Source organism: Erinaceus europaeus, chromosome 1, assembly GCF_950295315.1.
Source record: "Erinaceus europaeus chromosome 1, mEriEur2.1, whole genome shotgun sequence".
NCBI classification, from domain to species: domain Eukaryota; kingdom Metazoa; phylum Chordata; class Mammalia; order Eulipotyphla; family Erinaceidae; genus Erinaceus; species Erinaceus europaeus.
Window position 1 is genome coordinate 150466886 of NC_080162.1, and position 272351 is coordinate 150739236.

At 50.2% G+C, this 272351-nt stretch overlaps 17 protein-coding genes, 1 long non-coding RNA gene and 1 pseudogene across 49 annotated transcripts in view; 12 read left to right on the forward strand and 7 right to left on the reverse strand.

The window, feature by feature from the left end:
- The first annotated feature begins 17866 nt into the window (after positions 1-17866).
- On the forward strand, positions 17867-122363 carry ARHGAP39 (Rho GTPase activating protein 39). 5 transcript variants are annotated; one of them, XM_060197039.1, is made up of 13 exons: positions 17868-18031; positions 64268-64432; positions 73926-74360; positions 76718-76780; positions 91830-91913; positions 96965-98318; positions 102009-102570; positions 115459-115551; positions 118067-118140; positions 119676-119875; positions 120482-120573; positions 120847-121016; positions 121124-122363. In XM_060197039.1, exons 2-13 carry the CDS (start codon positions 64353-64355, stop codon positions 121316-121318), a joined length of 3402 nt encoding a protein of 1133 aa, XP_060053022.1. In that variant the 5' UTR covers positions 17868-18031; positions 64268-64352; the 3' UTR covers positions 121319-122363. The 5 variants fall into 5 exon arrangements, with proteins under 5 accessions (XP_060053031.1, XP_060053022.1, XP_060053028.1 ...); XM_060197040.1 differs by lacking the exon at positions 17868-18031 and adding an exon at positions 19040-19153; XM_060197048.1 differs by lacking the exon at positions 115459-115551 and having other exon boundaries at positions 17867-18031.
- Positions 30810-30936, forward strand: LOC132542624 (small nucleolar RNA U3; annotated as a pseudogene).
- A 150-nt stretch (positions 122364-122513) lies between the features above and the next one.
- On the forward strand, positions 122514-126000 carry C1H8orf82 (chromosome 1 C8orf82 homolog). The gene is made up of 3 exons (XM_007516088.3): positions 122514-123155; positions 123483-123531; positions 123657-126000. The coding sequence occupies exons 1-3, from the start codon at positions 122529-122531 to the stop codon at positions 124097-124099; spliced, it is 1119 nt and encodes a 372-aa protein (XP_007516150.2). The 5' UTR covers positions 122514-122528; the 3' UTR covers positions 124100-126000.
- On the forward strand, positions 124275-128842 carry LRRC24 (leucine rich repeat containing 24). 5 transcript variants are annotated; one of them, XM_060197101.1, is made up of 5 exons: positions 124275-124394; positions 126273-126515; positions 126619-126897; positions 127056-127224; positions 127892-128842. In XM_060197101.1, exons 2-5 carry the CDS (start codon positions 126318-126320, stop codon positions 128767-128769), a joined length of 1524 nt encoding a protein of 507 aa, XP_060053084.1. In that variant the 5' UTR covers positions 124275-124394; positions 126273-126317; the 3' UTR covers positions 128770-128842. The 5 variants fall into 5 exon arrangements, with proteins under 5 accessions (XP_060053084.1, XP_060053083.1, XP_060053075.1 ...); XM_060197100.1 differs by having other exon boundaries at positions 124293-124394; positions 126277-126515; XM_060197092.1 differs by lacking the exon at positions 124275-124394 and adding an exon at positions 125045-125144 and having other exon boundaries at positions 126229-126515.
- A 180-nt stretch (positions 128843-129022) lies between these two features.
- LRRC14 (leucine rich repeat containing 14) lies at positions 129023-132718 on the reverse strand. 7 transcript variants are annotated; one of them, XM_060197103.1, is made up of 5 exons: positions 132325-132445; positions 131354-131778; positions 130890-131242; positions 130115-130699; positions 129023-130029 (listed from the first exon to the last, which is right to left on the reverse strand). In XM_060197103.1, the coding sequence occupies exons 3-5, from the start codon at positions 131216-131218 to the stop codon at positions 129462-129464; spliced, it is 1482 nt and encodes a 493-aa protein (XP_060053086.1). In that variant the 5' UTR covers positions 131219-131242; positions 131354-131778; positions 132325-132445; the 3' UTR covers positions 129023-129461. The 7 variants fall into 7 exon arrangements, with proteins under 7 accessions (XP_060053086.1, XP_060053104.1, XP_060053097.1 ...); XM_060197121.1 differs by having other exon boundaries at positions 131672-131778; positions 132325-132439; XM_060197114.1 differs by having other exon boundaries at positions 131354-131465; positions 132325-132416.
- A 162-nt stretch (positions 132719-132880) lies between these two features.
- On the forward strand, positions 132881-139374 carry RECQL4 (RecQ like helicase 4). Of its 3 annotated transcripts, none has more exons than XM_016185139.2 (23): positions 132881-132987; positions 133055-133088; positions 133181-133272; positions 133472-133612; positions 133868-134412; positions 134505-134604; positions 134701-134827; positions 134936-135046; positions 135131-135259; positions 135334-135426; positions 135511-135647; positions 135921-136004; positions 136082-136255; positions 136337-136516; positions 136594-136735; positions 136815-137068; positions 137164-137449; positions 137519-137648; positions 137724-137893; positions 137961-138141; positions 138230-138383; positions 138532-138640; positions 138747-139374. In XM_016185139.2, exons 1-23 carry the CDS (start codon positions 132904-132906, stop codon positions 138869-138871), a joined length of 3582 nt encoding a protein of 1193 aa, XP_016040625.1. In that variant the 5' UTR covers positions 132881-132903; the 3' UTR covers positions 138872-139374. The 3 variants fall into 3 exon arrangements, with proteins under 3 accessions (XP_016040625.1, XP_060053018.1, XP_060053012.1); XM_060197035.1 differs by having other exon boundaries at positions 135541-135647; XM_060197029.1 differs by having other exon boundaries at positions 137164-137648.
- An 89-nt stretch (positions 139375-139463) lies between these two features.
- MFSD3 (major facilitator superfamily domain containing 3) lies at positions 139464-141460 on the reverse strand. The gene is made up of 5 exons (XM_007516085.3): positions 140530-141460; positions 140146-140293; positions 139935-140059; positions 139754-139863; positions 139464-139670 (listed from the first exon to the last, which is right to left on the reverse strand). Exons 1-5 carry the CDS (start codon positions 141209-141211, stop codon positions 139497-139499), a joined length of 1239 nt encoding a protein of 412 aa, XP_007516147.1. The 5' UTR covers positions 141212-141460; the 3' UTR covers positions 139464-139496.
- A 5557-nt stretch (positions 141461-147017) lies between these two features.
- On the reverse strand, positions 147018-151356 carry GPT (glutamic--pyruvic transaminase). 3 transcript variants are annotated; one of them, XM_007516034.3, is made up of 12 exons: positions 150591-151356; positions 149445-149610; positions 149234-149323; positions 149047-149155; positions 148755-148888; positions 148421-148664; positions 148258-148337; positions 148045-148181; positions 147785-147959; positions 147533-147688; positions 147345-147457; positions 147018-147245 (listed from the first exon to the last, which is right to left on the reverse strand). In XM_007516034.3, the coding sequence occupies exons 2-12, from the start codon at positions 149604-149606 to the stop codon at positions 147155-147157; spliced, it is 1491 nt and encodes a 496-aa protein (XP_007516096.1). In that variant the 5' UTR covers positions 149607-149610; positions 150591-151356; the 3' UTR covers positions 147018-147154. The 3 variants fall into 3 exon arrangements, with proteins under 3 accessions (XP_007516096.1, XP_060053207.1, XP_060053198.1); XM_060197224.1 differs by having other exon boundaries at positions 149445-149700; XM_060197215.1 differs by lacking the exon at positions 150591-151356 and having other exon boundaries at positions 149445-150563.
- A 156-nt stretch (positions 151357-151512) lies between these two features.
- Positions 151513-174619, reverse strand: PPP1R16A (protein phosphatase 1 regulatory subunit 16A). 5 transcript variants are annotated; one of them, XM_007516033.3, is made up of 11 exons: positions 174483-174619; positions 156530-157524; positions 154706-154776; positions 154490-154635; positions 153518-153621; positions 153324-153448; positions 153107-153232; positions 152947-153022; positions 152727-152856; positions 152313-152481; positions 151513-152082 (listed from the first exon to the last, which is right to left on the reverse strand). In XM_007516033.3, exons 2-11 carry the CDS (start codon positions 156786-156788, stop codon positions 151708-151710), a joined length of 1581 nt encoding a protein of 526 aa, XP_007516095.1. In that variant the 5' UTR covers positions 156789-157524; positions 174483-174619; the 3' UTR covers positions 151513-151707. The 5 variants fall into 5 exon arrangements, with proteins under 5 accessions (XP_007516095.1, XP_060053179.1, XP_060053184.1 ...); XM_060197196.1 differs by having other exon boundaries at positions 151513-152196; XM_060197201.1 differs by having other exon boundaries at positions 152947-153052.
- A 5187-nt stretch (positions 174620-179806) lies between these two features.
- On the forward strand, positions 179807-181783 carry FOXH1 (forkhead box H1). The gene is made up of 3 exons (XM_007539194.3): positions 179807-179985; positions 180239-180343; positions 180448-181783. The coding sequence occupies exons 1-3, from the start codon at positions 179812-179814 to the stop codon at positions 181264-181266; spliced, it is 1098 nt and encodes a 365-aa protein (XP_007539256.1). The 5' UTR covers positions 179807-179811; the 3' UTR covers positions 181267-181783.
- Positions 181404-189197, reverse strand: KIFC2 (kinesin family member C2). 2 transcript variants are annotated; one of them, XM_060197244.1, is made up of 18 exons: positions 189035-189197; positions 188732-188813; positions 188465-188616; positions 188234-188372; positions 187943-188070; positions 187808-187873; positions 187597-187725; positions 187185-187262; positions 186969-187083; positions 186791-186900; positions 186400-186511; positions 186154-186311; positions 183480-183584; positions 183257-183378; positions 183025-183148; positions 182813-182939; positions 182475-182731; positions 181404-182382 (listed from the first exon to the last, which is right to left on the reverse strand). In XM_060197244.1, exons 1-18 carry the CDS (start codon positions 189131-189133, stop codon positions 182128-182130), a joined length of 2358 nt encoding a protein of 785 aa, XP_060053227.1. In that variant the 5' UTR covers positions 189134-189197; the 3' UTR covers positions 181404-182127. The 2 variants fall into 2 exon arrangements, with proteins under 2 accessions (XP_060053227.1, XP_060053220.1); XM_060197237.1 differs by having other exon boundaries at positions 183480-183542; positions 189035-189181.
- On the reverse strand, positions 184882-186083 carry LOC132540341 (uncharacterized). The gene is made up of 2 exons (XR_009551496.1): positions 185721-186083; positions 184882-185153 (listed from the first exon to the last, which is right to left on the reverse strand). It is a non-coding gene; the product is annotated as an uncharacterized LOC132540341 (long non-coding RNA).
- Positions 189198-190227: 1030 nt separating the features above from the next.
- On the forward strand, positions 190228-191853 carry TMEM276 (transmembrane protein 276). Of its 2 annotated transcripts, none has more exons than XM_060197280.1 (3): positions 190228-190368; positions 190730-190871; positions 191058-191853. In XM_060197280.1, exons 2-3 carry the CDS (start codon positions 190779-190781, stop codon positions 191541-191543), a joined length of 579 nt encoding a protein of 192 aa, XP_060053263.1. In that variant the 5' UTR covers positions 190228-190368; positions 190730-190778; the 3' UTR covers positions 191544-191853. The 2 variants fall into 2 exon arrangements, with proteins under 2 accessions (XP_060053263.1, XP_060053255.1); XM_060197272.1 differs by having other exon boundaries at positions 190270-190368; positions 190582-190871.
- A 1129-nt stretch (positions 191854-192982) lies between these two features.
- On the forward strand, positions 192983-203468 carry ZFTRAF1 (zinc finger TRAF-type containing 1). 2 transcript variants are annotated; one of them, XM_016185177.2, is made up of 4 exons: positions 192983-193575; positions 200426-200664; positions 201058-201269; positions 202748-203468. In XM_016185177.2, the coding sequence occupies exons 1-4, from the start codon at positions 193210-193212 to the stop codon at positions 203137-203139; spliced, it is 1209 nt and encodes a 402-aa protein (XP_016040663.2). In that variant the 5' UTR covers positions 192983-193209; the 3' UTR covers positions 203140-203468. The 2 variants fall into 2 exon arrangements, with proteins under 2 accessions (XP_016040663.2, XP_060053241.1); XM_060197258.1 differs by lacking the exon at positions 202748-203468 and adding an exon at positions 201495-202430 and having other exon boundaries at positions 192984-193575.
- A 6428-nt stretch (positions 203469-209896) lies between these two features.
- Positions 209897-222801, forward strand: TONSL (tonsoku like, DNA repair protein). 4 transcript variants are annotated; one of them, XM_060197305.1, is made up of 25 exons: positions 209897-209997; positions 210087-210182; positions 210331-210473; positions 211332-211515; positions 211804-211933; positions 212129-212300; positions 212375-212489; positions 212717-212862; positions 212943-213095; positions 213208-213333; positions 213439-213628; positions 215065-215138; positions 215223-215312; positions 215503-215575; positions 215674-215837; positions 215914-216037; positions 216181-217117; positions 217417-217570; positions 217642-217720; positions 218129-218430; positions 218553-218724; positions 219305-219480; positions 219994-220067; positions 220388-220521; positions 222566-222801. In XM_060197305.1, the coding sequence occupies exons 1-25, from the start codon at positions 209973-209975 to the stop codon at positions 222748-222750; spliced, it is 4218 nt and encodes a 1405-aa protein (XP_060053288.1). In that variant the 5' UTR covers positions 209897-209972; the 3' UTR covers positions 222751-222801. The 4 variants fall into 4 exon arrangements, with proteins under 4 accessions (XP_060053288.1, XP_060053296.1, XP_060053300.1 ...); XM_060197313.1 differs by having other exon boundaries at positions 217420-217570; XM_060197317.1 differs by having other exon boundaries at positions 215068-215138.
- Positions 222802-222893: 92 nt separating this feature from the next.
- VPS28 (VPS28 subunit of ESCRT-I) lies at positions 222894-227999 on the forward strand. 2 transcript variants are annotated; one of them, XM_007516031.3, is made up of 10 exons: positions 222894-222992; positions 224708-224773; positions 225235-225263; positions 225362-225399; positions 225556-225645; positions 226444-226549; positions 226658-226759; positions 227379-227432; positions 227526-227617; positions 227691-227999. In XM_007516031.3, the coding sequence occupies exons 2-10, from the start codon at positions 224737-224739 to the stop codon at positions 227806-227808; spliced, it is 666 nt and encodes a 221-aa protein (XP_007516093.1). In that variant the 5' UTR covers positions 222894-222992; positions 224708-224736; the 3' UTR covers positions 227809-227999. The 2 variants fall into 2 exon arrangements, with proteins under 2 accessions (XP_007516093.1, XP_060053325.1); XM_060197342.1 differs by lacking the exon at positions 222894-222992 and having other exon boundaries at positions 224702-224773; positions 225345-225399.
- A 3226-nt stretch (positions 228000-231225) lies between these two features.
- On the forward strand, positions 231226-236064 carry SLC39A4 (solute carrier family 39 member 4). The gene is made up of 12 exons (XM_016185175.2): positions 231226-231855; positions 232175-232453; positions 232713-232908; positions 233018-233268; positions 233367-233538; positions 233866-234038; positions 234187-234342; positions 234427-234543; positions 234735-234789; positions 235181-235333; positions 235475-235662; positions 235755-236064. The coding sequence occupies exons 1-12, from the start codon at positions 231661-231663 to the stop codon at positions 235881-235883; spliced, it is 2064 nt and encodes a 687-aa protein (XP_016040661.1). The 5' UTR covers positions 231226-231660; the 3' UTR covers positions 235884-236064.
- Positions 236065-238173: 2109 nt separating this feature from the next.
- Positions 238174-252199, forward strand: CPSF1 (cleavage and polyadenylation specific factor 1). The gene is made up of 37 exons (XM_007516030.3): positions 238174-238556; positions 244518-244545; positions 244637-244779; positions 244866-244946; positions 245047-245198; positions 245274-245420; positions 245512-245651; positions 245727-245837; positions 245940-246033; positions 246112-246199; positions 246278-246400; positions 246480-246531; positions 246603-246697; positions 246764-246838; positions 246925-247005; positions 247091-247180; positions 247348-247458; positions 247530-247671; positions 247767-247945; positions 248025-248161; positions 248236-248410; positions 248487-248693; positions 248837-248926; positions 249004-249147; positions 249215-249367; positions 249900-250016; positions 250099-250189; positions 250261-250345; positions 250421-250562; positions 250646-250798; positions 250875-251051; positions 251134-251200; positions 251281-251328; positions 251416-251571; positions 251644-251773; positions 251868-252006; positions 252083-252199. Exons 1-37 carry the CDS (start codon positions 238413-238415, stop codon positions 252128-252130), a joined length of 4335 nt encoding a protein of 1444 aa, XP_007516092.1. The 5' UTR covers positions 238174-238412; the 3' UTR covers positions 252131-252199.
- ADCK5 (aarF domain containing kinase 5) overlaps positions 252185-272351 on the reverse strand; it is a 24105-nt gene continuing 3938 nt past the window's right edge. The window contains exons 2-15 of one of the 3 annotated variants that reach the window (XM_016185173.2): positions 256646-256752; positions 255997-256146; positions 254809-254884; positions 254475-254675; positions 254254-254394; positions 254076-254189; positions 253851-253982; positions 253565-253648; positions 253396-253477; positions 253240-253318; positions 253081-253172; positions 252774-253026; positions 252587-252703; positions 252185-252495 (exon numbers count right to left, since the gene is read on the reverse strand). In XM_016185173.2, the coding sequence (XP_016040659.2) occupies positions 252390-252495; positions 252587-252703; positions 252774-253026; positions 253081-253172; positions 253240-253318; positions 253396-253477; positions 253565-253648; positions 253851-253982; positions 254076-254189; positions 254254-254394; positions 254475-254675; positions 254809-254884; positions 255997-256146; positions 256646-256752 (1734 nt within the window). In that variant the 3' untranslated portion in view covers positions 252185-252389. Of the gene's footprint in view, positions 252496-252586; positions 252704-252773; positions 253173-253239; positions 253319-253395; positions 253478-253564; positions 253649-253850; positions 253983-254075; positions 254190-254253; positions 254395-254474; positions 254676-254808; positions 254885-255996; positions 256147-256645; positions 256753-263272; positions 263357-272351 lie in introns of those variants that run through there. The other 2 variants (XM_060197395.1, XM_060197378.1) reach the window with 2 other exon arrangements.

Genomic DNA, 272351 nt, shown 5'->3' on the forward strand with positions numbered 1-272351 from the left:
CCATGAAAAATGATGAATGACATAGTGGGGGTTGTATTGTTAAATGGGAATCTGGGGAATGTTATGCATGTAAAAAAAAATTCAGTAGTAATAAAAATTTATTTTATTATATTATTTTTTAATTTATTATTATTTTATTATTATTGCCTCCACGGTTATTGCTGGGGCCCACGCTACGAATCCACTGCTCCTGGAGGCTATTTTGCCCCTTTTGTTGTTCTTGTTGTTTATAGTTGTTGTTATTTTCTGTCCTTGTTGTTGAATAAAACAGAGAGAAAAATCGACAGAGTAGAGCAAGACAGAGAGAGGGAGAGAAAGACACCTCCATACCTACTTCACCGCTGCTGAAGAGACTCTCTTGCAGGTGGGGACCCGGGGGCTAGAACCAGCATCATTGCACTGGTCCCTGTGCTTTTTTTATTTAAAAAATTTAAAAATATATTTTATTTATTTATTATTGGATAAAGACCATGAAATAGAGAGGGGAGGGTGAGGGCAGGTGTAGACAGCATAATAGTTATACAAAAAGACTGTCATGTGGTATTTATATACTTTGCCCATATTTGGGAGCTACTCTCTGCTCTGATCCAGCTTTCCAGTTCTATTCTGACACCATCTTCCTAGACAATACTTTTAGCCCAACTGCATGTTAGCTGCTGGGCTCAGGCAAAAATTAGTTAAGTCATGCCAGGTGGTAGTGCACCTCATTGAGTGCACAGGCAAACGCTAGAAGAAGAATTGAGTGCACACATCACAGTGTGCAAGGACCAGGTTCATACCCCCATCCCCACCTGCAGGGGGAAAGTTTAACAAGTAGTGAAGTAGTGCTGCAGGTGTCTCTCTGTCTCTCTCCCTATTTTCCTCTCCTCTCAATTTCTGGCTGTCTCTATCAAATAAGTAAAGATTATTTTTTTTAATTACTTAAGTCATGAGCCCCTTGGAATAAACCTAAAATAGATTTCCTAGCTTCTTCCAACATGAAGATCCCAAATCTCATCTGCTCTATTCTTATCTTTAGGTTCCTGATTATTATATCTTTTTTTCAAATGTTTATTTATTTATTTATTTTCCCTTTTGTTTTCCTTGTTGTTTTATTGCTGTTGTGGTTATTATTGTTGTTGTTACTGATGTCATTGTTGTTGGATAGGACAGAGAGAAATCAAGAGAGGAGGGGAAGACAGAGAGTGGGAGAGAAGGATAGACACCTGCAGACCTGCTTCACCGCTTGTGAGGTGACCCTCCCTGCAGGTGGGGAGCCAGGGGTTTGAAACAAGATCCTTTTATTTTTTTATTTTTTTTTTTGTAAAGTACTTTTTTTATTCAGGCATTTATTGAGAATATCTTGCCATCATAGCAGGTATACATCATGGATATAGCAAGCACAAATTTATCTCCCAAGTTTAAATGTACCCAACCCTCTCTTTTATGTGGGGTAGATACAATGGGATTGAAACAAGATCCTTACACTGATTCTTGCCCTTAGCGCCACGTGTACTTAACCCTCTGCACTACTGGCTGACCCCCTCTGCTTTATATCTTAATGCTTTTCAGTCACCAAGTTACAGAGGCTACCATGATGCCAACCTGACTTCCCTGGGCAGACAACCTCACCAGTGTGTCCAGGAAGAACCCCCCTTCCCCAGAACCCTACCCCACTAGGGAAAGATAGAAACAGGTTAGGGGGTGGTATGGATCAACCTCCCAACATCTATGTTCAATAGATAAGCAATTACAGAAGCCAGATCTTCCACTTTCTGCACTCCATGAAGATCTTTGGTCTATATTCCCAGAGGGATAAAGAATAGGGAACTTTCCAAGAAGGGAATAGGGTATGGAATTCTGTTGGTAGGAATTGTATCCCTCTTATCCCACAATCTTGTGAATCATTATTAAATAACTAATTTTAAAAAAAGAGAGAGTTTCATGCCTGAGGCTCCAAAGTCCCAGGTTCAATCCCCTGCAACACCATAAAGCCAGAGCTGAGCAGTGCTTTGGTAAAAATAAATAAATAAAGGGGAGATGGAGATAGAGGGGGAAAAAAGAAAGACACCTGCAGCCCTGCTTCACCATTAATGAAGCTTTCACCGTGTAGGTGGGGAACAAGGGCTTGAACCTGAGTCTTTTGACATTATGATGTGTGCATTTAACCAGGTGCACCACCACTTGGCTCACACTTTCTCTCTTCTCTTTCTTTCCCAGAACACAGCTCAGCTTTGGTTTATGGTAGTGCAGGTGACTGAAACCTGGGACCTATGGTACCTCACTGAAACATGGTGTATTTATGGAAACATCCTGGGGTCCAGTTAAGCACATGGATCTGACTTCAAGCCCCCACTCCCTGTTTGCAGGGAGGACACTCTGTGAGCGGTGAAGCAGGGCTGCAGATATCTTTCACTTTCCCTATTCATCTCCCCCTCTCTCCTAAATGTCTATCTGTCCTTTCTTTTTTTCTTTCTATCCTTTCTAATAAAAACAGAGAAAAAGAAAGAGAGAGAAAGAAAGAAAGAAAGAAAGAAAGAAAGAAAGAAAGAAGGAAGGATGGATAGGGAACCAAAGTAAAAACCTTGGGTTGAGGGAGAGGGTGGATGTTCAGCTTCATGGGGGGAAGGGGGTAGGACACAGTCTTGGTGGTGGGAATGGTGTTTATGTACACTCCTATTAATTTGTAGTCATATAAATCACTATTTAATTAATATGAGGGGAAAATTGGTTGAATTTCTCAAACTTTTTAAAGCACAGACTGAGTCTTTTTAATACATAAGCTGAGTCTTTGATATGTGGACTTTTTTTTTAAAGAATTTATTTATTTATGAGAATGATAGGAGGAGAGAGAGGAGAAAGAACCAGACATCACTCTGGTACATGTGCTGCTGGGGATTGAACTCGGTACATCATGCTTGAGAGTCCAACGCTTCATCCACTGCGCCACCTCCCAAACCACAGATATGTTGACTCTCTTAAAAGCTTAGACCAGGGAGTCAGGTGGCAGCGCAGTGGGTTAAGCGCAGGTGACACAAAGTGCAAGGACTGGTTTAAAGACCCCGGTTCAAGCCCCAGCTCCCCACCTGCAGGGGAGTTGCTTCACAAGCAGTGAAGTCTGCAGGTGTCTATCTTTCTTTCCCCCTCTCTGTCTTCCCCTCCTCTATCCATTTCTCTCAGTCCTACCCAACAACGATGACAACAATAATAATAACTACAACACTAAAACAACAAGGGCAACAAAAGGGAATAAATAAATATAAAAATTTTTTTTAAAAAGCTTAGACCAGAACAGAAGCAACCGGTGGCACAGCTATATACAAATAATGTCAAAGGATATAAATTATAGTGATGTTGTGTATGATACAGCAAATCCTAACAAAGGGATTTTTCAAAGCTAACCCAATTGCTAAATACTGTGATTATAGCAATGATTATATATTGTCTTCTTAAACCCTAAGACAGCAGGAACATCTAGCTTCCTATATAGAGCCTCTATTTCCCCCAGTCCTGGAATCTCTAGGGTGGGGCTCACTTTCCTGAATGCTTCTCTTACTTCATACCAAAAGATATTGCATCCACCGATCCCAACCTAATCAATGCAATGAGTACCACCTCAGCATGCTTCACTTCAGACTGTGTCCAGAGATGTTAGGCGTGGAATGACAACCCTTCAGCCTCATAACTCAGGTGAGACCTTTCCTTTCATAGTATTCTCTAATTCCATTCCAGGTGGTTCACTTCCTAACAAAGTCCCAAAACCTAGATATAGACCAGGACCCGTGAGATAGAGCATATGTTCACACATATCCATAAACTAGGGCAAAACATATACCTGAAAGCAAAAATACATAATAGTCTGTAATGAGTCAGTATAAAGTACATAATGAAATAGTGTCCACTTAGACTTAGATACCCTCCTCACCTACTTCCTATTACAGTTCTCTCACTCACTCCAAAGCTAATATTATCAAAGCAAGGACTGCAAAAACTGAATAAGGGCAAAATACTGGCATACTTTAACGATGACTCTTTAGTCACTATCAGGCCACCCCATCAGCTGGGGCCCTAGTCGGGGAGTCCTGAGATTCCCTAACAGACATGATGGGCCTAGACCTCGAATTAATCCCTTTCTCCATTGTTACAGGTCATCTCTATCAGGAACAAAATAATAGACCTCTTTGTGGTCCCCCATAGGACCTTGCCCTTAACTTGGATCAACAATGGTAGAGAATGTTCCATCCTCCGAAGGCAGGATAGACAACATACTCTATGCTACACCTGAGGAAGATGGGTCGATACTGGGGCAGCTTAGAATGTTCCTGCTCATGACCACAGAATGTGAGCTCAGATCTAGAGGGATGCAGAGGTCACATAGGCTCCTAAGCTGAATATGGGCCCCAGACCACATCAAATCAATGGGGTTTATAGTCAACAATATTTATACCCCTTTCCCATATGAGGGAGCTACTTTCTTCCCTGATCCAGATTTCTGGTCCTTTTTTCCAGCCATGACATCATCTCCCCAGATAATAACTTGGATACACCTGCATATCAGACTTCAGACTCAGGCAAAAAACAAACAAACAAAACACTAGTATAGCTACAGGCCCTTTGAAATATAACTAAAATATGCCTACTAGCTATCTACAAAATGGAGGACCCCCCCCCCATTGCCTCACCTGCACTATTCCAGCCTTTAGGTCCATGACGGTTCACAACAATTTGTTTGGCTTTGTATGTTAACTCTCTTGTCAACCACCAGGTTCCAGATGCTAGCAGGATGCTGACCAGACTTCTCTGGACAGACAGCTCCACCAATGTGTCCTGGAGCTCCACTTCCCCAGAGCCCTTCCCCACTAGGGAAAGAGAGAGTCAGGCTGGGAGTATGGGTAGACCTGTCAACACCCATGTTCAGCGGGGAAGCAATTACAGAAGCCAGACCTTCAGCCTTCTGCATCCCACAGTGACCTTGGGTCCATACTCCCAGAGGGATAAAGAATAGGAAAGCTATCAGGGGAGGTGATGGGATACAGAGTTCTGGTGGTGGGAATTGTGTGGAGTTGCACTCCTCTTATCCTATGGTTTAGTCAATGTTTCCTTTTTATAAATAAAAAAAAATTTAAAAAAAGAAAGGAGGAAGGAAGGAAGAAAGAAAAGAAAGATAGAATGAAAGAAAAAGTGTGTGTGTCAGGGGAACATCCATTCTGTATTGTCTAGGCTGGCCACAAGTGAATAGTAAGCACCTGAAGTGATGTTGGTGTGATAGACACTTTAGTTTTGTTATATGTATATATGTGTTTTTGTAGCACAGAGAAGGTATATATTGGGTGGGGGTAGATACCATAATGGTTATGCAAAGAGACTTTCATGCCTGAGGCTCCAAGGTCCCAGGTTCAATCCCCCACAGTATCATAAACCAGAGCTGAACAGTGCTCTGGATTTAAAAAAATGCATAAGTGCATAATTGTACTACCCCAGGCTGTTTTTTTTTAATTTTTTATTCATATATTAAAAGGGAGAGATAATCAGAGAATCATTTTGGTACATGTGGGAACCTTTTGTTTGAGAGTCCATCGCTTTATCCACTGCACCACATTCCCAAGATAACACTTTCATTATTTCATTATACACACACACACACACCACACACACCTATATGGAAGGGGGAACCACAGCGGTAGAACTGGTGTTATGGTACTCCCATGTGTTATGGGGATTTGAATATGGACTGCACCTACTATAAGGCATGAGCCTAACAAGTGAGCTATTTTTGGCCCCAAGTTTGGCTTAACTTTATTTTAATTTATTTTAGATAGAGAGGTAGAGAGGCAGACAGCATGAAAGAGGCTACAAGGTGTTCTTCAATGCAGTCGGGACCTGAGTCACATACACTGCAAAGCAGCAAACTATCCAAAGGATCTATGAGGTTGTCAGAAAAGTCATGTAATTTTTTTGGTTTTCTATGAAATATATGTCGTGGCTTTTCAGACAACCTAGTAGTTCAGTGGCCCATTGGTTAAATTTTTTAAATTCTTTTTTCATTTCTTATTTATATCTTATTGGATAGAGACAGAAATTGTGAGGGGAGGTAAAGATAGAGAGGGAGAGAGAGAGTGAGAGATATCTGCCACCCTGCCTTACCACTCGTGAAGCTTTCCCCCTGCAGGTGGGGACCAGGTGCTTGAACCCGGGTCCTAGCACACTGTAATCTGTGTGCTTAACCAGGTGCACCACTACCTGGCCCCCTATTGGTTAAACTTAAACAGCTTAGATAGGCACTTGAGACTAATGACTTCTTACACTTGGTCCCAAATTTCTCAGTCATAGCACTGTTAAATTTTGGAGCTGGGAGGTTCTTTGTGTGTGTGCAGAGAGGGATGTGTGTCTGTCCTCTGCACCCAGATAATTTAGCAGAATTGCTGTTTTCCACCGATGAGATACTTAGAATATACCTCCCACAAATCTCAAAACCAAAAAGTGCCTCTAGATAGTGGCAGTGTCTGCTCAGGTGGAATCAACTCTGAATCACGGCTGTTACCAGCATGTTGAGTTTGCAAGAAATAAAATGTTCAGTTAGTGTCTCATGGATCTGTCAGAACTTTCCTCCTTCCCAAGAAGCACTAAGTAACAGGTTGCAAGTTTCATCCTCCTAAAGCTGCTCAGAACTTCAATGAACACAGGATCAAGGTTAAACTGATGTGCAGAACACTGGGTAGTCCAAAGCCTGGCTGAATCTGCTGTCCTTTCTTCTCCAGCATTCTGCCACATCACCTGTTGGTGCATGGTACATAAAGATGTAGCTACTTTGCTGCTTGCTCCACTTTCCCAAAGCTAGTTCTCAGGAACTCGACCACACCAAGGGGGATATGTGGTTGCACAATAATCATGCAGCAGGGGACCTCCACTTGGATAGATATATCTGCCTGGGCTGCCCCCAGGTGATGCTGTCTGATCCCAAGGCTGTTGGGTACGCATGAGCCTCTGTGTAGTTGAGGGGCTGCTACCTGTTCCCCAATAACTATCAGTTTCCACACCCATCCCCAGCAAGAGTGGGTAACACAGATACCCCACTTAGTACTAGAGTGAAATATCCCACCCTAGACTCCAGAGACACAAGCTCTCTCATAGTGGAGGAATTAGTGGGAGGAATTAGTGGAGGAATTAGTGGAGGAATTAGAGAAAGGTCCTGACAGTTTTCAGGACTCTCCACCCCACTCCATGTTTTTGTTGTTTGTTGTTTTTGTTTTGTTTTGTTTTCAGCACACTGCTCAGCTCTGTATTTAGCTGGTGATGGGGACTGAATTCAGAGTCTTAGGCATGAAAAAAAAATCTTTAGGCCCTTTTATGTTAACCTTCTGCCATCTGCTGGTGGGTTGATTCTGTTGCTTTTCAGTGCTCCAGCGAGTCCCCTTTTCTTTCTCCCTCCTTTTCCTCTCTGCTTTATTTACGTGTGTGTGTGTGTGTGTGTGTGTGTGTGTGTGTGTGTGTGTGTGTGTGTGTGTGTATTACTGTGGCAGTGCAATACTGGGGATCAAATTTAAACTCATTCCTGACAGTTCAACACTGTTCACTCATTTACTGTTCTACCTCCCAGACTCAAGTTCTCATTTTTTTTTTTCCTCTTACAAATTTTAGAGCTTGCTCTTTCTCTTTTCTTTCTCTCTCTCTTTCTTTTTTAATTGCTGGGCTTGGTGTATGCAGCCTCAACATGAACGTCTATAACCACTATGCTATCTCCCTGCCCCCCAATGGAAGCTTTAAAAAGGGGCCATTGCAGGAGTTGGGCGGTAGTGCAGTGGGTTAAGCACAGGTGGCGCAAAGTGCAAGGACTGGCATAAGGATCCCGGTTCAAGCCCCTGGCTTCCCACCTGCAGGGGAGTTGCTTCACCGCTTGTGGTCTGCAGGTGTCTCTCTTTCTCTCCTCTTCTGTCTTACCCTCCTCTCTCCATTTCTCTCTGTCCTATCTAACAACGATGACATTGATAACAACAACAATAACTACAACAATAAAACAAGGGCTACAAAAGGAAATAAATAAATAAGTATTTTAAAGAAAAGAGAAAAGAGGCCATTGTAGCTCAGAGGCTACTTTTAAACTTAAAAGCATGAGGTCCTCAGTTTGATACCTGGCATTACATGTGTCAGAATGATGCTCTGGTTCTATTTTTTCCCTTCTTTCTCATACTAGTAAACAAACAAATAAAGTTAAATAACAACAAATGAACAACAAAAAAAAAAAAAAAGGAAAAGAGAGAGCCAAAGAAAAAGATATGTGGAGAAAGTCATAATACAAAGGCAGAACCATCAGGCTTTCATCAGGTTTCTCATGACAAACCCTACAGGCAAGGAGGGAGTGGAATGGCACATTCAAAGTATTAAAAGATAAGAATTGCCAGCCAGAAGTTCTATATCCTACTAAGTAATCATTCAAATATGAGGAAGAAATAAAGATCTTTTCAAACATTCAGAAAATGAAGAAATTTGTCCCTACCAACCCTTCCTTGCAAGAATTTCTGTGAGGAGTCCAATATGAAAAGAAGAGGCAAAGGAATCCCAATTTTTTAATTACTATTATTTTATTTTTTACATTCTCTATCTATCTATCTTTTTTTTTTTTTTGCCTCCAGGGTTATCACTGGGGCTCGGTGCCTGCACCACGAGTCCTCCGCTCCTGGAGGCCATTTTCTCCATTTTTTGTTGCCCTTGTTGTTGCCCTTGTTGTTTTGATTGCTATTGTTGTTATAGCTGTTTTTGTTGGATAGGACAGAGAGAAATTGAAAGAGGATGGGAAGACAGAGAGAGAGAGAAACACAGACACCTGCAGACTTGCTTTACTGACAGTGAAGCTACCCCCCTGCAGGTGGGGAGCTGGGGACTTGAACCACGATCCTTACACCAGTCCTTGCACTTTGTGCTTTGGTCACATTGTCCTTTGCCATGTGCACTTAACCCACTGCACTACCACCTGGCCCCCAGAATCCCAACTTTTAATGTGATTATAAGTATTATAATAGAACCAAGAACAAAACAACAGCAGGGAAAACCAGACACAGGAAAGGGGAGAGCAAAATAGAGTGACACAGTCCAATGTTGGTGAACCAAGACGAACTTGAAAAAGGCTCTTGTAGAGAGGGATGGCTGGTGGTGCACCTGGGTTAGCACACATGTTATAGTGCATAAGGACCCAAGTTTGAACCCCCTACCCCCCACCTGCAGACGGGAAGCTTTGCAAGTGGTGAAGCAGTGCTGCGTGTGGGTGTCTCTCTGTTCCTCTTCCTCTGATTTTTAAAAAAATATTTTTATTTATTATTGGATAGACATAGAAAGAAATTGAGAGGGGGAGGGAGACATAGAGGGAAAGATATGGAAAGACACCTGCATCCCTACTTCACCACTTGTGAAGCTTTCCCCCAGCAGGTGGGGACCAGGGGCTTGAACTGGGTCCTTGTGCACTGTAGTGTGTGCACTTAACCAGGTGCGCCACCACTTACCCCCTCCTCTTCCTTTCTATTTCCCCTTCCCTCTATAATTTTGACTGTCTCTATACAATAAGTAAAGATTTTTTAAAAATTTTAAAGATTTTATTTATTTATTTATTTATGAGAAAGATAGGAGGAGAGAGAAAGAACCAAATATCACTTTGGCACATGTGCTGCCAGGGATCAAACTCAGGACCTCATGCTTAGTCCAAAGCTCTATCACTGCACCACCTCCTGGACCACAGATTAAAAAATTTAAAAAGACTCCTGTAGATAGAGCTACAAAAGAAGCAAAATCAACCCAATAAAAAGTGAGCCAAAGAACTAAACAGTTTTCTAAAGAAGAGATATACATGGCCCACAGACACATGAAGAAATGCTCCACTTCACTTACCATTAGAGAAATGCAAATAAAAAATATGCCGAGATACCATCTCACACCTGAGAATGGCTTACATCAACAAACCAGGTAAAGACAGGTGTTGGAGAGGTTATGGAGAAAAGGGAACGTGAGGGTGGGCAGTGGTGCACCCAGTTAAGTGCACATAGTACTAAGCACAAGGATCTGGGTTTGAGCTCCTGGCTCCTTACCTACAGGGGGACAATTCACAAGCAGTGAAGGAGGTCTGCAGGTATCTAGCTTTGTCTTTTCCCCATATCTCCACCTTCTCTCTCTTCTCTCTGTCCTATCCCCCCCAAAAAAAGAGAGAAATTGGCTGACAGGAGCAGTGGGTCAAAAGAGAGGGAGAGAGAGACAGAGAGAGAGAGAGAATGGGACTCTGCTTCACTGCTATTGGGAATGTAAACTGGTACAGCCCTTTTGGAATACTGTATGGAGAGTCTTTAAACAAATAAAAAATGAAATTACCTTATGATGAAGCCATACCATTCTTAGGCATTTATCCAGTGGACACTCAAACACTAATTCAAAGGGACATATGCACCCCTGTGTTCACAGCTGCATTATTCACAATGGCCAATGAATGGAAGCAGCCTAAATGCTCATTATCAGATGGCTGGCTAAAGAAGTTATGGGATATATATATTCTGCAATCAAAAAATATGATACTGCATCCTTTCGGACAAAATAGATGGAACTGGAGGTGATTATGCTTATTGAAGTAAGTAAAGAGATGAAAGAAAAGGAGACCACCTGGGACTGAAACAAGACAGGACTAGAAGGACTTCAGGAACCCACCAAATCACTGATGAGAGCCAACACGTGTGGCTGGTGGACAGAGAGGAGCCTAGGGGGAGATTAAGTGGCTGATAACAGTCTGGCAGTTTATCAGTTGAGACACCACCTCCAGTCCGTTCCACCAAAAAGGGGACGGCTGAAGGGACTTCCTGGAGACTCACCAAGTGCAACTCTGAGTCTCCATTGCTACTGCCCTCAGAATCTGGAGCAGCAGCATGGAGGGACACCAGGGGACAGAGATCTAACCAAGAAACTCAGGAGAAAACCTATACCTAGTTGGCATAGTGGTGGGGCTGTGAAAGTTTCTGCATAACCACTGGATTATCTCTGCCACACCCTGCTTTATCTCTTGGTCAGGAGTCAGAGATTAAGCTAAGAATCCTACTTATAGTTCAAAAGCCCTCAGGCTCCCATAGCCTACAGGGAAGAAAAAAAAAAGAGGCTTTTAAGCCACTGAGCTCCAAATCAGGGATTAAAATACTATTGAAACAACTGTTAACTTCCACCACTGTGAACCCTTTAATTACCTTACTTAGACACAAGTCATTCCAGGAAATAGTGATCAGTAATTTGAAAAGTACTGAGAGAGGGAACTCATAACATAATATATAAAATGGCTAAACCAACAAGAAGAAATATTGGAGAAATGAACCAGGACAAGAGTCCAGCTAAAAGTCCTCCAGAGGGTGAAGCACAAAATAATGAGGTCAACATCCAAACACAAGCTAAGGAAATAATCACAGGAATGAGTAAAGAGTTTGAAAGAATTGTAGGGAGTCGGGCTTAGCACAGTGGGTTAAATGCAGGTGGCGCAGAGCACAAGGACCGGCGTAAGGATCCCCCGGCTTCGAGCCCCCGGCTCCCCATCTGCAAGGGAGTCGCTTCATAGGCGGTGAAGCAGGTTTGCAGGTGTCTATCTTTCTCTCCCCCTCTCTGTCTTCCCCTCCTCTCTTCATTTCTCTCTGTCCTATCCAACAACAATGACATCAACAACAACAATAATAACTACAACAATAAAAACAACAAGGACAACAAAAGGGAATATTTAAAAAAAGAAAGAATTGTAATCAGAAATATAGGAACAACAAATGAGACTATAGAAGAAAACACTAATTATCTCAAGGTTATTAGAGAGCTGAAAGCTGAAATAGTTGAGCTAAGAACACAACTAGCTGAACAAGCTAAAACAGTATCAGAACAGGGTAACAAAATAGATGAACTCCAGAAAACAGTAGAGAGCAGAGAGAATAGAATCAATGAGGCTGAAGACAGAATTAGCAAGATCGAGGACGAATTAGAGACAACTAAAAAAGAAGTAAGAGATCCCAAACAGAGATTAAGACATATTGAAAACAACAACAGAGTCCTATGGGATGACTTCAAAAGAAACAATATACGCATTATTGGCATTATTAGAGGAAGAAAGAGAGGGGGAGGAAGAAAGAATTCTTTAGGCCATAATAGCTGAAAACTTCTCTAGTCTAGACAACATCAAAGACATAAAGATTCAAGAAGCCCAGAGGGTCCCAAACAGAATCAACCCAGACTTAAAGACGCCAAGACACATCATATTTAGAATGGAAAGGAATAAGGATAAAGAAAGGATCCTGAAGGCTGCAAGAGAAAAACAAAGAGTCACCTACAGAGGAAAACCCATTAAGATTAGCAGCATGGGAGTCGGGCTGTAGTGCAGTGGGCTAAGCGCAGGTGGCGCAAAGCACAAGGACCGGCATAAGGATCCTGGTTCGAACCCCGGCTCCCCACCTGCAGGGGAGTCACTTCACAGGTGGTGAAGCAGGTCTGCAGGTGTCTATCTTTCTCTCCTCCTCTCTGTCTTCCCCTCCCTCTCTCCATTTCTCTCTGTCCTATCCAACAACAATAACAATAATAACTACAACAATAAAAAAACAACAAGGGCAACAAAAGGGAATAAATAAATAAAATATTAAAAAAATTCAAGATTAGCAGCAGACTTCTCCACACAAACACTACAGGCCAGAAGAGAATGGCAAGATATCTGTCCAGTACTGAATGAGAAAGGCTTTCAACCAAGAATACTGTATCCTGCTAGACTGTCATCCAGACTAGATGGAGGCATCAAAACCTTCTCAGACAAGCAATAGTTGAAGCAATCAACCATCACCAAGCCTGCCCTGAAAGAAGTTCTGAAAGGTCTTTTATAAACAGTCAGACCACCATAAATAGGCCATATATCAGAACACTCTAAAACTCTATAAGAATGACATTAAAATATCTTCAATCTTTGATATCAATAAATGTCAATGGCCTGAATTCACCTATTAAAAGACACAGAGTAGGAAGATGGATCAGAAAATACAACCCAACAATATGCTGTCTACAGGAAACCCACCTAACTCAACAAGACAAACACAGACTTAAAGTGAAAAGATGGAAAACTATCATACAAGCCAATGGACCACAAAAAAGGGCAGGAACAGCTATTCTCATATCTGACACGATAGACTTTAAAGTGGATAAGATTAAAAAAGATAGGAATGGACACTACTTAATGCTCAGAGGATCAGTCAGTCAAGAGGACTTAACAATTATTAACATCTATGCACCCAATGAGAAGCCATCTAAATGCATCAAACGTCTACTGAAAGAGCTACAGTAATATATTAATAGCAACACAGTCATAGTAGGGGACTTCAACGCCCCACTCTCTCAACTTGACAGATCATCCAGGTAGAAAATCAATAAAGAAAATAAGGGAGCTAAATGAAGAGATAGATAAACTAGAACTGTTGGACATTTTCAGAGTCATTCATCCCAAGAAACTGGAATACACATTTTACTCAAATCCACATGGGTCATTCTCAAGGATAGACCATATATTAGGCCACAAAGACAGCATCAGCAAATTCAAGAGCATTGAAATCATTCCAAACATCTTCTCAGACCACACTGGAATTAAACTAACACTTAACAATCAACAAAAGATTAGTAACAGTGCCAAAATGTGGAAGCTCAACAGTACACTTCCTAACAACTTCTGGGTCAAAGAGGAAGCTTTCCCCTGCAGGTGGGGACTGGGGGCTTGAACCTGGGTCCTTCTACACTTTGCACTCAACCAGGTGCACCACCACCTGGCCCCCAAGATTTTTTGAAAATTTATTTATTCCCTTTTGTTGCCCTTGTTGTAGTTATTATTGTTGTTGTTATTGATATTGTTGTTGTTGGATAGGACAGAGAGAAATGGAGAGGGGAAGACAGAGAGGGGGAGAGAAAGACACCTGCAGACTTGCTTCACCACTTGTGATGCGACTCCCCTGCAGGTGGGAGCTGAGGTCCTTGTGCTTTGCGCCAGGTGTGCTTAACCGGCTGCACTACCGCCCGACTCCCTACCTCCTCTCTCCATTTCTCTCTGTCCTGTCCAACAACAACAACATCAATAACAACAACAATAACAACAAAATCGAGAAAATGGCCTCCAGGAGCATTTAGCATTTAGCTCGTAGTACGGGCACTAAGCCTCAGTGAAAACCCTGGAGGCAAAATAATAATAATAATAGTAATAGTAATAATAATAATAATAATGGTCTCTGGGAATCGTGGATTCACAATGCAGGCTATAACTGTGGTTGGGAAGAAAAAATAGTATATTTAAAAAATTTTTTGTGTTTTTTTAAAACATTTATTTTTATTTATTCTTGGATAGAAACAGAGAGAAACTGGGGCCAGGTGGTGGCGCACCTGGTTAAGTACTCACATTACAGTGCTCTAGGACCCAGGTTCAAGCCTCTGCTCCCCTCCTGCAGGGGAAAAGCTTCACGAATGGTGAAGCAGGGCTGCAGGTGTCTCTCTGTCTCTTCCCTTCTCTATCTCTCCCTGCCTTCTCAATTTCTCTCTTTTTTTATCCAATAATAAAAGTAAAGAAAATGTTTTTTTTTAAAAAAAAAAAAAGACAGAATCAGGGGCTTGAACACAGGCCCTTGTGCACTGTAATGTGTGCACTTAACCAGGTAAGAGAATTCTTAGAACTCAACAACTACTCCATTAAACAAAATGAATAGGAGGTGAACAGGAGGCTGGGTGGTGGAGCACCTTGTTGAGTGCACACACAGTGTGCAAGGACCCAGCTTCAAACTCCCAGTTCCCACTTGTAGCAAGGAAGCTTCACAAGTTCTGCAGGTCTCTCTATTGCTATCTCTATCTCTCTCTCCCTCTTTCCTCCTTCCCTCTCAATTTCTGTCTCTATTTAAAATTAAAAAAAAAAAATTTTTTTTTTTAAAGCGAAAAGGAGACTAGAAATTGATTGCTTTACCTAGTAGAGAATGCACTTTACCTTGTGCTAGGGCCTGAGTTCAAGCCCTTAGTCACCACAGGGAGCAGCTGCATAGGGGAAGCCTCGTGAACAGTGGGGGATGCTATGGAGTATCTCTTCTTTGTGTGTATCCTCTCTACATCTCTCTCTTAAATATTTAATTTAATCATTCTCCATGAAAAAGAAGTATAGGTGTGGAGGACCAAAGCACTGCTCAGTTTTGGAATATGGTAGTGCTGGAGATAGAACCTAGGCCTTCAGTGCCTCTAGCATGAAAGATTTTTTTTTTTTCCCAGACCGCTCAGCTCTGGCTTATGATGGTACAGGGGATTGCATTTGGGACTTCAGAGTCTCAGGCTTGGCATTTTGTTTGCATAACCATTATTCAATCTACCCCTGCCTCTTCTCCTTCTCCTTATAGAGAGCAATTGAGAGGGAAAGAGGAGATAGGGAGGGAGATAGACACACTCAGCTGCAGCACTGTTTTACCACTCTTGAAACTCCCTCCACTCCCTCAAAGGCGGGGATTAGGGATTTGACTGAACCCACGTCCTTGTGCACTGTATCATGTGCTCTCAACTGGGTGCACCACCACACATAGTCATGAAAATCAACAATAAAATGATTGCTACTTAAAAAAAAAAAAAAAAAAAGACCCAGGAGGTGGTGTGGTGGCTAGTATTGGACTCTCAAAACGTGGTCCTAGAAAGGGAAGGCAAATGAATATAAAAATGACGGGAATTGGGCGGTAGCACAGTGGGTTAAGCGCCAGCCGCACAAAGCGCAAGGACCGGCTTGAGAATCCCGGTTGGGGGAGTCGGGCGGTAGCACAGCGGGTTAAGCGCAGGTGGCGCAAAGCACAAGGACCGGCATAAGGATCCCGGTTCGAACCCCGGCTCCCCACCTGCAGGGGAGTCGCTTCACAGGCGGTGAAGCAGGTCTGCAGGTGTCTATCTTTCTCTCCCCCTCTCTGTCTTCCCCTCCTCTCTCCATTTCTCTCTGTCCTATCCAAAAACGATGACATCAATAATAACTACAACAATAAAATAACAAGGACAACAAAAGGGAATAAATAAATAAAAAGAATCCCGGTTGGAGCCCCCGACTCCCCACCTGCAGGGAAGTTGCTTCACATGTGGTGAAGCAGGTCTGCAGGTGTCTATCTTTCTCTTCCCCTCTCTATTTTCCCCTCCTCTCTCCACTTCTCTCTGTCCTATCTAACAACAACAACATCAGTAACAACAACAATAATAACTACAACAATAAAACAAAGGCAACAAAAGGGAATAAATAAAAAAAATATTTTTTAAAAAGAAAAATGAGGGGGCCGGGCGGTAGCGTAGCAGGTTAAGTACACATGGCGTAAAGCACAAAGACCAGCCTAAGGATCCGGGTTCAAGCTCCTGGCTCCCCACCTGCAGGGGAGGGGGTCCATTCACAAGCGGTGAAGCAGGTCTGCAGGTGCCTGTCTTTTTCTCCCCCTCTGTCTTCCCCTCTTCTCTCGATTTCTCTGTCCTATTCAACAACTACGATAACAATAACGATAAATAACAAGGGCAACAAAAAGGGGAAAAATAGCCTTCAGGAGCAGTGGATTCGTAGTGCAGGCACTGAACCCCATCGATAACCCTGGAAACAAAATGGAGTGGTCTAGGAGGTGGCTCAGTGGATAAAGTGTTGGACTCTTAAGCATGAGGTCCTAAGGTCGATCCCCAGCAGCACATGTACCAGAGTGATGTCTGGTTCTTTCTCTCTCTCCTCCTATCCTTCTCATTAATAAATAAAGTGAAAACATTAAAAAAAAAACGACAGCAAGTCACCTGAAATCCCCCACCTGACTAAATTCTCCTATATAATTAGATACACATTATCTGCGTGGATATTACACACACACGATATATATTTTTCAGAAACTAATATAGGTAATAGGATAGCAAAAGATAATTTCAATGGGCAAAGTGTAGACTAGGAAATGCTCAGCTCTGGTTTATGATGGTGCAGGGGATTGAACCTGGGACCTTGGAACGTCAGGCATGAGTCTCGGCATAACCATTATGCTATCTACCCCTGCCCCTCACACCAGATTTTTTTAAAACTTTTTAAAATTATATTTTATTTATTTAATTTTGAGAGAGATGCGGAGAGAGAAACACCAGAGCATTGTCCAGCTCTGGTTTATGGTGGCGCGGGGGATTGAACCTGGGAGTTCAGAGCCTCAGGCATGAGTCTCTTTGCATAACCATTATGCTATCTACCCCACCCCTCACTCCAGCTTTTGCAGGAAGAGAAATCTTAATTGCCCTTTGAAGGTGCAAGGACACTGGAGTACTGCTCAAATCAACTTCCCCACCCACCTGCTTCCAAGGGGTAAGAGACATGCAATGATGTCTCACAGATGTACAGTCCATTTATGTAATGAATTTATCTGTGATAATCGAGGGGAGCCAGTAATTCCAGAGGCAATGACTGATAACCCTACAGAGTCGAGGAAAAGGATAATTTCAGCTTCAGGAACTAGTAAGGTAAAAGTGAAGAAAACCCTACTAAATCGAATTGAAATGTATCCAATGTGAATGTATAACACTAAAGGAAAAAGGGAAAAAAATCTCAGGAGCACCCAAACAGGAAAGTCTATGGGGTTCTATTCCCAGCTCTGGAACCCCGGCTGCCAAGACCCACGTGACCTGCCTTCGGCGAGGCTCTTCCGCGACCCCTCCTCGCCCAGATCTCCAGAAAGCTCAAGTTCCTAGGCGCCTGAGGGGCGGAACCTGCCCGCAACGTGCTCCTGCCTCCCGGCATGCAGCGCGCCCCCTCGGCGGAACTCGGACTCTAGGCGGCTCGCGCCGCGCAGGCGCACTGAGAGGGGCGCCCCCTGGCGGCGGGCGTGGGGCGGCGCGGGGCGGCGCGGGGGCGGGGCGGGAGGCGGGGGGTTGCGCTGGTGACCGGAGGACGCGGCGGCCGAGGACGCGGCGGCGGCGGCCGTGGTGGCTGCGGCGGCGGCGGCGGCGAGAGAGCCGCGGAGCTCGGGCGCGGTGCGGGCCGGGATGAGGGGTCGTAGCGACGCGGCCCGCGCACAGCCAGCTGGTAAGAGCGCGTGCGATGGGCGGCGCGGGCCGGGAAGATGGCGGAGAGGCCGGCGCTGCAGCCCCCGCCCGGCCTGCGAGGCCCCCGGCCCGCGCGAGGAGCGGCCCCGCGACCGTGGAGGCGGGCGGGGCGCGGCGGGCGGGGGCCCGGGGCCACGCAGGGCGGGCTGCGTGTGGGTGTGAGCGGGCCCAGCTGGTGGGTGGGTGGGTGCGAGTGGGTCCGGCCGCGGGGTGGGGTGAGCGTGCCCCGCGGGTAGGTGTGCACGGCTGTCGGTGTGAGTGCGGGGCCGGGGGCCGAGTGTGTGTGCGCCGGGCCGCTGAGGGGGTGTGTGTCCGGCCCGAGTGGGTGTGAGCGTGCCCGGCCCCGCGGCGGGTGCGGTGCGGACCCCGGCGCTGTGGGCGGTGCAGCCGAGGGGCTTTGTCCGGTCGCGGGGTCCGGGTGCGGCCGCGGCCTCTGCAGAATCTGCGGGGCTCGGCGCGGCCCCTTGCCCTCCCTCCGGCGTTGGAGCTGGAGTCCCGGCGACCGGCCACTTGCAGGGAACGGGGTGGGTAGAGGTGGGCGGAGGCACCCGGGCTCCGGACGCTTTTATTTTAGGACCTGCAGCCCGCTCCAGGCCGCGGCAGCTGTGGGTGTGTTGCGTGCTGCCCCCGCCGGCAGCTGCTGTGGGCGCTGCACCGCCTTCCGCTGCAAAAATGCGGCCCCTCCACCCCCTCGGTGTAGCTCGGCTTAGCCAAGCCTCCAGTGACCTCTGCAGAAAAACCTCCCGTCGTCGCATGGCCTCGTGTTCCTCCCCCTTTGCAGACAATACGGGGCTTGTCTCTGAAGCCAGAGAGGGGAATTGAACCCTCATGTCCTGAGTGCCTCTGTAAACAGCAGGTGGTTCCCGATCAGAGGCTCCGCTTTCACAAAGGGCGAGGTGTGTTTCGTGCGTGGGGGGAGGGAAGGAGATCTGATAGGAGGCGTGCCTGTGGAGCTGGAGACTCAGACCATAAAGTGTCCTGCCTGGGTGTAGAGCTTGCCGCGTGAATGAGCTGAACAGACGCCAGCCTCCCTGGCTAGCTGTCTTCTGAGAAGCAGAACAGAGCAGAGGAGAGGGCGGTTCCGGAGCCAGACAACCGGCTTGTGAGTCTGACTCCTCTTTACTGGCTTTGTACTCCGTGCTTTGGTCCTGGTCTGTAAAATGGGTACATCAATGACACTGGCTCGCTAGGGTGGTTCCGAGAACTCAGTGAGTTAATGCTGGAAAACATCCTGTCCCTGATACATTGTAAGTGTTGAGAAAGATTAGGGTTGTTATTACTACCGGGATCAAATTTTCAAGGTTCAATTGCCTGGTGGTTGGTTCTTTGTCCTCTAACATCACCATCTTAAGTTTTACATTAGTCTGATGTCTGTGCCTTGTTTTTCTCTTAAGATTTTTTTTAAAAGATTTTTATTTATTTTATTTTTGAGAGAGATGCAGAGAAAGACACAGAAACACCAGAGCACTGCACAGCTCTGGCTTTTGTGGTGCAGGGGACTGAACCTGGGAATTAGGAGTCTCAGGCATGAGTCTCTTTGCATAACCATTATGATATCTACCCCCGCCCAAGATTTTTTTTTTTTAAACTTTAATAGGACAGAGAAATGGAGAGAAGGGGGCTAGAGAGACAGAGACAGAGACTTTCAGCACTGCTTTATCACTTGTAAAGATTTCTCCCTGCAGGTGGATGCCAGGGCCTTGATTCTGGGTCCTTGAGCATGGTAACATGCCAGAGCCTTGATTCTGGGTCCTTGTGCTGGCACTTAACCAGGTGTGTCACTACCCAGCACCCCCTCCCCCCATGGCTTGCTTTTCTTATACAAGCAAGCTGGAGTTAGATTTGGTGAAACAAATCCTTTTCTTCCTTTTTTAAAAATTTTATTTATTCCCTTTTGTTGCCCTTGTTTATTGTTGTTGTTATTGATGTTGTCATTGTTGGATAGGACAGAGAGAAATGGAGAGAGGAGGGGAAGACAGTGGGGGAGAGAAAGACACCTGCAGACATGCTTCACCACCTGTGAAGTGACCTCCCTGCAGGTGGGAAGCCAGGGCTTGAACCAGGATCCTTATTCCAGTCCTTGCACTTTGCACCACCTGCACTTAACCTGCTGTGCTACCCGCCTGACCCTTTTTTTAATTTTATTTTAATTTTTTTTTACCAGAGCACTGCTCAGTTTTGGCTTATGGTGATGTGGGGGATTGAACATGAGCCTTTAGAGCCTTAGGCATGGGAGTCTCTTCGAAGAGAAACACGTCTTTATAGAAGTGAAAGAACACATTTCATGTGTTAGGTAAATGATCATATAAAACTGTTTTCAAAAACATTTTTAGAGAAAGAAGTCTGGTGAAACATTCTAGAATACTGTAGTACTTACAGTCTTTGAGGTTAGTTAGGCAGCATTGTTGCTGATCAAAAAATTTAAAGCAGTTCCTGAGTGGTTCTGTTTGAATCACTATACTGCAGCCATTGCTGCTCTACATCATAGTTTTATCTTGTAGTAGGAAAGGTATTTATTAACAGGAACTTTATACAAGGTGAGGCTGTATGTAACAGTGTAAGAGTAAAGTCCAGGGAGGCATGATACCCAACTCCAGAACAAAGTAGAAATATTCTGTTTCTCAAGATGTTTTTCTTGCTCACATCTAGTGTATCTTAGACCTAATCTGGATAACTTCATTTCACCTCTTTTATCTGTATGATAGACACTGAGCCCTTAAATAGCCTTGGCATTTGTGGAGTTTAAGGTCAGAACATTTAATGTTTCAAACAAATGGCAACTAAACAGTTTCTGGAAAGAAATTTTAAACTCTCTAGAGATAGATTTGAGAATGTCCACTCTTTCCTCCTCTTGTACTTATGATGGGGCAGGCTGTCCTTGAACAATGTAATATCAGTGACTTTAGCGTCTTTTAGACTTTAGCCTGGTTCCTTGGTATCATTGAAAGAAAGTATCTGTAATGGGTTCTCATGTTGAGCTATCTATTTTGACAAGCAAAATCCCTTCGCTCTGACTGTTCACTGACCTGTGTTGGACTATACTCTGACCACATGGGCCCTCTGGCTGTGACGGACCCCCTCACCAGGGCCTAGAGCCAAACTTCCCCACTTCTGCCACATTCATGGCCCAGACATTTTACAGGGCCTTGACTTTTCCATAGAACTCAAGTCGCCAGTGGTGCCTGCCATACTTTTAGTTCCCCAGAAATGAAGCTGAGTCTCATCCTCATGTGCACATGATGCTGAAGCCCTCCTCATTTGGGAGACTTGTTTATATATTGTGAGGAGGGAACATTGGCACTATAATGCTCTTTTGGGTGGTATTGTTCTTGATTCAACTTTTGGTGTGGTTTTTCCCTGTTTTTGAAGTCTTTCGAATTCTGTGGGAAAACCATACTATTATTTACCGTTTTTTAAAAAAATTTCTTTATTGGGGAATTAATGTTTTACATCCTACAGTAAATACAACAGTTTGTACATGCATAACATTTCTCTGTTTTCCATATGACAATACAACCCCCACTAGGTCCTCTATCATCCTTCCAAGAGGCCTATTCTTTTTTTTTATTATTGGGGAATTAATGTTTTACATTCAACAGTAAATACAATAGTTTGTACAAGCATAACATTTCCCAGTTTCCCATATAACAATACAACCCCCACTAGGTCCTCTGAATCCTTCTTGGACCTGTATTCTCCCCACCCACCCACCCCAGAGTCTTTTACTTTGGTGCAATACGCCAATTCCAGTTCAGGTTCTACTTGTGTTTTTTTTTTTTTTCTGATCTTGTTTTTCTTTTCTTTTCTTTTTATTTTTATTTATTTATTCCCTTTTGTTGCCCTTGTTGTTTTATTGTTGTTGTCGTCCTTGTTGGACAGAGAGAAATGGAGAGAGGAGGGGAAGACAGAAAGGAGGAGAGAAAGATAGACACCTGCAGACCTGCTTCACCACCTGTGAAGCAACTCCCCTGCAGGTGAGCTGGGGTTCGAACCGGGATCCTTATGCCGGTTGATCTTGTTTTTCAACTTCTGCCTGAGACTGAGATCATCCCATATTCATCCTTCTGTTTCTGACTTATTTCACTCAACATGAATTTTTCAAGGTCCATCCAAGATCGGCTGAAAACGGTGAAGTCACCATTTTTTACAGCTGAGTAGTATTCCATTGTGTATATATACCACAACTTGCTCAGCCACTCATCTGTTGTTGGATACCTGGGTTGCTTCCAGGTTTTGCCTGTTTCAAATTGTGCTGGCAAGAACATATGTGTACATAGATCTTTTTGGATGGATATGTTGGGTTCCTTAGGATATATCCCCAGGAGAGAAATTGCAGGATCATAGGGTAGGTCCATTTCTAGCTTTCTGAGAGTTCTCCGATTATTTACCATTTTTTCTGTATTTTATACAGATGTTAATTAAGTGGTAGTGTTAATTCACTACACAGTTATACACCTATATATTGAATGCAGAGAGACACAGATAGGTGGTGAGTTAAAGAGACCATATGGGCTGTGTACATGGGAAAGCAGTGCACTGAGTTATTTTGTCATCTCAAATCAGTATTTTTTAAAATTTATTGTTACCTGTACTCAGTTATGCAGGTAGTATACCATCACATACATTTTTAAAGCGTTAGAATTTTATTTTTCACCAATATTTTATTTTATTATAAAAAGAGAGAGAGAGGGAGTTGGGCTGTAGTGCAACACGTTAAGCGCAGGTGGCGCAAAGCACAAGGACCGGCATAAGGATCCCGGTTCGAACCCCGGCTCCCCACCTGCAGGGGAGTCGCTTCACAGGCGGTGAAGCAGGTCTGCAGGTGTCTATCTTTCTCTCCCCTCTCTGTCTTCCCCTCCTCTCTCCATTTCTCTCTGTCCTATCCAACAACGACAACAACAATAATAACTACAACAATAAAACAACAAGGGCAACAAAAGGGAATAAATAAATAAAATAAATACTTTTAAAAAGTCTTTAAAAAAAAAAAGAGAGAGAGAGAGAGAGAGAACACCAGAGCACTGATCAGGTTTGGTTTATGATGGTGCTGGGGACTGAACTTGGAACTCAGGGCATCGGGTATAAGAATCTTTTACGTAACCTTTAGGCTAGCTCCCCAGTCCCACACTCTTTCAAGGAACTGAAAAAGGAAGACATTTACTAAGGTTATCAGCCTTTTTTTTTTTAATTTTAGATTTTAATACTTATTTCCTTTTTCTTGCCCTTGTTTTATTGTTGTTGTAATTATTATTGTTGTTACTGATGTCATCATTGTTGGATAGGACAGAGAGAAATGGAGAGAGGAGGGGAAGACAGAGGAAGAGAGAAAGACCTGCTTCACCTCCTGTGAAGTGACTCCTGCAGGTGGGGAGCCGGTGCTTAAACCAGGGTCCTCACGCTGGTCCTTGAGCTTTGCGCCACCTGGGCTTAACCCGCTGTGCTACTGCTCGATTTCCAGTTATCAGCCATTCTATGATTAAGGGCCAAACAATGCTCTAGACTAGGGTCTGTGTGTCAGTCATTGCAGTCCCCTGTGTGTGCATGCATGTGTGTGTGTGTGTGTGTGTGTATGTGTGTGTGTATGTGTGTCTTTACACTTATTTAATGGGAAATAGGTGGATGGGGACAGAGACAGAGAAGCATTGGTGGCAGAGCTGCACTATGGCATATGTAGTGCTCCTGGTGGAACTCAGCACCTCATGCCTGGAGGTCCAGAACTCTGCTATTTTGCCATCTCCTGGGCCACCACCTACCTGCCTGTCCTGGTAAAGAAAGCTTTACTGCAACACAGCTACTCCTGTTCATTGTTATATCATCTGTAGGTGCACCTGCAGGACCACAGACACTATATGGCCTGCAAAGCCTAAACATATACATTCTAGCCCACTTACGAAAACAATTTGCTCTTAAAGATCAGAGAGACCATAGCTTGGGGAAGAGGCACTCTTTGAGCTGACTCAGTGGGAGTTAAGTGGGCAGCCACACTCCAGGTCTGGGGAGCAAAGGAGAAGTGGGCAGGCAGTGTGAGGGAGAGGAAATAGACTCCAAATGAGAAAGCCTATGAATTTAAATTAAATATGTTCAGTTTTAGCCATCTGATGTCAGGTTTGTGAGCAAGGAAGTCTGATAAAGTGGTTTAGGAACATTTAACTGGCAGCGATGCGACAGACTGGAGAAGGAAGAAATTCAAATTAGGGAGTTTGACAGCTTTCTCTGGGGAAAGTTGGATAGCCCCCACATTTCTGTGAATTACAACTGCAGAGTTTTATTCTTCATTCACATTTTGTTTGCCAGTGAGCTTTTTTCCTAAGAATTGCCCTTCATGAACTGAGCCCTTGCTTAGGGGCATATTATTTTTTGTTTTAACTATTTTTAAAATTTTTTTAATATTTATTTATTCCCTTTTGTTGTCCTTGTTGTTTTATTGTTGTAGTTATTATTGTGGTCATTGTTGTCAGTTAGGACAGAGAAATGGAGAGAGGAGAGGAAGACAGAGAGGGGGAGAGAAAGACACCTGCAGACCTGCTTCACCGCCTGTGAAGTGACTCCCCTGCCGGTGGGGAGCCGGGGGCTCAAACCGGGATCCTTATGCCGGTCCTTGTGCTTTGCACCACGTGCGCTTAACCTGCTGTCCTACCGCCCGACTCCTTATTTTAACTATTTTTAAAAATAATGATTAATAGTGGTTTATAATAATGTAAGATTTAGGGTACAGTTCCACACCATACCTACTACTACCAAAGATCTGGGTCCTCACCCTCTTAATAACCTCCCTAATTCTCAGTCTTAGAGATAGTTTGTTTGACTTCTGCATTTTTATTTGCTTGTTATTTTGCAAATCACATGCATGTTCATGTGATTCCACATATGAGTGAAATCATCTGGTAGTTGTCATTTATCTCTTTAATTTCTCTAAGCATAATCACTTCTAGTTTTATCCATTTTGTCTGAAAGGACACAAAAGCATCTTTTTTGATTGCAGCATAGTATTCCATGGAGATATATCCCACAACCTTTTTTTTTTCCCCCTCCAGGGTTATTGCTGGGCTCGGTGCCTGCACCATGAATCCACCACTCCTGGAGGCCATTTTTTTCCCCTTTTGTTGCCCTTGTTGTTGTAGCCTCGTTGTGGTTATTGTTGCCATTGTTGATGTTCGTTGTTGGATAGGACAGAGAGAAATGGAGAGAGGAGGGGAAGACAGAGGGGGAGAGAAAGATAGACACGTGCAGACCTGCTTCACCACCTGTGAAGCGACTCCCCTACAGGTGGGGAGCCGGGGGCTTGAACTGGGATCCTTACGTCGGTCCTTGTGCTTTGCGCCACATGCACTTAACCCACTGCGCCACCGCCCGACCCTCTCACAGCTTCTTTATCCAGTCATCTGCCAATGGGCATTTAGGCTGCTCGCACTCTTTGGCTATTGTGGATAATGCAGCTATGAACATAAGGGTGCATATGTACTTTCAAATTAGTCTTTTCAAGGACAAACTGTTCTTATGGCAATAGAGTGGCCAAAAATCAGCATCTTTCAACTTTTGCCTTTGAACTAGAGACTTTGATGCTATGGTCTCTGCTCTGTTTGGGTAGTCTCACCTGGGACTAAGCTGCCAGCCACTTTTCTCCCTGACTGGTCACTGGAGCCAGCCATTGTCTGAGGAAGCCAGCCCAATTTTTTTTGAATAGATAATATATTTAGGGTTGGAAAGTACTTAAGGTTCTTAAGTCACTGCTTCCATTTGCTCAGAAGTCTGGTCCCCTGGAGGCTTCCATACATACGTATTTATATCTGTACTCAGTTTATTTTTTAAAACTGTTTATAGAGGGAGTTGGGTGGTAGTGCAGCGGGTTAAGCTCTTGTGGTGCAAAGCACAAGGACCTGCGGAAGCATCCTGGTTCCAGCCTCAGGCTCCCCACCTGCAGGGGAGTCGCATCACAGGCAGTGAAGCAGGTCTGCAGGTGTCTTCTGTCTTTCTCTCCCCCTCTCTGTCTTCCCTTCCTCTCTCCATTTCTCTCTGTCCTATCCAATGACGATATCAACAACAACAACAATAATAATAAAAAAGCAAGGACAACAACAAGGAAAATAAATATAAAGAAATTTTTAAAAAGGGAAAATAAATAAATATAAAATACGTAAAAAATAGTTTATAGGATAGAGAAAAATTGAGAGGGAAGGGAAAGAGAAAGAGAGACACAAGGGCACACCTGGTTAAGTGCTCACATTACAGTGTGCAGGGACCCAGGTTCAAGCCTCCTAGTCTCCACCTGTAGGAGGAGATAGCTTCACAAGTGGTGAGGCAGGACTGCAGGTGTCTCTCTGTCTCTCTCTCCTTCCCTCTCCCCTCTCAACTTCTTTGTCTCTATCCAATAATAAATAAATAAATGAAATACTAAAGAGAAAGAGAGACACATGCTGCACTACCTCATCATTCTTGAGTCTTGTCATTTCCAGGTAGGGACTAGGCTTGAGCCCAGGTCCATATGCATAGTAATGCTTGCACTCAAGCGAGTGTGCCACTACCTAGCCTCTACATCTGCTTCATCCATTTACCTACGTATCTATTAACACTTAGTGACTGCAAACAAAGACCTAGGTTTTCTTTTTTACTGTACCCCCCCCCAACTCCCCAAGGATATCACAAGGGATCAGACTTTATTTAGATGGTGAGAGAAGACAGAGAGAGGCGGTGGGGAGGGATTGAGAGGAAGAGCGTGACACCACAGCATTTCTCCATCACTTGTGAAGTGGCCCCCATGCAGGTACTCCCATATGGTGGCTTGAACCTGGATCCTTCATGCATTGTAATGTGTAGTGAATGTTCTACCCGGAGACCCATCTTCTGCTCCTCGTAGCCTTTTTTTTTTTTTTTTTTTTTTTTTTTTAAGATATTTGTGAACTGGGGCTAAGGGGAATAGCACCATGGTTGTGCAAAAAAGACCTTCATGAGTAAAGCACCAGAGGTTCCAGGTTTAATCTACACCACCACCACAAGGCTGATCTGAGCAGTGCTGGGGTGGCAGGATTATGAACCCGTCCTTCCCCTTCCCAAGTGAATATATTCTCTATCAGCACTTTTCCATGTCTTTTATACCTTGTCCTTAACTGTTTGGGGTGCTGTAGTTTTTCTGACCAGATCTTCCTGGTGAATATTGTATTTGTGTAGTTACAAATAGTACTTGTTGGGTTCAGCCTTTTGTAAACCTGTAGGACCTGTCCTTAGAATTAACACCTCATTCTTTCTTTAATCATTATTTATTCCGAGATCAGGTTTTGCTCTGTTCCTCACACTCCCCACCCCCATTTCTTAACTCTTTTAACTCTGTGTTCCCTTTGGTCATCTGTTTAACCTAGTCATCTATTTGTCTATCTAGGTACAGATACATAAACCTTTTTTTTTAAAGATATTCTATGTGACTCAGGTTTTTTTTTTTTATTGTCGTTGTTATTAATGTCGACATTGTTGGATAGGACAGAGAGAAATGGAGAGAGGAAGGGAAGACAGAGGGGGAGAGAAAGATAGACACCTGCAGACCTGCTTTCACTACCTGTGAAGGGACTCCCCTGCAGGTGGGGAGCTGGGAGCTCGAACCGGGATCCTTACGCTGTTCTTGTGCTTTGCATCACATGCGCTTAACCCGCTGTGCTACCGCCCGACTCCCACATAAACCTTTTTAAGATAGAGAAAGAGGAGAGAGGTAGAGGGAGAGAGTGAAAGAGACTATAACACTGAAGCCTCCTTCAGTGTGGTGGGGGCTGGGCTCAAACCTGAGTCACACATGGCAAAGCAGTACACTATCCAAGTGAGCTACTCTGCCAGCTCTCTCTAGTTGTATTTTAAATTACATAGGTTACATGCTTAGATTAAATGAATTTCTCAATTGGAAGGTGACATCCCCTTTTATCTTCTTACGAGTATAAGGCTAGGAAAAGTGTGTTCACACAGATGTTCACAGTGACAGTATTACAGGCCCCAGGCCACTATTCCAGCCCCAGGGTATATTCAGTGCACTTTTCTTTCTTTTTCTTCTTTCTTCCTTTCTTCCTTCCTCCCTCCCTCTTTCTTTCTTTCTTTCTTTCTTTCTTTCTTTCTTTCTTTCTTTCTTTCTTTCTTTCCCTCCAGGGTTATTGCTGGTTCTCAGTGCCTGCACCACAAATCCACTGTTCCTGGAGGCTGTTTTTTCCCCCTTTTGTTGTGGTTATTATTGTTGTTATTGCTGCCATTGTTGTTGGATAGAACACAGAGAAATGGAGAGAGGAGGGGAAGACAGAGGGGGAGAAAAGGATAGACACCTGCAGACCTGGTTCACCACTTGTGAAGCGACTCCCCTGCAGGTGGGGAGCCGGGGGCTAGAACTGACATCCTTGCGCTTCGTGCCATGTGTGCTTAACCCACTGAGCTGTCACCCGACCCCCTCAGTGCAATTTTCATCATCAGATGCTTGGATAAATAAAATGTGGTCTATCTATACAAAGCAATATTTGGCAATAGAAATGTAAGACTCTTGCTACAATGTGGATTAACATTGGCATGTCATGCCATGTGAAGGAAGTCTGCCACAAACATTTACATATTGGTTGATTTCTTTTTCATGAAACGCTCAGACCAGGTGAGTCCCCAGAGACAGAGTAGATGAGTAATTGCCAGGGACCATGATGTGTGTCTGGTGTATATGTGGGCGCAATCTAAGGGGTGTAGGTGTTCTTTTTTGAGAAATTGAGAGGGAAGAGGGAGCTAGAGGAAAGAGACAGAGAGACACCTGCAGCATTGCTCCATCACTTGCAAAGCTTTCCCTCTACTGTAGGTGGGGACCAGGGGCTCCAACCCAGGTCCTTTTACATTGTACCGTGTTCTGGAGCCAGGTGCACCACCACCCAACACTACAATTGTGTTTTTTTTTAATTTCTTTATTGGGGAATTAATGTTTTACATTCAACGGTAAATACAATAGTTTGTACATGCATAACATTCCCTAGTTTCCCATATAACAATACAACCCCCACTAGGTCCTCTGAATCCTTCATGGACCTGTATTCTCACCCCCACCCCAGAGTCTTTCACTTTGGTGCGATACGCCAATTCCATTTCAGGTTCTACTTGTGTTTTCTTTTCTGATCTTGTTCTTCAACTTCTGCCTGAGAGTGGTTTTGTGTTTGTTTGTTTACCTCCAGGGTTATCACTGGGGCTTGGTGCCAACACTATGAATTCACCACTCATGGTAGCCATTTTTCCTTTTTTTTTTTTTGTTCCCTCCATTTTATTTGATAGGACAGAGAGAAATTGAGAGGGGTGACAGGAGAAAGAGATAGATACCTGCAAACCTACTTCACAATGCTTGTGAAGTATCCCCACTGCAGGTGGAAGCAGGGGCTTGGGTCCTTGCACACAGTACTATGTGTGCTTAACCAAGTGTGCCACTGCTCAGCCCCCAAGACTACCACTGTTTTAGAGGTACAGTTTCTCACTTCAAAATGTGTTACCACACTTCATCCCCCACCACAATACCAAAGTCTTTTGAACCTTCTGTACCCTCGTAACCCACCCTCTTCCTGCCCTATCACCCCTGATAACTTCAGTTCTACAGCTGAAGGTCAAAGAGTTGTTGTCTTCATTTCACTGTTTTTTTTTTTTTTGTTTGTTTTGGTTTGTTTTTGCTTTGTCTCTACATTTCCCCCCATACAACAGACACAGACCATTCAGGAGCTGGTGAAATAGCTCACTTGAATAGTGTGCTGCTTGGCCATGTACGTGATATAGGCTTCCTCTGTGGGATGATGGAGCCTCAGGTATGAGAGTCTCTTTGTGTAATCATTATGCTATCTACCCCCACCTATTTTCTTCTCTAAGCTCTGGTTAATGAACTTGGAGGTTGTGATTTAGGCAAGTAGTGGGACTAGAACAGAAGAAACATCCACCTTACTGCTGATGAGAAGGACTGGCAGGGAGACTGATGGCAGGAAGGGCAGAAGTGGATCCAGCTCAGGAGTATCTATATCTGAGAGTCCAGGGGGTAGCACCATGTGAATCAGAGAACAGACAGATGTGCAGTACAAGTGGTGAGGAGGGGAAGGAGTAGGGCTCCATAGGGAAGACCATCAGGGGAGATTTGGGACATAGCTCTAGGGAGGTTATGGTGAGAACTGGGAACAGAAGAATGAGCTCAGAGAATAGGGTATAGAGGGAGAAGAGCCTTGGTGGGTGGTAGGGGTGATAGGGGTGGTAGTGGGGGGGGTCCCACAGCAGGGGAAAGCATGATCAAGTTGATCTGCAGGCATCTGGAGGGAAGATGAGGGAGATGGCCTGGGAAGAGAGTGGATCGGGGAGATGCACCTGTCAAAAGACTGGATTCATTTAGATGGGGGAGAATTAATCAAGGACCACACTTGGCAAAAGATTCCTGGAATGTTGTAATTTTTTTTCTTAAAGAATTTATTTGTTCATGAGAAAGATAGGCAGAGAGAGAAAGAACCAGACATCACTCTGGTACATGTGCTACTGGGGATTGAAGTTGGGACCTCATGGTTGAGAATCCAGTGCTTTCTTTATCCACTGCACCACCGCCTGGACCACGAATGTTCTAATTTCTTGACTTAAGCTTTATATATTTATTCTCATGAGAGAGATGTAAAGAGAGAGACAGACCAGAACACTGCTCAGTTCAGTGTTCTGGAACCTCTGGTTGCAAGTCCTAGGTGCTATACTGCTGTGCTATCTCCCCAGCCGTTTGATCTCTTGGTTTAGAAATTCTACTTTGTCCATGAGGAGGAGGCGCAACGTTCTCTCCTGAGTGTGAAGCTGGCTCTGGATGTTGCTTCTGCAACTGCCTCTTGCATTGATATTCGCTCTTCTCTTCCTTTAGAGGAGAAGAGAGAAAATGAAAAAGAAAAGAAATTCTCCTTTGTTTAGTCTCTTGACTGAATTTTGACTATTGATAACAGTTGTCTCTGTACCTTAGATCCGGTCTATGATGTTTGAAAAGGAAGCATTCCTTAGCTTGAAAGATAATTTATTGTGACCAAGACAGGATTTGGTGGTTATAGAAAGTTGAAACATATAAAATTGCAGTTTTTGCATGTAATACAGCAGTTTCATAGGATTGCTGTTTTAAAAAAGGATTCTTCAGATGAACAAATTGGCAACACATGCAGGGGACTGTCATATTGTTTTCCTCTACGCCTACTACTTTTGAGGTAGTTAGGTTCATCTGTTTAGTCTGCCTGGGTCAGAATGCCTCTGAGTTATCTAGAATCTGCCCTTTGGACTATAATCATTAATTGCATCCAACACTTCTTTTTTTTTTTTTTTAATATTTACTTATTTATTTATTTTCCCTTTGTTTTTGCCCTTGTTGTAGTCATTATTGTTGTTGTTATTGATGCCTTCGTTGTTGGATAGGACAGAGAGAAATGGAGAGAGGAGGGGGAGACAGGGAGAGAGAAAGATAGACACCTGCAGGCCTGCTTCACCGCTTGTGAAGTGACTCCCCTGCAGGTGGGGAGCCAGGGGCTTGAACCGAGACCCTTATGCCGGTCCTTGTGCTTTGCGCCACCTGCGCTTAACCGCTGCGCTACCGCCCGACTCCCCATCCAACACTTCTGTCTCCCTTCCTTTCCAAACATGTTTATTTTGAATTACTCTTCAGGATGGCTTTCCTGGAAGCACACTCTTAAGATGGAGATTTGTAGAAAGTTTTTTGGGGATTGTCCTTGGGAACCACATCTGTGGGGAATATGAAGGATATACACCGGTAGACAGAAGAACAAACCAAAAGGATGACTGAGGGCCTAGTGGGGGTTATGTGGAAAACTGAGAAATGTTATGCATGTACAAACTTGTATTCACTGTCAAATGTAAAACATGAATCCACCCAATAAAAAAAAAGACAAACCAAACCAAGACGTGGCATCTGGATACCATTGAACCCTCCAGTCCATGCACCTTTAGATCATCATGAATTTCCCTTTCTTCCTTTCTCTCATCCGTCTCTCTCCCTTTCTTTCTTTCTTTCTTTCTTTCTTTCTTTCTTTCTTTCTTTCTTTCTTTCTTTCTTGCCTTCAGTTGTTGGCACTCAGTGCCAGTACTATGAATCCACTGCTCCAGGTGGCCATTCCCCCCACACACACACACAGTTTTATTGGACAGGGCAGAGAGAAATTGAGAGAGGAAGAGGAGATAGAGAGGGAGAGGCAAAGATAGACACAGAAAGAAAGAAAGAAAGAAAGAAAGAAAGGAAGAAAGAAAGAAAACCATTAATCCCCCGATAAAGAAAACTGTTTGGTTTCATATATATAACTATAGATTTGTACATAGGCTAAGGTCCTTTTCTATTCTTTGGTTTGGGTTTTTATTAAGAATGAATAGTGGGTTTTGTCAAGTGTTTTGCTTCCCTCTATTGTGGTAATCATAAATGTAGCCCTAGTGTTTCTAGTCTTCGCCCCTCCTTCATCATGGAGCTTCTCTGCTCTGGGATGACTCCCCCCCTTTTATTGCTCTTGTTGTTGTAGCCTTGTTGTGGTTATTATTGTTATTGGTGTCATTTGTTGTTGATAGGACAGAGAGAAATCGAGAGAGGAGGGGAAGACAGAGAGAGGGCTCGAACGGGGATCCTTACGCTGGTCCTTGCGTTGACTTTTTTTGTTTGTTTTGGCCATATTTTTTCTTTCTATTTTATTTAATAAGATAGGAATTGAGAGGAGGGGGGAGGGAGAGAGGAAGATAGACATCTGCATACCTGTTTTATTGCTTGTGAAGCTTCCCTCTGCAGGTGGGTTCTGGGGGCTCAAACCTGGGTCCTTGTGAACTATAGTATGTCCACTCAACCACTTAACCACCCAGCCCCTACTTGTTTTCTTTTATCTTTTTTTCTTTTGTTTTAGATGGAGAGAGAGATAGATGAAGGGGCAGAGAGAAAGAGAGAGAGGTAGAAAATGAGAGTGAATGAGACTGTAGCACAGAAATGGAAACCTAGTTCCGTGAGGGCTGGGCTCAAACCTGGGTCCCAAACATGACAAAAGCAGTCCACTGTTTTGTTAGCCTGCACTTCCAACCTTTTGCCATATTCTTTTCCTCTCCTCCCTGATTCTTCAGCTGATAGCAGTGGAAGGTTGTTTACAGGTGCCTGTTTTATTGGTTGTAAGGGACCACTGAACATGTTTGTATTTGTCCTGTGCTGGGTGCCTACAGACCACTGAGAGTAGCCCCTTGGGTGTAGGGAGATGATGAGGAAAGCCTGTAGGGAACAGCCCAGGAACGTTCAGCAGCAAGTCAGGGCAGCTGATGGTGTTTCAGTGATACTGGGGGCTTTTAATGTAGGGACAGACTGTTTCCCTCTCACTCCCATACTGGTCATGATGCTCACATTTGAAGATGGATTGGAACAAACACTTCCACCCTGAGTTCCATTTAGAGGGAGACAGATGGGGATGCCAATGGGGGTGTTAGGGAGGGGCTCTCTGAGAACTCAGAGGGCTACAGGCAGAAGGAAAGCATGCAGAGGCCCTTAGAGCCAAGAGCTAGGAACACAGGACAAAGAAGTATACACAGGAAGAGAGCTGTCTTTGCTGCAAGCACACTCAGAGTGACCAGACGTACCTGGAGGCTCTGCATAGTGAGTCAGGTGGATTTCCAGCCCAGGCTTTCAGTCCTCTGGGATCCACCCTGGTGTTAGCCACTGTCTTGAGCCTCAGCTGACGTGGTACCACAGCTCCAGGTGCATTTTAACCTCGTGGGTGTTGTCTACTGGTTGCTGGCTTTGGACTGCAGCCAGACCAAGTCCTGTTCCTTCTGCAGTACTGCGCTCATGCTGCTTCCTGTGTTTCCTCCTTGGTAATGCAGGGTTCCAGTTACTCCTTTGTGGAGGAGGCTTAGAGCATTTGTATGCCCAGTGCTCATTTTGGGATTCTGCAAGACATGGTGGCAAGACATGGGACAAGACCCGTGAGATCTGAGTCTGATGTCACAGTAGAGCTGTGAGCTAGACTCAGCCTGGACATAGGCAGGGCAGGTGGAGCACATGGCCTGCTACTCCAAGAAAAGCTCGATGCAAGCTGCAGACAGTGGACTTGGCACCCAGGGATTGGCTCCTAGGGAGATGGCCTTGATGCCACCTGGTTGAGCACCTGGTTGAGCACACGTTACAATGCACAAGGACCTGGGTACGAGCTCCCAGTCCCCACCTGCAGGTGGAGAGCTATGTGAGTGGTGAAGCAGGGCTACAGGTGTCCCTCTCCCTCTATCACCCCTCCCCTCTCAATTTCTGACTATCTTTATCCAATAAATAATGTCATCTAATTTTAATGATTCAGATATTCATACACACACATATGTTCCGGCATATGGTGATGCTGAGATATTGAACCTGGGACTTTGGAGCTTCAGGCATGAAAGTCTTTTTGCATAACCATTATGCTACCTCCCCACCCAACCCTGTTCCCCAATTTTAAAAATATTTTATTAGGATAGAGACAGAAATCAAGGAAAATAGAAGACAGGGAAGAGAGACACTTGAATTACTGCTTCACTGCTTGTGAAACTTTCCCTCTACAGGTGGGCACTGGGGACTTGAACCCAGCTTGTTGTGCATGGTAACACACAACCAGCCCCCGAAGTTTCTTAAAAAATTTTCTATTTTAAATATTTTGTTTATTTTAATGAGGGATCAGTACACTGCTCAGCCCTGGCAGGTGGTGGTGCTGGGGATGGAACCTGAGACCCTGAACTTCAGGCATGAAAGTCTTGCATAAAAGTGCTATTTCCCCAGCCCCCAACTTTATTTATTTTTTTTAAACAAACTAGATTTTACGTTTTTAAACAACCATCAAGACTTCTCACCTATCAGCACTCATGCACAATTAAAATACCTCTTGAGGGAGTCGGGCGGTAGTGCAGCGTGTTAAACGCAGGTGTCGCAAAGTGCAAGGACCATCGGAAGGATCCTGGTTCGAGCCCCCGGCTCCCTACCTGCAGGGGAGTCACTTCACAAGCAATGAAGCAGGTCTGCAGGCGTCTTATCTTTCCCCCTCTCTGTCTTCCTCTCCCCTCTCCACTTCTCTATCCTATCCAATAATAGCGACATCATCAACAACAACAATAATAACTACAACAATAAAACAAGGGCACCAAAAGGGAATAAATAAATTTTTTATTATTTTAATATTTTATTTGTTGCCCTTGTTTTATTGTTGTAGTTATTATTCTTGTTGTTGATGTCATCATTGTTAGGACAGAGAGGAGGAGAGAAAGACAGACACCTGCAGACCTGCTTCACCGCCTGTGAAGCGACTCCCCTGCACAGGTGGAGAGCCAGGGGCTCAAACTGGAATCCTTATGCCGGTCCTTGCGCTTTGTGCCACCTGCGCTTAACCTGCTGCCCTACCGCCCGACTCCCATAAATAAACATTTTTTAAAAAAATAAGTAAAATAAAATACCTCTTGAATTTGTTAAACCAGAAATGTATCACCTTTAATGCAGTGCTACTTTTGCTGCTAAACACTGAAAAGTTGACATTTCTGTGGACTGTTCATCCTGGCAGTGTTAAATGTCACAGCATGCAGACCATGCTTGGTTTATGTTTCAAACACAGTGAGAAAAAAAGTAAGTCTGTGAGCTTGTTAGGTGTGAAAGAGTAATGACCACCTTGCATTAGGTTTAGTGAACAAAACACAGCAGCCCAGCAGGTGGTGCAGGAAGTGGAGCTCCAGATTTGCTTGCATGAGAGCCTAGGTTTGATCCTTGGTACTCACTCCATATACCAGAGTGAATGCCCTGGCTCCTCTCTCTCATGTAGAGAAGGAAAAACAAGTTTGTATTAAGTAGTTCCAAAGATAAAAATGTCTGACAAATAGGGGCTCCAGTGAACTGTTTATACATACTTTAGATTCAGTAAAGTTATACCAAAAGTCTAGATTGTTTGAAAGTTATCTTCAAAAAAGTTCCTGTTAATCCTCAAATGGTACTTGTTATCATTGACATTTCTGTTGAACATGTGTGTTGAATTACTTGTTTTCCAATCAGAGCAGTTGTTCCTCACCATTTGTTAAGGAGTAGACTGGCCATCTTCAGCTTCCTCTTCCTTAGCCACTGTTGACATTTCTTTTTGTGATTTTTCTGCTATTAATTATTTTAGTGGAAGTTGATATAGATTTGCAGGTGCCTATTTTGCTACCACAAAGTGATGTGGAAGAGAATGAAGTGAGGGCCCTGTGACCTACTGAGCCAAAAGTAAATCCTGTATCAAAGGAAAGCCTCTCTGGGCTGACAAAATAGTTCACCTGGGATGGTCCTTCTTTGTTATGGGGTAATCTTTGGAGCTGTTGTGTCTGTCTTTCTTTTTGTCTTTTTTTTTTTTTTTTTTTTTTTGCCTCCAGGGTTATTGCTGGGGCTCAGTGCCTGCACCATGAATCCATTTTTTCCTCCTTTTGTTGCCCTTGTTGTATTTGTCTCTTTTTTAAAAAATTTATTTACACCCTTTTGCTGCCCTGTTGTTTTATTGTTGTAGTTATTATTATTGTTGTTATTGATGTTGTCATTGTTGGATAGGACAGAGAGAAATGGAGAGAGATGGGGAAGACAGAGTGGGGGGGGGGGAAGATAGACACCTGCAGACCAGACCTGCTTCACCACTTGTGAAGTGACTCCCCTGTAGGTGGGGAGCTGGGGGCTTGAACTGGAATTCTTTTATTTTTTTTTTTATTTAAGAAAGGATAAATTAACAAAACTATAGGGTAGGAGGGGTACAACTCCACACAATTCCCACCACCCAATCTCTATAATCCCCTCCTCTCCCCTGATAGCTTTCCCATTCTCTATCCCTCTGGGAGCATAGACCCAGGGTCATTGTGGGTTGCAGAAGGTGGAAGGTCTGGCTTCTGTAATTGCTTCCCCACTGAACATGGACGTTGACTGGTCAGTCCATACTCCCAGTCTGCCTCTCTCTTTCCCTAGTAGTCTCTGGGGAAGCGGAGCTCCAGGACACATTGGTGGGGTCTTCAATCCAGGGAAGCCAGGCTGGCATCCTGATGTCATCTGGCACCTGGTGGCTGAAAAGAGAGTTAACATACGAAGCCAAACAAATTGTTGAGCAATCGTGGATCCAAAGGTTGGAATAGTGGAGAGGAAGTGTTAGGGGGGGTACTCACTGCAAACTCTAGTGTACTTCTGCTTTCAGGTATATATTTTGCACTAGTTTATGGATAAGTGTGAACATATGCTCTCTCTCACAGAACCTGGTCTATATCTAGGTTTTGGGACTTTGTTAGAAAGTGAACCACCTGGGATGGAATTAGAGAATACTATGAAAGGAAAGGTCTCACCCGAGTAATGAAGCTGAAGGGTTGTCATTCCACACGTGAAGTCTCTGGACACAGTCTGAGCTGAAGCATGTTGAGGTGGCAATCGTTGAGTTTATTAGGTTGCAATCGGCTGATGCAATATTATTTGATATGGATTGGGAGAGGCATGCGGGAAAGTGGGCCCTATCCTAAGGTTCCAGGACTGGGGAAAATATAGGCTCTATAGTGGAGATGTGAGGTTCCTGCTGTCTTAGGGTTCAAAAAGACAATGGATAGTTAATGTTATCATCACATTATTTGGTAATTGGGTTAACTTTGAAAAGTCCTTTTGTTAGGGTTTGCTGTATAGTACCCAGTATCTTGTATTTAGCTGTGCCATTGGTTGCTTGAACCAGAATTTTATGTGTTGTACCACGTGTGCTTAACCCTCTGCACTACTGTCTGACTTCCCCTTTTTGTCTTTTAATTTCTGTTTCTCTACCTGAAAAAGTTGGTCCAGAGCAGTGAAATCCCAGTGACTACAAAAACAGGAAACAGAGCCAAACTGTCAGGGCCAAGGGTCAGGCCAAAAGGTCAAGGGGGGTGGTCAGAGAGAGGCAAGGCCCTTAGCATGCCAAGGAGTGAGGCAGAGGAATGCTACTCCACTTCTGCTAGCTTCCTCCTTTATTGCTATTCCACACAGCCAATATATATTACATTACATCAAGCAAAACAAGCTTTGAACTAAAGCTATCATATGCTTTGAGTCAGGGCATTATCCTCCACCCATAGGGTTGGGAAGAAACTCTTTTTGTTTGTTTGTTTGGTTTTGTTGTTGTGAGTTTGTTTTATTTTGTTTTTTACTTAATACAATAAAGCCTTGTAATGACATTAAAACATACTTCAAAATAACCAAAATATGCTTTAGCAAATGACCAAGATTATTGCAACACAGGCAAATGCCATCAGCTAGCCAGGGTGAAAAAAAAGCAGATAAAGATAGTTTGTCCAGGAGTAGGGCAGTAGCGCAGCGGATTAAGTGCATGTGGCGCTAAATGCAAGGACCAGTGTAAGGATCCTGGTTCGAGCCCCCGGTTCCCTACCTTCATAGGCGATGAAGCAGGTCTGCAGGTGTCTATCTTTCTCTCTCCCTCTCTGTCTTCCCCTCCTCTCGCCATTTCTCTCTATTCTATCTAACAATGACGACATCATTAACAACAACAATAACCACAACAATGAAAAACAACAAGGGCAACAAAAGGGAAAACAAATAATAATAATAAAAAGATAGTTTGTCCAGCACTCATTGCTCGTCCATGCACATCCATGTGCAGGGTAAGAGCTATGTCCTCCCCCGCCTGTTGGTTGGACCTTCCAATCCCAGTCTCACTTATACATATACATTTGTGCTCAGACTAGAAGGTATATCCTGTCCTCCCCTGCCCATTGACTGAAGCTCCCAGTCCCAATCTATCCAAGCTAAGAGATGTTGCCATCCAGGTGACAGTCTGGTTCCTTTTCCTTTACAAAGGTGATGGGACCTAAGACTGCACCTATGCCACACTTGTTAAAGGTCATGTAGTTCACGTCCAAACCTATCCCTCAATAATGTATGTGGCCTGCACAGCCACAATGGCTTAATGTACTGTTATGGTTTGATTTCTGTGGTTTGCACAACCAAGTAAACAGCATCCAGCTGTTTTTCTTTTAAGGGAATACCATTTTTAAAAATTGTATTTATTTATTCCCTTTTGTTGTCCTTGTTTTTTTAATTTCTTTATTGGGGAATTAATGTTTTACATTCAACAGTAAATACAATAGTTTGTACATGCATAACATTTCTCAGTTTCCCATATAACAATACAACCCCCACTAGGTCCCCTGTCATCCTACTTGAGTCTATATTCTCCCCACCCACCCACCCCAGAGTCTTTTACTTTGGTGCGATATGCCAATTCCAGTTCAGGTTCTATTTGTGTTTTCTTTTCTGATCTTGTTTTTCGACTTCTGCCTGAGAGTGAGATCATCTCATATTCATCCTTCTGTTTCTGACTTATTTCACTCAACATGAATTTTTCAAGGTCCATCCAAGATCGGCTGAAAACGGTGAAGTCACCATTTTTAATAGCTGAGTAGTATTCCATTTTCTAGCCCTTTTCAAACCTTTCAAACTTCAGGTGTCCAATCCCAAGTCTTTCCCTTCCTGGTGAGACCTGGGCCATGTGCTGGATGAAGGTATGCCAGTACCCCCCCCCCAAAGTCCTAAGCATGCCTATCTATAACTGTTTCTTTTTTTAAAATATTTTATTTATTTATTAATGGGAAAGATAGGAGAGAGAAAGAACCAGACATCACTCTGGTACATGTGCTGCCGGGGATTGAACTCAGGACCTCATGCTTGAGAGTGTAGTGCCTTAGCCACTGCACCACCTCCCAGACCACTCTATAACTGTTTCTAACCAGAAGTCCATTCCTAGCTCTCTGGGAATATGTCAGTGGGATAAATCCTCAGTTCATAATAAGTCCATTAAGTCCTTGATCATATGGGGTGACCTCTAGCCCATGGTCATCCTCCAGCTTCCATTATGTTCCAAGTCCATCACAGCCCATCAAGTTTTACAGCACTGATCATTCATGCACCACTGCACTTCCTGTAACCATTTTTCTGTCGAATGGTAATCTTTGCCATCTCCTGTGTGCATACCCTGCCATCCCACAGTTGCAATAGCCACGCAGGAACAGCCTCACCCATTCGCTGCCTGCACTGTGTTGCCAAATCTCATAGCTCTGTAGTGCTTGTTGAGGTCCTGCTCCTCTGTTTCCACTTTTGCCTCACCAGGGGCCATACATGGAAAGGTGGAACAGGGTCCGGGCGGTGGTGCATCAGGTTAAATGCACATTAATACTAAGTCTAAGGCCCTGCAGGGGGGTTGTTTCACAAGTGGTGAAGCAGTTCTGCAAGTGTCTATCTTTCTCTCTCACTATCTTCCCCTCCTCTCAATTTCTCTACCCTCTAATTTTTTAAAAAAATGGCCACAGGAACAGTAGATTTGTAGTAGAGCACTGAGCTATAACCTTGGAGCAAAAAAAAAAAAAAACAGGACTAGGAGCCCTTGGAGATACAGGAGATCCCAGACTGGACCCACAGAGACAGTGCTTCATGGCACTCAGACGCTACTCCAGTTCTTCCTCCTTTTGATGAACCTGCATTTTCTTTTCTTTTTATTGGATAGAACAGAAGTTGAGAGGGAAGGGGGGGGGGAGAGAGAGAGAAACCTGAGGACCTGCTTCACAGCTTGTGAAGTAACCCCCCGCCCCCGCAGGTGGGGAGCCTGGGGCTTAAACCGGGATCCTTGCGCTTTGTATTATATATGCTTAACCCGATGCGTTACTACCTGGCCCCATTGAAGAAACCTGCAGTTTCCTACACAAACTCCGACCCTCCTGGTCAGCATGTTGCAATATTGAAAGGGACATCCATGACATCACCCCTGCTGCCTCCCATTCCGAATACTCCATGTTGTCTCCAGACAACCCCAACACCATTAAGATGTTAGTGGGTGTGGTGGACAGGAAGTCCCACTCTCCTGGTGTAACCCAAGTCAGAAGGTACATCACACCCGGGTAGCAGAGGGAGGTGAGGGGCCGCATCTCTCTCAGCACGCAGTTGTCCATGGGGTCAAAGCATGGACAACTCACTCTGTTCCTCACTGTGCTGAGCATTATCCTGCAATATTCAGCTTCTCAAGTGTCAGGCGTCATTCTGTTGGTGTTACCTCCTTATCCTGACATCACTGTGCATGACGCCAAGGGTCAAGCCAAAGGACTAAGGGGATAGCCCTGGAGAGGCAAGGCCCTTAGCATGCAGAGGAAAAGTGCATGGGGCCAGGGGTAGATAGCATAATGGTTATGCAAATAGACTCTCATACCTGAGGCTCTGAAGTCTCAGGTTCAGTCCCCCACACCACTGTAAGCCAGAGCTGAGCAGTAATCTGGTAAAAATAAATAAATAAATAAATAAATAAATAAATAAAAATAAGAATGTTTAAAGAAGGGAATCGGGCGGTAACGTAGCAGGTTAAGTCTGGTTCCAGCCCTTGCCTCCCCACCTGCAGGGGAGTCGCTTCACAGGCGGTGAAGCAGGTCTGCAGGTGTCTTGTCTTTATCTCCCCGTCTGTTTTCCCCTCCTCTTTCCTATTCTCTCTGTCCTATCTAACAACGACCACATCAATAACAACAATAATAACTACAACAACAGTGAAGAACAAGGGCAACAAAGGGGAAAATAAATAAATAAATATTTTTTTTTTAAAAAGAATGTTTAAAGAAAAGCACACGGAGCCAGACAGAGACCCTGAGAATGCAAGCACCACTTCCACTTGTTAGCTTCTCCTTTATTGCTATGCCACACACCCTTCATACAGTACATCAGTAGTAACAGGTAAAAAGGGTTAACATCACAGTAATCAAGGAAAACAAACTTTGAACCAGGTGCGCTTAACCCACTGCCCAACTCCTGGAAAACAAACTTTGAACTAAAGAAATGAAGTGCTTCAAGTCATGGCATTTTGACGCAAGCAAACAAAAAGAAAGAAATTCCAGGGGCCAGGCAGTAGCCCACCTGGTTAAACACTCAACATTACAGTGCACAAGGACTTGGATTCAAGCCGCTGGTCATGTCCCCCCACCAAAAAAAAAAAAAAAAAAAAGAAATTCTCCTTCCAAATGATACTCACTAAAAGTAGAGGAGAAAAGCATCTTGTACCATGACTCCGACTTCCATGAAAGTGATGTTAATTCCCAAGGAAATTCACAGTTAGGTCTTCAAAGAAAGTGGATAAGAAAAGTCCCTTCCCAGTGTCGTATGGTAGAGGAAAAGGACAATTTGGGTGAGGTGCTCTGACAATTTGGGTGATGTCGTCGTCGTTGGATAGGACAGAGAAAAATGGAGAGAGGAGGGGAAGACAGAGGGGGAGAGAAAGACACCTGCAGACCCGATTCCCTTGCTTTTTTTTTTTTTTTTAACTTTATTTATTTGATAGAACAGAGGGAAATTGAGAGGAAGGGAAAGTTAGAGAGGGAGGCGGAGGGAGAGAGACACATGCAGCACTGCTTGACCAATCATGAAGCTTTCCCTCTGCAAATGGGGACCAGGGCTTGAACCTGGTGCCTTTTGTATGGTAATGTGTGCACTTAACCAGGTACACCACCAACTGGCCTCTGTTGCTAGGTTTTGTGAATTCTTTACATATTTTGTTCATCGGTTCTTTTGTCTGATGAGAATATTTATCCCCATTCAGGAGAGTATCTTTTTTGTTTTGGTAAGGGTATCTTCTGCTGTGCTGAAGTCTACCTCTCACAAATTCCTACAGGGGCTGAGATGCCCAGATGGCCCCAGTGGCATATTGTGTGTCTTGCATGTGTGAGACTCTGGGTTCCAGCCCTGCTGCTAGAGGAGGAGGAGGAAGTATAGCTGCAGAGCCAAGGGGACACCAGTCCTCTCCCTGCTCCATGTTCCTGAAAAGTAGCCTGTTAAAATAGGTTAAATTGGGGGTCGGGTAGTAGCGCAGCAGGTTAAGCACACGTGGTGCGAAGTGCAAGGACCGGCAGAAGGATCCCAGTTCAAGCCCCGGCTCCCCACCTGCAGGGGAGTTGCTTCACAGGTAGTAAGGCAGATCTGCAGGTGTCTGTCTTTCTCTCCCCGTCTTCCTCTCCTCTCTTCCTTTTCTCTCTGTCCTGTCCAACAATGAAGACAGACAACAATAATTACTACTACAACAACAACAACAAAGGCAACAAAAATAAATTAAAAAGGGCAACAAAAGGGAATAAATAAATATTAAAAAAAAAACAGCAGCAACAAAACCCCAAAGCAACCCCATTATAAATATAGGGGAAAGATCTGAATACACTTTTTTTTTTTTTTAGATTTTATTTATTTGTTCATGAGAAATGATAGGAGAGAGAAAAAGAACCAGACATCACTCTGGTACATATGCTGCCGGGATCGAACTTAGGACCTCATGCTTGACAGTCCAACACTTTATCCACGGCGCCACCTCCCGGACCACAAGAGACATTTTTATATAGATTTTTTTTAAAAAATTTATTTATGAGAAAGATAGGAGAAAAAGAACCAGACATCACTCTGGTACATATGCTGCTGGGGACTGAGCTCAGGACCTCATGCTCAGGAATCTAATGCTTTATCCACTGTGCCACCTCCCAGTCCACCTGAATAGACTCTTCACCAAAGAAGATATTCAAATGGCTGCCAGGCCTATGAAGAAATACTGCAGGAGGGGTTAGTTCCCAGCCCTTTGTCCCTGGTGGCATCTGGGGCCCAACAGCACAGATAGGGTCGTCTTTCTTCTTTCTTCTTCTTCTTCCTCCTTCTTCCTCCTTCTTCCTCCTTCTTCCTCCTTCTTCCTCCCCCTCCTCCTCCCCCCCTCCTCCTCCCCCTCCTCCTCCTCCCCCCTCCTCCTCCTCCCCCTTCCTCCTCCTCCCCCCTCCTCCTCCTCCCCCCTTCTCCTCCTCCCCCCTCCTACTCCTCCCCCCTCCTACTCCTTCCCCCCCTCCTCCCCCCTCCTCCTCCCCCCTCCTCCTCCTCCCCCCTCCTCCTCCCCCCCTCCTCCTCCCCCCCCTCCTCCCCCTTCTCCTCCTCCCCCCTCCTACTCCTTCCCCCCCTCCTCCTCCTCCCCCCCTCCTCCTCTCCCTCTCTCCCTCCTCCTCCTCCTCCTCCTCCTCCTCCTCCTCCTCCTTCTTCTAGGGTTGTCACTGGGACTCAGTGCCTGCACTACAAATCCACTACTCTTAGAGGCCATGTTTTCCCCTTTATTGCCCTTGTTGTCAATCGTTGTTGCTGTTATTATTGTTGTTGTTATTGCTGTCGTTCTTAGATGGGACAGAGAGAAATTGAGAGAGATGGGGAAGATAGGGGGAGAGAAAATCACCTGCAGACCTGCTTCACCACTTGTGAGGTGACCCTCCTGCAGGTGAGGAGCCGAGGGCTCAAACCGGGATCCTTGCGCTTCCTGCCATGTGCACTTAACCCACTGTGCTACTGCCCGACCCTGACAGGGTCCTCTTCTGGGTGCACAGGACCTCCTTGGGAAAGAGCAGGACTGCTGAATGAGCTTCTATGCTTGTGTGGGACTTAAAGAAGGAGAGAAGCCTGGGGGTGGGGGGAAGGAAAAGGTAGTGGCACGCCTGGTTAAGTGCACAAGGACTCAAGTTCAAATCCCTGGTCCCCACCACTTCTTGAGTGGTGAAGCTGGGCTACAGGTATCTCTCAGTGTCTTTACCTCTCTGTCTTTCCCACCCCTCTCAATTTCTCTCTGTCTCTAAGAAACAAATAAATGAGAGAGAGAGAAGCCTGGTAAAGGGTCCCCAGGAGCAGCAGATCATGAACTTGAGCTTAGATCTGTACCTAGGGGTACTGCCTTATAGGAAGTAGGGTGTCTACCTTGTGAGCCCCACTTTTGTCTTGTGAAATAAGGACAGACTTCTACTGCTGCAGAAACCATTCAGTGGTGACCTGCCTGGGCCTGATCCATTCCTTGCTGTCTTTCCTGAGACACTCTGCTCACCAGTCCTTGGACCCTGGTTTTATACAGAGGGCCCAGTAGACCTGGATAGGCTCAATTGTTGACCCTTTATACCCTGTTGTATGACTCATTTTCAGGAATGTTACATGGGTGGTAGAAGAGAATCAGTTCTGTGTGCCATGTTGTCTCGTTGCCATGCTGTCTCTTGTCTTCACAGAAGTGTGGCTCCTTCTTTCCTGTGCACAAAAGCCCAGAGTTACCATCTCTGGGTGTCACCATGTCTCTCTCATTTTAGGGTTGCTTTGTCTCTGGTGTGGGAACGCCCCATTCTAGGGTCATTATGTTCCTGGTGAAGGATACACCTTTCTAATGTTACCATCTGTGGTGGAGGATGACTGTCTTTGGTGGGGTGCCCCTTTTAGCAGAGTCTTCTACATAAGTCATGCAGTTGCATCAGCTTCCTTTCTTGAAGATATAAGTATATGATTTTATTTACTTATTAATGAGAAAGATAGGAGGAGAGAGAAAGAGCCAGACATCACTCTGGTATATGTGCCGATGTGTAGCCGGGGATTGAACTCGAGAGTTCAGTGCTTTATCCAGTGAGCCAAAACTCTTAGACCACTGTATTTTTCATTATTTTTTTTTTTAATATTTATTTTTCCCTTTTGTTGTCCTTGGTTTTTTTTTTTTTTTTTTTTTACTGTTGTAGTTTTATTATTGTTGATGGATAGGACAGAGAGAAATGGAGAGAGGAAGGGAAGACAGAGAGGGGGAGAGAAAGATAGACACCTGCAGACCTGCTTCACTGCTTGTGAAGTGACTCCCCTGCAGGTGGGGAGCGGGGGGCTCAAACTGGGATCCTTCCACTGGTCCTTGCGCTCTGCGCCACCTGCGGTTAACCCACTGCGCTACCGCCCAACTCCCTATTTTTCATTATTTTAAAAGATTTTATTTATTATGAGAGAGACAGGGAAAAATTGAGGGAGAGGGAGAAAGAGAAGACCAGAGCACTGTTCAGCTCTGACATAAGGTGGTGGTGCTGGGGACTGAACTGGGAGCCTCTGACCTCCAGTATGCAAATTGATGCTCTAACAGGCTGAGCTGTCTCCCTGGCCATTCCTTTTTTATTGTTGAGTTTCAAAATTTCACATCTCAGGACTGGGTGGTGGCACATCTACTAAAGCACACATGCTACGACGTGCAAGGCTCTGCCCTGTCTGCATGAGGGAAGCTTCATAAGTGGTGGAGCAGGCTGCAGATGTCTTACCTTTTTCTCCCCATCTCTTTCCCATTTTATCTCTGTATCATAATTAAACATAAAAATGTGTGCAAGTTAAAAATTCGCCTTTTTTATATCTTAATTGTACAACCTACTGCAGAGCAGTCTTTACAAATGGGGTTTATGATCTGTTACCCAGACCATTGGTTTGTCTGCATTGACTAAAATGGTCATATGTGAATAGATCTCTGCTATTTTTGTGTTCTGTCTTTCCTGTCATTTGGGGGACAGGTTGGTTTTCTTCCTTTCTAAACTTCTTTTACTTCTTTTAGATTAGTATTTTTTCTTTGTTTCTTTTATCTCCTCTGCTGGATTGGAATTCATTCACTTGGCTTTTTTAGTGTCTGTCCTGGATATTTTTATATGCCGAGCCTTTTTACCATAATCTAAATTTCATATTCTTACCCCCCTTCCAAACAGAAGATCTTAGAAGGTTATGTCTGAGCTTCCCTTGCTCTTTGAGGCCCAACCTTGCCCCCCATACTCGCTTCTGCTTCCTGGAGCATGGAGATTGAAGGCCGGACTGAGAGTGCTTCCTCTCAGCTTGGGCCTGGTGCCCTCGGGCCACACTCTAGAGCATGGGTCTCACTGGGCTTGTGCTGAGTTTCTCTTCTACTTCTTCACAGCTCTGTACCCTCAGGTAGCACACAGCAAAGGAGCTCCATTATTCCTATTTCCTGGTTTTATTTGGGTTTTGCCTGCAAATCTTTTGAACTGTGACAACTCATCAGATTTAAAAAGTAATTTTAAATACCTTATCTGTTAATATCATTTATTCTCTCTCAAAGGGTTAGCCAAAGCTCTGATTCACTATTCTGACAGAAGTATCACTCCAGAAATACTAAGTTTTACTTCCTGCTCTTGCCGAAAGCCACTGTCCGTTCTATTAATGGGGTTTGGCAGAAAGGTGCCTGGTGGGCGGAGTTGATGAAATAACTTCTCTAGGTGTCGGGTTTTCTGGGTCCTCCACCAGAGACAGGTGTGGCTGCTTGTGGACAGAGTAGAGCACCACCTGCACCTTCGCATCACTTGTGTTTTCGGGTGGCATCTTTCCCCTGCTTATGTCCTCTTCTGTTTCCTGCCAGATGGATGAACAGTTTCTTTTGTTTTCTTTGCCTCTGTTGTAGATTAGATTTCATTGCACTCACTGTGAACCCTGTTAAGGACGCCCAGCCCTCAGTTCTCACTCAGCAAACAGACCCATCGTGGTTTTGACTCAAAATGTAGTCTTGTCTCCTTGTAAACAGCTCAGTAGGCTTTGCCAGGAGTTGGCATGTTGGCCACAGAGCTTTTCTCCTTGCTCAGGAACATGCTCCAGCATGATGCTCACTGGAATCTGTGGGTGGGAAGTTCTGCTACTGCTACTGTGCTGGAAAATGAGTCCTTTCTACCCCTATTTCTAAAAGCTAACTAGCTGTCCTTAGACTGCCTGATGATGGTTCTCTCAGTATTGCTTTTGGGGTGAGGGTGGGGAATTTTCTCTCCTGCTATGTGAACTGAAGCCCTTTGCTTCACCTTCCACTCACATTATCCCTTCCCTGGGCCCCCTGCATGGGCTTGTCTGCTGAAACTGGCAGACCATGCTCTGTTGGGGAAGTATGGGGAGGCAGCCACCTGCATCAAACATACAAGAGATGGCTCTTGGGGCCCAGAGAGGAAGCTGGTGTCCACAAGGTAACCATAGGAGTGAACCCAGCTGGTTCTTTAAGGAAACACTGCCTGTGGTCCCCCAGAATGCAGCTGACTGCTGTGAACTGTGAATGACTCCCTAGAACCACATCATTGCTGTCACTTCTTCTCTTGGCCACTGTCTTTTCCAGGTCACAGATGTAGAGGTTGTGGTAAGAGACATGTACAGCTGTGGTAGAGCATGACCCCTGGGAGAGGGGAGCAACAAGAAAAGGGTAGGGTCCTCTTGGGCCCCTGAGGGCCTGGTGCTCTAATCTGCACTTTAGGATCTTTTCACCATCCTCACATGAACTTTCCCCCCAAAAAAAACTGAAATTAAAAAAAGATTTGGTTTACATCACATGGAGTTTCACATATGCATTCATGCGTGTAAGTGTACTTCTGCTCATGTTCACACCAGCCCTGCAGACAGGCACAGCCCTCGCCTAGCTGCTGTCACCTCAGGCACCTTGGAGTTGGGACAGGGTGCTGTACGGGTGCCAGGAACAGATTGCAGTCTCAGCGCTTGTTCTCCATCAGCAGAACCATCCAAGTGGCATGGCATGTCCTCTGTTCTAGCATAGGCATGCGAAGGTGGAATTAGAAACCTCCTCACCCACTCAGGAAGGAACTTTCTTGCAGTGTTGGGCACACACAGCCTTTGTGGGGGGGGGGGGCAGGGGGATGGGTACCATACCAGGCCAGAAAGCCCTACCTGAGCCTCAGAGATCAGCAGGTGACTGTGGACTCTCCTGTGTGGGAGCATGGATCCTGGTTAGGAGTTGCAGGGGTGGGGAGAGGTGGGGGGGATCCTGTCCATCTTGCTGTGAGAACATAGCTGCCCCCTGAAAAAGAAGCTTCATTAGTGTTTCCTGCCCCCAGGATGGCAGGGCCCAGCTTGAGTGTACTGGTGTCTGTGTGAGGAGTGCAGGTTCACACAGGTATGCACAGTGCCAGGATTCATCCCCATTGGAGAGGTACTCTGACTTTAAAGGTAAGGAGCCTCTGGAAGGCATTGCATTTCAGCATGCATTTAACAGTTACATGCTCTCAGTGACAGAAGAGACCCCACTACAGTGGACTGTGGGACTCTCCTTTCTTCCCAAGACCCAGCGCTCCCTCTGGCCCTGTGGATGCTGGAGGGTAGCCATGTGTTCTGATCAGGCTGCATGTGCACGTGCCTCCTTACAGAGTCCTCTTGTGGGTGCCCTCCTTTCTCTCAGTGCCCTTGAATAGGGACATTCTTGCTGGATTTTGGGATCCAGCTTGGACCCTGTTGTCATTTGTCCCCAGTATAGTCTCAAGGTCCCAGTCAGTGGTATATGAACTCCTGACAGGTCAGTTCATTGTGTGTTGTTTTGGAGGGAGGAGGCACAGGAAAGTGAGGGGCTGACAACACAAACCCTGCAGGCTTGTGTCCTGATTGCAGTGTGTGACTGCAGCCATCCCTAAGTGCAGCTTTCTGTGTGTGCACAGCAGTGCCTAGGAAATTGATTACACTGAGTTGCAGGGTATGGTTCCAAACAACGAGGGCCTTTCTCTGTAGGCTATAGTCTGACATCTTTCTCTTTCCTTTCCCAGAAAGGGAGTTGCCTGGTGGGTTGGGTCAGTCCAAGCCATGACAACACAACACAGCCCATCCTTTGGAGAGGGGGTCATGGGAACAGCTGCTGCAGGCTCAGATGCGGAAATGCCAGGCCGCCCACCCGCTCGCTGAACAGGAGAATGGGGCCTTGTGCCCCAGCTTGCGGCAGGCCTTTAGAACGTGAGCTGAGATGCTGTCATTGTTCAGGACTTGGAGAGATGATTAAAAACAGCATTGAGAATGGAGCTTAGGCTTTCTGGAAATGATGACTGACTAAGGACTTGTTTATTCCACTTCCCTCCTTAAAACTCTGAGATGAACAACAGGAATGAAAAATTGGGAATGAGGTTTAGTTTACTGTGTCTCTAAGGGAAGGAAGGGCACTGAAAGCTTTGAGCTGGTCTGGATTTTCTTTTAACTAGAGAAGGTCTCTAGGCACACCTGATGATACTTACTTTAGAGAACAGGTCAGGCGAAGGCCCATGCAGCAGGTGTTTTGGGGGCAACTCAGGTGTTTTCAAAAGATGCAGGCCCTGAAAGGCATGATGAGAAGAGCTCCCCATGGAGTTGCAGTCCTCTGGAACTCCCGGTCTGATTATCTCCTGGGTCTTACCATTTTCTGCCCATATCATGGGACTAGCACTGTCATCTTGCAGTTGTCTGTCTTCTTGGGGTTTTTCCCTGCTGCCTGTTTCACCTTTGGGAACTGACACACACATTGTCTTCGATGCAAGATGGACCTCCTGTGAGCCCTTCTCAAGAACTCACCTTTCTGCCTACCCACCTCAGTTCCTGCTGTGACCAGAATCCTAGTAGTCACTCAGAAGCCTTTGGGAGGCTTTTGCTAAAAGCACCAAAGAAGAAACTTCTGTTGGTGTGGTTCACAGAGAGAGACTGAGTGTAGCCAGCTACAGAGAGCTCTCAGGCCTCCTTGCAACCTTCCCTCAGTAGAATCTCAACCCAGATAGTCTTGTAGGGGAAGATGCAGAGTTCTCTGTCTTCATTTTGACCTGAGTTTCTATCACTTTTGACAAAAAGAGTGTCCTAATGCCAGAAACTCACAAAGAACCTGTAAGAAAACTTAGCAGTTGTGCATTTTGGAACAACCCTCTTGCTTTGAGGCTGCTCTCACTCAGCTCTCCCTTAAAGATGAGCAATAATCAGAAACTGCTGGGGCAGCAAAGGGAATTAGAAATAGTTAAAACAGTGAAGAAGACATTCAGAAGAATAATCCAGGCTTAGAAGGCTATTTTAGAACCTTTTCTGAATGCTAAAAAACACAAAATTCAACATGCATAAATAAAGGAAAAGAGCTTCAAAACAGGACAATAGGGGGCCAGTTGATGGCACACCTGGTTGAGCGCACATGTTACAGTGCACGAGGACCCAGGTTAGAGCCCCCAATTCCCACCTGCAAGGGGAAAACTTCACAAGTGGTGAAGCAGTGCTGCAGGTGTCTCTGCCTCTCACCCTCTCTACCTCCCCCTTCCCTCTCGATTTTTTATTGTCTATCCAATAAATAAATAAAGATAATAAAAAAAATTTTTAAAGACAGGACAGTAGGGAGAATTTTTTAACAGTTATGAAAATAAATTAAAGACAGACCACCCCACACACAAACACACACACGTGTCCTGTCAGGAACAGTAAATAATGATTGATGATGCTGCAAAAGAACTCATCATTGAGTACATGCTACTTGAAACAAGCATACTATGAATACATACTACTGAAAACAAACATAAAGGTAGAGAAAAATAAAAAGCTGTGGTCCAGGAGGTGGCGCAATGGATAGTGTTGGACTCTCAAGCATGAGGTCCTGAGTTCAGTCCCTAGCAGCACATGTACCAGAGTGGTAATCTGGTTCTTTCTCTCCTCCTATCCTTCTCATAAATAAACAAATATTAAAATAGAAATAAAAAGTTGTTAGAGAGGAGAAGACCCATGTAACTGGTGGTGCTGGTATTCAAAGAGGTGTCAAGGGTGTGAAGGGATGACGAAGGCCTCCTTGGAGTAAGGAGACTGGCTGGATTTGCATGTGGAAAAATAATACATCACCATTCTGGAAAAATTGAATACAAAATGGCCAGAGTGGGGCCAGTTGGTGGCACACCTGGTTAAGCGCTCATATTGCAGTGCGCAAGGACCCAGGTTCAAGCCCCTGGTCCCCACCTGCAGGGGGAAAGCTTCATGAGTGGTGAAGCAGGGCTGCAGGTGTCTGTCTATCTCTCTCCTCTATCTCCTCCCCTTTTCAATTTCTCTCTGTCACTATGCAATAATAAAAATAAAAATTCAAAATGACCAGAGAAAGGACCTAGAAAGTTGTCAAGTCCCTTGTTCTGGTTCAGCCTCCCTCACTCCCTCATTAGGGGCAGCACAGCAAAGGTAGTGTTGTGAGGGCTCCACAAGGGCTCATGCCTGTCAGGTTGGTGTGTGTATGTCATTCCGGGGGCGCACATTTGGAGGGAGATCACCGTGGACAGTTAGGTTCTCCTGCATGAGAATGGAGTATCTATATATTCTTGTTTTACAAGATTTGTCTGCTCCCATTTTGCTCATTTATTTATATCTGTGTGCACTGTGGGTGCCACCAAGTACCAGAGAGTATAATATTCTCCAGAGGACTCGGACCTCTCAACACTGTATAGAGTGTTGTGGCACCAGGCAGGCTGGAGTGTCTAATTCACAGTTTGGAGAAACTAGTAAATCTGGAATAAATTGCCATGGTGTCACCTAACTATTTTGAGCTGCACCAACTAGAAATTCCACAATTCCCAAGTAACTACCACATACATAGCTCAAAAATGCTTATAGGAATACAAAAATGGACAGCTTCTAAAAGGGTAGAGTTCACTATCCTGGCATGCAGCCAAAAATTCCAAGTGTGTGTGTCTGTGTGTGGGTGCGCGCGTGCGCGCGCAGGAGTATCACAAAAATACAACCCATAAAACAGTGGAAAAAAGTCAATTGAAATGGATGCAAAACAGATTTTGATTACAAGCCTTTATTATAGTTACAGTCCACATGTTTGTATAGCAAAAGGAAATAGTGGGCACATTAAATAGACCTGTGGTGGAGTAAATATAATGAAGTAAGACCCAAATGAAACTTCTAGAACAAAAATAAAAATATATGAGTGCCAAGTACACTGGATAGGATTCAGGGCACAAGAAAAGGTTTGTAAACTTGAAGACAAAGCAGTAAAATCTATCCAAATGCAAACAAGGAGGAATAGTACTTTGTTTGATTACTATTATTTTTTAAAGTTTATGAGTGGGGAGGGGAGAATTGGAGCAGCACTCTGGCATATGTGGGATTTAAACTCAGAATTTCATGCTTGAGAGTCCAGTGTTTTATCCATTGTGCCACCTTTGAGACGACAGAAACGAGCTTTTTAAATAAAAGTAAAAATAGAGCATGACTAAGCCATGAGACAGCTGTCAGAGGCTTACTGTTTGTTATTGGAGTCCCCTAGGAAATAGCATGACAAAAACCATTTGAAGCAATGGTAGCTGAAAAACTTTCATCTTAATGAAAACTTATAAACCTGGTTCAAGTAATCTTAACAGACCCTATGCACTGGAAACACAAGTGAAATTACAGAAGGCAGAACATAATAAAAGTACTTAAACCAAATGATGGAACATTTTTCAAAATAGCCAGAAGAAAAGATATTAGAGAAACAAAGACACAACTGATTATTCAGTTTTTGTTTGCTTGTTTTTTGGTTTTTTACCAGAGCACTGATTAGCTCTGGCTTATGGTGGTGTGGGAGATTGAACGTAGGACTTTGGAGCCTCAGGCATGAGAGTCTCTGCATAACCATTATGCTATCTACTCCCACCTGATTACTCTTTGGAAACTGTGCAGATGAGAGAATGGAACATGATATTCAAAGTATTGAATGAAACTATCAACGTAGAAACTGATTAGTGCGGTGTGAATACCTTTTAAAATGAAAAGGAAGGGTCAGGCTGCGGTGCACCTGGTCAAGCATACTTGTTACAATGTACTATGACCAGTTTGAGTTCCCACTCCCCACCTACAGAGGGGACACTACAGTTTCAGGTGAAACAGGTCTGTAGGTGCCACATTCATATTCTCTCTCTTTCTCTCTCCCTTCCCCTCCCCCCTCCCCCCTCTCCCTCTCCTCCCTCTCCCCTCTCCCCTCCTCAATTTCTATCAGGGAAAGGTGGAGGGGGAAGAAAAAATGGCTGCCAAGAGCTGGATATTTGTTCAAGGCACCAAGCCCCAGTGATAAACCTGGTGGCAAAAAAAAAAAAAAAAAAAAAAAGGCAAGAAAAAGAAAGAATTCATCACCAGCAGACCTTCACTGCAAACAATACTGTGGGAATTTCAACTGGTTAAAAGGAGATGAGGCTCTCTGGTATCTGGACCCACACAAAATACAGACCCCATAAGACAGGAATGGAGAACCTCCAGTCTATAGGCTATATACACCATTTGGTCTGGCCTGCCAAGATAATTGCAGGTGGGACTCGAAATTCAGTAAATATAGAAGTGGTTTTCCCCCCCATCATTAAACACTAATTTTTTAAGTTGATAATTTTGTATGGCTCATGAATGATCTTATAAATGTCCAAATACCTCTTGGCAGAGAAAAGGTTCTTAACCTTCCTATAAGAGATGTATGATTCTTTTAATATCATGTAAGCCTTATAAAAATGTAACTGTTTAAGTAAAAGTCTGAATAATGGGAGGGGTTGTTATACACAGAAGTGAAATGCATAATAAAAATGGCTTACACGGCTGGGGAGACAGCATAAGGTTATGCAAAAAGACTTTCATGCCTGAGGCACCAAAAGTCCCAGGTTCAATTGCCAGCTCCACCATATGCCAGAATGAGCAGTGCTCTGGGGTGTGGGTGTGTGTATAAAAAAATGTTAAAAAGAGGGAGTTGGGCAGTAATGCAGTGGGTTAGGCGCATGTGGCGTGAAGTGCGAGGACCGGTGTAAGGATCCCAGTTCAAGCCCCCGGCTCCCCACCTGAGGGGAAGGAGTCGCTTCACAGGCGGTGAAGCAGGTCTGCAGGTGTCTGTCTTTCCTCCTCTCTCCAATTCACTCTGTCTTATCTAACAACGACAACAATAACTACAGCAACAATAAAAACAAGGGCAACAAAAGGGAAAATAAATAAAATTTAAATTTAAAAAAATGTTAAAAAGAAGAGAGAAAAGTGGAGTACACATGGCACAAAGTGCAAGTACCAACGTAAGGATCCTGGTTCAAGCCCCTGGCTCCCCAACTGCAAGGGGGCTGTCTTCACAGATGGTGGAACAGGTATACAGGTATCTATCCTCTCCCCTCTTTGTCTTTCCCTCCTCTCTCGATTTCTATCTGTCCTATCCAGCAACAATAATGACACCAACAACAACAACAAAATGGAAAAAAATGGCCGCCAGAATTGAAACACACACACAAAAAATAAATAAATAAATAAATAAAATAAAAAAGAAAGCAGGAAAAGAGGAAACACAGAACAGAGAACCTCAGGTGACATCAAAAGTAAATAGCAAGACGGTGAATTTCAACCAAATCATGACAACAGCAGCAGCAGATATAGATGGCTTAATACCCCAATTAAAAAGGCGCAAGTAGTGGGGGATAGATAGCATAATGGTTATTATGCAAAGAGACTCATGCCTGAGGCTCCAAAGTCTCAGGTTCAATCCCCCACACCACCATAAGCCAGAGCTGAGCAATGCTCTGGTTAAAAAAATAAAATAAATTAAATAAATTAAAAGGCGCAAGTTGCAGCGCAGGAGGTGGCACAATTGCTAGAGTGTTGGACTCTCAAGCATGAAACCTCAAGTTAGATCCCCAGCATCACATGTACCAGACTGATTCTCTGATTCTTCTCCTCTCTTATTTTAATACATTTTAAGAAAAAAGGCAGAACTTAGAGTTTGGGGTGTAGGCCACTGGCGAACACATGCATTGCGTGTTTGAGGTCCAGAGTTCCATATCCAGCAGTAAATAAATAAATAAATAAATAAATAAATAAATGTAAGATGACAGAAGCTGTCAGATTACATAAAAGATCACTACCTAACCATACACTGATAGGTTTTACAAAACCCATGTTAAATAGAAAACATAAATAGATTAACAGTGGAGGGAAGGCTAAAGATAACAATTACAGCTGATGAAAAGAGAGCTGGAGTTTCTGTGCTAGTATCAGACATAGTGATTTTAGAGTAAAGAGATATAACGATATTCCCTGGCTTATATGGAATATTTACCAAGGAGACCATTTTTCTTTCTCATTAAAAAGATCTTAATAAACATAAACAAATCAAGTCATACAAAATTGGTTTTCTTTTTTTTTTTTTTATTTAAGAAAGGATTAATTAACAAAACCATAGGGTAGGAGGGGTACAACTCCACACAATTCCCACCGCCCAATCTCCATATCCCACCCCCTCCCCTGATAGCTTTCCCATTCTCTATCCCTCTGGGAGCATGGACCCAGGGTCATTGTGGGTTGCAGAAGGTAGAAGGTCTGGCTTCTGTAATTGCTTCCCCGCTGAACATGGGCGTTGACTGGTCGGTCCATACTCCCAGTCTGCCTCTCTCTTTCCCTAGTAGGGTGGGTCTCTGGGGAAGCTGAGCTCCAGGACATATTGGCGGGGTCTTCAATCCAGGGAAGTCTGGCTGGCATCCTGATGACACCTGGAACCTGGTGACTGAAAAGAGAGTTAACATACAAAGCCAAACAAATTGTTGAGCAATCATGGACCCAAAGCTTGGAAAAGTGGAGAGGAAGTATTAGGGAGGTACTCACTGCAAACTCTAGTGTACTTCTGCTTTCTTACTTTGGTGCCATACTCCAAACTCAGTCAATTTCTGCTTTGCGTTTCTACTTCTTTTTTTTTTTTTTACATGCATAACATTCCCCAGATTCCCATTTAACAATACAACCCCCACTATTTAATTCATCATTTTTCATGGACCTGTATTCTCCCCACCCACCCACCCACCCCAGAGTCTTTTACTTTGGTGTAATACTCCAATTCCATTTCAGGTTCGACTTGTGTTTTCTTTTCTAATCTTGTTTTTCAACTTCGGCCTGAGAGTGAGATCATCCCGTATTCATCCTTCTGTTTCTGACTTATTTCACTCAACATGATTTTTTCAAGGTCCATCCAAGATCGGCTGAAAACGGTGAAGTCACCATTTTTTACAGCTGAGTAGTATTCCATTGTGTATATATACCACAACTTGCTCAGCCACTCATCTGTTGTTGGACACCTGGGTTGCTTCCAGGTTTTGGCTATTACAAATTGTGCTGCCAAGAACATATGTGTACACAGATCTTTTTGGATGGATGTGTTGGGTTCCTTAGGATATATCCCCAGGAGGGGAATTGCAGGGTCATAGGGTAGGTCCACTTCTAGCCTTCTGAGAGTTCTCCAGACTGTTCTCCACAGAGGTTGGACCAATTGACATTCCCACCAGCAGTGCAGGAGGGTTCCTTTGACCCCACACCCTCTCCAGCATTTGCTGCTGTTACCTTTTCTGATGTATGACATTCTCACAGGAGTGAAGTGATATCTCATTGTTGTCTTGATTTGCATTTCTCTGACAATCAGAGACTTGGAGCATTTTTTCAAGTGTTTCTCTGCCTTTTGGATCTCTTCTGTGGTGAATATTCTGTCCAAGTCCTCCCCCCATTTTTGGATGGGGTTATTTGTTGTCTTGTTGTTGAGTCTGGCAAGCTCTTTATATATGTTGGTTATTAAACTCTTATCTGATATATGGCATGTAAAGATCTTCTCCCATTCTGTGAGGGGTCTCTTGATTTGGGTAGTGGTTTCTTTTGCTGTGAAGAAGCTTTTTAATTTGATGTAGTCCCATAGGTTTATACTTGCCTTAGTCTTCCTTGTAATTGGATTCGTTTCATTGAAAATATCTTTAAAAATTATGCGGAAAAAAGTTCTGCCAATATTTTCCTCTAAGTATCTGATAGTTTCTGGTCTAACATCCAAGTCCTTGATCCACTTGGAATTTACTTTTGTATTTGGTGAAATACAGTGATTCAGTTTCATTCTTCTGCATGTTTCAACCCATTGTTTCCAACACCATTTGTTGAAGAGACTCTGCTTTCCCCATGTAATAGTCTGAGCCCCTTTGTCAAAGATTAGATGTCCATAGGTGTGGGGCCTCATTTCTGGGCTCTCAATTCTATTCCACTGGTCACTGTGTCTGTTCATGTTCCAGTACCCAGCAGTTTTGATGACAATGGCCCTATAATACAGTTTGAGATCTGGCAGTGTGATGCCTCCGGTTCTGTTCTTTTTTCTCAAGATTCTTTTGGCAATTCTAGGTCTTTTCTGGTTCCAGATAAACATTTGTAACATTTTTTCTATTCTCCTAAAAAATGTGCTTGGGATCTTGATGGGGATAGCATTAAATTTGTAGATGGCTCTGGGTAATATATTCATTTTGATGATGTTAATTCTTCCAACCCATGAACATGGAATATCTTTCCACTTCTTTGTGTCTTTTTCAATTTCTTTGAGTAGTGACTCATAATTTTCAATATACAAGTCTTTCACTTCTTTGGTTAGGTTTACTCCTAGATATTTTATAGTTTTTGTTGCTATAGAAAAAGGAACTGATTTCTGGATTTCAATTTCTTGTAACTTAGTGTTTGCATAGAGGAATGCCACTGACTTTTGAATGTTAATTTTATAGCCTGACACATTACTGTATTGCCTGATGATTTCCAAAAGCTTCTTGCTGGATTCCTTAGGTTTTTCCATGTATACTATCATGTCATCTGCAAATAAGGAGAGTTTGACTTCTTCTCTTCCAATCTGTATGCCTTTAATTCCTTGCTCCTGCCTGATTGCTATGGCAAGAACTTCCAACACTATGTTGAATAGTAATGGTGATAGTGGGCAGCCCTGTCTAGTACCTGATCTGAGGGGAAATGCTTCCAGTTTTTCACCATTGAGTATGATGTTGGCTATAGGTTTGCTATATATAGACTCCACTATCTTCAGGAATTTTCCATCTATTCCCATTTTTTATAGTGTTTGATCATAAAGGGATGTTGTATTTTGTCAAAGGCTTTCTCTGCATCTATTGATATGACCATGTGGTTTTTGGTCTTGCTTTTGTTGATGTGGTGGATTACATTGATTGATTTACGTATATTAAACCAACCTTGCATGCCTGGGATAAACCCCACTTGGTCATGATGAACAATTTTTTTGATATACTGCTGTATCCGGTTGGCTAGAATTTTGTTCAATATTTTCGCATCTATGTTCATCAGAGATATTGGTCTGTAGTTTTCTTTTTTGGTTGTGTCCCTGTCTGCTTTTGGTATCAGGGTGATGTTGGCTTCATAGAAGCTGGCAGGGAGTATTCCAGTGTCTTCAATCTTCTGGAAGACTTTTAAAAGTAGAGGTATTAGTTCTTCTTTGAAAGTTTTGTAGAATTCATTTGTAAAACCGTCTGGTCCAGGACTTTTATTTTTGGGAAGATTTTTGATAACTGTTTCAATTTCATTAGCTATGATGGGCCTGTTCATGTTATCCACTTCCTCTTTACTTAGTTTTGGAAGTTGGTAGGTATCTAGGAAATCATTCATTTCTTCCAGGTTCTCTAGCTTGGTGGCATATAGTTGTTCATAGAAGCCTCGCATGATATGTTGAATTTCTGCAGTGTCTGTTGTGATTTCTCCTCTTTCATTTACTATCCGATTTATTTGGGTCTTCTCCCTTTTTTGTTTTGTGAGTCTGGCTAAAGGTTTGTTGATTTTATTTACTCTTTCGAAGAACCAACATTTACTTTCATTGATCTTTTGTATGGTTTTCCTATTCTCAATGTTATTTATTTCTGCCCTAACTTTAGTAATTTCTGTCCTTCTGGTTGCTTTAGGATTCCTTTGTTGTTCTTCTTCTAGGTCTTTAAGATGTGCAATCAGGCTGTTTATTTGTGCCTTTTCTTGTTTCCTAATGTGTGCTTGTATAGCTATGAACTTCCCTCTTAGGACTGCTTTAGCTGTGTCCCAAATATTTTGATAGCTTGTGTCTTCATTTTCATTGAACTCTCGAAACATTTTGATTTCTTCCTTGATTTCCTCTTTGACCCAGAAGTTGTTAAGAAGTGTACTGTTGAGCTTCCACATTTTGGCACGGTTACTAATCTTTTGTTGATTGTTAAGTGTTAGTTTAATTCCACTGTGGTCTGAGAAGATGCTTGGGATGATTTCAGTGCTCTTGAATAGGCTGATGCTGTCTTTGTGGCCTAACATATGGTCTATCCTTGAGAATGATCCATGCGGATTTGAGTAAAATGTGTATTCCAGTTTCTTGGGATGAATGACTCTGAAAATGTCCAATAGTTCTAGTTTATCTATCTCTTCATTTAGCTCCCTTATGTCTTTACTGATTTTCTGCCTGGATGATCTGTCAAGTTGAGATAGTGGGGTGTTGAAGTCCCCTACTATGATTGTGTTACTGTTAATATATTGCTGTAGCTCTTTCAGTAGAAGTTTGATGTATTTAGATGGCTTCTCATTGGGTGCATAGATATTAATAATTGTTAAGTCCTCTTGATTGACTGATCCTCTGAGCATTAAGTAGTGTCCATTCCTATCTTTTTTAATCTTATCTATTTTAAAGTCTATCATGTCAGATATGAGAATAGCTGTTCCTGCCCTTTTTTGTGGGCTCTTGGCTTGAATGATAGTTTTCCATCCTTTCACTTTAAGTCTGTGTTTGTCTTGTTGCGTTAGGTGAGTTTCCTGTAGACAACATATTGTTGGGTTGTGTTTTCTGATCCATCTTCCTACTCTGTGTCTTTTAATAGGTGAATTCAGGCCATTGACATTTATTGATATCAAAGATTGAAGATATTTTAACGCCATTCTTGTAGAGTTTTAGAGTGCTTTGATATATGTCCTATTTGTGGTGGTCTGACTATTTATAGGAGACCTTTCAGAACTTCTTTCAGGGCAGGCTTGGTGATGGTTGCTTCCTTCAACTGTTGCTTGTCTGAGAAGGTTTTGATGCTTCCATCTAGTCTGAATGACAATCTAGCAGGATATAGTATTCTTGGCTGAAAGCCTTTCTCATTGAGCACTCGATAGATATCTTGCCATTCTCTTCTGGCCTGTAGTGTTTGTATGGAGAAGTCTGCTGCTAATCTTATGGGTTTTCCTTTGTAGGTGACTCTTTGTTTTTCTCTTGCAGCCTTGAGGATCCTTTCTTTATCCTTATTCCTTTCCAATCTAAGTATGACGTGTCTTGGTGTCTTTAGGTCTGGGTTAATTCTGTTTGGGAACCTCTGGGCTTCTTGAATCTTTATGTCTTTGGTGTTGTCTAGACTAGAGAAATTTTCAGCTATTATGGCCTGGAGAATGCTTTCTTCCTCCCCTTCTCTTTCTTCCTCTGGTAAGCCAATAATGCGTATATTGTTTCTTTTGAAGTCATCCCATAGGACTCTGTTGTTGTTTTCAGCATCTCTTAATCTCTTTTTGAGATCTCTTACTTCTTTTTTAGTTGTCTCTAATTCATCCTCAATCTTGCTAATTCTGTCTTCAGCCTCATTGATTCTATTCTCTCTGCCCTCTACTGCTTTCTGGAGTTCATCTATTTTGTTGCCCTGCTCTGATACTGTTTTAGCTTGTTCAGCTAGTTGCCTTCTTAACTCAGCGATTTCAGCTTTCAGCTCTCTAATAACCATGAGATAATTAGAATTTTCTTCCATATTCTCATTTGTTGTTCCTGCATTTCTGATTACAATTTTTTCAAATTCTTTACTCACTCCTGTTATTATTTCCTTGGCTAATGTTTGGATGTTGAACTCGTTGTTTTGTGCTTCACCCTCTGGAGGACTTTTAGCTGGACTCTTGTCCTGGTTCGAGTCTCCAATATTTTTTCTTGTTGTTTTAACCATTTTATATAAGTTAACAGTTTTTTCAATCCCTGAGTTGGAGTTCAGTGGTGTAAAAGCCTTTTTTTTTTCCCCTGTAGGCTATGGGAGCCTGAGGGCTTTTAAACTATCAATAGGCTTCTTAGCTTAATCACTGACTCCTGACCAAGAGATAAAGTAGGGTGTGGCAGAGATAATCCAGTGGTTATGCAAAGAGACTTTCACAGCCCCTCAGCTATGCCACCGAGGTATAGGTCTTCTCCTGAGTTTCCCGGTTAGATCTCTGTACCCTGGTGTCCCTCCCTGTTGCTGCTCCAGATTCTGAGGGTAGTAGCAATGGAGACTCACAGTTGCACTTGGTGAGTCTCTGGGGAGTCCTTTCCTCCCTTCAGCTGTCCCCTTGTTGGTGGAGCAGACTGGAGGTGGTGTCTCCACTGACAAACTGTTGAACTGTTAGCAGTCACTTAATCTCTCCTTAGGCCCCTCTCTCCTCTCTGTCACCAGCCACGCGTGTTTGTACTCACGGGTGATTTACTGGGTTTCTGTGGTCATTCTAGTCCTGTCTTGTTTCGGTCCGGGTGGTCTCCTCTGGTATTCCTAGTTGATCGGGGAGAGGAGAGGAGAGAAAGCGATCTGCTGCTCGTAGCTCCGCCTCCGGAAGTCCACAAAATTGGTTTTCTGACACAAATGCAATTAAATTAGAAACAAATAGAAATAGCATTCTGTGTAGTCTACAAGTCAAAGGATAAATCAAAAAGGAAATTAAAGGTTTTTTTTTTTAATTTTATTTATTTATTAATGAGAAAGATAAGAGGAGAAAGAACTAAATATCATTCTGGTACATGTGCTGCCAGGGATTGAACGTGGGACCTCAGGCTTGAGAATCCAATGCTTTATCCATTGCGCCACCTCCTGGACCATGAAATTGAAGTTTTTTAACTGAATGAAAATGAAAATACAACTTAACCAAATTTGTGGAATGTCAGGAAAGCTTTGCTCTAAGGAAAATCTTCTGATAATGAATGTCTAAATTAGATTCTAAATAAAGGTTGCAAATCACTAAACTCAAATGTATTAAAAAACAAAGACTGAAAGAAAATATTTTCAGTCTTTAAAAGATTTGAAATACTTATGAATAAACATGGCTATAAATATGTGCACAGTCTACAAAAAATACACAAACATTGCCTAAAGAAAGTAGACACAGCTGCTCCTTGGAGAGAGATGCCATATTCATAGGTTGGAAGATTGGATGTTGTCATAATGCTAGTTCTCCTTTTGTTGATGTATAGATTCAACACATCTTTGATTAGGGTTTCGTTTGGCTGTTTTGTAGAGAAACTGATTCTGACAGAAATGCAGAGGGCCTAGAATAATTGAAGCAACTTCAAATGTATAAGAGTACAGTTGGATGACAAATACCTGACTTCAGACCCACAGTGTTTGGGGTTCCCAAGTGCTGGTGTAAGTCTCTGTGGGAGAGGGCTTCCTGAAGCAGTGGTGTGTAGCTAAGAGCAGACCAGGAGCATCATCTTTTTTCTTGACCAGTGTTGCAGGATTGGGGGAGGTCACAGAGGTCAAGTGGTGAATTTGAGTTATTTTCATGTTTTGGTAGAGACATTTTACTTTGTCAAAATTGTATGAACACTAGTGAGTATGTATGTGTGTGTTTAGGTGTCCCATGGGGGGGGTTGTATAAGATAATCATGTGCTTTTCTGCTAGAGAAGAAATTTTAAAATTATTATTATTATTATTTTGTCTTCAGGGTTACCACTGGGGCTCAGTGCAGGTTATCACTGCATCATGAATCCACTGCTCCTAGTGGCCATTTCTTTTTGTTGTTGTTGTTGTTGTTGTTGTTGTTGTTATTGCTATTGCTGCTGTTGGATAAGAAAGAGAGAAATTGGGAGAGGAAGGGGAAGACAGAGGAAGGAGAGAAAGATACCTACAGACCTGCTTCACTGCTTGTGAAGTGACCCCCCTGCAAATGGGGAACCGGGGGCTTGAACTGGGATCCTTGTGCGGGTCCTTGCACTTCATACTATGTGTGCTTAACCCAGTGCACCACCACCCGGCCTCCTCTCTCTTTTTAAAATATTTTATTTAGGAAGTTGGGCAGTATCGCAGTGGGTTAGGCGCACATGGCGCAAAGCGCAAGGACCAGTGTAAGCATCTCAGTTTGAACCCCAGCTCCCCACCTGCAGGGGAGTCGCTTCACAAGCGGTGAAGCAGGTCTGCAGGTGTCAGTCTTTCTCTCCCCGCTCTGTCTTCCCCTCCTCTTTCGATTTCTCTCTCCTATCCAGCAACAGTGACATCAATAATAACTATGACAATAAAATAAGGGCAACAAAAAAGGGAATAAATAAATATGAAAAAAATTAATGAAAACATTTTATTTAATGAGAGGACTAAGAGGAGAGAGAGAAGGAGAACCAGATACCACTCTGACATTTGATGCCAGTTATTGAACTCAGGACCTTATGCTTCAGAGTCCAACACTGCACCACTGCACTACCTCCTAGACCATGGAACTTCTCTTGGTAGTGTGGTACTCCTATATAATGTTGGGGCTCAGACCTACGGTTTTGTACATGGTGAGGTATGCATGATACTGAGTGAGCTTTTGATTGGCCCTCAATTTAAATTCTGTGTATTGACAAAATAGGGACACACTGTTTTTGGAATGTATATGCTGTCATACACGAGGTGTGAGAGAGATATTGCAAAAGACAGAGACCAGAGCCCTGTCTGGTGACCCAGGGACTCCATCTCTACAGTTCAGACAGCTTAACCATGGCCAGTAGGGGAGGAATTTGGTTCCGGTCTCCTAGGCTTGGGTGCGCCTCCCAATTTCCTGGGCTATGGGCACCAGGGTGTGAGGGTATTGGCTCCTGGGACCCAAGTTTATGTGACAGTGTTTTCTAAATTGACTTAGAGCCTTTTGCTTTCTTGCAGGGAGGCACCTTCCTAACTGACATTGGAAAGGTGTTCTGATGACCCACTGACATCTGTCCATCTGGGTACTCAGGAGAGGCCTGCGATGTCCCAGATACAGGATTACGAATGTGAGAACCGTAATGCCAGCGTGCAGGAGCCCCGGGTCTCAGGACCCAGCACCAGGTAAGAAGTTGCCCACTGCCTGCACTGCAGAGAAGAGTTTCCTGCTGTTATCCGGTTGCAGTGTTTTCTTCTAGAAGATGTGTGGAGAAAGAGAGAGGGAGCAAAGGAAAGAGTATATAGATATGCCAGGCCCTATGCTTGTGCAGTTCCTTCACTTCCAATTTGATTTTTATTTTTTATCCCTTTTTTCACTTCAGATGGAAAGAGGGAGAGAACAAGAAAGACAGAGGAAGAAAGATATCACAGCAGTGCTCATTCATCCATGGAGCTTGCCCCATTGCTTTGGTGTTCCTACACCAATCAGGGGTTGATAAGGCACAGATTATGTAGGGTGAGGTATCCCCTGGTCCTTTGCTTACTTACAAAAATTATTAATGTCTGACAGAACCAGAGCATCATTCTAGCACATACCATGCAGGGCATCCTACTCAAGTCTTCCTGCTGTGGGGGCAGGCGGGGGCGCACCTGGTTAAGTGCACAAGGACCCAGGTTCAAGCCCTTGGCCCCCCCCACTTTCAGGGGGAAAACTTCAGGAGTAGTGAAGCAGGGCTGCAGGTATCTCTCTGTCTCTTTCCCTCTCTGTCTTCCCATACCATCTCAATTTCTCTCCATCTCTATTCAGTAATATATTTTTTAAAAAATTATTTATTTTCCCTTTTGTTGCCCTTATAAAAAATTTTATTGTTGTTGTTATTGATGTCATTATTGTTGGATAGGAGAGAGAGAAATGGAGAGAGGAGGGGAAGACAGAGAGGGGGAGAGAAAGATAGACACCTGCAGACCTGCTTCACTGCTTGTGAAGCGACTCCCCTGCAGGTGGGGAGCCGGGGGCTCGAACCAGGATCCTCTGATCGGTGCTTGCGCTTTGCGCCACGTGCGCTTAACCCTCTGTGCTACCACCCGACTCCCTGATACTTTTTAAAAAATATTTATTTATTCCCTTTTGTTGCCCTTGTTGAATACTTTTTTTAAAAAGACTTAAAAAAAAAAAAAGACTTCCTGCTTGAGAGTCCAGTGCTTCATCTACTGAGCCTCCTCCTAGACCATAGCTTTGCTTCCTTTTGATTGGTTGGTTGTTTGGTTTTTATGAGAGAGTGAACAGACTATTCATCCTACTGGCTGAGCTGATTCTCCAGCTGCAAAAGATTACACAGGTGGAGATACTATGCTGAGTGGCTCCTGACGATTGACTGCTTTTGTCTTCCCAGATAGTGTGCCAATCCTGATGGAGGTTACTTAGCACCAAGCCAGGCCCCCCTCGACTTGTTATCTGGCAGAGGAAAGGCTTTGAATGCAAAGAGGACATGGGGCACACCAAGGATGTAGTCTACTCCTTTCTGCAGGGACCTCACGGGCTTTCCACTTTGACCCCTGGGATCATTCTCAGATTGGTGTGTCTGATTAGTGTGCCACTGAGTAGTGAGGTTGCCATCTGGGACATGGAGTATTCAGTCTGCACAGCCATTCCAGCTGGCTTCAGAGACTGTGATGATGAGGCACCTCCACAGCAAAGGACACTGTGCAGGTTGCAAAGTGACCTTCAACTGATGGGTTGATGGGAAATTTAGGAGAGATGGGGGCAGACCTTCAGTGTGAGACTGCTAAAAGAGCAGTCTCCAGGCTCACTGACAGCTTTGTTTCAGTAGATATGTTTTTGAGTCAGCCACCACCAGACTACCAATATCCCACTGCCAGAATTCACTGAACTCTTTTGTCCTTGCAACCTCCCCCACCCTCACCCCATGCAGTAACTTTAGTTCTGCAGTCTGAGTCCAAAGGCTTGATTTTATTGCCCTGTTTTGTTTCTTTACTTACCCCATGTGAATGAGATCATTCAGTATTTTCCTTTTATATGAATTATTTTAGGATTACTTGTAGGGCCAGTATAGTGGCAGTGAATTTCTTTAATTTGTTTGTCTGGAGAACTCCTTCAAACTTGATCTGTAATCTAGCTGGGTAGATTTTTCCCCCCTTTCATTCAGCTAGTATGACAGGGAAAGACATCACAATGCTGGGACTTACACCAGTGCCACTATGGCATTCTCACATGGTGCCGAGGGCTCAAACAGGGCTGCACACATGGCAGCATGCAGTCTACCCAGTGAGTTGTCTCTTCCACCTGGATAGAATATATTCAGAAAGAAATCTTTTCCATTCACATCTTTGAACCTATCATGCCAGTCCCTTCTGGCCTTTAGAGTGTCTATTGAGAAATTGGCTACTAGTTTGATGGGGCTCCCTTATAGGTGATACTTGGCTTTTTCTGTTGCTGCTTTAAAAGTTCTCTTTGGGGCTGGGTGGTGGCACACCTGGCTGAGTGCACATGTTACAATGCGCAAGGACCCAGGTTCAAGCCCCTGATTCCCATCTGCAGGGGGAAAGCTTTGCAAGTGGTGAAGCAGGGCTGCAGGTGTCCTTCTCCCTCTCTATCTCCCCCTCCCTCTTGATTTACGGCTGCCTCTATCCAATAAATTAATATAAGTATTTTTTTTAAGTTCTCTTTACCTTTAATTTTTGCCATCTTAATTATTATGTGTATTATATTAATTATTGGTGTACTTCAGGTTGGATTTGTATTCTTTTTTTTTTTTTTTTTTTGCTTCAGGGTTATCACTGGGGCTCAGTGCCAGCACTATGAATCCACTGCTCCTAGAGGCCATTTTTCCCATTTTGTTGCCCTTGTTGTGTTTGTTTGTAGTTGTTATTGTTGTCATAGTTATTGTTGTTGTTGGATAGGACAGAGAGAAATGGAGAGAGGAGGAGGAAGAGAGAAAAGTAGACACCTGCAGACCTGCTTCACTGCTTGCAAAGCAACCAGGTGGGGAGCTGGGGGCTCAAACTGGGATCCTTTCATCGGCACTTGTACTTTGCACCATGTGCGCTTAACCGTCTGTTCTACTGCCCAGCTCCCTGGATTTATAGTCTTAAAAGATTTATGAGAGAAAGAGAAAACAGAACATTACTTTGGCACATATGATGCTGGAGATTGAACTTGGGGCTGGGTGTTTGAGCACATGCATTACCATGCACAAACACTTGGGTCTATACCCCTAGTACCCACCTGCAGGGGAAAAGCTTCATAAGTGGTGAGGCAGTGCTGCAGGTCTCTCATGTGTGCCCTGCACGATCTCTCTTTGTATGTTTGTATCAATCTATCGATCTACCTATCTGTGTCTCCTTCTGTCTCGATTTCTCTCTGTCTCTATTCAGAATAAATAAAAATATCAGAAAAAATAGAGAAAGATGTATTGAACTTAGGGGCCCATACTTTAGAGTCCAATACTGTGTATTGCACCACTTTCCAGACTGCTTTTTGTTTGCTTGTTTTTATTTATTGAGAGAGAGAATTAAAGCATCACTCTGTTACATTTAATGTTAGGGCTTCAATGTAGAACCTCACACTTCAAGATCCACTGCGCTGGTTATTTTAAGAACCAGGATAGATTTATTTTGTTTGAAACTCTTTAGAATTTCTGGACCTGATGTCTGCTTCAGTTTGGGGAAAACTGTTGGCTATTATATCTTCAAAGGAGAATTTTGTCCCTTTTTCTTTTCCATCTCACCTCTGTAATGCAAATGTTTTATAATACTCATATTTTCTCTCTTTTTTAAATTTATTCATTCCCTTTTGTTGCCCTTGTTTTATTGTTGTAGTTATTGTTGTCGTCATTGTTGGAGAGGATAAAGAGGAATGGAGAGAAGAGGGGGAGACAGAGAGGAGAAAAAGGTAGACACCTGCAGACCTGCTTCACTGCCTGTGAAGTGATTCCCCTGCAGGTGGGGAGCTGGGGGGCTTGAACTGGGATCCTTATGCCGGTCCTTGTGCTTTGTGCCACGTGCGCTATGGCCCGACTCCCTAATACTCATATTTTCATCTGTTTTAGTTATTTTTTCTTTTCCCTGTTTTTTCTAGTTTCTCCTACTTTTTTCTATCACTGCTTCAACCTTTGACATGTGTCTCTGCTGTGTTTCCCTTTTGCATTGCAATATTGTTTTAAGCTCAACTACTGTAGTCCTTTCTTTTTTTAAATATTTTATTTATTTATTAATGAGAGTGATAGGAGGAGAGAAAGAAACAGACATCATAATGGTATATGTGCTGCCGGTGGTTAAACTCAGGATCTTATGCTTGAGAGTTCAGTGCTTTTTTTTTTTTTTAATTTCTTTATTGGGAAATTAATGTTTTACATTCAACAGTAAATACAATAGTTTATACATGCATAACATTTCCCAGTTTTCCATATAACAATACAACCCCCATAGGTCCTCTGTCATCCTTCTTGGACCTGTATTCTCCCTACCCACCCACCCCAGAGTCTTTTACTTTGGTGCAATACGCCAATTCCAGTTCAGGTTCTACTTGGTTTTGTTTTTTTTTTCTGATCTTTTTTTCCAACTTCTGCCTGAGAGTGAGATCATCCCATATTCATCCTTCTGTTTCTGACTTATTTCATTTAACATGAATTTTTCAAGGTCCATCCAAGATCAGCTGAAAACGGTGAAGTCACCATTTTTTATAGCTGAGTAGTATTCCGTTGTGTATGTATATACCACAACTTGCTCAGCCACTATCTGTTGCTAGACACCTGGGTTGCTTCCAGGTTTTGACTATTACAAATTGTGCTGCTAAGAACATATGTGTATACAGATCTTTTTGGATAGGTGTGTTGGGTTCCTTAGGAGATATCCCCAGGAGAAGAATTGCAGGATCATAGGGTAGGTCCATTTCTAGGAGAGTTCAGTGCTTTATCCATTGCGCCACCTCCTAGATCACAGTCCTTTTTTTTTCTTTTTCTTCTTCTTCTTTTTCTTTTTCTCTTTCTTTGTTCCTCTCTTTCATTCTAGGTACTAGGGCCTCATGCATCCATACTTCTACCACTACCAGACTGGTTTTATTTTTTTTTCTCCCCTTTTATTCTTTTTATTTCAGGTAGTGATAGAGACTCCAGCACTGCTGTCCCCTGTATGGAGCTTCCATTGATGCTTTTGGGGACGAACCTGTAGTTCATCCTGTTACAGTGCTGTGTAGAGAGACGTTTTTCTGGGGGAAGGACATTTTCAGTGTTACTGCCACCTAGAAGCTGACTTTTTTGTCTTTTGTTATGAAAACTTAGTTAAGATTCAAGTCCATTTCTATGTGAGTTTTCTTTGTGTTGTGGCTTTGTTGTTGTAGGTGGAGGAAAATGCTGGGTCTCTCTATTCAGCCATCTGGCCCCTCCCACTGACATTTCTTAGGTGGGCAGAGGTGGTAGGTGCACATTTGGGGCCCCTGCTGGTCCCGGAACCTGTGGGTTCTGTAGAAGTGTGGAGAGGGTTAGGACCTCTGGTGAGCAGTTGAGAGCTGAGTGGCCCATGCTGAGGGCTGGCAGGTAAGCAATTTAGAGCCCAAGAATATCCCTTCCCCCTGAGCTGCTATGTTTGCCTCCCTTGAGAGGAGATCTGGGCTGCTGCCTGCGTTGACCCCTTTTCCCCATGCCCTACACTTGACAGGTTCCCTGTAACAGCAGTCCATTATATCTGAGACACACACACACGTCCCATAATTTTATAGTATCACAAGGTTGAATAGTGGTTACCACCTTTTATGTATAGGACATTCCATTACCCCCACAAAGAAACCTCTTCCTTGACACTCATTCCTCATTCCCTTATCCAAGCCTTGCCAACCATCCATCTTTTTGCTGTCTGTAAAGTTTGCTGTCCTGGACTGTTTGTTTCATGTGATGCTAGGGAAATGAACCAGGATGTTGTATATGTGTGATTCTTCTGAGCTGTGTCCCTAGCCCTATTTTGTTATTCTCTATTTTTTAGAGACAGAGGAAGAAAGTAGGAGACACCAAAGCACCGCTCCAGCATACAGAGTTCCCTTAGTTTGTGGTTCTCCCATGTGATAGCAGTAATCATACACAGACAGGGCCTGTATATAGGAAATATATGCTCTACCACTGAAAGACCTTTCAAGCCCCCTTTCCAGATAATTTAAATAAGCCTAGGCTATCTTTGGTGACTTTTTTTTTTTTAATATTTATTCCCTTTTGTTGCCCTTGTTTTATTGTTGTGGTTATTATTGTTATTGATATCATCGTTCGATTGGACAGAGAGAAATGGAGAGAGGAGGGGAAGGCAGAGGGGGAGAGAAACAGACACCTGCAGACCTGCTTCACCACCTGTGAAACGACTCTCCTGCAGGTGGGGAGCCAGAGGCTTGAACTGGGATCCTTATGTGGGTCGTTGGCCTTTGCATCATGTGTGCTTAACCTGCTGCGCTACCACCCGACCCCCCTGTTTTTGTTTTTAAAGCACAGTTTTCCTAAGTTTAACCATATTGTGCCATGTACTTCTTTGTTTTTTGTTTTTTTGTCTCCAGGGTTATCGCTGGGTCTGGGTGCCTGCACTATGAATCCAGTGTGCCTGAAGGCTATTTTTTCCCCTTTTGTTGCCCTTGTTGTTTGTTGTTGTTATTGCTGTCATTGTTGTTGGATAGGACAGAGAGAAATTGAGAGAGGAGGAGGAGGAGAGAAAGATAGACACCTGCAGACCTGCCTCACCACTTAGGATGCAAACCCCACTGCAGGTGGGGAGCCAGAGGCTAGAACCAGGATCCTTAGCCTTCACACCGTCTACGCTTAAGCCACTGCTCTACCGCCCGGCCCCCTGTACTTCATTTTCATTACCATTTTGGTAATCCATTCTTCCAGTGTTGCACATTTGGTTATTTTCCCCTTTCAATTATGAATAGTGAATTATGTTGCTATAAACATTTCTGTATAGGGGTTCGGGTGGTAGTGCAGTGGGTTAAGCGCACATGGTGTGAAACGCAAGGACTGGAATAAGGATCCTGGTTTGAGCCCCCCGCTTCCCACCTGCAGGCAGTTCACTTCACAGGCGGTGCAGCAGGTCTGCAAGTATTTATTTTTTTCTCCCCCCTCTGTCTTTCCCTCCTCTCTCCATTTCTCTGTTAAAAAAAATGTGTATAAGTTTCTTTCCTTAAATTGCTATTTCTAGGACTTGTTTGCTGCATGATGAATCTACCACTACAGGCAATCATTTTTTTCCCTTTTTATTATTATTGTTTTTCTTTCTTTTTTGTTGTTAATAGAGATGGAAAGAGAGACACCTGCCAATCTGCTTCACCACTCACAAAGCATTTACCCTGTAGGTGGGCACCAGAGGTTTGAGGCCAGGTCTTCATACATGTGTGCTCTACTTAGAGCACCACTACCTGGCCCCTGCGTACAAATGTCTGTGTGGGCATGTATCTATTTGTTCTGTGTAAATACTGAGGAATAGAATTCTGGGTCACGTGGTCAATTTCTCTCTGTTCTACCCAACAACAGCATCAACAACAGCTATGGGGAAAAGATGACCACCAGGAGTAGTGGATTCGTAGTGCAAGTGCCAAACTCCAGTGATAACCCTGGAGGCAAAAATAAAAAAAAATAATAATAGTTAATAAGTAAAGCTTTAAAATGCATTCTCTCTCTCTCTCATACTCACACTCACATACAAACACACACTGCATGATCACAAAGGCACTCAGTTCCTTTTAAAAGGTTTCTGTTTTCAGGAGCTCTAATACTGCTGCCCTCTCTCGAAAGTGAAATAAGAAACAAAGAAAGGGAAAACACAGGATGAACTTAAACTAGCTGTGATCTAGTGTAGCAGAGCCAAGGTCTCTAAAGGGAAGAGGTGGGAGGGTGGGTGTTAGGGATCCACGACAGATGGTGAAGAAGGACTTAAGTTGGTGGGAGTGGCAGACTGCTGTCACAGGGAGATAAATTATAGCAGGGGTAGATAGCATAATGGTTATGCAAAGTGACTCTAATTCCTGAGTCTCCAAAGTCTTGTGTTCAATCCCCCGCACCACCATAAGCCAGAGCTGAACAGTGCTCTGGTTAAGAATAATAATAATAAAATAAAATAAAAAAGGGCCAGGTACTGGCACACCTGGTTGAGCACACATGTTACAATGCACAAGGACTTGGGTTTGAGTCCCCCACCCCCCGTCCCTCCCTGCAGAGGGAAAGCTTGTGAATGGTGAAGCAGTGCTACCGGTGTCTCGTTCTATCTCCGCTTTCCCTCTCAATTTTTGACTCTCTCCAATAAATAAATAAAGATAAATAATAAAAAATTAAAAAAGAAATTGTTGGGAGTTGGGCAGTAGCTCAAAGTGCAAGGATCCCCATTTGAGCCCCTGGCTCCCCACCTACAGGGAAGTCACTTCACAAGCAGTGAGCCAGGTCTGCAGGTGTCTGTCTTTCTCTCCCCCTCTCTGTCTTCCCCTCCTCTCTCCATTTCTCTCTGTCCTATTGAACAATGATGACATCAATAACAACAATAACTTTAACAATAAAAAAACAAGGGCAACAAAAGGGAATAAATATTTAAAGAAAAAGAAATTGTACTCATGTGACAACCACTGTGTTGTAAATCATTACTTCCCCCAATAAAGTGATTTTTTTAAATTTATTTATTTATTTTGCTTCCAGGGTTATTGCTGGGGCTTGGTGCCTACACCATGAATCCACTTCTCCTGGAGGTTATTTTCCCCATTTTGTTGCCCTTGTTGTTGCTATTGTTATTGTTGCCATTGATGTTATTGTTGCTGGATAGGACAGAGAGAAATCAAGAGAAGAGGGAAAGACAGACAGCTGCAGACCTGCTTCACCACTTGTAAAGCGACCCGCCTACAGGTGGGGAGCTGGGGGAGCTTGAACCGGGATCCTTGCACTTCGCACCATGTGTGTTTAACCCGCTGTGCCCAGCCCAGCCCCAATAAAGGGATTTTTTAAAAAAACTGTGTGGGGACAGTAAAAAGGTTTCTTTTTTCTCTCTAGACACTTGCGTATGTGAAAGCAGAACAAAAATTTAGCTACCATGGTGTCATACATAGAAGTATTGATACAGCCTTGTTCTAAATAGCTAAACTGTGTTGTTCCCAACTTTTCTGCTAACACTTGGCTAGTAGCTGTGTCCTGTGGTGAATTCCTTGGACTCCTGAGTAGAATAGCTCAGGAGTCTGACCCCTTCCCACATACTTCTTCAGTGGACCCAGCTCCTCTCCACTGGTCAGTGGGCGACTATGGTGGACAAGCAGTGGTGGCTGGGCATCCTGTAAGGCCGTACACCTTGCCTAGTCCGCTCTTGAAGACAAGAAGCATTTGAAGTGCTCCTTTCCATGCACAGAGAACAGGATTAGACAGACAAAACCCCTAGAAGGCTCCTTGGTTGAGAGTGTGTTGGATCTGATGAGCTTTCAGCTCAGGAGCATTGGGGTGACTTTGGTTTGGGTTGATTTTACTTTTTGCCAGATCTCTTGCCTTTGAAGCCGGCAGAGCTGGAAAGGGTCTGGTGGTGGATGTGAATCTCAGACTCATCATATTGGCTGGTAGGGTCTGTCCCCTCGTGGGGGTCAGGCTGAGCCTTTTTGCTTCCTGCTGGCCTTCTGTAGTTGGTATTCATCTCACAGCTAATGTTTCTCTCACTCTCTTAGGCTAGAATGGGTGGAGATCATTGAGCCACGCACCCGAGAGCGCATGTATGCCAACCTGGTCACAGGTGAGTGTGTGTGGGACCCACCTGCTGGCGTCCGAATTAAACGCACCAGTGAAAACCAGTGGTGGGAACTTTTCGACCCCAACACATCCCGCTTCTACTACTACAATGCCACTACCCAGCGCACTGTGTGGCACCGGCCTCAGGACTGTGACATCATCCCCCTGGCCAAGCTGCAGACCCTGAAGCAGAACACCGAGTCCCCACGTGCCTCGGCCGAGAACAGCCCTGGACGGGGCAGCAACATCAGCCGTGATGGCAGCACCAGCTCCTCCTTGGATCCTGAGCTGGATGCCAGTGAAAAGGCACAGGAGTCACTGGGGAGGGTGAGCCGGCAGGCTGCTTTTGGGACTGTGAAGGAGGAGACTGGCAGGTGAGGCAGGGGCCAAGGGAAAATGGGTGGGGACTGGGGCAGGTAGAGGAGTGGAGTAGGCATGGGGGCAGTGGGCAGCAGGGGCCTGTGTGTGATTGAGCACTTGTTTGTTCTAGCACCTGTTAGCTATCACTTTGGGAAAAGAATGGCTCAAGTCTGCTTTCCTAGATATAGGTTATCAGAAGATATCTGGGTATAGAGGTTTCTCTGACTCATAACTGATGCCCCTTGGTTCTCTCTGCTCAGGGAATGGGAACTTAGTGTTACCACCTGGCAGAGACAGCTCCCCAGAGCATGTTTAATGGTGGAACATTGTCGGGTTGTGCATCGCGGGAGAGAGAAGAGACCAGGAACTCATGGTGGAGCGGGAATGCAAATCTTTATTCACGCAGGCGTCCCAGAGTTGGGTGCGGGCACAACGGTTTAGGCGACGTGGAGCTAGCAAAATGGCCGCCTCCGCTATGCTCACCAGCCCTTCTCCAGGTCGGGACGCAGAAGAGAAAAAAGAGGGGGAAAGAGAGGAGAGAGCGCAAACAGGAGTGACTTTTATAGGAGAATTCTGGAAGTGGCAAGTCAGGACAGGATTGGCTAGGAAAGGGGGAAGGGCTGGTGAGCATAGCGGGAGGTGGCCATTTTGCTAGCTCCACGTGACACCCAACTCTGGGGCATCCGCGTGAATAAAGATTTGCGTTCCTGCTCCACCACGAGTTCCTGGTCTCTTCTCTCTCCCGCAGTGTGCAACCAGACAGAACATTTCTTTTTTTTTAAAAAAAATATTTTATTTATTCCCTTTTGTTGCCCTTGTTGTTTTGTTGTTGTAGTTATTGTTGTTATTGATGTCGTCATTGTTGGATAGGTAAGAGAGAAATGGAGAGAGGAGGGGAAGACAGAAAGGGGGAGAGAAAGACACCTGCAGACCTGCTTCACCACCTGTGAAGTGACTACTCTGCAGGTGGGGAGCCGGGGGCTCGAACCAGGATCCTTATGCCAGTCCTTGCGCTTTGTGCCACGTTGTGCTTAACCTGCTGCGCTACCGCCTGACTCCCTGTGAAACATTTCTTTTCCCCTGGCAAAGCCATGTTCCAGACAGAGGAGGCCTGTTATCACTTGAGTGCCTCTAGGAGATGGGTCTGGGAAACCCACTTGGTACTGCACAAGCTGGTGTTAGCATATCTTCTTGCAGCCTGGGAGAGGTGTTATTAGCGTCTTATTTTACCCTGTTATCTTGTGGCCTCATTATCAGAGCCAGGTAATATGTGTCCCCATCTAGGCTGTGTGGGCTATGTGTGCAGAGCTGGTGTTTCTACCCATGCTTATGGATAGCATTGGTGGCTATCTGACCCCATGTCTAACACAGCATACAGTTGTCTCCTGCCCACTGTTTCCATTGGCAATGTGGCCTGGAGCCCACATTTCAGATACCCACTTCTGAATGTTCATGTGCTGAGTGCCTGCACCGTAAGTATGAATACACTGAACCCCATACCCTGGATCCTGGACCCCATATCCAAGTGTCTGTTCCATGAGTGCTGCGTCCTAGACTGTGTATCTCATTAGGCCTGCTGGGTGCCAGGTGTTGGCTGAGAGCCTAGAGTAGATACAGGGCCTAGTGCTTGGGAACCCAGTTCCAGAAGGAAGGGTTGAGTGCAATCCATCAGGATGTGGGGCAGGACTAGAAGGTACCTGTGAATGAGAGGGGTGTGGACACTAGGAGGACCAGAGCCTAGCTTGGGACCTGGAAAGAAATGAAATGGCAGGAACAGGTGATTGGGACCAGGGTGGTTTCATACTCCCATGGCATGTGATTATCACTGCCATTCAAGCATGGAGGCTGAAACCATTAATGAACTGAGCTGGAGCGCAAGTGCCATTAGGTGGTGTGATTCTGCTCCAGCTGGAGAAGGTCAGGGACAGGTAGGTGTGAATACAGGACACAACAGGGCTCAGAGACTGGAGAGACTGCAGGCCTAGAACTGTCCAGAAGGGTCTGATGAGGCTTGGAACTAAATATTAATTATCTACAGAGCTACTGTGATGAGTAAATAAGTGAATGGGTTTGAGATGGTAGAACTTTTTGTCTGCTTTGTTTTTATGTGGTGCTAGGGAATAAACTAAAGCCTCATGCCTGTGTGATACTGATGAGAGGTTTCCTGGGTCCAACCCCTCCCTCCTTTCCTCCCTCCCTCCCTCTCTCCCTCCCTCCCTTTCCTTCCCATTTTCGGGGGCAGGTGGGTATCATAGCACCACTCCACTATTCATGGAGCACAATTGGGGCCTGGCTATAGAGCAACAGGTTAAGTGCACGTGGCTTGAAGTGCAAGGACTAACTCATGGAGTACACTTCCCCTTACCCCCAGGGCTATATTTGAGATGTCCACGTGGTGCCCAGGATCGAAATCTAGAGCTTCATCTACAGCAAGGTGTGTGCTGCAACCCCTAAGGCTAATTTTTTGTTGTTACTGCTGGGGCTTCACTATTCTGGGCCAGCTTTTTAAGATGGAGAGAGACTGGCCCAGGAAGTGGCGTTGTGGATAAGGTTCTGAATTTGATCACCAGAATCAAATATTTTTTGCTCTGGTTCTCTCCCTTAAACAAACAAACAAACAAACCTAGAAGAGAAGAAGTAGTAAGAGAGAAAGAGAGAGAGACAGAAGAGAACAACGCAGCACCAAAGCTCCCCCAGTATGATGGGTGCCCGATTCATACCTGATTACATGCATGGCAAAGTAGGCATCTTCCCAGGTGCGCTATCTCTCTGGTCTGCTAGCATTGTATTGAGAATATTTTTCTCAAGGACCAGCATAAGGATCCCGATGCAAGCCCTCGGCTCTCCACCTGCAGGGGTCGCTTCACAAGCAGTGAAGCAGGTCTACAGGTGTCTTATCTTTCTCTCACCCTGTCTTCCCCTCCTCTCTGTCCTATCCAACAACAACGACAACAATAATAACTACAACAATAAAACGACAAGGGCAACAAAAGGGAAAAAACAGTTTCCAGGAGCAGTTGATTCATAGTGCAGGCACTGAGCCCCAGCAATAACCCTGGAGGCAAAAAAAAATTCTCTCCCTGAGAGTCAGACTGTAGCATAGCAGGTTAAGCGCAGGTGGCACAAAACGCAAGGACCAGTGTAAGGATCCTGGTTCAAGACTATCTAGCTAACTACTATAGTGTACTGTACTATATTGTATTTGAGAGTGAACCTGAGGGCAGGGGAGATAGCATACTGGTTATGCAAAGAGACTGTCATGCCTGAGATTTTGAGGTTCTAGCTTCAATCCCCCACACCACCATAAGCCAGAACTTGAAGGAATTATATTAAGTGAGAAAACTCAGAGAAGGATGAATATGGGATGATCTCACTCACAGGCAGAAGCTGAAAAAAAAGAACAGAAGGGAAAACACAAAGCAGAACTTGGACTGGAGTTGCTGTATTGCACCAAAGTAAAAGACTCCAAGGGGGAGGGTTTAGGTCCTGGAATATAATGACAGAGGAGGACCTAGTGGGGGTTGAATGTGGAAAACTGAGAAATGTTACACATGTACAAACTCTTGTATTTTACTTCTGACTGTAAATCATTAATTCCCCCAATAAAGAAATTTAAAAAAAAAAGACATTATTGACATATAGGATACCATGGCTCAAACTTAGCACCTTATATTTGAGAGTCCAATAGTATATCCATGAAGTCGCCTCCCAATTCATCATTACTGTGTTGTTTTTGTTCTTACTGTTATTTTATTGCCCCAGGGTTATTGCTCAGGCATAGTGCTTACACTAGGAATTCACAACTCCCAATGAATGTTTCTGTTGTTATTGTTGTTGTTATTTTTTTTTTTTTTTTAAGATTTTATTTATTTGGGAGTCGGGCTGTAGCGCAGCGGGTTAAGTGCAGGTGGCACAAAGCATAAGGACCGGCATAAGGATCCCGGTTCGAGCCCCCGGCTCCCCACCTGCAGGGCAGTCGCTTCACAGGCAGTGAAGCAGGTCTGCAGGTGTCTATCTTTCTCTCCCCCTCTGTCTTCCCCCCTCCTCTCTCCATTTCTCTCTGTCCTATCCAACAACGATGACATCAATAACTACAACAATGAAACAACGGCAACAAAAGGGAATAAATAAATATAAAATTTAAAAAATTTTTAAATTTATTTTTGAGAAAGACAGGAGGAGAGAGAAAGAACCAGACATCACTCTGGCACATGTGCTGCCAGGGATCAAACTCTGGACCTCATGCTTGAGAGTCCAAAGCTTTACCAATGCGCCACCTCCCGGACCACTCTATTTTTATTTTATAGGACAGATAGATATTAAAGGGGAGGGGAGCGATAGGGAGAGGGAGAGAAAGATAAGATGCCTGTGGGCTTGTTTGACCACTCAGGAAGCTTCCTTCCTGCAGGTGGAGAGCAGGGCTTGAACCAGGACCCTTGTGTATGGTAATATGTGCACTCTGCTGGTTGTGCCACTGTCTACCCTCCCTCTGTATTCTTTATCTTTCTGTTTTTTCTCATGGAATCTTCCATATGTATGTATGTGATAAGTGTGTGTGTGTGTGTGTGTGTGTGTGTGTGTGTGTGTGTGTGTGTGTGTGTGTGTGTATTTAATCTGTTTGTTGTAGTCTTCCATAGAACTTTTCATGGTTGGTCAGTATCACTAGGACTTTAAATAGCTTTTAAAGTTTTCTTTAGTGGTGTCTATCTGTAACTTGTAAGTGTGTGTGTGTGTGTGTGTGTGTGTGTGTGTGTGATAGTGGTTTGCAAGATTGTTAAATTACAGGATATAGTTGCACATTGCATGTACCACCAAAGTTCTGTGCCCCCTCCCTCCCAAAGAAAACCACCATAGTTCTCTCAAAGTCTTAAAGATATTTCGTTATTCAAAAAGAATTTCATACCTGAGGCTCCAGAGTTAAAGGTTCAGTCCCCTGCACCACTGTAAACCAGTGGTGCAGTGTTCTGGTAATTAAAAAAAAAAAAGTCTTAAAGGGCCAGGAGGTAGCGTACCTGGTTAAGTGCATACATTACAGTTTGCAAGGACCCTGGTTCAAGTCCCTGGTCCCCACTTGCAGGGGGAAAGCTTCACAAGCAGGTGTCTCTTTGTCTTCCCTTCCTGATCTCCCCTCCTAGTTTCTCTCTATCTCTGTCTAATAACAAATAAATTAAAAATATTAAAATTAAAAAATAAGGTCTTATTATACAACAACAAGGGCAACAAAATGGAGGAAAAATGACCTCCAGGAGCAGCAGATTCGTAGTGTAGGCCCAGAGCCCCAGCAATAACCCTGGAGGCAAAAAAAAAAAGCCTTAGAGACTTTTGATTTCTGGATTGTTTGTTGCAAATTCATATGTTTCAGTGATCTTTTCACTAAATATAATCAACAGTAGTTCAATTTGTTTTGTCCAGAGTCAGGGTGTGTGTGTGTGTTTGTGTGATCGTTCAGGGTGTGTGTGTGTGTGTGTGTTCAGGGTGTGTGTGTGGTGTTATATTGGGGTTTCCTTGAAGCTTCCTTCTATCATGGTCTAAAACTACAGGTGATTTTCTCTGTATTCCCATTATATTTGATTCTCTTTGAGAACAAGAACCAAGGGTCTGGATAAACTTGGGCAATGACCAGAGATTTGTAGTCATAAGTGCCTAGCTGTGATTGTTGCACCAACATTTCAGCTCAGCCAGATGTTTGAGATTGCAACTGTATCACAGACTGTTGGGAGAACAAACTCTGGCAGGCTGCTCTAGATCAATGGAACCTTTCTCCTAGCCTCCACCACAAGAGTCAGTTACTGTGGAAACTGAATTTCATTAGTGCTGCGGCTGCAGTTCCAATGTTGTTTATTGACTGCTTTGCAGTTACAGCTGAAGTGGTTGGTTTATTGCTTTTATTTTCCTTTTCTCCAGTTATAAAGTGAGCACAAAGTTGTAATATGATTGGTGTGCCAAGGTTTTGGTTTATCTTGTTCCTTGCTTACCTGGTGAAAGCTCTGTCTTTTGGATTTCTTCCAATTACGGTTTATTATCATGCCAGGTGGGGTGCCAAGGAGAAGACTGGGTCACAAGGGCTTAGAGTGCTAGGCTGACTAGAAGAGGGGTGCCTTTACCTATACTACTGTTGGTTGTTGTAGAAATTTGTCTACAGTCCACGCTTCTGTCTGTGGCATGTGCATGTGTGTTGTAATTTTGCTGTTCTGTTTTTGTGGAGATGAAAGAAAACATATCCTCCTAGTCCACCACCTTCTAGAATTTATATTTTATCTTTAAAAAAAAAGTTTTATTGAGAGACAGAAACCAGAGTACTGCTCTCTTACTTTGTGCAGTGCCAGAGGTCAAATTCAGGGCCTCATGCATTCATACATGGCATGCACTCAACTACTGATCCTTTTCCTTGACCACCAAAATAAATTTTATTCTCTGTTTGTTAGGCTTAGGATTCTTTGTATGCAACAAATCAGTTTTCTTATCTATATCAATTAAATTGCTTCCCAATTTTTCACCTATCTGCTCCATTGATTCTGAGAGGTGAAGACCCCTACTGCAGTAGTGGGAATTGTCCATTTATTTATTTACTTGTGAGAAAGATACACATAGAGAGACTAGAGCACTGCTCAGCCCTGGTTTATGGTGGTGGTACTGGGATTGAACCTGGGACCTCAGAGCCTCAAGAAAGTCTTTTTGCATAATTATGCTATCTCCAGCCCTGTTTCTCCTTTATTTCTACCCATTTTACTTCATCAGTGATTAGTCTTTGAGTTGACTGCACATAAATTTGGAATTACTTACTGCTTTTCAGATTAATTTTTTCATTGGTCACGTAATCCTTTTTTTTAAAAAAAAAGATTTAATTTATTTATTAATGAGAAAGATAGGAAAAGAGAGAGTGAGAGAAAGAGCCAGACATCACTCTGGTACATGTACTGCTGGGGATCGAACTCAGGACCTTATGCCTGAGAGTCCAATGCTTTATCCACTGAGCCACCTCCGGACCACCCTTTTTCTTTTTCTCTTTTTTTTAACTGTCCTGTTGTTTTGCCTTGGGTATGCTTTGATAAAATATAAGCACCACTGTTTTCTCTTTGACTAGTGATTGCCTCTTAATATCTCTTCCCAAACTGTAGGCTCTAGTGTGATAAGTAATGAGTATTTATTCTTATAAATGTGTATCTGTCTGTCATTCGGCACAGTATTCTAGTTCTGTTCCCCTGAGGCTGTGTAGGTTGAAGTACATTCATCATTCTTATCTACCTGCTGCTTTTCTGTTTCTTCTTTTCCTTGTGCCCATACTTCTTTCTGGTCAATGTGTGTATTCCACCCAGTGTATTATTGTCTACTGACTGGTGTTCCCATCACTGAGCTATCTCTCCAATCCCATGTAAAGTTTTTTTTGTTTTTTTTTTTATAAATTTTTTATTTAAGAAAGGATTAGTGAACAAAAGCATAAGGTAGGAGGGGTACAACTCCACACAATTCCCACCACCCGATCCCCTTAACCCACTCCCTCCCATGGTAGCTTTCCCATTCTCTATCCCTCTGGGAGCATGGACCCAGGGTCGTTGAGGGTTGCAGAAGGTAGAAGGTCTGGCTTCTGTAGTTGCTTCCCCGCTGAACATGGGCGTTGACTGGTCGGTCCATACCCCCAGTCTGCCTCTCTCTTTCCCTAGTAGGGTGTGTCTCTGGGGAAGCTGAGCTCCAGGACACATTGGTGGGGTCTTCAATCCAGGGAAGCCTAGCCAGCATCCTGGTGGCATCTGGAACCTGGTGATTGAAAAGAGAGTTAACAAATGAAGCCAAACAATTTGTTGAGCAACCCATGTAAAGTTTTTGTTAGTTTGTTTCTCCAGGGTTATTGCTGGGGCTCGGTGCCTACACTATGAATCCACTGCTCCTAGTGGTCATCTTTTTTTTTTTCTCTTTCCATTCAACGTCTTTATTATTATTATTATTATTAATGATTTAATAATGGTCGACAAGATTGTGGGATAAGAGGGGTATAATTCCATGCAGTTCCCATCACCAGAGTGCCATATCCCATCCCTTCCATTGGAAGCTTCCCTATTCTTTATCCCTCTGGGAGTGTGAACCAAAGATCTTTATGGGGTGCAGGACATGGGCATCTGGCTTTTGTAACTGCTTCTCCACTGGACATGAGCGTTGACAGGTCAATCCATACTCCCAGCCTGTTTCTGTCTTTCCCTAGTGGGGCAGGGCTCTGGGGAGGTGAGGCTCCAGGACACATTGGTGAGGTCATCTGCCCAGTCAGAGCCACATTTGTAGTGCGCCTATGTTTTCTCTGAAGGAACATCTCCGGCCTTTATTGTGGGCTTTTATTACACCTATACATTTTAGACAGTATTTATCCAGCTCTGCAGAAAGTTCAGCTGGTGTTTGCATTGGGTCCATCACCTGTACTTTGAAGAGTGCTGACTGCAGTGACTGTCAGCTTAGATCCATGAATGCTGGGCTAGGTGGTCATTTTGCTGCACTGCCTGCCTCATGAGTTGAATATCAGCAGTCTGCTGTCAGGTGCTGTGTTTGTTTGTTTGTTGCTGGTAATCAGTTTCTTCTTCCTCTCCCTGTACACGTGTTCTATGGTTCAGCCTTGTTCTGTCCAAAAAAATAGTCTACTGGATTCAGACTGTTAACCCCTGGCTTGTGCAGATGATGTGCACTCCAGAGCATTTACCGGTAAATTTGTCTTTTTACTGAAGACACTCTCTCATCTTGTTCTTAGGAGGTTCTTTCGCCCCTGTAGAAATTTGTTGTCTTGATTACAATGTATCCGTCTTACAGCCCCCAGGGTGGCACAGTGGATAAGGGCTTTGGACTCTCAAGCTTAGGGTCCTGAATTTGAACCCTGGCATTGCATGTGTCAGAGTGATACTCTGGTTCCCTCTGTCTCTCATTAATATGTAAATAGAGATTTTTTAAATTGAAGTATCCATGTTTTCCTCTTCTGTGGGTTGTTTGGCTGTGATCAACCAGGACATTGGCCCTTCCCCTGCTTCTTGAAGCCAGCCTTACCCAGGATATGGTGACTCAGATCAGGACCACTGCCATTTCTGCTTTTGGTAGCTAAGAGTTCCTACTAAAGACCATTCACCAAATGGCACCCTGTCCACTGTCTTCCTTGTGTATAACAAGAAACTGCTTACATGGTCTACAGGGTTCCCCTAAGGTTCCATCCACCTTTTCCTTGGTGACCATGTCTTGGGCAGCCTCCTTTTCATGACCACAGCCTCGCATGTGTTTTCTCATGTGTCATACTTGAATTTGACTTTGTGCAACTAGGCATGTCTGGGAAGGGACTATGGGAGTGCCAGCATGAGATGGAGCTCTGTGCCTGGGAGCTAGCAAGACTGCTTCCTGTGGCAAGGGCATCAGAGGGACAGCTTGCTCCACTAACTCTGGGTCTAGAGTTGTCTCTAAGCACCAGGCCCTGCCCAGTCTCACTGCTATCCCCATGATTTCTCAGCTGCCCCAGAGTGACCACACAGCCACAGGCTGCCCTGGAACCCATTGTACTTAAGGGAATTTGGTTTTAGTTTTCAAGAATACAAAAACTGTTTGCCTCTCTTACTTGTTCTAGTGATTATATTATGTCCAAAGAAGAGAATCTGAAATTTGTGCTTTTAAAAAATTATTGGAGGCGCTGGATGGTAGCACAGCAGGTTAAGTGCACATGATGTGAAGCGCAAGGACCAGTATAAGGATCCTGGCTCGAGCCCCCAGCTCCCCACCTGCAGGGAGGGTCATCTCACAAGCGTTGAAGCAGGTCTGCAGATGCCTTTTTTTACCCTTTTCTGTCTTCCCCTCCTCTCTCAATTTCTCTCTGTCCTATCCAGTGGCAGTAACAATAACAAGGGCAACAAAATGGAAAAAATGGCCTCCAGGAGCAGTGGATTTGTGGTGCACACAATGAGCCCCAGCGATAACAATAAAAATTGGAAGCAATAAAAAAATATGCATTGGGCTTCTTTATTATATAGGTTATAGGCCCAGGAAGTAGTGCAGTGGATAAGGTGTTGGGCTCTCAGACATGGAGCCCCAAGTTTGACTCCTGGTATTGGATGTGTCAGAGTGATACAGGCCTGCTGGTGGCACACCTGGTTGAGTGCACATGTTACAATGAACAAGGATCTGAGTTGAAGCCCCTAGTTCCCGCCTGTAGGGGGAAAGATTCACAAATGCTGAAGCAGTACTGTAGGTATCTCTCTGCCTCTCCCCCTCTCTACCTCCCTCTCAATTTCTGTTTGTCTCTATCTAATAAGTAACTAAAGCTAAAAAAAAAAAATCTAAAAAATTAAAATCAAGTCTTTCTAAACTAGGAATTTTGTGCTTTTTAATCTGTTTTTCACTAATTTGCTTGGATTCTGAGATCAGCTCCTGCATATCTATCTCACTCATTGAGGTTTTTCTTATATATACTCCCCTAATATCAGTAATACTTGACCTGTTTTAATGTACAAAAGCAATAGTTTCATGTAGTCTATGTAACATATTCCAAAGTTGCAGGGAAGTATTGGTTTACTAAAGCACTACCCTAATGGTGATCCTGCTCTTCTCTTTAGCGGTTATTGTCACGTCCTAAACCCATCTTCCTCACAGAAGCTTTTATTAACCTCTGTGGTGGGAGTGTGGCCAGGCACTTAACCTGCACTTCCATAGCAGGTTTCAATTCTCAGGATGGCTGGGCTTGACAGAATGTCCAATTTGGCTACTTTCTCTCCCTATAGAGTCAAAGGTTTCTCTCATTTGTTTTCTCCTTTGATTGGTTTGCTTTGCTTTTTGTTTTCTAACCTTGATTGTTGTTGAAAAGGGAAATGCAGCTAGATCAGTGCCCATCAGGGAAAAACTGGCTGAATTTGCTTCCTGTGTGGCCCTGTCCTCAAATGGACCGTTTCCCTCTGTGCTGGGCAGAATACATGCCAGCTATCTCCTGCTTTCCCATTCCTTCTTGGGACCAATATTCCAGATGGGTAAATGCAGGCATGGGGCCCTGTTTACAAAGATTGTGTCTTGAGGCCAAGGCAATGGCAACAGCCTGAGCCTGCATCCTCTGGTTATCAGGACTGTTGCCTGGGCAGTCAGCCACCTCTACTCTCTCCACCCCTCAGATCATTCTGTCTTAGGCAGCCAGCAGTGGCCACAGGAGTCTTAGTTTCCACTTGACCTTTGGTTTGGGTGCCCTGCACTGTTGTGAGGGCCTCCTAGGGAGGCCTGGAGACAATAGAGCAGCATTCAGACTAAAGTGGACTGGGCCTTTGTCCAGGAAGCAGCTCTGGGCTTGGACTAAGATCTGCCCTCTGCTACTGGGCCCAGCACAATGACTGGATCCTGTCTGCTCTTTGTCCCCACCCACAGCCTCTATCTGTACACAGGGTTTTTTAAGCAGAAGGGTAGTTGTGCTGGACCTAGGGGTATGAGGCTCATTGCTGGCCCTCTACCAAGTGGGCCCTTAACATCACTGTTGCTTGCATTCCCAGTTGGTTCTGTCCCTGCCATACCCCACCCCCAAGTTTCTCTAAGAGAAACACCCTCCACAATTCTGCTTCCTACAGTGAACTTTGGGGTGACACAGATGGGGATTTCTTTTCAACTTGGAAGTAGCTTTATTCCCACTCCCTAAATCATACACTTTCACAAGACACATTGCAATACTAGTGAAAAGCATAAAGAAACAATCATGCTGAGTGCTAATGCTCTGGTCTCCCTGCTTTACAAGGGGGAACAATTAGGCAGTGTCACAACCTGGGCAGCATGTCCTGTGAAGTCACTTACTTCCAGCCCCTAGTCCTCTCCCACCACACTTCATCCCCTGGGAGCTGTGAATTGCCTGCCATCACTCTAAATTAGTTCATGTTTTATGGGATTTTCTATAAACAGAATCAAACAATGTGGAGTCTTTTCTGTGGCCTTGCTGCCAACGTCATTGTTCTGACAAGTGGATTCATGTATGGAGTGTGGATCTGGTGACTGCTGAACAGTGCTCTGTTGTGTGGCCTGCAGCTTGTGTTCAGCATGGCTATCACTGGTGAAACTGCTAGAAGCGGGTGTCTGTACAGACTCCCCTTGGTTTGTCCCTATATTGTAGTAACTTTTTTAAAAAAATATTTATTTATTCCCTTTTGTTGCCCTTGTTGTAATCGTTGTTGGACAGGACAGAGAAATGGGAGGGGGGGAAGAAAGATAGACACCTGCAGACCTGTGTCACCGCTTGTGAAGCAACTCCCCTGCAGGTGGGGAGCCGGGGGCTCGAACCAGGATCCTTATGCTGGTCCTTGCACTTTGCGCCACCTGCGCTTAACCTGCTGTAATGTGTGCACCACTGTCTACCCCCTACTTTTTTTTTTGTAAGATTTGTTTATTATTGTGGGAGAGACTCCAAAGCATTGCTAAATTCAGGTGTAAAGTGATACTAGGAATCAACCTTGTTATCTCTGGGGTCTCAGCCATGCAAGTTGGTGCTCTAGCAGGCTGAACTATCCATATAACTCCTTTGTATGTGTTTAGTGGTTGTTTTAGTGTATTTTTTCTCTTTTTTTTTAAGTTGGTAGTTTTTTGAAAATTATTTTCTATTGGATAGAGACAGCCAAAAATTGAGAGGGAAAGGGTGATAAGGAGAGAGAAAGAGAGACACCTGCAGCACTACTTCACTATTGCAAAGCTTTCTACCTGCAGGTGGGGACCGGGGGCTCAAACCCTGGACTAGGGTGCTCTCAACCAGGTGCCCCACTACCCAGCCCTAGTAAAAAAAAAAAGTTTAAGTTGCCACCAGGCACCAGGGTTATCACTGGGGCTAGGCACTACAAATCCACTGCTTCTAACAGCCATTTTCTAGTTTCTTTTTTTTTTTCTTTTGTTAAGGAAAATATATCCACGGAATAGCTACAAGTGTTACAGCTCACCAGTGTTACAGCTCCAGGCGTAGCAGATCCAAAGAATGAGTCTGAGGCAGAAACCGTGTGAGGGTAGGAAGATACTTGATTACACAGGCGAATCTAGCAGACTCCTGCCACGTTAGATTACTTGCCTAATTTAGAAAGCCGCTTATATGGGAGTCAGCGGGTTAGCGCGGGGAGTCGCTTCACAAGTGGTGAAGCAGGTCTGCAGGTGTCTCTTTCTCTCCCCCTTTGTTTTCCCCATCTCTCTCCATTTCTCTCTGTTCTAACGACAACAACAATAATAATAACAACAACAATAAAAACAACAAGGGTAACAAAAGGGAAAATAAATAAACAGTAAAAAAAAAATTTTTTTTTAAATGAAAGCCACTTATATACCCTTCAAGCCGGGCATCTGCGTGTGATGATTAGTTTCGCAGTGGTTTTGGAAAAGATACATTTTGATTGGTTACAAGGTGTACCACCCGTTAGGTAAGACAAAGGATGAGGCGGATTGGCCACATTCCCACCCAATCCAGACTGCCAAAATACAAGTGCATACCATTTAGCTAGCAAAACGACTCAACCCGATTGGTTACATTTCTAGTCCCCTAGCTTTACTGAAATGCAGGAACAGTGGACCTGCCAGTCTGTCCTCCATGGAACTGGTGAACATTTTATTTTACTTTCTTTCTATTTTGTTTGATAGGACATAGAAAAATTGAGTAGGGAGGATAAAATAGGGAGAGAAAAAGAGATACCGGCAGACCTGCTTAACCACCCATGAAGCATTCCCCTGCAGGTGGGGGGCAGGGCTTCAAACTCCATCCTTGTATGCATTCAACTGGTTGCACTACCACCCAGCCCCTTGTATTTTCTTCTTAGTGTTATGCCAGTGACTGAGTCCAGGGCTTCACACATGCATGGTATTGCAAAGTGGCCTCCCCAGCCCATTTTTTAAATCTGTACATTTTGAGAAAGGGAGTAATACCACAGCACCACTCCACCACCCTTGGAATTCCCTTTGGTGCTGTCCAAGGTGCTCCCACATGGTACCAGAGAGCAAACCCTGTGCCCCAAGCCCTGTAAGTCATGTAGTGTACCCTCTGAGCTGACTGCTGACCCCTAGTGTCAGCACATTAACTTTTTTTTAAATTTATTTATTCCCTTTTGTTGCCCTTGTTGCAGTTATTTTTGTTGTTGTTATTGATGTCGTTGTTGTTGGATAGGACAGAGAGAAATGGAGAGAGGAGGGGAAGACAGAGGGGGGAGAGAAAGATAGACACCTGCAGACCTACTTCACCGCCTGTGAAGCGATTCCCCTCGGGAGCCGGCGACTTGAACCGGGATCCTGATGTTGGTCCTTGCGCTTTGCGCCATGTGCTCTTAAACCGCAGCACTACTGCCTGACTCCCAGGCACATCAACTTTTGACTTACACCTCTTTATATGTGTCAGAGCTTAATAGCACACTCTCACTTTGATTAATTTCATGTGCTTTATTTCTGAATGTTGTAAACCCTTTTTTTGTTTTGTAAACATTTTTGTTGTTTTGCTTTAAGCAGTCAGATTTCCTTTAAAGAGATTTAAGTCAGATCAAAACATTTTAATATTAATGTGCAATTATTCCATGCATTTTTGTGGTATATTTTCATCTGGTTCATTGCTTCCACTTGAAGACTTCACTAAACTTTACTTGAAACACAAATCTGTTGATGATTACTTTCTTTATTTTTGTTTAATTATCTTTATTTATTGGATAGAGACAGCCAGAAATTGAGGGCAGGGGAGGTAGAGAGCAAGAGAGACAACTGCAACCCTGTTTCACCACTCATGAAGATTCCCCCCTGCAGGTGGGAACTGGGAGCTCAAGCCCAGGTCCTTGTGCGCTGTGATGTGTGCGCTCTACCAGGTGCAGCACCCCCCAGGCCCTACTTCCTCCATTTTTATGGTTTTCAGTAGGTGTTCTACTTTCATGTGAAATATTTCCCTCCTGGTTCAGGAATCCCACATGACAGTTGCCTCCTTTGTAGCTTTGCAGTCACCTCACCTCTGTGCTTCTGTCCATCGTATGCCTTTCACTCTGCTGCTTCCAAGATTTTCTCTGTAGACCTGGCTTCCAGTACTTTGCTTATGATTTGTACACATTTTTTTTTTTTTAATGTTTCTTGTGGTTGGGGCTCACTCAGCTTCCTGAACTTACTGATTTTCAGTTTTCATCAAGTTTAGGGAATTTTCAGTTTCTTCCCCCCCCCCAATATTTTTTTGGCTCATTCTCCCACCCACGACTCCAGTAACATGTATGTTGTATACAGTGCCACTTGGCATTGTTCCAGAACTCACAGGAGCCTTGGAAGTCTTTCTTTCCTTTTTTTGTTTGCTCAGTTTTTTTTTTTTTTTTTTTGGATGGTTATCTGTTGCTGTACATTCAGATTCACTGTCTACAATGTCTATTTTACCATTAATCCTTACAGTGTAGTTTTTGTTTCAAACATTTTAGTGTTCATCTCTAGAATTTTAGCAAGGGTCTTTTAGTATAATCCTGTCTTTGCTTAACATGTAACTTTTTATTTTTGAACGTGTGGAATACAGTTTTTGTATCTGAACTGAACAGCCTGTCTACAGATTCCATTGTCTGGGTCAGTTGTAGGTCAGGCCACAACAGTTTTCTCCTCATCAGTTTCTTTGCAGCAGGAATTAGGATCCTGTGAGGACAAGCCATGTCAGGTCTAAGGGACATTGTCCCCACAGAGGAGCTTCACATACACAGAGCTAGTCTTCTGTGTCATCAGCCTCAGGTGCAGATGTGGCTTTGCACACATTGTCTTTGAAAAGGTCTTTGTGCAGTGAAACTTTTCCATGAGTGTATGAGTGTGGTTGAGCATATTCATCATGGTGACAGTATTTATCGAATTCTGTTTATCTCCTCTTGATACTTGCCATTTGGCATATCATTACATTATAGATTAATTGAAGACAGAGAGGGAGAGAAAGATAGACACCTGCAGACCTGAAAAGAAAAGAAAAAACAAAACATTATAGATTAATCCCTCCTAGGGTCCGGGTGGTGGCGCACCTGGTTGAGTACATATGTTACAGTGCCCAAGGACCCTGGTTCGAGTCCCCGGTCCCCACCTGCAGGAGGAAAGCTTCACGAGTGGTGAAGCAGGACTGCAGGTGTCTCTCTATCTCTCTCTCCCCTCTCCATTTCTGACTATCTCTATCCAATAAATAAATAAAGATAATAATTTTTTTAAAAATCACTCCTAACTGATGAAATTACTTCAATCATGCAATTCAATAATTTTTAGTGATTTCTTGATTGATTTTTAGTTCTGACACATAGTGCTAGAGATTGAATCTATGACTTAGTGCATGCAAGTCCTGTGCATGCAAGTCCTGTACTCTGCCACTGGATCCTCCTGGACTTACTAGAATTTTCCAAAATATAACAATAATTGCTATTATTATTGTTATCTTAACCAGAGCACTGCTCAGTTCTGGCTTATGGTGGTACAGGGGTGGGAGGGGATTTGAATTTATATTATTTTTTGATGAAAAAAAAACCAGAGTGTTGCTTGGCCCGGAGCCTCACACATACATGACTTTTTATTTTTATTTATTTATTTATTCATTTTTGCCTCCAGGGTTATCTCTGGGGCTTGGTGCCTGCATTACAAGTCCACTGCTCCTGGAGGCCGTTTTTTCCTATTTTTGTTGCCTTTTTTGTTATTGTTGTTAGATAGGACAGAAAGAAATCAAGAGAGGTGGGGAAGACGGGGAGGGAGGGAGAAAGATAGACACCTGCGGACCTGCTTCACTGCTAATGAAGTGACCTACAGGTGGGGAGCTGAGGGCTCGAACTGGGATCCTTGCTCAGGTCCTTGCACTTGGCACCATGTGTGTTCAACCCACTGCACTACTGCTTTTATATCAAGGTCTGAAAAATCATTCTGGATGTGTCGCTTGAGCTTGGAACATGCATCTGCTGTAGTTTTGTGGGATGGAGAACTTTTTTTTTCTTGTGGCATCATGGGAAGCAGACATAGCTATTACCTGTGGCTCAGGCGGCATCATCTTCAGAAATGCTTTCTGCATTATAAAAGTAGTGCTTGTAAGCACTGTTTTCTGTGTGGTTTTAGGCTGAGTTCATAAAGAAAAACTAGCAAGTCTGAAGAAAACACACATTCCAGGGCCAAGTGGTGTGTGTGTGTGTCCCTGTCCGTCTGTCCTATCCAATAAAATGAAAAATGTGTGGTCTGGGAGGTGGCACAGTGAGTAAAAGCATTAGATTCTTAAGCATGAGGTCCTGAATTCAGTCCCCAGCAGCACATGTACCAGAGTGATGTCTGGTTCTTTCTCTCTCTCTTATCCTACTCATTAATAAATAAAATCTTTAAAAAAAAGAAAGAAAGAAAGGGAGGGAGAGAGAGAGAAAGAGAGAGAAAATGGCCTCTGGGAACAGTGGATTCGTAGTGCTAGCACCAAGCCCCAGCAATGACCCTGGAGACAAAAAAGAAAAAAAAAAGGAGAGGTCTCTTGTGAATATACACATGTGTTCAAGATTGCCCATGTTCATATCTTGTGTATTGTTCTCTTTCAGTTCTTCACCCCCAGGTGCATATCTTGATAAGGACTATGAAGTTTACCGGGATTACACTGCAGATGGTCAGCTTCTTCACTACAGGTAGGATTTGCCTTTCATGCTCCACTGGAGAAAAGTGGTTCATCACAAAGCAATTGAGTTGACCTTGTAGGACTTTGGTAGGTTCCAGAGGTCACCCACATAGTCACCGTCACACTTAGTTGGGCCTGTGCTTCTTCATGGTCAGGATGTCCCCAGCACAAACCAGCAAGAACACTAGTGGGAGTGAGGCACTTTGGCAGTTTGCTTGGATATTTATAAATAAATAAATAAATAAACTTTTAATGGGAGAGATACAGAGATCAGTTCAGAGCACCTGTCAGCTCTGGCTTATAGTATAGGGATGCTGAGAATTGAACCTGAGACCTCAGAGCCACAGGAATGGAAGTTTTTGCACATCAGTGCTATCTCTGTAACCCCTTGCTTAGACATTTTAAAGACTGGAGCTAGGAAGTAGTAGCTAGGTTAGTGTTTGCTGATACAGAAGGGAGTCTGAGCCTGCATGAGCCCAGCCGTATTATAGGCATGTCCTTATCATCCTGCAGGGGGCTAGATGAGTGAATACCAGGAGCTGAATGAGGTCATGATGTGGCAGGTCAGTCAGGCTGAACTGGCCTACACATCAAGACTCAGACACATAGTGCTGAGGAGCAAGATCTTGAGAGTCAAGGTATTGGCGGAAGGGGGCCAGGGATTAAACCCAGCTCACCTGTGGTGGTGCTGCTGCTCCTGGCAGTTGAGAGGGTGGGAGATCTGACCATCACTGTTTGAGAACACACAGACTACTCTGGGTAGCAGTTTATGTTTCTACTCAGACTCCTGAAGAGCTGCAACTAGGAATAGGGTGAGCCATAAAGAGTTCAGCCCTCCAGAGTGGCCTGGCTTCAGTTAACTGATCTCAGAGGGAACTTAGGGGATCTACCCTTATATCATCACCTGCCAGAAGGAAATATAAACCCAGGGCCTCAAATTGTTTCTGTAGATTCTCATATACTATGTCCCACATCTTAGTCTAAAATGACCAGAACTGGGTTCAAGAGATAGCTCACCCAGTAGAGCCTTACCCTGCACCAGACTTTGGGTTCAAGTCTCAGACCTCATGGGCACACCATGGATGATAAAACAACTGTTTTCTCCTCTCTCTCCAAAAAAAAAGATTGGACCTGAAAGTCAATTCAGCAGTATTGCACATGCAAGAGGGCCTTGAGCTCATGCCTTAGTATACAAAATAAATGAAATTTCCCAGGTATCTATCCAAAGAGATCGTTGCACATCTATGTTCATGACAGAGATATTGTAATGGCAAAATATGGTAACAGCATAAAGTATCCAACAATAGTTGAGGAGTTTAGGAAGTTGTGGTATATATGAACAATGGAATAAGACTGGTATGAGTTGGACTGGCGAAATATCTCACTTGGATAGTGCATTGCATTGCTGTGTATGTGACCCACGTTTGAACCCAGCCCCCACCTGAAGGAAGTTTCGGTGCTGTGTTCTCTTTCACTCGTTCTCTCTGATTCTATCTAAAAAAAAAAAAAAAAAAAAAAAGTTGGGCCAAAGACCACCTCACCAAAGAAGATGTACAGGACAAATAAGCATGTGAAGAGGTTTTCCACATCTGTGCCAGGCTCTCAACAGATACCAACGACTTTTTTTTTTTCTGATACCCACAACTTCTAGGTACTGTGCATGCCCTTAGTTTTAGTGGTATTATAGACACAGGGCAGTTTGTCAAATGTATCAAGGTAGAGTGCTGACGCAAGAGCAGAATCATAAGAAGGTGGTCAACATCTAGGAATTTCACAGGAGCCTCTGTGATTTGAGATATAGGACTGGTGGCACACCTGATTGAGGTGCACATACAATGTGCAGGGACCCAAAATCGAGCCTCCAGTCCCTGCCTTCAGAGGAAAAGTTTTGCAAGTGTGAAGCAGTGTTGCAGGTGTCTCTGTCTCTCTTTCTTTCATACCAGAGCACTGCTCAGTTCTGGTTTATAGTGATGCAGGGGGTTGAACTTGGGACTTTGTAGCCTCAGGCATGAGAGTCTGTTTGCATAAAGATAATTTTAAAAAAGAGAAAGAGACAGGACCTTAAATACTAGTCCCAGAAGTAAGGGTGAAGGCCTCAGCCCACCTCTGGATAGGATCGTGGACAGAAATGTGTCCTGGCTGTGGTGGGCTAGGCAGTGCTATAAACTTTCAGATCCAGTTCAGGGTTGGACCTCTGGGAGTTCCCCTGCCTCATTCTCAGCTGCAGGAATATGACTGTCCTGTTTGTGGAGAAGCGCTTGCAGGGACCATGATGGTGGAATCAGTAGGTGCCTGGGGAGAAAGTCTTTAGGTTGGGTCAGGAGTTGTATGAGAGTGTCCCTCTGGACAGGAGGGCAGCTGCTTCAGGCCTCACTGCCCAGGGGTTAAGATTCCACCAGTAGGGAGCCGGGCTGTAGCGCAGTGGGTTAAGTGCAGGTGGCGCAAAGCACAAGGACCGGCACAAGGATCCCGGTTCGAGTCCCCGGCTCCCCACCTGCAGGGGAGTCGCTTCACAGGCAGTGAAGCAGGTCTGGAGGTGTCTGTCTTTCTCTCCCCCCTCTGTCTTCCTCTCCTCTCTCTATTTCTCTCTGTCCTATCCAACAACAACAACGACACACAAGGGTAACAAAAGGGAATAAATAAATAAATATTTTTTTAAAAAAAGATTCCACCAGTAATGGGTATACACTAGGTCCCTATAACCTGCAGCACAAGAGGAAGAGAACGCTGGAGTGAAACCTTCAGAGCCCGTGTTCTACACCCTTTAAGCCAGGGCACTAGAATAATGGACCTGGACTGACAATGGGCAAATCTCAACCAGTCCAGTCACTAGTCCCTTTTTCTTTTTCTTTTTCTTTTTTTTTTTTAAGTAATTTAATAATGGTTGACAAGAATGTGGGATAAGAGAATTACAATTCCATTACAATTCCTACCACCAGTGTTCCATATCCCATCCCCTCCATTGGAAGGTTCCCTATTCTTTTTTTTTTATTATTTCTTTATTGAGTGATTAATGTTTTACATTTGACAGTAAATATAATAGTTTGTACATGCATAACATTTCTCAGTTTTCCACATAACAGTACAACCCCCATTAGGTCCTCTGTCATCCTCTTTGGATCTGTACTCTTCCCCCCAGCCACCCCAGAGTCTTTTACTGTGGTGCAATACACCAACACCAGTTCAGATTCTACTTGTGTTTTCTCTCTCTCTCTCTCTTTTATTTTTTAATTTCTTTATTGGGAAATTAATGTTTTACATTCGACAGTAAATACAATGGTTTGTACATGCATAACATTCCCCAGTTTTCCCCATAACAATACAACCCCCACTAGGTCCTCTGTCATTCTTTTCCAGGACCTGTATTCTCCCCACCACCACCCTAGAGTCTTTTACTTTGGTGCAATACACCAACTCCAGTCCAGGTTCTGCTTAGTGTTTTCTCTGATCTTGTTTTTCAACTTCTGCCTGTGAGTGAGATCATACCATATTCATCCTTCTGTTTCTGTATTCTCCCCCACACCCACCCCAGAGTCTTTTACTTTGGTGTAATACATCAATTCCAGTTCAGGTTCTACTTGTGTTTTCTCTTCTGATCTTGTTTTTCAACTGCTGCCTAAAAGTGAGATCATCTCATATTCATCCTTCTGTTTCTGACTTATTTCGCTTAACATGATTTCTTCAAGCTCCATCCAAGATAGGCTGAAAACGGTGAAGTCACCGTTTTTAATAGCTGAGTATTCCATTTGTGTGTGTGTGTGTGTGTGTGTGTGTGTGTGTGTGTGTGTGTGTGTGTGTGTGTGTGTGTATACCACAACTTGCTCAGCCACTCATCTGTTGTTGGACACCTGGGTTGCTTCCAGGTTTTGACTATTACAAATTGTGCTGCTATGAACATATGTGTACACAGATCTTTTTGGTTGGGTTTCTTAGGATATATCCCCAGAAGAGGAATTGCAGGATCATAAGGTAGGTCTATTTCTAGCCTTCTGAGAGTTCTCCAGTCTTCTCTCCACAGGGGTTGGACAATTGACATTCCCACCAGCAGTGCTGGAGGGTTCCTTTGACCCCACAACCTCTCCAGCATTTGTTGCTGCTACCTTTTCTGATGTATGAAATTCCCACAGGAGTGAAGTGGTATCTTGTTGTCTTTATTTGCATTTCTCTGACAGTCAAAGACTTGGGGCATTTTTTCATTTCTCGGCCTTTTGGATCTCTTCTGTGGTGAATATTCTGTCCATGTCCTCTCCCCATTTTTGGATGGGGTTATTTGTTTTCTTGTTGTTGAGTTTGGCAAGTTCTTTATACATTTTGGTTATTAAACTCTTGTCTGATGTATAGCATGTAAAGATCTTCTCCCATTCTGTGAGGGGTCTCTTTGTAGGGGTATTAGGGAATGTTTCCTATTCTTTATCCATCTGGGAGTATGGACCCAGATCTTTATGAGGAGCAGAAGGTGGGAGTTGTAGCTTCCGTAATTGTTTATCTGCCTGATATGGACATTGGCAGGTCGATCCATACCCCTAGCCTGTTTCTGTCTTTCCCTAGTGGGTTAGGGATCTGGGGAGGTGGAGCTCCAGAACACATTGGTGAGGTCGTCTGCTCAGGGAAGTCAGGTTGTTGTCGTGGTGGCATCGGCAACTTGGTGGCTGAAAAATATTAAGATATGAAGCAGAACAAATTGTTTAATAATCAGGAACCCAAAGGTAAGAGTATAGCAGATGAGATACGGGGTCTTTATTTTGGAAGAAGCCAGTAAGTCTATTTTAGGTATATTCCAAGGGACCTATGAGTTTACTGATTTTTGCCTGAGTCTTGACAGCTAACATGCAGGTAGGCTAAAAGTATTGTCTGGGGAGTGTCAGAGTTTGGAATATGACTAGAAAGCTGGATCGGCAAAGAGTAGTTCCCAGATATGGGAAAAGTGTATAACTACCATTAACTGTAAACCTCATTGATCTGATCTGGGACTCATGTCTATTCAGATTCAGCACCATTCTCTTTCTTGGGCCTCCCCTTGTAACCTGTAACCTGTGCTCCTTCCTCCCCCCAACCCCCCAGGACCTCCTCACTCAGGTGGAACTCAGGCACCAAGGAACGCATGCTCATCAAAGTTGCTGACCGGGAGCCCAGCTTCTTCTCTCCCCAGGGCAATGGTTACCCCTTGGACAGCCATTCTGGGGGCCGCTCCCGGAAGCCCTCTGGTGGCCAGCACTCACCCAGCCTGCAGACCTTCGCCTCTGATGCAGAAGGGCCTGTCTTCTTCCCTGAGAGGCGTCCTTCACCCTTCCTGAAGAGGGCCGAGCTGGGGAGCTGCTCCCCACTGATGGCCCAGCCCCGAAAACCCTCCAGCGACTCACAGCCCTCTTCCCCTCGCTATGCCTATGAGCCACCCCTCTATGAGGAGCCCCCAGTAGAGTACCAGGCCCCCATCTATGATGAGCCCCCAATGGATGTGCAGTATGAGGCCAGCTCTCCCCAGCGCTCCCCGGGCCGTAAGCCACCCACCTTCCCACAGTCACCCAAGCCTGTTTCCCCGTCACCTTACCAGCAGCTGGTACTCACCCGGCAGAAGTGCCCAGAGCGTTTCCTGAGCCTGGAGTACAGCCCTGCAGGCAAGGAGTATGTGCGCCAGCTGGTGTACGTGGAGCAGGCTGGTTCCAGCCCCAAGCTTCGTGCTGGGCCAAGGCACAAATATGTACCTAACCCCTGTGGTGGCTCCCTGTCTCTGCAGTCCAGCCCCTGCCTCTTGAGGGACCAGCGCCTGGGGGTTACATCTGGGGACTACAGCAGCATGGAGGGGCCTGATCTGCGGCCTGCACCTCCTCCTATGTCCCTGACCCAGGCCCAGGATGATGCGATGTCCTGGTCCAGTCAGCAGGACACTATGTCCTCGACAGGATATTCCCCAGGAACACGAAAGAGAAAAAGCCGGAACCCTTCTCTGTGCCATGCGCCCAGCACCTCATCCACTGACCCAGGGGATCATGACCTAACCTGTGAGCAACCCTTCGTTGAGGAACGCTCGCCCTGTGGGCCCAGTATGGGTCCTGTGAAGCGTGCTGAGAGCAAGCCTAGTGAGGGGGATGGGGCTCGGAATGCAGCCGAGCCCTTCCTGGCACAGGCACGACTGGCCTGGGAGGCCCAGCAAGTTCACTTCCACATGAAGCAGCGGGGCAGCTGGGACTCCCAGCAGGATGGCTCTGGATATGAGAGCGATGGTGCTGTGCCACTGCCCATGCCTGGGCCTGTGGTGCGAGCCTTCAGTGAGGATGAAGCACTGGCCCAACAGGAAAGCAAGCACTGGCAGCGGGGTGCCCTGGAGAGGCTGGCCTTTCCCCAGATCCTGCTTGAGAAAAGTGTCTCCGTGCAGACCAACCTGGCCTCCCCTGAGCCTTACCTCCACCCTTCACAGGTATGAATGTCCAGGGGGCCAATGAGGCTCTCCACACAGGGTGGCACTGCTGCTTCCTGGCTGGCCGGTATAAAAACAGCCTGGGGGGGGGGCCAGGTGGTGGCGCACCTGATTAAGCGCATGTATTACAATGCGCAAGGACCCAGGTTTGAGCCCCCATTCCCCACCTGCAGGGAGAAAGCTTTATGAGTGGTGAAGCAGGCCTGCAGGTGTCTCTCTGTCTCTCTCTATCACCCCCTTCCCTCTTGATTTCTGGCTGTCTCTATCCAATAAATAAATATAATAAAAAAATTAAAAAAAAAAACAGCTTGGGGAGAGGATTGAGGTCTCCACCTGCATACTTCTTTACCTCTCTATCCCTAGTTTGGCTGGTAGTCCCTGGGGATGCAGAGGCCGGCCCTGAGGAGACAGGTGGACAGTCTACTGCATTACCCATTGTCTTCCCGCCTCTGGTTGGCCTCTCAGGTGAGGATTAGTGCATTTGGTAGAGCCTTCCCCAGCAAGGCTTACGCACACAAAAGGCCTAGCCATGCTCAGAGAACCTTAGGTGTCTACAGAGTCTTAACTCCTGGTTCTCACCATTCTTTTTTTTTTTTTGCCTCCTGGGTTATTGCTGGGGCTCAGTGCCTGCACCATGAATCCACTGCTCCTGGAGGCCATTTTTCCCCCTTTTGTTGCCCTTGTTGTAGTTATTACTGTTGCTATTGCTGATATTGTTGTTGGGTAGGACAGAGAGAAATGGAGAGAGGAGGGGAAGACAGGGGGAGAGAAAGATAAGACACCTGCAGACCTGCTTCGCCGCCTGTGAAGTGACTCCCCTGCAGGTGGGGAGCCGGCGTCTCAAACCAGGATCCTTACACCGGTCCTTGCTCTTGGTCCTTGCACTTTGCGCCATCTGCGCTTAACCCGCTGTGCTACCGCCCGCCCCCTGGTTCTCACCATTCTGACCCCTGACCCTGATCTGTCTGCTGCATGAAGCCCAGGCTGCTGGTCTGCCTGCCCTAGCATCTGCTTGGAGTTGGCAGTAACTAGCATATCTACCTCCAGCCCACCAGGGAAAGCATGACCAAAGAATACAGAATTTTTTCCCAAATATCCCCTGGGTAAAGTGGCTGATGTCATGCTTCCTAGTTAGTGATTGGTGTAGCATTCTGTTGTCCAAAAGAAGGGAAGTGGAGCCTCTGTAGAATGCCAGAAGAGGCAGTGCTGTTTCTCTTGTGTAGTTATACTGAGCCTCTGAGATTTGGGGCAATGCCAGCCATTCTCTGCACTGTTGGAGGCAAGGTTCACTACTCTCAGTTAAACACACACACACACACCACACACCACACACACACACCCGTAGCATCACTGCCTGCTGTTCCAAGCTGGCCTGTGCTGGGATGGACAGGCTACCTGCTGAGCACTCTGCAGCCTTGCTGGCTTCAACACAGATTCTTTGGAGTCTCCTGGACTAATGGGACTGGGAAGCTCCCATCTCCAGCTCCTTTCTTCCAGAAGCAGGAGCAGAGCTATTTGCTGAGAGTCATAAAGAGCTGCAGAAAAGCAAAACTCATGGGTGGGACTTTGTTGTGATGAAAAACTTTTATTTTTCATGAAAAAGAGCTACAGAGAGAAGGATATAGAGAAAAAGAACAGGGGCCAGGTGGTGGCGTAACTGGGTAAGTGCTCACATTACAGTGTGCAATGATCCAGCTTTAAGCCCCTGGTCCCCACCTGCAGAGGGGTTTGCTTCACAAAATGGTAAAGCAGGCTGCAGGTGTGTCTCTGTCTCTCTCTCTGTGTCTCCCCTTCCCCTCTCAGTTTCTCTCTATATCCAATAATAAATAAGTAAAAATAATTAAAAAAAATAAAAATAGGCTGGTGAGGGGTTGGGTGGTGGTGCACCTGGTTGAGCGCACATGTTACAATGCGCAAGAACCCAGTTTTGAGCCCCCAGTCCCCACCTGCAGGGGGGGAAGCTTCGTGAGTGGTGAAGCAGTGTTGCAGGTGTCTCTCTGTTTCCCTCTCTATCTCCCCCTACCCTCTAGATTTCTGGCTGTCTCTATCCAATAAATAAATAAATAATAGGCTGGGGGAGACATCATAATGGTTATGCAAAGAGACTTTCATGCCTGAGGCACCAAAGGTCCCAAGTTCAGTCCCCAGCACCACCATAAGCCAGAGCTGAGCAGTGCTCTGGTAAAAAAAAAAAAAACAATAATAATAATAATAATAAATAAAAATAAACAAGCTTTTTAAAAAAAAAAAAAAAAAAGAGAGGTCCAGGAGGTGGAGCAGTGGATAAGGTATGAAGTCCTGATTCAATCCCTGGCAGCACATGTACCCGAGTGATGTCTGTTTCTTTCTCTCTCTTCTATCATTTTTTTTTAAAGATTGTATTTAATTTATTCATGAAAATAGAAGAAAAGAGAGAGAAAGAACCAGACATCACTGTGGCACATGTGCTGCCAGGGATCAAACTCAGGACCTCATACTTCAGAATCCAATGCTATACCCACTGCACCATCTCCCAGACCACTCTTCTATCATTACTGAAATAAATACAATCTTTTAAAAAAAATAAAAATGAGAGTGAACAGAGCACTACTCAGCTGTGGCTTATGGTGGTGCTAGGGATTGAACCTGGGACCACAGAGCCTCAGGCTTAAAAGTTGTTTTTTTGTTTTGTTTTGTTTTGCAGAACCAGTATGTTGTCTCCCCCAATTGTGTATCTGGTCTTTCTCTTGTTTCCTCAACTCCAGAAACCAAACAGCAGTAGCAGTTAAGCAGGAGCAGTGTCCTGTGACAGCCACAGTCAGTTCCTATGCCTGGGGCCCTTCCTCCCTCTGCAGACCTGTACTGGTCCCTGAACCCAAAGTCTCAGGAGCAGGGAGTTACCCCACCTGGAGATGGAGCCCTGGCTAAAGTTGGAAGAAGGACCTTTCTGGGTACCTTCTCCAACCATGCATGAGGAGGTGCCACTGTCGGTTTGTTTTGTTTAACATTTTATTTTTTTATATTTATTTACATACTGGTTAGAGACAAATCAAGAGGTAAAGAAGAGAGAGATACCTGTACCATTGCTTCATTGCTTATGAAGTTTTCCTTCTTTTTTTTTTTTTTTTTTTTAAGATTTTATTTATTTATGAGAAATAGGGGAGAGAGAAAGAACCAGACATCACTCTGGTACATGTGCTGCCAGGGATTGAACTCAGGACCTCATGCTTGAGAGTCTAGTGCCTTAGCCACTGTGCCACCTCCTGGACCACTGAAGTTTTCCTTCTATAAGTGGTGACCAGGGGTTTGAACCAAGATCCTTCAACATTGTAGCATGTGTGCTCAACTCAGTGTGTCACTGCCCTAATCCCAGTTTGTTTACTTACTTACTTTTCTGACATGCTTTGTTTTATCTATTTCATGAGATAGGCCCCATCCCACACTCTGGCATACCTCGTGCCAGTGATCAAACTCAGGACCTCATGTCTGCAAATCCAGAGCTCAGTTCTTCCTGGCCCAAGAGGCTGCACTGTAAATTGGGCTGACCTGTTTAAGACGCACTGCAAGTGCTGCTGCCCCCCCCCCCCTTACGGTCACTGACCTTTCCCCCAGCAGCCCTACCCTCACTCGTTACCCCCAAGTAAAGGCCATACCTATCACCAGCTGGGTCAGAATACCATCCCAGCCCTCACAGCCCTCTCTCCTTCCTAGTCTGAGGACCTCGGTACCTGCGCCCAGTTTGAGAACAGCCGGCAGACCCGCAGTGTGATGCCCAGTGCCAGCTGTGTGTTCCCTACCTTTACGCTGCGCAAGCCATCCTCAGAGACCGACATTGAAAACTGGGCTTCCAAACACTTCAACAAGCACACACAGGGCCTCTTCCGGCGGAAGGTATCCATCGCCAACATGCTGGCCTGGAGCAGTGAGTCCATCAAGAAGCCCATGATCGTCACCAGCGACCGCCACGTGAAAAAGGAGGCCTGTGAGATCTTCAAGCTGATCCAGATGTATATGGGTGACCGACGAGCCAAGGCTGACCCACTACATGTTGCGCTGGAGATCGCCACCAAGGGGTGGAGTGTTCAAGGCCTGCGAGACGAGCTCTACATCCAGCTGTGCCGCCAGACCACTGAGAACTTCCGCCTGGAGAGCCTGGCTCGAGGCTGGGAGCTCATGGCCATCTGTCTGGCCTTCTTCCCACCCACGCCCAAGTTCCACTCATACCTGGAGGGCTACATTTACCGGCACATGGACCCCGTCAATGACACCAAAGGTAAGATCCAGCCCACAGAACCCTGGCAGGCGTGACCAACTAAGGTAAGGTGGTGGCCAGCTACTTCTGCACAGATAAGCTTCCTCTGCAGGCATCACTGTATATCCACTAATGTGGGGCCCTGAAAAGAGCCATAGGCAGTGCTCTCAGAGGGTCCTGGCCACAGACTCACAGGCTGGCTGAACAAGGACTGGTGGCATAATGTCTCAATCAGCCAGCTCCTCTGCACTGAGGTTACCATGGCTGGTACCCATGAGAAACTTGGGTGCTTGTTGCTTTCACTCAGCTGTGCTGCAACCTGCAGGGGGCCCAGTGGGGCTCAGGGTGTCTATTGTAGGGCCAGGGCCACAGGGGGCACCAGAGAACAGCAACAAAGGTAGCCAGGTCAATGCAGGTCAGGGAGACCACAGCCCTGAGCTGCCTTGACTGCTCGCTCAGAGTTTGAGACTTGCATGGAAGTTATCTCCACCAGCTTCATGGAGCTCAGTGCAGAGCTTAAATGTATCCCAAGGCTCCTGAAGTCTAGGCCTGGCCTGCTGGAAGAAGATCTAGGGTCATGATCCTCCCAGGACAGCACTTATGTCCCCAGAATGCCGTTATCACCCCAGTAGTCATGTGTGGTCACATGGCCTTGTCACAGAATTGGTCTCTAGATGCTTAAGTAGGTTCACATGTGTCTCCCAAGTCAAACGTGCCACAAATTGCTCCTCTGACCATCTGTGTGGAAGTGGCCAGGGCATTGCTTCAGACCAGCTGCCTGACAAAGGCTTGTGCTCCCGATATTGGGGCTGCCACTGCAGAGTAGCAGTGGGGTGCTGGGAAGGTATGTTAGATGGGTACCACACAGCTCATCTACTATGAAGCAGTCATCTGGGAAGCCATGAGATTCTGGCCCAGCCCTGCAGTATTTGAATCAGGCTTACTGAGCACAGCCATCAGCTCTTCCCAGGCAGTCCCCCTGCTTGCAGACAGGCAGCCTGGTGGGTGACCTGGGGAGTTTGACCCTGTAGGCCTTCCAGGAGCAGGTGGTCTTTGGCTTCATGGTTCACTTCAGCCTCTTCCAGAAGGGTATGAAATGTCTCCACCTTGAGCCAGTGGTTTGGAAGTGTGTGTCTACTGCTCAGCAGCCAGTCTTGGGGCCCCAGGGGATGCTCACCAAGTAAAAGGTGAGTGACAAATGAGCAGAACCTGGTGGCTCCTGGGTAGTGCTGCCAGCTGGCCTTTCACAAGCAGCTTCCGTGTACACATTCTGTGGCACAGAGGTTTGTGCATCTTTGTTCTACACCTGTGCTTGTAAGGGGAGTTCAAGTTCAGCTTAGTTTTGAAATCTCCCAGGTGAGGCTCAAGTAGTCTCTATTGTCTGGGCTGTGGTATCTGTTTTCACATCTGTGGCACAAGGGATATCTTCCAGCCAGAACCCCAGCCTCAGCCCCAAGATACCCTTGGGTAGGTGTCTGTTGCAGGCCCTTCTCAGAACAAGCCCAGATAAGTGGCTCAGGGACACCATTGAGGGCAGTCAAGCCTGGCTTCTATGTGCGTCACCTCAGCCTGAACCATACTTACTCCCTTGGCTTCAGATTCGCTTGATTTGTATGCATCTAAATGACATCTGCATTGTGATCATCACCCCACAAGGGGCCATGGTTTATATACCCCTGCCTTGGCTTATTTTGTCTCAGATGGGGTCACATCTTTGTGTCACACACCTGCTGGGAATGTCAAAGGTCTCACATGAGAGAAGGCTTTCAGCACAGAAATGCTCAGGAAGGTTGGTAGTGGACACAGCAGATTGCTACTGTCCCCTCTACTGTACAGAGGGACATTTAAGAGGGCTACTATCCTGGATTCATTCACTGCTCATTTTTTCCTGCATCCCACAAGAGCTACTGGCTGCCAGGTAAAGATGACAGCTTGAAAACATCCATTTACTTTGGCTCCATTTGCGTTCCTGCTTCAAGAACAGTAAATGGGATTTTTGGAAGGCAAAAAAGAAACATCACATGGCAGTATAACATGAAGCAGCCACTGTAGAAAACAGAATGGCACTTCCTCAAAAATGCAGAGATAGAATTGCCATAGGATCCAACAGTCATACTCGCGGGTAAGATAAAAGAACTGGAAGCAGAGACCTGAATTGTATTTGAACAGTCATGATCACAGCAGCATTATTCAGTCGAAAAGTGGAAGCTAAGGTTTCAAGAATAGATTAATAGATAAAGTGTGATGTATATGTGATAGAATATTATTCAGCCTAAAGGGAAAATCCTGACACATGATGTGTGGCTAGAACCTGAGGACATTATGTCCAGAGAAAAGAAAAAGCAAGTCACAGAAGACATAGTTTGGCTCCATTTACAAAATCCTAGGAGTCATCAAATTTATAAAGACGAAATAGCGAGGAGTGGCTATGGACTCTAGAGAGTGGGAGGAGTGAAGAACAGAGTTTCCATTTAGAAAGATGAAAAGTTCTATTTCCAGAACATCACAAAACTTTGTGATGATTGCACAACAATATGAATGTATTTAATGCCACTATTGTGCATTTAAGAATCGCTAACAAAGAACCCACCAGGAGTGATGGAATTTCCTTTAATAAAAATTAAAGTGGTAAATTTTCTCTTATATTTTATAATAAAAACCATAATAATGAAGAGAGGGGGGAGAATAATTGTGATGTGAAAATCTGAAAAGTACATGGACAAGGCAGGAAGCTGTCATGGCAGACAAAGAAAGTGGGTACCAGCAGTCAGTGGGGAAGCCAGAAGCAAAAAAAAGCTTTGAAAATCTAGCAATGGGAGGAGTCAGTCTCTCAAACAAGAAGGAAAGGAGGTGACCTTGAGACTGAAACCGGTTGAACATGAAATAGCAGGTACAGTGAATTGGGGAAGAGCATAAATTCTGGGCCCAAACCTCTGTATTCCAGTCCCAGCCACATGAAGAGAGCACATATGAGCCATATGGTAAGTCTCAGTAAACATAGACTGTAGCAGCCACCAGTATAGGTGGTACAATAGCTGAGCGCCAAACTTGCAAGTGTGAGGACTCTCACTTAATAGATATAGGTCAATTTATTTATTTTTTAACCAGAGCACTGCTTAGGTTTGGTTCATAGTGATGCTAGGGATTAATAAAGTATTTTCTATAAATGTATTTTATTTTTTTATTAATTAGATACAGAGAAATTGAGAAAGAAGAAGAGGTACTAGGTAGGGAGAGAGAAAGACATGTACAGTACTGCTTCGCCACTTGTGAAGCCTTTCCCCTGCAGGTAGGGACTGGGCACTTGAACCTGGGTCCTTGCACATTGTAGTATATGTGCTCAGCCATGTGCAGCACCAACTAGTCCCTAAATAAAGTCTAAAACAAAAATGTAAAGGGGTAGGGGCAACTCGGGTCCTTCTTCTTCTAGCATTTGCCCTTCTTCCGTAGCCAGTCAACAGCGTCAGGTTGAGCCTGATGTAAAGTTTCGAGACCTCCTTTGAATCTGGAGAGGTGGCAGTCATTGACTATGTGGGTCATAGTCTGTCTGTAGCCGCAGGGGCAGTTCGGGTCGTCTCTGGCTCCCCAGCGATGGAACATAGCGGTGCACCGGCCATGGCCTGTTCAATAGCGATTGAGGAGGGCCCAATCATAACGTGCTAGGTCAAAGCCGGGTTGACGCTTGCAGGGGTCTGTGATGAGGTGTTTGTTCTTTACCTCAGCTGACTGCCAGCTCTGTTTCCAAGAGACTGGAACAGAGAAGTTCAGTGTAGGCGTAGGGGACCAGATTGGGTGACGAGACGTCAAGCGTTGGACAGGGTGGGCGAAGATATCCGCGTATATTGGCAGGTCCGGTCGAGCGCAAACGTGGGAAATGAACTTAGATGATGCCACATGCCGACGAATATCTGGCGGGGCAATGTTGCTAAGAACTGGCAGCCATGGAACCGGGGTGGAACGGATGGTTCCAGAAATCATCCTCATGGAGGAATATAGTTTGGAATCGACCAAGTGGACATGGGGGCTACGGAACCATACTGGAGCCCAGTATTCTGCAGTGGAATAGCATAATGCCAGAGATGATGATCGTAGTGTGGAAGCACTCGCGCCCCATGAGGAGCTGGCCAGTCTTGCAATGATGTTATTCCTCGCGCCCACCTTTGCTGCAGTTTTTATGAGATGTTCGTGAAATGACAGAGTGCGATCGAGAGTAATGCCAAGATAGACTGGCTGGGCTTCATGCCGGATTCTCATATCACCAAGCTGTACATTAAGCTCACGCGAGGCTGAGGCATGGTGTAGATGGAAAACAGATGATACCATTTTTGCAGTGCTAGGGATTAGTCGCCATTTTTTACAGTAATCAGATATCAGAGACATGTCTTTTGTGAGTGTTTCCTCAAGGATGTCGAACTTTGATGCCTGAGTTTCACAGCAGATGTCATCGGCGTAGATGAACTTCCTTGAAGAAGTTTCTGGGAGGTCATTGATTTAAATATTAAATAGCGTAGGAGCCAGAACAGAGCCCTGGGGGAGGCCACTTGAGACAAGTCTCCATCTGCTAGACTTGTCACCCAGATGCACCCGGAATCTTCTGTTTTGGAGAAGAAACGATATAGTGTTGGCCACCCATGGAGGCAGGCATCTCGAGATCTTGACTAGGAGACCACGGTGCCAGACCGTGTCATAGGCTGCTGTGAGATCAACAAAGACAGCACCCATCTTTAAATTCTTCTGGAATCCATTTTCAATGTAAGTTGAGAGGGCCAGGGCTTGTTCGCAGGTAGATCTTCCTGGGCGGAAACCAGCTTGGGCGGGTGATAGGAATTTCTCTGTAAGAGGAGAAATACGTGACAGAAGCAGCCTCTCAAGGAGTTTGTAACACACGGAGAGGAGAGAAATTGGTCTATAGCTGGCGGCCAGTGTTGGGTCTTTCTTTGGTTTCAAAGCTGCTATTCGCACGACGCCAAATTTTGGGCATAGATTCAGATTCCAAGATGTGGGACAGGAATGAAGTGAGCCACTTCTTTGCCACGGGGCCCAAGTTAAGAATGAGTTCTGGGGTGATGTTATCATAGCCAGCAGCTGTTCCCGGTTTAACTCGGGTCCTGATACACAATGATAGACCTACTCTGGGGATGAGAATGTTTTGTAGACATCTGTCTTGGTGAGATGAAAAATTGTAACCAAGTTCCAGCAACTGTACTGTAAATTATTAACCCTTAATTTAAAAAAAAATGTTTTTAACCTGTCAGAGAATTGACTATAATGTTACTTTACTATGAATTTCCACATGGACGTGGCCTTAAGGTACCAGATAGTAGGTCAAAATAAAAGTCTTAATCTTCTGCCAGAAAATCACAGTGCTCTTGGGCTATCTGGTTTTGGCATTGCCACTGGTGTGGCAGCAGAGCATTTTTTCTCCTTCTTTCATATATAATATATACATATGTGTGTGTGTGTCTGTGTATTATTTATTTATGATAAAGATAGGAGGAGAGAGAAAGAACCAGATATCACTCTGGCCCATGTACTGCCAGGGATCAAATTCGGGACCTCATGCTTAAGAGTCCAAAGCTTTTTTGTCACTGTGCCACCTCCCAGACCACTCTTCTTCTTTTCTTTCAGCTTTATTGGGGTATATTTAAATGCCGTAAAATTCACCAAATCAAGGAGTACCAAAAAAAAAAAAAAAAAAAAGATGTAGAACACAGAAAGTGTTCTGTAGCCACCATGGAATTAAATCAGACTAGCAAGCTAGCAAGTTAGTTATTTGGGTGATACTCTTGTTCTGTCACACATATGACCCAGGTAGTTCCCACATACTAAAGGAAGCTTTGGTGTTGTGGTATCTTTCCCTCTGTCTGTTTTTTATCAGAGCACTACTCAGCTCTCTGGTTTATGATTGGTACTGGAGATTGAACCTGGGATTGTTGATGCCTCAGGCCTGAAAGTCTTTGCTTAAGCATTATGCTATCTCCTGAGCAATGAGGCCCCAGTGAACAAAAAAAAAAAAGAAAAAAAGTTGGCAGTGAACAATACAAAAATCTCTTAAGTATTTGGAAAATGAAGAACATTCTGGTTTCTAAATAACCTGTGAAGCAAATACAAATCCCATTGTGATAATAAAAATATTACGGGAGTCGGGCGTAGCGCAGGTGGCGCAAAGCACAAGGACCAGCGTAAGGATCCCGGTTTAAGCCCCGGGCTCCCCACCTGCAGGGGAGTAGCTTCACAGGCGGTGAAGCAGGTCTGCAGGTGTCTATCTTTCTCTCCCTTTCTGTCTTCCCCTCCTGTCTCCATTTCTCTCTGTCCTATCCAACAACGACAGTAATAACAACAACGATAAACAACAAGGCAACAAAAGGAAAAGTAAATATAAAATAAAATTTAAAAAAAAATTTTTTAATTAAAATATTACATGAGTGGTCCAGGAGGTGGCGCAGTAGATAAAGCATTGGACTCTCAAGCATGAGGTCCTGAGTTCAATCCTCAGCAGCACATGTACCAGAGTGATGTCTGGTTGTTGTTTTGTTTTTTTTTTCTCTCTCTCTCCCCCCTCCCTCCCTATTCCTTTCCTATCCAACAATGATGACATCAATAACTACAACAACAAAACAAGGGCAACTAAAGGGAATAAAATAAATATTTTAAAAATCTTGGGAGTCGAGCAATAGTGCAGCAGGTTAAGAGCACGTGGCGCAAAGCGCAAGAACCAGCATAAGGATCCCAGTTCAAGCCCCTGGCTCCCCACCTATAGGGGAGTCACTTCACAAATGGTGAAGCAGGTCTGCAGGTGTCTATCTTTCTCTCCCCCTCTCTGTCTTCCCCTCCTTTCTCCATTTCTCTCTATTCTATCCAACAATGACATCATTAACAACAACAATAATAACTACAACAATAAAACAACAAGGGCAACAAAAATGAATAAATATTAAATAAATAAAGTTAAAATAAATAAAAATAAATATTTTATTTTTAAAAAAATCTTTTTAAAAAATAAAAAAGAAATTATACCCATGGGTGAATGTAGATAGCTTAGTGGTTATGCAAAGAGACTCATGCATGAGGCTCCAAGGTTCAGTCCCATCACCACCATAAACCAGAGCTGAGCAGTGCTCTGGTTTAAAAAAAAAAAAAAAATGCCTATGTGCCAACAACTGTACTATAAACCATTAACCAACCTCCTCAAAAAAAAAAATCTATAGGAAAACTAGAAAGTATTTTTGAACTGAAAGAAGATGAAAACAAAGCATGTTGAATGTATTGGGTTTGTTGGTTGTTTGGGGAGGTGAATCCAGAGTATCACTCTGGAACATAACATGCCAGGGATTGAACTCGGGACTTAATGTTCACAGGCCAGGCTTTGCCCTCTGTACCACCTCCCAGGCCATTAAAATTTGTGGAAAATAATCAAAGCAACTCTTTTTTTTATTTAGTTTTTCAAAGCAACTCTTAGATGGAAGTGTTTAGCACTTAAATGCCTATATTTTTCTTAGGAAAAATAAGATCTCGGGTGGGTATAGATAGCACAATGGTTATGCAAAGAAACCCTCATGCTGATTAAGCGCACATGGCGCAAAGCACAAGGACCTGCATCAGGATCCAGGTTCGAGCCTCCCGCTCCCCACCTGCAGGGGAGTCGCTTCACAAATGGTGAAGCAGGTCTGCAGGTGTCTATCTTTCTCTCCCCCTCTCTGTCTTCCCCTCCTCTCTCCATTTCTCTCTCTCCTATCCAACAATGACGACATCAATAACAACAACAATAATAACTATGACAATAATAAAAAGAACAAGGGAAACAAAAGGGAATAAATAAATATTAAAAAAAAAAGAAAGAAACTCATGCTTGAGGCTTGAAAGTCCCAGGTTCAATCCCTCACACCACCTTAAGCCATAGCTGCAGCACTGTGGTTAAAAACAAACAAAAAATATAAAATAAAGAAAGGAAGATAAGCTCTCAAGGCTGAGGGCAGAGTTTAGCCTGTTAGAGTACCAGCTTACACGCCTGAGACCCCAGAAGTCACAGATTGAACTCCCACCCAGCATCACCTTATGTTAAAGATGAGCAGTACTCTGGTCCTCTCTTGCTGTCTCTACCCCTCCTCTGTCATCCAGTCTCTTTCATAATAAATAAACTCTGTCGTACAGGTCCTAGAAAAGGATGGCAGAGGACCTAGTGGGGGTTGTATTGTTGTGTGGAAAACTGAAAAAAAAAAAATCGCAAATCAATGATCTCATCTTTTACTTAAAAAGAGAAGAATCAGGGAGTCGGGAGGTAGTGCAGTGGGTTAAGCGCAGGTGGCGCAAAACACAAGGACCGGCGTAAGTATCCCGGTTCAAGCTTTTGGCTCCCCCCCACCTGCAGGGGAGTCACTTCACAGGCAGTGAAGCAGGTCTGCAGGTATCTATCTTTCCCCCTCTCTATCTCCCCTCCTCTCTCCATTTCTCTCTGTCCTATCCAACAAGGGCAACAAAAGGGAATAAATTAATATTAAAATAAATAAATACATAAGTTTTAAAAAGATAACACCAAAAAATTAAAAATAAATAAAAATTTTAAAAGGGGGGGTAGAATAAATGAGACAAAAAGCCAGATAACTAGCTCAAGGGTTAGGGTGTGAGCCTTGACATGGCACAGCATGGGAGGTGCTGTGGCAACAAAAGCAGCTCTGGTATTGTGGTGTCTCCTCCTCACTCTCACAGTGAAAAGCACGGAGTCAGGAAATCATGTCTGCACAAGACTGTTAGCTCCACAAAACAAAAAGCTGTTTTTGTATATCAGTAAAATCTATAAACTTCCAAGCTAGACTGAACAAGAACAAAAAGAAAGAAGGCATAAATTACCAGTATCAAAAGTGAAAACTTTTGTCCAGGGAAGTACTGGGTGTTCAGAAAAGTCATGCCGCCTTTTTTGCAACAGATGGCGCTAGTTCATCTTTGGAAATACTAGTCATTGTGGTCTGGGAGGTGGCGCAGTGGAAATACTAATCATTCACATCTGTTATTCATTTAGAGAAAGAAAAAATAATTGAGTCATTTGGTTGATATTACAAGTTGAAGCTGGAAGACCAAACTGCATTTTCACCATATTTTATTCAAGGGAAAAACTTAAGTCAAGCTTATGAAAAGTTTTGTATAAAGTTTACTGTGAGTGCAAGGACCGGCATAAGGATCCCAGTTCCCCACCTGTAGGGGAGTCACTTCATAAGTGGTGAAGCAGTTCTGCAGGTGTCTATCTTTCTCTCTTCCTCTCTGTCTTCCCTCCTCTCTCGATTTCTCTCTGTCCTATCCAACAACAACAGCTGTGACAGCAATAACAACTACAACAAAGGCAACAAAATGGGAAAAATGGCCTCCAGGAGCGGTGGATTCATAGTGTAGGCACTGAGCCCCAGGAGGCAAAAAAAAAAAAATTTTTTTTCTGTGACAATGTTCTACAAGAATGAGTGCTAACCATAGTTGACACTATGTGCTGGTGATTTTGATTTCAGCAACACTCATCTGTCAGGAAAGCCCACTGAGGTTGATGGCATTAAAGGCATTAATTGAGTCAAACCCACGTTTCATAACATGAGAGTCTGCAGAAACATTGACCATCCATCTTTCAAACTACCTAAAGAAGCTGGGGTACATAAGCAAGTTCAATATTTCGGTTCTTCCTGAACTGAAAGAAATTCATTGACAGTGCATATAAACATCTGCCCAGTAAATGTGAGAATGATACTTTTTTGAAGCAACTGATAACTGGTGATGGGAAGTGGATTGTTTACGACTCAGTGGTACGCAAATAGTTATGGTCCAGATGTGATGATTCTCCTCAGATGACATTGAAAGCAGATGTTCATCAGAGAAAGGCTGTGCTCTCAGGTGGTGGCATTTTAAAGGTGTCGTGCTCCTACCAAGGAACCAGACAATCAATTCAGATGTGTACTGTCAGCAACTGGACAATCTGAACGAATCTGTCATCCAGAAATGCCCAAGCTCATTAGTCATAAAGGAGTTGTATTCCGTCACAGCAATTCGAGACTACACACAAGTTTGATCACCCGTCAACTGTTACTGGAGCTTGGATGGGATGTGTTGCCACACCCACCACACTCACCTGACCTTGCCCCAACAGACTTCCGCTTATTTTCCTTTCGTGGTATAATGTTCAGCTCAGATGAGGCTGTAAATCAGCAACTTGTTCAGTTTTTTGCCAATAAAGACAGGTTCTTTTTGAATGAGAAATTATGAAACTCACCGAAAATGGCAATAGGTATTAAACAAAACAGCCAGTATGTCACTGACTGATACTTATTTTTGCCTCTAGGGTTATCACTGGAGTTCAGTGCCTACACTATGAATCCACTGCTCCTAGCTGCCTTTTTTTTTTTTTTCATTTTATTTGGATAGGACAGAAATTGAGAGGAGAGGGAGAGAGAAAGACACCTGCAGACCTGCTTTACCACTTGTGAAGTGATACCCCACTCCTCCAGAAGTGGAGATCTGGAGGCTCCCCCAGAAGTGGAGATCTGGAGGCTCCCCCGGAAGTGGAGATCTGGAGGCTCCCCCGGAAGTGGAGATCTGGAGGCTCCATCTTTGCACACATCCTTGTGCTTCATACTATGTGCTTCATACTTCACACTTAACCCAGTGTGCCACTGCCCGACCCCCAATATTCTTTATATAAATAAATAACCTTTGGGGACCGGGCAGTAGCACAGCAGATTAAGCACACATGGCACAAAGTGCAAAAACTGGTATAAAGATCCCAGTTTGAGTCCCCAGCTCCCCACCTGTGGGGGTCACTTCACAAATGGTGAAGCAAATCTACAGGTGTCTATCACTCTCCCCCTCTGTCTTCCCATCCTCTCTCAATTTCTCTCTGTCCTGTCCAACAACAACACCAGTAACAACAATAATAATAACAAGGGAAACAAAAGGGAAAAAATAGCCTCCAGGAGCAATGGATTCATAGTGCAGGCTCCAAGCCCCAGTAATAACCCTGGAGGGAAAAAAAATAATCTTTGAAAAAATAGAAACGATACATCATAACTTTTATGACAATCCAGTAGTATAGAGAGCTGGATTTGCATGGGTAAGGACAAGCTCCTGGTTTGACCTCCCATGTCACATGTGTGAGTGCTCTGGATATTTTTTTCTCTCTAATGTGAAATTTTTATATATATGTATTTATTTATTCCCTTTTGTTGCCCTTGTTTTATTGTTGTAGTTATTGATGTCGTTGTTGTTGGATAGAACAGAGAGAAATGGAGAGAGGAGGAGTAGACAGAGAGGGGAGAGAAAGATAGACACCTGCAGACCTGCTTCACCACCTGTGAAGCGACTCCCCTGTAGGTGGGGAGCCGGGGGCTCAAACCAGGATCCTTACGCAGACCCTTATACTTTGTGCCACGTGTGCTTAATCAGCTGCACTACCGCCTGACTCCCGAAATTTTTTTATTTTGAGAGAGATGCAGAGAGTGTAGCTTCCATCAGTGCATGGGCACTGGGCTCTAAACACACACAACAAAGCAGCGTACTATGCAAGAAAACTATTTTGCCAGCCGATGTTTTTTTTTTTAAATGGAAAATGAAGCATTGGGTGAGGGAGATAGCATAATGGTTATGAAAAGAAAGTGAGGGAGGGAAATAAAAGTGGAGCATTAATAAGATAAGAAAAAAAAAAGGTGTCAGGGCCAGGCACAGTGGGTTAAGCGCACATAGCGAAAAGTAGGTGTGATAGGCCAGATGACTGGGATAATGTGCTGATTTGCCATGCTTGTGACCCAGTTTCAAGCCCAGCCCTAACTTCATTGAAGGAAGCTTCAGTGCTGTGACTTCTTTTTTTTTTTTTTTAACTATTTTTTAATATTTATTTTTATTTATTTATTTCCTTTTTTGCCCTTGTTTTATTGTTATAGCTATTATTGTTATTGTTATTGATGTCATTGTTGGGTAGGACATAGAGAAATGGAGAGGAGGGGAAGACAGAGAGGGGGAAAGAAAGACAGACACCTGCAGACCTGCTTCACCGCTTGTGAAGTGACTCCCCTGCAGGTGGGGAGCCAGGGACTCGAACTGGGATCCTTACTCCGGTCCTTGCACTTTGCGCCACCTGCACATAACTCGCTGCGCTACCTCCTGATTCCCTGTGTGCTGTGATTTCTATACCCCCCCCCTTTGCCCCATCCCCATCTCATTGTATCTGAAAAAGTAAAAAAATAAAAGAATAAAACAAATAGCAGGAACGAGTGGTAGTGCACCTCGTTGAGCACACATATTACAATGCAATTACAGTTGCAATGGACTGGGTTCAAATCCCCAACCTCCAAGGGGGAAGCTTCATGAGTAGTGAAGCAGTGCTGCAGGTGAAAGGGCAGGGTAGATAGTATACTGGATATGTAAAGAAACTCTCATGCCTGAGGCTCCAAAGTCCTAGGTTCCAGTCCCTGGAATCACCATAAGCTGAGCAGGGCTCTGGTACAGAAAGAAATAGATCGCTAGAGGCCTACCCATATGTGTGGAATGACAGGTAGTTCATACAGGTGGTCTAGTTTGGAGAGGGGAGCTCATCCTTCTCCTTCCTGTCAGCTGTGCATAGGACAAGCACATTGATACACAGGACCCTGCCGAGATCAGGGGCCAACTCAACAGTTGGGTCCTCTGAGAGTGGCAGATAGGTGAGGACGGTCAGCAAGGCACCTGCCTGGTGCTGCCCCAGTCTGCAGGCACACAGCCATCTAGGCACAAAAGCTGGCTTCTTCCAAGTTATTCTGTGGGATGGTCAAAAGCTGACTGTGAACCCCCCTACTGGTCTCCACACAGAACCCCTCCTTTCCCCAGGAACATAAGCAGGAAGGATGGACCTCGGTGTGTTCCTGGCTTTGTGTTCTCCATCTCACAGCTCTGTTTACTCCCCAGTGACACAGCACATGAGAGCGCTCCTGGAAAGGAACATTAAGAAGAAGTCCAAGTTGAGAAAGAAACCCAAGCCTTATGTTGAGGAGCCGGATGGTAGGGCCTCTCCCGCTGCCCTGGGCACTGTCTGCAGTTCTTCTCTCCGGCTCGGCCACCTGGCCTCTTTTCTAACTGCTTCTGGTCTAGGGGTGCTGGGGGGCCACTAACCCTGGGCCAGGGCCCACCTCCTCCAGAGCCAGCTGCAGACCCTACCACCACTGGGGCTCAGGGAAAGGATATACCTGCCCATCTCACTCTTAGGGGTTATCCCAGTTTCCAGTTTGCATTGCTGTATCAAAGTGGGGAGGAAACATGAGGATGAGTGGGCCAGGGCTTTCTGGATGTACCCCCAGGTGAGTATGTATAGGTGTGTATGTGTTGGGAGGGGGCGTTGACTGCCATTGTGAAGTCAGCAAAGAATCACAATTTCACTTCACTAAATTTAGGGTATTCACCTCTACCCAAGCTCCTAGGAAGTTCCTCCACACTAGCCCATGTAGGAGAGCATGGCTCTAGCAGCCCCTCCTAGTGCCAGACCCAGTCCCCATGCTTGCTCCCCTCTTCCCTTTGCTGTGAGACCACTGAGTCTCAGCACCCCTTCTAGGGGGCAGCTGCCACTCTGGCCTGCCTTCTCTTGGACCATTCTCACTGTGCAGGAGACCTTGATCCCCAGCACAGACTGGAGAACTCCTTCCACCTATAAAACAAGATACAGATACACTGTTGCCCTCAGAAGGTTGATGAGGCATGGGTACTGTGAGGGATTCCTTGCCTCCAGCACTCAGTAGACACCCTGTACTGCTGACGTAGGTGGCAGGAGCTTCAGGGATGCTCCAGCTTCCTGGATGCCAGGTGCACATGACCTCAGTCCCTTCATCTGCTGCATCCTCCTCAGCACCCAGGAGACGTGTATCACCTTTGTCATGGTCGTAGAGGGACCCCTAGCTTTGACACAGAAAGCCTGTGCCATGACCCCCTCACAGGAAAGGGAGAGGGGAGAATCCCCAGATCACAGCAGAGGTTGGTTGGGATGTAGGTAGCACATGCCCAGTGTGGGGGAGCCCCTGGGCCCCACCTAAGCCCCATCTACTCTCCTCAAAGAGCCTGTAGGTGGGGCAGTGGGCCAGAGGTAGGTTTTCTGAGCTATCCAACCCACTACAAAGCCTGGATTCACCTCTTTGGGACCCAAGGCAGACTTTCCAGGAGAAACTTTGTGAGAGGTGTGTGTTTCCATTTTGGTTGCTTTAAAAAAAGAATCTCCTGGGAGTCGGGCTGTAGTGCAGCGGGTTAAGTGCAGGTGGCACAAAGCACAAGGACTGGCATAAGGATCCCGGTTCAAACCCCGGCTCCCCACCTGCAGGGGAGTCGCTTCACAGGCGGTGAAGCAGGTCTGCAGGTGTCTATCTTTCTCTCCTCCTCTCTGTCTTCCCCTCCTATCTCCATTTCTCTCTGTCCTATCCAACAACAATAATAACTACAACAATAAAACAACAAGGGCAACAAAAGGGAATAAATAAATAAAAAAATTTTAAAAAGAAAAAAAAAAGAATCTCCTTAGCAGTTGTAATACAAAGCCACTTTGTGATCATTCAAACCTAAAAGCTTTTCAAAGGACTAAGACATGTTTTTACACTGGAGTCTAGGGATTGCCCTTGTCTTCCCACATCTGTAGAAACTGGTTCAGTGATAGATAACAGGCATTTGATTTGTGGCTGTGTCTAGGGACCCCTCACTGCAGGCAGCAGGTATGATGGGGGTGGCAGGTGTAGAGCCTCCCAGAGAAAGGACTAGTCTCAAGTCCAGGTACAAGTTCCAGTTTCTCTGCCCATTTGGTGGCCCTGGTCCAGTCTCTGGGTTTGTGCTTAGCTTGTTGCTGCTCCTTCTCTTCCCTGCCAGGGCCAGAAAACACCACACTTCTCAGACCACTTCTCTCCACCTGGGAAGTCCCTGGCTGAGGTCCTTTGGGAGTGTCTGCTTGGCTGGTCTCTCCCCTGTGACCACAGCCAGAGCAGCTCAGGATGGAGCTTTAGAAATCCAGTTAATTGAGAGAGGATTTCTCCCTGCCTGCCACAGTCAGCTTAAGAGAGAACTAGGAGAAGGCCCTCCATGGTGTTACCTCCCACAGGGCAGGGGAAGCTGCCCCAACACCCAGGCTCAGAGCACTGGGAACTTGCTCTCCCTACATCCCCTTTCCACCAGGGACTGGGCCCTGCAGGAAAGGTGAGCCTACTATCAGCTAGATCAAAACCTAACCCCCCCCTTTGACTGCTGGCCCCAGGTGGTAGAGACCCTGAGGTGAACCTGTTCTTTCCCAGCCTACCCTTCCTGGCTCTGGGGAGGGGTGGTAGACTGGACTGCTCTCCTGGAGGTGAAGAAGCTGTCTTTTGCCCATCCTATGTCTGTCTCTACTTTGAAGGACATAGCACTATCCTGTGCCAGGGGAAGCAAGACTCTGGCCAGGCCCCCAGGAATTGCCTCTTCTCGCCTTTCTTGCCTCTTCTTGTAGTCACTAACTGGCTTACAGACCTGTGCCCACACTGCCACCATGCTGACCATACCTATTCTTTTCTAGGGGTGGCAATAAGCACCTATGCCAAGTACTGTTACCACAAGCTGCAGAAGGCAGCCCTAACTGGCGCCAAAAAGGTATGAGCTGCTTCCTCCCAGGGTAGCTGGGCAGGGGCACTGGCTGCACTGACCACACCTAGATTTGGTCAGGTAGTACTCCTGTCCAGGGAATGGCCTGCTCTCAGTGGTCAGTGTCACCAGACCAAGAAGGGATGGGGAGAGGAAAAGGGTCAGCAACCCCAGCTGTGTCAGGCCTGGCACCATGATTGGCATGCCAGGATACAGAGGCCAAGCACTCTGTTTGGGTGCAAGACCACATCACTCAGAGGGGACCCTTGTCATGGCTGGTTGCCTCTTCAAGGGAGGGACCCAGACCTGTATTACAGAGGCCTAGAACCCCGGGGCTGGGCACCACTCCACAGACCAGGCAGCCTGTCCTAGGTCCCTCCTGTACTCATACAAAGGTAGAAGGGACCTATTCCAGTGACCCTCCACTAGGTAGTTCCCTTGACACTAAGCCACCTGCTGGCTTACCACCTCTTACCACCTGTTAGCTATCTCCCCATAATCTGTCTTATCAGTTCTAAGCCCTTAAGATGCACATTGAGGACCCTGTACCCTCTGTAGATAGGAAGTTCTAGATTGCGTACCCGGGGTTAAGTGCACGTTACAATGTGCAAGGACCTGGGTTCAAGCTCCTGGTCCCCATCTTTGGGGGGGAAGCTTTGTGAGTAATGAAGCAGTGTTACAGGTGTCTCTCTCCCTATCACTTCCTTCCCTCTCAATTTTTGGCTGTCTGTTAAGCCTCAGTGTGGGGGCTGGGTGGTGGCACACTCCGTTAAGTGCACATAGTACTATGTGGAAGGACCTGCGTTCGATCTCCCACTCCCCACCTGCAGGGGGCATGCTTTATAAGGTGAAGCAGGTCCTCAGGTGTCTTTTTCTCCCTATCTATCCGTCCCCTCTTAATTTCTGTCTGTCCTATTGAATAAAATATAAGAAAAGGGATGGCCACCAGGAGCAGTGGATTCCTAGTGCCAGCATCCAAGCCCCAGTAACAACTCTGGAGACAAAAGGGAAAAAAGGAAGGAAGTCCTCAGTCAGACACTGCAGCAGCAGACCCTGGCTTCATCACACCTGAGATGATCCTGCCACCTTCCCTTCAATGTTCACAGAGCCTTTTTTCTTTTCTTTTTTTCTTTAAAGCACTGCTAAGCTCTGGCTTATGGTGGTGCAGGTAATTGAACCTGGGACCTGAGGCATGAGAATCTGTTTGCATGATCATTATGCTATCTCCTCTACCCCCACAGCCTTTTATTTTTTTTTAACCAGCCCAACACCACTAAGTAGCTCCTGAAGCTTTCTTGTCCCTGACCCCTTCCACTTTTGCAGAAGGCAGTTGCTATCCCAGTCCTGCAATGTTCACACTCACCCTAGCACACCCCTACCACCACTTTAAGATACTTAGTGCTTAAGGAAGTTGTAGATAGGCCTCAGTAAAAGGCCCCTCAGGGGGCAAAGAGCTCCCCCTCCAGAACCTTCACTGGGAGAAAGAATGAAGAAAGGGAGGAAAGAGCTGCCTAGCCATGCCACACAGCGAGCTGTCTTTGCAGGGGTTGAAAAAGCCCAACGTGGAGGAGATCCGCCACGCCAAGAATGCCGTCTTCAGCCCCTCCATGTTTGGCAGTGCACTGCAGGAGGTCATGAGCATGCAGAAGGAGCGGTACCCAGACCGGCAGCTGCCTTGGGTGCAGACACGGCTGTCAGAGGAGGTGCTAGCGCTCAACGGTGACCAGACAGAAGGCATCTTCAGGTGCTCATAAAACCTGGGCCCTGGGTGTAAGGACCACTGTGTTTGTGGTAGGCAAGGACGACTGTACCAGGCCCACTGGGCCTACTTTGATGCCCCAGTCCTGGGCAGAAGTCCCCTCAAGACTGACATGATGGAGGACTGTAGCAAATGGGAGGGGAGGGTATGGTGTAGGGAGAGACACAGCAGCAGGCCCATTTCTACAGATAGCAGCATACTTAACACCCAGGCAGGAGGACTGGCCAGGGGTTATACCCACAGAAAGGACCGCCAGGGGCACTGTGACCACTCACAGGCAGAGCCTGTGGTATGCTACCCTGCAGTACAGCAGCCCTCCAGTGACCAGCTCTGGCCTAAGAAAGTGCTTTACCTGCCCCAGGTGACTCACCTATCAGGACCCAGGTGCCCAAGCCTCAAGATACCTGAGGAAATAGGCCATAGGGCTGGGACTACAACTCTGCAGAGGAACAGAGAATGATAGTGTGGGTGGTGGGACAAGGCTCCAAGCGACACTTTCCTCCCTGGTGGGCAAGACATACATACTACAGAGAGGGACCAGGTGGCCCTGACCTTGGGCTTCTCCCTGAGAACACACCCTGTACTCTGCAGAGTCCCTGGGGACATTGATGAGGTGAATGCCCTGAAGCTACAGGTGGACCAGTGGAAGGTGCCCACAGGCCTGGAGGACCCACATGTCCCTGGTGAGCCCCCTTCCTCCTGGCAGCAGGCACAGGTCTAATCCAGGCAATTGGACCCCTTGCCTCCTTTGCCACTGCCAACAGACAAGCCCCCTGCCCACTGGACAGCCTCACCTGCACAGTCCTGGTTGCGAGTAATTTGTCTCAACTCTCAGCCAAAACTCCCAGGTGCTAGGCTTACTTAATCTGGACCTTTAGAGCCCCTACCCCATTTTCCTGCCCCTCCATTGGTCCTGGGTGGGCACCCCTTCTCAGCACACTCACTCATGTCCACAGCATCGCTGTTGAAGCTGTGGTACCGGGAACTGGAGGAGCCCCTGATCCCTCATGAGTTCTACGAGCAGTGCATTGCACACTACGAGAGCCCCGAGGCTGCAGTGGCTGTGGTGCACGCCCTGCCCCGCATCAACCGCCTAGTGCTGTGCTACCTCATCCGCTTCCTCCAGGTGAGCACAGGGTGAGCCCCTGGCCAGAACCCTCCTATCTGCACATGCCCCTTTGAAATAAGCCCCCTGGCCGAGTGGCCTCATCCACTCCTGGCTCCTGCCCTTAGGTATTCGTGCAGCCTGCCAATGTGGCCATTACCAAGATGGACGTCAGCAACCTGGCCATGGTGATGGCGCCCAACTGCCTACGCTGCCGATCTGATGACCCTCGCATCATCTTCGAGAATACCCGTAAAGAGATGTCTTTCTTGCGTGTACTCATCCAGCACCTGGACACCAGCTTCATGGAGGGCGTGCTATAGCAAGTGGTCACCACAGGCCCGCCAGACAAGGGAACATGAGGGAGGGGGGAGGGATGCCAGCTGCGGAGGTAGCATGACAGGCCCCGCCACACCTCAAGCCCTGGACCCTGTCTCCCCAACCCTGGTCCTCATCTTAGGGGCTCATTCAGGTTAGAGGGGCTATGGAAAGAGCGCCTTTGAACTCCCCCTCCCCCCACCTCATGGCCAGTTCCCTTAGGCACCACCTCACACAACGCCGGCCACGGGTCAGCCCGAGAAAGTGCCTTCTGTTTCCTGGAGCCGAGCGACACTGCCCTCCCTGGCCGGCCAAGAGCACATGCCCTCACGCCCTCCCTGGGTGAGCTGTGGCTTCCTGGTCTGACCTGAACTTGGGCCTGGCCCAGCCCATCTCCCCTCCCCTTGCCTTCCCTCTGGGGCTACTGGCCAGCAATCTCCATACTCACCCACCTGCAGTGAGTTAGGGGACTCCAGGGCCCAGCAGGTTCTCTGGGTGGGGAGGAGTCCCCAAGCCAAAGTCCTGTGGGCTGGGAGTAGGGTTGGGCAGACATTCTTGGGGCAGGGTGGGAAAGGGGCGAGAGTATTTTTTCTTCATGTAACTATAAATTCAGCATCTATACTGCACCCCAATCCGCTTGTGTATAGAGATATAAATAGAGCGACAGATATAAGAACTAAATTTGCTAATGACATAGTTTTAACCCAAATGCTATTTATCTCTGAGCCGTCCTCACCAGTCCTCTGCAGAGCAAGTTGCTATCATTCCTTCATTTTCTTCAATCTTGGTTTCTGACCAAAAAACAAACCCACCCTCAAGTTCCAGGACCTGTCCTAGATAAGAGGAGCCCCAAAGTTGAGGTTCCAGGGGTGTCCTGGACTGCCTTTCCTAGAGGCTAGAACAGGGAGGGAGGGGAGACCTAGATTCTCAGTTTGTACATTTTCCATTTTGGAATTTTCAGTTCCAATTGTTGTAAAACTTAATTTCCCCCCCCCCAGTTTTATATATATATATATATATATATTTTTAGAGTTGAGTTTTTATTTATTATTAAAAACAAAGAGCCCAGCCCTGCAGAGACATGGGTGGCCCCTGGGGAACCATCTTTATTCTGGTGGTCTCATCTCAGGGCAAGGTTGGGGGAGGCCCTGGTTACTGATTCTCGCTCTGAAGCATGGACTTGAGAGGTGACAACTTTGTGTGAATAAAGTACATATGACACTTGAGAGCCATGGTCGCTGCTACTGCTTCCTGTTCCTTTCTGGTGTCAGCGTGTCTGGGTGCGAACAGGGCAACCTACTCCACCTGCGGGTCACCTGGGAGTGCACCTCGCCAGGGAGGAAGGAACCCGGAAGCCCTGCCCGGTTCAGGGGTGGAGGTGCTTCTGATGCGCCACTTACTACGAACACAGGCCACTCAGCTGGTTGTGGGGGAGGATACAGACGAGACATCTCGGACCCATGCTGCCCTTTGAGGCTCCACCCCCCACACTCTTACTCTCGTCTATACCCCACCTTATGGCGGGTCGCCTCTGCGGGGCCAGAAAAGGAAAAAGCGTCAGGGCCGGGAAGGCACGCGCCGCCACCGGAACGCAAAGCACCAAGTTGCGGCCGCCCGGGGACCAGAGTCCGCGCTGCGCCGCCCCCGCGTGACCCGGCCGAGTACTTCCTGTGGAGGAGAATGAGGCCGCTGTGCCGGGCGCTCCCGGCCTGGGTCTGCGCCTTGGCGCGGACCCCCAGAGCCCACGTCTGCAGCGATGTCGGAGGCCCCTCCTACACGCAGGGCCAGAGCCCGGAGCCGCGGACGCGCGAGTACTTCTACTACGTGGATCATCAGGGCCAGGTGGGCCAGGGGCGGCGCCGACTCCTCTCCCGGGAGGGGCGGGTCCTTTGGGGGCGGAGCCCTAAGGTGCGCGAACCCCGCTCGGCCCGGGAGGCCGGGGCTCCGGCCCGCCCACTGACCCCAAGAGCTTGGGGCTCCAGACCGTTCCTCTCCCTCAGGGCCACCCCGGCCACCCTGGGGTGGAGTTGGTGCATCTCATTAAAAACTTGAAATGAGAGACGTGCAGCAAAGGTGGGTCGGCCCAGGGCTGGGGAGCAGGAGCCAGAACCGTAGGGGCCTAACCGTCTGGCTTACACGGGGCTCACGGGCCGGCCTGTCCCTCTGCAGCTTTTCCTAGATGACTCCAAAATGAAGAACTTCACCACCTGCTTTAAAGGTACTGCTGCTCGCTCCGGGGAACTTGTGGCGGGCCAGCAACCAACTTGTGGTGGTCTTCAGCCCAGGGGAGCAGGGCCGGGGGCGGGCACCGCCATGGTGAGCGGCCGCACCTGTCGCCCCCAGACCCTCAGTTCCTGGTCACCTTCTTCTCCCGCCTGAGACCCAACCGCAGCGGGCGCTACGAGGCCGCCTTCCCTTTCCTGTCGCTCTGCGGCAGGGAGCGCAACTTCCTCCGCTGCGAGGACAGGCCGGTGGTCTTCACGCACCTGCTGTCGGCCGGCCCCGGGGCCCCGCGCCTCTCCTACTGCGGCGGCGGCGAGGCCCTGGCGGTGCCCTTCGAGCCCGCGCGCCTGCTGCCCCTGGCGGCCAACGGGCGCCTCTACCACCCGGCGCCGGAACCTGTGGGCGGCGTGGGCCTGGTGCGCTCGGCCCTGGCCTTCGAGCTCAGCACCTGCTTCGAGTTCGCGCCCGGCGCGCCCGCGCAGCCCTCTCACGTGCGCTGGCAGGGCCGCCGCCTGGCGCTCACCATGGACCTGGCGGCGCGGCTCACCGCCCTGCCGCCCTGAGCCCCCGGCCTGCGCACGCGCCGCCCGCCAGCGCGCGCCCCCTCCCCGCGCGCGCGCGCGCCCGCCCGCCTGCCGCTGTCCGAGGTGCTGCCGCGGCCCGGCCGGCGCTCCGGGAGGGCGGGGTCGCGGGGCCGGGCGCCCTCCGCTCCGGCTGCTCCTAGTCGCCCCCGGCCGGCCTGAACTCGCGGGCTCCGGCGCGCGTGCGCGAGCGGCGCCGGCCCCTCCCCCGTGGGCGCTGCTCGGTGGGCCGAGGCCGCGGGGTGCTCGGCCGGGAGCCGCAGCGCGGGAGCGTCAGGTGAGCCGGCACTCGCCCCAAGGTCAGCAGGAGACTGGGTGGGAGCCGGAGCCGGGGCTGGGGCGGCTGTGTCCCCAACGCGCGCGGGAGGGGGGGCGAGGAGGGGCTGTAGGCCCTGGCAGGGGCCACACCCTGCCTCCAGCTGATCAGGGACCGCCCCGCGCTGGAACGCGTGCAGAACACACCGTGGGAAATCGAGGCACTGTGCCCCGCGGCCTCTGTCCCTCTGGCCAGGTGAGGCCTCCAGGAGTGACAGAGTCACAGCCATCTCCGAAATCTGCGTGATGCCCCGCCCCCAGACCAGCTGGATTAGGGGTTTAGCCACTGGGTAAAAAGGAATTCTGTCCTGTTCCCCCTCCCTTCTAGTCTGGGCCCACAGCCTTGCCCAGGACGGTCTTCTGCACTCATCTGATTCTGGGGTGTCCTTGTGAGCATCAGCCCCGATAACCTTCCCTCCTCTAGCAGCAGCCTTGCCACTGGAAACTGGGTGGCAGGCGCATTGTGCTCACAGAACTGGATTCTTGGAGCCCAGAAAATATCCCCCCGATTCTTGAGGTTCATACAGCCTCATCTGACTCACCTGGGATCTGCCTTTGCCTAAGCCAAAGCTATTAAAATATGTGCCTAATTCATCTCTAGTGACTTCATATTATCATGTGAGTTACTGTGGAGAACAAAATTGAAACACTGAGACCACTTGTTACCTTCCCACATGACTCACTTTTGCTATTAAGGAGACCTGGTGAACAGGTGGGTATTCAAAGAGGCGACCATTAGATGTGGGCCAAAGTCAGGGAACAGCACGCCCTCAAGCCCTTACATCTTTGCTTCCAGACTGATTAACTTCCCAGGTCAGGTTCACACCTTCACAGTTGGGACTGTTATGTCTGCAACAAGACCCAGGTTTTCTTCCACCTCTCTAGAGTCACAGTTACATGTGTATAAATCCAACATACCACACAATCTTCACAGTCCAGAGGCTCACTGTTTTCTTTCTTTCTTTTTTGTTTAAGATTTTATTTATTTATTAATGAGAAAGATAGGAGAGAGAGAAAGAACCAGATATCACTCTGGTACATGTGCTGCCGGGGATTGAACTCAGGACCTCATGCTTGAGAGTCCAATGCCTTAGTCACTGCACCACCTCCCGGACCACGCTCACTGTTTTCAAAGCCTACATGAGAAACTACACTGGAAGCCCAGGCATTGGGACCTGGAACCTCTACTCTAGGTTCTATGGCTTGTATTGTCTTGTGTCAGTCCCTAGAGTAACCACCACAGGTCAAGGGGTGTCTGTTCAGGGCCTGCTCTCCCAGCCCTTGGACAGCTGGTCCCAGGGTTTCACTGCTTACTCGTTCCCAAGTCAGTTCTTTGCACCAACTTCTTGCAAGCATCAAAAGAGTGGACCAAAGCTGGTTGCTAGGATGTGGAAAGCGACAATCCTGACGTCCACAGGCATAACCATGGTGCCCCTGGTGCCAGGAAGAGATGGAGAGGGAAAAAGGCAGGCGGAGTGGGGTTGGCTCTCCATGTAGCCTGTGGGGCAAGATTAAGAACATAAGGAATTCTATATTGAAATGCCTCACTCTTTATGGGTTTGTTTTTTTTTTTAAATAAAAGTAAAGGAGTAAACTAGAAATTTTTATCGGGTGGGAGTAGATAGCATAATGATTATGCAAAGGGACTCTCATGCCTGAGGCTCCGAAAGTCCTAGGTTCAAGCTCACACACCACCAGAAGAAAAAGTTCTATCAGCTTCTTACACTGAATTTAGTTTTCCAAAACTTCAACATGATACAGCCCCTGCTTGTGCTCTTTGCCTACTCACGTGTCAGGGGAAGGCCTGCCAACCTGTGCTTCAGGAGGCACATTCCCTCAGGCAGCCTGCAGGTAGGCCAGTGCAGAAGCTGCCACCTCGTGTTCCATGGGGGCCCTGTGGGAGATGGCCCCCGGGTCTTTGGCACTGCTGCCGCTGCCACTGCCGCTGCCGCTGCTACTGCTACCCAGATTCCTGCCCTTCGCTGCTGGCTGCCCAGATGCCTGCCGATGCTACAGCGCTACGGTGGAGTGCGGGGCCCTTCATCTGCGTGTTATTCCATCCGGCATCCCGCCAGGGACACAGGTGGGCAGCATGTATGTTGATGGGCCTAGGGGGCACTTCCAAGGAACAGCACATCCCCCCCATCAGAGGTAGGGTAAATACTCATCCTTCCTCTGGCTTGCAGACGCTGTTCCTGCAGGACAACAGCATTGAGCACCTGGAGACAGGGGTCCTGGCACCACTTGCCACCCTCAGGCACCTCTACTTGCACAACAACAGCCTGCGCTTCCTGGAACCAGGGGCCTTCCATGCACAGTCATGCCTCCTAGAGCTGGCACTCACGGGTAACCGGCTGCAGGGTCTGCGTGTGGGCACCTTCACTGGCCTGACCCAGCTGCGCACACTCTACCTGGCCGGCAACCAGCTGGTGCAGCTGCTGGATTTCACCTTCCTGCACCTGCCGGTGAGGGACGAGGGGATAAGACAGGCAGGGGTCCTCTTGGGTTGCCAATCACCATGTTGGGCTAGAGTAATGAAAAGCATACACCCTTTCTAACTTGTTAGTAAGGGAACCTGCTGCCTAAGTCCCCTCTCCTTAACCATCTGCTGTCCCTGCCTCAGCGTCTCCAAGAACTGCACCTACAGGAAAACAACATTGAGCTACTGGAGAACCAGGCGCTGACCGGGCTCTCCTCGCTCGCACTGCTGGACCTCAGCAGGAACCAGCTGGGCACCATCAGCCGGGAGGCCTTGCAGCCCCTGGCCAGCCTACAGGTGCTGCGTCTCACAGGTACCTCTTTCTCGGCCATGGGAGTGGCAGTCGGGAGCTGGTTTGAGTATGATGGGGGCTCTGAGGAAAGTGCCCTGGAGAGCCACAGCACCACCTGCAGCTATAGGGTAAAAGCTGCTGGGGTGGGTGTGATGGGAGGGGTACAGCTCGGGGACTATGCAGCCCAAGAAAGAGGTGGTGCAGTGACTAGAACTTAGGGTTTCAAAGCATGAGGTTCTGCATTCAAACCGTGGCATTACATGTGTAAGTGATGTTCTTTCTGGTTCTCTCATGTTAATAAATGTTTTAAGAGTCCCTTGTCAGATTGGGCAGAACTGAGAGGCCAAGACAGGTAGGTAAAAACTGGAAAGGTGGGCCCAGGGCTCTAAGCATTTCAGGCAGCATCTGAAGACAAGGGGTGGGATTTGCTTCCTTTCAGCACTGCAGTGATGGCTGTCTGGCCACCAAGGCCCTCCCCAAATATCTGCTGGAGGAAGACTTCAGGAGAGGAGAGTGGGCATTCAGCAGAGAAGGGAACCAGGCATGCTTCCCAGAACTAAAGGAGCTTGGGGTCAGAAGGGGTGGCAGGGATACACAAAGCTCTTGCTCTGGTCAGCCAAACATCAGCTGCACAGGCTGTGTTGGGGACCACCCCTGAGCCACTTGCACACCTGTGCTCTGCCCACAGAGAACCCATGGCGCTGCGACTGTGCTCTACACTGGCTAGGGGCCTGGATCAGGGAAGGGGGCCAGCGACTGCTCAGTTCCAGGGACAAGAAGATTGTGTGTGCAGAGCCCCCCCGCTTGGCCCTGCAGAGCCTCCTGGAGGTGTCTGGCAGCAGCCTCATATGCATCCCCCCCTCCGTGCAAGTGGAGCCACTGGAGGTGACAGCCAACCTGGGTGAGGACCTGCGGGTGGCCTGCCAGGCTTCTGGCTACCCACAGCCCCTGGTGACCTGGAGAAAGGTGGCCCATCCTCGAGAGGGGCAGCGGTGGGCCCAGGCCCAGCGAGAAGGTGGGATGCCTGGGACAGCTGGGCCTGGAGCCTCTGATACGGGCAGTGGCATGCTCTTCCTCACCAACATCACCCTGGCACACGCCGGCAAGTATGAATGTGAAGCCTCCAATGCCGGCGGCGCCGCCCGAGTGCCCTTCCAGCTCCGGGTCAACCTTTCCCAGCAACAGCGGCTAGTTCCACCGGTGACCGGCTTGGTGGGCCCTGCATCACTCCATGAGGCAGGCAGTCTGGCCTTCCGTGCACTGGGCCCAGCCACACAGACAGCCGTGGCGGCAGCCATTGCGCTGCTGGCACTCACAGCCCTGTTATTGGCTGTGGTCATCTGCCGCCGGCGCGGGCAAAAGGAGTCAGGGCCGCCTGGTGAGGGTGCCCTCTTCATCAATGACTACTCGGATGGGCCCTGCACCTTCGCACAGCTCGAGGAGCTTCGTAGTGAGCGTGGCCATGAGATGTTTGTCATTGACCGCTCCAAGCCACTCTTCAGCGGGTCAGATGGGGCCGATGGCTTCCCACCACCAGTGCCCCATGCCTATGAGATCCACTGCTGAGGGCGGGTGACCCAGGGCAGGCGAGGGTTGCCCAGGGTTTGCTTCGTGCTTAGTAAAGGGTAGAAGCTGTGAAGTATGGGTGAGCCTGTGTGTGGTTGGGGTGCAAACAAGGGCAGCCTGGGAGGGTCCCCCCACTGGCTGTGCAAGGTGGGAGTGCCAGCACAGGGAGATGACAGAGGGGTCCCACAGAACGGAGGCAGCTGCTGGGAGTGATGGCAGAGTAGGGGGAATCACTGACCATTGAAGACAGAGAAAGAAGTCACAAACTTAAATTCCAAACACACTGCACATCTGTACCAAAGTCCAGGGTCACCTGTATGCTGGGACAATAGAAACTGGCTGTCCGAGAATGCATGGAGTCACAACCCTCCTGAAAGCATCCCGCCCCAGCTTTAAGCCCAGAACAGTCCGATCTTGGGAAGAGCCCAGAGAGAACACACTGTCTCAGCCCACAGCTTGAGGCCCCAGGAGGTTCCACATGGGAAAACAGGACTGGGGAGGGCTGCCAAGTGCGGCCAAGTCCACCAGGGCTGTGCAGGACTGGAATCCAACCATCAGGGGAGCAAGAAGCATAGCAGGTTCACGGCGCCAAGAGCAGGGAAGCCAGAGAACAGTGGCAGCTCTGCCTACCTGAATTGGGGAGGGGTCTTCAGCAGCCCTTTGCCCCAGAACCACCTATCTCTTCTCCAGAATCACAGGCTGAAGTAGTCTGCAGCCAGGCGCCCATATATGTCTGTGGTCCAGAGGACATGGGCACGCCCAGAGTCCACCAGCAGCTGGTGCAATTCAGCTTCCACACGGGCAAATTTCTCCTCATTAATGGAGGCTTCCAGCAGGACAGAGGCAGGCGGCGGCCAGGGCAGGCCCTCATAGCAGTCCACAGGGAAGGGGTGCACCACTGTGCGCAGCTCAGCCTGTGCTGCTGAGTCTCGCAGGAGTTCCTTGAGCCCTGCCACGGAGAGCGGGTTGCCATAGAGGCCAAGGTAACGGAGGCTGGCGCAGCGGGTCAGCACAGGCAGCGAGGCCAACAGCTGTGTGTCAGCAAGTTGGCACTCGGTCAGTTCCAGATGCAGCAGCGTGGCTGCTGCAGCCTGAAGCAGAGCCTGAAAGGGCTCCAACTGGCTGCCGGACAAGTCATTGCCACTCAGGTCCAACTTCTTGAGGTGGACAGCGTGCGGGCTCCGTGCCAGGAACCGCAGGTCCTCGGACAATAGAGCACAGAAAGCCAGTTCCAGGCTCTCCAGGGGGCTCTGCAGAGTGCTGCAGGGGATACAGGAAGTCACAGGTAGGCAGGGCCAAGGGAGGGCCTCTTAGGAGGAGGGGGGCAGTGGTGGGGCCCACTCACCTGAGCAGCTGGTCCAGCTTCCCTGAGAGGAGAGAGGAACCCATGCTGAGCTCCCGCAGACTAGTAAAGCGGCCCATCTGGGCCAGGAAGTAGCGGAAGTTGTCCTCACCATCCACAGAGGGTTGGCGGGAGTCTCCGTGCACATAGTGCAGCCGCAGGCTGGCCAGCTGCTGGAAGCGGGCCACATGGGGAATGATGACGGACAGGCCCCGTAGGCCCAGGTTGTTGAAGCGCAGGTCCACACGGCGCAGACAGCCCGCATCCAGAAGCTGCAGCAGGGCCACAGTGTTGCGCATGGGCAGGTCCTCAGCCCGAAGGTCCCTGCAGCAGAGCCGCAGCGGGCTACCCACACTGCTACGCAGTGCCTCCCGCAGGAAGGCATAAGAGGCCCGGTTCACCCGCAGGTCCACTCGTACCTCTACTGGGACAGGGGCCAGCCCTGGCTCCCCAGTCACGCCCTGTTGCTGGGCAATGCAGGTGCGGGCTACAGCTGCTGTGCAGTCCCACATGCTCATAGTGCCCGGGTCCTGCTCCACACCATCATCCAGAAGGCCCGTCATGTCCAGCACTCGCAGTGTGTGCTTCCTGAGAGCATGGGGGAGCTGAGCAGAAGAGAAGGCAACGGGGCCCAAACCCACTCCCAGCTGCCTTGGGCCAGGGCAGTGTGCCTACTTCTCTGCTGAGCTCTTAAGCCAGCCTGGAACCTCTTGGGGGGCCCTCTTTGCAACTCCCTCCCCCAGGGAGGGAGCCGGGAGCCCCTCAGGTGAGCCCATACCTGCAGAGTGGCTGTGTGCCAGCCTCGGTCTCTGGGGAGTGGAGCCGGGCCGTCAGCCCCAGGATCACAGCCTGCATGCTCTCTGTGCTGGGCCGCTCCTGCAGCAGGGCCCGGCTGCAATGGGCACACTCCTGCAGTAGCTGCTGGAAACTGAGCAGTGGGAAAGGCCACGTGTGCACCAGCTCTCGAAGCACAACGGTCTTCTTGTCCATGAAGGCCACCTTGAATAGCAGGGGAAAGAGCTCGCGCGGCAGCAGGGGCAAGGCCTGGCAAGCAGCTGGCTGGCACTGGAGCACCTGACGTGCGCTCAGGAACACCAGTGTGTGCATGGCGTTAGTCCAGGCAGGAATCTCCTGCAGGAAAGGGGCCTTCAGTGGGGAGGACAGACTGCGTCACAACCAGCGCTGCCCTTCTCCCTCTCCCCCCTGCACTGGTAATGGCATATACAGTGGGGTGCCTGGCACCTTGGGGAAAACTGCACCAACAGCAAGTGCAGACTCCTAGCCATGGGCTGGATGGAGTGGAAACAGGAACAAGGCCACCTCCCAGGCCCCACTCTCCAGAAGCATGGGGCCTCTTTGGAGAAACAGAACCATTAGGCAGCATATAAATAGCACAACACCAGAGACCAGCAGCTTGCAAGAGCAGGCTCTGACCACTGGTGCTCGCCAAGGCAAGGCCCCCATCTATACTCTGGTCTTCTCCCCCACCCCCGCAATCACAGTCACATACTAGAAGTCCTCCCTTCATCAAAAGTGAATGAATGCACTCAGGTGGCTCACCCCACAAAGGCACAAGGGAGCCCCATGATGTGGGGGGATGGTGGCGAGGGGTGGGAAGTTCTGCCAAGTTGTCCCACAGTTTCCCTCCTGGAGGATTCCATGAAGTACTGCAATGGGGCTGAAAGTCCCGACGAAACTTCATAAGCCACAGGGCAATGAAGAAGGGCCCAGGACCCAGGGGACACTGAACCCAGAAGGCCAGAGAAACCCAAGCCTTCACCATGGCCCCCGGCCTAACTACTACGATCCAAAGACATGACCAGGCACCAAAGGCAGGTCCCAGTCACCGTCTAAGGGGCCACCCGTCCCCCTCCCCCACAGAACCAGGCCGAGAGGAGCCCGGGGGTCTGAAGGCCCCGGTGGGCAGAGGCGCTGGGGGCGCCGGCTGTGCTCTCGCCGCGGCGTCAGCAGCTACAGTTCAGCTCCCCGGGCTCAAAGCTGCAGCTGGACACACACCCCTCCAGAGCCAGCCGGGGACACCAGGATCTCGGCCCCTCCCAACCAAGGTCACGGCCAGCGCCAGGAGATGCGGGCAGGGAGGTCGAGCCCCAGAGCCCCGCTCTCACGGCCTCGCCTACGGGTCGACCTTCGGCCACCGGCTCCCCCGACGCCAACCCTCGGTCTCGCCCCGCCGGGCCTGCCCAACCCAGCACCTGTCACGAGAGGAGATGGAAGCGACCGCAGGAGAGTCAGCGCGGGGTCCTCGCCCCTCGGGGCTCCTGGCGTCTCCCCGAGTCGCCCTGCGCGGCTTCTCCCGGCCTCCAGCCACGGAAAGCGCCCGCAGCCAAGTCCCGGGGGGTGGGGGCCGGGGCGGCCCTCCGAGCCTGAGCGTGCGCTGCAGAGCCGGGGCTGGCCCAGCCCGCGCGGCTCTTTCTCCTCCTCCCGCCCCGCCCCGCCCCGGAGCACCGCCCCGCACACCCGCGCCCCGCCCCGCGCAGGGGCCTGGCAGAATCTGGGACGTTCGCGGCCAGCCTAGAGCCCCTGCAGGAGACCGGCGCTCACCGACCCACAGACGCCACCAAAGTCGCCAGGCGTTGCAGTCCGCTGCGCCCCGCCCAGCGCCGCCGCGAGCCGCGATGACGTAATGCGGGTCATTGGGGGGGCTCTCCCAGGGCCCCGCTGATTGGCTGTCCTGGGCGGGCGCCTGCCGCTCCGTCCCGCCTCCCGCTTCATTGCGCGTCCCCATTGGCTGGCGGCGGGAGCCGACCCGTGGCGGGAGATTGGCGGGCGCCATGGAGCGGCTGCGGGACGTGAGGACGAGACTGCAGGAGTGGGAGCGCGCGTTCCGGCAGCAGCGCGGGCGGAAGCCGGGACAGGTGCGGGCTGCCGCGGAAAGGGACGCGGGCGGGGACACGGGCGGCGACTGACGGGCTCCATCCACAGGAGGACGTGGCGGCGGCGCCGGAGGAAACCCGCGGTGAGCACGGGCACGGGCGCGGGCTGGAGTGGGTGCAAGGACCGGGGTCCGAAGCCTGGCCCCATTCCTGACTCCGCCTTGTGCCTCCCCAGCGCTCTACCGCGAGTACCGCGCCCTGAAGGGGGCCTTGCGCCATGCCGTCAGCGGCGACGCCCAGCAGCCGCTTCCCGCAGCGGCAGAGGAGGTAACCCGACCGCGCCCCCCTGCCTGGCGGCCAGCTGCCGGGCTTCGGCGGACACAGGACTTGGAGGACCGCCTTGACGCGGAGGAGGGCAGGACCCATCCAGGTCTCTGGGGTGGTTGGGGAAAGTGACTGGAGAGACGTCTCTGCTCCACACATAAGGCTTTTTCTGCCCCCCTGCCCCCACTGTCTCCTTCAACAGGTGTCAGAGCCCAGCTGCTGGGGGACCCACCTGAATCGGGCTGCAACCCAGAGTCCCGGTCCTACTGCCAGACCCAGGTCGCAGAAGTCCCTGCAGGACTACGGGAAGAGGCTTAAGGCCAATTTAAAGGGTGCTCTGCAGGTGAGGGTGAAGGGCTGACCACAGGGAAGGGGCTGCAGACCCACTTCCCAGCTTCTCCACACACGCACGCATTCTCGCTGATATACACGTCTTCAGATTAAACACAGTGTAGTTTGGAAAAAGCCGGGCCCACCCTAGTGCTCATCCTGGCCTTTTGTTTGATGTGGGGGGTGGGTAGGGAGTGTCTAGGCAGGCCTCTGGCTACAGCAGCCCAGGCGCTTGACTTCTGCCAATGATCCAGCCTCTCTCTCCCAGGTTGGGCCAACCCCGAGCCGAATACCGCGGCCCCCACGAAGACCCACATCTGAGATACCTTCCTCAGGGTCACCAGGCACAGAGTCTGTTCCTGGCTCTCCAGAAGAAGCCAGCAGGGTGTCCCTGCCATCTCCTGTGTCCCAGCTGAGGCCAGGCCGGCTCCAGCAACTCCAGGCATCCCTCAGCTTGCGGCTAAGTTCCCTGGACCCTGGCTGGCTACAGCGGTGTCACAGTGAGGCCCTCCAGCCCAGCCTGGGTGCAGAGAAGTCTCAGCCCCTGCGTTCAGCTGCTTCCCCTGTCCTCAGTTCCAGCACTGTCCACAAAGCACCATCACAGGCTTCAGAAGCACCAGTTCTACAAGCAGCTAGAGTTAGGACAGGGACCCCCCAGCCTGACTACGGTCAAGGCAAGAAGCGGAGATGGAGTGGAGAGTCAGATGGGAGTCCTGTGCCAGGCCAGCAGGATGACAGCCAAGTGGGATCCCTGCCTGAGGGAGCCAGGGCTGCGGAGCACAAGGAAGAGCCCAGAAGGGCACAACCCACCAGGTGCCACTACTTCAGCCTCACAGCAGAGTCACATTGAGTTGGTCCAGGGTGGGTAGGGATTTGGGCAAAACCCACATGTGCATACCTTCCAGGCTAGCTGCCCAGGGCGGAGGCAACTATGTGCGACTCAACATGAAGAGGAAGTGCTACGTGCGGGGACTGGCCTTACGTGGCAGGTTCCTCCGCAAGCAGGTGGGACTGCATTAGGCACCCCCCACCTTGCCTCTTCTCTTGCCATGTGGCCCTTCTTGGTAATGCCCTTCTACCACCACCCCCACCCCCAATCAGATGTGGAAACAAAAGTGGCAGAAGAAAGAGGAATACCTTGGCAGGCGTCAGCCCAGGAGCACAGATGGGAATTGCTGCTTTCAGTGTGGGAAGCTGGGCCACTGGGCATCACAGTGTTCCCAGCCAGGTGATGCCACAATCCTGGGCAGTGGGTCGGGTCATACTGCTTGGAGAGGGGGTGGTACATTTTTTTGACTCAAGCCAGAGACTCTAATGACTCCCTACCCTGACCCAGAACCAGCTGTCACCTCACAGAAGGTGGGTGGTGAGAAAGAAGGTGCCACACAGACTCTGCCCACCTTGGGAGAAACAGCCCAGCAGACAAACAATTCCTGCCCCCTCCCTGGTGAGTGAAGAGGTGGAGGGAAGGTTGCAACTGGTAGCCTTTTGGTTTCTGGAGGTTTCACCATCCTCTCCTGTATGCTCCCAGACGAGGAAGGGACAGAGCTTATGGGGCCTAAACTGTCTGTGCCCATGGAGCAACCTGTGCCCGAGGCACCTTGCCCGCCCCCTGCCGTGCCACCACTCTACCCACTGGGGCCCTCAGGGCAAGTGGCAGGTGAGTAGATACCTACCAGGCTGGAGCCCAGATGGGGGGTGACCCAGCTTGATGACCCACATGTGCATCCACAGAGACACCAGTGGAGGTATTCCAGGCCCTAGAGCACCTGGGGCACCAAACCTTCCGGCCTGGGCAGGAACAGGTGATCATGAGAATCCTGTCTGGTGAGCACAGCTATGGGGGTTGGGGGGAGTGAGATGGGCCAAGTGCAGGCCGAAGGGCTGCCTCACCGACCTCTGCCTACTCAGGTGTCTCCACGCTGCTGGTGCTGCCCACAGGCGCTGGCAAGTCCCTGTGCTACCAGCTCCCTGCACTGCTGTACGCCCGACGCAGCTCCTGCCTTACACTGGTTGTCTCTCCGCTCCTGTCACTCATGGATGACCAGGTGTGCAGAGCATGGAACCCCTGGGAGAGTTGCTGATACTTCACTGCCCCCAGCCCACCGAGCCCACCGAAGAGCAGCACTGGGAAGGAGGGTCCCTACTGGGGTCTGTATTCTCCCAGCTCTCTTAGCTATGCTTGTCTTTGACCTAGAACTCTGTCCTGGGATCTAGAGTTGGGTCTCATCTTCTCTCAGGACCTGTGCTGGTAACTGAGGCAGAGAGTTGGGGAGGAAGGACCCAGGCTGCATGTATCTAGTTGGTATGTCTGTCTGCAGGTGTCTGGCCTGCCCCCTGGCCTGAAGGCGGCCTGCCTGCACTCCGGTATGACCAGAAAGCAGCGGGACTCAGTCCTGCAGAAGGTGAGAGGGCTTCTCACAGGGACTCGGGCGGGAGCAGGCTGGCCTCCCAGATGGTGCCCATAACCGTGCCTCTTCAGGTTCAGGCAGCCCAGGTACATGTGCTGCTGCTGTCTCCCGAGGCTCTGGTTGGGAGCTGGAGACCTGGGAGCCTGCCCCAGCTGCCTCCCATTGCCTTTGCCTGCCTGGATGAGGCTCACTGTCTCTCTCAGTGGTCTCACAACTTCCGGCCATGCTACCTACGTGTCTGCAAGGTGAGTTTCACCCAAGGTGCAGTTGGGCAGGCTAGGGAGAGCAGAGCGAGCTGCCCATTGCCACTGCCCCCTCCCCCACAGGTGCTTCGGGAACGCCTGGGTGTGCGCTGCTTCCTGGGGCTCACAGCCACGGCCACACGCAGCACCGCCCGCGATGTGGCTCATCACCTGGGAATAGCTGAGGATCCCAGCCTCAGGGAGTCAGCTGCCATCCCCAGCAACCTGCACCTCTCTGTGTCCATGGACAGGGACCCCGACCAGGTGTGGGGGGTGCTTGACTGGGCCTAAGCAAAGAACCTACCTTCCACTGCCCCCTAGTGACCGCCGGCCCCCCACAGGCGCTGGTGACGCTACTGCAGAGCGACCGCTTCCGCACTCTCAACTCTGTCATTGTGTACTGCAACCGGCGTGAGGACACGGAGCGTGTGGCTGCTCTACTGCGCACCTGCCTGCGTGGGGACCGAGGGCCGGGGTCCAGGGGTGAGTGGGGGCAGGGTAGCGCCTTGGACCCGTGCAGGGTACACACACCCTCCCAGCCATCTCTGCATCTTCCCTGCAGGGGAGGCAGTGGCCGAAGCCTACCACGCCGGCATGTGTGCTCGGGAGCGGCGGCGGGTGCAGCGGGCCTTCATGGAGGGCCGGCTGCTGGTGGTGGTGGCCACCGTTGCCTTTGGGATGGGCTTGGACCGGCCGGATGTGCGAGCTGTGCTGCACCTCGGGCTGCCCGCAAGTCTGGAGAGTTACGTGCAGGCCGTGGGCCGGGCCGGGCGTGACAGGCAGCCTGCACAATGCCACTTGTTCCTGCAGCCGCAGGTGGGTGCCAGCCACCTTCACGTCTGCCTGAAGAGTGCCCCCACCCATCGGTCCCCTTCCTGTCCCACCCATTGACCCACCTCCTGCTACTGCAGGGCGAGGACCTTCGGGAGCTGCGCCGGCACGTGCACGCCCAGGCCCTGGACTTCCTGACTGTGAAGAGGCTGGTGCAGCATGCCTTCCCACCCTGCTCGTGCCCCCGGCCGACCCCAGACCAGGAGGGGAACAAGGGCCAGGGGAGGTGTGAGGCTGGTGCCCCTGCAGGTGCGTCCTCGGCGGAGAATGAGCAGCCCAGTCAGGCGCACATGACCCGGTGCCCAGGCCACAGGCGCGCACTCCCAGTGGAGCAGATGGTGCAGGCCCTGGACTTGCCCGAGGAGGGTGAGTACTTAGAGCTGGGCATAGGGTGTCACCAAGCCCCCACATTCCTGAGCCCTGCTTTGTCCCCAGCTATTGAAACCCTTCTGACCTACCTGGAGCTGCACCCACAGCACTGGCTAGAGCTGCTGACACCCACCTATGCCCACTGCTGCCTGCGCTGCCCAGGGGGCTCCACCCAGCTCCAGGCCCTGGCGCAAAGGTGAGCATGTCCCAGGCAGGGGACAGGGACAGAAGACCTGTGCCACTGCTAATCCCTTCTTTCTCCCTGACACAGGTGTCCCCCCCTGGCTGTGCACTTGGCCCGACAACCACCAGAAGACACAGATGGACGACATGTGTCTGTGGAGTTTGATGTGGTGGAGCTGGCAGACTCAATGGGCTGGGAGCTGGGTCCTGTGCGGCGGGCTCTCCACCAGCTGCAGTGGAACCCAGCAACCAGGACAGGTGTGTCCCCACCCCACAACCACCAGTAGCTGTCCTGTGAGCGCTCTCCTGACAAGCTCTCTGGTAGGTGCACCTCAAGGCAACAGGATGCTGCTGGAGTTCCAGGAACTGGCCTTCCATCTGCACAGCCCCGGGGACCTGACAGCTGAGGAGAGAGACCAGATCTGTAGCTTCCTTTATGGCCGAGTGCAGGCTCGGGAGCGGGAAGCCCTGGCCCGCCTACGCCGCACCTTCCAGATCTTTCACAGGTTTGGGGCGGGAGAGGAAAGAACCGGGCTGGGGCCACTCACCCAGGCAGCAGTGCTGATGGCATGCCCCCGATCCATCCTGCCCCAGCGTGGCTTTCCCCAGCTGTGGGCCATGCCTGGAGCAGCCAGATGAGGAACGCAGTGCCAGACTCAAGGCCATGCTAAGCCTCTACTTTGAGGAAGAGGAAAAGGGGCCAGCAAACCTGGAGCAGGAGCAGGGCCTGGAGCCTGGACAGGTCACGGTGAGTCTGCCCCTCATAGAGGAAGGGAACAGGCTTGTGGCAAGGCTAGACTTGTGGATGACAGCTGCCCACTGCCCCCAAACATGGGCCAAGCAGATGTGGTTCTGGGAAAGAAAGCTGGAGTGGCTTGATCTATGTCCACCCACAGCTCCAAGACTGGGAGGACCAGGTCCGGCGTGATATCCACCAGTTGCTGTCCTCGTGGCCTGAGCAGAAGTTCACTGGCAGGGCTGTGGCCCGAATCTTCCATGGCATCGGTGAGGACCTGGAGGCTTGTCCTGACCTGACCTGGGGTAGCAGGGGGCCCTCAGGCTGGATCCAGCTGCAGGAGTCCTATGGGCTGGGTCTGCCATCCCACCACAGGGAGCCCATGCTATCCAGCCCAGGTGTATGGGCGGGACCGGCGCTTCTGGAGGAAGTACCTGCACCTGAGTTTCCATGGCCTGATGCAGCTGGCTACAGCGGAGATCCTGGCATGGGGCCACTGATCACCACCTGGGGTGGCCTGCCTCCTGCATCACAGGCAGGCTGGCTGCAGTGGCTCATAAGAGACAGGGGTAATCTGTGACCAAGATAGCTACTGTCCCCAAGAGTGTGGGGTCAGGAGGCCCCAAAATGTAGAATGAAAGATGTTTGTGGGACTGGGCAGAGCCTGACCTATAGCACCAACCTAAGGGCCCAGAGGCTACAGGGCCAATTCCCAGCAAAACTTTAGCACAGAGCTGAGACCTGCTCCTGTCCTTTCCCATCTCTCCTTTCCTATCTGTCTCCTTCTCTCTCTCTCTCGATAAATCTTGGTTAGGGGCCGGGTGGTGGCACACCTGTTTGAGCGCACGTTACAGTGCACAGGACCCAGGTTTGAGTCCCCAGTGAAGCAGGGCTGCAGGTGTCTCTCTGTCTCTATCTCCCCCTTCCCTCTCGATTTCTGGTTGTATCTACCCAATAAATAAATTAATTATCTAAATTTAAAAAATAAATCTTTTTTAAAATGCCTGTGTTGCTTTTCAGGACCCTCTTTTCCTGTGGGAACAACTTCCAGTCTAAGAAAAGCCCTTTAAATCACATCCCAGAGACAGTAAGGCCACGGACACACGGATTTATTGTGCTGCTGGCTCAGGCCAGGGTGCTGGGTGCCAGGCCCAGGTACAGGAGGGGCATGGCAGTGAGGGTGAGGAAGGAGCAGAAGCAGAGTCGCAGGCCCAGGCTGTCGGCCAGGGCCCCTGCGAGCACACCCAGCAGTAGTTTCCCCAGTATCTCCAAGGTTGCCAGGAGGCTGTAGTGTGTGGCCTGGAGGGAAGGGGGAGGGGTTTAGGTGAGGGCTTGAGGGGCTCCAGACCTGCAGTCTCTGGTGGCGCCCTGCACCCGCTTACCTGTAGGACACTGGGTGCTAGTTGGCTGCAGCGCATCATGAGGGTGAAGGTGATGGTTGTGGTCAGGCCCCCCAGAAAATGTTGCAGACACAGGCTCAACAGGGCTGCCCCTGAAAAGGCTGGAGTCAGCAGGACCCAGGCCTCCTGCACCCATCTCCCAGCCCCATGGCCAGCCACTCACCTCTCATGACTGTGCCAGGGCCCAGCCTGGCACCCGGTATGTCCAGGTGGAAGAGCAGGACTGTCTGTAAGGCCAGCCCCCCAAGACGAAACCAAAGCACTGACCTCAGCAGGGGCTGTATCTGCCTGGGCAAGGAGGTGGGAAGGTCAGTAGGATTGGACAGGTCAGGGCTCAAGGAGGTACAGTGGGAAGTGGGGGGGGGGGTGCTCACCGGTGTCTGGACAGCAGGGCCCCACCAAAAGATGAGCCTGTGATGGAGCAGGCCACAGAGCACACTCCATTCCACAGCCCCAGCTCTGATGTAGAGAGCCCGTGGTCCAGTAGGAAGAGAGGAAACAAGCCAACTGCTCCCTGCTCACCTGCAGGGAGATCAGGAGCAGATGAACCACCTCCCTTCACCTGGGACCACCATTTCTGCTGGCCCAGGTGTGCCTAGGCTTTAGCCAAGCTCAGGGTCTGCCCTGGGCATCCTGGAGGCTAAGATTGTGGTTCACAGAGTGCAACTAGAGCTGAAGGCCCAGAATGCAGTTCCTGAGGTCCCACTGAGTGCTCTCCCAGGATTCCACCCTGTTTCCTGACTCAGTGCCTCACTCACCCAGTTTGTAAGTCAGCACAAAGCCCGCTGTCCACATGGTCCCTGGCACAGCCAGCAAGTGGCATAGCCGATGCAAGGAATGGAAGGAGTGGTCTGAGGGCTGAGGCTGGGGCAGTTGCTGCAGGGCAGGGGCAGTCCAGGCCAGGGCAGCAGCCAACCAGTAGGTGGCAGCCAGGAGCAGGAATAGCAGAGGCCACGAAAGAGTGGGCATCAGGGCCAGCAGCCCCCCTCCCGCCAGCACTGCCCCCAGCTTGTAAGCCACCACCTGCACGGTGTTGCCAGGTCCTAGCTCCGATGGCTCCAGGAGCTGCATGGCCAGGGTGTCCAGAGCCACGTCCTGCACTGTGGCGCCCAGATTGAGCAGTAGCAGCAGCCCAGCCACAGTGGTAGGCAACTCAGCATGGCCGGCTCCTGCAGGAGGCAGGGAGGCCAGCAGCCCACACACCAGGCCCAGAGTTGCAGTGCTGAGCACCAGCCAGGTCCTCGGGGAGCCCCGCGTGTCCACCAGCGGGGCCCACACCAGTTTGAATAGCCAGGGCACATACAGCACCTTGGTCAGCCCGACACGTGTGAGGGAAAGGCCGCGGGCGCGCAGCAGCACGGGCAGCAGGCCGGACTGCAGCCCGTAGGGCAGGCCCTGCACCAGGTAGAGGCCAGCCAGCGGCAGCAGCTTCCCGCGCATGGCCGCAAGAGCGCCGGGCTGCAGCAGGACTGGGATCGGCTCAGAGTCCCGGCGCAGTGAGCTAGCCGCGGTCAGGCAAGCTCTGGTCCGCAGAGGATGAGGTTAGGGCTCACACAGCCGCATGGCTGGAGGCTGGGCCAGGCTGGATCAGGGTCTGACATGAAGGCATCCCGCTCCAGCCCAGAAAATCCTGGAGTGCGGGTTCCCCTAGTCAGACATGCCTGGCCATAGAGCGCTGTGAGCCAGAGCGTCGGCAGGTGATTTCGGGCGCCCCCTGCTGACCAACCTGTATGTCGCCGAGATGTGAGCGGTTGAATCAGGACTGGGCTCCTCCCTCTCCGGAATTACCTGGTCACTCTTTTTTTTTTTTTTTTTTGCCTTCAGGGTTATTGCCGGGGCTCGGTGCCTGCACCACGAATCCACTGCTCCGGGAGGCCTTTTTTTTTTTTTTTTTTCCTTTTTGTTACCCTGGTTGTTTTACCATTGTTGTGGTTATTAGTATTGATGTCGTTGTTGTTGGATAGGACAGAGAGAAATGGAGAGAGGAGGGGAAGACAGAGAGGGAGAGAAAGACACCTGCAGACCTGCTTCACCGCCTGTGAAGTGACTCCCCTGTAGGTGGGGAGCCAGGAGCTGGAACCTGGATCCGTACACTGGTCCTTGCACTTTGATCCACGTGCGCTTAACCCACTGCGCTACCGCCCCACCTCTACCTGGTCACTCTTGAGCCTGGGTGCCTCAGTGTCAGCCAGCCTTCTGCTACTGGGTACTCCACCCACCTGTGGCCAAGGTCATTTGAAGGTGAGCAAATGGAAAAAATCCATTGACTGTGTCCCACCACAAGGCCAGGAGAGGAAGCCAAGGCAGACCCCAGCTCTGGTGGGAGAGACCGTCCATGGGAAGGCCGAGCTCAAGGCGGGTCTCCAGAAGCCACTTTCCTGCCCAGAGCTGCCCTTAAAGCAGCACTTGAACCAGCACTCTCTCGACTGTTGAACCCCCACGGGGTTTCTACTCCATGGGGGTGGGAAGCAACCTATATAATGGGACAGGTGTCTTAGCAGACACACAATAGGCCAACCCTGAGTTCCTGTCAAGGACACCTGCTCAGCCCTCCCCAGTTGCCCCAACCTCCCATCTTTCCTGCTCTCTTTCTTCGTATCTGCTGCAAGGGCTCCCAATGCCCCACCCCCAACCACAGATGAATTGCACTATATGCCGTGCACACTACACATTTTTTTAAAAATTTGAGAGACCCAGACTTCACACACATTTTTTAATATTTAATTCATTTACTTCTCTGATAGAAACAGATCAAGACAGAAGGAATAAAATAAAATAAAAGGAAACACTTGCAGCAGCACTGCTCCACCGCACAAGTGAGGACTGGGAGCTTGAACCTGGGTTCTTGGCAATTACAACATGTCCTCAACTGAGTGAACCACTACCTGGCCCACACACTTGTTTGTTTTGTTTTTCTCATTTCTGTTGCCCTTGTTTAAGTATTTTATTTATTCATGAGAAAGATAGGGAGAAAGAACCAGACATCACTGTGGTACATGTGCTGCCAGGGATTGAACTCAGGACCTCTTGCTTGAGAGTCAGTGTGCCACCTCCTGGACCACACACTTGTTTTTTATAACAAGTCCTAGACCACATGGCTAAAACTGGATAGAGACAGAGAAGAACTGAGAAGGAAGGGGGAGATAGAGTGTGAGAGAAACAGTAATGCCTGCAAACCAGCTTCGCCCCTTGTGAAGCTTTTCTCTCTAGGTGGCCACTCTTCCCACTGTGCCAGAGCCCCTCCCCACCTTTTTAAAGATTTGTTTATGAGGTGCCAGGCAGTGGCGCACCTGATTAAGCATACACACTACAGTGTGCAAGGACTCACGTTCAAGCCCCCGGTCCCCATCTGCAGGGGGAAAGCCTCTCGAGTGATCAAGCAGGGCTGCTGGTGTCTCTGTCTCTCTCCCTCTCTATCTCCCCCTTCCCTTTCAATTTCTTTTTTTTTTTTATTTTCATTATCTTTATTTATTGGCTAGAAACAGAAATCGAGAGGGAAGGGTGACAGGGAGAGAGACACCTGCAGCCCTGCTTCACCACTCGCAAAGCTTCCCCCCTGCAGGTGGGGACCAGGAGCTTGAACCTGGGTTCTTGAGTATTCTAACATGTGTGCTCAACCAGGTGTGCTCCTTCTGGCCCCTCCCTTTCAATTTCTGTCTCTATCCAGTAATAAATAAAAACATTTAAATAATAAAAGAGAAAGAGAGGGAGAGAGAATCAGAACACTACTCTGGCACATATAATGCTTGAGAATTACCTGTACTTCCTCCCAGTCTGCACACACCACACCCTTCAAGCATGACACAGACAGTGGGGATATGGTTGTCCTTCTACCCCCACAGGCTCTGGGCACAGCTGCTTCCACAACAGTCCTTGGATGGGTCACTATCACTGTCTAGTTTTATTTTATTGTATTTTATTTTTACCAAAACACTGCTCAGCTCTAGCTTAAGGTAATGCAGGGGGATTGAACCTGAGACTTTGGAGCCGCAGGCATGAGAGTCTGTTTGTATAACCACTATGCTATCTACCTCCACCCCACTGTCTGGCTTCTTTTTTTTTTAACTTTTTTTTTTAATATTTATTTTCCCCTTTGTTGCCTTTGTTGTTTCTCATTGTTGTTGTAGTTATTGATGTCGTCGTTGTTGGATAGGACAGAGAAAAATGGAGAGAGGAGGGGAAGACAGAGAAGGGGGAGAGAAAGATAGACACCTGCAAACCTGCTTCCCCGCCTGTGAAGCGACTCCCCTGCAGGTGGGGAGCCGGGTGCTAGAACCAGGATCCTTACACGGGTCCTTGCGCTTTGCCACGTGCGCTTAACCTGCTGCGCCACCACCCGACTCCCAACTATCTAGCTTCTTAAGAGACAAATGGACACTACTTCCTTTAGGACCTGTTCCCATGTCATTCCTGTGTCTTCCTATACCATCCTGAGCCTCACTGCTGAAAGTTCTCCATGAGAAGCTCTAGTGTTCAGGAACCTTCCTTCACCCACCCCTTCTTCCCATTATCACTCTTAAAAAGGGGGGGGAGCGGGAGTCGGGCTATAGCTCAGTGGGTTAAGCGCAGGTGGCGCAAAGCGCAAGGATGGGCGTAAGGATGCAGGTTGGAGCCTCTGGGCTCCTCACCTGCAGGGGAGTCGCTTCACAAACGGAGAAGCAGGTCTGCAGGTGTCTCTCTCTCCCCCTCTCTGTCTTCCCTTCCTCTCTCCATTTCTCCCTGTCTTATCCAACAACAACATCAATGATGACTACAACAATAAAACAGCAAGGGCAACAAAAGGGAATAAATAAATATTTAAAATATGGGGGGAGCAGGCGGTGGTACACCAGGTTGAGCACACATCTTATAATGTGCAAGGATACCCCCTGGGTTTGAACCCCTGATCCCCACATACAAGGGGAAAGGTTTTCAAGTGGTGAAGCTGTGTTGCAGGTATCTCTCTCCTGTCATCCCCTTTTCAATTTATGGCTGTCTCTACCAATAAATAAAATAATTTTTTGTATTTATTTTCCCTTTTGTTGCCCTTGTTGTTTTTCATTGTTGTTGTAGTTATTATTGTTGTTGTTACTGATGTCATCATTGTTAGATAGGACAGAGAGAAACGGAGAGAGGAGCGGAAGACAGAGGGGAAGAGAAAGCTAGACACCTGCAGACCTGCTTCAACCCCTGTGAAGGGACTCCCCTGCAGGTGGGGAGCCGGGGGCTTGAACTGGGATCCTTACATTGGTCCTTGCACTTTGCACCACGTGCTAAAATAAGTTTTTTAAACTTCATTTTTTTCCCCAGAGCACTGAGCAGCTCTGGTTTATGTTGGTGAAGGGGATTGAACCTGGGACTTTGGAGCCTCAGGTATGAGAGACTTTTTGCATAAATATTATGCTATTATCGACCCCTGCCAATAAAATAATTTTTTAAAAAAGATGGACACTAGGGGTTGAACTCAGGAACTCAGGATTTCATGCTTGAGAGTCCAGTGTTTTATCCAATGTCACCCCGTAGGATACTTTTTTTTTTTTTAACCAGAGCACTGCTTAACTCAGGTTTATGGTGGTATGGGGGATTAAACCTGGGACTCTGGAGCCTCAGGTGTGAGAGACTGTTTGCATAACCATTGTGTTATCTACCCCTGACCCCTAGGACACTTTTGTAAAATTACCACCAGGGTTATCACTGGTGCTCAGTACCAGCAGTATGAATCCACTGCTCCTGGCAGGCTTTTTTTTTTTTTCTTTTCTTTTTCACCCTTTCCTTTCTATTTTGTTATATAGGGCAGAGAGAAATTGAGAGGGGAGGGGAAGACAGGAAGAAAGAAAGATAGAGACATGCAGTAGTGCTTCATCAGCAAGCAGGGAGTGGGGGCTTGGACTTGGGTCCTTGTACACGGTAATGTGTGCATTACAGCTTGGCAGTTCCTGGAACACTTTATTTTATTTTCCCTTTTGTTGCCCTTTTTTATTGTTGCTGTAATTATTATTGTTGTTACTGATGTCATCGTTGTTAGACAGGACAGAGAGAAATGGAGAGAGGAGGGGAAGACAGAGGGGGAGAGAGACACCTGCAGATCTGCTTCACCACCTGTGAAGTGACTCCCCTGCAGGTGGGGAGCCAGGGGCTCAAACCAGGATTCTTAAGCAGGTCCTTACGCTTTGCGCCATGTGCATTTAACCCGCTGCACCACCACCTATTTTTTAAATTTTTTTATATTTATTTATTCCCTTTTGTTGCCCTTGTTTTATTGTTGTAGTTATTATTGTTGTTATTGATATCGTCATTGTTAGATAGGACAGAGAGAAATGGAGAGAGGAGAGAAAGATAGACACCTGCAGACTTGCTTCACCGCCTGTGAAGCGATTCCCCCTGCAGGTGGGGAGCCGGGGGCTCAAACCGGGATCCTTAAGCTGGTCCTTGCGCTTCACGCCATGTGTGCTTAGCCCGCTGCGCTACCGCCCGACTCCCCCCACTTTTTAAAAAATATTTATTTGATAGAGATAGGACTAGAGAAGGAAAGGAGATAGGTAAAGAGACAGATACCTGCAGGGGCTTAAACTTGGTCCTTGGCCACAGTAATGTGTGTGCTCAACCAGGTGCGTCACCACTTGGCCCTGTGACTTTTTTTTTGTCTCCAGGTTTATTGCTGGGACTCCGTGCCTGCACTACGAATCCACTGCTCCTAGAGGCCATTTTTTCCCTTTTTGTTTATATTTGTTATTATTATTGTTATTGCTATCGTTGTTGCTGTATAAGACAGAGAAGTGGAGAGAGGAAGACAGAGAGGGAGAGAGAAAGACATCTGCAGACCTGTTTCATTGCCTGTGAATTGACTCCCCTGCAGGTGGGCAGCCGGGGGCTCGAACCGGGATCCTTATGCGGGTCTGTGTGCTTTGTGCCATGTGCGCTTAACACGGTGCGCTACCGCCCGTCCCACACTTTTTTTTTTTAGTTTATTTATGAGAAAGACAGGTGGAGAGAAAGCACCAAACATCACTCCGGTACATGTGCTGCCGGGAATTGAACTCCAGACCTTATTATTGGCAAGCCAATGCTTTATCCACTGGGCCACCTCCCGGACCACAGCCCTGTGATATTAAGTGGATGTTTATAGGAAAAACAGCCTGTGGTAAATGGCATCGGCAAGATGGTCATCTCCTGGGGGTCCTCCCTGATCACTCCTCCACTCAAGAGCTTCCCAGAATCCCGTTGAGAAGGTGAGTCAGGGGTGGACAAAGCAAAAGGAGTACATGCAGAGTGCCTCACAGTTTTATTGGGGGGACTGCAGGAGCAGGGGCTCAGGAGCAAGTCAGGAGTTCTCTAGAGAGAATCCCCCCCAAGGCCCTGGGCATTATCAGTCCAGCATCAAGGTCCCAAGGAGCACTCCAGGGTTCAGGAGAAATCACGGGTGAACTTGGCGTGGAACTGACTCAGCTTCTCCAGCAGGGGGCGCAGCTTCTCCATGGGGGGCAGAATGGTCATCCTGAAAGGAGGGAGGTCAGCGCAGGATGTGGGCTGGGGGGGGCAGTAGGTTACCGCCGGTGTGGTGGAGGTGGCGGCTGGCTGCGTGTCTGAGCCTCACCGGAAATGGTAGGTGCCTTCCCGCTGGCCGAAGCCGCTCCCGGGCACCACACAGATGCCGGTCTCCTCCAGCAGGCGCAGGCAGAAGAACATGTCTGGGGCCAAGCCCAGCTCCTGGGGAAGCAGGACCGGTTCAGAGCCAGTCCAGGCCCCGCCCCAGGCCCCGCCCCTCCACAGCCCCGCCCCTACCTGCGCACGCTGCACCGCCCGCGCAGGCAGCTGCACACGCGGGAAGGAATACATGGCGCCCTGCACCGGGTTGCAGCGGATGCCGGGGGCTTCGTTGAAGACCTGCTCTGTGAGCTTGGCTTTGGCTGCCAGTTCGGCCAGCACTGCTTGCCTCTCCTGCAAAGGAGACATGGCCGGATCAGGAGGTGGCAACTGCCCCGCCGCCTCCCACCTGGGTCGCCCCCACACTCCGGGTCTGACCCTCGGGCTCACCGCCTGGAACTGCTCAAAGGACGGGTCGGAGGGCGCGGGCGGGCTGACCACCATGCTGAGCACGGCCTGGCCCGGCACCGGGGGGCACAGCCGCACGCTCATCAGCTTCTGCATCTGCTGTTGTACCTTGGGGTCCATGTTCACCACCTCCACGTAGCCTCCGCGGAAGCCACACCTGAAGGCCACAAGCAGCAAGCGTGGAGGCAGGGTCGGAGAGAAGGGCAGGACCCGCGAGCTCGTGCCGCCCGGCCCACACTCACTCGCCCATGTAGCCCTTGGAGATGGAGTGGAAGGAGGCCAGCTCCTGCTGCGTTGAGTAGGGTGGCCCCATTTCCATGAGCACTTTTTTGAATGAGTGGAACCGTGAGCCGTCGGCGTACACGTTATCCTGGTACACCTACAAGACCGGTGGGCAGCATCAGGTCACCCCTCCACCTCTATCTGCTCTCCACCCCCAGGGGCCCTGCCTGCACCTCATCAGCCAGCAGGAAGAGACGCTCCTCGAAGGCGAAGCGGATCACAGCCTCGATGCACTCCCGGGTCTGCACCTGCCCTGCGTTGTGGGGGAATGGGGGATGCGAGTCAGAGAATGGGCACTGCTCCCTGTGGGAGCCATGGTGGAGTGGGGTGACGCACCAGTGGGGTTGCCGGGGTTGATGATGCAGAGCGCACGAGGGGTGCAGTGCCCGCGAGCCTCGTGCAGCGCCCGCTGCAACTCAGCTATGTCAAGCGCCCATGCACGGTCCTCGTCCAAGTAGTAATCCACCTGCACCGCGTTGAACTCAGCCAGGACCGCGGAGTACAGCGGGTACTGAGGGATGGGGATGAGCACTCCTGTGCGAGAGCGGCCTTCTCCAGCCACCAGCAGCTTCAGCACCGTCTGGGGGTGGGTTGAGGACTTTGGATTTAGAGGGGCTGGGGGCTGCACCAGCTCTGGGCGCCACAGAGCACTCAGCCCTGCCTAGCCTACCATGATGGCGTCGCTGGCCCCTGTGGACAGGAAGATGTTGTTGGGGTCCGAGGGAATGCCTCCATCACGCTGCTCTATATACTGGGCCACATCCTCGCGGAACAAACGGATGCCTGCGCTGAAGGTGTAGGCTCCTGGGCGGTAGGGTGGGGCGGTAGGGTGGAGTGAAAACACGTGAGGCCCCTGGCAGATATGGGGGAGAGATCTGCAGCCTGCAGAGGGCGAGCCTAGCCCCTCCTTCCCTGCAACTCCCCTCCACCCTGGGTTGGGCCACCCAGCTGGTGTCACTTACCCAGGCTGTGACCCCCACAAGCCTGCAAGATGCGCTCTGCCCTTCTCTTGGTATCCTCAGGGAAGTGGGGACTGTTTAGGAGGTCCGGGTGTACACAGAGGGCCAGGACCTAGGAGCAGCAGCAAGCACTGACATCAGGTACGTGGACTAACAGGAGCTGCACACCCAGGGAAGGACCGGACCTCACCTGGCGGAAGAAGGTAATGGTCTTCTGCCCCATGGCCTGTGCGTCCCCCAAGTTGGCATGGATGATTTCAGTGAAAGGCTTCTTCACACCCTGGGAGGGAAGGGGCTCGGGTAGTGAGCACGGATACTGTCACTCCTACAGCCCTTTCCCCAAGTGACACGTCGGGAGCCTGCTCTGGCACCTGGCTACAGTCCCAGGACCAAGGCCCTACCTGGCGAAGGTCCTGCTCCAGCTCCAGTGCTCGCAGCACTATGGGGCCTCGAACAGCATACTCCACCCTCCGGACACAGGGATTCATAGTGTCCAGCGTCAGCACCTTCTCTTTCATCCCATTCATTGCAGCCTGGCTGTGGCCACCTGCTCTCGCGGCCATGATCCTGCTCAGACCAGGCAGGGAGGGGGCTCAGGAAGTGGCAGACTCCACAAGTGGGGTGAGGAAAGCCAGGTCTGGACTCAGTAAGCCAGAGCTGGGAAAGGGGGCTCAGAGTGAGAAAGCACCCTCTTTGTGGCAGCCTGCTGGCCCCACTAAAAGGGACAGAAAGGGCAGAAGGAGCGGGGCCCCGCCCCACCAGTCTGCACAGTTCTGCCCCAGGGAGCCACACAAATGGGTGAGGAGGCAGGCGGAGCTTGGTGCAGAGCCCAGTACCCGCCTAGTGTCCCCATGACAGGGAAGCCAGAGACCCACATGGGGGGTAGGGACACACGCTAGGTTCAGAACCTCTGGGGAGAAGGGGTGGGCCACAGTTTTGGTCCAGCAGCCCTGAGGGTTGGCTGTGCTGGATGGGGATAGCCTGGGGCCTCAGATTACCCCCCAGGGCCCAGCCAAGGCCCCCCCTGTTTTTGTTTGGGCCAGCCAGCCAACTGCCCAGGTAACTGAGCCAGACTTTGGGAATCTTCAGGGTTGCTGGGGGGAAGAGGGCGAGGTACCAAGACCGAGGTTCCATCCAGCCCCTCCCTGGATGAACCGTGGCCTGGAGGCTTTAAGAATGTTGTGGTTGGACCTTGCTTGGTCCAAGCTCAGTGCTACAAGACCCAAAGCCGGGTATCTGGAGAAGGGGGGTTAAGGAGGGCACCCTGGAGCCTGGGCAGGGCAGGTCCAGGCACCACAAATCAGCACCAAAGGCCAGGGTGACCTAAACACTGCTCTCCTCTGGCTCCTGATTGGTGGGGAGAAGGGCAAGCCACAGGGAGCCTGATAGGCCCTCAGGGCCCCACCTCCACCAGCCCTGCAGGGATAGCCCTCCCCCCACACAACAGCCCTTTGTTGGGGTGAGCTGGGCTGAGAGGACTCTGAGCTCTGAGGAGACAGCTGCAGCCTCTGCAGGACCCCCCTGCCTTGCTCTGGCCATGCTCTCACCTGGCACTTCACACACCTAGTGTCCACGGCCACCTTAGCTTCCCAGAGTGCAGGTCAGTCCCAGGGCCAGAGCACAGGTTAATATGGGCCTGCTCTCAGGCAGAGCCAGCCCCCACCCGCCCCCTGGTTACAGAGCCCAAGTGGCAGCAGGTGGACCTTGGGCTGTTGCACCGCCCCCCACACTAAATTTAACCAGCAGCCTGCCCCCTGCTGAGTGTGCCCCTCCAACCACTGATGTCTGGGGGCGGGCCCTGACTACTACCATGAGCCATCATTGTCCACAAGAGGGGAAGTTGCCCACCCAGACCTGGTAGCCATGCCAAGCTCCCTGCCATGGACAGATGAGCTGCCAGTGCTCTTGGTCTTCCCACGCAAGGCCCCTAAGGGACCCCTGTCCTCAACACATGGTACCTAGCCAGCAAGAAGCCTAAGCAGCCAACTGTGGGTCCCCTTTGCCAGCGCAGCGGAAGCTGGCAGCTGAGCCCCAGGAGCGAGGCTGCTTGCCAGGCACGGGGACCGCCCCCCAGGGAGGCTCTAACACAGGCCTCCTACCACTTGACCCTCTGGATCTGGCCCAAGAGTCTCTCTTAGAAAAGAACTCCTCCTTCCCCCAAGTCAGGACCCCTGCTCCTCCGGCATAGGCACCTCCAGCCCACACTCCCAGAACATTCCTCTAGAGCTCTCTGTTCCTGGCAGGAATGCAAAGAGTTACAAAAGCAGTCTCCAGGAAGCTAGAGGAAGGAGGAGGCACAGAGGGGGCCAGGCTTCTTGCCCAGGGGCCTCGGGGGCCTCATCCCACACAGGGCCTGCTGCACATCGAGCCCCAGCGTGCACCCACAGGCCTCAGATGGGTGCTCACAGGCTGGGCCCGGCAAGCCCTGGCCTGGAACCACAAGTACTCCCTGCTGAGACACACAACAAGGAACGTGCAGAGCAGCCCTTTATCAAGAGTCACAGGACAAGCTCTCTGCATTTGGTCACCCCAGGTATCAATTGTCCAGGTGTCCCTGAGAAAGGCTGGTGTCCAGGAGAGAGCAGTGGAAAAGGCCACCTGCCCAAGCAGCACACAGGGAGACTCAGAGCAGGGTCCTGCAGCAGCTTCTGCTCAGGCTTTCCCTCACATGAGCAGGCAGCATGGCCTCTTCTCCAAGGGCACCTCCTCCAAGGGCGCTGTGAGCTTGAGCAGGGGCGGGTCTCCACCAGTCCTAGAACCACAGTCACTCAGGGGGGGCTCAGTGTTCTCAGAAGGGCTGGACTCAGGGGCCTCAGGCCCCTCAGGTGGGGAACGCTGCAGCTTAGCAGCAGCCCGCTGGCGCTTGAGCTCAGCCAAGGTGTGGTGGGCCTTGGCTCGGGCCAGGCCATCAGGAATGGTGGTCTCCAGGGGGCTCAGCTGGTAAGACACACTTCGGTCCAGACGCTTGGAATACAAATGTCGCCCAGGGAGTACTCCAACACGCCCATTGTGTGGCCTGGCCACCTCGGGGCTTTCCTCCTGTGGGCAGAGTACAGGCCTAGAGGTCATCGACAGGGCCTCCCTGGCCTCCAGCCCCAGGTTGTGTGGTAGTCCAAGGCAGACAGGAGTGTGGGGGCAGCAAGTGACACAAGCCTGGAGTAAGGTCACAGGTCCACAACCTGAAATAACGTCATAGGTGCCACCGCCCCCCTGGGACACCAGGGTCAGGACACACCTGTGCCCTGCTGCCAGGGAAGGGCAGGGCTCACCTCAGGGGAAGGCCTGAGCTCTGCGTCTGTCTGGCGGTCCTCATCCTCCTCGGTGGGCTCCGGCTCGGGGCTGGTGGGTGGTGGCTGCTGCCAGACGATGGCCTCCTGGGCATGCTCTTTGCGGTAGAGGCTGGTGCGCTGGGTCAGGCTCACCCGCCTCACCACCTTCCTGGGGGAAGGGAAGGTCAGGGTGGGGGGAGCACCTCCCTCTGCCCTGTAGACTCTGCTCAGAGTTCCAGCTGGCACCAGGCACCTGGTGCGCAGGCTGATGTCAGCAGCAGCAAAGCAGAGGCAGAACACAGAGGGCGGGACCCACTGGGGGGGGGTTTGGCTGAGGGCAGGGTCCACAGGCACAGGGGTGGGGCCTGGAAGCAGGGGCGTGGCCAGGCGGGCAGGGGCGTGGCTGGAGCTCACCCTCGGCTGCCAGCACTGGAGGTGCGGCGACGCAGCAGAGAGCGTTGGCGGCCCTGGGCTTTCTGGAGCGCATCGTGTTTGTGCTTCAGCTCCAGCAGCTTTGCCCGCACCTCCTCGTCCACGCACAAGTCTGAGAAGTGGGTGGAAGGTCAGAGCACCCTCCAGATACAGCCCTGTCCCCAACTGTCCCGTCGATGGAAGGCGGCAGCCCACAGCTCACCCAGAGGTGTCTCATCCGTCAGGGACTTCGCATTCAGGTCAGCCCCATGGGCCACTAGCAGTTCCACCAGGTGCACCTGTGGGCCGGGAGCCGGGGCTTCTGAAGACTGAGGAGGGCTGCAAAGCCCCTTGCATCCCACCACCTCTGCCACTGTGCTCACCTGGCCCCAGTAGGCTGCCGCATGCAGGGCCTCCCAGCCATCAAGGTCCCTGGCACTCAGGCTGGCTCCGTGCTCCAGCAGCAGGGCCGCTGCCTCACTGAATCCACTGGCAGCAGCAATGTGCAGCTGCAGGCAAACCAGCAGGCCCTGAGTGCCCAACCCCAGGTCCCTCCCTGAGCCATCTCCCCTGCAGGTGCCCACACAGCCCCATCCTCACCAGTGTGGCCCCATGGTCCTGGGGGGCATCCAGGTCAGCCCCCACTTGCAACAGGCTCCGGATATCATCTAGCATATGCAGCTCCGGCAAGGCCCGGGCACTCTCGATGCTGTCCTGGGTGATGCCTGCAAGGCAGTGAGTGGGCTCAGCGCCTGTTCCCTCACCAACTCCCAGGCCAGTGGGGTTGCACTCACCGCGGTTGGCCATGGCTGTCTCCAGGCAGTCCAGCGTCTGTTCATCCTCACACAGGTCATAGGGCATGTTCCCATCAGTGTTGACAGCCAGGAGGTCAGCCCCACTGCAGGGACATGGAGGACCACTCAAGTCCCTTCTGAAGTTGCCCACTGGGGCCTACCCTGCAGGACAGGGTGGCTCCAACTGCTGTTGGGCAAGGCTGTCTCCTACATTCCTTTCAGTCAGCCCTTCAGCAATGGACCCTGCCCTCAGGATTTGGGCTTGACCAGGTTCTTAAGCACCCTGCTGCCATGGACACACACAATAGGTCCAACTACTGGGACTGGAAGTATTAGAGGACCTGAGGGTTCCAGGGAATAAAGGCAGCATCTGCTGGAGTGGCCCCAGGACTGGGGGGAAGGGGACTATCTGCCCTAGGGACCTGCCTGTGATGCCCCCTTGATGCTCCAGAACACCAGACACCCAGTCCTCCCACTCCAACATCCATGAACAGGAGGGATACCCAACAGTGCCAGATTGTTCCAGAGGCTGAGCTCCCCAATGTCTGTCCTGCAGGAGGGTCAGAACTGCAGGGCCCATCTCTTCCCTCCCTACTCTGCAAACCCTGGGGAGGTGGGGCAGGGGCAGGGCTGGACTTCAGGGAGCTGCCACACTCCTGATGGCACCTGGTGGGACACATCAGGCAAACAACTTGGCTGGAAGAAGACCATACTGCCCCCCAACATGTGTTAAATCTCTTGGGGGTGGCAGCATCTAGGGTCTTTGCCCAGGTTCTGCTCTCCATGCCAGGATAAGTCAGGGTAAGCAAAGACAAATGGAAGAGAACAGGAGAGGTCAAGGCTAGACAGGCAGCTTCCTGAGAGACTCTGGGCGTTATCTCTGGAAAAGCTGCCCTGTGAGAGGAGGGCCCTATAGTCTGGCAGCACAGCCCCTGCCCTACACAGCTGCCTGGTCATTCCTGTGGGCCCTACCGGGCAATGAGCAGCTCCACCAGGTGCAGGTGGCCACAGGTGGCCGCAGCATGCAGGGGTGTCCAGCATTCACTGTCGCAGGCATTGACCTTGGCCCCGGCTTCCAGGAGCTGCTGCACCATCTCCCGGAAGTCGTCAATGCAGCTCTGCAAACCATGAGGCCTAAGCAACAGCCCTGAGTCTCCCACCCCTCCCCTCCCCTTCAGCAGAGCTGACCTGGTGCAGGGCCGTCAGGCCATCCTCATTGGCCAGGTCAGGGCTCACCCCACTCTCGAGGAACTGGCGGACTGTAAGAAGTGGGTAGGAGCGGTCAGGGCAGGGACATCGGTCCCTGACAGGTCAGCACTGTCCCTGGTTGGGCCTGTGGGCGATGCCCTGACTGCTGCGAAGGGTAAGATGGGCCAGGTGGGGAGTCGGGCATAGCCCCATGCAGATCTGGGGCTCCTCTCCACACCCAGGGCTGTCAGGTTGCCAGGTGGGTTCCAGTGGGGAGTCAGGCAGGGCCAAAGCCAGGCATCGGGGGGCCTGCCTCTGTTGGGGGAAGCCCTACTATTTGAGGTTGAATTCAGAGGGGCTAGGCAGTGGTGCACCTGGTTAAATGCTGACATTACAATGTACAAGGAAACAAGTTCAAGTCCCTGGTCCTCATCTGCAGGGGGGAAAGCTTCAAGAGTGGTAAAGCTGTGCTTGAATCATCTCTCTCCCTCTCTCCCTGTTTTTTTTTTAAATTTTTTTTTTTTTATCAGATCACTGCTCAGCTCTGGCTTATGGTGGTGTTTGGGATTGGACCTGGGACTTTGAAGCCTCAGGCATGAGTCTTTATAATCATTATGCTATCTACCCCATCCTCATCCTCTCTCTCCCTCTTTTTTGTTTCTTAAGATTTTATTTACTCATGAGAAATGATATGAGGAGAGAGAGAACCAAACATCATATTGGTATGTATACTGCCAGAGATCGAACTCAGGACCTCATGCTTAAAAGTCCTTTTTTTTTTTAATCGCTGGGGCTTGGTGCCTTAACTATGAATCTACTGCTCCTAGAGGCCAATTTTCCCATTCTGTTGCCTTTGTTGTCATTGTTATTATTACTGCTGCTGCTGTTGTTGTTGGATAGGATAGAGAGAAATCGAGAGAGCAGAGAGAAGACAGAGAGACGGAGAGAAAAAGAGACACCTGCAGACCTGCTTCACCACCCACGAAGCAACCCCCCTGCAGGTAGGGAGCCGGGGGCTCGAACCGGGATCCTTATGCCAGTCCTTGCAAAAAGTCCAATGTTTTATCCAGCGCACCATCTCCTGGACCACACCTCTCTCTCCCTATCTCCCCCCTCCTCTCAATTTCTTCCTCTCTCTCTCTCTCTCTCTCTCCACACACTCACACACATACATATAAAATGTTTTCTTTTTAAAAAATATTTTTATTGGGAGTCAGGTGGTAGCACAGCAGGTTAGGCGCATGTGGCGCAAAGTGCAAGGACTGGCTTAAGGATGCCGGTTCGAGCCCTGGGCTCCCCACCTGCAGGAGTGTTACTTCAAAAGTGGTGAAGCAGGTCTGCAGGTGTCTTTCTCTCTCCCTCTCTGCTTTCCCCTCCTCTCTCCATTTCTCTCTGTCCTATCCAACAACGACAACAACAATAATAACTACAACAATAAAACAACAAGGGCAACAAAAAGGAATAAATATTTTTTTAAAAAATTAAAGAATATGTTTAAAAGAGAGAGAGAGAGAGTGGGGGAGGGAGAGAGAAAGAAGGATAGGGTAGAATTCAGGACCCAACAGATGGTGGCAAGGAGACCAAGTGCTGCCCAGGACCCTGGCGAGAGGCAGCCATGGGTCACCCTTGCCACCTGAGCTGAAACCAGGTAGTTCCTAGGCTCCTCCTGTGGGCCCACCACCATGGCCACCAGTAGGACTTGCTATGCTGCCCACCCCCCATACACAGGGCTGCTCACTGTGGGGGCCTGTAGTTGGGAGAGCCAGAGGTTGCTCAAAGGGACCAGGGCCAGGACTGCACACTGCCCCAGGCTCAGCCACTCACCTTCCTCCAGGTCGTTGCGTGAAGCAGCCTCCAGCAGGGTGATGCTAGGAGGAAACAGCACCTGCTTCCTCGGCTGGCCACTGACCACCTCCTTTGTGGGCCGTTCTCTGTGGCCCTTCTTGCTCTGAGCCTCCTTCTCAGCCTGGGCCCACATCTTCACCTGTTGGGCACGGCGCTTCTGGGCATGTTTCAGTCGCTCCTGTGTGCTCATCCGGCCCACCATGGGCATCTCTGCCAACAGCTCCAGGTGCTCGGCCATGGCAGGGGCTGCCAGCCAGGAGGGCTGCTCGAGGCACTGCTTGGGGGAGTGAGAGTGCCAGCCCAGGCCTAAGGGGTGGGGCAGGTGGCTGAACTGGTACCCTCAGGAGCATCCCCTCCTACAGGCTCAGAGCCCTGTGCCCCTGGAAAGGTTGAGTCAGAAGGCCCCACCTGTGAGTGGGTCCTGGCTGCTAGGAGGGGCACAGGCCCAGGCAGAGAAGACAGAGTGGGAGGGCGCCTGCTGCCCACCTCCCAGGAGCCTTTGTACCTCAGAAGTTCACAGGGCTGGGTCCGGCCTCCCTCAGGGTCAGGGTGCACAGCCTAGGAAGCAGCGTGGCCCTGACCAGCCTCAGTCCAGGGTCTGAAGCTAATTAAACAGATAACAAAGCCACAGCTTCCTAGCAATACACCGAGGGGAGGAAGGTCAGGATAATGGGGCAGAGGGCCCCTGGGAGTGCCAGAGACCCCAATCCTTCCCTGCCTCAGGAGCCAGGCTGGGACCTAAGAAAAGCCATACTTGGCTTCCCCTTAGCCCTCTCCTAGGCCTCCAGGGTCAGTGCATCCTCTGTGGCAGAGGTGTCTGCTTAGAGTCCTGGGCTTCCAGCACCCAGTGCCAGGGCATGAGGTCAGCAGCTAGTGTGTCCAGGGCCACAGGTGGGCTGCACAGTTATCTTCAGGAAGATCTCCCCCCAGAGGAGCCAGCCAGTCACGTCACAGGCAGCATGTGGCTCCTTGGCCTGAGGAGGAAGAAGGAGGAAGCAGTCTAAGCTGGTTCCCAGCTCCACCCCTGTAGAACTGAGGGCTGCTGGGCAATCAAACGACTGGCCTCTGACCCCGGGTTCTCTTAGGTTCTCTCCCAGAACTGTCTGAGGGCCCAGGGCACAGCTTGTCCTGCTGCCACCCCAGCCCTCACCACCTAGTATCCCCCACCCTACACCACCTCACACATACTCAAACGCATTTTCTCGCTCTTAAAATACATTTTATTTATTTTTGAAATAATATATTATTCCTTTGTTATTGGATAGAGACAGAGATAAGTTGGGAGGGAAGATAAGAGAGACAGAGACACCTGCAGCACTTCTTCACCATTCATGAAGCTTCCCTACAGGTGGGGCCAAGGGAATGTGTCCTTGTGCACTGTAATGTGTGTGCTTGACCATATACACTCCCACCTGGCCCCTCACTATTATTATTATTATTATCTTATTATTATTTTTAATGAGAGAGCACTATTTATTGTGGGGCTGGGGACTAAACCTGGGACCTAAGAGACTCAGGCATGAAAATCTTTTTTTTTTAAAGAATTTATTTATTTATTCATGAGAAAGATAGAGGAGAGAAAGAACCAGACATCACTCTGGTACATGTGCTGCCGGGGATCGATCTCAGGACCTCATGGTTGAGAATCTGATGCTTTATCCACTGTGCCACCTCCCGGACCACAAAAATCTTTTTGCCTATTATCCTGTGTCCTCAGCCCTCCTCTCTCTCCACCCCTATATATACATACATACATATTGATTGATTTATTTATTAATGAAAAAGGAGGAGAGAAAGAACCAGACATCACTCTGGTACATGTACTGCCAGGGATTGAGCTCGGGAACTCCTGCCTAAAAGTCCAATGCTTTATCCACTGCACCATCTCCCGCTCCCCCCCACCTTTTTATTTATTTATTTTTAACTGGAGCACTGATCATCTCTGAATTATGGTGGTGTAGGGAATTGAATCTGGGACTTCAGAGCCAAAGGTATGAGAGTCTCTTTGCATAACCACTATGCTATCTGCCTCCACCCTATATATTTTTTCTCTGCTTCACCGAGAGATTGCCTCAGACTAAGTTTTTCTATTTATTTACTTACTATTGGATAAAGACAGAGAGAAATTGAGAGAGGAGGGGGAGAGAGTGAGGAGGAGAAACAGAGACACCTGCAGCGCTGCTTCACCACTCATGAAGCTTTCCCCCTGCAGGTGGGGACCAGGGCTTGAACCTGAGTCCTTATGCATTGTAACCGGGTACAGACTAAGTTTTTCTTTTCTTTTCTTTTAAAAGATTTTATTTATTTATTCATGAGAAATGATAGGAGAGAGAGAGAAAAAAGAGAACCAGACATCACTCTGGTACATGTGCTGTCGGGGACTGAACTTGGGACCTCATGCTTGAGAGACCAAAGTCTTATCCACTGAGCTACCCCCTGGACCACCAGACTAAGTTTTTCTAATAGATGAGAGAGAGAGAGAGAGAGAGAGAGAGAAATGGAGAAAGGGAAAGAGACCATAGCACTGAAGCTTTCTCCAGCACAGTGGGGGCTGGGCTCAAACCTGAGTGGCAAGCATGGCAAAGCAGCACACTACCTAGGTGAGCTATTCTGTAGCCCTTGGTGTGGATCTCTCCTGTACCTGTTTCTCTGGACCAAACCAGCTGACACACTGGCCACAGCAGCAATGGAAGCCACAACAGTGTAGACACAGACACCAGGCTAATAGACTGACTAGGAGACTATTAGGCTGGCCAGCCAGTGGTGCTGCTCACTACCCACATACATATTCAAGGGGTGCTGGCTGACCTCCACCCAGAGTTCAAACTACCCCTCAGGTGCCCTCCCACCCCATCCCCAGAAACCTTGTAGCTATTTAGAACAATGCAGACCCAGTCTTCCTCTGGCCAGACTTGTACACAGGGCCCACTTCTTTCTGGGAGGGATCTGCCCTGAGCCAGCTCAAATTAGGCCAGGTCTGAAGGCCAATGAGTTGGCTCAGTGGGTAGTCCCAAATTCTTCCAGGGTTATTGCTGGGGCTTGGTGCCTGCACTCGAATCCACTGCTCCTGGAGGCCATTTTTCACTTTTGTTACCCTTGTTGTTTTTTGTTGTTATTGATGTCTTTGTTGTTGGACAGGACAGAGAGAAATCGAGAGTGGACAGGAAGACAGAGGGGGAAGAGAAAGACATACACCTGCAGACCTGCTTTACCACTTGTGAAGCAACCCCCTTGCAGGTGAGGAGCCGGGGGCTCAAACCCGGATCCTTGTACTGGTCCTTGGGTTTTGTGCCATGTGCGCTTAACCCACTGTGTTATTGCCTGACCCCCAGTCCCGAGTTCTTATGTAAAAGGTCCTTGACGTCTCGTCATCCAATCTGGTCTCCTACGCCTACACTGAACTTCTCTGTTCCAGACTCTTGGAAACAGAGTTGGCAGTCAGCTGAGGTAAAGAACAAACACCTCATCACAGACCCCTGCAAGCGTCAACCCGGCTTTGACCTAGCACGTTATGATTGGGCCCTCCTCAATCGCTATCGAACAGGCCATGGCCGGTGCGCCGCTATGTTCCATCGCTGGGGAGCCAGAGACGACCCGAACTGCCCCTGCGGCTACAGACAGACTATGACCCACATAGTCAATGACTGCCACCTCTCCAGATTCAAAGGAGGTCTCGAAACTTTACATCAGGCTCAACCTGACGCTGTTGACTGGCTACGGAAGAAGGGCAAACGCTAGAAGAAGAAGGTCCTTGGTTCAAGTTCTAGCACCCTATGGGAGCACTAATGAACAGATAAGTGGAGTGCCAAGGATGGTAGATTGGTGCTTTCATATCTCCCTCTCTTTCTCTAATAAAAATATAAATATAGCAAGTGGGAAAAGAGTTCAACTCATAGAGCACTGGATTTATTTAAATCTTTAAACAAATTTTTTATTATCTTTATTTTTTTTTTCTATATTGGATAGAAACAGCCAGAAATTGAGAGGATGGGAAAGATAGAGCTGGATATAGACCTGCAGTACTACTTCGCCGCTCGTGAAGCTTTTCTCCTGCAGGTGGGCACTGGGAGCTCAAACCTGGGTCCTTGCACATTGTAACATGTACACTCAACCTGGTGTGCCATTGCCCGGCCCCTAGAGCACTGGATTTGCATGCCTAGGGTTCCTGGTTCAATCCCTGGCACGACATGTAGCAGAGTGAAACACTAGTTTCTCTCTCTCCCTATCTCCACCTCATGTGAAGCTGTTATGCTCTCATTGGTAATAAATTAAAAAATGAACTTAAAAATTAATATGTAGGGAGTCAGGTGGTAGCACAACGGGTTAAGTGCATGTAGCTCAAAGCGTAAGGACTGACCTAAGGATACCGGTTCAAGCCCCCGGCTCCCCACCTGCAGGGAAGTCGCTTCACAAGCGGTGAAGCAGGTCTGCAGGTGTGTCTGTCTTTCTCTCCCCATCTCTGTCTTCCCCTCCTCTCTCTATTTCTCTCTGTCCTATCCAACAACGACGACAATAACAATTATAACTACAACAATAAAAAAGGGCAACAAAACGGAATAAATAAATAAAATAAATATGTATACATATATAACATATAAATTAAAACATTGGGACCTTCCTTTCTATTAAATAGGACAGAATGAAATTGAGAGGGGAGGGGAAGATAGCATAATGGCTATGCAGAGACTCTCATACCTCAATCTCCCACACTATCATAAGCCTGAGCTGATCAGTGCTCCGGTTAAAAATAATAATAGGGAGTCGGGCGGTAGTGCAGCAGGTTAAGCACAGGTGGTGCAAAGAGTAAGAACCGGTGTAAGGATCCCGGTTCGAGCCCCCGGCTCCCCACCTGCAGGGGAGTCACTACACAAGCAGTGAAGCAGGTCTGCAGGTGTCTATCTTTCTCAACCCTCTCTGTCTTCCCCTCCTCCCCTCCTCTCTCCATTTCTCTCTGTCCTATCTAACAACGACGACATCAATAACTACAACAATAAAACAAGGGCCACAAAAGGGAATAAATAAATAAAATAATAATAAATAGGGAGTCAGGCTATCGGTAGCACCGCGGGTTAAGTACATGTGGCTCAAAGCGCAGGGACTGGCATAAGGATCCCAGTTCGAGCCCTCAGCTCCCCACCTGCAGGGGAGTCACTTCACAAGCAGTGAAGCAGGTCTGCAGGTGTCTATCTTTCTCTCTCCTTCTCTGTCTTCTCCTCCTCTCTCCATTTCTCTCTGTTCTATCCAACAACAACGACAGCAATAACTACAACAATAAAAAACAAGGGCAACAGAAAGGGAATAAATTTAAAATAATTATAATAATAATAAATAAAAGAAATACAGACACCTGCAGACCTGCTTCACTGCTCCTTAAGCATCCCCCCTGCAGGTGGAGAACAGGTCCTTCTGCATGGTAATGGGTGCATTCAACTAAGTGCACTACCAGTCAGCTCCCATTAAACAAAATTTCAACTAGATTATGGCCATACTATTCTAGGACCCCCTAAAAATTTTTATCTCGGAGGGCCTCACTTGACAGAGCTGAGTTGCTCTAGCCTTGCCCCTCCTGTCTCCTTCTGCAAACCTGGCCTCAGAGAGTCTGGGAGACAGGGACCCAGCTCACTACTGTAGTGGGCAGCCTGCTGGTTACCTGTGCAGTCACTGGGGCCAGGGCAGGCATGAGCAGTCCAGACAGCTGCCAGGACTCCTCTTTGCCCTCTGAGACACAGCACCTCATGTTTCAGCTAGGTAGGGGCCAAGTCCTGTGGGCGTCCTGCCAGTTTCCTATCTCTGAGGACAGGGTGGGTCCAGACCACACCCAGGGTCCCAGTGGGAACCCATGACCAGACTCTCCTTCCCTGATGGCTACTCACTCACATTTGCAACACCCATCTTCTCACACCACCTGTATCCCAGGGAGGTGGGCTCCCTACATCAACAGCCGCCCAGGAGAGTATACCACTGCAGGCACCTCCAGGCTTGAGAGGGGGTCACCACAGTGGGCTACTGATGGCTCAAGACAGTGTCACTTCTCCAAGGTGGGTCCCCTCAGAGTCCCAATCTGGCTTTTGATTTAATGAGAAGAGTTATGACCACCTGGTGCTTTGTCAAAGAAAAGACAATCTGATAATGGTGGGAAAGAAAAAGGAAAAAAAAAAAAAAGGAAACAGAAAGCTGGGAACAGCAGCAGCTTTCCTGACTGAGGGTTTCTGGGAGCCAGCAGTGATAGGTTACCCTTGAGTAGGGAGTGGAGGCCAGGGCCCCATCCCGTTCCTGACTGTAAAGGAACAATTTCAGGCTGGAACCTTGGCCCTGACACCTGGGCCACACTGTACAAGATCCCTAACTCAGTCAAACCACCTCCTGATTGACCCAGGTCCCTCTGCACATTGCCTGAGGGTCTCTATGGGGCCTCAGGTGGCATGACTACCTCCTCTGAGAGAGAAGAGGGGCCCAAGGTGGACCCAAGAAGCCCGGGGCCCCAGCACAATGGACTCCCCCATGCCAGAATAGTCTCTATTGAGGCCCGGCCCCAGCCTGCTGCTCCTCACTGAGCTATACTTAGCCACCTACTACCAGCCATGCCAATAAGAACAGCCCGCCAGAGCTGGAGCCTTGCCCCTGGTTCAGAAGAGTCCTGCTAGAGGGCCAGCATGCCACACCCAGGCCAGGAGCAGGCACCGACTCCACCTCAGTCTATAAATCCTTCCCCAAGCCTCCCTGGAATGTTGAGCAGAGATAATCTGGGTGATTAGTCTGGTTCTCAGCGTCATACTGGGGCACCCTGCGCAGGAGTGTAGATTCAGGTGGGTGGGCCTCCTGGCAGGGCATCTACATTCTCCCCAGTATGGGAAGCCCAAGCCCCTAGACCTCTGCCCAGGGCCTCAGACCCTAGACCAGCACTTCCAGACCCCAACAAGGACAGATCCAGGGTGGGCTGCATCTCAGAAGCCCTTCCACATCACTGTACAACCTTCCTCTGGCAGCACCTGCCACTCTCCACATGGGGAAACTGAGGCCAACCAAAAATCTAAAGGCCTGGCAGACCAGGCTAGCATGCAGGCTCTCATGCACTCCTACAGATGTGAGCAGTGACATGGCATAGCTGTCCCCAGGCCTACAGAGCAGAAGGAGACATGGAGGGCCTGGCAGGGGGACAGTCTCAGAAAGATAGGGTGCAGGTTCTGGGGGCTGAGAAGCGCCACCCTTCCCAGATGTGTAAGAGCTAATACCATTACCTATAACGGTGGGAGTGGGTTTTAGTTCAGCATTGTCTATATTAGTAAAACATGGGCAGCAATATGACAACAGCTCCATGGGAGAGATCAAGTGGGCATCACCACTGAGTACAATGTCACATCCAGATTCATCTGTTCCTAAGACATGGCCAGAACGTTGAGGGCAGGGTGCTACAGCATGCTGGCATTGGCCTGGCTAAAGACAAGGGCGCTGTGCTTGCATATCTGCATGGGAGAGTGTTTTAGGGCCTGAGAAACTGAACCCCATGGGGCAGCAAGCACCCCCCCTCCGTCTGCTCTTTCCCTCCTCCTCCTGCCCTACCTGATGCTCCAGTGCACCTGGACAGACAGGTGTCCCTGAGCAGAGGCCAGTGGTGTCTATCACAAGAGGAAGAGCCTGCTGGGAGTTTCCTGTCCATTTGCTCAGTGCAGCGCCTGGAAGAGGGACATCTGTGGGCATGTGCAGAGTGGGGGCCTTCTCTCCCTCCCTCCCTCCCTCCCTCCCAGCTCTCTTCTGAGGAAGCACTCAGGGCTTCTCCGGAGCTGCTTCTTGCAACTGTATGTGAATCTATGATGATCTCACAGTAAAGCTTCAACAGTGAGTGGTCCGGGAGGTAGCATAGTAGCTAAGGCACTAGACTCTCAAGCATGAGGTCCTGAGTTCAATCCCCAGTAGCACATGTACCAGAGTGATGTCTGGTTCTTTTTCTCTCTCCTATCTTTCTCATAAATAAATAAATAAAATGTTAAAAAAAAAAAAAAAAAAGCTTCAACAGTGAAAAAACGAACATGGGCAAGGCTGATTGCATAATGGTTATACAAAGAGACTCATGCTTGCAGCTCCAAAGTCCCAGGTTCAATCTCCTACACCACCACAAACAAAAAAAAAACAAAAAAAAAATGTCAGAGGGAGTCGGGCGGTAGCGCAGCGGGTAAAGCGCAGGTGGCACAAAGCGCGAGGACCAGCACAAGGATCCCAGTTCAAGCCCCCAGCTCCCCACCTGCAGGGGAGTCACTTCACAAGTGGTGGAGCTGGTCTGCAGGTGTCTATCTTTCTCTCCCCCTCTGTCTTCCCCTCCTCTCTCCATTTCTCTCTGTCCTATCCAACAATGACAACACCAATAATAACTACAACAATAAAACAAGGCCAACAAAAAGGAAGAAACAAATAAATATTAAAAAAAAGAGCCAGAGGGAGTCGGGCTGTAGCACAGTGGGTTAAGCGCAGGTGGCGCAAAGCACAAGGACCGGCATAAGGATCCCGGTTCGAGCCCCAGCTCCCCACCTGCAGAGGAGTCACTTCACAGGCGGTGAAGCAGGTCTGCAGGTGTCTGTCTTTCTCTCCTCCTCTCTGTCTTCCCCTCCTCTCTCCATTTCTCTCTGTCCTATCCAACAATGACAACAATAATAACTACAACAATAAAACAACAAGGGCAACAAAGGGAATAAATAAATAAATAAATAAATAAATAAATAAAAAGAGCCAGAGAGGGAATGATGAGTAACCAACAGTGACACAAGAGACAGACAACTGAAAATCAAAAAGAAAACCTCCAGCAAATAGGAAAATGGGTCAGGTTTGTATGAACAATAGTCAGCAGAGAGGTGCTGAAGGACACAGCCCTGCACACTGCAGTGGCATACCCAGTAAAGTACATATACTACCATATGCAAGGACCCGTGTTCAAGCCTCCACACCCCACCTGCAAGGAGGATGTGCTTCAGGAGTGGTGAAGCAGGTCTGCAGGCATCTATTTTTCTCTCCCTCTCCATCGCTCTCTCTCTTTGTTTTGCCTCAAGGGTTATCATTGATGCTCAGTGCCTGGCACCATGAGTCCACTGCTCTTGGTGGCCATTTCTTCCTTTTTTATATATATATGTATTTATTTTCCCTTTTGTTGCCCTTGTTTTTCATTATTGATGTAATTGTTAGATAGGACAGAGAGAAATGGAGAGAGATGGGGAAGACAGGGGAAGAGAAAGACAGACACCTGCAGACCCGCTTCACTGCTTGTGAAGCAACCCCCCTGCAGGTGGGGAGCCGGGGGCTCAAACCAGGATCCTTTAGCCAGTCCTTGCGCTTTGTGCCACGTGTGCTTAACCCGCTGTGCTACTGCCTGACTCCCCCACCCTTTTAAAAAGTATTTTATTTATTTATTTACTAATGAGAAAGATAAGCGGAGAGAGAGAGAGAGAAAGAACCAGACATCACTCTGGCACGTGCTGCCGGGGATCAAACTCAGGACCTCATGCTTGAGAGTCCAATACTTTAGCCATTGTGCCACCTCCCAGACCACTTTTATTTATTTATTTATTTATTTTTAACCAGAGCACTGTTCAGCTCTGGCTTATAGTGATGGTCTGGGGGAGGACTGAACCTGGGACTTTGGAGCCTCAGGCATGAGAGTCTGTTTGCATAACCATTATGCTATCTACCCTCCGCCCCACTTTTTTTTTAATTAGGTAAGACAGAGAGAAATTGAGAGGTGAAGAGGTGATAGAGACACCTGAAGAACTGCTTTGCCACCTGTGAAGCGTCCACTTTGCAGATGGGAAACCAGGGGCTCAAACCTGGATCCTTTCACAGGTCCTTGAACTTAGTACTATGTGCACTTAACCTAGTGCACCACCATGCACCTGGTTCCTCTCTCCCTCTTTATCTCCCCTTCCTTCTCTATTTCTCTCTGTCCTATACAATAAAATGGGGGGAAAGAAAAAGAAAGGAGCAGAGGGTTGATGAAGTATCTCACCAGGTAGGCATTTGCCTCAACATTACTTAAGCCAGCTTTGAGGCCCCAGCACACCCTGTTGAAAGGCTATAGCACTGAGGGAAACTTTGGTGCTGTGGTGTCTCTCCCTCATTCTGTCTTGGCTGACTATCTGACCAAAATTGGCTGGAAGCAGTGAGACTGTACATGTGTGAGGTCCCCAAGATACACATGAACAGAAAACAGAAAAAAGAAAGCAGATCTGCAGTGGCCTGGCCAGCTGAGGGGTCGACCTCAGAAGAGTAAGAGAGTTGTACTACCTGGATTATGGTGTGCATAAGAACGTACACACCAGGAGTCCGGGCGGTAGTGCAGCTGGTTAAGCGCACATGGTGCAAAGAGCAAGGACCAACGTAAGAATCCTGGTTCAAGCCCCCAGCCCCCTACCTGCAGTGGGGTTGCTTGACGAGCGAAAAGTGAAGCAGGTCTGCAGGTGTCTTCCTCCCCACCCTCTCTGTCTTCCCCATCTCTTTCCATTTCTTTCTGTCCTATCCAACAATGACAGCAATAACAACAATAATAGTAACAACAACAATGATAAACAACAAAGGTAACAAAAGGGAAAAAACAGCCTCCAGGAGCAGTGGATTCCTGGTGCACTGAGCCCCAGCAATAACACTGTGGGGGAAAAAAAAACAAAACATACACACCTATCAAAGTGTACACGTAAATGCCTTCAAGGTCAGGGAGTGGCTCAGTAGTAGTGTGCATGCCTCACATGGGAGAGGCGCTGGGTTCAATATCCAGCACGTCATAAAAACAAAATGAACAGAACATAGTGGACAATGAAGCACTGTTCTGGTCTCTTTTTATATCTCAAAAAAATAAATATGGGCCAGAACATAGCTCACTCAGTAGACTGCACACTTTACCATTTATAAGGACCCAGGTTCAAGCCCCTGGTCATCATATGGGAGAGTCGTAGGGCAGCTGAATGGTGTTGTGCTGTTTCTCCTCTGCTTTTGCCTCCCTGTCTCTCACCCTCTCTCTGAAAGTCTGCTGAGAGTGGTGGAATCACATAGGAGTGAATACCCAGTTGCCCAGTAAAGTCTTGCAAGTAAAGTAAATAAATATTTTTTAAAAAGATAAACATGGGGAGTCGGGTGGTAGCACAGCGGGTTAAGAGCACATGGCTCAAAGCACAAGGACCAACATTAAAGATCTCAGTTCGAGCCCCTGGCTCCCCACCTGCAGAGAGATCACTTCACAAGCAGTGAAGCAGGTCTGCAGGCATCTTTCTCTCCCCCTCTCTGTCTTCCCCTCCTCTCTCCATTTCTCTCTGTCCTCGCCAACAAGGATTTGTGAGAACTATGGTAGTTATCTCTGGGAGATGAGCGGGTGGGATACAGAACTTTGGTGGTGGGTATGGTGTGGAACTATGCACTGTATCTACAATCTTGTAAACTACTATTAATCCTATTAACAAATCTTGTAACAACAATAACAATCTTGTAAAAAATTATTAATCCCAATAACAAATCCCAACAACAATAAAAAAAACAAGGGCAACAAAAGGGAAAATAAATACATTTAAAAATAAATAAATAAATAAATAAATAAATAGGAAACTAAAGTGGACCAGGAGGTGGCACAATAAATAAAGCATTGAGCTCTGCAGTATGAGTTGTTGAGTTTGATCTCCAGCATCACACATACCAAATATCTACCCCTCTCCCTCTCTCTGACATTAATAAACAAACACATCTAAAAAAAAAAATAGGATGAAGTGGCGCCTGGTGTTAGCGCAGCAGGTTAAGTGCACATGGCACAAAATGCAAGGACTGGTGTAAGGATCCAGGTTCATGCCCCAGTCTCCCCACCAGCAGGGGAGTCACTTCACTAGTGATGAAGCAGGTCTGCAGGTCTCTATCTTTCTCTCCCCCTTCTCAGTTTCTCTCTGTCCTATCCAACAACAACAACAGCAATAGCAGCAACAACAATAACAACAAGGGCAAAAAAAATGGTCTCCAGGAGCAGTGAATTCCTACTGCAGACACTGAGTCCCATGGATAAGCCTGGAGGCAAAAAAAAAAAAAAAATAGAATAGCAGCAACAAATGCTGGAGAGAGGTTGTGGGGACAAAGGGACCCTCTTGCACTGCTGGTGGGAATATAAATTGGTCCAACCCCCATGGAGAGCACTCTGGAGAACTCTCAGAAGGCTAGAAATGGGCCTACCCTATGACCCTACAATTCCTCTCCTGGGGATTATATCCTAAGGAATCCAACACACCCATTCAAAAAGATTTATGTACACCTATGTTCATAGCAGCACAATTTGTAATAGCCAAAACCTGGAAGCAACCCAGGTGTCCAACACAGATGAGTGGCTGAGCAAATTGTGATATATATACACAATGGAATACTACTCAGTTATTAAAAACAGTGATTTCACCATTTTCAGCCCATCTTGGATGGAGCTTGAAGAAATCATGTTAAGTTGGCGCGAAGCTCAAGGACCGGCCTAAGAATCCGGGTTCGAACTCCTGGCTCCCCACCTGCAGGGGAGTCACTTCACAGGCGATGAAGCAGGTCTGCAGGTGTCTAGCTTTCTCTCTCCCTCTCTGTCTTGCCCTCCTCTCTCCATTTCTCTCTGTCCTATCCAACAACGATGACAGAAATAACAACAATAATAACTGCAACAACAATAAAAAAAAACTAAGGGCAACAAAAGGGAAAATAAATAAATATAAAAAAATTTTTAAAAAGAAAGAAATCATGTTAAGTAAGATAAGTCAGAAATAGAAGGATGAATATGGGATGATCTCACTCAGAGGCAGAAGTTGAGAAACAAGATCAGAAGAGAAAACACTAAGCAGAACCTGGACTGGAGCTGGTGTATTGCACCAAAGTAAAAGACTCTGGGGTGGTGGGTGGGGAGAATACAGGTCCTGGAAAAGGATGACAGAGGACCTAGTGGGAGTTGTATTGTTATATGGAAAACTGGGAAAAGTTATGCATGTACAACCTATTGTATTTAATGTTGAATGTAAAACATTAATCCCTCAATAACAGAAAAAAAAATTTAAATAGGATGGGGGAGTCAGGTGGTAGCACAGCGGGTTGAGTGCATGTGACGCAAAGCACAAGGACTGGCATTAGGATCCTGGTTCAAGCCCCCAGCTCCCCACCTACAGGGGCGTCGCTTCACAGGTGGTGAAGCAGGTCTGCAGGTGTCTATCTTTCTCTCCCCCTCTCTGTCTTCCCCTCCTCTCTCCATTTCTCTCTGTCCTATCCAACAATGACAACATCAACTACTACAACAATAAAACAACAAGGGCAACAAAAGGGAATAAATAAATAAATAAAAATAGGATGAGGATTTTTTTTTTAAACCAGAGAACTGCTTAACTATGGCTTATGGTGGTGTGATGGATTGCACCTGGAACTTTGGAGCCTCAGGCATGAGAGTCTCTTTGCATACATGTTTAAAAAAATAAATGTGATCTCACTCATAGGCAGAAATTGAAAAACAAGACCAGACGGGAAAAAACAAAGCAGAACTTGAACTGGAGTTGGTGTATTACACCAAAATAAAAGATACTGGAGGTGGGAGGAGGTTCAGGTCCTGGAACGTGGTGGCAGAGGAGGACCTAGTGGGAGTTGAATTATTATGTGGAAAACTGAGAAATGTTACACATGTACAAACTTACTGTTGACTGTAAACCATAAATCCCCCAATAGAAATTTAAATAAATAATTAAAAGCTAAATAAATAATTGTAGATGGTGAAATATCTCAGTTGGTAAGAATGTAAGACTTGCATGCTTAAGGTTCCAGGTCTCATCCCCAGCAACACATGTCAGAGTGCTGTTCCAGGTACTCTTTTCCCCACATGTACAATCTTTTCTTTTCTTTTCTTTTCTTTTTTATCAGAGCACCAGAGCACTGCTCAACTCTGGCCTATGGAGGAGAACAAACACCTCATCACAGACCCATGCAAGCATCAACCCGGCTTTGACCTAGCACGTTATGATTGGACCCTTCTCAATCGCTATTGAACAGGCCATGGCCGGTGCGCCGCTATGTTCCACCGCTGGGGAGCCAGAGACGACCCGAACTGCCCCTGCAGCTACAGACAGACTATGACCCACATAGTCAACGACTGCCACCTCTCCAGATTCAAAGGAGGTCTCGAAACTTTACATCAGGCTCAACCTGACACTGTTGACTGGCTACGGAAGAAGGGCAAACGCTAGAAGAAGAGGTATGGGGGATTGAACCTGGGACTTCAAGGCCTCAGGCATGAAAGTCTCTTTGCATAACCATTATGCTATCTCCCCAGCCCCAGTTTTCCCTTTCATATTAAATAAATCTTCAAGTGTTGGGAGTAGGGGAGAGTTAAAAAGAACAAAATGTGCCGTGTGAAAATGCTAAGAAACTCCCACTTCTGGATCTGTAGGCTTTATCTGTGAAGTAGCACATCCACTTCCGGTAAGCACCGTCTGGGCCACATTCCACACAGCTAAAATATTCACTCCAGGGCTTGCCCAGAGCATGCCAACTGGTCTCCCATGTTTATATGATGAACGTCTGTCATCCTCACCACCCCCACGTGGCACTCACTGCCCCAGTCTGGAAGGTTCTCACATCCCCTCTCAGGGCAGTTCACTCCTTCTGGAAGTCAGGTGGCAATTTACAGAGTGGCTCCATGGACATCCAATGTCCTCTGTCCCCTTATTGACTTACTCTGTCTACTCTGCCATCCAGGTGCTGCATCCTCAGAGCCAGACTGCAGGAGTGCTCTGTAAGTGGAGGGTGGGAGAACATGCAGCCAGCAGACTATAGCATAAGCTCTCACCTAGTTTGAGGCCCCCACTGTGCTGTGTGCATAGTCATGTGCATATGGAGGTTGGAGGGGTGAAGGGTCAGTGAGGATGGCATGCACACCCAATCCCCTAGAGTGACAACTGCAGACTTGTTGTCTGCTCCCTACCACCATGTGAGAGACAGTCAACTCTTCCTGGACAGAGGGAAAGGGTCTGCAGAGAACTGGTTCTTGATCTGAATCCTGGGGGGGTGGGGGGCTCCATACTACACAATATGGGAGGACGGTGCGTGCGTGTGTGTGGGGGGTTTCCACACAGCATCTACAAACTAGCAACAATCAGCATCAGCTCCAGACTAGACAAGGCCTCAGAAAATTCTGGCTCAAACAGATGAATTTAAGAGATGAGGAATCAAGCCCCTTCAAGTGTGGAAGTGGAAGTACTAGTAACCCCAACCTCCCTCTACACCTAACTCCTCCATCTTCTAGTGCCCTGTCCCAGGCTCCCCAGACCTGTCACTCCAGACTGCCATCACCCTCATTCCTGGTTCCTTCTCAGGGAAACCTCTGGAAGACCTGTCTCCATACTTCAGCTCCCTCGGCTAGCACCGATACATCCAGTCTTTGCTTCTCACAGCCAGTGCCAATAGGGAAGGACACAGCCCAGAACCCAATAGCCAAGATCAAACCTCACACTACCTGCCTCACAGGGACCCACGTAGTTACTTCTCTTCCCTGAGCCCTTCTCCCTTCTGGGTGTCCTCCCTAAGCCACAGAACTTAATGGTGTGTGGGGGGGGGGCGGGGGGGTAACTTTGCTTTTCCCCTCTCACTACCTGCTGGGTACTGCAGAACTCCATCGAGGGGTCCTGCAACATATGCTAGTCATTGGTGGGGTGGGGGGCTAGCGAGGAGTAAGGCCAAGTGTTATCCTGAAGTCTGTGAGGAAGGATTTCAAGAAGGTGAGTGGGCAAAAGTGGTGAAGACACACTTTAGACAAATCACTGGCTAGGTGAAGAGGAAGGCCTGGGGTTAGGACAGAAGCAAGGACCTGCCAAAGGCAATGGCCAGGGGAGAGGGAGACAACAGGGCACAAGGCAGACACGAAGGGCAGGATCTCCATTTTTTTTCCTCCTGACTTATCACTGGGGCTTGGTGCCTGCACTAGGCATCCGCTGCTCCTGGAGGCCATTTTCCCCATTTTTGTTGCCCTTGTTGCTGTTGCTGTTGCTGCTAGATAGGACAGAGAGAAATTGGGAAGGGAGGGTAAGACAGAGAGAGGGAGAGAAAGACAGACACCTGCAGACCTGATCACTGCTTGTGAAGTAACCCCCCTGCAGGTGAGGAGACCGGGGCTTGAACCCAGATCCTTATGCCAATCCTTGCACTCCACATCATGTGCGCTTAACCTGCTGTACTACCGCCCAGCCCCCAGGATCTCCATCTTTGTGGAGAAGTTTTGAGAACCTGGGGGAGGGCAAGGAATATTTAGGAACTGCCACTCATATTCTGCTTTGGGGGACAAGAGAGTGTAGCAGAGATGAATGAGTGGAGCCTGAGGCTCCCAGTCTGCAGGCAAAGGACACAACTGTTCGGAGAAAGCAAAGACTCAGAAATCCCTATAGTAAAGACCCCAAGCTCAAGCTCAAAGACTCAGGACGATCTTTCTTTTTATTTTTTTTTTAGGACCATCTTTCTACATGTCTGCCAGCTCAGGCAACCTTTTGGGGAGAGCAGGATCCAGCACATTCCAAGCAGGTGGGGGAGAGAGAGAAGAGAAGGCTGTAGCCAACAGCAGTGGGAAAGGGAAGCGACCCAACGAAGTTCTCACAGTGCAGCTGTGAGCTAAAATTTGGGGGTAGGGGGAGAGCATTGTACATCCATCACACAAGGGACCTCAGCAATGCCCTTCAGGGACTTGGCCCCAGGCTGGAATCACCTGGGTGTCCCTTCATATCGCTCCCAGACCCCAATCCTGCTAGGGTGGACATACTGCTGGTCAAGTCAGGGGCTGAGAGGTGCAGTGAGGTATCCCCCACAGCCACATCACCCCAAGTGAAAGGGTCCAGGGTGAAAAGGCACAAAATAGTGTGTCTATGGGCAGGGGAGATAGCATAATGGTTATGCAAAAACACTTTCATGCTTGAGGCTCCAAAGTTCCAGATTCAATCCCCCATATGCCATCATAAGCTGGAGTCAAGCAGTGCTCTGGTTAAATATAAACAAAAAAGAAGGATAAATGCCTGTGTGTGTGGGTGGGTGGGTGGCGGTGCCTAGCCTTTCTCTGCTTCCCTAAGCCTGGAATGATTCCACACACACCTTCCCTCTGGGCTTCCATGGAAATTAATCCAGGTCGCCTGGTTTCCTCCTAGGGGACAGCACAGACTTGCTGGCCAGTCTGTGGAGGCTCCCTCCCTGGCTCATGGTACCTCCTTGCATCAGCACAGGGCAGACACTCTCATCCAGGACCCTAGCCTGTCAGATAGAACCCAGGACCCCCACAGTCTCAGTGAGGTCACCTGAACCCCCAGAAGAGAAGCCTAAGGCACTTTTCCCAGAGAGATTCCGGTTTCTCCTTTGGCTTCATTCCAAAGGCCAATGCAAAGCCAGGGCAAGTCGCTTCTCTGGGCCCTCCTCCTCTGAAAACTGAAGGTAATTCTAGTGCTACCTACCTGACCAACGGGTTGCCGGAGTGAAAACACACACACACACACACACACACACACACACACGTAACCGTGAGAAGCCTGGCTGGTGGCCTTCCCAGGCTGCCACTTTTCAAAGCCTGTACTGACCCTAAGCACAGGCTGCCTGGGGCCTCAACCACCAGCACCCACGAGGGGCCCAGTAAAGCTTCGCCCCGGTTCGCCCAGCTCCTGGGACTGACCAGAGAGGGTGCCCGAGGCTCCCCATCTGCTCTCCCCCACCCACCCAGATCCCCCCAGCTCCTCTGCCGGCCCTCCCCCACCCGCCCCTGGAACCCCGCCCCCCAAGGTCCAGCTTCATCCTCCCAACCCTTCTTATCCCAGCCCCCATCAGCCCGTCCTTCGTCCCCCCCCACCCCCCGCCTGCCCACCACGCCCCGGGCCCAGCCTCCCTTTCCCCCCGCCCCATCAGATTCCTCTTGCCCAGCAGAACCCGCCGGAAGTCGGCGCCTCACCTTCCGTCTTGCTCAGGCCGCTACTGCACAGCAGATCAGATTCCGTCCGCTGGTCAGTCGACCCCGCGCCTCTCTGGGAGCCGCGGGGGCGGGCCCCGCGCCGGGCCCTCTCCATGGCAACGCTACACTTCCTGTCCCGCTCCGCCCAGAACAGGAAATCGAAGGGTCACATGAGAGCCAGGGCGGGGCCTAAGGCTGCTGGGGCGGGGCCGGAACCGGGGAGGAGTCTTGTCTTGAGTGGCTGGTGGCCTCTGCAAACCCAGGCTAGAGATACTGTCTGTGGTGAGGGTATCCTGGGGTTGACGGGGCCGGAAGGGTAGGCATGCAGGCAGGCAGGCATGCAGGCAGGGAATAGTCAAAAGGCTCCCAGAGGGTGGTTATCTCTGCAGGGCTTTTGAGGAAGGACAGGACTGTACTGATCCAACAAAGGGGAGGCATCAAGGCATCAAAGCACTTGGATAGGGCACCTGCTTTACCATGCACCACCCAGGTTCTGGCCCCTAACACACGCAAAAGCTTGAAATGCTGTGTTGTCTTCCCACTCTTTTTATTTATAAAGTCGGCTCAGAGCAGTGAGCCTCAGGTAATGACAAAAAATAATAATAACCAAAATTTTTTTTTTTCCGAAAGTAGAGTGAGTGGTCCCGGAGGTGGCGCAGTGGATGAAGTGTTGGACTCTCAAGCATGAGGTCCTGAGTTCAATCCCAGGCAGCACATACACCAGAGTGATAATCTGGTTCTTTCTCTCTTCCTATCTTTCTTATTAATAAATAAATATTTTAAAAAGTAGAGTGACTGAGTAAGTAGCAAAATGTGAGTTCATTCCCTGGGCACTACATATGCCAGAGCCTCTCTGGTTCACTCATTAATACACAAAAAAAAAAAAAAGAGGGGCCAGGCGGTGGCGCACCTGGTTAAGCACACACATACACCACCTGCAGGGGAGTCGCTTCACAGGCGGTGAAGCCGGGCTACAGGTGTCTGTCTTCCTCTCCCCCCTCTGCCTTCCCCTCCTCTCTCCATTTCTCTCTGTCCTATCCAACGACAACGACATCAATAACAACAATAAAACAACAAAGGCAACAAAAGGGAATAAATATTTTTTAAACGTCTAGCAAAATAGTTCATTTGGATAGTGTGCTGCTTTGCCATGTACATGTGCAGTGTCCGGGTTTGAGCCCAGCCCCCACTGCATTGCAGAAAGCTTCAGTACTGTGGTTTCTTTCACTCTTTATCTGAGAACCACCCCAGAGTTGTGAAACCTCAGTGATGGAAAACAAAATAAATAAATAAACAAAAACACAAGCACCAATTTGGGAGACAGGACCCTAGAGTGATATTTGAGAGCTAGGAGGGTCATAAGCAGAGGCAGTCAGGGGAGCACTCCTTAGTACATAAAACCTTTGATTCTAATGAGTTAGGCTTGATCCTGAAGGTAGAATCCAGTGGCAGGACAGGTAACTTGGGGCATATAGGACAGATGGGGGAACATCATGGGCCTGAAACTTGTACAGTATTAAAAACCAATCTGGTTAAAAAACAAAATCAAATTTAAGAGAGAGACTTATAGGAGAGAAAGACCTCTTGATAATAGGATCCTTACCTGGAGCCCTAGAAACAGAAAGGAATTGAGGTGACAGAAGAAGCCAGATAAAACCTGAAGCAGGGGTTGGACTGTAACACAGTGAATTAAGTGCACATGGTGCGAAACTCTAGGACCGGCCTAAGGATCCCAGTTCGAGCCCATGGCTCCCAACCTGCACGGGCGTCACAAGCAGTGAAGCAGGTCTGCAGGTGTCTCTCTTTCTCTCCCCATCTCAGTCTTCCCCTCCTTTCTCCATTTCTCTCTGTCCTATCCTGCAACGACATCAGTAACAACAATAATAATAACCACAACAATGATTTTTTTTTAAAAAAAAAAAAGGGCAACAACAAAAAAGGAAAATAAATAAATAAAATATTTTTTAAAACCTGAGGGTGGGGGGTAGATAGCATAATGGTTATGCAAACAGACTCTTATGCCTGAGGCTCCAAAGTCCCATGTTCAATCCCCCACACCACCATAAGCCAGAACTGAGCAGTGCTCTGGTTAAGAGAAAAAAAAAAAAAAAAACCCTGAAACAAAAGTTTGAGGTGGGGTGACCAACATATTGCATGTGCTAGAGTAATACTTTGTTCTCTCCAACACTTCATTTCATTAATAACCAAATAAATATTGTTGTTGTTTTACTTTTTTCTTATATTTCATAGCACAGAGAGAAATTGAAAGAGGAGGGGGGAGAGACACCTGTAGCACTGCTTCACTGCTCATGAAGCTTTCCCCCTGCAGGTGGGGACCAGGGACTTGAATTCGAGTCCTGTGGATGGTGACATGTGCATCCGTGCACTCAATGGGATGCGCCACCACCCAGCCCTGTATGTTTTTTTTTTTTATTTCTTTATTTATTTTATTGATTCCCTTTTGTTGCCCTTGTTGTTTCATTGTTGTAGTCATTGATGTCATCGTTGTTGGATAGGACAGAGAGAAATGGAGAGAGAAGGGGAAGACAGAGAGGGGGAGAGAAAGACAGACACCTGCAGAACTGCTTCACCGTCTGTGAAGCGACTCCCCTGCAGGTGGGGAGCCGGGGGCTCGAACCGGGAACCTTACGCAGGTCCTTGCGCTTTGCGCCACCTGCGCTTAACCCGCTGCGCTACAGCCCGACTCCCGTCCTGTATGTTTTTAATTATTCAAAGTCTGAGGTGGAGGAGACAGGGTTCCTCAGACACACCATCCATTTCAGTCCTGCCCCCTCTCAGAACATCTAGCACTCATTCCTTCCCCTTAGAATGGAGACCTGGCTGGCACCCAGTATAAATTGCCTCTTTTCAACCCTTTAGAGCAGGGCGAGTGGGGTGCACAAGAAAAGCTGAATTGTTGGAGGAAGTGAAATAAGTGGAACCCAGATTTCCCATGACCTTCTTCAGGGCTGGTGCCAGTATTAGCTGCCACTGCTAGTGTCCCATGCCCGACACTCACTCAGTAAACTGGCCTGTTGAGAACAAGGGCGCTGGGTTTTGAGGCAGGGTATAGAGCCCAGGTGTTGACTGAGGAGGGACAGCCACAGACCAGATGGTCAGGAAGAAGAGACAAGAGGTGAGGAAGTCAGGACTGCAAGAAGAGAGAAACAGAGGGCCACGGAGGAAGACTGTACTGCAAGAAGAGGACTGCGGGAAGGAGGGAGGAAAGCATTGAGGGGCTAAGTGCAGGGAAGAAGGGATGAGTGTAGGGAAGAAGGGAAGATGGGGAATAACTGCTGTGGGGACTACAGAGAGAATTGTAGTAATGAAGGGAGGCTTATAGGGAGGGAGACAGAATGCAGGAAGGAGTGGAGGACTGCAAAGAGAAGATTGCAGGGAGAAGAAGGCACAGGTGAGGTCAAGGAGTCAGGAACACAGTCTAGTCTCAGTGCAGCCACAGGATGCTTGCTTGCTTGCTCTTTCTTTTTCTTTCTTTGTTTTTTTTCTTTCTTTCTTTTTATTTTTTTTTGCCTCCAGGGTTGTTGCTGGGGCTTTGTGCCTGCACCACAAATCCACTGCTCCTGGAGGCTACTTTTTTTTCCCTTTTGTTACCCTTGTTGTTTATTGTTGTTATTGTTGTCATTATTGTTGGGTAGGACAGAGAGAAGGGGAAGACAGAGAGGGGGAGAGAAAGACAGACACCTGTGGTCTGGTAGGTGGCGCAGTGGATAAAGCATCGGACTCTCAGGCATGAGGTCCTGAGTTCAATCCCCGGCAGCACATGTATCAGAGTGATGTCTGGCTCTTTCTCTCTCTTCCTATGTGTCTCATTAATAAATAATTTTTTTAAAAAAAAGAAAGACAGACACCTGCAGACCTGCTTCACCTCTTATGAAATGACCCCCTTGCATGTGGGGAGCTGGGGGCTCCAACCAGTCCTTGGGGCTTTGTGCCATATATGCTTAACCCACTGCACTACCGTCCGGCCCCCAACTCTTTCTTTTTTTTAATAATGTATTTTTAAATTTTTATATTTATTTATTCTCTTTTGCTGCCCTTGTTTTATTGTTGTAGTTACTGAAATGGAGAGAGGAGGGGAAGACAGAGAGGGGGAGAGAACGATAGACACCTGCAGATCTGCTTCACCGCCTGTGAAGCGATGCCCATGCAGGTGGGGAGCTGGGGGCTGGAACCGGGACCCCTACGCTCTTTCTTCCTTTTTTGTGTGTTTTCTGTGTGTGATTTGTTCACTGGAGGCTATGTCTAGGACCACTCCTTTGAGCCAATCTGTGTTCTTAGAGGCTCTGCAGGCTTGAGTGGGGTGCTACCCTCCTCACCTCCCCAGCTTGAGCCTTCTCCTAACCCTAAGGTGTCGGTCCATCCTCCACTCAAGCCAGCTTCCTTCTAGACTGCTGACTACAGGGCCTATAGCTGCCTGATAGGCCTTTCCTGTGACTCTCAGACTGGCCACCTTGACAGGAGTCCTGTGAATACTCTATGCTCCTCACCAGGAGCGCTGCCCAAGGAACCAGGCATTTTCTTCTTGAAAGCCGGGCTCCAGAAAGTGCATAGGGGTCAGAGAAGTCAAGTTCCCCCAGGGCCAGGCTCTAAAGTCGCAGGTTCAATCCTCCATACCACCATAAGCCAGAGCTCTAGTAAAAACAAACAAACAAACAAATACTGGCCAGCTTCCAGGAACCACACTTGACTTTACCAAGAAAGGAGTAAGTAGCAGCTCTCAGAAAACCCCTAGAAGCAACTATGTCTCCATGTAGTCCCCAAGGACTTCCCTGGGAAGCCTTCCCAGACCACCACCCAGGTCCAGCTAGCTGCTTGGCCTTGAACTCTGAAACAAGCCCCACCCTTCCTGACAGTTCTGCTAGGACAAACCTCTACCCATCTATTCAGTGGCAGTGTGAGAGCCCTGTAGGATAAAGCAACTGGGGGGTTGGGGGTAGTAAACCCCTTTCAAAAGCTTTTCCTCCAAGCCTTTGGGGGGGTGGGGAAGTGGGGGATTCGGGCAGCAGAATGCAGCCCAAGGGAGAGGGTAGAGGCCTGGGTGGAAGCCCAAGGCCCATGGAATCTTTCCTGCCCCTCCCTTCCAGATTAACTCCATCCTGCTAATTGTGGCAGCCCTCTGCTGCCTCTTCTCCCCTCCCCCACAGCGTATTCCTCCTCCCCCCTCTCCCCTCCCCCATCCATCCGAATGATAAAGGGCCCCAGCCCCTGCCCCCAACCGGCCTCTGGCCCCTATCCTGCCCCGCCACTGCCCCATTGCCCCACACCCTCAAAAGGCCAGGACCCTACCCAGGTCGCTGGCCTTCCCTGCATGGGTCCCTGCAGCAGCCCGGGCCTGGGTCAGCCGGGAGTGGAGTCGCCTTCTCAGCCCCCCAAGAGGAGGAAGAAGAGGTACCTACGGCATGACAAGCCCCCCTACACCTACTTGGCCATGATTGCTCTTGTGATCCAGGCTGCACCCTCCCGCAGGCTGAAGCTGGCCCAGGTGAGAAGGTCCCCATCTATCGTCGCACCTTTTTCCCTGGCCTGGCTCCCACCTACTCTGGGGCTCCAGCCTCCACGCCCACCGGCTCTAGCATGCGCTCTGGTGAACTCAACCACCGCAAGGTCACTGGGGTGGGAGCTAAGGGGCCTTGGCAGGAGGAACAAGCCCTGGGAGATATCCCCACCATCGGGTTCCAGGTGGGAGAGGGCCCACACCCCTGCATGGGGCTCACGGCACCCCCCACCCCCCTCAGATCATCCGGCAGGTCCAGGCGGTGTTCCCCTTCTTCAGAGATGACTATGAGGGCTGGAAGGACTCCATTCGGCACAACCTCTCTTCCAACCCATGCTTCCGCAAGGTGGGGCTAGGCGTTGGTGGGGGTGGGGCGGGGCGCAAAGCCAGAGGCTCCTGGGTCCGAGGCCCCACCCAAGCCTACCCCTACCCCCCCCCCCCATACACCAGGTGCCTAAAGACCCCGCGAAACCCCAGGCCAAAGGCAACTTCTGGGTCGTGGACGTGAGTCTGATCCCGGCGGAGGCGCTGCGCCTGCAGAACACTGCGCTGTGCCGGCGCTGGCAGAGGGGCGCGCGGGATGCCTTCGCCAAGGACCTGGGCCCCTACGTGCTGCACGGTCGGCCCTACCGACCACCCAGCCCACCGCCACCCACCAGCGACGGCTTCAGCATAGAGTCTCTGCTCGGGGACTCCAGTGAGGGCACTGCCCGGGCCCAGCCAGAGCCCCGGAGCAGCCCCACACCCGAGCCCCGCCATGGGGACAAAGTGGTGCCCACTTCACCCTTACCCTCCGAGAGGCCCGTGTGGGTCCCCCGCCCCCTCCCTGGGTCCAGGCCCATGAGAGTAGAGGGGGAATCATTCCAGGTGGGCACAAGTGGGGCCCCACACCTCAACTCAGAGCCTAGGCCCTGGCCCCTCCACTTCATGCAGGGCACCCCAGGTGCTGGGGGACTGTCCAGTGGGGGACACAGGGCTTCGTTTTGGGGGCAGCTGCCCACCTCCTACTTGCCCATCTACACTCCCAATGTGGTGATGCCTCTGGCCTCAGTGCCATCCACCTCTTGCCCCCAGTGCCCACCCTCAACCAACCCAACCTACTGGAGGGTATCTCCTGAAACCCATGCCCCCCCAGGGCTGCTCTGGGATCTAGATGCTCTTTTTCAAGGAGTACCACCCAACAAAAGCATCTACGACGTGTGGGTAAGCCACCCCCGGGACCAGGCTGCTTCTACACCAAGCTGGCTACTCTCCTGGTACAGCTTGTGAGCACCCCCCCCAACCTTGCACCTCCCTCCAAGCTTTCCTCTCCCATCCCTGCTGACTTACTGGGGGGTGGGTGTGTATCAAGATCAAGAGGAGCCTTTGACCACAACAACCACCTTAAAATACCAGGCTCCCACTACAGAGTCCACAATGTTTATTGGACCCCACAAAGGGATGTGGCCCAGATCAGGCCTGCCTATCCAACCCCCAGAGAGGCAAGGCTGGAAGGGGCCCAGCTCAGCTTGGAGAAGGCCAGCCATGTCCCCTCTTTCCAGGCTATCTGTCCACCAACCCACCATCCATCCATCCATCCATCACCATCTGTCACTGCCCCTCCCTGCCTCTAGGGAGAGGGAAATCCTGATGGCTCCAGTCTTGAGAAGTTCTGTCCTTCTTCAACTGCCATGGGGAAGGAGGTAGCACCGTTAGGGGGAAAGTGGACGGAGAGTGAAGATGCCCCTTGGTTTTCCCCTGGTTTTGCGGTGGTGGGGAGAACAGTAAAGGAACAACAACATTTGCATGGCAAGTCTGGTTTTTGGTGGCTGGGGTGGGGTGGTGTGGGGGCTTGGGGAACCACTTGGCTGGAATCTGCCTTCAGCGACTGGGGACCCCCACTGGGCGCCGAGATAACAGCAGATGGTGATAAGGGGGTGGGGGCAAGCTCCTGGCCAAGAGAGGGGGGTAGTCGTTCCTCTGGCGAAACATTCCTCTCCCCTTCAGGCAGAGTGAGGACAATCTGGGCATTGAAGGGTGAGGGGTGGGGAGTGGGGCGCAGTGGGTCCCCGAAAGTGAAGAGGTTGTAAGGGTTAGGGACTTAGCAGCCTCTGCCGGCAGAGGCGTGATCCCAAACTCTTTGGAGCACGCTTAGGCAGGCAGGTCCTCTGGGGGTGCGAGTGCCGGACTGGAGCCACTGTCTGGGCCTGGGCTGGGAGGGCTGCCGGGGGACGGCGTGGGAGTGCAGGGGGTCCCGGTGAGCGGTGTGTCCGTGCTGAGGGAGGAGGGTGTCCCGGAGCGCGGGGCCCTGCGGCGCCGGGCCGGCCCCAGCTCCACTTGGCCCACTCTTTCGGCGAACTTGAGTGAGCACACCGTCTCCCCAAGGTCCTCCGGCCGCGTAGAGATCTGCGGGGAGGCGGCGCTGAGGGGCGGGTCGCGGGGTGGTGGCGCCTTGCGCGCCCCGCCCCACGCCCACCTGCTGGGGCCGCCGCGCCCACCTGCAGTAACAGCACCGCAGTGGCGCCGGGTCCCAGAGCCGGCTGCAGCAGGCGCGTGAGCTGAGAGTCTCGGAAGGGTATGTGAGGCCGGCGGGCCCGCAGAGCCGCCATCACGCCTCCGAGAGCCAGCAGCGAGCGGTTGATGGCCCGCGCTTCCCGCAGACGCCGGGCACCATCGCGGTCTCCTTGCATTGGCCCGGCTGCCCCTGTCTTCCAGGCCCGCTCGGAGCCCGCCAAGTCCACCAGGTGCAGCGTGCCTGCGGGGGCGAACCAGCAGTGCATGGGAGGGAGGCTTCGGTTCCGAGCCATGGGTCCCCAGTGAGGCCCTGGGACCTTACCTGCGGTGCCAGGACCCCGCGGCGAGGCCCCGCGCAGTGTCAGAGTCACCAGGGCGTGTGACCGCGAGCTGTGTTGGTTCATGGCTGTGGCAGCCGTGGCCCGGTTGCTCCTCCCCAGGCTCAGCATCTGGAGGGCCGACAAAGGAGGCTCATCTGGTGAAAAGAGGGTGCCCACCTCGGCGTGGGAACTCAGGGTCCCCCAGCAGCCTTACCTGGTGCAGCGTCTCCAGGCTGGGCACATCCCAGTAGGTGAGGCCAGCCACCTGGATGCCCCCCTGACCTGCTGGGCCCTGCCTTACAGCCAGACGCTCAGAAGACCCTGGGGCTAGGAGATCCCTGGTGAGAAAAGGGGGCGGGGATGGGGGGGAGCAGCAGGTGGTTTGGTTCAGGGATCCATTTTAGGTTCTCTTGAGTGGCAGGCAGGTGGGGTGGAGGCAGCCTGACCTGACTGCTTCATTGTAGATCTCCACCATGCTGAGGGTTACTCGGTGCTGCCCTCCACTGCCCATCTCCCTGAACAGCGACTGCAGTGCCCTGGGAGCTATGCCGGGGTCCTCAGGTGGGCCCTGGAAATGGCGGTTGGGGAATACTGGTCTGTATCCCCGCTGGGATACATCCCACCCCCAGGCCTTCAGGAACCACACCCAGAATGTGGTTCTCGTCCCACCTCCATGCTGTAGGTCTTTCCAGTTCCCGTCTGTCCATAGGTGAAAATGCAGACGCTGTAGCCCTGGAGGCAAGACAGCACAGTGGGCTCTAGCTCTCTGAAGACCTGGGGAGGGGAGATTGACCAATAAGGAGAGTGTGAACAGGGGCCACGAGGTGGCATAGCTGTTTAATGCACATGTCACTGTACTCCAGGACCCTGGTTCAAGTCCCTGGTCCCCGTTTGCAGGGAGAAAGCTTCACAAGCAGTGAAGCAATGCTGCAGGTGTCTCCTTGTCTATCCTTCTTTCTCGCTTTTAGTTATCTTTATTGAATAGACAGCCAGAAATCAAGAAGATATGGGAAGATACAAAGAAAGAGAAACACCTGCAGCACTGCTTCACCACTCGCAAAGCTTCCTCTTTCAGGTGGGGACTAGGGGCTCAAACCCAGGCCCTTGTACATTGTAATGTGCGCTTAACTAAGTGTGCCATTATCTGGCCCCTCTGTCTCTTTAGCCACCTTCCTACATCAATTTCTCTCTATCCTATCAAATTAAATAAAGTTTAAAAATGAGAGGGGAGGGAGTCCGGCGGTAGCACAGAGGGTTAAGCGCATGTGGCACAAAGCGCAAGGACCGGCATAAGGATCCCGGTTCGAGCCCCCGGCTCCCCACCTGCAGGGGGTTGCTTCACAGGCGGTGAAGCAGGTCTGCAGGTGTCTATCTTTCTCTCCCCCTCTCTGTCTTCCCCTCCTCTCTCCATTTCTCTCTGTCCTATCCAATAACGAACAACATCAACAATAGCTACAACAACAAAAAACAAGGGCAACAAAAAGGAAAATAAACATAAAAAAAATGAGAGGGGAGTCAGGCAGTAGCACAGCAGGTTATGCACAGGTGGTGCAAAGCGCAAGGACCAGAGTAAGGATCCCGGTTCGAGCCCCTGGCTCCCCACACCTGCAGGGGGTCATTTCACAAGTGGTGAAGCAGGTCTGCAGGATCTTTCTCTCCCCCTCTATATCTTCCCCTCCTCTCTCCATTTCTCTCTGTCCTATCCAACAACAATGGCATCAATGACAACAATAAAATAACAAGGGCAACAACATAAAGGGAATAATAATAAATATTATTTATAATAAATAATAAATATCTTTTAAAAATGAGAAAGGGAGTCTGGTGGTAGCGCAGCGGGTTAAGCGCACGTGGCACAAAGCACAAAGAGCACCTTAAGGATACTGGTTCGAGCCCCCAGCTCCCCACCTGCAGGGGAGTTGCTTCACAAGCAGTGAAGCAGGTCTGCAGGTGTCTAACTTTCTCTCCCCCTCTGTCTTCCCCTTCTCTCTCCATTTCTCTCTGTCCCATCCAACAACATCAAGAACAATAATAACTAGAACAATAAAAAAAAAATCAAGGGCAACAAAAGGGAATAAATAAATATTTTTTTAAAAATGAGAGAGAACAGAGCTTGATGCCCCAGGAAGGGTGGTCCTGGGGAGCATGGTGGAAAGGTTGATCTCCCAACAATGGTTGCTAATCCAATGTTTTATCCACTGCGCCACCTCCTGGACCACTGATCTCCCACCAATGATGAGGTTCCCCACCCCTTGGGGTGTCCTAGGAGTGGTACTCGAGCACAGGCAGAGAGGTCACTCTTGAAGTTGCCCTCTATAATGCAGGCAGAGATTATAATGGTGCCTGTTGTGAGGGTTAGGAAAGAAGAAGTTGGGGGGCAGCCTTTGCCTTACAAAGCTCGAGCCAGATGGACTGGTGAGCATGTGGAATGATGGCCAGATTAGGTTAGGTCCTGGATGGTTGGCAAATGACCCTCTTTCCTGCCCTGAAGGCAAGTAGATTCCTAGTCCTTCTTGAAGTTGGCTGTGGACTGTGAGGGTAGCACCCATAATTGACAGTGTGAAAAACTATGACTAGGTTTGGGGCATGGGTGGGTGCACATAAGTGAGGGGACACAGGGAGAGATGCTTTTGATTCTTCTGTCTGTTGAGACACAATGAATTGGGTGTGTGGGGAGGGGAACTACTGTCTAAAGGGCTACCCCAAGTGCCACAGTGCAGGCCTGCAGTTTGGCATAGGAGCTGAGGCCAGGAGTGGGAAATGGGGAAGTTGGAGTCCTAGCCCCCTTCTGCAAATAACTTTGCACTACTATTTCAGCTCCTGACCTAAGCCCTCCCAGCTAGCTCCATGTGGAGAAGTGTGGGGTGCATGTAGGGGTAGTTGGGGTTGGAAGCTTACAAGTCTGCTTACCTGGCACCCCACTGCACTTGCCAGGAGTCCAAGTATGTGTGTGTGTGGGGGGTGGTGGCGGAGGAGAGGGGACAGCCAGTGAAGCTTGGAGGGAGGTCACTGCACTCTCCCAAACACAGCAGTGCCCCACCAGGTCTCAAGTTCAGCCCTGCTTGAGAGTAACTGCCACCTCAGACAGGTTCCTCTCCTTAGTTCCCAGGCAAAAGCTAATTCTTGAGATGTTAACCTCAATGTCCACACCAGTTTTGGGGGGGTTACACAGGCTAGTGGGGACTGTGGAGGAAAGCCCCCTGAAGGAGAGGAGGTACCCTCTGAGTGCCACCATTCTGTCCTGGTTGGCAAGTGGTGGACACAAAAAAGGTAATGAACCTCTTTTGGACTCCAGAGATTCAGGAAGTGTCAGTACAGGTGCCAGGGTGGCAGGAAGCATCACCTCCTCCTGGCTGGCATCTGGAGGGAAGACCCAGTCCAGGCGAAAGTGACGCTGACGACCCCGATAGCTGGTGGTAACAGTGCCTCCAGGACCAGGCTCTGCATTCACCAGACTGGAGGGCATCCCTGGCCTCAGTCGACACAGCACTCGGATGTTTCCTGGGGTGGAGAGCAGGCCCTGAAGCCCAGGAACTCCCTTTCTTCTGTTGTCTAATGCGCTCACTGCACCCATTTCAGGCCTGCATACCCTTGAGCTCCAACAGCCGCCCAGGGCATCCAGCAGTGGGCCGCTGCTGTTGTTCCTCAGGGAGCTGATTCCCAGGCCCTCTTGCTGACAGAGCTCCCAGGGCCCAGGATACCTGGAGAAGTGGGGATGCAGGGAAATAGCTGGGGTTCTTGGGGGAGGTGGGGAGCCTCCCTGGACCACCTGGGGGCAGCACTCAGTGGGCTGGGAATGGAGCCCAGGAACCTAAGGAAGCCAAGGCAAGGTCAATATTTGTCTCTTTTGGGATTCTTGGAGAGACCCCCCTCCCCACAAGTCTGCACAACAGAAATGGGTGGGAAGAAGAGGTGAGCTCAGACAAGTCCTGGGATTGGGAAAGGAGTCCCCTAAGAACACTACTGGGCAGGGTCCTGACCTGGCCTTGGGCCTCACTTAGTGAGCCCTGGCAGCTCTGAGTGAAGGTGCTGACCAGTCCTCGAAGGTCTCCACAGCCCTGACGCAGACTGACCATGCGCGTGTGAAGCCCTGTAGGAAAGGTGGTGTGAGGGGACCCTGTCCCCTGGGCTGCCCCCTTGCCCTGGGGCCACCCTTACCTGCCAGCTGCTTGTGCACCTGCTGCAGCTCCCTCCTGCAGTTCTGCTCAGTCTCCTGCTGGAGCTGCCGGAGGGCGCCCTGAAGGCCCTGCAGCTGCACCTCCTGCACCCCCAACTGCCCCCACCCATCACTGAGCAAAAAGGCACTTACCGGGCCCTGCTTCAGGTACCCTCCCTGCCCAAGGACCCAGTCTCCCTGCCCTGCCCAGCACCCACCTGTACCCGAAGGGCTTCAGTGGTGTCCTGGGCCTCCTGGAGTCGGCCCTGCAGCTCCACTAGGGCCTCCGCCTCCTCCTGGAGGAAGGCAGGAGTCAGGAGCCTGGTGAAGAGGGGCACTAAGCAGCACCACTTACAGATGTGGAAACTTCATCCACTCTGTGCCACAGGACTCCTCCCCCAGTGTCTCTGCTCTCCCGAAGCATCACTCTAGACAGGAAGGGGGATCCCCCATTGTCCTCAGTCTTCTGGATGGGGTTGCTTGTACAGACCATTGAGGCCCATCCACAGCCCTACGCCATCACAGATGTCAACCACAGCACAAGATCCCCAGGAAAGCTCTGCAGTGCTGCCAGGGGCCAGGCTTGCAGAAGCCCTAGCCCTGGGACAGGAACAATATGGAGAAGAATACCTGGGGGGCCCGGGGCTGAGAGCCAGGGCCCCAGTGCAGCAGCAGGTCGCGTGTGAGGCTCAGGCTCTGCTTCAGAGCCTCATTCTCCAGGGTTAGATGCTGCACTCTTTTTTCTGAGTCTGTCGCTCCCTAGTGGAGAGGGAAGCACTCAGGACTCATGCCAATGCCTGCCCGCCCTAGCAGCACCGCTCTGCCCCCCCCCCCACCTCACCACGCCCAGGCGCAGTCGGCCCAGCTCCTCCTCCTGCAGGTCCAGCTGCTGCCTCAAGTCTTCCAGCTGGGATGGAGGGATGGGTGTAGGGTGAGCTCATAATCCAGTTCCCCCCGGACCCTGCTGGCCCCTCACCTGTCCAAGAATGAGCTGCTCCAGCCGCTGCCAAGCCCTCTGCTCTTCCTCCTCCAACTGGAGGGGCTGCTGCTCCTGGGGCTCATCCCCTTGTGAAGGGGAAGGGAAATCTTTTTGGGGTGAGGACCCTAGGGTGGGGTGAACTCAATTAGGATGGATGGGGTTCCTGAACTGAAGGAGGGGGCACCTGGGAAGTTGGGGTGACTTAGGACCCTGCACCTCACGCCACCCAGATTCTGGTGGGCATCTCGCCCCCTCCCCCCACAGCTCCTCTTTAACACATTTACTCACCAACCAGAGTCGGGGGTTGTACCCCTGATGCAAGCTGTGTTCCTTGGTGGAGGACCTGCCTGCCCCTCGGGCTCCGGATCCATGCCAGGAGGGCCAGAAGCTGACCAGTCACTGTCAGCAGTGGGGGCACATCGCCAGGCTGAGGAAAGAGGTGAGTTTATGAGTCAGACAAGGGAGAGGACAGGGATGTGGAAGTCAAGACACTGAGAGAGGGTCTTCGGCCCTGCTCACCTTGCTTGGGTCAGGAGTGTTCCCACAATTCTCTTCTGCCCCCAGCTGGACTGAAAGGAACTCAGCGAGACGCACGAGAGCCTCTTCCAGGGAGACCTCGGCTGGCTGTCCCTCGGCTCCCGCCCCGGGCACATTCTCCGAGTCTGAGCAGCCTGCGGGAGGGGGGCGTGCTGGCTCACTTCGGAGGCTAGGCCCCCAGACGGAACCTGCCGGGTTCCTCACTCGGCCCCGGGATTGCAGTTCTCCCCACACACTGCCAGCACCTACCAACTAGGTCGCTCAGCTCGGTACACAGCTCTGTCGAGGGCTGGTTGGGGCGGCGACGGCCCCCAGGCTTGCTGCCGGTGCTCTGGAGAGGGAAGGAGTGGGGAGCCCTAAGGAGCTGGGCAGGCAGCCAGTGGGCTCCCTCCCTCAAGGAGTAGCACCGAAAGGTAGGGCTCAGATCTTTCCTTTTCTACACCTGAGCAGGGACGGGGTCCCCGGGCGGCCCCTCCCCAGAGACCGCGCTCCGCGGACGTGCGCTGCTCGGGCCTGCAAAACCCGTTCTGGGAACGAGGCTGAGCAGCTCACCTGAGCAGGGTCTCCGGGGTGGGCAGCTGCCACGGCCCCGCCATCCCTGCGGAAAAGGCTGTAGAAGATGTAGATGAGCAGTGAGTAGAAGGCGTACATGGGAGCACGGGGCGGCAGAGGGCCCCGCTGCGCGCCGCCCCGCGTCCCCGCCAGCCGCAGAGTCGGTGCGCATGCTCCATCAGCCGCCCCCACGACGCGGTTCCCGCGGGCGGAGGGGCTTACGCGAGGGGAGGCCGCCGGAGACACCTACCTCGCACCCCTACTTCGTACAGAACCCGGTCTGAGAGCCCGCTTGACGCCCCACAGAGTGCTTTTGGGACGCCTCTAGTCTACCGGCAGAGAATCCCACAGCTCCTTTTTAATAATAGTAATGGGTTTACTAAGAATCAGGGATTCTCTGGTAATGCGATGTTGGGATCGAACTGGGGACTTCATGCAATCAAGTCCAGGGCTTAGCCACTGCACCAACAGCCTCTACAGCCTCTACAATTCTAGTAACTAACAGCCCTGATTATTTCATTCCATCTGGCCTTCACCAAACTCCGCCCACAACTCACCATTTAAGCCACGCCCAGGGACACACCCCTATCAAAGTCCCGCCCTCTCGTCTAAGCCCCTCCCTCAACCCCGGCTCACACCCGCCCTTCAAACACCGCTCACTTTCGCATTCCTGCACAACCTCCTCACAGTCCCCGCCACTCCAGGAGTAGCCCCACCCAGACCCCCCCTCCCCTAATGACTCCGCCCACCCTCACCTCACAGACCCCTCCTCTGCAACCCTGCCCGCCCGCCCAGATTTCTCCCCCCTCTTGTCCCTCAGTCCCTCCTCTAGCAGCCGAGCTCTCTTCTCACAGCCACGCCCCCAGGCCCCGCCTCATCCCTCTGGGTCTCCTCCCATTCAATCACTGCCCGTCTGCCAGGCCCCTCCTCACATAGACCCTTCCAATCTCCATCCTCTCCAATCACAGCCCCGCCCGCCAAATCCATCTCTTCCACTCATGACCTCGCCCACCAGGCCCTTCCCCTCAAACTTCCCTTCCCTCCACATAACCTTGCATTCCTCACAGCCCGGCCCTCACTACAGATCCTCCCCAACACTCAGAGCCAATCCTAGTGTCCAGCCTCCCGCCCCTCTGACACTCAGGGTAGCGCGCTTCGCTCACTCCCTCACTGCGCTTGCGCGCAGGCCTCTCTCGGCGCTCTAGCCGCGGCTCCTCTCGTTGGTGCGCGTCTAAGGCACGGGGAGGCGGGACAGCCCAGGCTCGGTGGGCCGGTTCAGGCCTCCTGCTGACCGCTGCATCTTCCGCGCGCGGCTTCGTTGCTTTGGAGGGTCGGTGCGTCGCTCCTCCCCGGCCGGGTTCTGAGGACGGTACCTTCCTGACCCTAGGGGCCAGGCCGAGTGAGCCTCCGAGCGTCCCGGCCTCTCCTCGCCAGGTCGCTCCCCACCCCTTGACTCCCAGGGCCGCAGGGCTCAAGCGCGCTCAGCCCAGCCTCCCGCGCCTTTTTCTCTCTCCTTTTCTCCGATTTTTCTCCTCTCTTCTCCACAGTTGTGTCCAGTGACCCGCGGGCTCCAGAAAATTTCGAATGAGGTCATCCCAACATTTAGAAATGGGGCTCTGGAACCTAGGAGCCCTGGAGATCTGTCCTTAGGACTGATCCATTGCTGGCTTCTGCGTTTTCTCTTATTTTTTCAAGTTAAGGATCCCCTTCCTGTCTCCTCAAACGCACTACCTCCTGAGGTGCTATGACCCCCAAGCCGTGGGGTGAGTGGAGTACAGCCCTGTCCCACCTTGCCCTGGGAGCCGTGTCTCTACATGCTGCTTTGAGCACTGCCCAGGTGAGTGAGTATACTGGGGCTGGAGGTGGGTAGATCCTACTCAAAACCCTAAAGATATAGCAATAGCTAGTTCCCTGGACTAGGGGTGAGTTCAGGGGCCAGGCTCCCATGAGCCCCACACCCTTTACTGCTTAAAGGAAGGATCCAACCGTTTCCCCATGTGTCCTCCCATCCCTGTGTTGACAGGCAAGTCGAGGAGCCGCTGCTGGCTTCTTGCTCCAGGCCTTGGATGCCATGACCATGTTAGCCCCAGGGCTGGGCACAGATGAAGACTGTCTTGCTGGAGCTTGGGTGGCCACTGTCATCGGCCTGCCCCTCCTGGCCTTCGATTTTCACTGGGTGAATGGGGACCGATCCTCTGCCAACCTGCTTCTAGGAGGAGGCATGGTGCTGGCGGTGGCTGGTGACCACCTTGGTGTCGAGGGCCGCTCTGTGGCTGGTCAGGCGGTGGTGCTGGTGGTGGCTGTGACCATCCTCATCGTGGCCGTTTTTACTACCAACATTTATGGGATGTGGGGGGGTGCGATGCTGGGAGCTGCAGGCCTCCTGAGCCGGCTGGAGGAGGACAGACTGCTGTTGCTGCCGAAAGAAGACATCTGTCGCTGGGCCTTGGCTGTGGGCAGTTGGGCCTACCACCGGGCCCTACACGCACAGCGCCTGCAGTGGGAGTGACAGCTGGAGACCACAAGAAGGGCTTCTGCTCCTGGGTACCCTGGCTTTGGACTCCCCTCCCAAGGGTCTGCTCCTAGAGCCTCCTCCCAAGGAGACTTTCCTTCCCAAAGTAATCTTGCAGCATGTAGGATAACTGGTCAAAGGGTAGTGTGGAGGCTGCCCTTCACTGAGTGGCCGAGTAGGGATTTGCTCAGGCTGAATGAAGGGGACAAGGGTGCAAGGCACATTTGGGGGGCCTGGTTCTGAGAAGACCATGATTGTGGGAACAGAGAAACTTGGTCTCCAATAAATTTTAGGGTTTCAGCAGGAATGTGGAATTTGTCCATTTTTGAGAGGGACTTATTTATGAAAGAGATAAGGAAAGAGAATCAGAACATCACTTTGGCATATTCGATTCCAAGGATCAAACTCAGGCTTTCATGCCTAAGAGCCCAAAGCTTTTTCTTTATCTACTGTACCACCTCCTGGAGGGTTCCAGTGAACTTCTTTGGCCTCTAAGCCAGAAACTAGTTTCCCTGAGCAATGGAACCACCGGGGGCCGCCTCACCCAACCTGACTTGTTTGGAGAGTTCCACACTGAGTAGGCATAATCCAAGGGTCTTGCTTTCCTTGGACATGGAGTTAGGGATATCCTCGTAAAATCTGGCAGGTGGCCCTCTGGGACAGTGACCTCCACAGGTTGCTCGCTGGGGCTGGGATGACGGTTGGGGAAGGCTGGACCACAGCTGTTTCCAGAAGCAACTCCCCCACGCCCCCTACGGAGCTGACTACCTATTTGCCCTCCAGCCTGTGCGAGGCCAGTCCTGGTCTCCAATCTCTCGTTCCTTGGTTAATCCCACACCAGAATTAGGAAACCTAATCGCGTATAGCATCCAGCTGATTCCAGTTGTGGGATAACGTGGGCACTAGTCTTTTTTTTTTTTTTTTTTTAACCAGAGCACTGCTCAGCTCTGGTTTATGGTGGTGCGGAGGATTGAGCCTGGAACTTTAGAGCCTCAGGCATGAGAGTCTGTTTGCATAACCATTATGCTATCGACCTTCTGCCCATGGGCACTAGTCTTATGGATCAACATTAGGCCCAAACAGAACAGAAGTGGGGGGCTGGGGCCTGTGGCTCCTGTACTCGAGCGAGCCACTAGCAAACGAAAGCCGGATAGGGGACAAAGGCACATAGAAATCCTGATTTGAGGCTCCTGGAACGCCCCCAGTAGCGGATGACTGGCCACACGTGAGCCCCGCCCAGGCCGCGCCGGAAGCGCTGCGCCTACTGGCACTTCTGGGCCTCCTCACCCCAGGTGCTTGCGGCTCCGGGTCGCCAAAACTCCGCCCCCTTCCTGCAGGGGCGGGCCGTGGCACACCTATTGGCTCTGGTGGTTTCCCCGGAGCGGCGCTCCCATTGGCCCCGTGCTGCTCACGTGACCGGGAGCCCAGGGGGCGGTGGCAGCGGTGGGGGGGGCGCGCAGCGAAAACAAAGATGGCGGCTGCGCCGGGGTCGGTGGCCGGGGCGATTGCGGGGCGACGCACGGGCCGAACCCATTAGAGCGGCGGCGCCGGGTGCGGGGCGGCAGGGTCGCGGCGGCAGCGGCAGGGCGGCGGGAGCGCGCCGCGCCCTAACTTCCAGCCGCGGGAGCACACCGGCACCCGCCTGCTGGGCCGGCCGGCCGTGATGTCCGGCGCCGAGGAGGCCGGCGGGGGCGGCCCGTCCGCGGGGCCCACGGGCGCAGTGCCGGCCGGGGGCGGAGCCGGGGCTGGGGTCGGGGCCGGACCCGGGGCAGCTGCGGGACCAGCGGCTGCGCTGGGCGAGGCGGCGGGGCCCGGGCTCTCGGACGAGGCGAGCCTGGCTGGCGCCCGGCAGCTGCAGGAGGCGGCCGGCGACCCCGATGCGCCGCCCAAGAAGCGGCTGCGGGCAGCCGAGGCTGCCGAGGCGGCGGCGGCGGCGGCGGCGGCCGGCAGCGGGAAGCTGGAGGAGCGGCTCTACTCGGTGCTGTGCTGCACCGTCTGCCTGGACCTGCCCAAGGCCTCCGTGTACCAGGTAGGGCCGCCGGCCCGATCCCGACCCGGCCCGCCCGGCTTCAGCCCCCGGCCGCCCCGGCCCGCGTCTCCTCGGAGGTCGGCACCGGCGCCTATGGCAACTCCTCTTCCTTCTCCCGGGACTCTGGCTTTCTGCACGGAACCCCCTTTCCTTGTTCTGACTTCCCCTTTTACCAATTGAATCTCGCCGTCTACCCAGATCCCCCTTTCTTTTCCAGCTTTCCCGCTGCCCTTCCCTCTTCATCTCCCCTGTTCCCCAACTGACCCCAGAGAAAGCCAGTGACAGAAACCCACACTTGTCCCAGCCAGGAACCTGCTTTCCTCCTTCCCAAGTTCCTTGGACTTAGGGAGCCCTGGTTTTCCCTGTCATTCCACATCTCAATTCCATTGGCAGCCACACCCCCAAACCTGTCTTCAGCCCCTTCAGTGTGGAAGAATCTCTTACATCTGACCCATTATTCTCAAAACACTGAGAAGGAAAGGGTTGCCTCTTTTCTCCAATACGTACCTCTTTCTGTCCCGGTTAGGATGATACACACCTTCAAACCCCACATCCAGTCCTCACACTCTGTACATGACGTGTATGCCCCAGGCTTGGTTCCCACCCTATCTGCTTCAACCACGGCATGTTTGGTCCCCTAGGCTGCCTCTCTCTGTTTAGCCTCCAGCATAGTGGCTGGACTCAGAGCTCTTAGCCACCTGAGAGCAGTCAGTAGGGGCACCTGACCCACTGCATCTCACATGTGTATCAGTAGGAATATAATGTAGTATCCTGTCTTTCATCTGTCTCCATCTCAGCCCTCTCCCTGTGATGCCTCCATCCTCCAGACTCTCTCTGAGAAATGAGACATATCTTCCATCACTTTCTTTGTGTTTAGATGTCTGGAAACCTGGGGCCCTAAGTAAAGGACCACTTTCAAAGTAAACAGAGCTGGGCTAGTCTGGGTGGCTATTTCTCCAAATTTTGAATCTTCAGGTCCTCCCTGCTCTGGCGTGAGGTTGCTTGGGAGGATCATTGGGTGCTTGGGTGATAGGAAAGAGAAGACATTGGAAGCAGTGGGAGGAAAGGTGAGTTGTCTGAGGAGTTAGCAGTGACCTTTCCTGGACTTTGGAAAGCTCCTAACTAGACGGGTAACTCAGGAAAACCAGGGACCTTAGAGAGCCAAACCAGTGGTGGGAGTCCCAAGGGGTGGAATTGAGGGCTCTGCTCTCCTCCCTGGCCAGCTCTGCCCTCCGTCCCTTGCATGGGCTGCACTTGGAATGATCATCAGGCACATGGTACTGGTTCCTGGTGCACTCAGCACAGTGAGCCATAGCTGTGTATCAGCCAGAGGCACCGTGGACCAGCTGGTTTAAACTGGACCAGGTTGTACTAGGAGGTGAGCTAGGCAGGAGATAAACTTTTGAATGACTGGTAGAAAGTGAGGTGGGGTTGCTCTGACCTGAGTCCCACCACACGGCCTAGTGAGTTCTCCCAGGGACATAGGCCAGTTGCACAGGAGAGCTAGCTGATGATGAACTGTGCTACCCTATCCCACTTCCATTCTTCCCAGCACTACCTGGGTCTTGGGTAGGGGGGAGTTGTTGCTTGGCCTCCTCTTGTCTCTAGAGGCCTGTCATCTAGAGCTTTCTCATGGAGCAGGGGTGATGGCATGGAGGCGCAGTAGAGCCCAAGCTGAAAGACTAGGATGTGAGAGCCTGACAGGAGACAGGAAAGGAGGAAAGGCTCCTTGGCAGCTCCTTAGAGAGGTTGGGGCAGGCCATGCCTGGTGAGCACTCGAGCTGGCAGGATCGAGTCATGAATAGCTGGGGCCACACTGCCTTGAGACAGGTGGAAATGGAGTCTCTGTGTGTCCTTATTGGGTCACCTGTGACCTGGGTTCAGCTCTCTGCTTCTGCTGGCTGTCTTTTGGGGGTCAGACTCAAGCACTCGCTCACTCTCCCACTGGAAAGGTATTGTCCAATCCTACTGGGACACAGAACTAGGCAGGCCGTACCATGCCACCTGTCCCAAAGACCAAATCTGATAGAGCCCAGCTCTGGGGTGAGAGCCTGGTGGCCATGTAGAACTCTGTGTCTCTTCCTGGCCTCAAAGGCTATGGGGATGGCTCCACAGGCCTGTGGGGTTAGTCAGGTGTACAGTAACTTGATAGCTTGCTCTCTCGCCAGATCCACCACCCTGCCAGGAAACCCTTAGTGGTAGAAGACCTTGTTGGGCTGGAGTAAGCTGCCGTGGTGGGCTCAAGTTAGTTGGGCTCTCCTGCATGCCTGGCATATCCCAGCATGGGGCAGAGACCTTGCTCCAGTGTTGTACCGGGGGCCATATGAATAGCTCTCCCTTGCCTGCATCAGATGAGTGCAGGGACAGGACAGAAGTAGTAGTTGCTGGCTTTGATGTTCCCCATGTGGGTGTCAGGTGTGGCCTTGGTGACTGACCTGGCAGGTATGTAGCCACCCTCCGGAGTCCTGGGCAGGCTTCTGGATAAGGGCAGGAGGGTTTTTATCAGGAACCCTAGACCAAGGGGCCGGACAGTAGCGCAGTGGTTAAGTGCACATGGCACAAAGCTCAAGGACCGATGCAAGGAGCCCTAGACCGCAGCACAAGTGGTGCTCTGGATGCAGCCCTGTGGCCCTGTCTGGGGAGCACCTCCTTTGCAGAGTATGTATGCAACCTTGAGGGGCGCTCACACCCTCAGGCTTCCTCAGTTCTACCCTAGCTCCTCTTAGGCTGGTGTCTTCCTTCACCAGACCTAGCCCTGACTCTGCTGGCATCTCTGGGAGCAGCTGGGAGCTTTTCTGCCCTCACCAGGTTCCCAACAGAAAAGCTCCTGTGAGCCCTGTCAGGGTGAGGAGTCCTAGGTACCTCTGTGACATTATGACCCCACATTCCAGCCCTTGAGCCCACTGCTCTAGGCTCAGACCTGGGCCCTGCAGACAGTCCTGTTCAGCTCCTGTCTTCATGACACAGGCTACATCCCAAATTCTCCTGTCCTTTCCAGAGGGTGGACACACACACACACACACACAAACACACCTCTAAGACCTCTTGGTCCCAGGATAGTTATCTGATAGCAGGCATATTGATGAAAGACCAGTGTGGCCATAGGCCTCAGGAAGCCATCACACGACATGTTTTTTTTTATAGACTGAGGGGAGCCTGGAGGGACACCCACCACTTGACCTGCCTCCTCCCATCTCCCATACTGTGGCTGGCTTGTCCTTGTAGGCAAAGGAGTTAGCAGAGAAGAGCTTTGAATATTAGAGAGAGAGATGAGGGAGTTTCTGGGGTCTTGGTTAGTTGAGAAGTTTTGTTTCTTGTGGCAGTACTTTGTGTTTTCCAGCACTTAATTATTAACAAGAGGGGAGAAGAGAACCAGAGCATCACTTTGGCACATGCAATGCCAGGGATTGAACTCAGAGCATCATGCTTGAAAATCTAATGCCATATCCAGTATATCATCTCTTGGGCCACAGTGCCTTCTCATTTTGAGTGACCTTTTGATTCTGATGGTACTTAAGTTCTGTGTGCTAGTCTGATGGTTGCTGGTGGGGTTCTGACTTTCTGGGTACCAAGAAAGGAGTGGTGGGCCCACCTTCACTCCAACAGCACTGTGCCTTGGATGCTGCTAGCCCCGAAGCTAAAGAGTTGGCAGGGCCTGTGGCCTTAAGGCTCTCCATCTTGAGCTAGGCCAAGAAGCACTTTCAGGGTAGTGCCCATAGGAATAAGCCTGGCTGTAGTCTTGGGGGTGGACTGTGCTTGTGAGCCTGGTTGCCAAGCTTTTCTCTATAAAGGGAGCATGTAGGGGCCCCCAGGCTTTGAGAGACCACACTCACTAGGCTAGAAGGAGGGCCTAGCCAGGGTTTGGTTCTCAGAAGTGGTGGAGTGCTTTCTCCTCTCCTTTCCTATCCTATCCTTACCTTCCTTTCCTTTCCTTTCCTTTCCTTTCCTTTCCCTCTCTTTCTTTCTTTCTTTCTTTCTTTCTTTCTTTCTTTCTTTTTTTCTTTCTTTTTTAAGATTTTATTTGTGAGAAAGGAGGAGAGAGAAAGAACCAGACATCACTCTGGCACAGGGATCGAACTCGGGACCTCATGCTTGGGAGTCCAGTATCATTCTGGCCTCAGGGAGGAGTGCTTTCTAAGGCCTTCCTGAGCCCAGGGAGAAGTGGATCTCTGGAGGGAGTAAGGGTTTTTTTTAGGAGATGGAAATGGAGATCCCAGAGGTGAGGGGAGAGCTCATGCTGAGGAGTTGCTTTGGGTTTTATCAGGCAGGGGCCATGTAACAACCACTGTGGTGCTTTATGTCTATGGTATGCTGGGAGGAGTCCTATTCTCAGTGCCTTTTGTATTAGAATGTCCCAGAGAGGGCAGGTGGTCAGCCTATGGGAAGGACTTCAAGCCAGTATCTGCTGGAGGACCCTCATATGCTGTTGCTTCCACCGGGGAGCTTGCTTGTGGGTGGGGCCAGCAGCCTGCCCTCCATACTGCCAGAGCACTTCCTGGGGTGTACAGAGTTTGTGACATTGTCCACAGGGCTGAGCATACAGCCTAGCAGTGCAGTCTTCAGGGGCCTTAACTCTGGCTGGACAGATCTTGGCCTCAGTAAGGCTGCGCCAGCCCATGTACAGAGCCTGGCTCTTGATCAGGGAACTGCAGGCCTCCTGGGTGGTGGGGAGGGCACTGGAGAATGATAACCATCCCGCTATGAACAGACCACCGGGCTAGGTGTCAGCTGGGCCCAGGCCAGCCACTGGCTGTCCCCTGAGAGTGTTACTCAGGCAGCTGCATGGTGCACTGTGAGCACTGGCTAAGCAGAGGGGCAGTGCCTCTCCTCTGTCCCAGAGCTTGCAGGCTCCCCTAGAAGGCAGGGTCAGTGCTGCACACACCCCCATGGTGCAGTATCACCTGAGCCCCCATTTGAAGGCCAGAGGCTCGGGACATTGTCCTCAGTTTCTCACTCTCCTACCTGTGCTGGGGCTGGGCCGCCTGGACAGAAGATGAACCAGGCAGGTTCCGGTAGCTCTGCCAGTGGTCTCTCCCTGGGTGACCTCTAGGGCCAGAGCTGACCACATGGAGCCCTGGGCTTTGGTGGGGCTTGTCGTCATTGTGTTGGCATCCTGTGGGTCACGTGGAGTTCTTGGTGTCCCTTCTCAAGCATGATGCTTCAGGTCTCCCAAAAGGGTTCTTGAATCCCCCACCACCACGACACACACAGCTGGCGGTGCCACTTCCTCCTGCTGTCTGGAAGGTATGGCTCATACTGGGCTTTAGCAGGCCCAGACCCACCATTGACATCAGCCTGTGGCATCCAAGTGTCTCCAGCCCACCCCTTCTCTCATTACATCTCTTCTCTCTGACCTCTGGGGCCCTCAGCTTGTTCTTACTGCTCCAGGACCAGCCTTCCCATAGTGCCAGCCGCTACCTGGGGCCCTGCTCCTCTTCTGCCTTTAGTCTATTTGCATTTTCCCTAAGTAGAAACTGCTTCATGAAGTCTATGAAGGAGGCCTTTGCCTGGGCTCTCCACCCGCACACAGGTCCCTTTACATGCTCAGCCCCAGACCTGCCCATGGGTACCAAAAACTGGTTGACCCTCTCAATGCTTCTCACTCCAGGGTGCCCAGGTCCTCCAGTGAAGGGGCACCTGGTGCCCTTTCAAGAAGACCCGAAGCCCAGAGAAGCCTGTGGCCCAGTGACTAGGGCTTACCTCTGAGGTCTTCAAATGGAGATCTCGTGTGTCCCTCAGGAAAACTCTTCCCAGGACTCCCCTAGTCTTTGATGCCCCTCCCCACCTGGCCCTGCTTAGTTTCCTCAGGCGCCACACTGGCCATGTCTGAGGGCACTCAGCTCTCCTCCCCGCACATACTCACTCCCATGCCTTTTCCTATGTGGCTTCTCTCCCCACTCAGTGAGCCCTGGAGGTTACAGCCAGTGAGAAGCCCAGGACAGCAGCCCAGAGTCCTATGGACAGGCACCCCTCAGTGGGAGGGCAGCATCTTGACCACCTCTCCACGGGTTTAGAAAGGGAAGGAGGGGAGTTGAGCATAGCGCAGGGGGATAAGCGCATGTGGCACGAAGCACAAGGACTGATATAAGGATCCTGGTTTGAGCCCCTGGCTCTCCACCTGCAGGGGAGTCGCTTTACAGGCAGTGAAGCAGGTCTGCAGGTGTCTTATCTTTCTCTCCCCCTCTTTTTTTTTCCCATCCTCTCTCCATTTCTCTCTGTCCTAACAACGACAATAACAACAACAAAAAAAAGGACAACAAAGGCGAAAATAAATAAATATTAAAAAAAAAAAAAAAAAAAGGAAAGGGAAGGAGACCAATTGTGTCTACTGCCCTGTCCCAGGAAGCTCACTTCCCCACCTGCCTAACTCAGGAAAGCCCCTGCAGGTCCCCAGCCTCACAAGGTAGGTGACAGCTGCTGGCCAGGGAGGGTTGGAGTGGAGGAGCCAAGCACCACTTTGTGGCATTCCTGAAGACCAAAGAGCATAGTCTTGGGGACAGTGTCTGCTCCACCTAACAGCTGCTGCCCAAGGCCTGCCACCCTATATCCCTATAATTCCCTGCAACCAGGGCCTTCAGGGTACTCTTGGGATAATTTTCAGTTTTGGGGATGAGGAAAATGCCAGGTTTCAAACCCTAGTGTGGCCAAACTGGCCAGTGGTAGCCAGCCAACCATGAGCAGTGCTTGGGCTACCCTTAGACACCCAACTCTCCACAAAGCCCCGCCTACCCTGTCTGCAGTAAGGGAGAGGACAGCTACCCTGAGCACAACCCTCAGGACAGTCTGGCGGGGCCAGTGGACAGTGGAGTCCACAGGTCTGCAAACTTCACCTCCCTTTCCTTCTCCACAGTGTACTAACGGTCACTTGATGTGCGCTGGCTGTTTTATCCACCTACTAGCAGATGCCCGGCTGAAGGAGGAGCAGGCCACCTGCCCCAACTGTCGCTGTGAGATCAGTAAGAGCCTCTGCTGCCGCAACCTGGCTGTGGAGAAGGCCGTGAGCGAGCTGCCATTCGAGTGCGGCTTCTGCCTACGCCAGTTCCCCCGATCCCTCCTGGAGAGGCACCAAAAAGAGGAGTGCCAAGACAGGTAGCCACAGTGAGCCTGGGGTCCCCACACAGCCTGGGCACGAGGGGGCAGGGTGGGGCTGTGCACCCACCTGCTGTCTGGATGGAGTCTTACTCTCTAGGGTGCCCACCATGTACTGGTCTCAGGCTGGCCTAGGAGAACACAGCCAGCTCCAGGGCTCTGGAAGACAGATGAGTAGTGGGGAGGTAGAAGCCACCCCACCCCAGGCCTGATTGGTCCAGGGGCCCAAGACTGCTCCAACAGGTGCTGGGGGCAGTGGGTATAGGCTCACACATGCACCTTTTCATCTCACACTCAGCCCCTCCCCTGGGGCCCTCAGGGAGGGGCTTGTGGATGAGCAGGCTGAGGTGGAGGCCCGCTGGGGCTGTGACTGCAGTGCCTGCCTTCTCCCAGGGTGACACAGTGCAAGTACAAGCGCATTGGCTGCCCCTGGCACGGCCCCTTCCACGAGCTGACAGTGCATGAGGCTGCATGTGCCCACCCCACCAAGACGGGCAATGAGCTGATGGAGATCCTGGATGAGATGGACCAGAGCCACCGCAAGGAGATGCAGCTGTACAACGGCATCTTCAGTCTGCTCAGTTTTGAGAAGATCGGCTACACAGGTGAGGCGCCCCACCGCCTGCTGCATGCCGCACAGGCTAGGAGAGAGGCGGCCCGGAGCTTGGGTAATGGGGCACAGGCTTCACTGGGTGACCAGTTTTGGACAGCTCTTGGTGAATGGGAGGATGACAGGGAAGAAGGTGGAGGCTGGGGGTGGGGTGGGGCAGGCTTCTGGGGGCATCTGCACGGTCTTACTGAGGCCCCTCTCACCGGTCTTCCTCCCCCAGCCCTGCCACCCCAGCCGGGTGGCGTCCTCATTGAATGGGGACACAGCCTTGGGACAGCCGGGGTCTAACCGGAAGGTGGGTGTGTCTGGGTGCCCTGGAGCTGGGGGCCTGCCGTGTGTGCCCAGGGGCAAGAAGAGACTCATCACATCTCGGCCTGCCTGCGGGCAGTCACATTGGTGGCCATGGGCCTCCTGAGACCCTGCAAGAAGCAGCTCAGGGCCAGGGCTCCAGAACAAGCTGAGGGTGCCCAGCTCAAACTGCAGAGCCGGGAGTGACTGCCCAGGGAAATGACTGCCCAGGGAAGGCACCCAGGCCCACTGGATCTCCTGGGCCCTCCAGGCCACTGCCACCACCTTTGGACATGCTGGGGAGCAGGAGCCAGGCCAGGGCCTGGTCCAGACCCAGACAACAAGAGCACCTGCTAACACTGGGGCCCTCTTCTGTCCAGCCCCCACCAGGCGGCCAGCTCAGCGTCAAGGGCAGTCACAGGCAGCCAGTCACATCATGCTGCCTGAACTGCACCTGGCTCGGTGTGGGCCTGTGCAGACCCAAGCAACCGAGTGCACGGGGGCTGCTGCAGCAGCAGAAGGCCATGGCCCCAGCTTAGTCGCAGCTTCAGCTGCCCTGCTGGGCACTGTGGTACAAATAAGCCAGGCTGGACCTCAAGGGTCTGGGTGGGTTGTGGCATCGTGAATGCAGCAGTGGCCAGGGGGAGCCCTGTCCACTCAGGAAGGACTGGCCACCTCTGTGGAGGGACTTGCCGGCCACAGGCTGTGATGAAAGGACTGTGTGATGGCAGAGCCGCCCACTGACTGACTGGCGCTCCCAGATGCCACCACCGCAAAGCCTTTGGGGCCCAATGCTCGCGCCTGCCTGCCCGCCGGCTTTCCTGGCAGCTCTGTATCGGAACCAATAAAAGTGTACTTGTTCTGAGAATTGCATCCTGTCTGTGTGTTTGCTTCCCCCACGCCTGGGGGGGCCAGGAGGGAGGCTAGCGGGGTTGGGCTGGCCAGATTAGGCCCACCTTCTCGCAGACAAGGGACTGCCTGCTGCTGACGCATGCCACTTCTGTCAGTAGTTGTCCCCCAAGGCTTGTGCGCGCCTCCATTTTGCATTTGACTGGCCCTATGACAAGTTGAGTTCACTGTTCTGGTAAGTGGCCTTGTTCCTGAGCTGAGCCTGTGTCTTCAGCCCAGGAAGGTGCCTGCCCAGCCCCACCCACACTAACTGCTGCTGTTTGTCTGTCTCCGCAGAAGTCCAGTTTCGGCCCTACCGCACTGATGACTTCATCACCCGCCTGTACTACGAGACACCACGCTTCACAGTACTCAACCAGACATGGGTCCTGAAGGCTCGCGTGAATGACTCGGAGCGCAACCCCAACCTATCCTGCAAGCGAACGCTGTCCTTCCAGCTCCTCCTCAAGAGCAAGGTCACATCACCCCTGGAGTGCTCCTTCCTGCTGCTCAAGGGCCCGTATGATGATGTGAAGATCAGCCCCGTGATCTACCACTTTGCCTTCACCAATGAGAGCAATGAGACGGACTACGTGCCGCTACCCATTGTCGACTCTGTGGAGTGCAACAAGCTGCTGGCCGCCAAGAACATCAACCTGCGGTTCTTCCTGTTCCAGATACAGAAGTAGGCAGCCCCCCCTCTGCTGCCCACACCTGCTGGCCGCTCCAGTGCTGGCCGACCATCCTGGCAAGGAGAACGAACACAAGCAAACCTTGGGATCGTGTGCATGCGTGTGCGAAGGTGTGAGCACCCACTGCCCCGCCTTCTCCTGTCCCCGGGCCAGAGGCTGGGTCACCACAGAGGAGACAAGAGGCTCAGGGACATGGTGGGGCTGCCAGTGGCAGGCCGGTCCTCCTCGCGTGGTGAGGCGTGCTGCCTGCTCTGGGCCGGACTCGGGGCCTGGCTGACTTCGGACGCCATATTTGATTGCAATTAAAAAGGAACCCTTGTTTCCTACTTTCTGTTTTGTTAGAAGGTGTGGCTGTGATGGGACAGCTTGGGGGCTTGGGTTTGGCCTGGGTCAGAGCCCACCCACCCATTCCTGTTCCTTTACCTCCACACCCCCAGGACTCAGACACTACCCCCAGGGTCTGGGTCACAGATCACAGGGGCCATAGCAGGGGGCAAGGAGGGAAGTGCTGTTACTGCAGCCTTGGGACCCCAAGCCCCAGCCATTCCCAGGGAGGCAGGACTTGGCCACCAAGGCTAAGCAGACGTTTTCGGAATGCAGGGTGAAATTGTCTTCTCCTCAAGGGAAAAGAAAAGAAATTAAACTGTACAGGCTCGTCTACAAGTTGTGCACACCTAGCAAGAGAATGTATTGTCTGTGTTTTGTTTGGAAGACTCAGCACCCCCCGGGCCAAAGAGCAAGCTCTTGGGACCCTGTCAGTGAGCAAGTGTGGTGGGATAAGGTTCTTGAGTGGAAGGCTGCCCCCACACTTCTCTCAGGGACTGGCCACTGGCCCTATGTCAGGTCTACTGTGGAGGTCAGCACTTAAGCAGTGTGGCTTCTTACCCAAGGGAGTGGCTGCCCCTTCCAGCCTCAACTGCACTGCTTCTCAGGCCTGGCTCTCAGTGGCAATGAGCAGCCAGGCCTTTGGGAGAAAGAAGTACAGCCTAGAAGCCCTGGGCTGCCTCCTGGTCCCAGGACCCTCAACTTGTGGGGAAAAGGCAAGCATGGCCTATCACACTAGCTTAGGGGCAGCTCTCCTGTAATAGCTTTTTGTTGCTTCAATACCAAAGAAGGTTTTCCTTTACCCCTGACCTGTCCCACCCTATGCCTCCAGCAGCCTCTGATAGACGCCTCCCATTGCCCATGCCTTCAAGGCTCAGTGGGCAGGCCTGTCTCTGGGGTTTCTGCCTCCCTTCATCAAGTTGGAGGCTAAGAGATGGGAGCTGTGGGTTGGAGCACCAACCTCGTCCCATTTTCATGTGATCAGGCTCCTGAGCTATTCTGAGGGGCTTGTCTTGCCCCTGATTCTCAGTTTAGGACCTGGGGGCTTTGAGGATCCTATGGGGTCCCAGAGGTGCTGTGTGTAGTTTTCTGCCCTCTGTAAGAACCTTCCCTTCTCCCCAGCACATCCTTCGGGGCAGCCATCCTCAGGTAGACAGGTGCTGGACCATCTTGTAACTAATGCCTCCAAAGTTGGGAAGGGAGGTGCATGTGTGATGGACTTATTCATCAGAGGTGACCAGCAGGTGCAGTGGGTGTGGGAGTGGGAGTAGGTGGGAGGTAGTAGATCTCTGGGTGTAGGGGAAGGTGGAATGCTGCCAGGGGTTGGGGAGGGGGGACATGAAGATGGGGAGATCAGAGCAGCCTGAGCTCCTGGGGTGGAGGAGGAGGTCATGCACCACCACAGAGAGTCCCCTCTAAAGGTGGTTATGTCTAGACACCCAGAAGAACTACTGGTGCAACCCAGGGTACATGTCTTGTGACCATCACTGCAGCAGCTGAGTGTGTAGTTATGCTTGAAGGAGTGCCTGGGAGAGGCAGTGTAGTGCGGGTCTTCCATCTGGGGGCTGGGCCCAAACCTTGGGGCATTTCATAGTGGGTCTTTGGCTTCCTGGCAGGCACCCCATCCATGCTGTTGAAAGGACCCCATGGCTTGTCTCCAGGACCTTGGATCATTTCAGCGACCTGATCTGGTCCTTTATCATCCATGCCTTCTTCCTCTCACTTCTGTGAACATCATCCCTCAGTTGGCCCAAAGTGAGACATTTACAAAAATAATAAAAATCAAATTTTCTTTTTTTTTTTTTAATTTATGTATTTCCTTTTTGTTGCCCTTGTTTTTATTGTTGTTGTAGTTATTGTTGATGTCGTCGTTGGATAGGACAGAGAGAAATGGAGAGAGGCGGGGAAGATAGAGAGGGCGAGAGAAAGACAGACGCCTGCAGACCTGCTTCACCGCCTATGAAGCAACGCCCCTGCAGGTGGGGAGCCAGGGGCTCGAACCGGGATCCTTATGCTGGTCCTTGTACTTTGTGCCACGTGCGCTTAACCCACTGCGCTACCACCCAACTCCCCAAAATCAAATTTTCTAAAGAGCAGAGTGAGAGGCATTTTTGCTGTTCTTGGAAATGACTTACATGTCTTTTTTTTTTTTTTTAGTGATCCATGTTCTCTTTGGATATTTTCTATAAATAACTATAATTTTTACAATTCCAGGGCTAGGAGTGAGCATGTCACTCAGCATTTATGTGCTTTGCACATATGTGGCCCCAGGTTCAATCCCCAGCACCACATAAGCTGGAGTGGTACTCTGATTTCTTTCCCATGAAGTTAAATGAACATGGGTTGGCAAGATAACTCACCTGGATAACACTCCTGCTTTGCCTTCCACAGAACACAGAATGGAGCCTGACCACCACATTATTGGTTCTGTGGTGTCTTCCCCACTTTCCCTGTCTGAAAATAATTGGCTTCAGAACCACGAAGCCCTAGAGAAAAAAAAGAATAAATTTTTTTAAAAAATATTTATTCTTCTTTGTTGGTCTTGTTGAAAAATGTTCTTTTTAAAAAAATTCACAAATGGGGGTCCAGGCGGTAGTGCAATGTATTAAACACACATGGCACAAATCTCAAGAGCTGGTTGAAGAATCCCAGTTCGAGCCCCTGGCTCCCCACCTGCGGGGATTGTGGGGGGGTCACTTCACAAGTGGTGAAGCAGTTCTGCAGGTGTCTTTTTTCTTTTTTTTAAAAAATTATTCCCTTTTGTTGCCCTTCTTTTATTGTTGTAGTTATTATTGTTGTTATTGATGTCGTCGTTGTTGGATAGGACAGAGAGAAATGGAGAAAGGAGGATAAGACAGAGAAGGGGGAGAGAAAGACACCTGCAGACCTGCTTCACCGCTTGTGAAGCGAGTCCCCTGCAGGTGGGGAGCCAGAGGCTCGAAGCGGGACCTTTGCATGGGTCCTTGCGCATTGCGCCACCTGAGCTTAACCCACTGTGCTACCGCCCGACTCCCAGGTGTCTATCTTTCTCTCCCCCTCTGTCTTTCCCTCCTCTTTCATTTTCTCTTTGTCCTATCCAATAACAATAACAATGGTAACAACAAGGACAACAAAAATGGGAAAAATGGCTTCCAGGAGCAGGGGATTCATAGTGCAGACACTGAACCCCCGCGATAACCCTAGAGGCAAAAAAACAAACAAAAAACCACAAATGGAGCAGTGCACTCATACCACCCACAAATAAAATAATAAGAGCTACCGTTTATATGTAATTCCCATATTCTTGTCTGGCCAGTGAGGAAGCTAAGGGGCAGAGAAGCTGGATCCTGGCTGAAGGGAAATCAGGCCTCAGGATGAATGTTGGCTCTGTAGGAAATCTGCTCTGGCCTCCCAATGTGGCTCTCACACCACCTTCAACCTATTGAGGTAGCCTCTCTGCTCTATGGCTGTACTGCTGCACAGTCCCTCCACCCTCAGACTTCACTGAAGGTATCAGAGCCTCTGCGCTGGCCAGGGCCCAAGAGGGAATTTCACTTCAAGAGGCAAAGGACAGGTGGTCCGGAAGATGGTGCAATGGATAAAGCACAAGATTCTTAACCATGAGGTCCGGAGTTCAATCCCCCAGCAGCACATATACCAGAGTGATTTCTGGTTCTTTCTCTCTCCGCCTATCTTTCTTGTGAATAAATAAATTCTAAAAAGAAAAAAAAAAAAAAAAGAGGCAAAGACTAGTCCAACCTTCCTCCTGCAGCAACTTCGTTCCTCTTGGCCTTACTCCACACCTACAGAGTGATTGGCCTTGCTGTCCACCCGCTGGCACTGTCCTTATTGGATCAGTTTTCAAGCATCCATTTCCTTCTTTTGCCGTGGGGTTTGGGGCAGTTGGCTATGGCACCTGGAACTTGGTTTTTTGTTTTGTTTTTTTCTAGATCACTGCTCAGCTCAGTTTATTGTGGTGTTTGAAATCTCTTGCTTCAGGCATGAAAGTCTTTGCATAACCATTATGCTGTCCCCAGTTTGATTGACTGTAGGGCTTGGGATTGAATCTGGGACCTTTGGACTGCAGACATGAAAGTCTAAGTGTGCCATTACCATGTTCAAGGACATGAGAGAGAAATTGAGAGGGAAGGGGAAGAAAGAGAGGGAGAAAGAAAGAGATAGATATCTGCAGCACTGTTTCACTGTTTCTCATGGAGCTCTCCCCTACAGGTGGTGGCCAGGGGCTTGAACCTGGGTCTTTGTGCATGATAATATGTGTGCTTTACAAGGTCTGTAACTGCCTGGCCGAAAAACTGCTTTTCCATCTCCTTATCCTGACTTATTTATTTTGTTGGGTTGCCATGAGGCTTTTTGCTGGGGATCTGCACCTACCTGCACAATTTCACTGTTCTCTGTAACCTCTTTAGAGGGTGAAAAACAGGGAGGAAGAAATGTACAGATATCTCAGTAGTACTCCAGGACTCTGAAGCTTCCTTTCTGCATGGTGCTCCCTCGTGGTGACTGGGGGGTTCAAACATGAATCCTTGGGCATAGTAAAGTGTGCATTCTACCAATGCATTCGATATGATTTTTTAAATGTTTACTTTGTCTTTCTTTTTTAACAATTTAAAATTTTTTATTTATTACAACACTGTTTTCACTGCTTGTGAAGCTTCCCCCCTGCAGGTAGAAACTGGGGGCTTAAACCTGGGTCTTTGTGCATGCTAATGTGTGCACTTTACTGGGTATACCACCACAGGTCCCCTATTTTTTTTCTTTTGTTGTTGCTTTTGTTTTTGTTTTGTTTTAACCCAAACATGACAGGTGTCTGGCAATCAAGGGGGCTGTGGGAGTAGCTCAGGGCAGAGAACTGGGACCCAAGCAAATTACATGCAGGGATTTAAACATCCACCAGGGGGCGGGGATAGATAGCGTAATGGTATACAAAACTGCTCTCACGCCTGAGGTTCCAAAGTCCGAGCAAGGTTCCATCCTCTGCACCACCATAAACGAGAGCTGGGCAGTGCTCTGGTTAAAAACAAACAAACAAACAAACAAAAACCCAACAGGCTGTCCTATTAGTTCCATACTCTAAGTATGGGTCTCTTCCCTCTTAGTCACAGCTCCACATGCATTTGCAGTTTCAATAACTGCAAAAAAACAAACAAACAAACAAAAAAACTGGACGCAGGGCGGGTGAAACAGCTCACTTGGATTGTGTGGGCTTTGCCTTCTGTGTGACCCGGGCTCAAGCATCATCCCCCCGCACTGAAGGAAGCTTCAGTCTCACTCCTCTCTGCCTTCTCTGTTTCTTAAGAAAAACCGGGGGTTGGGGGTTGGGGTGGGGAGGAGTCTGGGAGCAGTCTGGGAGGTGGCCTATTGGGTAAAGTGTTGAATTCTGTTTTTTTTTTTTAACCTGTGCGTTGATTAGCTGTGGTTTTTGGTGGTGTGAAAGATTGAATCTGGGACTTCGAAGCCTTAGGCAAGGGTCTCTTTGTTTAACCATTATGCTAGCTACCCTCCCCACCTCCCACCCCTGCCCAAGTGTTGAATTCTGAAGCATGAGATCCTGAATTTGACCTTGGCAGTGCAAGTACCAGAGTAATCTCTGGTTCTCTCTCTCCTTTTTTTTTTTTTTTTTTTTAATCCTCCAGGGTTATCGCTGGGGCTAGGCGCCTGCACTAGGAACCCACTGTTCCTGGAGGCTATTTTTTCCCTTTTGTTGCCCTTGTTGTTTATCGTCGTTGTTGTTGTTATTATTGTTGTCATTGTTGTTCGATAGAACAGAGAGAAATCAAGAGAGGAGGGGAAGACAGAGAGAAAGATAACCACCCGCAAACCTGCTTCACCACCAGTGAAGCGACCCCCTGTAGGTGGGGAGCCGGGCGCTCGAACCGGGGTCCTTATGCCAGTCCTAGCGCTTCATATCATGTGCACTTAACCCGCTGCGCTACCGCCCGGCCTCCCCCTCTGGTTTTCTTTGTCTATCTCTCTTACTAATAAAATCTTTAAAGAGTGAACACAGTTCTCCAGAAGTAAAAATAAAGCACGAACAGCAAGCACACTGTGCTTTCATCTGGGAAAACACCCGGGGGTTCCTACTGATAGTCGTGAAGGGGCGCCCTCTCTGAGGGGCAGATGACCCATCACCCTATCCTCTCCCAGGAAAGTGTGGATGGCTAGCTTCTTGCTCCTCCTAAGCGCGAGAATGCCAGCGGTTCCGGACTCCTCCGACACCTGCGGGAAAGGCAGCCACCAACGCCACTTGTCTTTTTTCGCAGTCTCCCAGACTCCCCTCCTCTTCCCTTCCCCGCCAGTCTCCGCCTCTCAACGTCCCGGTCTCCCTGGCTTAGTCTTCGGATCTCTCAGTACTCCGCAGTCCTGCGGTCCCCGAGTTCGACAAACTACATCTCCCAGCATGCTCCGGGCACACGGACTACACTTCCCTGGATGCCCAGCGCGCGGGAGGGCAGGCCACGGCGGCACGCAGGGAGCGCGGGAAATCTAGATCTGCGCCGCTGCGGAGCATGGGCCTGGAGCGCGAGCTCCGTGGTGAGGACCCGGGGGCGCCCGGGCACAGGGCCAAGGGTGAGCTGGTCCGCTGCGAAGGGCTCAGACTCCCGGCCTTCCTCTCTCCGCAGAGCTGAGCAAAGCCAAGGCCAAGACTCAAAGGGACGGACAACCGCGGGAGGAGGCTGCCCTCTGCCACCAGCTGGGCGAGCTTTTGGCCAGCCATGGTGCGTGTCGCGCCCTCGGGACCGATCGGGTTGGGAGAGGGAGACAGGAGGGGCGGGGTGGGGCGGGGCGGGGCTGGGAGCTACCCGGCTTATCGTCGTAGCCCTTGGCGGCTGCCTGTCAGGGCTGAAACCTGATCCTCCCGCGTAGGCCGCTACGCAGAGGCCCTGCAGGAGCATCAGCAAGAGCTGCAGCTCCTGGAGAGCGCAGGAGACCCTCTGGGCTGCGCGGTGGCCCACCGCAAGATCGGAGAGCGGCTGGCTGAGATGGAGGACTACTCTGCTGCCCTGAAGGTGAGCACAGGGCCAGCACCCAGCCGTCATGAGAGTGACAGGGAATGACAATCACTGTTGGGGACCTAGATGAGAGGAGCACACTGACTCAGCCTCATCTCTCATGAGCCTGTGCTGGGGTCTCCTTGGCTGAGGCTGTTCCAGAACTCCTGTTCATGTTACTAGAGCTGAGTTCATGGGCCATTTGGGGTCAAGACCCACTCATCTGTGATCCGGGAGGTGGCGCAGTGGATAAAGCACTGGATAGTCAAGTATGAGGTCCCGAGTTCAATCCCTGGCAGCACATGTATCAGAGTGATACCTGGTTCTTTCTCTATCTCCTATCTTTCTCATTAATAATAGAGTCTTAGAAGAAAGAAAAAAGGGAGTCGGGCTGTAGCGCAGCGGGTTAAGCGCAGGTGGCGCAAAGCACAAGGACCGGCTTAAGGATCCCGGTTCGAACCCCGGCTCCCCACCTGCAGGGGAGTCGCTTCACAGGCGGTGAAGCAGGTCTGCAGGTGTCTATCTTTCTCTCCCCCTCTCTGTCTTCCCCTCCTCTCTCCGTTTCTCTCTGTCCTATCCAACAACGACGACAACAACAATAATAACTACAACAATAGAACAACAAGGGCAACAAAAGGGAATAAATAAATTAAATATAAAAAAAAAGAAGAAAGAAAAAAAAAAAACCCACTCACCACTCACACAGCATTTGTTCCCTGTTTTTCCCACCTAGTGATGACATTGACTGCTGTGAGTATAGCTTGTTTGTAGCCAGTTCTGTTAAGTTTAGGAGCTGTCCCAGATCAAGGAAGCTAATACCCCCTTAGAGTCAGGGAACAGGTGGTCAGCGCTCAGTGACCGTTTCCCTGACTCCAGCACCAGCACCATTACCTAGACCTGGCCCAGTCCCTGTCCAACTACACCGAGCTGCAAAGGGCCTGGGCCACCATCGGCCGCACTCACCTGGACATCTATGACCACCGCCAGTCCCAGGATGCTTTGCTGCAGGCGCAGGCTGCTTTTGAGAAGAGCTTGGCAATTGTGGAAGAGAAGCTGGAAGGTACACACACTCAGGCAGCCCTCCCCAGATCACCAAGCTCCCTATCTCCCTTGTCCTCCTCACCCTTCTAAATCTCTCCCTATCCCCATGGAAGGCAAAATAGGCTGCTGCCCTGCCTGGCAGTTTCCATCTGCCTGGGCCAAGGGCTATTGTCAGAATTTTCTCCTGTGTGAGCACTCATGACCCTCTGTCCCCCCTGCCTGTTACATGACCCTTCACCTGTGAGGTGGGGAGGCTGGACAGGGCCTGAAGCTGCAGAGCCTGAGTGGAGATAAGTCCCTCTTCCAGGAACATTGGCCTCACGAGAGCTGAGTGAGATGAGGACCCGACTCTATCTCAACCTGGGCCTTACGTTTGAGAGCCTGCAGCAGGCAGACCTGTGTAGCGAATTCTTCAAGAAGAGCATCTTTCTCGCTGAGTATGGCCCACAGGATCCTCCCCTCCTCCTGGAACCTCATTCCTCCCTACCCTAGTGACCTGTCTATTTCTTGTCATTGGAGGAAGAATGGGCTTGCTGGGGTCTTGAGCTGCTGCAGTAGTTGCATGTTGGCACGTCTGGACCCTGCACCTGATGTCTTAGAAATCAGGCCTGATACTCTCCTCTTACCTGCAGACAGAATCATCTTTACGAGGACTTGTTCCGAGCTCGTTACAACTTGGGTGCCATCCATTGGCGTAGAGGGCAGCACTCCCAGGCCATGCGCTGCCTGGAGGGGGCCCGGGAGTGTGCAAGAGCCCTGAGGAAAGACAGCTTGGAGAGCGAGTGCTGCCTCCTCCTTGCACAGGTGCGCTGGTGCCAGGTAGTCTGCAGGGGTGGAGCTGGAGCCTCTGCAAGCAGTGCTTTTCTTTCTTTCTTCAGGTGCTTCAAGACTTGGGCGACTTTTTGGCTGCCAAGAGAGTCCTGAAGAAGGCTTACAGGTTGGGCTCCCGGAATCCTTCGCAGAAAGTGGCAGTCAGCTGGGCCCTCAAGCACGGTGAGCCAGGATAGGCATCTAAGGGCCTGAAACCCCCAGGAGAGGTGGGCAGATGACCTCAAGGAGGTGCAGGCCAATGTGGGGGTCCTGGTACCCATTAGTCCCTCTGATTCAGGCGTCAGCTCTGATGCGTCTGCCTGCTTAGTCCTGCCATTCCCCCCTACTCCCCATGAACCTGTGAGGACTCCCCACACCATTAGCCCCTGGCACGAGACTTTCTCTGGCAGTGTTGGCTGTGGTCCAGCTGCAGCAGCGATTGGAAGAACCTGAAGGCAGGGATCCTCAGGGTGCCATGGGCATCTGTGAGCAGCTGGGAGACCTGTTCTCCAAGGCTGGTGACTTCCCCAAGGCGGTGGAGGCGTACCGGCAGCAGGTGCTCAGAAGGCGAGGGCAGAGGGCAAGGGACGCAAAGTGTGTTTGGCCAAAACTTCACACCCCTCACCGCTTCTCCAGCTGCACTTTGCGGAACTACTGGACAGACCTGGACCCGAGCTGGCTATCATCCATGTGTCACTGGCCACCACCCTGGGAGATATGAAGGACCATCATGGGGCTGTGCACCACTATGAGGAGGAACTACGGCTTCGTGCAGGCAACGCCGTGGAGGTAGGGATTAACCGTGTGTGTTCACAGAAACTCTGTCCCCACGGCTCTGGTTCGAGGGATATAGTGGGCTCATTCCTTAACACTGAACTCACACTCATCCTTCCTGCTTCAGGAGGCCAAGACCTGGTTGAACATTGCACTGTCCCGAGAAGAGGCTGGTGATGCTTATGAGCTGCTGGCACCATGCTTCCAGAAGGCTCTCAGCTGTGCCCAGCAGGCTCAGCGGCCCCAACTGCAGGTATCTTGTCACCCACTGTCCATGTTAGGTCCCCACATCTAGTCTTCCCACACCTCCCACGGGGAAGGCACCCCAGTGGCCTGAGCAGTGCTTCCTCTTTCTCAGAGGCAGATTCTGCAGCACCTCCACACCGTGCAGCTGCACCTGCATCCCCAAGAGGCTGCCAGCACTGAAGCTAAACTGCAGGAGCTGAGCCGGTCTGGGGAAGAGGAGGAGGAAGAGGAAGAAGAGGAGGCGGAAAAGGAAGGGGATGCTGATGTGCTGGAACCCAGTGAAGTGGAACTCTCAGAGAGTGGTGAGGCTTCCTGTGCTTGCTATGCTAGCCTTGCCCACAAACCACAGAATAGGACTCTGCAGGGAGCCCAGAGCAGGCCCTGGAAGAACTAGAGAGCAGAAGCTTTTGGGCCAGGGAACTCTATCTGGTGAGAGGTAATAGGAAATCAGGGCCAGACTTGGACTGAAGTTAACTGGGCCAGGGCTATGGGTTGACCTCTAAGCAAGTATGAACTGGGAGTTGGCTGGTTTCTGCTGTGCAGTGGATAGGGCTTATGACTTTGAATTTGATGAGTTTCCAGAACCTGTCAGTGAGCAGCTAAGTGACCCCCATGAAATTTAGGCTGAGCCTTAGAAGGGCAGTGATGGGGGTGGGCGAGCACTGTAAGGATAAGATCCTGGAAAAGGCAGACGGTGTAGGAGGGAGCAGAGTGAAGTGGGATTGAGCCAGGAACAGGCACAAGTGGAAGCCTGAAGCAGTGTGGGTAGGGATACCCATTGCCCATTTTATTTTATTTTATTTATTTATTTATTTATTTATTTATTTTGTCTCCAGGATTACCTCTGGGGCTCAGTGCCGACAAATTCACTGCTCTTGGTAGCATTTTTCCCCCCTCATTTTTATTGAATAGGACAGAGAGAAATTGAGAGAGGATGGGAAGTTAGAGAGGGAGAGAGAAAGATAGACACCTACAGATCTGGGGGGGTCGGGTGGTGGTATACCTGGTTAAGCGCATGTATTACCTACAGATCTACTTCACCATTCGTGAAGCATCCTCCCTGCAGTTGGGAAGCCAGGGGCTTGAACTTGGATCCTTATGAGGGTCCTTGCGCTTAATACTTACTACGTGTGCTTAACTGGGGTGTGCCACTACCAGGGCTCCCAAGGTGCCCGTTTTCCACTGGGAGTGGCTTGGCCAGGTAAAGCTGCTCCACTGGTGAGACAGCAGAGGTCTGGCATAGGGGGACCCACCCACAGCATGAACTTAGCTCATGTTAAGTTCTGACTGGCCAAGAGGACAGAAAATCAAGGCTGTGGCCCTTTCAAACAGGTAGCAAAAGGTAGTGGTGGGGAGTTGGGTGGTAGCGCAGCGGGTTAAGTGCACATGGTGCAAAGTCCAAGGACCAGCATAAGGATCCCGGTTCAAACCCCTGGCTCCCCACCTGCAGGGGAGTTGCTTCACAGGTAGTGAAGCAGGTCTGCGGGTGTCTATCTTTCTCTCCCCCTCTCTGTCTTTCTCTCCTTTCTCCATCTCTATCTTATCTAACAATGATAACATCAGTAACGACAACAATAACTACAACAGCAATAACAAACAACAAGGGCAACAAAAGGGAAAATAAATTTTAAAAAAATTAAAAAACAGTGGTGCTGACAGTGACTTTGAGGTCAGGAGAGAGCAGAGAACCCGGGGCTAGAGGCTTGGTTTATTCCTGGGCATCGGGACTCTATTCTAGAAGAAGAAGCCAATGGCTGGTCCCCACAGCGGGACGAGGAGGAGCCTCGGGGACCCAGACGGAAGGTGGACAGGGTAAGGCTGGCAATTTGAGCATCTGTCCTGGGCTGGCCAGCATTGCCTTGGCCCTCACACTCTTACTCCCATCCTGGCCTGCAGTGGAACCGCCGCAATGATGTGGGAGAGACCCTGCTGCACCGTGCCTGTATTGAGGGCCAGCTGGGCCGCGTCCAGGATCTCGTGAGGCAGGTGGGCTGATTGCCAAGGCCCTGCCACCTTGTCCTCAGGGAGGTGGACAGATTGTTGGGGGCTGGAGTCTAAACTGTGCTGCCTGGGGTGGGTGGGGAAGCATCTGGCTCTGCTGAGTCTGGGACAGGCAGAGGAAAGGACCCTAGGGTCTGAATTCAAGGCCCTAATTGCTTCCTGGTTTTGGTCACAGGGCCACCCTCTGAACCCTCGGGACCACTGTGGCTGGACACCCCTGCATGAGGCCTGCAACTACGGGCATCTGGGTGAGTGCAAGGCGGGCAGAGCCTGGCAGGTCCAGGTGTGGGGAGGGTGTGGTCTTGGGCAGGGCTCTGGGCACCAGCTCATGTGCCTGGGCTCACAGAGATAGTGCACTTCCTGCTGGACCATGGGGCCTCGGTGGATGACCCAGGGGGCCAGGGCTGTGAGGGCATCACACCTCTGCACGACGCCCTCAACTGTGGCCACTTTGAGGTGGCTGAGCTGCTTATCAAGCGAGGGGCGTCAGTCACACTCCGAACCAAGAAGGTGAGCTTGGGCACTGCTGGGGTGAGGGAGATGGGTGCTGCTCCTGACCTCCCTGCTTAGCCTATCCTGGGTGCAGGGCCTAAGCCCGCTGGAGACGCTGCAGCAGTGGGTGCAGCTGTACCGCAAGGATCTGGACTATGACACCCAGGCGAAGGCGAGGGCCATGGAGAGGCTGCTTAGGGCAACTTCCTCGGACCCAGGCAAGCAGGGATCTGCCTGTCTACCCCCAATGCTATTCCCCAGCCTGAGGTCCAGGGGCCTGATTCTGGGGGATATTCTGGCACGGGGTGGGTTGGGGGTGTTTACCTTCCTGCCTCACAGGGTGGCTTCTGTCTTCTCATAGGTCCCAGCTCCCTGAATGCCCAGACCTTCCCGAGTAACCATCTGTTTGACTCAGAGACTTCGCCTCCCTCAAGCCCCTGCCCAGTCCGGCCAGGAGCTTCCCAGGCCTGTGCCAGGGCCTCGTGGGAGCAGGTGGCAGGAGCTCCCCCCAGGCCTCGGAGGAGCTGGCAGGAGCTGGTGGGCAGCAGTAGCTCAGAAGGCGAGGACAACACTGACCCGCCCCGGCCAGCCCAGAAGAGGCACAGGACCTCAGCACAGCAGGCCAAAGCCCAGAAACCCAGCCCCACGGGTAACAGAGAGTTAGCTGTAGTGGGTGCAGGCCGAGCAGCCTATGTGGCAGCCATCAGAGGCGTGGGCAGTGCCCAGAACTGTCAGCTGGGGTCCAGTCCTCTGTGGAGCCCAGGTGAGGCTCCCACCCCACCAGCAGCACTGATCCCCGAAGAAGAGTTTCTGACTGGGGACTGGCTGGAGGAGGACTCACTGTTGACCCACAGTCACTGGAGCAGCCACCCAGCCCGCCCCCAAGACAGCAGGGAGCGCAACAGGCATAGTGACTCTGGATCCTGCAGCACCAAGAACCCTGCCAGGTCACAGGCCCGGGCCAAGCAGAGCCGGCTCACCCACTTCCAAATTCGGCGTTCCCGGGCCATAGCTAACAGAAACTGCAGCTCATCCAAGAATCCCCCAGGGAGCCCCAATGTTCCCAGGACCTTAGAGCGTGGCAGGGAGGAGCCCGCAGCAGCCCAGCCCATGGAGGATGCAGGAGCTTGGAGCAGAGGCTCAGAGCCACGGGGCAGGGCAGACACCATCCTTCCAGACTCAGCCAGTCCAGCCCTCCCCTCTCCCACCTGCCAGGGTCTGCTTCCACCCCCGCCCCCACCTATCCGTGTTCGAGTTCGCTTTCAGGATAATCTTTTCCTCATCCCTGTGCCGCACAGGTAAAGTGGACCCCAGTCTCCTTTCAGGCCCCAGTCAGCTCCGTGCCAGGGAAGGCCCTCACCTGCTTGTCGGGCTTGTGATAACAGGCTTGCTGTGCCTTGTGACCCAGTCCTGTCAGAGCCAGGCTGCTGGCTGAGTGAAGTGGGGTGGGTGGGTGCCAGCCTATTGGGGAGCCATGTCCTAGCTGGGGGATGGGGAGGGAGCCAGATGAGGAGTGTGAGCCCAGAGCACCTCCAAGTTCCTCACAGGTATGTGCAGACTCTGGGCTGCTCCAGGCTCAGGGCCCTCTGTCTCCCAGCAGCGAGGCCCGCTCTGTGGGCTGGCTGGCAGAGCAAGCTGCCCAGCGCTACTACCAAGCCTGTGGGCTGCTGCCACACCTCTCCCTGCGCAAAGAGGGTGCCCTACTGGCACCCCAGGACCCCATCCCTGATGTGTTGCAGAGTAACGAGGAGGTAAGTGACCCCCAGCCTCATATCTGGGTGCCCTCCTCTCAGCCCCTACTGCTTACAAAGGTGTCTTCCAGGTGCTGGCAGAGGTGACATCATGGAATCTGCCACCCCTGGCCGAGCGCTACCGCAGGGCCTGTCAGAGCTTGGATCAAGGTGAGGCCCAGGGGTTCTGTGTGGTGAGCAGAGGGGAAGGAGTCCGGCTGTGTAGCCCACCCTAGTTGGCCTTGTGTCCTGAGACCCAGTGCCTATGAAGTGCCCTTTCACCTCATCTGTCCCCAAACAGACATGTGGGTTACAGGTAGGAGGAGATAGGATGCCAGCAAGCCACTAGAGGCCACGCCAGGAGAAAGGAATTTCTTAGGGACTTGGAGGTATGGGTGGCTGATGGAGGTCAGGGCATCACTGAAGAAAGTCTGGCAGATCAGAAGGTCAGCACCCTCCTTCCCTGCTGGACACAGGCTCTACAGCCTCTACCCCCCCCCCCCCCACACACACACACCAGCTTCTGAGTGAGGGAGTTCTGCCAGCTTGCTCTCAGTGACATTCTCTCCCCCTTCCCAGGAACACACCAGCAGGTGCTGCAGGCTATGGAGCGCCAGGGCTCTGGCCCCTCATTCAGCACCTGCTCCCTGGCCTTACGCCAGGCCCAGCTCACCCCCCTGCTTCGTGCCCTCAAGATGCACACAGCCCTCCGGGAATTACGCCTTGCAGGGAACCGGCTGGGGGACACATGTGTCCTTGAGCTGCTGGCCACACTGTGCACTATGCCCAGCCTGGTCCTGCTCGACCTCTCCTCTAATCACCTGGGCCCCGAGGGCCTGCACCAGCTTGCAGAGGGCCTCCTGGGGCAAACTTCCTCAAAGGTAGAGACACAGGCAGCTTTGGAATCTGCTTACTTTAATCCTGGGTGGGGGGTTTGGAAAGGTGCCCAGCTCTGGGATGGGTAAAGAGACCATATTCTTTGAGGGGGTCTTTGTCTTCACAGAACCTGGAGGAGCTGGACCTGAGCATGAACCCACTGGGAGATGGTTGTGGCCTGGGCTTGGCCTCCATCCTACGGGCTTGCCCCTCTCTCAGCACGTTGCACCTCCAGGCTTGTGGCTTTGGCCCCAGCTTCTTCCTAAGCCATCAGGCTGCCCTGGATAGTGCTTTCCAAGGTGAGCTGCTGGGTGCATCCACTTCCTGTTCCCAGCTGCCATCAGAAAGGTGTGTCCAGGGGGTTCAGACCCCAGAGGGGAAAAGGGCCTTGTGTCACTAGGGCTGGCTTCTGACTGAGTTAGGCAAACCTGGGCTTAGAGGCCACGGGACACACCCTAGTCCAGCCGCACTGCCGCACTGCGGACTGGAACTCATGTCCCAGTGCCTTTCACCAGGACTCTGAAAAGCTGAAATTTGATATTTCCAGTCCTGAGGCTGGGATATGGGAGTCATGGGTGGGAAGGAGGATTAATTCTGTGGGGGCTGTGAGGGAAGGGTTCTGGGTGCAGGGGCAACAGGTGGAGCACTTCCTGGTCCCATCCTCTTATCCTTCATGCACGAACATCCCTACTTAAGGCCTATCTCGGGTCACCTAACTGGGGGTACACAGGGTATCCAGAGATGAAGAGACTTCAGTTTTCTATGCATAGAATTTCAAAATGAGTCTCCCTGAAGAGTTCCCCAGGGTGCTGGACCCAGGACTGCAGCAGAACTGGGGTAGTAGACATGGGGCTGAGAAAGGTTCTGGCCCCAGTGCAGATGCCAAGCACCTGAAGACACTCTCCCTATCCTACAATGCCCTGGGTACTGCCACCCTGGCCCGGGCCCTACGGAGCCTGCCCTCCAGCACCCTTCTGCATCTGGAGCTCAGCTCTGTATCAACTGGCAAGAGCGACTCGGGTCTTGTGGAGCCTGTGGTCAGATACCTAAGCAAGGTACTGGGGAGAAGGGAACCAGCCAGAGAGCCCCCAAGCCTCCCAGGAGCTGCAGGGCCTACTGGTGGACTTGGGATAGAAGGGACTCTGGCATTCCTTGATTGTCACACAGAATGTATTATGTAGCTTACTTGCAGAAAAGAGGGGTATTGAGGCTGGGCAGTGGTGTACCCAGTAGAGCACACATTGTCATACTCAAAGACCTGGTTTCAAGCCCCTGACCCCCACCTGAAGGGGGAAAGCCTCACTAGTGGTGAACCAGTGCTGCAGGTGTCTCTCTCCTTATAGCTCCTCCTTTCCTATCAATTTTTCTCTGTATAAAAAAAAGGAAGGGGTTGCCTCCTAACTTGCTGGTTGAGGGTAGCTGCTTCCCTTCGGTCTGGAGTCTAGCAGTATGTGCCTCTCATTCCTAAGGAGGAGGGATGGTGTCTGGCCTCTGGGGCACGGGGCCTCAATGGGCAGCAGGAAACAGGCACCCACCCTTCCGGCCCCTGGGCCTCTGCTTATGTGCAGGAAGGATGTGCCCTGACACACCTGAGCCTGTCTGCAGACAACCTGGACAACGAGGCCATAACAGAGCTAAGCAGGTAACAACTGCCACCAGGGCTTCCAGTCCTTAGGGACTGGGTCATCAGGCACACACAGGTGGTGCTGCTCCCTCTGCATGTCCTTCCTGCCATCCTGAATACAGCTACCATGTAGGTGGGCACCCAAGCCAGGCCATGTGGGTATTTGACCTAGTACCCAATGACTGTGGAGGAGCATACTCACCAGTGCTGGGCAGGGCTAGAGCTGGGGGCTTGTGATTCCTGAAGCTGTTTGTCTGAGAGCATTTTCCTTAATCATGGGGATGTCTCTCCCTTCAAGCTGACATCACTCCCTTCTGCTTTTTAATCCCTTGTCTCAGATGTCTCTCTGTCTGCCCCTCTCTTGTGTCACTGGACCTGTCTGCCAACCCTGAAATTGACCGGACTGGCCTGGAGCAGCTCCTCTCTGCTCTCCAGGGGCGGCCTCATGGCCTCTGCTTTCTGGACCTGTCAGGTGAGGGCGGGTGTGGTAGACACACCTGCACATTGGGACTGACTTCCTAACTTGGGCTTCTTGTGAAGTGACTGTCACTGCCATCAACAGGCATATGCTGAGTCCCTGGCTGATAGTGGGGGACACAGTGCTTTTAGAGGGAATTGTGTGAACCCAAGTCTTGGGGTCTCTGCTTCTGGCCTGTTCAGCCCAACCCTTGGGGACCATGGTGGGAAGGGTCCCCTTCCACTGTGACTTCCTCATTCCCATTGGCAGGTTTGTGTGTAAGGGAAAACTCAGGTTAGTAATGCTGCCACCAAAGGACCTTTCCACTTCCTGGCTGGGGCTGTACTTTCCCTGCCTCCTTGGCTTATCACCCAACATGACACATTCTCATTCTGGGATGGAGAACGAGAGCACCACTATGACATATTTGGGGTTGGAGATCAAATTCAAGACCTTGAGTCCCCCCATGTCCAACACAGTACCCACTGTAGCAGCCCCTAGGCTGCTCCCAGAAGCTTTTTTTTTTTGCCTCCAGGGTTATTATTGCTGGGGCTTAGTGCCTGCACCATGAAGCCACTGCTCCTGGAGGCCATTTTTCCCCCTTTTGTTGCCTTTGTAGCCTTGCGGTTGTTGTTGTTGATGTCGTTCATTGTTGGATAGGACAGAGAAATGGAGAGAGGAGGGGAAGACAGAGAGGGGGAGAGAAAGATAGACACCTGCAGACCTGCTTCACCGCCTGTGAAGCGACTCCCCTGCCAAGCTGGGGAGCCACGGGCTCTAACCCGGATCCTTCCGCTGGACCTTGCGCTTTGCTCCACTTGCACTTAACCCGCTGAGCTACCGCCTGAACCCTTTTTTTTTAACTTTTATTTTATTGCCTCCAGGGTTATTGCTGGGGCTTGGTGTCTGCACTATGAATCCACTGCTTCTGGAGGCTATTTTTCCTATTCTTTTTTTTTTTAAGTTTATTTATTTATTCCCTTTTTGTTGCCCTTGTTGTTTTGTTGTTGTTGTTATTGATGTCGTTGTTGGCTAGGACAGACAGAAATGGAGAGAGGAGGGGGAGACAAGAGAGGAGGAGAGAAAGATAGACTCCTGCAGACCTGCTTCACCTCATGTGAAGCGACTCCCCTGCAGGTGGAAAGTCGGGGCCTCAAATCGGGATTCTTACGCTGGTCCTTGCACTTTGTGCCACGTGCGCTTAACCAGCTGTGCTACTACCTCCCAACTCTCTATTTTTCCCATTCCTGTTACCCTTGCTGTTGTTATTGCCATTGTTGTTGGATAGGACAGAGAGAAATCGAGAGAAGAGGGGAGGGCGGGGGGGGGGGGGAGAGAGAAAGACCAGCAGTCCTGCTGCACCGCTTGTGAAGCGACCCCCCCTGCAGGTGGGGAGCCGGGCAGAACCGGGATCCTTGCGCCTGGTCCGCGCCATGTGCGCGTAGCCGGCTGCGCTACCGCCCGGCCCCCGCAGAAGCTGTCTTGAGGATGACCCCAGGAGAGGGGCAGTGAGTATCCTGGCCATCTTTCAGCTTGCTACATCCATCTGGCGCTTGTGAAAAGCACCTGGGTTTGTCTTCCATGACAAGAGTTGCTGAGTGGGGTTACTCAGCTTCTCTCCCCTCTCCCCCCATCCCTCCGCTGTACCTGCCCTACATGACCAGCCTGGCAGGATACCTGTACTTAGCTATGGGGGCTGCTCCCCACATGCCTGGATTCTGGGCACCTGCACTGACTCACTCGGGATCCTGAGGCTGCAGGATAATCCCTGACTGCTTGGCATCTTCCTGAGACCCACAGGCACCCTAATGTGCCACCTTGTGGATGGAGAGACTTAGACATGTCACAGATGTGAAAGAACCTTTATTAATACACAACACACCCATCCTGCTTAGCAGAGGCTGCAAAAGTCAGGCTCCTTGTAGTGCTGTGGGGACCCATGTGCCACTCTGCAGTCCTGGGAACAAATTGGTAGCGTCCTGTGGGCGTGGAGGAACTGTTCCTGTGGAGCTGCTGCACAGACCCTACCTACCCTGAGCCCTGCCCCTGCTCCCTGCAGGCTGTGCTGTCCAAGGCCCCCTGGGTCCCGGCCTCTGGGATCAGATCGCCTTCCGGCTGCAGGAGCTGCACCTATGCAGCCGACACCTCTCCGCTCAGGACAGCGACGAACTGCGCCGACTGCTGCCTGACCCCGGCACAAGCGCGCTGGATCGCGCCCCCAAGCTCTTCTTTCGGCGCCTATGAGCTCTGCTCCACACCCCTTGAAACAAATAAACGGCCGTGGCCACGCCTGCACTGGGGCTGCTTCACTGGGCTGGATGCGGGGCTGAGCGCACCTGGGATGGGCGGGGCGTGAGCGGAAGTCTGGGGGTCGGGACCCGGAAGTGCAGGTGAGCGCAGGCGCAGACGCATCTGTCGAGCGCCGAGCTATTGATCGGGAACGCCCCGCCCCTGGCTCCATCTTCGGGACCTGCGAGCCCGCCCAGGTACTCGGGGCTGGGAAGCGGGAAAGGGGCGGCTGTCTTGGGCCAGTGCGTCGCCGCGCCACGGAAGGCTCCTGTCTTGCGTCCCGAGCCTCGTCACTCATGTTGGAGCTCCCCTCCCGGCAGCCTGATTCCCCTGGCTGCCCAGGCTCCCAGGGCCTCGGCCGTTCCTATGAGCTGGCCTTCCTGAGCGGTAGCGCAGCCGCTGGTGACAGTCCCAAACCAAGGACCCTACCCTCTCCTCAGCCGGGGTCTTGCGTGGGCTTTAGCGAGGGCTATCCGTTCCTCTTTTTTTGTTTGTTTATTTTACCAGAGCACTGCTCAGCTCTGGCTTGTGGCGGTGTGGGGGATTGAACCTGGGACTTGAGAGCTCAGGCATGAAAGTCTCTTTTGCATAACCATTATGCTATACCCCCACCCTGTTCCTTTTTTTTTTTTTTAATTCCCAGAGCACTGTTCTGCTTTGGTTTATGGTGGGTGGTACAGGAAATTGAACCTGGGACCTTGGAGCCACAAACACGAGAGTCTCTTTGTATAAACTTTACACTATCTACTCTTATCCAGGAACAATATTCTTTTTTTTTTTTTTTAAAGATTTTTATTTATTTATTTATGAGAAAGATAGGGAGAGAGAAAGAACCAGACATCACTCTGGTACATGTGCTGCCAGGGATTGAACTCAGGACCTCATGCTTGAGAGTCTAGTGCCTTAGCCACTGCGCCACCTCCTGGACCACATATATATTTTTTTTAATATTTATTTTCCTTTTTGTTGCCCTTTTTTTTTTATTGTTGTTGTTATTGATGTCGTTGTTGTTGGATAGGACAGAGAGAAATGGAGAGAGGAGGGGAAGACAGAGAGGAGGAAAGATAGACACCTGCAGACCTGCTTCACCGCCTGTGAAGCGACTCCCCTGCAGGTGGGGAGCCGGGGTTCGAACCGGGATCCTTATGTCGGTCCTTGCGCTTTGCGCCACATGCGCTTAACCCTCCCCCAGGAACAATATTCTTAACCTATTTCAGCTTTATTTATTTAGTAATGGTCGACAAGACCGTAGGACAAGAAAGGTGCAGTTCCCACCATCAGAGTTCTATATCCCATCCCCTGCATTGGAAGCTTTTCTATTCTTTATCCCTCCAAAACGTCTGGATCTGTTTAGCTGCTATTATAATCTCCCTAATCAGGCAGGGTCCTCCCATGGGCTTCTGCTTCTCTTCCTCAGCCCATTGCTCTGCTGGGAGCCCCAAGAGCTTGCCCTAACCCCCCTCCCTGCACTCTACCCCCCAACCCTACTAGTTCCTGTGTTTGAGTGAAGCCCAGACTCCTGCTGACTTGTAGGTGCAGTGCAGTTGGACCCCACTTGCTTCTGTCCCTCCCCAGGACAACCTTTGCTCAAAATTCACACACACCCCCAACCCTAGCTGGTGTGTTCCACCAAGTTCATTCCTTTGTGAAACCTTTGTGGTCTGTACTTCAGGTCTTTGTCCTCTGCACCCTGGTCACCTGCTCACAGCAGCCTGTCCTGAGCACAATCCAGGCAGCGCCCTCCCTTGTGCCCACCTCTGCAGCTCTCCTGGCCTTCATGGCAGTGTCCTGTGTGCTCACAGCTGTTCCTCAGTTGTTCTGATGAAGGGATGAGCCTTTGGGAAACCTCGGGGCTCCAGGCCAAGAATTTGAAGGTGTTAGGGTTTCCTTCAGTCACTGGCTCTGCCTCCAGGTCTCTGCCTTGCTGACTGAACCTGTAGGATGTTTCACGGGATCCCAGCCACTCCAGGCATGGGAGGTAAGTGGGGATCCAGGTACCTAGAGGGCCCATGTTCTCAGCCCCTGGTAGAGAGCCAGAAAAGAACTATGGCGTGTGTGTGTGTGTGTGTGTGTGTGTATGTGTGTATTTTCTGTGTCTCCCAACATTTAATAATCTTAGCAAGTAACCGTGTGTGGTGCAGTTTGTCATGGGAGCCCAGAGACCTTTAGGGTTGACTGGGCATCTAGAATCACCAAGCCAGGGGAAAATTCACAAGATCTGTGACATTTATGCCCCTTCCCTGAGCCAGAAACTCAGCACAGTGACCCTGCTATGGTGTGAGGCAGTAGAAAGGAATGGGGATGGGGGGAGGGGTGAGGGGGCTAGGGATTCAAATCCTCCAGCTTGCCCAGGGCTCTTTGTAACACAGGGGAGACCTGGGAAGGAGAACTGACATGGGGTGGTATCTCACTGCTGCCTCTCTTCCTATTCTGTTGCAGCCCCAAGTAACAAGCCAGAACTATATGAGGTGAGTGCCAGATGCCCACAGAGTTGGCAGTTGTCAACAGCAAACATGGCTTTTTGTCATGTCAGCTACTGGCTGACATAGGGCCCTCTCTCCCACAGGAAGTGAAGCTATACAAGAATGCCCGGGAACGGGAGAAGTGAGTCTGCATCTCTGGCCCCAGCCCCCTACACCAAGCGTTGGCAGGGTGGGACCAGGCTGGAAATGGTTGCCCCTGGAAGTCTCTACCAGAGGTAGGGGGGAGGTAGGCTCAGAGCCCCGGGAACATGGTGGGCTGATGACCACCTCCTTTCAGGTATGACAATATGGCAGAGCTGTTCGCTGTTGTGAAGACCATGCAGGCCCTGGAGAAGGCGTACATCAAGGACTGTGTCACCCCCAATGAGTGAGGCCACTGCCCTGAGTGCTCAGTAGGGAGCTCAGACAGGAGCTAGAATCTGGACTGGGAGTCCGTGTGGCCCTTCTTTCCAGTCAGGCTGGGCAGGTGCCCAGTTTTCAGTCAGAGAGTCCAGGTGGTGCATTGGAGTGTCCCAGTGGCTGAGGTCCTGCTGCCATGCATTGGGATCCTGTCCTGGAGTCCCCAGCCCCAGAATACTAGAGTTCTCATTGAGAACATGTCAGAAGACAAGCAGCAGAGTAAGGGAGGCCAGCAGAGATGGTGTTGGCCAGGCCTGGCCTCTCAGAAGTACTTTGCTCAAGGAGACAGGCCTGCCCACAGTGCCGTGGAGGGCGACCGGCTTGTTCCAGGACAGAAAATAAGACAGGCCAGCCAGGCCTCTCCCCAGGGCTGGTGTGCATGGCTCAGGCCTGGTCCCATGTGCTGAGTGTATCTTGGCCACCCCGGCCTACTTCCTATTCCTTTGGATAGGCCTAACTTTCTTGGCCCTCACTGACCCACCCGTCACTGACCCACCTCTCACTCATTACCCCACTCTCTACAACAGTTGCTCTGTCACTGGCCTCCAGGATGGCTCACCTGAGTGGTGTGTCTGCTGTGTCATGTGCACAGTCCAGGTTCAAACTAGCCCCCGCCACATTGGAGGAAGATTCAGTGCTGTGTTAAATCTCTCTCTGTCTGTCTCAGAGTTACCCAGAGTAGTGATGCCCAGTAACAATAACAAACAAGAGCTATTGTATCTCTCTCAGGGTGTGGGCTCAGGGAAGTGGCTGACCGTCTTTCTAGGTACACCGCAGCCTGCTCCCGGCTCCTTGTCCAGTATAAAGCAGCCTTTCGACAGGTTCAGGGCTCAGAGATCAGCTCCATTGATGAATTCTGCCGCAAGTTCCGAGTCAGTGAGCTTGTACCTCTGCTCCTGGGGGAGGTGGGAGGGGTGGGAACCGGACTGCCCACTCCAGCCTCCAAGAGGCCTGGCACCCACGGCCCCCTTTGTCATCAGCTGGACTGCCCACTCGCCATGGAGAGGATCAAGGAGGACCGACCCATCACCATCAAGGACGACAAGGGCAACCTTAACCGCTGCATCGCTGATGTGGTCTCGGTAGGTCCCTTGGTCTCCTCGGGGCCCTGCACTTGCACCCACTGGGTGTGAGCCCCCATTAGGTAACAGACTCTTCCTAGGGCATGTCCAGCAAGTCCTGAAACCCCTCCGCAGCCTGAGGCCCTCATAGAGCAGGCACAGGGTTCTTTCTAGGATCTTGGCCTCCACACACTGCAGCCCTGGGGCATAACAGAGCAGGGCTCTACTTGGAGAGGAACCTGGGGAGCCAGGTGGTGTGCACCCAGTTAAGCACATACACCACCAGGCACCGGGACCCGGGTTTGAGCCCTGCTCTTCACCTGCAGGGAGGACGCTTCACGAATGGTGAAGCAGGTCTGTAGCTGTCTGTCTTTCTCCCTATCTCCCCTCCCCTCCCCTCCTGATTCTCTCTCTTCTGTTTAATAAAATAGAAAAATAATGGCCGCCAGGAGTGGTGGATTCCTAGTGCTGACACCTACCCCCAGCGATAACCCTGAAGGCAAGAGAGAGAGAGGAACTTGAGTGACTGGACAGCTGAAGCAAGGGCAGGAAGGGAGAGGGTCCAGCCTGCTCCACTCTCAGAGCTCCCACACTGCCCCCAGGATGGATCACACGCCTCACATGTTTACTTTCCCCCCAGCTTTTCATCACGGTGATGGACAAACTGCGCCTGGAAATTCGCGCAATGGACGAGGTGGGGCTTAGGCGATCAGGGGGTGGGATGTTGGGGGGGGGGGCGTGGGACTCAGCCAGTCTAGGCTGGTCTCATCTGCCTGGGTGCGTGCAGATCCAACCTGACCTTCGAGAGCTGATGGAGACCATGCACCGTATGAGTCACCTGCCCCCTGACTTTGAAGGCCGCCAGACAGTCAACCAGTGGTGAGTGCCCCTTTGCCATGCGGTCCCAGTCCCCCTGGCTGGTGAGTACTCAGCACTCCTCCCCTCCCACCAGGCTGCAGACCCTGAGTGGCATGTCGGCCTCTGATGAACTGGATGACTCCCAAGTGCGCCAGATGCTCTTCGACCTGGAGTCAGCGTACAATGCCTTCAACCGCTTCTTACACGCCTGAAGCCCCCAACCCCACGGTCCTGCACTGGGTGGGGTGCCCAAAGGGGGGCCGCTTAAGCCTCCCAGGATGGTTTCTTCTCCCTGGAATACCCGCATGCAACTAGCTGTCTATAACAGCCTGTCTGTGTGTCTGCCTGGTCTCAACTCCAAACCACCTCCTTGAAATAAAGATGGAGATTTCTTTTTCCTTTTTCTTTTCTTTTCTTTTTTTTTTTTTTTTTTTGTTTGTTTGTTAGTGATTTAATAATGATTTACAAAATTTTGAGATAATGGGTATAATTCCACATTGTTCCAACCAGGAGAGTTCTGTATCCCCATCCCCTCCATTGAAAACTGCAATAGTTCTCCCAAGGTCACAGATATTGGTTGACTGTTATTTATGTGTGTGTGTGTGTGTGTGTGTGTGTGTACACATATATTTTTTGCTCTTTTAAATTTTTAAAAATTTCTTTATCTTGGGTAGAGACAAAAAAATTGAGAGTAGATTGAGAGACACCTGAAGCAGTATTTCACTACTCATGAAACTTTCCTGCTGTGAACTGTTAAGTACTACTAGGTACACCACTGCCAGGCTCTCCTCCTCTCCCTTCTCCTTCTTACTTATGAAAGAAAGATACACACAGAGACCACTGCTGGGGCTGTGCTGGGGATTGAACCTGAGACCTCAGATATGAAAGTCTTTTGCAGAACCATGCTCCATCTATGGTGGTACCAGTGAACCTAGGCCCTCTGAGCCTCAGGCATTTAAGTGCTTTTCTGTCTCCCCACCCTTATTTATTTTCATGAAAGAGAGAAACTAAAGTTTCAGCTCTGGTATAGCTAAGTGTCAAGGAACCTAGGACCTTTGAGGCCTCAGGCATGAGAGCCTGGAACTATCACTGGTGCTATCTCCCTGGCCCAGAGATGAAAATGTCTTAACTTCCTTGTTGGACTGCTCTGCCCAGGCCAAATTGCCCTCTGCCCTCTGCCCTCGGGATCCCGCTTGCTGTCCCTGAGCACATAGTTGGTTCAGCCAATCAGGAGCGGCATCCTTGCCTGGAGGCACTGCCTCTCTGCACACGGAAGCAGCTAGAGTATGGCCATAGCCAGCCAGTACTTCACAGGCAGCACCTGTTCAAGTCTGGCAGAGAACTCATGGTGGGGAGTTTGTCCTTCACAAGAGTGAAGCCTTTGTCCAGACTGGGTGAGGAACAGCAGGCTGCAGGTGTGCAGGGATGGACGTGAGCTCAGATTAGCAGCTTCATCTGGGCACTAGTGACAGGTGACTGCCCTCAACCTGCCAGCTGATACTTGTCTGTACCCTCACACTTAATGGGCACACAGAAAACCTCAGGGCTCTGGATGGATTCCAAGTGTATTCATATTTTAGCAACTGTGGCATCAGTGCAAGGACTAACAGGGTTTAACTGGAGCATCCCCTGTATGGTGCTTCTTAGCCTTCAGAGTCCCTAAAAAGGCTGGATAAATAATCTAATAACTTTCATGCCTGATGCTCCAAGGTCCTAGGTTCAATCTCAGGCACCACCATGAGCCAGAGCTAATCACTGCTCTGGTTAAAAACAATAAAAGGGGAGTCAGGCGGTAGCGCAGCCGGTAAAGCGCACGTGGCGCAAAGTGCAAAGACTGGTATAAGGATCCTGGTTCGAGCCCCCGGCTCCCCACCTGCAGGGGAGTCGCTTCACAAGGGGTGAAGCAGGTCTGCAGGTGTTTATCTTTCTCTCCTCCTCTCTGTCTTCCCCTCCTCTCTCCATTTCTCTCCTATCCAACAACAGTGACAGCAATAACAACAATAATAATAATGATGATAAACAACAAGGGCAACAAAAGGGAATTTTTTTTTTAAATCCATAAAATAGTGACATTGACCAGGAGAAGTGAGCAGGGTTCCACTGAGGGGCAGGATTGCCCATTGTAATCCTTTTGAGGGAGGGAATACAGGGGTGTTCCCTTCTTCTACTGCTGTTGTTATTTAACCAGAGCACTTTTTTTTCACCAGGGTTATTTCTTGTGCTCAGTGCCAGCACCACAAACCCACTGCTCCTTGCGGCCATTCCCTTCCCCCCTTCTTTTTCTATTTATTTTTTATTTGACAGAGCACTATTACACTCTGGTTTTTGGTGGTGCTGGGGATTGAACCTGAGAAGTCACTTGATTTTCATTGTTTGTTTTTGCCACCAAGGTTATTTATGGGGCTCAGTGGTGCCAACACTATGAATCCATCACTCCTGGTGACCATTCTTTTTTTTTTTTTTTTTCCAGTTTTATTTAACAGGACAGAGAGACTTTGGGGGAGAGAGAAAGACAACTACAAACCTGTTTCACTGCTCATGAAGCATCCCCCCTTGCCAGTGGTGGGGAGTGGGGACTCTAACCTGAGTCCTTGAGCATAGTAATTTGTGCACTTAACTGGGTGTACTGCTGCCCAGCCTCCACTCACTTGTTCTTTATGAGTCAGAGTCAGCAGAGGCACAGTAACAGGCTTGAGATTAAGACCAGCTGTGGGTGGGGAGGGCCCATCAGGTCTGGGTTCAGGGGAGTGAATGCAGATTCATGGGCCTGAGCTGGCCCCAAGATGGAGGCACTTCTGTTCAAATGTGGCCACCTATGGGGCAAGCTGGGGGCATACCATAGCTGTTTGTATAGGGTGCAGTCTGCAAGGAGGACTGGCAGTGGGTGGCTAGAAATGGGTCTCAGAGGGAAGTGTGAGTACCTGGGATCCTAGTCTTGGCTCCAGAACTGGCATATGTCCTTGTTTGCCCACAAAATCAAAGTTTTGGGAGTCATCTGACCCCACCCCCATTCCCCAGGGTCAGACTCTCAGGTCCCACTTAGGGTCCAGGAATGTTCCACAGACCAGCACAGAGGAGCTGGGCAGGATAAGCACTTGACCCCGGCTCAGTCTTTGGCCCTGGTTGTCGGAGAGCCACGTGGAACTAGGGACAGAGTCCTAAGCCTCTCAGCTGCTCTGATTTCCCCTCCACCCCAACCACTACACCCCACTGGGCTCAGGGTCAGGGAGAGACCTGACCACCCACATTCTCTACAATGCAGACCTGCCCTGAGGCGGGGGGGGGGGGGGGGTGTTCACTCCCTGGGGTCTGCCCCTTTCCCCAGACTGCCAACTAGGCAGAGATAAGGTCTAGGGTTCAAAGGCCAGCCAGGGAGCAGCAGGAATGGGAGTTACATGGCCTCTCCCAGCACCTAGGCTCCCTTGTTTGTTTGGGGCTTGGACCTTCTGGGAATCTCCCTCAGAGAGCTTTGGGAAAGGAAGCTGCTTTCAGCTGCCATCTCCACTGTTCCCTCCGGCTGGCTGTAGTCTCTCAACCCCTACCCTCATCCCACTCTCCAACCGGAAATACAAAGGGTGTGTGTGGGGCTGGGGGGGTTGAGGGGGAGTGTGGCTCTGACTAAGCAGTTTGTATCTGGGAACCCAAGGAAAGGGGCAGGAAAGGATAGAAGGAATGCCTCTAATGGGGCCTCACCGAACCTCAACCCCAGATGCCCTTGCTGACAGGGTCACAGAGGGGCCACCACAGGCCTAGGGGGAGCGGAAGGGTGAGCCCAGCCCGCAGTTTTAGAAAGGACAGTGGGCAGGCTAGGACAACCAGCCAGGGGAAGGGGCCCAGCCCTTGCCCCACAGGCAGTAGGGAGGATCCGCCACTGGAATGGCTAACCTGCAGCCAATCACAGTGCCCTGTAGGAAATACCTAGGAGAGATCCTTGTGCCTGGGGCGGGTGGGTCGAGCCCAACCCCAGCCCAGCACCAGGCAGCCAGCTCTGTCCCAGCACTACATCCCAAGGAGGAGAATCAATCAGGAGGAGATTTGAGCAGAGCAAAGCAGGCCACCTGAGTATGGAGGTCCTGGCCCGACTCATGCAGGGGCTGCTGCTGGCTGTGTTGGTGGTGATCCCGACAGCTCAGCCTGGCCTTCTGCTGTCCATGCTGTCTTCGTCATCGGATCAGGGCACTCTGGACCGGGAGGTGCTGGGCAGCCTGTTAAATACGCTTGCGGCCCGTGTGCACTGCCTTGACGGGCCGTGTGGAAAGGTAACTGCCCCACCCGAAGATCCCCCAGCCCTACCGCTCCACCCCACTGGGAGGCAGCACCAAGAGGGAAGGAGGGCGGGCGGGCAGGCAGGCTTCGGGCAAACTCCAGGAGGCGGGCCAGGCCAGGGGGCAGATCTCTGGCCCTGCCTACAGCCTACAACCTAGCCCCCTCCTGGCCTGGGGCTCACAGGCCTGCCTCCTGGGCAGTATGAGAGGCACCCTAAAACCCCCTCTGTGTACCAGCCTTGATCTGAGGGGGGAGGACAGGGAGGGAGGCTGAGCCCTGCCTACTGTACCCTGAACCTGTCTCTGCCCACAGTGCCTGTCTATGGAGGCAGTGCTGGCCCTGGGAGACCTCCAGTCTCCACAGCTCCCCCCAAGACTGGAGGTCAAACATGTGGCCCGCTTCAGCGCTGCCATTACCCTCTACCTCAGCAACCCAGAGCTCACCTGTATGGACATCGAGGATGGCTTCTGGGCCACCCGTGCTGACAACCTCCTGGACCTGCTGGGTAAACCCAGCACCCTGACTTCATGCCTGAATGAGCTGCTGCATAGAATCCAGGACAAGGCAGCAGACCCACCCACTGAGGAGGCGGTGAGAGCCCTGACAGAGGAGGACCCAGGGTCCCAGAGAGGGGACTGCGTAGGGTGGGACATTCCACCAACCTGGCCTGAGGACTTTGGGGTTCATAAGTAGAAAAGGGGAAGGCCTGTACTAGCCCCAGGAGGGACCCTCACCTGGGCTGGAGGTGGTGAAGGGTGCAATTTGGCCTGTATTGTTGGTGTCCAAGTGGCACTAGGGACCATAGGAGAGCAAGATGGCCACACTGAGGCTCAGCCCCTCTCCTTCCCAGGAATGTGTGGACCTACACCAGTTGCTGGAGGAGGCAGTGAGGGCTGGGGCCCCTGGCAACCCTGGCCTGATCCTGGCTGCACTGTTGGACCATGCCAGGAATGGGTCCTGCTTCCAGGCCCTGCCCACTCCCCAGTATTTTGTGGACTTCGTGTTCAGGCAGTACAGTGGAAATGCTTCCAATATGACACTGGCTGGTGAGGCTTGAACCATGGAGCTGGGAGGGCCTGGACTCCTAGCGTCCACATCAATGGGGTGCTCAGGGTTGAGCTCATAAGTACTATATGATGACTGTGTTCTCTGCAGAGCTGGAAGTCTTGATGCAGCACCTGGGGATAGGTGGAGAGGCAGAGAGCTATGATGGCCATGACAGTGACCACAGCCATGGTCATGACCACCAAGACCGTGACAGCCAGGACAAACACCATAAGCATGAGCATGAGAACGAGCACGCCCATCACCACCAGGAATACCATGGTTCCCTGAGGAAGAAGATGAAGCGACACAGGGATGTGCCCTACTTCACCCCCAACGGCAGTTCCAACGTGTGGGATACAGTGAGTAGCCTATGCTTCCCCCCACCACCAGTCTTGGAGAAAGAGGGGTTGCACTACCACCTAGTCTGGTGTCTGACCCTTGCGTCCTGTACCCCCAGTTGTGCCTGAGTGCCAGGGACCTGATGACTGTGTATAAGATCTCTGAGCAAGCTGGGGTGAGCCCTGAGGATTGGGCAAAGCTGAGCCCTGCCCTGCTCCAACAACAACTGAGTGGTGCCTGCAGCCTGCCACACAGGGTCTCCATGGAGGGCCGGCTCAGCCAGGCAGAGCGTGAGTACTTGCCCCCTGCAGACTTCCCTGGGTGTACCCAGGAGTGTTGGCAGCATGGCAAAGGACTGGGAAATCTGGGCAGACCTGGGCTGGACTGGTGATAAAAACTGATGTCTAAATGAAATGGGGGGGAGCCTTAAGGAAATGTGGGGGCCCATGATGGGCAGAGTGGGGCTCCGGTGCTTGAGGGCCTAGGTGAGCACATCCTGGCCTGCATCGACCACCAGAGCTCTAGGTTTCCCTGCCCCCACATACTCTCCCCTGGGAAGCAGTGGTTGGGTGCTGGTCCTGAGAAGAGGCTCTCAGCTGCTGCCCTTCGACCCCCAGAGTACCTCTACGGCTCGCTGGCCACACTGCTCATCTGCTTCTCTGCATTGTTCGGTCTTCTGCTTCTGACCTGCTCAAGCTGTAGCACTGCAACCCACTATGTCCTCCAGACCTTTCTGGGCATGGCTGTGGGGGCACTCACTGGAGACGCCTTCCTGCACTTGATGCCCAAGGTGGGCCTGACCCACTCAGGTCATCCTCCCTTACCAGCGGGTCCCAGCCCCCTCCTCCCAGGGTTCCCCTTTTCCTACCCCCCCACTTCTCTCCCTGTCTGGGAAGGCTGAGATCCCAAGGCACTCAACCCAGTACCCTGTCCCCCAGGTGCTCGGGCTGCACGTGCACACCGTGGAGGACCACAGCCACCATGATGACAACTCACAACCCACCTGGCGCCTCCTGGCCATGCTTGGTGGTCTCTATGTCTTCTTCCTGTTTGAGAATTTGTTCAATCTCTTGCTGCCTGTGGATGCTGAGGAGGTCAGGCCCACCCAGACTCTGTGCTTGATGGGTTAGTGGGTGGATGGGTGAAAGCGTATCAAGCCTGAGTCATTGTCTCCACAGGACCCAAAGGACGAGTCCTACAACCATAGTGGGCACAGCCACAGTGTGTCTCTGCAGCTATCGCCCAGCGAGATCCGGGTGTCTAAACAACTTCATGAGGGTTCCCATGCAGATCTGGTGAGAAGGCACCCCAGTGTCTCTACCCCTTTAGGGCTCCCTCACAAAACCACTTCCAATGCCTGCACTGTGAGCCCTACCCATAGGCACTGTTCCTAATTTCTTTGCTGATCTGGGGGGGACCCACCTCAGTTACATATAGGGACCCACCCCTCCCAGCCTAGGGGCTCATTCTACCTGGTTTCTTCTAGGTGTCAGAGGAAAACCCAGAGCTGCTGAACGCAGCACCTCCCAAACTGAGCTCAGGTGAGTTTGGAGAGAGGACTCGGTAAAGCTGGTGTCTAGGAGTCGGGCGGTAGCGCAGCGTGTTAAGCGCACATGGCACAAAGTGCAAGGACCGGCGTAAAGATCCTGCTTCGAGCCCCCGGCTCCCCACCTGCAGGGGAGTCGCTTCACAGGCGGTGAAGCAGGTCTGCAGGTGTCTCTCTTTTTCTCCTCCTCTCTCCATTTCTCTCTGTCCTAACAATGACATCAATAACAACAATAATAACTACAACAACAATGAAAAACAACAAGGGCAACAAAAAGCGAAAATAAACAAAAAAAAGCTGGGTGTCCAGGGTCTTGTGGTTAGCAGGGCCCGGGCCAGGAGGCGAGGGACAAGGCAGACAATGATTCTCCATGAACATGCCCGCAGAGCTGAGGCTGCTACCCTACATGATCACAGTGGGTGACGCGGTGCACAACTTCGCAGACGGGCTGGCCATCGGCGCCGCCTTCTCGTCCTCTTGGAAGACCGGGCTGGCCACCTCACTGGCTGTGTTCTGCCATGAGGTGCCCCATGAGCTGGGTGAGCCTGGTTGCGGGTATGGAGCCCACAGTGCGCAGGGCCCGTGGTGGAAGGCGGAGTTAATTGAATGTGGGTGGGACTTAAGCCGGCGGGGGCGGAGCCCGAGGGGCGTGGCTCTGATCTGCCCCCGCCCCCCCACAGGAGACTTCGCGGCCCTGCTCCACGTGGGGCTGTCTGTGCGCCGCGCCCTGCTCCTGAACTTGGTCTCGGCGCTCACCGCCTTCACCGGCCTTTACTTGGCGCTCGCGGTTGGTGTCAACGTAGATGGCGAGTCGTGGATCCTGGCCATAGCCACTGGTCTCTTCCTCTACGTAGCGCTCTGCGACATGGTCAGGCTGGGGACGCGGGAAAAACTGTCCTGGGGCGGGAGGTGGGCCCAGGGACTGAGCGGGCCACTGACCACGGTGCCCTGCGTCTTCAGCTTCCTGCCATGCTGAATGCCCGGGACTCGAGACCTTGGCTCCTCTTCCTTCTGCACAACGTAGGCCTGCTGGGCGGCTGGATAATCCTGCTGTTGCTGTCGTTGTATGAGGACAACATCATCCTCTGAGAGTTCCTTGAGCCTTGATCCTGCCTCCTGACCCGGTGCTAGCTTAGCTCTTCAGACCTAGCAGCGGTTCCTGATCCTGCAACCCTGAGCCTAAAGCCTCTGTGATTTGAGCCCGGAACCTCCTTCCTGCAACAAACCCCGCCCCACACCCTGTTGCAATAAAAACATTCCTGTCCTTGGAGTCTAATCTATCTCCTCTCTGGGAGAGAAGCAGCTTTACCAAGAATGTCTCAAAGTGGGGCAGAGCCTTGACCCTGATGACCAGCAGAGTTTCATTGAGGACAGTCAGCCCCTGTCTCCTCCTCTGAGGTGTGGAGGCCTGTTTGGGAAGCAGAGAAAAGCTGCAGGGGCCAGGCATGGGAAGTACCTTGATGGGATGAGTGTTGATTTACAGGCACGGAGTTCTACATTTAATCCCAGGAGCCACATGTACCAGAGTAATGCTCTGGTTCTCTTTCTCTCAGAAAGAAGGAAAGAAAAGAAGAGAAAAACAGCAGCAACTGTGGGTAGCAGGTGGACCCTGTCTCCGATCAGGATTCAAACTTATGTGGAACAAAGCACAGCAATTTATATGACTCACACAGATGGGAGCTTACTTTTCACTCATAAAAATGGGTCTAGTGAGCTGAGGAGACTTTGGTGCCCGAAGTTCCAACATCCCAGATTCAGTCCCCAGCACCACTCTAAACCAGAGCTGACCGGCGATTTGGTTAAAACAGACAAGAAACAAGGGGCTGGGTGGTGGTGGTGCACCTGGTTGAGTGCACATGTTACAGTGTGCCATGAACTGGGCTCGAGCCCCTGTAGGGAGAAAGCTTTGCCAGTAGTGAAGCAATATTACAGGTGTCTCTCTGTCCTCCCTCTATTACCCCCTTCCCTCTCAATTCCTGGCTGTCTATCCCATAAAGATTTAAAAAAAAAAAAAAAGCAGAGATAATCAGAGCACATTATGTGCAGCCCTTGCTCTGAATGCTCCACTGTCCTTAGCAGAAGCACTAGCCTTGTGCTGCAGAAAGTTCTCTGGAGCAAACTTGGTGGCTTAGAGAAGGACAAATTGAGGGTGGACCTGACTGGAGAACTTGTGGCAGTGGGTGCACAGTGTATATGTGCTGGGGTTTGCTCTGAGACAGGAACACCAGGAGGCTTTTGGGGGACTCTGGACTAGTTGGGGTTTATTTCTGCTGTCTCTTTCCTTGAGGGCCCTCTGCATTGCTCTCGTAAAGGCAGACTTGGAGGAGGGAAGAATTGCCTTTTCCTGTCATGAGCGAGATTCTGAATATATTTACTTACTGCCAGAACACTGCTTAACTCTGGCTTATGGTGTTGCTGGGGATTGAGCCTGGGAAGTCAGAGCCTCAGCCACTTAAGTCATTTTGCTTGATGACTATGCTGTTCCCCCGGTTTGAGCGAGATTCTGTATGATGATGGACCCTGAGTCTGGCAGGGGACTGGCTCAGTGTCCGCCTACTGGGTGGGGCACCCCTATCTAGGCCCCCGCCCTGCCTTCTGCCCAGCTTATTATTTTTTTTATTATTAAGACTTTTTTTCTTTTTTAAAATTTTTTAACCAGAGCACTGTTCAGCTCTGGCGTATGGTGGTGCGGGGGGATTGAACCTAGTACTTTGGAGCCTCAGGCATGACACTGTTTGCATAACCATTATGCTATCTACCCTCAGCCCTCTGCCCAGTTTCTTTAGTGCCTTTAGAAAATATTTATTTGAAATGACATAGTGGGGGTTGTATTGTTAAATGGGAAACTGGGGAATGTTATGCGTGTACAAACTATTGTATTTACTGTTGAATGTAAAACATTAATTCCCCAATAAAGAAATAAATTTAAAAGTATATATTTATTTAGGGGTCAGGCGGTAGTGCAGCAGATTAAGCGCAGGTGGCGCAAAGCATAAGGACCAACGTAAGGATCCCGGTTCGAGCCCCCGGCTCCCCAGGTGAAGCAAGTCTGCAGGTGTCTTTCTCTCCCCCTCTCTGTCTTCCCCTCGTCTCTCCATTTCTCTCTGTCCTATCCCACAACGACGAAGACATCAGTAACAACAACAATAATGACAACAATAAAACAAGGGCAACAAAGGGGAAAATAAATTTTAAAAATATTTATTTTTATTTTATTTTATCAGAACACTGCACAGCTGGCTTATGGGGAGCAGGAAACTGAACTGGGACCTCGGAGGCTCAGGCATAAGAGTAGGTTGCATCTCCATTACGCTATCTCCCCCACCCTCGGCAGCGCTTTTGTAGCGCGACCAAGGATTGGACCCGCTCGAGGGTGTGGTTCCTCTACCGGCCGCAAGGCGTCGTTGTCGCCCCGTGGCTTCTCGGCCTGCGCCGCAGCCCGGAACCTCTTTTGCTGAGCTCGGGACGCGGCCGGAACGCGTCCGTCGCCGTCCCGCTCCCTCTGGAGCCGACTCCAACCGGCAGGCGGGTGGGCTCGGGAGCGGGCAGGGGCGCCAGGCCGGGGTCGTGCGAGGTCAGCTCGCGTCGCGCTGAGCCCCCTGCAGCCCGGCCGGCGCCATGTACGCCGTGTACAAGCAGGCTCACCCGCCCACCGGGCTGGAGTTCTCCATGTACTGCAACTTTTTCAACAACAGCGAGCGCAACCTCGTGGTGGCCGGCACCTCGCAGCTCTACGTGTATCGGCTCAACCGCGACGCTGAGGTAGCGCGCGCGGGCGGGGGGCGTGTCACGTGGGGGGGTCTGACGCGGGGCCGCGAGTCCGCCCGGGGACTCTTAAAGAGAAAAGCAAGGGCTCAGCTCTGGCTTCCGGTGGGGCGCGGAGCCTCAAGCCTGAGGGTCTCTTTGCATAACCATTATACCAGGTCATCCCCCGCCCAAGGGCTACCTACTCCTTTTCTTTTCCTTCTTCTTCCTAATTTCATTCATTACTTCATTTGCTAGGACGGAAGTCGTCCCCCCTGCAAGTGGAGACCGGGGGCTTGAATCCACATCCTTAAACTTGATAAGCATGTGCATTCTACCAGGTGATCCACCGCCGACCCCCTTGTTTTATTTGTTTTACTGAGAAAGATACAGAGAGTAAGAACAGAGCTCAGCTCAGCTCAGCTCAGCTCTGGTTAATGTTGGTACTGGGGAGTAAACCTGGGACCATTGGGGCCTCAGGCATGAAAGTTGTTTTGCAGAACCACTATGCTGTTTCCCAGCCCTGGTAGAGGCCGGGTGGTGGTGCGCCTGGCTGAGCGCACATGTTACAGCGCACAAGGACCCAGGTTCAAGCCCCTGGTCCCCACCTGCAGGGGAAAGCTTCACAAGTGGTGAACCAGGGCTGCAGGATTTTTTCTGTTTCTCTCCCTCTTTACCACCCCCTTCTCTCTTGATTTCTGGCTGTATGTATGCAATAAGTAAATAAAAATAATTTTAAATAAGGAAAAGAGAGAAAATTGCAGGGGTAGGGCCTGGGCGGTGGCACACTGGGTTAAACGCACATAGTACAAGGCACAAGGATCCGTGCAGAGATCCTAGTTCCAGCCCCCACCCCCTCACCTGCAGGCTGGTCGCTTCACAAACTGTGAAGCAAGTCTGCGAATTTTTATCTTTCTCTCCCTCTTTTTCTTGTTTTAATTTCTTTATTGGGGGATTAATGTTTTATAGTGGACAGTAAATACAGTAGTTTGTACGTGCATAACATTTCCACATAACAATACATCCCCCATGAGGTCCTCCTCTGCCATCATGTTCCAAGACCTGAATCCCCCCCACTCCAGAGTCTTTTACACTAACTCCAGTCCAAGTTCTGCTTAGTTTTCCCTTCTGACCTTGTATTTCAACTTCTTTTTAAAAATATTTATTTATTTATTCCCTTTTGTTGCCCCTTTTTTTTTTTTGTAGCTATTGTTGTTGTTATTGATGTTGTTGTTGGATAGGACAGAGAGAAATGGAGAGAGGAGGGGAAGAGAGAGAGGGGGAGAGAAAGATAGACACCTGCAGACCTGCTTCACCCCTTGTGAAGCGACTCCTCTACAGGTGGGGAGCCGGGGACTCAAACCGGATTCTTATGCGGGTCCTTGCGCTTTGCGCCAACGTCTGCTTAACCTGCTGCGCTACCACCCAACTCCGTTTTTCAAATTCTAAGAGTGAGACCATCCCATATTCATGCTTTCCTTTCTGACTTATTTCACTTAACATGATTTCTTCAAGCTCCATCCAAGATGGGGTGTACAATATGAAATCACTGTTTTCTTTCTTTTATTATTATTAATTTTCCCTTTTGTTGCCCCTTGTCTGTTGTTGTAGTTATTATTATTGTTGTTGATGTCGACATTGTTGAATAGGACAGAGAGAAATGGAGAGAGGAGGGGAAGACAGAGGGGGCAAAAAAAGACACCTGCAGACCTGCTTCACCACCTGTTTAGCGACTCCCTTCCAGGTGGGGAGCTGGGGGCTCAAACCGGGATCCTTCCGCGGGTCCTTGTGCTTTGCACCACTTGTGCTTAACCCGCTCCGCTACTGCCTGACTCCCGGACCTCTTCTACGGAGAATAGTCCGTTCATTTCCTCATATCCTCTCCCCATTTTTGGATGGGGTCGTTTGTTTTCTTGTTGCTGAGCACTCTTTTTTTAATTTTAATTTTTTAAATCTTTATTTGATAGAGACAGACAGAAACTGGGAGAGAAGGGGGTGATAGAGAGGGAGAGAGACAGAGATATACCTGCAGCCCTGCTTCACCACTTGCAAAGCTTTCCCCCTGGCGGTGGGGACTGGGGGCTGGAACCCTGGTCTTTGCACTTTGTAGCATGTGCGCTTAGCCAGGTGTGCCACCACACAGCCCCCTCTCTCCCATTCTCTTGTCTTCCCCTTCCCTCTCAATTTCTCTCTGTCCTGTCCAATAAAATAGAAAAAAGATGGGGGTTGGGTGGTAGCGCAGCAGGTTAAGCACACATGAAGCAAACGCAAGGATTGGCTTAAGGATCCCAGTTCGAGCACCCAGCTTCTCACCTGCAGGTGAGAGGGGTCACTTCACAAGTAGTGAAGCAGGTCTGCAGGTGTTTATCTTTTTCTCCCCCTCTCTTATTTCCCCTCCTCTCTCCATTTCTCTCTGTTTTATCCAACAACGACATCAATAACAGCAGCAATAATAACCACAGCAACGATTAAACAACAAGGGCAACAAAAGGGAAAAAATAGCCTCCAGGAGCAGTGATTTGTGGTGCAGGCACCTAGCCCCAGCAATAATCCGGGGGGGGGGGGGGGGGAGGAAAAAGATGGCCTCTAGGAGCAGTGGATTTGTAGTGCAGGCACCAAGCCCAGATGATAACCCTGGAGGCAAAAATAAATTGCAGGGGCCGGATGGTGGTGCACCTGGTTGATTATGCACAAAACACTATTAGGACCTGGGTTCAAGCCTCACCTACAAAGGGAAAGCTTCATGAGTGATGAAGCAGGACTGCAGGCGTCTTTCTGTCTCTTGCCTTCCCTTCTCAGTTTCTGTCTGTCTCTATCCAATAATTAAAAAATAAATAAAAAATTAAAAAGAAAGAAAAAAAATTGCAGTTGGTGGCAGCCTTCCCCTCTTCCAAGCAGAAACAGGGCTTTCTACTGTTGTTATCAAAGTGGCCTCAAGTCGGTGGCCTTAGAATCTGTTCCTTCTGTCCAAGTGTGTGCTGATAACCCAAAGAAGTGGTACTCTCTGTAGCCACAAAAGGAAAAGTAACCTGTTAAGTTTGTTGCCATGAGTTACCATGGGAAAGTCAGTAATTGTGTAAAAGGGCAAGTGCTACTGTGCTCAGGTTGCCCCAGTCTTTTTTTTTTTTCCCTCCTCCAGGGTTATTGCTGGGCTCGGTGCCTGCACCATGAATCCACCGCTCCTGGAGGCCATTTTTTCCCCCCTTTTGTTGCCCTTGTTGTAGCTTCGTTGTGGCTATTATTATTGCCCTTGTTGACGTGGATAGGACAGAGAGAAATGGAGAGAGGAGGGGAAGACAGAGAAGGGGAGAGACAGATAGACACCTGCAGACCTGCTTCACCGCCTGTGAAGCGACTCCCCTGCAAGTGGGGAGCCGGGGGCTCGAACCGGGATCCTTACGCCAGTCCCTGCGCTTTGCGCCACATGCGCTTAACCCTCTGCCCCAGTCTTTTATGGACAAGTCCGCCTGGATCTGCTAGCTTAAACACTGCTCCCTGCAATAAAGCCTTGGGGTATCCTGCCTCTGTGCCTGAGAATCCAATAAGAGGAGAGCAACCGCTCAGTACAGGGTGCACGGGGACAGTGCTTATAAATGCAGTGAGTCTGGCAGGAACCAAGAAGGGCCCAAAGGGAGCTGTGTGTTTCCTGTGCGCTGCTCAGAGAGCTCCAGAGAATGTTCATTCCTTCCAGAAAGGCTGAGATGGTCTAGGCTGGGAGTTTTATGAAAGTAAATAAAGTGTGATGAACCAGTAGAGGAAATTCATATTTGGCTGTTCTGTTTGCTAGAAAGATAGTTGACCCAGGAATTTCTTTCTTTTCTTTTTTTTTTTTTTTTTAATTTATAATATGGAGATATTGACAAGACTAGAGGATAAGAGGGGTACAATTCCACATAATTCCCACCACCAGAACTCCCTATCCCATCTCCTCCCTTGAAAGCTTTCCTAATCTGTAATTGCTTCCTCGCTGAACATGGGTGTTGGTAGGTTGGTCCCTACCCCCAGCCTCTCTCTCTCATTTCCCTAGTGGGGCAGGGGTCTGGGAAGGCGGGGCTCCAGGACACATTGGTAGGGTTGTCTGCCCAGGGAAGTCAGGTTGGCATCATGGTATCATGTGGAGCCTGGTGGCTGAAAAAGAGTTAAGATATAAAGCAGAACAAATTGTTGGGAGTCTGGCGGTAGCGCAGCGGGTTAAGCGCAGGCGGAGCAAAGCATAGGGATCCCGGTTCGAGCCCTTGGCTCCCCACCTGCAGGGGAGTTGCTTCACAGGCGGTGAAGCAGGTCTATAGGTGTCTTTCTCTCCCCCTGTCTGTCTTCCCCTCCTTTCTCCATTTGTCTCTGTCCTATCTAACAATGACGACATCAATTAAAACAACAAGGGCAACAAAAGGGAATAAATAAATAAATTTTTTAAAAATCTTAAAAAAAAAAAAAAGAGAGAACTAATTGCTGATTAATCATGAACCTAGAAGCAAGAATATTGCAGATGAAGGTTTGGGGTCTCCATTTTGGCCAAAGCTAGGAGGCCTATTTTAGGTATATTCCAAGGGGCGCATGAGTCTGACAGCTAACATGCAGGTAGAACCAAGTTATTATCTGGAGAGATGGTGTCATAGTTGGAAAAAGGACTAGAAAGCTGGGTCGGGGAAGAGAGTAGCTCCCAAATATGGGAAAAGTATATAATGTTTATACATTGTTAACTGTGGACCCCATCGGTCTGATCTGGGGCCCACAGTCAGCACAGGAGCCTGTGTAACCTCTGCATCCCTGCAGGTCTGAGCTTTCCCTCCCTTTCCTGTGTTGTATGAGAGACCTGCTCAGCTCTGGTTTAGGGTAGTTCTGGGGGTTGAATCTGGGACTGGATTCTTAGGTAAGAAAGCCTTTTTGCATAATCATTATGCTGCCTCCCTTCCTCTCTTTTCTCTCTCTCTCCCTCCCTTTTTTTTTTTTATCCTTTAAATAGTTATTATGAGAGAAAGAAGGATAGCGAGCACAAACCAGAGCATCACTGGCACATGCAATACTGGGAATTGGACTCACAACCTCAGATTTTTGGTCCCAACACTCTATGTATGGTGCCTGCTTCCTGGGCACTAGCAAGACTTCTTGCCAAAGATGATTTAAAACAAAAAGAGGGAGTCGGGCGGTGGTGCAGCGGGTTAAGCGCACGTGGCGCAAAGCGCAAAGACCAGCGTAAGGATCCCAGTTCAAGCCCCCGGCTCCCCACCTGCAGGGGAGTCACTTCACAGGTGGTGAAGCAGGTCTGCAGGTGTCTGTCTTTCTCTCCCTCTCTCTGTCTTCCCCTCCTCTCTCCATTTCTCTCTGTCCTATCCAACAACGATGACATTAGTAACAACAACAATAACTACAAAAGCAATAAAAAAACAAGGGCAACAAAAGGGAAAATAAATATAAAAAATAAAAGATAATTAATTTTGCATAAAGACAGAGAGAAGCTGAGAGGGAAGAGAGGCAGAGAAAGACATCTGTGGCACTGTCCCCTCTCTCACACACACACAGGTGGTAACTGGGAGCTTGAACCCAAGTCACTGCTCATTTTAATGTGTGCACTCAACTGGGTGTACAACTACGTGGCCCCAGTTGTTGTTTCTGAAGGTGGAGGGTGGGGTGGGTGGGTAGTAAGAGTTAATCACAGACAAGGTTGCAAAGTGGAGGCTTCACTCAACTCTGGGCAGCTGAAGGACCATCTCTCCCCGTGCTGCCTATGCTGTGCCCAGCCCAGCAGCAAGTCTGGGGGATAGAGAATGGCTGTCCAGGAACTGAGCCTGGCCATTGGGTAGGCTGCTGGGCTTAACCATAAGGGGACTTCCTGAGAGCGGATGTCGGGGCTTAGGTGTGAATTGGGGTGTTCCTGCCTGTCTCCAGGAGCACCTGGCTGCGTGTCCCCCCTGCCAGGAGGGTTGGGCAAGCCTCTTGACCTAGGATGGCCTTTTCTCATTGTCCCTACCCCTCCTTCAGGCACCAACCAGGAATGACAGGAGCACAGGTGAGTGCACGGGTGGCTACGCTGGGCTTGTTGGGAAGTGGGAGTGAATGGGGCTTGGGGCCCAGACCTGTATCTCCTGCCTCTCCTGCAGAGGGACGGGCCCACCGGGAACACCGGGAAAAGCTGGAGCTGGTGGCCTCCTTCTCCTTCTTTGGCAATGTCATGTCCATGGCCAGCGTTCAGCTGGCTGGAGCCAAGCGAGATGCCCTGCTTCTGAGCTTCAAAGATGCCAAGGTGGGCAGGGGCTGACTCTGGTGGCAAGGCTGGGTAGACTGCGGTGGGGAGCCACTCATCTGACCTGCTGCCTCCCCCACCCCCAGCTGTCGGTGGTGGAGTATGACCCAGGCACCCATGACCTGAAAACCCTGTCCCTGCACTACTTTGAGGAGCCTGAGCTGCGGGTATGGCCAGCCTCCTCTCCCTTGCCCTGCCATGGCACGCACACACACCCTGGTACCCACTGCTTTCCCACTTCCTTCTTGACGCTCCCTCTGCCCCCAGGATGGGTTTGTGCAGAATGTGCACACACCAAGGGTGCGCGTGGACCCCGACGGGCGCTGTGCAGCCATGCTCATCTACGGAACGCGGCTGGTGGTCCTGCCCTTCCGCAGAGAGAGCCTGGCTGAGGAGCACGAGGGGCTCATGGGCGAGGGGTGAGTGCCAGGGTGGGCAGGGGAGCCCAACCCCAGGTCCCGTGTCTGCTGCCGACTGACACCCCATGCTCCCAGGCAGAGGTCCAGCTTCCTGCCCAGCTACATCATCGATGTGCGGGCCCTGGACGAGAAGCTGCTGAACATCGTGGACCTGCAGTTCCTGCACGGCTACTACGAGCCCACCCTGCTCATCCTGTTTGAGCCCAACCAGACCTGGCCGGGGTGAGCCACCTTGGCCCTGCTGCTTTGGGGATGTGGATGAGGGGGGTCTGCAGGCTGTTGCTGGCTGCTGACCTGTGCACTCTGCCCCTAGGCGTGTGGCTGTGCGACAAGACACGTGCTCCATCGTGGCCATCTCACTGAACATCACGCAGAAAGTGCACCCTGTCATCTGGTCCCTCACCAGCCTGCCTTTTGACTGTACCCAGGCCCTGGCAGTGCCCAAGCCCATAGGTGAGGGCTGCGTGGGGAATATTGAGGTGTGCACAGAGAGGGCATCGAGCCCCTTGTTAACGAATCCACCTTTAGGTGGGGTGGTGATCTTTGCTGTCAACTCCCTGCTGTACCTGAACCAGAGTGTCCCCCCCTATGGCGTGGCTCTCAACAGTCTCACCACCGGCACGACTGCTTTCCCTCTCCGTGAGTTTGTGGGGCAGCCCTGAGCGTGGCGCAGGGCCTGGGTCTGTTGAACCCTAATTTACACACACATACACAAACACAAACACACACATGTACACACAGGTACCCAAGAGGGCGTGCGAATCACCCTGGACTGTGCCCAGGCAGCCTTCATCTCCTATGACAAGATGGTCATCTCCCTCAAGGGTGGTGAGATGTAAGTTCCTCTCAGTGCCCCCACTGAGCCCCAAGTGTCCCACAAGCCCTGCCTCCAGCTCTCCTTCCTTTCCGCCAGCTACGTGCTGACCCTCATCACCGATGGCATGCGCAGCGTCCGTGCCTTCCACTTTGACAAGGCAGCCGCCAGCGTGCTCACCACCAGCGTGAGTACAGGGCTGAAGCCTGAGTGGTGCCCCTATCCCTTCTCATGCCCTCATCCCTCACTGCCTGCCCACCCACAGATGGTCACTATGGAGCCTGGGTACCTGTTCCTTGGCTCCCGCCTCGGCAACTCTCTGCTCCTCAAGTACACAGAGAAGTTGCAGGAGTCCCCTGCCAGCGCCGTCCGAGAGGCTACTGACAAGGTGGGTGCCCAGGCCTAGTGGGACGTTGCCTTTGCCACAGGGTGACCTCAGCACCGATCACCACTGTCCCTCCTTATAGGAAGAGCCTCCCTCCAAGAAGAAACGAGTGGACTCAACAGGGAGCTGGTCCGGTGTGTACTGGGCTGGGCTGGGCTGGTGGGACCCAAGCCCCCAGGCATTTCTGACTGAGTCTTTGCTTCAGGGGCCAAATCGGTGCCACAGGACGAGGTAGATGAGATCGAGGTGTATGGCAGTGAAGCCCAGTCAGGCACCCAACTGGCCACCTACTCCTTTGAGGTGAGTTTGGGCAGAAGGGACTACATACTCTAGTTGGCTGCCCTCTGACCCCTGCTGTCCCCACAGGTGTGTGACAGCATTCTTAACATAGGACCGTGTGCCAATGCTGCCATGGGGGAACCTGCCTTCCTTTCAGAAGAGGTGCCTGAAGGGCAGAGGCTGGGATTTGGGGGGGAGGAGGAGGAGCCTGTGGCTGGGCTGTCCTCACCCCCCTTTCCCCGCTCCAGTTTCAGAACAGCCCAGAACCAGACCTGGAGATTGTGGTTTGCTCTGGTTATGGGAAGAATGGGGCTCTCTCAGTGCTGCAGGTGTGTGTGTGGGGGGGGTTATGGGGTTTGTAGGGACATCTCTGGGTGGGGTCAGTCTGGACTGATTGCCCCCTGACCATTCCAGAAGAGCATCCGGCCCCAGGTGGTGACGACCTTTGAACTCCCTGGCTGCTATGACATGTGGACAGTCATCGCTCCAGTGCGGAAGGAGCAGGTAAGGCCTGGGAGGCTGCTGGGCCCCGGTGGGGAGTCTGCAGCAGGCAGGCACCTGCTGTGTGGCTTCACATTGTCACGTCGCTTGGGCATGGGTCTGCCCAGGACGGGACTCCTTGGTCTCCTTCCCAGCAGCCCTGGCTGAGTGATGGGTTCCTGCCTTCACAGGAGGAGACCTCCAAGACGGAGGGGTCAGAGCAGGAATCTAGCACCCCGGAAGCAGATGATGATGGGCGAAGGCACGGCTTCCTCATCTTGAGCCGGGAGGACTCCACCATGGTGAGGGCTGGAGTCAGGTGACCCAGGTTGGGGTCCACTGGAGGGCACCCCTCACTTATCATTGCCCATAGATCCTGCAGACTGGCCAGGAAATCATGGAGCTGGACACCAGTGGCTTTGCCACACAGGGTCCCACAGTTTTCGCAGGCAACATTGGTGACAACCGCTACATTGTGCAAGTGTCTCCACTTGGGATCCGCCTGTTGGAAGGAGGTGGGCCGAATAGCCAACAGAGGGATAAGAAAGCCAGGCAGGTGGGTGAGTGTGCGGGTAGCCCGGGCACCAAGCAGATGCCCCTGTGCCAACAGTGAACCAGCTACACTTCATCCCAGTGGACCTGGGCTCCCCCATTGTGCAGTGCGCTGTGGCCGACCCCTACGTGGTCATCATGAGTGCTGAGGGCCACATCACCATGTTCCTGCTTAAGAGTGACTCGTATGGGGGCCGTCACCACCGCCTAGCCCTGCACAAGCCCCCACTGCACCATGTAAGTGCCCACACCCTCCTCACCTCCCCCAGCCTGGCCCTGCGCTGTGGCTGAGCCTAGCCCTGTCCCGTCCCTGCAGCAATCCAAGGTGATCGCTCTGTGTGTGTACCGAGATGTCAGTGGCATGTTCACCACCGAGAGCCGCCTAGGCGGGACTCGAGAGGAGCTGGGAGGCCGCACTTGCTCAGAGGCAGAGGGCCAGGGCCTGGAGACCAGGTGCGTGGGGGCCAGGCGAGACCAGGGAGGGGATCCCTGAGGCAGGCCTTCTGTGACCTCTGTGCCCTTCCCAGCCCCACGGTGGACGATGAGGAGGAGATGCTGTATGGGGACTCAGGCTCCCTCTTCAGCCCCTGCAAGGAGGAGACACGCCGAAGCAACCAGCCTCCCGCTGACAAGGACCCCACGCCCTTCCGGACAGAGCCCACCCACTGGTGCCTGCTGGTTCGGGAGAATGGAACCATGGAGGTGGGTCACCCTATGCCTGGCTGAGGGCCCACCCTGCCCTCTGCCCTTTCCGGTGCTAACTGTGCTCCATCTCCAGATCTACCAGCTCCCTGACTGGCGGCTGGTATTCCTGGTGAAGAACTTCCCTGTGGGGCAGCGTGTCCTGGTGGACAGCTCCTTTGGGCAGCCCACCACACAGGGGGAGGCCCGCAAGGAAGAGACCACTCGTCAAGGGGAGCTGCCCCTTGTCAAGGAGGTGCTTCTGGTGGCACTAGGGAGCCGGCAGAGCAGGCCCTACCTGTTGGTAAGCATGAGCCTCCATCCCAGTACTACATTGTTCAGCCTTCCCCAGTCCCCTGCACTCCCACTCCCATAGTGCTCCCCCAGGTGGCCCCACATCCCCCTTCTTTCCATTGGCCCCTGGTGACTGCACCCCTCACCCCCCAGGTGCACGTGGACCAAGAACTGCTCATCTACGAGGCCTTCCCTCATGACTCTCAGATCAGCCAGGGCAACCTTAAAGTTCGCTTCAAGAAGGTGCCAGGGTCAGGGCGGGCGGGTCAGGGTCCTGGAAACCTCTGCAAGACTCGGTCTTCACAGTGGGGTCCTCCCAGGTCCCCCACAACATCAACTTCCGTGAGAAGAAGCTGAAGCTGTCTAAGAAGAAGGCAGAAGGCAGCAACACTGAGGAGGGTGCCGGGACCCGGGGTCGCGTAGCTCGATTCCGATACTTTGAGGACATTTATGGCTACTCAGGGGTAGGCAGCAGGGGCCTTGGGTGGGGCAAGGTACGTGGTCTTGTGGCCTTACAATGTCTGTCTCCAGGTCTTCATCTGCGGCCCTTCGCCCCACTGGCTCCTGGTGACCAGCAGGGGGGCCCTGCGGCTACACCCCATGGGCATTGATGGTGCTATTGACTCTTTTGCACCATTCCACAATGTCAACTGTCCCCGAGGCTTCCTGTACTTTAATAGACAGGTAAGGAAGCCCTGGAGTCAGTGGGGAGCTTCCCGGAACTTGGCCAGGAGCTAGGATCCTGTACACAAGGCTGGGGACCCCTGGGAGTCAGGGTTGTACAGAGAGTGGTGGGGACCAAAGTTATGGAGGTGGGACTTGGGACAGATTTGGAGGGCAGGCTAGAAGGGCATAGAGCCCTTGGGCACACCATCTGGCCTGGCAGCCATGACAACTTTCCTCTTCCTGAGCTGAGCTGTGTGACTGTGTCTGTTACCTTAGTGAGCTTGCCCTGGAGTCACTCTGAGGGTCACTTAGTAACAGTGAAGAGGCATGTGCTGGTGATACAGGATATTTCAAGGGAGGAGCGGGGCTTTGGCAGGGGCCGCTAACACCTACTTCTGCAGACCTGGCTTGGTCAGTGTGTGGGCTACTCTTTCCTGCAGCGTCCAGTCCTGACCCTCCCCTTGCTCAGCCTGTTCCAGCAGGGAGCCTCTGAGGCTTAGGTCTGCGGTCAGACCCCCTGGGCAGTAAGCCTCACTGTCTCCATCCCCAGGGCGAGTTGAGGATCAGTGTCCTGCCTGCCTACCTGTCCTATGATGCACCCTGGCCTGTCAGGAAGATCCCGCTGCGCTGCACAGCCCACTATGTGGCCTACCATGTAGAGTCCAAGGTCAGTCTTGCCCCTCAAGACCCAGAATCTACAGCCCTGGCCTCCAGGCATGACATGCTGTTACCCCCCCACACACACACAGGTGTACGCTGTGGCCACCAGCACCTACACTCCATGCACCCGCATTCCACGCATGACAGGAGAAGAAAAGGAGTTCGAGAACATTGAGAGAGGTGAGCAGTGCCTGCTGGACCGGTTACGGTCCTAGGATTGCCCCCCCATGACCTCTGCCTCTGCCCTACAGATGACCGCTACATCCACCCCCAGCAGGAGGCTTTCTCCATCCAGCTCATCTCCCCAGTCAGCTGGGAGGCCATCCCCAATGCCAGGTGAGGCAGGTGCCAGTGTGAACGGAGCTCAGCTGGGTGGGGCTGTGCCCTGACTACCTGCTGGCCTGGCTGCAGGATTGAGCTGGAGGAGTGGGAGCACGTGACATGCATGAAGACGGTGTCGCTGCGCAGCGAGGAGACTGTGTCTGGCCTCAAGGGCTACGTGGCGGCAGGGACCTGCCTCATGCAGGGGGAGGAGGTCACATGCCGTGGGCGGGTAAGGGGCCAGTGGGTGGGGGCAGGCCATGCCTGGCAACCCATGTGCTGTCCCCACACACCATCCTTCACCCTCTGTGGCAGATCCTGATCATGGATGTGATCGAGGTGGTGCCAGAGCCTGGCCAGCCCCTGACCAAGAACAAGTTCAAGGTTCTATACGAGAAGGAGCAGAAGGGTCCTGTGACTGCCCTGTGCCACTGTAATGGCCACCTGGTGTCAGCCATTGGCCAGAAGGTGCCACCTCCTGGCCTTCCCCATTGACCCCTGGGTTCCTGTGTGTCTGCCCCCGCTTATAGTCCCCCACCCCCAGATCTTCCTATGGAGCCTGCGGGCCAGCGAGCTGACAGGCATGGCCTTCATCGACACCCAGCTCTACATCCACCAGATGATCAGTGTCAAGAACTTCATTCTGGCTGCCGACGTCATGAAGAGCATCTCCCTGCTGCGCTACCAGGAGGAGAGCAAAACACTGAGCCTGGTGTCCCGGGTACTGATGCGCCCACTGTCAGGACCATTGGGTGTGGGGTGTGGGCAGCCCCAGGCTCACTCTGACCATGCCCTTATCTCAGGATGCCAAGCCTCTGGAGGTTTACAGCATAGACTTCATGGTGGATAATGCCCAGCTGGGTTTCCTGGGTAAGCCTGTGTCTGGGACTCCTGAGGCCTGGGGGTGCTGGGGCTTTGGGCCCTAGGATTGACTGGGTTCTGCTTTGCAGTGTCTGACCGGGACCGAAACCTCATGGTATATATGTACCTTCCCGAAGGTAAGTGCCTTCCCCACGCCTACCTCCACCCCGCCCACCCTCAGAGGTGACTGAGTGGGTGGTTGACCTGAAATTCCTCTGTCCCAGCCAAGGAGAGCTTTGGGGGCATGCGCCTACTGCGCAGGGCAGACTTCCACGTGGGTGCCCACGTGAACACCTTCTGGAGGACCCCATGCCGGGGGGCTGCCGAGGGTTCCAGCAAGAAGTCAGTGGTGTGGGAGAACAAGCACATTACGTGGTTTGGTGAGTGTTGGGCCGCCTGGGCAGGTGTGTGTGTGCAGGGAGCTCTGGGCTCATGCTGCCCCCTCCCCCCAGCCACTCTGGATGGTGGCATTGGGCTCCTGCTGCCCATGCAGGAGAAGACGTACAGACGGCTGTTGATGCTGCAGAATGCTCTCACCACCATGCTGCCCCACCATGCTGGCCTCAACCCTCGTGCCTTCCGGTGAGCCCTCTCCCTTCTGTCTGCCTGCTCGCCTGCCTGCTGCCCCTGCCCTCCCGCCCCAGGCCTGCCTGACAGCCTGCCTGCACTCCTCCAGGATGCTGCATGTGGATCGGCGCATCCTGCAAAATGCCGTGCGCAATGTGTTGGATGGGGAGCTGCTTAACCGCTACCTGTACCTGAGCACCATGGAGCGCAGCGAGCTAGCCAAGAAGATTGGCACCACACCTGACATCGTGAGTGCCCCTGCTCACACCCCAGGCTCCCCAGGTTTGAATTCTCCCACCCCCTCATCCAGCCCTCTCCCTGCAGATCCTGGACGACTTGTTGGAGACGGATCGTGTCACCTCCCACTTCTAGACCCGGGTTACTGCCACTGCCCCACCCCTTTTGTACAAAACATAAAAAGAGAAAGATTTTTTGGACTGATTTAAGGAGAGTGTGTGGTCATTGCAGGGAGTGTGGAGAGCTGCACCATGCTCCCCACTCCAGACCACAGTTGCTCCAGCACCCCAGGTCCTGGGGCATCCACTTCTCTGGCCCTGGAAGCTCCATGGGCCTGAGGCAGGGTGGTCCTTGGCCCTGGGCTATAGCTCAGCGTCCTGCGGCTTGAGCTTCCTCAGGCCTCCAGGTACTCGTACAGTCCTTCGGTCTCCTCCACAATTCCCAGGTAGACCAGGGCTCGAATCAGGAAGGTGGTGAAACGCATGGACAAAGTCTCCAGCCTGGGGCGGGTGGGTAGAAGGGCTTTATGTTGGGGGCGGGGGAGGGGTCCTGGCCACTTGCCAGCCCACTGGCTGCCTCTTGTCCACTCACCTCAGGACCACTTCAAACTTAAACGTCTCCCAGAAGACCCTGATGTGGCGCAGGAGGCTGGCACCATAGACATTCTGGTATGCGGTACTCATCAGGCGGCTCCAGCTCCTGACAGCACTGCCCAGAAACAGTCAGCCCGGCTGCCTGCCCACACCCTGGCCCCACTCCGTGTCTTGCTGGCACCCACCTCTTGCCCATGACAAAGTAGCGGTCCACAGGGGAGCCCAGGGTGCTGTTGATGGCGCGCACGGTATTGATGTTGCGCAGCACAAGCAGCATGGGCCTCGGCAGGGCCTTGAGCACTCCCATGATGTCCTCAAAGTGCTCGCGAGCCATATCCTGCATGTAGGCGGCCTCCTTGTGGCTCAGCAGGTGTGAGCGCCACAGCTGCCCCAGGCGCACAGGCCTCTGCATGAGCACCTCCGAGAACAGGAAGTAATCTGAGGGTGGGGTCAGGCTGCGCCCCACCCAGCAACGCCACCACCCTGCCTCACCTTGCACCCCAAGTGCAGCTGCGTTGGCCTTCATGGCTGCATCGTCCCTTAGGATGATGGCCCTCCACAGCTGGCACAGGGCTGCCCGCTGCCTGCGGGGCTAGTAGTGAGCACGAAGTGGAAGAGGGCAGCACCCCTGGCCCCTGGACCCCTACTTACTTCTCATCCAGGTACTGGTAGAGTCCATGATCCAGCAGCACCAGCTGTGCTTTCCCATCTGGGCCTTTCCGCACCAGAACTAGGGACAGGGCGAGCAGGCTTACCACACACCAGGCTACACCTTCCCCTACCCTGCCTCCCACGGGTTTTTCCTACCATTGCCAGGGTGAGGGTCCGAGTGGATGAAGCCGGTGTAAAATATCTGTTCCCCAAAAGCCTGGATCAGCTTTTCTGCAATCTGAGGACACAGCAGGCCTGTGTCACCATCACCCCGTGCCCACATGGCCCACACCATGCCCAGGGCACAGCACACACCAGCACTCACGTCCTGCACTGCCAGCCCCATGGACTTGATGGCCTCTACATCGTTGACCTTGCAGCCCTCGCAGAATTCAGCCGTCAACACACGCTGGGAATGGGTGGGGGTATAGCATAATGGTTATGCAAAAAGACTTTCATGTCTGAGGCTCTCAAGTCCCAAATTCAATCCCCCACACTGCCATAAACCAGAGCTGAGCAGTGTTCTGGTTAAAAAAAAAACATGCTGGGAGAGGATAAGGGCTGAGCTTGGCAGGCTCGTGCAGCCCTACCCAGGAGTGGGCCCAGCTCACCTTGCTGGACAGGGCCCAGTACACCCGGGGGACCATGATGTAGCTGAAGTGCTGCAGCTCCTGTGCACAGCGCTCAGCATTCCGGCCCTCGTTCTCAAAGTCCAGCTCCTGGGCTAGGGTCCCCTTCAGGTCCTGGGGTGCACAGGGCAGTTGGGAGTGATGGGTGGCGGGGCAGGTGCCCCCAAACACATGCAGGACACTGCCCCTCCCCTAGTAGTGCATTACCTGGAGCACCCAGCTAAAGCCAAAGCTGGGGTGCATGAGTTCCACCAGTCGCAGCAGCAGCTCCAAGGTGTAGATGTCCCCGTCAAATCGGTCCCGAAGGTCAATGTACTGCACCTGCACAGACAGGCGTGAGAGTGTGGGGGTGCTCAGGGCATACTCACATCAGACAGGCCCCTACCTTCACAGCCACGGCTGTGCCGTCGTGCAGCCAAGCACGGTGCACCTGGGCCAGGCTAGCGGCGGCAATGGGCTCATAATCAAACTCCTTGAAGAGCTTGTGGGGTGGTGCCTGGAAGTCCTCCAGGAACAGCTCTTCCACCTGCAGGGGGAGGGGGGCCTGGGTAGTGTGTGGACTACCGCCTGAGCACCCCCACACTGCCAGTCCCCAATGGCACTCACCTCCTGGAAGCCCCGTATTAAGGCTTTGTCCTCCAGCACCCGAAGGGTCCTGATGTACTCAGGGGGCAGCAGGTGGTTGAAAGAGCATAGCCCCTGGCCCAGCTTCACATAGAGGCCCCCATTTCTGATGGCCCCCATCAACAGGGCATCAGCTGCTCGCTGGTGACACGCAGACATCACCTCTGAGTACTCCGGGCTGTTCTGACCACAGGCATGGAGGGAAATGATCAGCTCAGTGATCAGCCTCCTCTGGGACTTCCATCTACCACCCCCCACCTCAACCCCACCCCCTGCTGGAGATGAGCCAACTGTGGCCCAGGGCACAGGGACAAACCTCTTCCACTCCTCCTAGAACAATGTGTCTGCACCACCAGTAGTCCAGGGAGATCTGCAGGCCGACCTTTAGAGACCTAGTAACAAAGGCTGCCTTCATCCTCCTTCCTAAACATGCACCAAAGGGCACCCAGGACAGGTGTAGGGGCCAGAGCCACAGCAGGGGGTGGGGGTCCTCACCTCAATGGTAGCCATCTGTCCTAGGCTCCCATTCTCACTTGAGGCACACCCAGCCCCCTCTCCCACAGTGAACCCCACAGGTGCCTTCCATACCAACATGTCTATGCACAGGAGTCCTGGTGCTGTCCCAGGCTATGAAGGGGCAACTCCTAAGGAGTGGGTATGGGCGTGTGTGTTGATATTTTATTTACTTAATGAGACACAACAGAACACTGCTTAGCTCTAGCTTGTGGTGCTTGGGAGTGAACCTGGGGCCTCAGAGCCTCAGTTATGAAGTCTTTTGCAGAACCACTAAGCTGTCACCCCAACTTGAGTGGAGGCTCTTGTCCCGTAAGAGCAGGTCCAAGATGAGCCTTTCAGTAGCATCCCTGGCCATCTCGTCCAAGGAAGGGGCTGAGACAAAAAGAGTGTGTGTGCTCCACTGGGCAATCACAGAGACTGATGTTGAACAAATCAGCCAGAACCCTGTCCTCGCAGACTCCATCTGCCTGCCTTGTCCAGCCCACCAAGTGGTGTCTGAGGAAGGCGGGTACAGCTGGCGCAGTGAGCAGCACACAGGCTCTCTCTGAGCCAGCCTGCACTGACGGGGACAGGGGGCTAATGAGGACATGTCACTAAGTTCATAAGGGGAGCCAGGGCTCCCATAGTTGAGAGGATTACAAATGCAAGCAAGGAAAAATGAACGGGTTGGGGGTATGCTTTGGATTTAGAAACTAGCTCGCTGTACATGGCATCCAAAGCAGCCGCACCCAGCAGCCCCTGCACGACCCTGGGAGGCCCAACCCTCCACTTGGGAGGTCAGTAGCCCTGTGGAATGACGGAGAAGAGGTAGAGGCAGCTACTTGCCCACTCACCAAACCCTCCTGCTTACCCAGCAGAGCCAAGGCTGAACTCAAGTGCCCAGTAGTCCTGTCCAGCCCACTGTGCACACCCTACCAGGCAGCTCCAGGATGTCTGGGGGCAGTTTCAATGTCCCCAAAGAGAAGAGCTATATGCCCAGGCCTCCAACCTGACAAAGCGCCCGATGCCATCCACCATCAGCCGCATCTGCCTCTTCTCCTGAGGTTCTGCTGTGACATAGCGGACACCAAGAAACAGAGGCACCCCCAGTGCTGTGACAGAAAGCATCTTCTTCCACAGGGGCTTGGGTCTGGAGGACCTGGTGGGAGACAGGGTATGTGGAACACAGTCACCCCCTACCCGGCCTCCTTGGTGCACTACAATCTCTCGGGCAGTGCCTATACAGATGCTTGTGTGGTCAGAGAGCTCTGAGGACTGTGCCCAAGAAGCCCCAGTTACCACAATGCCAGGATCTACACTCTATATGAGGCAGGAAGGGCTGCTCAGCCAGGGGAGCAAGTTAACAACTCCCACCTGCACCACGGATGGCACCCCAGGCACAGCAAGGCCAGGACACAGCCTAGTGAGAGAGGCGAGCGTGAAAGCTTGAGGCAAGGATTCCAGCAGGGACAGTCACATGGCTGAAGACAGTGTGTGCAGTGTTCTGCCAGGGAGCTTGACTCCATGCTTCCCCACCACGCTTCACCCAGCCCTGCCCACTGACCTCTGGCCATGAACTAGCTGCCTTCCATGGAGAAGAGGTGACCTCAAGCCCCACCATGGAACTTGCCCATCCCTACCCAGGGTGACACACTCACCATCTCAGGGGTGGGCCTGTCAGTGTTCGCCTGAAGAACACGGTAGGTGCTGGCCAGGGCTTCAGGCGGCTCTGCAGCAGGGTGGAGTGGAAGTGGCAGATCTGGGACTGAGAAAAGGCACAGACAAGTGAATACACCCTGGCCTCTTGCCAAAGGAACCTTAACAGGTCAGCCTCTACCCTAGGACAGTCTCAAGAGGACCATGTTTGTGGTCAGTCCTGAGGGCCTGATTTGGAAGTACAGTTATCTACACTCCTGAAAGCAATAGCCTCAGCATCCTCCCTAAGTCCCTGCATACTGTCCCCACCCCCAACAATCTACCAGTGCCCTGACATTTCCCAGAACTGGGAAATGTTAAGAGTTTAATCATAGGGTTAGAAGGCAGCCTATAGACCCTAGAAGGTAGTAAGGAACTCTGTTGGTCTGTTTGGGGGGTGGGGGAGCGCAGATGGTGGCACAATTGGTTGAGCATACCTGTTACCATGCACAAGGATCTGGGTTCAAGCCCCCAGTCCCCACCTGCAGAGTGCAGAGAGGCGCTTCATAAGTGGTGCTACAGGTATCTTTTTCCCTGTCTCCCCTTCCATCTCTGTTTCTCTGTCTCTAGCCAATAAATGGATATATTTAAAGCCAAAAAGAGCACTTGTATACTGAAAGCTAGTGAGCGCAGAGGACTCCCAAGTCCCAGAGGTGACAACTCAAGAGAACAATGTTCTAGACCAAGTGCTTGCCATAGTAACAGAGCCTTGATCTTCCTTTTTTTTTTTTTTATATTTTTTATGTTTATTTATTTTCCCTTATGTTGCCCTTGTTGTTGTAGTTATTAATGTCGTCGTTGTTGAACAGGACAGAGAGAAATGGAGAGAGGAGGGGAAGACAGAGAAGGAGAAAGACACACCCGCATACCTGCTTCACCGCCTGTGAAGCGACTCCCCTGCAGGTGGGGAGCTGGGGGCTCGAACCGGGATCCTTAAGCCGGTCCTTGCGCTTTGCGCCGTGTGCGCTTAACCTGCTGCGCTACCGCCCGGCTCCCTCTTTTTTTTTTTTTTAAGATTTAATTAATTTATTTATGAGAAAGATAGGAGGAGAGAGAAAGAACCAGAAATCACTCTGGCACTTGTGCTGCCGGGGATTGAACTCAGGACCTCATGCTTGAGAGTCCAAAGCTTTATCACTGCGCCACCTCCCGGACCACCCATTTTTTCTTTTTAAATATTTAAAAATATGGGAGTCAGGCAGTAGTGCAGCGGGTTAAGCGCATGTGGCACAAAGCGCAAGGACCAGCTTTCCCTCTGCAGGTGGGGACCGGGGCTCCAACCCAGATCCTTGCACAATGTAACATGTGCGCTCAACCAGGTGCACCACCACCTGGCCCCCACTACATCACATCTTATTTTATTTTAGCAAGTCAGTATAGTTTCTGTATTTAACTTAGATTTATAAAATTTATTTGCAAATAGGCCTTTTCCATTTGGCCCTATGATTATTGCTGAATACTTAGCTGATTATAACGTCAGCTTAAACTACGGCTGTCCACATTTACTTAGTATTCATTTTAAGTAAAGTGCTGTGTATAGAAATTTGTATTTTGGGGAGTCGGGCAGTAGCACCGTGGGTTAAGTACAGGTGGTTGCAGGTCCTTGCAAAGCGCAAGGACCAGCGTAAGGATCCCGGTTCGAGTCCCTGGCTCCCTACCTGCAGGGGAGTCGCTTCACAAGTGGGGATGCAGGTCTGCAGGTGTCTTTCTCTCCCCCGCTCCATCTTCCCCTTCTCTCTCCATTTCTCTCTGTACTATCCAACAACAACATCAATAACAACAACAACTATAACTGTAAAACAAAGGCAACAAAAGGTAATACATATTTTTAAAAAAGAAATTTGTATTTTGGAGGTACTTTATCTATCTACAAAGAAAAATCAGGAATTACTTTATTTTCTTTTGCATCCTGGGTTATTGCTGAGGCTCAGTGCCTGCACCATGAATCCACTGCTCCTGGAGGCCATTCCCCCCCCTTTTGTTGCCCTGGGAAATACTTTATTATAAAATGCTTCTAGAAATACTTTATTAATAAATACTTTATTATAAAATGCTTCTAGAAATCTTAATTGTGTTTATTTATTTTTTTTAATATTTATTTTATTTATTTATTCCCTTTTGTTGCCCTTGTTGTTTTATTGTTGTAGTTATTATTGATGTCGTCGTTGTTGGATAGGACAGAGAGAAATGGAGAGAGGAGAGGAAGACAGAGAGGAGGAGAGAAAGATAGACACCTGCAGACCTGCTTCACCGCCTGTGAAGCAACTCCCCTGCAGGTGGGGAGCCGGGGTTCGAACCGGGATCCTTATGCCGGTCCTTGTGCTTTGCGCCACCTGCGCTTAGCCCGCTGCACTACAGCCCGACTCCCAATTGTGTTTATTTTTTAAAAGAAAAAAAGCAGGGAGTCGGGCAGTAGCACAGTGAGTTAAGTGGCGCAAAGCGCAAGGACCGGCAGAATGATCCCGGTTCAAGCCCCCGGCTCCCCACCTGTAGGGGAGTCACCTCACAGGCGGTGAAGCAGGTCTGCAGGTGTCTTTCTCTCCCCTTCTGTCTTCCTCTCCTCTCTCCATTTCTCTCTGTCCTATCCAGCAACAATGACATCAATAATAGCTACAGTGGTAGTAGGGCGGTAGTACAGCGGGTTAAGCACATGTGGCGCGAAGCGCAAGGCCCTGCTTAAGGGTCCCAGTTAGAATCCCTGGCTCCCCACCTGCAGGGGAGTTGCTTAACAAGCGGTGAAGCAGGTCTGCAGGTGTCTATCTTTGTCTTCCCCTCCTCTCTTGATTTCTCTCTGTCCTATCCAACAACAATGACATCAATAACAACAACAAAACAACACGAGCAACAAAAGTGAATAAATATTTTAAAAAAATAATAGCTACAACAATAAAAACAAGGGGAACAAAATAAAACAAATATTTAAAAAAAGGAAAAAATCTGTAACTTGTGTGCACGGAAGTAATTAAGGTACATCATTATTGTAGTTTAAAAGTTGTACATGGGGAGTCGGCGGGCGGTAGCGCAGCAGGTTAAGTGCAGGTGGTGCAAAGCACAAGGACTGGAGGAAGGATCCCGGTTCAAGCCCCAGGCTCCCCACCTGCAGGGGAGCCACTTCACAAACGGTGAAGCAGGTCTGTAGGTGTCTGTCTTTCTCTCCCCCCTCTGTCTTCCCCTCCTCTCTCCATTTCTGTCCTATCCAACAACAACAACAATAACAACAACAAGCACAACAAAAAGGGAATAAATAAATATATTTAAAAAAAAAAGAATCCCGGTTCAAGCCCCTGGCTCCCCACCTATAGGGGGTCACTTCAACAAGCGGTGAAGCAGGTCTGCAGGTGTCTTTCTCTCCCCGTCTGCCCCTCTTCTCTCTTTCTTATCCAACAATGACGACATCAAAAACAACAACAATAATAACTACAACAATAAAATAAGGGCAACAAAAGGGAATAAACATAAAAAAAACAAGGGCAACCAAAGGGAATAAATATATTTTTAAAAAATATTTAATTTATTCCCTTTGGTTGCCCTTGTTGTTTTATTGTTGTAGTTATCACTGTTGTTGTTACTAATGTTGTTGGATAGGACAGAGAGAAATAGAGAGGAGGGGAAGACAGAGAGGGAGAGAGAAAGATAGACACCTGCAGACCTGCTTCACCGCCTGTGAAGCGACTCCCCTGCAGGTGGGGAGCTGGGGGCTCGAACCAGCATCCTTAGGCTGGTCCCTGCACTTTGCACCACCTACACTTAACCCGCTGCACTACTGCCGGACTCCCGGGAATAAATATTTTTAAAAAGGACAAATAAAACATGGCCAGGAAAAATTTTTATTATCTCTTTATTTATTTGTTGGAGAGATAGCCAGAAGTTAAGAGGAAGGAAAGATAGAGAGGGAGAGAAACAGACAACTATAGCCCTGTTTGTGAGGACTGCAGGTGAGGACCAGGGGCTCAAACCGAAGTCCTTATGCACTGTAACGCCTGTGCTCAACCAGGTATGCAACCACCTGCCCTCTTTTTCCTTTTTCTCTACACCAGGGTTATTGTTAGTGCTTGGTGTCAACACAGATCCACCGTTCCCAGCAGACATTTCTTTTTTTTACCAGAGCACTGCTCAGCTCTGGCTGGGGGGAGGGGGGGGGATTGAACCTCGGACACTGGAGCCTCATGCTGAGAGTCTCTTTGGTTTTTTTTCTTTTGCCTCCAGGGTTATTGTCGGGGCTCAGTGCCTGCACCACGAATCCACTGCTCCTGGAGACCATTTTTTCCCCTTTTGTTGCCCTTGTTGTTTTATCATTGTTGTGGTTATTATTATTGTTGTTGTTGCTGTCAATGGATAGGACAGAGAGAAATCAAGAGAGGGGAGACAGAGAGGGAGAGAGAAAGACACCAGCAGATCTCCTTCACTGCTTGTGAAATATCTCCCCTACAGGTGGGGAGCCAGGGGCTCGAACCAGGATCCTTACACTGGTCCTAGCACTTCGCACCACGTTCTCTGTCTTTTTAAGAAAAAACCTGTGGTCCGGGAGGTGGCGCAGTTGATAGGGCATCGGATTCTCGAGCATGAGGTCCTGAGTTCAATCCCCGGCAGCACATGTACCAGGGTGATGCCTGGTTCTTTCTCTCTCCTCCTATGTTTCCCATTAATAAATAAACAAAATGTTAAAAAATATATTAAAAAAAAAAAAAGAAAAAACCTGGGACCTCATGCATAATAATGTGTGTTCTGCTGGGCCCTTCTTCCAGTCTTTTTTTTTAACCAGAGCACTGTTCATTTTGGCTTATGGTGGTGCAGGGGATTGGACTTTGGAGCCTCAGGCATGAGAAAGTCTCTTTGCATAACCATTATACTATCTACCCCTGCCCTTTTTTTTTTACTGCCAGGGTTATTGCTGGGACTTGGTGCCTGCACTACAAATCCACTTCTCCTGGAGACTAGTTTTTCCCTTTCTGTGGCCTTTTTTTGTTTTGTTTTGTTTTTGTGCCTCCAGGGTTATTGCTGGGGCTCAGTGCCTGCACTAGGAATCCACTGCTCCTGCAGGCCCTTTTTCTCCTTTTATTGCCCTTGCTGTTTATCATTGTTGTGGTTATTATTGTTGTTGTTGTAAGATAGGACAGAGAGAAATGGAGAGAGGAGGGGAAGACAGAGAAGGGGAGAGAAAGACAGACACCTGCAGACCTGCTTCACCGATTGTGAAGCGACTCCCCTGCAGGTGGGGAACCAGGAGCTTTAACCTGCTGAGCTACCACCTGATTCCTTTTTTTTTTTTTTAACCAGAGCCTTACTCTGCTCTAATTTATGGTGGTGCAGGGTATTGAACCTGAGATTTTGGAGCCTCAGGCATTAAAGTCTCTTTGCATAACCATTAGGCTATCTACCCCTGCCCTCCAGTCTCTTGTTCGTTGGCGCTTTGCAGCTCTATCACTCCCAGTGAACTCTTCTTTTTAATTTCCAGCACAGAAGAGATGAAGAAAGACACCACAGAGGGCCAGGGCCAGGCGCACCTGGTTGAGCACGCGCTATAATGTGCAAGGACCCGGGTGTGAGCTCCAGGTCCCTACCTGCAGGGGGAAAGCTTTCCGAGTGGTGAAGCAGTATTGCAGATCTCTCTCTCTCTCTCTCTCTCTCTCTCTCTACTACCCCCTTCCCTCTTGATTTCTGGCTCTCTCTATCCAATATACAGATAATAAATAAATAAATAAAGGAAAGGAGGAAGGAAGGAAGGAAGGAAGGAAGGAAGGAAGGAAGGAAGGAAGGAAGGAAGGAAAGAAAGACACTGTAGTACCATGAAGCTTCTCCTGGTACAAGTACTCCCGTATGGTGGTGCTCAGGGACTCAAACCTGGCTCCTTACACATGGTAAAGTGTGTATCTCCTAGCAAATGGTCTTCCAATTTTATTTCAATCATGAAATCTTAAGAGTTTCTCGCCCAAGCAAACCAGAAAGTGGCAGCACAGTGGAGAGAATGCTGGACTTTCATGTATGAGGTCCCAAATTCAATCCTTAACATCACATGTACAAGAGTGATACTTTGGGTCTTTTTTGCCTTTTTTTTCCTCTTCTTCTCCTTTTTTTTTTTTTTTTTAACCAGAGCACTGTTCAACTCTGGCTTATGGTGGTGCGGGGGATTGAACCTGGGACTTTGGAGTCTCAGACATGAGAGTCTGTTTGCATAACCATTATGCTATCTACCCTCCTCCCGCCTTTTTTTTAAGTCTTATTTTATTTGGGAGTCAGGTGGTAGTGCAGTGGGTTAAGTACAGGTGGCGCAAAGTGCAAGGGCTGGCATAAAGATCCTGGTCAAGCCCCCAGCTATCCACCTGGGAAGTGGCTTCACAATCGGTGAATCAGGTCTGCAGGTGTTTATCTTTAGCTCCCCCTGTCTTCCCCTCCTCTCTCCATTTCTCTCTATCCTATCCAACACTGATGACATCAATAACAACAATAATAACTACAACAATAAAAAACAAGGGCAACAAAAGGGGATACATATTTTTTTTTAATTTTAAGTGTTTATTTTATTTATTTATGAGGAGAGAGAACCAGAGCATCACTCTTGTATATACAATGCCAGGGGTCAAATTCACTACCTCATTCTTTAGAGTCCAACGCTTCACCCAATGTCCCAGGCCATTCTGGCTTTTCTGTTCCTGGAAGCTTCACCTCTGCCAAGGAAAAACAAGTATACTCCACTTCTCCCAGGAACCTGAAATGAGTTGTCCCAGATCCTTCTCCATGACCAAAAACTTACATGGCGCAGCTGAAGGTCCCTCCTTAACAAGACTGCAGAGATGACTCTCAAGTTGGGATCCATCCATGGCTTAGCAACATTAGCAAACAACTTTTTGTAAACTGCTTAAGTAATTGTAACATAAAATTTAGTTGTGGGAGTTGGGCAGTTGCGCAGCAGGTTAAACGCAGGTGGCGAAAAGTGCAAGGACCAGTTTGAGCTCCTGTCTCCCCACCTACAGGGGAGTCACTTCACAGACAGTGAAGCAGGTCTGCAGGTGTTTATCTTTCTCTCCCCATCTTCCCCTCCTCTCTTCATTTCTCTCTGTCCTATCCAACAACGATGACAACAATAACTACAACAATTTTTTAAAAAGGCAACAAAAGGGAATAAATAAATAAATGTTTAAAAAAAGTAAAAAAAAAAATTAGTTCTAAGAATTTTTTTTTTTTTTGCCTCCAGGTTTATCACTGGGGCTTGGTGTCAGTACTATGAATCCACTCCTCCTGGAGGTTATTTTTCCCATCTGTTGCCCTTGTTGTAGTTGTTATTGTTTTTGTTGTTGTTTTATGAGAGCACTGCTCAGCTCTGGCTTATGGTGGGTGGTGCAAGGGATTGAACCTGGGACTTTGGAGCCTCAGGCATGAGAGTCTCTTTGCATAACCATTATGCTATCTACCCCTGCCCTGGTTATTATTGTTGTTATAGCTGTTGTTGTTGTTATTGGCTAGGACAGAGAGAAATCAAGAGAGGAGGGGAAGACAGAGAGGAGAGACACCTGCAGACCTGTTTCACCGCTTTCAAAGTGACTCCCCTGCAGGTGGGGAGTTGGGAGCTCGAACCAGGATCCTTTCACTGGCCCTTGCACTTTGCACCATGTGCACTTAACCTGCTGCGCTACCAACCAGCCCCCAGTTGTAAGACTTTTAAAAATAAATATAGGGCGGGGGAGATAGCATAATGGTTATGCAAACAGACTCTCATGCCTGAGGCTCCTAAATCCCAGGTTCAATCCCCCGCACCACCATAAACCAGACCTGAGCAGTGCTCTGGTGTTTCTCTCTGTGTCTTTCTCTGCATCTCTCTCAAAAATAAAATAAATAAAATATTTCAAATAAATAAATATAGAGGGAGTTGGGCGGTAGCGCAGCGGGTTAAGTGCACGTGGCACAAAGTGCAAGGGCTGGCTTAAGGATCCCAGTTCGAGCCCCCGGCTCCCTACCTGCAGAAGGTCGCCTCGCAAGCGGTGAAGCAGGTTTGCAGGTGTCTTCCTCTCCTCTCTGTCGTCCCCTCATCTCTCCATTTCTCTCTGTGCTATCCAACAACAACAACAGCTATGACAACAATAACAACTACAACAAGCACAACAAGGGCAACAAAATGGGAAAAAATAGCCTCCAGGAGCAGAGGATCCATAATACAGGCACCAAGCCCCAGCAATAACCCTGGAGGCAATAAATAAATAAATAAATAAATAAATATAGAGGGAGTTGGGCGGTAGCGCAGCGGGTTAAGTGCACGTGGCGCGAAGTGCAGGGACCGGCAGAAGGATCCTGGTTCAAGCCCCCAGCTCCCAACCTGCAGGGGAGTCGCTTCACAAGCGGTGAAGCAGGTCTGCAGGTGTCTATCTTTCTCTCCCCCTCTCTGTCTTCCCCTCCTCTTTCCATTTCTCTCTGTCCTATCCAACAACGACATCATCAAATAACAACAACAATAACCACAACAATACAAACAACAAGGGCAACAAAAAGGAAATAAGTAATTAAAATAAATAAATAAATAATAATAATAAATATAGAAATGATTAGGAGTCAGGCAGCAGTGCAGCGGGTTAAGCGTTTGTGGCGCAAAGCGCAAGAACTGACAAGGATCTCGGCTCAAGTCCCTGGCTCCCCACCTGCAGGGGAGTCACTTCACAAGTGGTGAAGCAGGTCTGCAGTTGTCTCTCTTTCTCTCCCCGTCTTCCACCTCCTCTCTCCATTTCTCTCTGTCCTAACAACAACGACACAATAACAACAATAAAAAACAAGGGCAACAAAAGGGAAAATAAAATAAATATATATATATGGTCCTACCTATGCCCTATGATCCTGTAATTCCTCTCCTGGGGATATATCCTAAGGAACCCAAAACACCCATCCAAAAATATTTGTGTATACATATGTTCTTAGCAGCACAATTTGTTTGTTTTTTTTTTTTTTTTTTAGAAAGGATTAATTAACAAAACCATAGGGTAGGAGGGGTACAACTCCACACAATTCCCACCGCCCAATCTCCATATCCCACCCCCTCCCCCGATAGCTTTCCCATTCTCTATCCCTCTGGGAGCATGGACCCAGGGTCATTGAGGGTTGCAGAAGGTAGAAGGTCTGGCTTCTGTAATTGCTTCCTCGTAGCAGCACAATTTGTAATAGCCAAAACCTGGAAGCAACCCTGGTGTCCAACAACAGATGTGTGGCTGAGCAAGTTGTGGTATGTATACACGAGGGAATACTACTCAGCTATTAAAAATGGTGACTTCAGGAGTGAGGAGTCGGGTGATAGTGCAGCGAGTTAAGCGCACTTGGCACAAAGCGCAAGGACTGGTGTAAGGATCCCGGTTTGAGCCTTCAGCTCCCCACCTGCAGGGGAGTAGCTTCATAGGTGGTTAAGGTCTGCAGGTGTCTTTCTCTTCCCCCTCTGTCTTCCCTTCCTCTCTCCATTTCTCTCTATCCTATCTAACAACGAATGACAATAACAATAGTAACCACAACAAAGCTATAACAAGGGCAACAAAAAGGGGGCGGGGAAATGGCCTCCAGGAGCAGTGGATTCATGGTGCAGGCACTGAGTCCCAGCAATAACCCTGGAGGCAAAAAAAAAAAAAAGGAAAGAAAAATAAATGAATAAATTAAAAGAAGAGTTTGGGAGAAATATACATGGACGAGCCAGCAGTATCTAACATCACTACTGTGAACATCAAGCCAAATACAGAGTTTCCAAGTGCCTCCTGCCCAAAGCACAGAGCCCTGAAAACAATCTCAAGGACTGCAAAACAAAACCAAAGTCAAAGAGAAATGTCCCTGACCTACTGTCCCAATAGAACAGGGGATGACAGAAAGCCAGTGCCCACCAAGGCCACACACAGTGCATAGAGCTTCCAGGAAAAGCAGAGGCCAACAAGGACCCTGGGGGGAGGGCCAGCAGCAGGTAGACTGGGGCCCCAGAGCCCTGGGCCCTTTGTGACAGAGGGCAGCACCCCTCCATGCCAGCACAGGGAATGTGCCTGTGATTACAGAAGGCACTGTGGCATGAACATTACTAAGTCCCTGCAGGATGGCCCTTCTAGGGGGGCATCCTGAATGTCCCCCCCACCCCCTCACACACACACTTTGTCAGATAAAGGTTTGTGACAAGCAGCAGGCTAGAAGGGTTAGTTAGGCTTTGCCTCTGCCAGCAAATATCCAGCTCCTCCCAGAAGACACTCTAATTCCACACTGGTGACCAAGCACCCCCAATCAACCCTGCTTTCTAGATGATCCATGAGCACGTGCCCTGCTGCCAGTGAGTGGGACTTCTATGGGGTCACTGTGGAGGGGCTTCTAGGCAGTACACAGCATGTTTAAAGCCAGCAGAGAGCCAGAGAGATCAAGCTTACTGGTGGGGCACATGCTTTGCCAGGTGTGTGGCCCAGGTCCCCACTGTAGCACCACGTGGAAGATACTAGAGTACTACAGCACCAAAGGAAGCTCAGGTGCTGTGGTGTCTCTCCCTTTCTCCATCTCAGCACCAATGCTGGACTCCAGAGACAGTGTCTCTTCTAAAGCAAGGAATGAAAACTGAAGATGGGGAGTAGTGGCACATGTACATCATAAGGCCCTGAATCCATTCCCAGGCACTATGTTCTATTTACTTTGTGGCACCAAGGCCTGATGCATATACATAGGATTTTACCATTGCTAGGTCAAAACTTTTATTCTTTTTATTTCGGCTACAAACAGAGAGAGATAGACACCAGAGCATTAGAACTTCTCTCAGGGCCCCAGGGTGGTGGGTGTTCCTGACAATACCTGGAGGGAGACTAGGAGTGCTTGGACAATATCCAGGCACGGGGGAGTGAGGCTGGGGATTCTGGGGCACACTCCAGGACCAAAACTAGAATCTGGACATACCAGCCTTTCTTGTTTGTTCATTTTAAGATTTACTTATGGGGCCAGGCGGTGGCGCACCTGGTTAAGAGCACACATTACAGTGCACAAGGACACAGGTTCAAGCCCCTGATCCCCATCTGCAGGGGGATAGCTTCACAAGTGGTGAAGCAGGGCTGCAGGTGTCTCTCTGTCTCTCTTCCAGTCTCCCTCTCCCCTCTCAATTTCTGTCTCTACTCAGTAATAAATAAACAAACAAAAAAAAACCTTTGAAGGTACAATTAAAAAAAAAGATTTACTTTTTTGGGAGTCAGGTGGAAGCACAGCAGGTTAAGCGCACATGGCACGACATAAGGACTGGTTCGAGCCCCCGGCTCCCCACCTGCAGGGGAGTCGCTTCACAGGCAGTGAAGCAGGTCTGCAGCTGTCTATCTTTCTCTCCCCCTCTCTGTCTTCCCTTCCTCTCTCCATTTCTCTCTGTCCTATCTAACAATGATGACATCAATAATAATAACTACAACAATAAAATAACAAGGGCAACAAAAGGGGAAATAAATATAAAAGAATTTAGCAAAAAAAAAAAAAGATTTACTTTTTTTAAGACTTAGACTCCCCCCCCCCCCCCAGGGTTATTGCTAGGGCTCCTCGGTGCCTGCACTAGGAATCCATTGCTCCTGGTGGCCATCTTTTTTCCATTGTTGTTACTGTTATTGTTGCTGCTGCTGCTGTTGTTGTTGGACAGAGAGAAATCGAGAGAGGAGGGGAAGACAGAGAGGGGAAGAGAAAGATAGACACCTGCAGACCTGCTTCACTGCTTCTGAAGTGACCTCCCTGGTGGGGAGCCGGGGGCGCAAACCAGGATCTTTGTGCCGGTTTTTGTACTTTGCGCCATGTGCTCTTAACCTGGTGTGCCACCATTCAGCACCCTTAATATACTTTTTACTTTACATATTAAACAGAGGGGTATAACACTATTAGTGTGGGCCAATGAGGACTGGGCAACAGCTGACTCGGCAGAGCACATACCCTGACATGTGTGGATGGTACTAGGAGAACATGGACGGTACTAGGAGAACTCCGCGATGGAATGGTGCTTTGGTGTCTCTACTGTCTCTTTTTTTCTTCAAAAGATTTTCTTTCTTTTTCTTTTGTTTTCTCAGCTCAGTGTGGGGGATTGAACCTGGGACTTTGGAGCCTCAGGCATGAGATCTCTGTATAACCATTATGTTATCTATCCCCACATGCCAAAGATATTATTTCTTTATCAACACAAGCTAGAGGGGGAGAGAGAGAGACAGAGATAGAACCAGAGCATCACTCTGGCACATAGAACTCAGGACCTCATGCTCACAAATTCAGCACCGTGCTCATTGTGCCACCTCCTGGGTCCATCCCCACTCAAAATAAATAAATAAAGGGGGTCAGGGAGATAGTATAACAAATAGGCAAAAATATTTTCTTGCCTGAGGCTCCCAGGTCCCAGGTACAATCCCCTCCCAGCAATACCATAAACCAGAACTGAGTAGTGCTTTGGTAAAAAGAAATAACTAAAAAATAACAACACAAGGGCAACAAAAGGCAATAAATAAAGATTAATAATAATAATAATAATAATAACAACAATAAGTAAATATAAATCATGGGGAGTCGGGCGGTAGCACAGTGGGTTAAGTGCAGGTGGCGCAAAGCGCAAGACCAGCGTAAGGATCCTGGTTCATGCCCCCGGCTCCCCACGTGCAGGGGAGTTGCTTCACAAGTGGTGAAGCATGTCTGCAGGTGTCTATCTTTCTCTTCCCCTCTCTGTCTTCCCCTCCTCTCTCCATTTCTCTGTCCTATCCAACAACAATGACATCAATAACAATAAGAATAACTACAACAATAAAACAACAAGGGCAACAAAAGGGGATAAATAATTAAATATTTTTTAAAAATACAAATCATGAACTAGCGATATGAATAAAATGTTAGACACTCAAGTCCAAGGTCCCAATTCTATCCCTGGCTTTATATATGCCAGAGCAATATAGGTAAAATAGGTCACTTGGAGAGTATGTTGGTTTGCCATATACATGAAACAATCCCCACCACACTGATAGCTTTAATAGTGTGGTTTCTTTCATTATCTCTCCTTCCCTCCCCCCTTTAAGATTTTATTTTTTACCAGAGCACTGCTACATTCTGGCTTATGATGATGCTGGGGATTCAACCTGGAATCAGAGCCTCAGGTATGAAAGTCTTTTGCAGAACCATTGTACTATCTCCCAGTCCTTTTAGATTTTATTTATTTATTAATGAGAGAGACAGGAGGAACAGAAGAATGATGACCATATATCACTCTAGTACATATGTTGCTAGGGATCAAACTCAGGGCTTCACACTTGAAAATCCAGCACACATCCAGACCACACTTAACAAAAACAAACAAAAACTTTATGCTTTCTTATTCAAGTGTGTGCAGAAGCAATGCTCACCCAGGACTCAACTAACAACTCACAAAGCAGAAAAAAAAAAAAAAATTCCACAGCTCCGACTGCTATGTACACAAGGTAGACTAAAATGAAGAGGAGCAGACACTGCAGACAAGTCCTGGCAGTAAGAAGCAACTGCAGTTTCAGGAAAAGCTATGAGACAGAAGTCTACTAGATAAGAATGGACAGAATATGAGGCTACGTGGTAGCACACCTAGTTGAGTTTATATATTACCATGCTCAAGGACCCAAGTTCAAGCCCCTGCCCCCCAACATAGGGAAATTCATGAGTGGTGACGCAGTACTGTGGGAGGTCCCTCTGCCCTCTCATTTCTCTCTGTCCTGTCAAATAAAAGAAGAAAAAAAAAAGGAAAAATGGCTACAGGGAGCAGTGGATTCATCAAGCCCCAGCAACAAACCTGCTGGCAATAAAAAAAAAAAGGGGGGGGGTTGGGGGTGGAGAAGCAGCACACCAGGTTAAGTGCACATAGTGTGAAATGCAAGGACTGGCACAAGGATCCCAGTTGGAGCCCTTGGCTCCCCACTTGCAGGGGGGTCACTTCACAGGCGGTGATGCAGGTCTGCAGGTGTCTCTCTTTCTCTCTCCCTCCCTATGTTCCCCTCCTCTCAATTTCTCTCTGTCCTATCCAACAACAACAGCAGCAGCAATAACAATAATGGGAAAAGATGGCTGCCAGGAGCAGTGGATTCATAATGCAATCAAGTGCAGGCATGGAGCCCCAGCGATAACCCTGGAGGCAAAAAGGGGGGGGGGGGCAGGAGCGGGTGGTGCACCTGGCTTAGCACAAAGATCAAAATGTGCAATGACCTGGATTTAAGCCCCTGGTTCCCACCTGCTGGGGAAAAGCTTCATGAGCAGTGAAACAGTGCTGCCAGTGTCTTATCACTCTCCTTAATTCCTGTCTCAATTCTAAAAAGAAAGAATGGACAGAGTCCATAGTCGCATGCACCTGCATAGGAGAGGACACAATGCCAGGGAGGTGGCTTGGTCAGCTGAGAGCAGAATATGCTTGCATTATTAGGCCCCACATTCCTGCCCTGCACATGCCTGAGAATCTTTTCTCTTTTCACATAGATGTAAATAAACAAGCCATAAAAAGAGAAAAGAAAACGAAAGAAAGAAAGTTATGGGGGCTGGGGGTACACCTCAGCTTATAACAGCAAAGAACTTGTATGTCTGAGGCCCCAGGTTCAATCTCTGGCACCATGGTATGCTAGAGGTCAGCCATGCTCTATTTTTCTTTTTTTTTTCTTTCTTTTCTTCTCTCTCTCTCTCAAATGGAAATGTTGGAGCCAGGCGGTAGTGTAGCGGGTTAAGTGCACATGGTGCAAAGCGCAAGGACCGGTGTAAGGATCCCAGTTCAAGACCCAGTTCCCCACCTGCAGGGGGGTTGTTTCATAAGTGATGAAGCAGGTCTGTAGGTATCTATCTTTCTCTCCCCCTCTGTCTTCCCCTCCTCTCTCCATTCCTCCCTGTACTATCCAGCAACAACGACAGTAATAGCAACAGCAATAACAACGATAAACAAGGACAACAAAAGGGAAAAAACATAGCCAGGAACAGTGGGATTCATAGTGTAGGCACTGAGCCCCAGCAGTAACCCTGGAGGCAAAAAAAAAAAAGGAAATGTCATGTTTAGGAGGTGGGGGGGGGTTGGTGATCTGGATGAGGGGAGATGATTCTCAGAACTGTAGCACCCTATCCTACTCCCACTCCCAAACCCCAACTTTGGCTCTTTCTTTCTTTTCTTTCTTTTTTTTTTTTAAATTTATTATTGGGTAGATAGAGACAGAGAGAAATTGAGAAGGGAGAGGGTGGTAGAGAGGGAAAGAGACAGAGAGACACCTGCAGCTCTTGCAGCAAGCTTCCCCTATGCAGGTAGGGACCAGGGCCTTGAACCTATGTCCCTGAGCATAATAATGCATGCGCTCAACCTGGTGCACCACTGCCTGGCCCCCGGTTCTTTTCTTTTTAAGGTGGGGGAGGGAAGGGGGAACACCTGGCACATGGGATGCTGGGAGATAAACTTGGAATCTCACACTTTTAGAGTCCAAAGCTGTATTGACTGTACCACCTCTCTGGCGCAGGCTGCTTTTTTTTTTTTTTTTTTTACCCAGAAACTGTCATCTGTCTTTCTAGCTCAGGTTCTTTTTGGGTGTTGCCTCCCAAATGATCGCATCTTGGCAGTTGGCTTTGGCACCTTTCAAAGCAGTTATCTTCATTGGTGACCCAGTTTTCTCACTGTTTCCCTAGAATTCAAGTTCTTTCTTTTTTTCTTTCTCTCTTTTTGAAACCAAAGTACTTATCAGCTCTGGCTTATGC

What these genes read in the sequence shown, in the direction of transcription:
- GPT (XM_007516034.3), bottom strand. Translation starts at nt 149,606, where the DNA reads ATGGCCGCGAGAGCAGGTGGCCACAGCCAGGCTGCAATGAATGGGATG. An exon ending in GGGCCAGCGACGCCATCATG is followed by an intron (nt 148,665 to 148,754) that starts GTAGGCTAGGCA and finishes ACCCACCCCCAG; the next exon opens with ACGGTGCTGAAGCTGCTGGT. An exon ending in TCTTCCTGCTGGCTGATGAG is followed by an intron (nt 148,182 to 148,257) that starts GTGCAGGCAGGG and finishes CCGGTCTTGTAG; the next exon opens with GTGTACCAGGATAACGTGTA.
- C1H8orf82 (XM_007516088.3), top strand. Translation starts at nt 122,529, where the DNA reads ATGACACTTGAGAGCCATGGTCGCTGCTACTGCTTCCTGTTCCTTTCT. An exon ending in ACGTGGATCATCAGGGCCAG is followed by an intron (nt 123,156 to 123,482) that starts GTGGGCCAGGGG and finishes GTCCCTCTGCAG; the next exon opens with CTTTTCCTAGATGACTCCAA. An exon ending in CTTCACCACCTGCTTTAAAG is followed by an intron (nt 123,532 to 123,656) that starts GTACTGCTGCTC and finishes TGTCGCCCCCAG; the next exon opens with ACCCTCAGTTCCTGGTCACC.
- ARHGAP39 (XM_060197039.1), top strand. Translation starts at nt 64,353, where the DNA reads ATGTCCCAGATACAGGATTACGAATGTGAGAACCGTAATGCCAGCGTG. An exon ending in GTCTCAGGACCCAGCACCAG is followed by an intron (nt 64,433 to 73,925) that starts GTAAGAAGTTGC and finishes TCACTCTCTTAG; the next exon opens with GCTAGAATGGGTGGAGATCA. An exon ending in GGAGGACCCACATGTCCCTG is followed by an intron (nt 120,574 to 120,846) that starts GTGAGCCCCCTT and finishes TCATGTCCACAG; the next exon opens with CATCGCTGTTGAAGCTGTGG.
- VPS28 (XM_007516031.3), top strand. Translation starts at nt 224,737, where the DNA reads ATGTTTCACGGGATCCCAGCCACTCCAGGCATGGGAG. An exon ending in GACTGTGTCACCCCCAATGA is followed by an intron (nt 225,646 to 226,443) that starts GTGAGGCCACTG and finishes CCGTCTTTCTAG; the next exon opens with GTACACCGCAGCCTGCTCCC. An exon ending in CGCCAGACAGTCAACCAGTG is followed by an intron (nt 227,618 to 227,690) that starts GTGAGTGCCCCT and finishes CCCTCCCACCAG; the next exon opens with GCTGCAGACCCTGAGTGGCA.
- LRRC24 (XM_060197101.1), top strand. Translation starts at nt 126,318, where the DNA reads ATGGGGGCCCTGTGGGAGATGGCCCCCGGGTCTTTGGCACTGCTGCCG. An exon ending in TCACCTTCCTGCACCTGCCG is followed by an intron (nt 126,898 to 127,055) that starts GTGAGGGACGAG and finishes TCCCTGCCTCAG; the next exon opens with CGTCTCCAAGAACTGCACCT. An exon ending in ACAGGTGCTGCGTCTCACAG is followed by an intron (nt 127,225 to 127,891) that starts GTACCTCTTTCT and finishes CTCTGCCCACAG; the next exon opens with AGAACCCATGGCGCTGCGAC.
- CPSF1 (XM_007516030.3), top strand. Translation starts at nt 238,413, where the DNA reads ATGTACGCCGTGTACAAGCAGGCTCACCCGCCCACCGGGCTGGAGTTC. An exon ending in GCCGGGAGGACTCCACCATG is followed by an intron (nt 247,459 to 247,529) that starts GTGAGGGCTGGA and finishes CATTGCCCATAG; the next exon opens with ATCCTGCAGACTGGCCAGGA. An exon ending in CACTGAGCCTGGTGTCCCGG is followed by an intron (nt 251,052 to 251,133) that starts GTACTGATGCGC and finishes CCCTTATCTCAG; the next exon opens with GATGCCAAGCCTCTGGAGGT.
- RECQL4 (XM_060197029.1), top strand. Translation starts at nt 132,904, where the DNA reads ATGGAGCGGCTGCGGGACGTGAGGACGAGACTGCAGGAGTGGGAGCGC. An exon ending in GCAGGTTCCTCCGCAAGCAG is followed by an intron (nt 134,605 to 134,700) that starts GTGGGACTGCAT and finishes ACCCCCAATCAG; the next exon opens with ATGTGGAAACAAAAGTGGCA. An exon ending in CAATTCCTGCCCCCTCCCTG is followed by an intron (nt 135,047 to 135,130) that starts GTGAGTGAAGAG and finishes GTATGCTCCCAG; the next exon opens with ACGAGGAAGGGACAGAGCTT.
- SLC39A4 (XM_016185175.2), top strand. Translation starts at nt 231,661, where the DNA reads ATGGAGGTCCTGGCCCGACTCATGCAGGGGCTGCTGCTGGCTGTGTTG. An exon ending in ACCCACCCACTGAGGAGGCG is followed by an intron (nt 232,454 to 232,712) that starts GTGAGAGCCCTG and finishes TCTCCTTCCCAG; the next exon opens with GAATGTGTGGACCTACACCA. An exon ending in TCCTGCACTTGATGCCCAAG is followed by an intron (nt 234,039 to 234,186) that starts GTGGGCCTGACC and finishes CCTGTCCCCCAG; the next exon opens with GTGCTCGGGCTGCACGTGCA.
- TMEM276 (XM_060197280.1), top strand. Translation starts at nt 190,779, where the DNA reads ATGACCCCCAAGCCGTGGGGTGAGTGGAGTACAGCCCTGTCCCACCTT. An exon ending in CTGCTTTGAGCACTGCCCAG is followed by an intron (nt 190,872 to 191,057) that starts GTGAGTGAGTAT and finishes CTGTGTTGACAG; the next exon opens with GCAAGTCGAGGAGCCGCTGC.
- TONSL (XM_060197305.1), top strand. Translation starts at nt 209,973, where the DNA reads ATGGGCCTGGAGCGCGAGCTCCGTG. An exon ending in CCAGACGGAAGGTGGACAGG is followed by an intron (nt 215,139 to 215,222) that starts GTAAGGCTGGCA and finishes CCTGGCCTGCAG; the next exon opens with TGGAACCGCCGCAATGATGT. An exon ending in GCCATAACAGAGCTAAGCAG is followed by an intron (nt 220,068 to 220,387) that starts GTAACAACTGCC and finishes CCCTTGTCTCAG; the next exon opens with ATGTCTCTCTGTCTGCCCCT.
- LRRC14 (XM_007516035.3), bottom strand. Translation starts at nt 131,218, where the DNA reads ATGCACACACTGGTGTTCCTGAGCGCACGTCAGGTGCTCCAGTGCCAG. An exon ending in GGCACACAGCCACTCTGCAG is followed by an intron (nt 130,700 to 130,889) that starts GTATGGGCTCAC and finishes CCATGCTCTCAG; the next exon opens with GAAGCACACACTGCGAGTGC. An exon ending in AAGCTGGACCAGCTGCTCAG is followed by an intron (nt 130,030 to 130,114) that starts GTGAGTGGGCCC and finishes TATCCCCTGCAG; the next exon opens with CACTCTGCAGAGCCCCCTGG.
- PPP1R16A (XM_060197191.1), bottom strand. Translation starts at nt 156,788, where the DNA reads ATGGCCGAGCACCTGGAGCTGTTGGCAGAGATGCCCATGGTGGGCCGG. An exon ending in GACGGATGAGACACCTCTGG is followed by an intron (nt 152,857 to 152,946) that starts GTGAGCTGTGGG and finishes CCCACTTCTCAG; the next exon opens with ACTTGTGCGTGGACGAGGAG. An exon ending in AGCTCAGGCCTTCCCCTGAG is followed by an intron (nt 152,197 to 152,312) that starts GTGAGCCCTGCC and finishes ACCTTACTCCAG; the next exon opens with GCTTGTGTCACTTGCTGCCC.
- ZFTRAF1 (XM_016185177.2), top strand. Translation starts at nt 193,210, where the DNA reads ATGTCCGGCGCCGAGGAGGCCGGCGGGGGCGGCCCGTCCGCGGGGCCC. An exon ending in CCAAGGCCTCCGTGTACCAG is followed by an intron (nt 193,576 to 200,425) that starts GTAGGGCCGCCG and finishes CCTTCTCCACAG; the next exon opens with TGTACTAACGGTCACTTGAT. An exon ending in AAAGAGGAGTGCCAAGACAG is followed by an intron (nt 200,665 to 201,057) that starts GTAGCCACAGTG and finishes GCCTTCTCCCAG; the next exon opens with GGTGACACAGTGCAAGTACA.
- MFSD3 (XM_007516085.3), bottom strand. Translation starts at nt 141,211, where the DNA reads ATGCGCGGGAAGCTGCTGCCGCTGGCTGGCCTCTACCTGGTGCAGGGC. An exon ending in GCCCTGCTGTCCAGACACCG is followed by an intron (nt 140,060 to 140,145) that starts GTGAGCACCCCC and finishes CTCCTTGCCCAG; the next exon opens with GCAGATACAGCCCCTGCTGA. An exon ending in TAGCACCCAGTGTCCTACAG is followed by an intron (nt 139,671 to 139,753) that starts GTAAGCGGGTGC and finishes CCTTCCCTCCAG; the next exon opens with GCCACACACTACAGCCTCCT.
- FOXH1 (XM_007539194.3), top strand. Translation starts at nt 179,812, where the DNA reads ATGGGTCCCTGCAGCAGCCCGGGCCTGGGTCAGCCGGGAGTGGAGTCG. An exon ending in GCAGGCTGAAGCTGGCCCAG is followed by an intron (nt 179,986 to 180,238) that starts GTGAGAAGGTCC and finishes CACCCCCCTCAG; the next exon opens with ATCATCCGGCAGGTCCAGGC. An exon ending in CCAACCCATGCTTCCGCAAG is followed by an intron (nt 180,344 to 180,447) that starts GTGGGGCTAGGC and finishes CCCATACACCAG; the next exon opens with GTGCCTAAAGACCCCGCGAA.
- KIFC2 (XM_060197244.1), bottom strand. Translation starts at nt 189,133, where the DNA reads ATGTACGCCTTCTACTCACTGCTCATCTACATCTTCTACAGCCTTTTC. An exon ending in CGAGCTGAGCGACCTAGTTG is followed by an intron (nt 188,617 to 188,731) that starts GTAGGTGCTGGC and finishes CCCCTCCCGCAG; the next exon opens with GCTGCTCAGACTCGGAGAAT. An exon ending in GAAAGACCTACAGCATGGAG is followed by an intron (nt 183,379 to 183,479) that starts GTGGGACGAGAA and finishes CGCCATTTCCAG; the next exon opens with GGCCCACCTGAGGACCCCGG.